This window comes from Kogia breviceps, chromosome X (genome assembly GCF_026419965.1).
Source record: "Kogia breviceps isolate mKogBre1 chromosome X, mKogBre1 haplotype 1, whole genome shotgun sequence".
In the NCBI taxonomy this organism is placed as follows: domain Eukaryota; kingdom Metazoa; phylum Chordata; class Mammalia; order Artiodactyla; family Physeteridae; genus Kogia; species Kogia breviceps.
Window position 1 is genome coordinate 122575093 of NC_081330.1, and position 288358 is coordinate 122863450.

A 288358-nucleotide genomic window follows, 5' to 3' on the forward strand; every position below is an offset into this window, starting at 1 on the left:
TTGGGACCGGCGCCCTGAACAGAACACCTGCCAGGTCCAATCCCCGCTCCCAGGGCCCAGCGCGCAGCTCTAGGGGGCGGGAGGGGCGTCGAGGTCAGGCGGGGGGCGGAGCGAGAGGATCCGCGCGGCGGCGGACTGTCAATCAAGGAGTATCGCCCCCGCCCAGGGCCCCAGAGACCCACACGCTCCCGCCTCCCGCCTCCCGCCTCCCGCCTCCCGCCTCCCGCCTCCCGCCTCCCGCCTCCCTGCGGCCGCCGGCAGCGAAGTGCTGAGTCACGGTGAGGCAGCTGCGCGGCGCCCTCCGAGCCCACCTTCCCCACGCCTCCCCCGCCGCAAGGGCTGCAGCAGCCGCCCTCAGCGGGCGGGACTACAGGGCGCCCGCGGGGCCGGGCGGGTGCAGGCGATCAGTTAGCAGGACCCCGCCCTCTCCGGCCCGCCTCAGACTCCCAGGGGAATATCCTAGGGAGCTGGCCAGAGATGCTTAAATAGTCCTCTGTAATTGGGTGCAAGTGGCAGACTTTTCTTTCTGCACACCTCTGCTATCTGGTAAGTACCTCATCAGTGGTTCACGTGCATAGAATTTAATTGTAGGAGTCTGGAAAGACCCAGAAATAGTCCAAATTGGGGGGGGGGCGTAAACTATCAATACTTTCAAGATGCTTGTAGGTAGGTGATGACAGTTCTGTACGGAGTGGAGGATTGAGCTCATTTCAGGTGCCCCACAGCCCAGCACCCAGTAAATATTTATTGATTGCCTGCCTCGGGGAGGGCACATTTAGGGTGAGCCTTGCTTGACTGCCTGGAGGGCTTTGCCGCGCGCAGTGCTCTGAGAAGCAGCAGCTCAGGGTCTTAGAGCGCTGACTACACTCCTTTGCGGTAGGCAGTCTTATTACTCCTATTTCGCAGGTGGAAAAACTGAGGAACAGAGAGGCTTAGCAGTTGGCCTCAGGTCACACAGCTGGTGCGTTGGTGAACTTGGGATGCAGACCCAGGCTGTGTGGCTCCCGAGTATGCTTCTTGCTGAAGCATCTGTCTTGGTTTGAGTGGGAATCTTTGAAGGAAAGGATTATACGTCGTTTGAAGAAGAGCGTTAGGAATTGCGGGTATTGTATGCAAGCATTTGAAGTGGAAAGGGGATTGATTATGCTTGTTTTGTGATATGCCGATGAGTAGGCTTTCGACCCCCAAAGAGGAAACACTTTTGGATTGGGGCTGTGGTTGGGTGCCAAAATACGGATAGCACTGTCAAGGGCACCTCCTCCATGAGTTTCCTGGGCTCTACTTCACGTGAAAGCTCCAAGATTTCTTGCTACTTAAGTTGACCCTGAGGTTCAGGGATAGATGGGTCTTTGAATTTGATGACCCTCAAAGATCCCTTTCAATGTCAAGGTCTTCGGCATGTTCAGGTGAGAGTCCCAGACCTCTTGGTTTTTCTCCGTGTTCCCTGTGTCGCACCACAGATCTCTCTCAGCTCATGGTAGCACCTCCGTCGTGGGGCAGCGCGGGGTAGGGGCGAGGTCGAGGGATTTCAATCATGTAAAGCAGATAAAGTGCGCTTTAGAGGTCCTTAGTAAATGCCCAACGGAGCTGTTATTACTAACTCTCGTCAAAGGTGGTCGTAGGACTACACCGAATAAACATTGTAAATCATTAGTAGGGTGCTGGGAACCTAGTTAGTACTCCCATGCGTTCACCATCATTATGGTTGTTTTAAAGCACCTAGTCCAGGTCTTGTGCAGAGTAAGCAATTTAAAAATTGTAGCTGTAGGGCTTCCCTGGTGGCGCAGTGGTTGAGAGCCCGCCTGCCGATGCAGGGGACGCGGGTTCGTGCCCCGGTCCGGGAGGATCCCACATGCCGCGGAGCGGCTGGGCCCGTGAGCCATGGCCACTGAGCCTGCGCGTCCGGAGCCTGTGCTCCGCAACGGGAGAGGCCACAACAGTGAGAGGCCCGCGTACCACACAAAAAAATAAAAATAAAAATTGTAGCTGTTAATACTTGGGGCAGGTGTGAATTTCGTATCCTATATTTTATAGTCCTTGGGTGGTCCCTCGATGATTTCTCTTTTGTTGTTTCTCCTCTTGCCCTCCGTCGTCTACAGCTCAGCCTCAGAACACTCTCTTTATAGCCTTGGACATGGCGTGGTCCAAAAAGGTTACCCTCTCACTGCGCAGCCGCGAGCAGTCGGAAGGGGTTGGAGCGCGGGTCCGCAGAAGCATCGGCAGACCTGAGGTACACTGGCTGGTTGGGTGGCTGTTTCCTGCTTTTTTGCAGAAGGGACTGGTGGGACCCTGAGGATAAACTTGGGAAGAGAGGGCACGAAACAGTCACGAGCTGCTCTGTGGGGTGCCTTAGGAACCAACTCTAAACTTAGCAATTGGGGTCCTCCCCGGAGCAGCCCCAGTCCCAAGGGGGTTTCTGTAATATAGATCCAGTGGTCCTGAGCTGAAACATCTGTGCCCCTCTCTGCACACCCACGTCCCATCCTGGGTTTATCTGTCAGCCTCTGTGTGCACATCACCAGACACAGCCACCTGATACCCCCGGGTTTACATGCCCACAGGTCAAAGCACCAAGGAGAGACACTGGGGCCCCATCCCAAATTCCCAGGAGAGAGAATCCGACTGGTTCGGCTTGGGTCAGGTCTCTACCCTGGACCAGTCAGTCATTGCCAGGGATCTGAATTCTTGGATCCCTGAGACCCAACTTTGTGGACCTCTTGGTGGGAGGTAAGTGGGGGCTTCCCTCAGAGAAGGTGATTGTAGGTGAGGCAGACATCTTTTCACATTAGAGAGCAGTTTTATTTGAAAGTTATGGGAGACATGGGACTTGGCGGAAAAGAAAATCTTATATGCATAGAAAGGTCATCAAATGGTGGTTATAGTCCAAGGAATACAGTGCCCAGCACCAGATTGCAAAAACAGATTTCTTTTTATTGAGGTATAATCGATATATAACATTAGTTTCAGGTGTACAACACAGTGATTCAGTATTTGTATATATTGCAAAATGATCACAAGTCTAGTTAACTTCTGTCATCATACATAATTATTTTTTTTGTGATGAGAACCTTTAAGATCTACTCTGTCAGCAACTTTCAATTATGCAGTACAGTATCAACTATAGTCAGCATGCTATACATTCCATCCTCACGCCTCATTTATTTTGTAACTTAAAGTTTGTACCTTTTGACCCCCTTCGTCCATTTTGCTCACCCCACCCCCACGTCTGGCAACCACCAATCTGTTCTCCGTGTCTATGAGCTTGTTTGTTTTTAGTTTCCACATATAGGTAAGATCATACAGTATTTGTGTTTCCCTCTCTGACTTACTTCACTCAGCAGAATGCCCTCAAGGTCCATCCATGTTGTTGCAAACAGCAAGATTTCATTCTTTTTTGTAGTTGAATAATATTCCGTTGTATATTTACACCACGTTTTCTTTATCCATTCATCTGTCGGTGGACACCTAGCTTGTTTCTGTGTCTTGATTATTGTAGATGATGCTGCAGTGAACATGGGGGTGCATTCAGCTTTTCAAGTTAGTGTTTTCGTTTTCTTTGGATAAATACCCAGAAGTGGAATTGCTGGATCGTATGGTAGTTATACTTTTAATTTTTGGGGGGGACTTCCATACTGTTTTCTATAGTGGCTGCACCAATTTACATTCCCACCAACAGTGCACGAGGGTTCTGTTTTCTCCACACACTCACCAACACTGTCATTTCTTGTCTTTTTGATAATAGCCTTCCTACTACATGTGAGGTGTGGTTTTGATTTGCATTTCCCTAATTAGTGATGCTGAACTCATCTTTCAAAAAATATTTTTGAATAAAGGAAGAAGTATTTTTTTTTTTTTTTTTTACTCAAGCAACAGACCTGACATTCTAATCAACCAATTGTTTAATGGGTATTCATAGCATGTGAGAATGGATAATTGTATAATAGATTAAAACAGATGTCTGTTCTAAATTTTTTTTTTTTTAACATCTTTATTGGAGTATAATTGTTTTACAATAGTGTGTTAGTTTTTCCTTTACAACAAACTGAATCAGTTATACATATACATATGTTCCCATATCTCTTCCCTCTTGCATCACCCTCTCTCCCACCCTCCCTATCCCACCCCTCTAGGTGGTCACAAAGCACAGAGGTGATCTCCCTGTGCCATGCGGCAGCTTCCCACTAGCTATCTAATTTACATTTGGTAGTGTATATATGTCCCTGCCACTCTCTCACTTCGTCACAGCCCACCCTTCCCCCTCCCCATATCCTCAAGTCCATGCTCGAGTAAGTCTGTGTTTTATTCCCGTCCTACCACTAATCTCTTCATGACATTTTTTTCCCTTAGAGTCCATATATATGCGTTAGCATACGGTATTTGTTTTTCTCCTTCTGACTTACTTCACTCTGTATGACAGACTCCAGGTCCATCCACCTCATTATAAATAACTCAGTTTCATTTCAAGGAAGAAGTATATTAGGGAAATGGATTCTTTTTGAAAACTGAGGCTGGTTTGTTCCTCTTCTTAAATTCTGCTCTGATATTCTCATACTCTTAACCACCATTAACTTCCTATTCATCTGAGAATGTCTCTTGAGGTCTGTCAAACATTGTTTTTCGAAGGGACACACGCAAACAGGATTATTCTGAGGGCTAAATGCACAGTGCATGTTGGGAAGATGCAGATGGGTGTGGTGTCATTTTATACTAGGCCACATGCCAGCAGGGGAATTCTAATACCCGTCAATAAACCCATTATTGTATGTTGAGGGTAGCTTATACTTGAATTACTCCATCAGAAACACATCTGCTGAGGAGTTCTCAATTTTTCTGGTCTTGTGAACCCCTTTGGAGATCTGCTGAAAACTATCATTTCATTCTCAGAATAATGTTTTATCCATTCCTTCTCAGAAATATGTTTTTTACTTTTATTTATTTATTTTTAATAGAACTTTATTGGAGTATAATTGCTTCACAATACCATATTAGTTTCTGTTGCACAACAAAGCGAATCAGCCATATGCGTACACATGTCCCCACATCCCCTCCCTCTTGAGCCTCCCTCCCACCCTCCCTATCCCACCCCTCTAGGTCATTGCAAAGCACTGAGGTGATCTCCCTGTGCTGTGCGGCTGCTTTCCACCAGCCAACTATTTTATATTCAGTAGTGTATATACGTCGATGCTACTCTCACTTCACCCCAGCTTCGCCTTCCCACCCCATGTCATCAAGTCCATTCTCTATGTCTACCTCTTTATTCCTGTCCTGCCCCTAGGTTTTTCAGAACCATTTTTTTTTTTTAGATTCCATATATATGTGTTAGCATACGGTATTTGTTTTTCTCTTTCTGACTTACTTCACTCTGTATGACATACTCTAGGTCCATCCACCTCACTACAAATAACTCAGTTTCGTTTCTTTTTATGGTTGAGTAATATTCCATTGTATGTATGTGCCACATCTTTATCCATTCATCTTTCGATGGACATTTAGGTTAGTTTCATGTCCTGGCTATTGTAAATAGAGCTGCAGTGAACATTGTGGTACATGACTCTTTTTTTTTTTTTTTTTTGCGGTACATGGGCCTCTCACTGTCGTGGCCTCTCCCGTCACAGAACACAGGCTCCAGACGCGCAGGCTCAGTGGCCATGGCTCACGGGCCTAGCTGCTCTGCGGCATGTGGGATCTTCCCAGACCAGGGCACGAACCCATATCCCCTGCATCGGCAGGCGGACTCTCAACCACTGCGCCACCAGGGAAGCCCCATGATTCTTTTGGAATTATGGTTTTCTCAAGTTATATGCCCAGTAGTGGGATTGCTGGGTCGTATGGTAGTTCTATTTTTAGGTTTCTAAGGAACCTCCATACTTTTTCCCATACCGGCTGCACCAATTTACATTCCCACCAACAATATAGGAGGGTTCCCTTTTCTCCACACCCTTTCCAGCATTTATTGTTTCTAACTTTTTTGATAATGGCCTTTCTGACCTGCGTGAGGTGATACCTCATTGTAGTTTTGATTTGCATTTCTCTAATAATTAGTGATGATGAGCATCTTTTCATGTGCCTCTTGGCCATCTCTAAGTCTTCCTTGGTGAAATGTCTATTTAGGTCTTCCACCCATTTTTTAACTGGATTGTTTGTTTTTTTGATATTGAGCTCCATGAGCTGTTTGTATATTTTGGAGATTAATCCTTTGTTGTTTCATTTGCAAATATCTTCTCCCATTCTGAGGGTTGTCTTTTTGTCTTGTTCATGTTTTCCTTTCCTGAGCAAAAACTTTTAAGTTTAATTACATCCCATTTGTTTGTTTTTATTTCTGTTATTCTAGGAGGTGGATCAAAAAGGATCTTGCTGTGATTTATGTGAAAGAGTGTTCTTCCTATATTCTCCTCTAAGAGTTTTGTAGTGTCCACTCTTACATTTAGGTATCTAATCCATTTTGAGTTTATTTTTGTGTATGGTGTTAGGGAGTGTTCTAATTTCATTCTTTTACTTGTAGCTGTCCAGTTTTCCCAGCACCACTTATTGAAGAGACTGTCTTTTCTCCATTGTATATCCTTGCCTCCTTTGTCATAGATTAGGTGACCATAGGTGTGTGGGTTTGTTTCTGGGCTTTCTATCCTTTTCCATTGATCTATATTTCTGTTGTTGTGCCAGTACCATATTGTCTTGATTACTGTAGCTTTGTCATATAGTCTGAAGTCAGGGAGTCTGATTCCTCCAGCTCTGTTTTTTTCCCTCAAGACTGCTTTGGCTATGTGGGGTCTTTTGTGTTTCCATACAAATTTTAAGATTTTTTGTTTTTGTTCTGTAAAATATGCCATTGGTAATTTGATAGGGATTGCATTGAATCTGTAGATTGCTTTGGGTAGTATAGTCATTTTACTATGGTCAGCATACAATGTTGATTCTTCCAATCCAGGAACATGGTCTATCTCTCCATCTGTTTATATCGTCTTTAATTTTGTTCATCAGTGTCTTATAGTTTTCTGCATACATGTCTTTTGTCTCCCTAGGGAGGTTTATTCCTAGGTATTTTATTCTTTTTGTTGCAGTGGTAAGTGGGAATGTTTCCTTAATTTCTCTTTCAGGTTTTTCATCATTAGTGTATAGGAATGCACGAGATTTCTGTGCATTAATTTTGTATCCTGCAACTTTACCAAATTCATTGATTAGTTCTAGTAGTTTTCCGGTGGCATCTTTAGGATTCTCTATGTATAGTATCATATCATCTGCAAACAGTGACAGTTTTACTTCTTCTTTTCAAAATTGTATCCCTTTTATTTATTTTTCTTCTCTGATTGCTGTAGCTAAAGCTTCCAAAACTATGTTGAATAATAGTGGTCAGAGTGGACCACCTTGTCTTCTTCCTGATCTTAGAGGAAATGCTTTCAGTTTTTCACCATTGAGAATGATGTTTGCTGTGGTTTTGTCGTATATGGCCTTTATTATGTTGAGGTAGGTTCCCTCTATGCCCACTTTCTGGAGAGTTTTTTTTTTTATCATAAATGGGCGTTGAATTTTGTCAAAAGCTTTTTCTGCATCTATTGAGATGATGAAATGGTTTTTATTCTTCAGTTTGTTAATATGGTGTATCACATTGACTGATTTGCGTATATTGAAGAATCTTTGCATCCCTGGGATAAATCCCACTTGATCATGGTGTATGATCCTTTTAATGTGCTGTTGGATTCTGTTAGCTAGTATTTTGTTGAGGATTTTTGCATCTATATTCATCAGTGCTATTGCTCTGTAATTTTCTTTTTTTGTAGTATTTTTGTCTGGTTTTGGTATCAGGGTGATGGTGGCCTCATAGAATGAGTTTGGGAGTGTTCCTTCCTCTGCAATTTTTTGGAAGAGTTTGAGAAGGATGGGTGTTAGCTTTTCTGTAAATGTTTGAGAGAATTTACCTGTGAAGCCATCTGGTCCTGGACTTTGGTTTGTTGGAAGATTTTTAATCACAGTTTCAATTTCTTTCTTGTGATTGGTCTGTTCATATTTTCTGTTTCTTCCTGGTTCAGTCTTGGAAGGTTATACCTTTCTAAGAATTTATCCATTTCTTCCAGGTTGTCCATTTTATTGACATAGAGTTGCTTGTAAGTAGTCTCTTATGATGCTTTGTATTTCTGCGGTGTCTGTTGTCACTTCTCCTTTCTCATTTTTAATTCTATTGATTAGAGTCCTCTCCCTCTTTTTCTTGATGAGTCTGGCTAATGGTTTATCAATTTTGTTTACCTTCTCAAAGAACCAGCTGTTAGGTTTATTGATCTTTGCTATTGTTTTCTTTGTTTCCATTTCATTTATTTCTGTTCTGATCTTTATGATTTCTTTCCTTGTACTAACTTTGGGTTTTGTTTATTCTTCTTTTCTAGTTCCTTTATGTGTAACGTTAGATTGTTTATTTAAGATTTTTCTTGTTTCTTGAGGTAGGCTTGTATTGCTATAAACTTCCTTCTTAGAACTGCTTTTGCTGCATCCCATAGGTTTTGGATCGTCGTGTTTTCATTGTAATTTGTCTCTAGGTATTTTTTGATTTCCCCTTTGATTTCTTCAGTGATCTCTTGGTTATTTAGTAATGTATTATTTAGCCTCCTTGTATTTGTGTTTTTTACAGTTTTTTCCCTGTAACTGATTTCTAATCTCATAGTGTTGTGGTCAGAAAAGATGCTTGATATGATTTCAATTTTCTTAAATTTTCTGAGGCTTGTTGCTTTGTGACCCAAGATGTGATCTATACTGTAGAATGTTCTTCTCAATGTAGAATGTAGAATGTAGAATGTTCTTCTCAATGACTTGAGAAGAAAGTGTATTCTGCCACTTTTGGTGGAATGTTGTATAATTTTCTATTAGATCTGTCTGGTCTTTTGTGTCATTTAAAGCTTGTATTTCCTTATTTATTTTCATTTTGGATGATCTGTCCATTGGCTTAAGTGGGGTGTTAAAGTCCCCTACTATTATTTTGTTAGTGTCAATTTCTCCTTTCATGATTGTTAGCATTGCCTTGTGTATTGAGGTGCTCCTGTGTTGGGTGCAAAAACATTTATAATTGTTATATCTTTTTCTTGGATTGATCCCTTGATCATTATGTAGTGTCCTTCTTTGTCTCTTGTAACAGTCTTTATTTTAAAGTCTATTTTATCTGATATGAGTATTGCTACTCCAGCTTTCTTTGGATTTCCATTTGCATGGAATATCTTTTTCCGTCCCTTCACTTTCAGTCTGTATGTGTCCCTAGGTCAGAAGTGGGTCTCTTGTAGACAGCATATATATGGGTCTTGTTTCTGTATCCATTCAGTCAGTCTGTGTCTTTTGGTTGGGGCATTTAATCCATTTACATTCAAGGTTATTATTGATATGTACGTTCCTGTTACCATTTTCTTAATTGTTTTTGGTTTGTTTTCGTGGGTCTTTTTCTTCTCTTGTGTTTCCTACTTAGAGAAGTTTCTTTAGCATTTGTTGTAAAGCTGGTTTGTTGGTGCTGAATTCTCTTAGCTTTTGTTTGTCTGAAAAGCTTTTGACTTCTCCATTGAATCTAAAAGATCCTTGCTGGGTAGAGTAATCTTGGTTGTAGGTTTTTCCCTTTCATCACTTTAAATATGTACTGCCACTGCCTTCTGGCTTGCAGAGTTTCTGCTGAAAGATCAGCTGTTAACCTTATAGGAATTCCCTTGTATGTTATTTGTTGCTCTTCCCTTGCTGCTTTTAACATTTTTTCTTTGTATTTAATTTTTGATAGTTTGATTAATATGTGTCTTGGCGTGTTTCTCCTTGAATTTATTCTGTATGGGACTCTGTGCTTCCTGGACTTGATTGACTGTTTCCTTCCCCATGTTAGGGAAGTTTTCAACTATAATCTCTTCAAATATTTTCTCAGACCCTTTCTTTTTCTCTTCTTCTTCTGGGACCCCTGTAATTTGAATGTTGGTGCGTTTAGTGTTGTCCCAGAGGTCTCTGAGACTGTCCTCAGTTCTTTTCATTCTTTTTTCTTTATTCTGCTCCTCAGCAGTTATTTCCACCATTTTGTCTTCCAGCCCACTTATCTGTTCTTCTGCCTCTGTTATTTTGTTATTGATTCCTTCTAGAGTATTTTTCATTTTGGTTATTGTGTTGTTCATCTCTGTTTGTTTGTTCTTTAGTTCTTCTAGACCTTTGTTAAACATTTCTTGTATTTTCTCAGTCCGTGCCTCCATTCTATTTCTGGGATTCTGAATCATCTTTACTATCATTACTCTGAATTCTTTTTCAGGTGGATTGCCAATTTCCTCTTCATTTATTTGACCTTGCAGGTTTTTACCTTGCTCCTTCATCTGTGACATATTTTTTTGCTGTCTCATTTATTTTTTTCTTAATGAGTGTGATTGTGTTCCTGTTTTACTGGTTGTTTGGCCTGATGCTTTCCACACTGGAGTTTGTAGGCTCTTGGGTAGAGCTGGGTCTTGTTGCTGAGATGAGGAACTCTGTGAGGCCTCACTCCGGTGAATATTCCCTGGGGTCTGAGGTTCTCTGTAAGTCCAGTGGTTCGGACTCGGAGCTCCCACTGCAGGAGCTTCAGCCCGACCCCGGGCTTGCGAATCAAGATCCCACAAGCTGCATGGAGCAGCAGAAAAAGAACAATGACAAAGTAAAAAATAAAATTAGACTAGGAAGCTAACAGATATGTTAGAAAGAATGTAAAAATAAAAATATAGTTGAATCAACAACCGGAAGGTACATCAGTACCACAGTAGTAAAAAAGAGGAGGAGGGAAAAGAAAAAAATAAAAAGGCAGGGTGGTGGGAAGGCCTTGGCTGTGGAGAGCGGGGGGCCTAAGCAAGGTGGAGGTTTGGGTGGTGGGCGGGGCCAATGCTCAGGACCCACAGGGCTGGAAAAGGCCCTGGGGGCTGTGTAGGGTGGGGCTTAGGCATGGGATTATATACAAAGGAAAACCTTTGTATTGAAATATGGTTAGCAAAATTGTTCAAAACAAATTTGTAATCTAGTAACTTAAATAACAACTCTAGTGACATTCGATAAGGAGATCTGGTGGCAGTTCTCATAACTACCTAATTTCAAAGCTGTGAGGGGCCTGAATAATAGTTCGCTATACCTGCAACAGCTGTGATGTGATATGAAAAGAGCTTTAGGGAGGGAGGGTGACGCAAGAGGGAAGAGATATGGGAACATATGTGTATGTATAACTGATTCACTTTGTTGTAAAGCAGAAACTAACGCACTATTGTAAAGCAATTATACTCCAATAAAGATGTTAAAAAGAGCTTTGATTTCTACTGGTGGAAAAGTCACAGGTCCTGGTAAATTACTGTGGTTCTTTGAATACATCCATAATTAAAGGCAATGTTACATTTTACTTTGGAGCTGGGTGGTGGTGACTTGTTGCGCACCAGTGTAAATGCCACTAAGCTGTACACTTACAAATGGTTAAAATGGTAAATTTCACGTTATGTTAGTTTTACTACAAAAAAATTCAGAAGAAAAAAATTTCCAGTTAGAGGTTAGTGAAAGTAAAAATGTGTGTGTTTGTGTGTGTGTGTGTGTGTGTGTGTGTGTGTGTGTGTGTGTGTGTGGTTGTTTTTTTCCCCCAGCCAAGTTCACCTGAATTCTATCCATGGTTCCCAGTTAAGAGTCCCTGGCTGAACACCTATGCTTTAAAGACCTCTGCATTTTACTAATGCAAAGGATCTGCCATGCCCCAGGTGTGCCTCTACCCTAAAGAAAAATAATGGATAGGAATCATTCCCAATGCCATCACTCTGGTTTAATCACTGTTAAGACAAAGGGTGTTTCCTTTTGTCTGTGTATAGTTAAATATTTTCGTTGTACAGAATAAACAATTTTGTGTCCTTAGTTTTTCATTTAAGAGGGTAGCAAAAGCACTTCCCATGTTACTATAAATTCTTCATAAACACCATTTAAGTAGTTATGACATATTCCAGTGTATGAGCATACCATTATTCTCTTACTCCTGGCCCTACTTTTTAAAATTTTTTAATTAAAAAAAAATTTTATTGAAGTATAGTTGATTTACAATGTGTTAATTACTACTGTACAGCAAAGTGATTCAGTTATACATACGTGTATATATATATTCTTTTCCATTATGGTTTATCATAGGATATTGAATATAGTTCCCTGTGCTATGTTGTAGGACCTTGTTGTTTATCCATTCCGTATATATAAAAGCTTACATCTGCTAACCCCGACCTCCTCCCCCTTGGCAAACACCAGTCTGTTAACTATGTCTGTGATTCTGTTTCTGTTTCACAGGTTCATTTGTCATATTTTAGATTTCCACGTATAAGTGGTATCATATGATGTTTGTCTTTGTCTGATTTACTTCACTTAGTATGATAATCTCTAGGTCCATCCATCTTGCTGCAAATGGCATTATTTCATTCTTTTTAATGGCTGAGTAATATTCCATTGTATATGTGTACCACATCTTTATCCATTCATCTGTCGAGGGACATTCAGGCTGTTTCCATGTCCTATTGGGGATAGCGCTGCTATGAACACAGGGGTGCATGTATCTTTTCGAATTATAGTTTTGTCTGGGTATGTGCGCAGGAGTGGGATTGCAGGATCGTGTGGCAACTCTGTCTTTCGTTTTTTGAGAAACCTCCATACTGTTTTCCACAGTGGCCGCACCAACTTACATTCCCACCAGCAGTGCAAGAGGGTTCCCTTTTCTCCACACCCTCTCCAGCATTTGTTATTTGTAGACTTTCTGATGATGCTGGCCCTGCATTTGACCATTTCGATTGTTACCCTATTTGTTAGCACTCCACACACTGCCAGCTTGCCAGAAAGATGGACCCCAACCCTCCCATCAGCAGAGAAGGAGAGCATCACTCTCACTTCAAGGTGGTTACTTTTCAAACTTTTTGTACCAAGGCTGCATCAGGAGAAAATAAAATCTCATAAAAAACCTGGAGCCCAGAGCTATTTTAGTGTAGAATTTACACCAGTGTTTGATGTTAGTGGCCCTAGGTGACACGTTCCCTGTGACTGTAAATGTGGAGGTGGAGGAATTCGCAGTGCTCTTTTGGTGATGGATGGTAAACAAGATGGAGTTGGGCTGGCTGGCATCTTCCATTACCATTGTGGATGGGCCTGGACAGCCAAGCTGGAATTGAAATGATTGCACAGCGTGATGTTGGCGGGTGGTTCCTCTGCGCTCCCCGCAGGCGGGAAAGCCACCAGTCACCGGCGTTTGCCTCTCTGCCCCACTTCCCCTTCCACCAGACAGTCCTTGCTCATGTGAGTTGCCTTGGACCACTGTCATGCGGTGACACCTCAGAGATGCTGTGGGTTCAGTTCCAGGCCACTGCAATAAAGCAAATATTGCAGTAAAGCAGGTCGCATGATTATCTTGGTTTCTCAGTGCATATAGAAATTACTTATGTTTAATCTACACTGTAGTCTACCAAGTGTGGAATAGCATTGTGTCCAGAAAAACAATGTACACACTTAATTAAAAAAATACTTTATGGCTAAAAAATGTGAACTGTTATCTGAGGCTTCAGCGAGTTGTAGTGGTAGTGGTAATGTCAAAAATCACTGGTCACAGATCACCATAACGAATAGAATAACAGTGGAAAAGTGTGAAATATCGTGAGAATTACCAAAATGTGACACAGAGACACAAAGTGAGCAAACGCTGTTGGAAAAATGGCACCGATATACACTTGACGCAGGGCTGCCGCAGACCTTCAATTTGTAAAAAATATAATATCTGCAAAGCGCAATACCTCTAAGTGCAATAAAACAAGGTATGCCCGTATGTGTTTTTTATTAGGAAGAATTTCTAATGTAGAAAAGTAGAAACTAGTATAATAACTCTCCAGGTACCCATCATCACAGCGATCAACTCATGGGCCATCTTGTTTCCAGTCTTGGTCCCCATCCGTTTCTTCCGTCGAAGTATTTTGAATTGAATCATTTCATTTCACTCAGAAATATTTCAGTTTTTACTTTAAAAATATAACTATAATCCCATTATCACAGTTAAAATTATAAGAGTTTCTTAATATCAAACCACCTTGGTCCTAGTTGATGCAGGACCTGTAGATGGCGCTCTCCATTACCAGTGTCTCTAGACCTTGAGTCAAGGTAGACGAGCATGGAGTCAGAGGTCAAGTCCATTCAAGGCCATATTTCGACCTCAGTCTGGACTACGTGTTGGCAGTTTCCTTCTACTTGCTCATTGTTACCCTCAAGCTCCACTTTAGAGGCTGAGTTAGGCCCAGGGGGTAGTCTGAGGTGTTGGAGTCTACCTTTGAGGGGCCTCTGCCTTCTTCTGCTGCCATATTATCTTGATGTAGCCTGGCCTTTTGTCAGGTATTGGGAGGGTTGGCGGGGGGTCCTCTCCTGAGACAGCAATTTAAAAGAAGAAAAAATAATTTAAAAAACAGGCATTGGGCTTCCCTGGTGGCGCAGTGGTTGAGAATCCGCCTGCCGATGCAGGAGACACGGGTTCGTGCCCTGGTCCGGGAAGATCCCACATGCCGCGGAGCAACTAAGCCCGTGAGCCATGGCCGCTAGGCCTGCGCGTCCGGAGCCTGTGCTCTGCAACGGGAGAGGCCACAACAGTGAGAGGCCCGCATACCGCAAAAAAAAAAAAAAAAAAAAAACAGGCATTATTGCCCTTATATCAGTTAGATTAGACTCAGTTGTGTGTAACAGAAAGCATCCTCCCAAACCAGTGGTTTATGTATGTAAGGATTTGTGTTTCTCTTTTGAAAATCCAAAAGCAGGTGGTCCAGGGTGGGCCTGGAAGCTCCACACTTACCAGAGACCCACGCTCATTCTATCTTAGTTCATCCTTATTACTGCATTCTTACCGTATCACGTTATGGTCCAAGATGCTGTCAGGGCAGTAGCAACCATTTGCCCTTGGGTGCAGAAAGGAGGAAGAGGGGAAAGGCAGAACGATATATGCCAGCTGTCTATCTCCTTTTATAAGGGATTTCCTTAAAAGTCCCACCCAGCAACTTCTACGTTCCTCTCATTAGCCAGATTCGGTCATATGACCACACCTACCTACAAGGGAAGCTAGGGACCTAGCGCAAGTACCACTTGGGATGTTGGTGGAGTACCTTCTTAGTACACAGAATTATTCTAGATTCAGTGGAGCATCATAGAAAAGCATAACGTTGGCCCTGTCCCCAAGGAACTGATATTCGTGGCAGTTACTTCCAGTGCTTCCTGATTTCAGTAAAATGCCAGGCTGCTGGAGCTTTGGTAAAGGAGCACCACAGGCCGGAGGGGTGGAGGCCACAGGTTTCAACTGGCCTCAAGAGATCAAAAGCAATAGCTGGGAAGCTGCCAACCGAAGGTGGCAGCTAAAGGATTTGGAACTGTTTGAAGGAAAGGAGATTCTCTTATCGTTCAAAAACTTTGAAAGATCATCAGTTTCATGAGTTGGGGACCAAGTCAGGACATTTTAAAAAATCAGAGTTCTTATATATCCCAGAGCTTGTCTTGCAGATAACAGGTGTCTCTCTAAGATGTTCTTGGATACATGCTGTATGTTTAGAGAATGTGAGGAACTTTGATGAGGGCTAATACCTCGCCTGCAAATAACACTTTAGGACAATAGTCTGATGCAGATACTCTTGCTTGTCGGAGGAAGAGTGTCTCTTACACACGTGCCCCATCCTGTAGCCAGATAAACAGTTCATCCCTCTTTCACCACATCCAGCCCCCTGGCTTCTGCGGGCTTCTTGTGCTGCCTTTCTTTCTGTGTGTGTCCATATGTCATGGGCCGGTGCCAGAAGGATTGGATATGCGATCCAGATATCACAAATAGGACTTCCCAAACAATGAGTACCTACTGGTCTCTCAGTGGCAGATGGTGATGAGGGTAATACTGGAAAGGGGAACCTCTTCTTTTCATGATTTAGTTAACAGCAGGACGTATTTGCTCATAGGAAACTGATCCCAAGAAGCAACACACCTCTTGATCTCATCTTTACCCACATTTTAGTACCATAGAACCACAATAATGTAGAAGTAAAAAGCCATCTTGAGGTTCTAGACCCTTTGTTTGGCAAGTAGTTGTGTCTCAGAGATTTATGGAACTGGTACAAGGCAACAGATACCACCCATCTATGTAGAACCTGCCCTGCTTTAGGCCCTGGACCAGGTGTTCTCCATTCATTGTTTCCAGGCCTGCAAGCTGTGTATTATCCTGTGAGAAGAAGCAGTGTATAATAAGGTATGAGAATTTTCAGCCTCTCCTTCTCCCAACCCCAGTTCCATTCCTGGGCTTCCACTGAGCTGAAATGGAATTATGAGAGACAGGGTGAGACCGAGAGGATCTGAGATCTGATTTTCACCGGAAAGGGCAGAGAGTTACTGGTGGGAGAGAACAGAATACATTCAGAAGGTGAGGGGGAGAAGGAGAAGAGGGGAGAGCTGTCTCCACATGGTTGGAGGGGATTTGAAGGGTTAGAGTGAGAGACGATGGAAATATTGGAGACGTTTATTGGCGAGGAGGAGGGCTGATTTGAAACAAATCTTCAAGTCGAAGCCCCTTTTGGCATTTTTCAGAGAATTCAATAGATATTTGAATTGTTTTCCAGTTACTTTTAAATATTGGACTGGATGAAACACTGGGCTAAGATGGGTTACAAAGTGGCCCAGCTTTATATGGCTTACAGCCCGTATTTTAAAGTGAAGAAATTGAGGCTTGATTAGGCTAAAAAACTTGTAGTAACTTGTTGAATTTGTGTGCGTGTGTGTGTATGTACTATATGTGTTATGTGTATGTATATACATATGTGTGTGCAAGTGTGTATGCATATTTTTTCCACAGAAGGTGAAAATAAGAGAGTCCAGACAAGAGACAGAGGGTTTGGCACCTTCATTTCTAGCAATAGGACAGAGTAGATACCCTGAAACAAAGAAGCAAACAAACAAATAAATAACCTAAAAATTAATTAGCTGAGCTGACAGAAAGTTAGAGCAATTCTTAGAGTCTAAAAACAATGAGAAAGAAAGAAAAAATAGGAAATCTGAATAGTCTCTTAGCCAGTAGGGTAATTGAATCAGTATTTTGAAAGTTTATTACAAAGCGACAGGTCCACGTTTTACAGACAAATTTTACCAGATATTTAAGGTACAGATGATTCCACTAATACACAAACTCTCCAGAAGATGAAGCTCCGGGGAGTCCTCAAACCACGTTATGAAGTCACGTTACCTTGCTATCAAGACCAGGCAGGGACAGCAAATGAAGGGATAATTGCATCTCATTTAGAAACAGTTTTGCAGGACTCGTAAGCAAAATATTAACCAACCAAATACAGCAATGTATAAAAAGGTATTATGTCATGACCAAGTTTGGATTGTCTGAAGAAAGCGAATTTGGTTTAATGTTAGAAAATCTATTTATATAACTTAGCAACACTAAGAGATTAAAGGAGAAAAAACATGTAATGTCTCAATCAGTGCAGAAAGCACATTCACTAGAATTCAGCATCCATTTATGCTAAAGGAAAAATCAGTAAACTTGAAATAAAAGGGGAATTCCTTAACCTGATGACAGGAATGTACAGAAAACCCACATTAAACAACCTGCTTACCAGTGAAACTTTAAAAAGCAATCTGTGTAACATTAAGGACTAGGCAAGGTTGCCTATTACCATCTATTCTACTCAGCATCCTTGTAGAGGGGCCAGCTTGCAAGAAGACAGAAAAAGAAATAGAAAGTATGAGGGTTGAAAATAGTTGTTTGCCGATGGCTGTTGGTTGGAATATTACTCCCAAATATTCACTCCCTCCCTGTAGTAGATTATACATTCCCACCCACTTTTGGGTGCGTTACCCATGAGTCCCACAGGGTGGGTTTAAGTGCCCTCCTGTCTGCCTTCGGGCTCGACCACATCACGTGCTTTGACCAATGGGACATGTAACTGGGATTGTGCACCATTTGGCTCCTGCCCTTGGCTATGAGAACAGCACGTCCTAGAGAGTGGCCACTGTTTCATCTTGGGACCCAGAATGAGAAGACATGTAGAGGCCAGCCTGGCCCAGCAAAACCCAGAGAAACGGCAGCCTGCCTCAGCTTTAATGTAATGCAGGCTAAAAATACTTTGTGAACGTTCTATTGGCCAAAAGCTTATTGATAAATATACTGGTGATATGAATGTCTGCAAAGAAAACCCAAAAGAAGCTATAGATGAACTATTAAAATTAATAAGAGCTTAGCAGTGTTCAAAATCGCCTTCCTATTCATGTTTCTTTTTTTTTTTTTTTAACATTTTTTTGGCTGTACCACGTGGCTTGCAGGGTATTTAGTTCCCCAACCAGGGATTGAACCTGTGCCCCCTGCAGTGAAAGCATGGAGTCTTAACCACTGACCGCCAGGGAAGTCCCTCTATTCACATTTCTAATCCCCAGCCGCAAACTGTTCAAAAACATTAGTTAAAAATGCTATTTTGGGCTTCCCTGGTGGAGCAGTGGTTGAGAGTCCGCCTGCTGATGCAGGGGACGTGGGTTCATGCCCCGGTCTGGGGAGATCCCACGTGCCACGGAGCGGCTGGGCCCGTGAGCCATGGCCGCTGAGCCTGCGCGTCTGGAGCCTGTGCTCCGCGATGGGAGAGGCCACGACGGTGAGAGGCCCGCATACTGCAAAAAAAAAAAAAAAAAAATTGCTATTTACATTCCTGTAGCTTTGTAATATAGTTTGAAATCAGGGAGCATGTTGCCTCCAGTTTGGTTCTATTCAGGGTCTTGTGTGGTTCTGTACACACTTTAGGATTGTTTGTTCTATTTCTATGAAGAATGTTATTGGGATTTTAATAGGGATTGTGTTGAATGCTTTGGGTAATATAGGCATTTTAACAATATTAATTCTTCCAGGACATGAGCACAGAATGTATTTCCTTTTATTTGTGTCATCTGTACTTTCTTTCATCAGTGTCTTGTAATTTTTAGTGTACAGGTCTTTCACCTCCTTGGATAATTTATTCCTAGGAATTTAATTCTTTTTGATGCAATTGTAAATGGCATTGTTTTTTAAATTTCTCTTTCTAATAGTTTGTTGTTAGTACATAGAAACTCAACGGATTATGGTAGTGCATATTTGAAAGTTGCCAAGAGAGTACCTTTGTATAGTAACAGATGGTAATTAGACTTAGTGTGGTGACCATTTTGCAGTATTTACAAATATCAAATCATTACCATCCACATCTGAAACTAATATAATGTTATATGTCAATTATACCTCAATGCAAATACTATTTACAATGCTATAAAAGTATGTTAGTTAGAAAAAATGTTTAATATATGCAAAATCTGTATGGAGAAAATTATAAATCCTATTTAAAGACATTTTCAAAGACCTGAATAAATGGAGATAACCATGTTTATGAGTAGGAAGACTCAATATTATATAAATGTCATTTCTTCCCAAATTGATGCATAGATTCAAAGCAAGTCCAATCAGAAGTCCAACATTTTTGTTTGTATATGTTTTTAAGTTTTCTAAAATTAGTGTAGACTAACAAATGGCCAAGAGCAAGCAAGATGAACATAAAGATATGCTGATGACAGCCAGATCTGTTTCTACCTCTAATTTGGGCTCAAGATTTATCTTCAGTTGCCATCTAGCTTTTGCACAATATACTGGACACTGAATATTCATAGTTCTATTTATATAAATATTTATATACATATCTCAAACTCAGTGTGACCTAGAATGAAGTCACCATGGCTACTTCAAGGCTGCTTCTTCTGTTAGGTTTCTTGTGCTTCCGGATGGCCCTACTGTCCTCCCAGGCCCCATAGCTAGAAATTTGGGAGGGATCTAATGCTCTTTTTCCCATTCTCCATCACTACTGCCATTGCCTTAGTCCTGGCCTTTGTCCTTGCCTGGACGGTTGAAATCACCTTCTGAATATTCTTCGCCTCACGTCTCTTCCTTTTCCAGACCATCTTCCACATGTATGCTAGGCTGCTCTTTCTAGATCTGATCGTGTCAACCTGATGAAAACCCATCACCTTCAGGATAAAACCCAAACTCCTTTAAGATTTGGCCTGTATCCTCAGCCCATCTCTCATCATAATTCCATGTGCATCTTTTGCTTCAGTAGAGAAGTTTCCTCGCAGTTTTTCAAGTTTGCCAAGCTGCTTCTCTGCTCTTTCATTTAGAATATTCTTCCTTCTCTCACTTCTTGATTAACTTCTACATGTACTTCAAGACCCACCTCAAGTGACACCTCCCTGGTAGAGCCTTCCCTGATCCCACCCTACGCTCCTATGTATTGTCTTTCTCCAGAGCATTTATCATCACAGCACAGTAATTGATGTTCTAGTCTGTTTCCCTGTGATGAATCTGTTTATATATAGACTGTATCTCAATTGTGCTTGACTGTTTAGATCGTAGACAATCATGAATTGTTTGTCCACTTCTCATAAAATGTCAACTGTTTAACTTAGTGAATCCGTGTGTGTGTGTGTGTGTGTGTGTGTGTGTGTGTGTGTGTGTAACGAGTTCTTTCCTGAAAGCAACTAGCATTGCAAAAAGTTGCTCATTAGCCAAATCATTTTTAATTAGGTTTGCTAGATCTCTTCTTGAATGTAGCCCCGAGTAGCATGGCTTAAAAGGCACATCTAATCTGCTGGATTTTTTTTTTTTTTTCAGTTAAAATATCTGGATCCATTTTTACTGTTTGATGAATTTAAAGGCGGTAGACCAGGTGGATTTCCTGATCACCCGCACCGAGGTTTTGAAACAGTAAGTAAAAGAATTTGACCGCAAAATTGTGTATTTTAAAATTTACCTCTGTTCTTAAAATTAGTAATCACTTCTAATAGAAAATTCAAATTTAGGAGCAATGAATAATAGGCAAAAATTAATTTATGAGTTCCTGGCTATAGACTGGTTGTTAACAGAATTGTAATATCTATTTTACATGAAATATATTCAAATTTAAATATTTACTGTTTTTAATCTACTTTGAATTCGTTTGAATTTGTGCCACTGGATATATTCCTGTCTGAGCAGTTAAAAAAGGCAAGAACTGGCTTCTTAAAGTATTTATATAATTAAAATAATTTATTGGAGGTAGAAGAAACCATTTAAGATGTGATTAAAATACATTTATATAAAAACCTGCTTATCTTCAAGAATTTTCAGAAATGTTTAATCTCATGTAGTATAATATTTTAAACCCCAAAAGACAATCCAAGAACACTATTAGTATTTAACTCAGTTCTAAGGGATTATAGAATCAAGGGGCCGAAACAGAACGTGGCCTAAAAGTTAGAATTTTAAGGCCAGATATATACATTTACAAATTTAACTGTAAAGTTTATAGAGATTCTGCTGAACACTTATGTTCAGTTTTAGTTCAGTGAGAGAATAAGAATGTGTAATATAATATTGGGGACCTTTCAAAGATTCCCATTCTCCACACACACGGGTATCGTGGGGAAGATGCAGGGACAGTTCCCAGCAAAGTTCAGTCGCCTGCCCCCTGAGGAAAGCCTGTGTTCTAAGGAAACAGCCCAGGGCTTAGGGTGTTTGTCAAGCCCATTACTGAATGAGTCAATGTTTATTGATGTCTGGCGACATGAAGCGTGGTGTCAGGTGATCTTTTGGATGCTGGGATGTGTGTGTTTGAGACAGAGGAAGGGGAGGCTAATGAAGAATGAGGCATGGCCCCTGCTTGCCTCCAGTATGGGGTTTAGTTAAGGATGTAAACGATGGACAGGTAAAGAGGTGACCTCTGCAGTGTGAAAATAGAGTAAGCCTAGAAGCTTCTGGAAGCAGTATGAACGATGCAGGTCGTTGGACCGGTTTCCATTTGTCACTTAGCCATTTGCCCTCCGGTTCTCTTGTCTGTGACCACTTCGGGGCCACTGGGCCTTGCTTTACAGCAGTAATGGAAGGCATGCCTTTCACCTCGCCGACACTCACGCTGAGTTCTGACTCGGCTTCTGGAACAAGTCTCCCTACCGTGCTCTTCTGCTTCTGGTATCTGGTCCGGTAGGACGTTCTCACCACTCCATCCCACAGCTCCAGCTGCCATTTTACTAATCCTTCAAGATCTTCTCAGATATTACTGTCTCCATCATGTTTTCCAGACAGTCCCGAGAGGATACCCTTTCTCCTTCATTTGGCCCCCGTAGCATTAGATTTTTCCACTCATACATGTTAGATCTTTATGGTGGCCTTGATCATATTCTGTTTTGTATTAAAATGAGGAATTGCCTCAACCTCCCCCACCCACACCCAAGAGGACCGTAAGTTTCTTCAGCTCAGATCATCTCGCCCATCTCCATGTTCTCCTGGTGGAGATTCTCAGTCACTCCTGGCTGAATTTAATTGAATAATAAAAAGAGATGGCTTCTGCTGAAGATGACGAATATATTAAATAAAATGAATGATGAGACACATTGCTTTCCTTTCCATTATTGAAAGAAAATTGAATTTCCTTTCTTTCTTTCTTTCTTTTTTTTTTTTTTTTTTTGCCACACCACGCTGCATGCGGGATCTTAGTTCCCTGACCAGGGATCAGACCCGCTCCAGGGAAGTCCCTAATTTCCTTTCTAAGTTACAATTTATAAATTGTGCAGTGCTCAATGTTAAACTACTCTGGGAAGAGGTCCAGCTGTAGAATACCGATTTTCGGCTCTTTACGTTTGAGTAAGCATTTTCCTGACAAGTGTAATTGTAACTATAGCCAATGCTCATCATCTGTAGATTCTATATGCGTGAATTCACCTCCTCGCTAAATGTATCTGGCACTGTGGTGCTTGCGCCGGCATTGGCGGGCATGCGCAGAGCAGCCCCAGTGTGCACATGCTCTCAGCTGAGGGTGATCGAGACGATGCTCTGCCTTGTGTCAGCTCTCATACTGCAGACAAGTGTCCTTCTTGAGGTCTATTTAGTGCCACATTTTTGTGCTTTTTGTTGGTGATCTCGCTGTTTTAAATGCCTCCCCCACCCCAGGCATAGTGCTGAAGTGCTGTCCAGTGCTTCTAAGGGCAAGAAGGCTGTGAGGGGCCTTATGGAGAAAATACGTGTGTTAGAGACGCTTCCTTCCGGCCTGAGTTACACTGCTGCTGGCCGAGAGTTCAGTGTTAATGAATCAGCGATATATATTCAGTAAGGTGTCTTTAAACAGAAGCACACATAACAGGAGGTTACGTGTGGATTCTTGGTTGTGACTTGAGGCTCGCCGGAACGTAACCCTGTATTTCCCCGGGAGCAGAGATTCAGTGTTGGCTCATTCTGTGATCATGGCAACTTTATAGACCATCACTACTGTAAATAACGAGAATCGACTGTACCAGTTTCCCCCGGGAGTGTAGGTAAGCTTAAGGACTCAGCTGTCTCTTACTGTGAACTTTAATAGCCTGCAGTTCAAAACCAGGTCCACTTCTAGGCTCTCCTCACCTCCTTCCTGGAGCATTTTCTACAGGCTTGTTGTAAATTTTGAAAATGCTAATTAGTATAAAGAACAGAGTTAGAATCACCTGTTATCTTACCATCCAGAAATAGGCGTTGCTATTCTTTGGGCGTATTTTCTTCCAGTACTTTTTTTTCTGGTATGCTGTATATGTTTTGTGTCTTTTTTCCCCCCTACCATTGTACTGTTAACATTTTCCCAATATTTAAAAAAAGACTAATCTTGGATGGCTTCATTAAGCATCTGCCATGAAACTGTGCCAGTTGACATTACCAGAGCAAGGTATGAGGGTACTTGTTTTCCTTCGGCATCGCCAACACAATATATTTACCCGACTTTTCTTTATCTTTGCCATTTTGACAAGTGAAAAATAATGCTTCATCAGTTTTAATTTGAATTTTTCTTATCTGAGCAAGGTTGGTTATCTTTTCATTCATTTTTGGCTGCATTGGGTCTTCGTTGCTGCGCGTGGGCTTTCTCTAGTTGCGGTGAGTGGGGGCTACTCTTCGTTGTGGTACACGGGCTTCTCATTGCGGTGGCTTCTCTTGTTGTGGAGCACAAGCTCTAGGTGTGCGAGCTTCAGTAGTTGAGGCCTGTGGGCTCAGTAGTTGTAGCTTGTAGGCTCTAGAGCGCAGGCTCAGTAGTTGTGGTGCATGGGCTTAGTTGTTCTGCGGCCTGTGGGATCTTCCCGGACCAGGGCTTGAACCCGTGTTCCCTGCATTGGCAGGCGGATTCTTTTTTTTTTTTTTTTTTTTTTTGCGGTACGCGGGCCTCTCACTGCTGTGGCCTCTCCCATTGCGGAGCACAGGCTCCGGATGCGCAGGCCCAGCGGCCATGGCTCACGGGCCCAGCCGCTCCGCAGCGTGTGAGATCCTCCCGGACCAGGGCATGAACCCGCGTCCCCTGCATCGGCAGGCGGACTGTCAACCACTACACCACTGCGGAAGCCCTTCTTTTCATTTTTAAACATCTTTTTACCATACATGTTTATATTCTTGGCCTGTTTTGTTCTGTTGGGTTGGTGGTATTATTCTTATTGCTTTATAAATGCTCTTTGCATATTAAAGAAATCAGGCCCTTTTCAGTGATAGGAGTTGAAATAGTGTTAACAAGGATTTGGCTTGTTTTGCATGCCCCCAAAGGTAGACCTTTAGATACAAAGCATAGATACAACCCAATAGAAGGAAGACCTTTTTAACAATTCCTTATGCAAAGATGGAATAGGTCCCCTGGATCAGTGATTTTCTTATGCCTGGAGAAATACAAGCATGCACTGCATGTTAACATAATGGGTATGTTATCAAGATCAGTGGTCCTCAAAATAGGCTTTGTGCGAGATGAGTCAGTGCTGTGCTGAAATAAAATATTAGAGCTCATGTTTATATTTTTAAAGAAAACTGAAATTATGCTGGACTAACACATGAATATAAAATAGAACTAAATATATGTTGTTTAGTCCCTGCTCACATTTTTTTTAAACTGATACTGATACATGATCAAAGAAATGTGGAGAATATTATCCTGCAAAATTCTTATTACCCCAAGTGTGATCCATGAACCAGCAGTGGAATCACCTGGAATCTCAGGTGCCAACTCAACCTAGGAATCACTTATCTAGATGACCCTCCAAACCAGAAATATTATTATTTTTTTTTAAATTGAAGTATAATTGATTTACAATGTTGTGTTAATTTCTGCTGTACAGCAAAGTGATTCAGTTATATATATATGTGTGTGTGTGTGTGTGTGTGTGTGTATATATATATATATATATATATATATATATATATACACATATATACTTCTTCATATTCTTTTCCATTGTGGTTTATCACAGGATATTGAATATAGTTCCCTGTGCTATACAGTAGGTCCTTGTTATTTATACATCCTATATACAGTAGTTTGCATCTGCTAGTCCCAAACTCCTAATCCATCCCTCCCCCACCTCCACCTTGGCAACCACAAGTCTGTCCTCTGTCTGTGAGTCTGTTTCTGTTTCATAGATAAGTTCATTTGTGTCATATTTTAGATTCCACATATAAGTGATATCATATGGTATTTGTCTGTCTTTTCCTGACTTCACTTAGTATGATAATCTCTAGGTCCATCCATGTTACTGCAAATGACATTGTTTCATTCTTTTTTATGGCTGAGTAGTATTCCGTTGTATGTATGTACCACATCTTCTTTATCCAAGAAATATTATAACTCTATGAGCTAGGAACAAGAACCTGATTTTACTAAGTTAATGGCTAATCGTTTTCTAAAACTTAACTCTTCGGTTTAGATAGCAAAATATATTCTGTTAAAAACTTGCATAGAAGTTGAGGGAAGGGGCTTTCCTGGTGGCACAGTGGTTGAGAGTCCGCCTGCCGATGCAGGGGACGCGGGTTCGTGCCCCGGTCTGGGAAGATCCCACATGCCGCGGAGCGGCTGGGTCCGTGAGCCATGACCGCTGAGCCTGCGCGTCGGGAGCCTGTGCTCCGCAACGGGAGAGGCCACGGCAGTGAGAGGCCCGTGTACTGGAAAAAAAAAAAAAAGTTGAGGAAGAAGGAAGGCCCTGGAGGAGGCACAGCTGGTGGTCCCAAGACAAAGGGGAAAATGCACCCAATATTTCCTGCCTGTAGTTTGGACTCCGCGGAGCATTGTTTTGAAAGGCCAAGTGGTAAAGGGTGGAATGATTTTGCAGTTACCTATTTCTGGTCAGGCCTGATATCTTGATTTGTTTAGGGCAACTCTATATGCTCAGAACAAAGAAGCATCTGAAAAAATGTGCAACACTCTTCCTTTTTAATCCACGCCCTGCCCAAGTTTAGTTTTGCCTGAAAGAGAAGTGCTTCAAGTTCACGCACTGTTGATGAACCCTTCACCTACCATTTTGTACCTTTCAAAATCATCCTTTAAATTATGGCCTCAGGACTTTCCAGGTTTTAGCACTGAAAGGCCCGTTCTCCTAGGAACCCCTCTGTCCTGCGGAAACCAACAACGTGGTTAATCATTTCTGCTTCAATTGAAGAATGGTTAGGAGGAACCGTCCTGCCTGCTTCGCAGGAATGTGTTAGGATTGTCTGGTCCATTCTGTCCTTAGTGGGGCTTAGAAATGTTTTATCAAGTTTTTCACCACAAGCCTCAGCAGGTTCTTTGATTTTGTTCAGCAGAACAAACCGGCTGTGTTTCCAAGGGTGTGCCCATCAGAAAAGCCAGACTAGTGTTTACTGGTTGGCAGCCAGCAGCATTTGCATGCAAGCTCTGAACAATACCTCTAGAGGAAGGGTAGGGTTCTGTTGATTCACACCTAAAACTTAAAACTGGACCCAAACCTCCCGTCTCCCACGCAGCCTGTTTTTTCTCATTTGCGTTGCTGTTTGAAACCCAAACCATACCATCGTTGAATCAAAGCTGGGGAAAAAAAAAAGTTTGTTTGAATTCAAAATCCATTCTGGAGGGACTTCCCTGGTGGCGCAGTGGTTAAGAATCCGCCTGCCAATGCAGGGGACCGGGTTCAAGCCCTGGTCCAGGAAGATCCCACATGTCGCAGAGCAACTGAGCCTGTGCGCCACAACTACTGAGCCTGTGCTCTAGAGCCTGTGCGCCACAACTACTGAGCCCACGTGCCACAACTACTGAAGCCTGCGCACTTAGAGCCCGTGCTCTGCAACAAGAGAAGCCACTGCAATGAGAAGCCCATGCACCGCAACGAAGAGTAGCCCCCCACTCGCTGCAACTAGAGAAAGCCTGTGCAAAGCAAAGAAGACCCAACACAGCCAAAAATAAATAAGTAAATAACTTTAATTATAAAAACATAACGTTTAAACAATCCATTCTGGAAAGAAAAAAAAATACTCTAGGAAAACTAGGAAAGAAGGATATTTTCTGAACATCACAAAGACTATTGTTCAAGGAACATCCTCTTTCATCTCTAACATGGATGTATTGACATGTTCCTGTCACTGTGAGAAAAAAGATGAGAATGTCTAGCAGCACCATCACGATTGAATATGGTTCTGGAAGCTCTGACTCTATTAATAAGAGGGCTATTGGAAAGGAGGAGGACAGATTATTTATTTGTAGGTAATATGCTAATAAAAGGAAACCCCACGGTGGCTGCGTCCAGCTTTGGGTGGCGATGTGATTGGAGGACGATGGGGGACACGGGACTTGTTCTGAAGTTACAGTTACAGTGCAGCACGTGGATTTTAGCGTATACATTTATTTGGCGTGAATTGGGGGTGACACTAACAGATTATAGGAAGAAAGCTAAAGCCACCCTCACCCCCGGGACACCCCTTGGCACCACCATGCTAAGAACATCAACCAAAACCTCTTACTAAATGGCTGGATAGAAAATAAGTCTGCAAAAATCACCCACTTTCCTGCCCAAAGGCAATAGCCAGATATAATGGGAGGGGGGGGGCAATCCCATTCATAATAGCAATAAGACCCCTTATAATTCCAGGGCAAAAAGTTCTTCTCCTTTAATCCAATTATCCTACTTCTAGGAGTCTAATAATTTCCTGAAAAAAACAAAAACAAAAATAACGTAAGAACAGAGGCTTGTTATACATATGTTTCTTCCAGTGCAATATTAAAAAGTCAAAAAAAGAAACAGTAAATATCCAAAATAAAAGGGAAATGATTATATATGTGGAGATTATATGTAAGGAAATTTTTGTATGTCTGGAAGGTGGAATATTATGCAACATTATTTATAAAAGCAGATATTATAAATAATTTAAATTTTCATGAATCATGGTCTGTTTAAATCAAGGTTTCTCACCCTTGGCGCTATTGACATTTTGGGTGGGTCATTCTTTGCTGCGGGGGTCTGTGCATTGTAGGCTGTTCAGCTGCATACCGTCCCCTTCTCACCAGATGCTGATAGCACCCCTTTACCTCCAGTGGCGACAAGAAAAAATGTCTCCAGGTATTATTGCCAGGTGTCCACTTTGGGCAGGGAGGCCACCACATTGCCCCCAGTTGAGAACTAGTGGTTTACATACATGTGTGCATATAATGACATACTACCCAGCTGGTAGAAGAATGTCACAGCTTGATAGGTCCTGATAAAGAATAATCTCCATGATAGTTGGAAAGTGACGGAGGCAAGGTCCAAAATTGTTATGGCATAATGTGGGATTTGTATAAAGAGCAAACAAAGACTGTACCTTTATTCTTTCCCCAAAATGGTTTATTCTTTACTCTGGGGAAGGTGGACTCTCTGAATGAATGATGACTCCCACAGATTACATTGATGCAAAGAAAACACAATTACAGAATTCGGGTAACAATACTGAAAGAAGATGGTGCTTAGAGAGAAAACATATAATGACAGATAAAAGTATATATTCACAAAGCTTTTTCGAAAACTTAGTGGTTTTTAGTATATGCATAAGATTGTGCAAGTATCACCACTGATTCCAGACATTTTCATCACCCCCCAAAAGAAAGCCGTCACCCAATAGCAGTCAGTCTGCATTACCATGTCCCCCAACCTCTGACAGCCTCTGCAACTTTGTGTTTCTATGGATTTGCCTATTCCGGACACTTCATATAAAAGCAGTCATACAGTATGTGGTCTTTTGTGACTGGCTTCTTTCACTTAGCATCATGTTTTCAAGCTTCACCCATGTTGTAGCGTGTGTCAGAACCTTATTCCTTTTTATGGCTAATAGTCCATCGTATGGCTGTGTCACATTTTGTTTATCCAGTCCTCTCTTGATGGACATTCGGTTTGTTTCCACTCGTACTTTAATTCTTGGGAATGCCTAGATTCTCTCTCAAAGGACACCCGAGAAGCTGATCATGTGCCTTCCAGGGAAGGCTACTGCGTGATGAGGGAGAGTGGGCAAGAGTTAATTTTCACTCTAACCCTCTTTTTCTCTTTGTACCATTACAATTTGGACCATGTGTATTGGTTATTTAAAATATATTTTCAAGATTCCCTCTTCACACTCCATATTTGAAGGTAAACAGTGCTCTCTCATGGTCGATGAAGGTCGTGGCGGTCACTTGCTCTCCAGGACGTCTTGCTGACGCCTTCATCTTGGGTCTGCCTTCTCCACATAAAATCCACCCCGTTTGTGCTCTATTCCAGTCAGCAAGGTAAGTTAATAACATATGCCAGAGTGGAAGGGCGTTGGGGTATGATCTAGGGGCAGCTTCCTCTAGGAAACATTCGTGCACCATTAGGGGTACCCATGAAATTTTAAAGTGCTTCCAATTACAAAACATAACTTTCTCCTCCTCAACGTGTCCCCTGTCCGAAAGGAAGTTAAAATTGTGTGTGTGTGTGTGTGTGTGTGTGTGTGTGTGTGTGTGTGCGCGTGCATGAGTTTACAAGTGGGGGCAGAGGACTTCCACTTTGTAAGATAGTTAGAAAATGATTAAGGAGGAACAGGAGAGGTCCAACTGATGAAGTTTCGCATTCTGAGGGAGAAGCTAGCACTTCTAATAAGTCTGGGAGGGTTTCAGGGAAGAGTTGGCCACTTCGTAAAACCTTAAGGAGTGAGTTAGATATGACTGTCTGAACAGCAGAGGCCAAAGTAGAGGACATAGTACGCGGGTAAACTAGAAACGGGGAGGAGTTTAGTCGGACTTAAAAATTGGATGTGTAGGGTGGGGGGGGGGGATCTAAAGCTGTAGGTTGGGCCACCATCGGGGGAGGCCTTCAAAGCCAAGCTCCATCTCTAGTTATGAATGAATGACCAATATTTATATCCTAATACTCCCAAGTTAATGCAGTCGTTTTGAAATTAGAACCATCTTTAGTCTAAAAGTCTGGCTTTTAGACTGTGTCAGTGGTCCTCAACTGGGGGTGATTTTGTCCGCACAGGGTCTTGTGGCAATGTCTGGAGACCATGCTGGCTATATGAACTGGAGCGTGCTACTGCCATCTAGTGGGTAGAGGCCAGGAATGCTGCTGAAACCCTGCAGTGCCCAGGACAGCTCCCAGCATAGGTCATATGAGGGAAGGAAGCAGTTTAATGGAAATATTCTTTGAAAGTAGTCGAAATATATTCCCAACCAATTTCCCCAATTACAAACAGAAACCATTCGTGTCTGAGAGACTACATTCCTAGAGTTCTTAAGTAGACACATTGGAGGGGGATGTAATAAAGACTCTATACTAGTCATTAAACGTTCTTTTATGTTACCAAATATAAAATAATGCTTCTTAAGTGAGACTAAAAATAAGTCTAAAATAAATTAACATTGATCATTACATGACAAAAAGCTTCTTCCAAACGTTCAGCACTATTAGCAAAGCTTCTTCAGAGTTACCCGTCAGTACACTCTTTTTCAAATGAAATACCCGAACATGCGGGAGTAAATGCAAAGGAAATTTTTCACACAGTAGTATTAGCTACCTGTTTTATGAGAAGCTTCACATGCTTTGTCTACTTTAGCTCTAAACCTCACAGCAACCCTGAAAAGCAGGAATTGTTAGCACACATGCCCCCCCCCCCCATTTTACAGATGAGGAAACAGAGGCCAGAGAAGTGGTGACTTGTCAAGCTCACGGCCCGTGCAAGCCAGGGGGGCCCCTCTGATCCCAGGCCCACACCCCGTCCACTCTTCCGTGCTCCCACTCGTGGGACAAAGTTCCCATTCTGTACGTCTGACAGTGTTTCAACACATAGACGCGTTCCTAGCATTTGAAGTGAGGTTGCACAGGTGGCACAGATCCTCATACTCTTCCTGTTACTTAGCGTGGGACCCCCTGCTCTCATGGTTCAGGGACCTGGATTTTCCGGCCCATAAGTGCAAAGTAACGCTCTCACTTCTCCTCTGAACTTCCGGTATAATGAGGAAATGGATTGGGTTGGTTGACTGCCGGGATATTTAGGGACCGATCATTTAACTTCTTGTAGCCACAAGGAGACCGTTTATGATTAGGAATAACATGATAATTAACAAAATGGTGCTTTAGTTGCTTATGACCTTTTATTAACAACCTGAAGATTCTTTTCCTCCTCCTCTGTACCGTTTTGCCCCACCCACCCCAGCTTTCCCCCCGATATTTCAGTCCTTTAGGGACCAGCTGGGGGGCTGCCTTCTCCATGAGTTACTCCCCCGTTCCTCTAGATTCATCCTCATCGGGATTAATCTTTCTGTGTGTCCAGTGGGACTCACTGTACTTCTCTGCAACATTCGCTTCTCTTAGCTGCATGTTTTAGTAGTGTCCTCCCTGCTGGAGTTACCAGCAGCTCCCTGAAGGTAGGGAAGGGATAATCATCGTGTTCCCCTTGGGTGCTTTCTAACTTCCTGTTTATGAGTTTGTGATGACATTTTCTCTTTGTGCAGGCTGAAATAAAAAGAGATTTAAAAGTATTCCAAAACTTTAAAAGACAAAAGAAAGACAAAAATTGGCATCCCTGTATCACACCCCCTTATTACAGAGTGTTTCATTGCTTCTTGAAGTCCAGAATCCCGAGAACTGTGGCCCAATGACATCAAGTGCAATGAACACATTCACTGAAACATTCAGAAATTAGATCCTTACAAGGAATAATAAGAAATCACCCACCAAAAGGTGTCAGCTGCTTAATTAAGTTAAACATTATTATAATGAAATTTTAACGAAATATTAAAACAAGAGGGAAATCGACATGATTCCCTTAACTCTGTCTCTGTGAGAGCCCTGTGAGCCCCAAGCCTGCCCAGGACCATGTGTGCGGAGGAGCGTTTCAGGCCCTTCTTTCTTGGGTGTCGGCCTTGACAGCTTTTAACTAGAAGAAAACTCACTTCTGCACCACAACACAGCCCCTCCCTTGATGAATAGAGGGCAGCCTGCCCCATGGACACGTGGTCTTTGAGCAGAGCCAACGCGCTCGGGCTGGAAGACACACTTAGTCATCGGTGGATCTTTTAGCCAGACAGCTCCCTGGTGTGGCGAGAACTGATTGTAGAAAAACAGTGAGCGCGCATCGTAAGAACCAGCAGAGGGCACTCTTAAGCAACAATGCTGCGAACTACCCACCTGCCCGCTGGGTATAGACGTAGTGCTTTCGTATGTGGGAAATTGGGGCTAATTCTAGAAGCTGGCACACCATTCCCTAGAAGCCTCTTCAGTGTAACATGGGAAATGAAACAATGGACGGGAACGCCTTGACCACAGTTTTACAAGATGTAGGTGGTAGCAGTTAAGAGGCTGGCCTGACGACATGGGAAGCCAGGGCTAGTTTGTCTGAAGAGATTCCCCCAACGGGTTGAATCCTGAGTGGAGTTTGAAGAGGAAGGGCATGTCTGAATCTGGCGTTCTAGAAGCAGCTGGAAGATTCTCAGGAAGTTTGCAATTCAGCCTGAGTAGATTTGAGAATGTGATCATCATAGAACCTCGATGTGCACGTCTGAAATTTTATTCAGGGTGAGAGGAAAGTTAGTAAGTTTGGGAGACTTTTGTGAGGGGAGCAACAGAAAAATAGAAAAGGAAAATTGCTTTCAAGTCACTTGTTCATTGCTCTGCGGTTAGACGTTGTTGGGTAGAACTTGTCAACGTCCACACCAAAGAAGGATCCCATGATCCACCTCATCACAGCATCATGGGGCTGCCTGTCCCTCCATCAACCTCTTCTCCACTTCACCCGGGAATCCCGAGGCCTCTTTTCAGCTTTGTGTACAATGGCAATGACCCTTTCTTTGCCAGAGGGGCCAGGTTGCCTGAAGCCCTGGCAGTTGGCAGCCCTGGCTCCTCTTGCAGCTCCCATCAGCCGTCTCCTCCGAGGCAGGCGCGGTGCTCGCAACCCCTGTGTTACTGCCGAGATGGCGCCAGCATTTGTGGGACGCTGTGGGAGAGTGAAAATAGTTTTATTCTCAGAGACAGAAAATGTTAAGTCCTTTCTCTGCTACTATTAATGGTGTAAACTTAATCACACTCGGCCACAATGTTTTCATCAGTATCGTGTAGGTGATAATATATTCCCAGGATCATGTGCTTTTTAAGTGCTGAAATGCTATGCAAATACAAGATGCTGCCCTCCCTTCCTTCCTTCCTTCCTTCCTTCCATCCATCCATCCATCCATCCATCCATCCATCTTCAGTGTCAGCTATATGTTCTAGCCTTCAGGGAGGTTGCCTTTTCTTAGGGAAAACAGACAATAAATGAATAACCAAATAAGTATATAATATAGTACCTTTCATGAAAAAGCTAGGAAGAAGAAACAGAGTAGGAGGATTGAGAATAGATTGACCAATTAGATGACCTGGTTGGGGGTGGCCTCTCTTAGGCAGTGACATTTTTTTTTGATGTGGATCATTTTTAAAGTCTTAATTGAATTTGTTACAGTATCGCTTCTGTTTTATGTTTTGGTTTTTTGGCCCCGAAGACATGTGGCATCTTAGCTCCCTGACCAGGGATCGAATCCACGCCCCCTGCATTGGAAGGCTAAGCCTTAACCACTGGACTGCCAGGGAATTAAGTCCCTAGGCAGTGATATTTGAGCAGAGGCCTGAACGAAGTGAGGACGCAAACCATGAGAGTATCGGGGGAAATCATTCCAGGAAGCTCCAGTGAGGACCAGAGGGAGGACCCATGAACAGGATCTGTGCTCGAGGAATGTGGCAAACGTGCTGATTCTAGAACTTACTGGACACTTGTTATGTGCTTTGCATACATCACCTGGGGTATCCCTCACCATGCTCGGTGAGCTCATTGCCTAGGTCCCTGTTGTAAGTGAAGAAACTGAGCCTCCGAGAAGTTAAGGACTTCACCCCACATCTCACACCTGGTAAATAAGTGGCAAAACCCAGGTTCCCACCCAGGCTCCAGTGCCCGAGTGGCTCCCGAGGCAGGGCTTCGCCGGCAGGGGGCGTCTCCGGGGGTTGTGGCAGAGCGTTAGAAGGTTTGGGTTTGCCCCTTGGCTGAATACCTAAACCATGTTGCTTCTCTTTTCCTCTTTTGTGCAAACCATCTTCTGGCACTTGTGAAGGTGTTTTTGTGGGGTCGTGATTGGATGAGCCACCTTGGGGGCGGGGTGTGAATTTCCAGGTTTCTCAGTGATTGCTCAAGAAATTAAGACATTTTTGTAAAATAAGTCGGGTCCTGAATTGTATGGATTCAAACCTGCTGTTTCTGTCCTTGAAGACCAGTTAGCCGCTTCGATTACGCAAGATGTTCCTTGCAGGCCTCTCATCAGCCATGACCTCAACCCATGTTTTTGTTTTGTTTTCCTCTTTTTCCTACTCAGCTACCAATAGAGAAAAGGGCACCGTTTTAGGGCAAATGGAAATTAAAAGAAAACAGAGTTTAATCTACAGTATAACCTTTTTCTTTTAAAGAATGCGTTTTGCATCTGTAACAGGGAGTGAGGTCATGACACTCTTCTTCCTAAATACCAACCAGAAACAACAAACTGTTTGGTGCTGTAATTCTTCAGGATTCGTTTATAGCTCCTTGAGGTACACCTTCTCTAAACTTCATATTGCAGGTGATGCTTTACTTTCATTACTGTTGTGGGTTTGTGTCTTTCTCTTTCCAAATACAAACAAACACACAAATAAGGACTGACAAGGAAGGACAAATATTTAGTAAAGACCCGTGGAAAGTTTAGGACCAGGAGGAGGAAAGGATGCAGCAGGACCAGGAAGCACGTCCAGTCCTTTAAGAAAACACCTGTTTCAAATTACAGATTTCTTACTTAATTAGACACACTGCAAGTCTGGAGTTTAAACATAACACTCCCAATCCCGTCAGCCACCCACGACAATTCTCCAGGTGTTTGCGATTATATAATGTCCTAAAAAATCATCTGGATCATGTCAGTTCTCAAAGTACTGCCTGAAGTTTGTTTGTTTGTTTTAATCCTCTGCAGACGTTAATTTATCCTTAAGGTCTCAGTGTAACGTGTACAGCACTTAGCAAAAATAAATAAAGATAGTAAATAAAATTTCCTCAGTTTCTGATTTATCTTTCCCCAAAGGCTAAAAGCGTGTTTTTTGCTTTAAGTAGTAAAAGGTAGGCATTGGGGACTCAGTAAAGCGTGGTTGGCCAGACTTCTCTAATTCAGATTTTATTTAGGATAGGGGAGGTGCTGTTTACTTGTGTATTGCCAGAGAAAAGAGGACATCCGCACCGCAAAGCTAGGGGGAAAAGGGGGCAATGATGGTCTCCTCAGTCCTTTAGAAACAGTGTTGGAACTGCTCCCTAAAATAAAATTTGCAAAAACACAAAACCAAACCAAACCAAACCAACCAAACAAAAAAACCCTCTTTTGATATCCATGTAAATTTTCATCTTTAAATGACTCACGTTCCCGACAATTTACTTTTGAAAGTTGCCTGACATAGTTTTAGATGGTTAACAACTTGAAAGTCCCTAGGCTTGGATGATTGAAAGATCTTGGGGGAGGGAAAGAACATGATTTGAAAGAGACTCCTTTGAGAAGCCAAAGGGGAGCTTCAGCCCAAACAGAAAGAAATTTGCCTTTATTATGCAGTTATTTTAATTAAAAGTACATGAATAACAGGAAAAGGAAAGCAATTCTAGACACTGCTCAGTGTAGTTTGGCTGGTTGTGTGAAATGTGGAAGCTTTTTATTTGTCCTCTGAAATTCTTAAGCTTTGTATGGAGTCCTAAGTGCTTAATTCTTATTTTGGCATGAGTGCCCTTTATAAGAATTCTAGATCTTTCCCATCTAGCAGCCTATTAAAGTCAGAGCTAGTGTTTTGCCTTATGTCTTATTGCCTTCCTTCCAGCCCCAGTTTACCCACACAGGGAACCAATATTCGCCAGCATCTATGCACAATAAAGCATATCACTTACTTTCATTCACTGATTAGTGGCAACATCTTTTTATTTTCCCAGAATCAAAAAAGTTTCCATTGTAAAAAAGTAAACTGCTCATTGCAGAAAACGTAGAGCAGCAGAAAAGAAAGCAGATAATAAAAACGTACTTGCATTTCCACCCTTTGGAGATGACCTTTGTCCACCTTTTGACACGTGTCTATCCAGGCACTTACCTGCAGACACAGCATGACAGGCTACAGTTTGATTTGAATGAAGCCATTTAAATGCATCATTGCCTTTGACCCTTTAAATACAATTGCTGCTCTGTAGCCTGCTTTTTTGATTAAGTAATATCTCCTTTTCTGCGTCAGTGAATAGAGATCTGTGCCACTTTTTAACAGGTGCATAATATGGCTGTACCATTATTTAGCTAAGTGTACCCTATTAACCCATCGTCCAGATTGTTCCAGTGTTTTTGCCATCATAATAAGCATTGCTGCGATAGATTTCTGCAGACATTTTGGATTCTTGTTGTCTCCTTAGATTTAAATCTTCTAAGTGTTTTTTTTAAATCCTTAATCCATTTGGAACACGTTTCCGCATGTAGTGGGGGCTTACTCTCTTTTCTCTGAGAAATAAAATACTTCCTGCCATATCTGTAAACAAAGGATGTCACAATCCTCAGGGATTGCAGCCACCGCCACGGTGAGCTGGAGAGCCCTGAGGGAACTCAGGGATGAAAGAATACCTGCCATCTAGCAGCTGTCAGAAGGCAGCCACTCCCCACCGTGAGCCCTGAGGAAACTCAGGATGTGAAAATTCAGGATTCTGGCCCCAGATAGCTGAGGTGCATATCAAAGGAAGCATTTCAGGGAGCCGGGACTCTTCCATTTTCCCATAATAAAAAAAGTGCTAAATTCCTTTACTTGAGATATCTGGTTTTCTTTAATTAACAGTAATCTTTCCACGTACCTACTACCTGCCTTTTGTTGCAAAACTCCTATGTATCCTGCCTCTCCCCTCACCTCCTCGGAGCAGTTTTTCAGGTTTACTTGAGATGCTGCCTCATGGGCTTGAAGTCCTTCGTAGCTCTCAACTTTTAGGTTGTGAACATTCTTTTAGTCATATCTCATATGGTCAGTCACTTGTTCCAATACCGTTTATTGGAAAATGCATCCTTGCCCCACTCATTTGAAATTGCCGTCATTATATGTTAATTTCCCCTACAAATGGATCTCCTTTGTTCCCGCGCCTATGTTGCACTGTTGCCGTTAACGATAGCGAGTTTCCAGGGGGCGTTTTTAGACTTAAAATCTAGTCAGGGTTCTCCAGAGAAACAGAACCAATTGGATATCGAGAGATTATGTAAGAGGAGATTTATTATAGGAATTGGCTCGTGTGATTAAGGAAGGTGGGGAAACGTCACAGTCTACCGTCTACCAGCTGGCGAACCAGGAAAGCTGGCGGTATAATTCAGACCGAGGCCCAGAATCCGAAGGCTGAGACCCAGGAGCTTTCATGTCTGAGGGCAGGAGAAGATTGTCATCCCAGCTGAAGAAGAGAGAGCAACAGGTCACCCTTCCTCCACCTTTTTGTTCTATTCGAGCCCTCAACAGATCGGACGGGGCCCACCCACACTGGCGATGGTGGATATTCCTTCCTCAGTCTGCTGATTCAAAGGCTAATCTCATCCAGAAACAAACACCTTCACAGACACACCCAGAAATAATGTTTTACCCGCTACCTGGGCATCCCTTAGCCCAGCCAAGTTGACACATAAAATTAACCACAATCTAGACCCTCCAGTGTCTGTAGCCACCTGCCTGTCGCTTGCTGGGATAAAGGTTGCTACCAAGGCCATTCTGTACACAGTATACCTCAGTTGACATCGTTCTGCAGGATGACACGCGAAGGGTACTCGTGTCAAACAGCTTGATTTGCGCTGTAGTAAGTGCTCTATAAGTACTTGGTTTCGAGATCCAGCACTCAGTAAAATTTGCTGCAGAAGAGGTGGGTTTTTTATAAGGCTGCAGGAGAAGATTTCAAGAGCATGACAGTACCAGGTCTTAAATTGCCCTGAGTTGGGACGCAGAGTAAACGATGGCCCGCTTTCCTAGCCTGAATTCCGAACCAGCTGAGACGAAAGAGTCAGAAAGATAGCAGACAAAAAGAGACCTTTATTTCTAATAAGGCTGATACTGTCGAATGTGGCTTATATCTGCAGGCAGCTGGGCTTCTGAATACGGCACCTGAAACCGAGGCAGACTCTATTCAGACCTCACTGGCTGTGCCGGAGCCCTGCAGCCCCCTGCCATGGGGGCTGGCCCTTCTCACAGAGGCAAAGAGCGGGAGAGGACCCTGACCTCCTGTGGCAGGCTGATTCCCGAAGAGGAAGAGGAGAAGCAGGGTTCAGCTATGCGAGCGCAGCTGCTTCTTTCAAGTCCACCAATCAGATCGAGCTGTTTCCTTCCTCCGGTGGAGGGGTGGGTGAGATACAGCAACCACTGAGGAGTGTTAATGGAGTACCCTCTAGGGGGAGGGAGATATCACCAAGGGCAGCGGAGGTTTTCCCTAACGCTGTGTGGAAGGTCCTGCCCTGCTGATGGAGCAGGGGTCACATTGATACAGGAGACCAAGGTCATGGCTGAACCTAGTGTTAGTGCAATCGTGGTTTTATTTTGTGGCCCCTTGTCGTCTCTCTAGGCTTATCTCTTGCCATTTGTGCTCTTTGAGTGAGTCATGATCTCCCTCACTTCTTGGTCTTCACATGTGCCTGAAACACACTCCTGGCCCGCCTTCACTGCCATCTTTCTTTGGCTGGCTTACTCCCTTCCCTCCTTAGGACTCACTTCCTCCGAGAAGCTTTATCTGGCGCCCACGTGTGAGCTAAATCCTCCCTGTGCTCCTCCCACGACCCTGTACTTACCCAGCAGGACCCTTAACTCCGGATTCTAGTCCCAGGTACTTTCTTGTGCCTGAGAATATGAGCTTCGTGAAAACGATTATTGATATCTTCTGTGTCGTTTCCATTGGAAGACCTCAATGACTCTTTGTTCAATGAATTCATAAATCTTTATTATTTCAAAATTATTCTGTTGTAACTTCTACATCTATGAATCGATCATCTTTTGGCTAGTTCCTAAATACACAAACGTATAGGAAAAGGATCAGAAACCCATTGCCACTTAGAGGTTATGAAACCACGTCTTGAATTTTCATATTACAAAAGATTAGTTAGATCTACTTTTTATGCCTTAGGATACAGCAAAAACATAGACTGCAAAAACAATCTGGCCTAGACATATATAATGCGTTCTTGTATGGAGGAGGAAATAATCTTTATTTGTGTAAAACAGTAGTATCTGATATATATGCTGAAACCTTCATAGATATTTTCTCTTCTCTTACCTCTTGGGTATATTTTTTTTGTTTGTTTTTCTTTCCTGTTGAAATATAATACTTCTACCCTTTCTTTTTGTGGTTTTAGAGATTTATGACTTGTTGCTTAAAAAGTATTATTTACTCTTTTTGAGTAGTGACTTAAATTGTTATATTTGGTGGAGTGAGTGAGCGAAAATTAGATCTGGCTTACATGATTACAAGAGATGTTGCAATTTTAATCGCAGACTGCATTTTCTGCTTTGCTCGTTGAATAATGGTTAAAGAGAGTTTTGAAGTATAGTTGCCAAGGTTAAAACGGATAAACACATTAAACTTTAAAGAAAGCACTTGGATAGCTCGAAATGTGAAAACTTCATCCAGTGATGGAAATGATCAGAGTTGTTACCCGAAAGCCTGAGGCGGGGAGCCGCGCGTGGTTTGCCAGTAAGCAAGGTTTTGCCGACACCTTTCAGAACTGTTGTGGCTGACTGGTATTTCTTGTTGGCATTACAGATGAATTTCATAAGTGTGTACAAAATGAGCAAAATGGAAAGTCGAATCTAAATAGAGTGGTACAGAGAGGACCCCAGCACCAACGCACAAACGGCGTTTTAAGCTTTCAGTGTTAAATCTTACATTTCAGATGTTACCATGTCCCTGGGGTACTTTAAAATGCTAAGTAGTTGGGTGTCTTTTTCACTTTTGTTAGTTAGGATAATCACAATCATTTTTAAAATGAGACTTGTAGAGCTGCTTGATTTTTCCGTTTAGTGAAATCATGAAATAAGAAGAGCTCGATTTTCTAGCGCTGTTGAGAATCGGTGCTGTTTCGTTCTGCTAAGAGGCACTGTGATCGCAGACGGTCCGAGGAAGGTTTTGCGCCCTGCACAGAATGCCTACCATAGATGGCTGCTGATACTCAGATTTATTTACCAAGATCGGTGTCGTCAAATAGAACTTTCTTTAAAGATGGAAATGCGTTATAATCTGTGCTGTCCACTGTGGTAGCCACTAGGCACATGGGGCTGTTGAACCTGCGAAATATGACTGGTGCGGCTGAATTTTTTTTTTTTTTTTTTTTTGCGGTACGTGGGCCTCTCACTGTTGTGGCCTCTCCCGTTGCGGAGCACAGGCTCCGGACGCGCAGGCCCAGCGGCCATGGCTCACGGGCTTAGTTGCTCCGCGGCACGTGGGATCTTCCCGGACCAGGGCACGAACCCGTGTCTCCTGCATCGGCAGGCGGATTCTCAACCACTGCGCCACCAGGGAAGCCCTGAATTTTTTATTTTGTTTAATTATTTTAAACGTAGCTAGTGGCTACCGTGACGGACAACACAGAATTTCAACACGGCCAATGCTGTTAGATTTAGTACGGGCTTGCCTCTGGAAAAGTTGACTTTAATTTCTGTGAATTCATTTGACGTATCTCGCCAGCATTTATTGAGCGCCTCATGAGTGTGTGTTTCTGGTGTTGGAAAGAGACATGTCCTTTGGATTTCTCCCATCAGCCTGTAAAGGAAGGTGTGGAGGCCTGAGATCTGTCGTCCCACACACCTGGGTGAACGGGGCCTTGGTAACAAGGCTCCTGCTGTTTCAACAGGAGCTGCCTCTCTTTCACCCTGGGCTCTGCGACCCACCGTGGCAGGGCCTCGGCCCGGCGGGCTGAGGGTATGAGTGGCAGCCCGTCTCACCCAGCTGGGAGCTCTGCTTGCTCAGGGCTGCATGTGCCCGGAGAAAGGGGCTCCCACTTGAAATTCTCTCAGAGGTGTTGCCCGGGCTAGCGTGGCCCTGTCACGGACGTTCATCCCCTCAGCTCGCTCAGCCATCTTAGTTGCTCCTGACACTTTGGTCAACACATTTTCAGTGGAAAAAGTGAACAACTCTTAACAGCCCTCCATCACCTACTTTTTCTTCTGTTTTTTTTTTTTTTTTTCCCAAAGGTATCTTACCTCCTGGAAGGGGGCAGCATGGCCCATGAAGACTTCTGTGGACACACTGGTCAGTTGAACCCAGGAGACCTGCAGGTATGGCCAAGATGAGGAATGGCTGATGGTTTCCCACCCGCTTCTGGTAGCTTCCCGCATCCCCTGCTCCGTCTGTTACGTCTTGGGCTTGTCCCTTTCTATGGCTTCTTGCAGTCCGCCTGGAAACCTGCACAGGTCCCTTGTATTCCTCTCTCATGCTTCCCTGGGCCCTCACAATCAGTGTTCAGCTCCCACGTCGGGCTTTTCCTGATGTGTCTGAAAAGAGTAATCACAAGTCACTGTCTCAGCTTCCTTCTCTTCCGTCCCATCCTCCACTCACTGAAATCAGGGTTGGCCTCTCAGCACTGCCCCCCAAACCTTTCCTGAAGCTGTTCAGGTCACGGTCACTCATGATGTCGCAGTTGCTGCCACATTCACTGCGCCGGTTTCCGTCCTCATCTTTCTAGATCTGTCTGCTGTCTTTGAGACAATTTTCTGTTTATCTTCCAGTCCATTTGCAGGGGGAGGTGTTGTCACTTAAAGAGCATGACCGAAACCCGGCCACCATCCTAGTCCTGCGTGAGATGTGTTACCATTAAAATCCCCAGGAAAGGGGCTTCCCTGGTGGCGCAGTGGTTGAGAATCCGCCTGCCGATGCAGGGGACGCGGGTTCGTGCCCCGGTCCGGGAAGATCCCACATGCCGCAGAGCGGCTGGGCCCGTGAGCCATGGCCGCTGAGCCTGCGCGTCCGGAGCCTGTGCTCCGCAATGGGAGAGGCCACAACAGTGAGAGGCCCGCGTACCACAAAAAAAAAAAAAAAAAAAAAAAAAAAAAATCCCCAGGAAGGGCTTCCCTGGTGGCGCAGTGGTTGAGAGTCCACCTGCCGATGCAGGGGACGCGGGTTCGTGCCGCGGTCCGCGAAGAGCCCACGTGCCGCGGAGCGGCTGGGCCCGTGAGCCGTGGCCGCTGAGGCTGTGCGTCCGGAGCCTGTGCTCCGCCACGGGAGAGGCCACAACGGTGAGAGGCCCGCGTACCACAAAAAAAAAAAAAAAAATGCCCAGGAAGTGCTTGGGTCATCTTTGCCAGTATTTATAAGTGTGGACTCTATACAGGTACTTTCTGGGATCATTTACATATTTTGGGGAATGACATCTGCAAATATTTGAATCGTGGTGTTGCAGTGAACAGGAGATTGAGAGGCAGAAAAGCAAAAGGGCAAAGGAGTCGTGGCCAAAAGTCAACAGTAACCGGTCCCCGGAGCACAATGTAAAGCGTAGCTTTGACTGCTTGTGACCCCGGAAGTGGACTTTTCCGCCCTCCGCGCATCAATTCTAACGTGCCTCGGCGTGGTTCCCAGTGGGACTGAGCCCCAGGTGCCCACAGGTGTAACTTGCTCGTTAAGCCCCCTTTGTGGCTTTCTCCCTTGCCTGGCTCACCCTTCCCACTCTTCCCTACTTGTGCTTTCTGTACCACTTTCCAGATATACTCCCTGCACTCGAGCCCTTGTCTCAGGGTCCTCTGTGGGCGAACCCGAGCTGAGACGGGCAAGAAACCCACCTGCTGTGTTCTATCCCTTTATCCCCAGATCCCGAGGTTGGCATCTGGGGCTGGCCCCTCATGTGCTCTTGGTAAAGAAATGAACGCTTGAAAAGTCTGCACAACAGCGGAGGCCGTAACTTCCTCCAAGTGGTGAGCGCTCCGTTCCCAGCGTCGAAGCCAGCCGCCTGTGGCGGGGTGGGTCCCGTGGGAGTCCACGGTACCTGTAGGCCCACCTCGTGTCCTCCAGCTGCTGCGAATACCGGCTGTTGACGGCTCTCAGCTGCCTCCCACCCTGGGCGCTGCCCTCTGCCCCGGGAGCTGCCTCTCCCAAGGCTGTGCTCGCTACTGCAGGGCGGCCCACAGTCAAGGGTTTGCTGATGTGGGGATAGGAAAGCCTCAGTTTGGGGCAATTCTGAAGCTTCGTCCGACTCCAGAGCTCCCTGTTGGCTCGGCTAAGGCCTCCGTTGTACGATAACCGCATTGGTGATTGGCTTCTCCCCTGCCCAATCCTGCTTTCTTCACTTGTTAAGATGCGTCTCCCGAGAGCGCTTCTCGGTTTACTCGCTGCCCGCAACTCCCCATCTAGGGGCGCAATCTGAGACTCGGGGGTGCCGAAGAGGGGGTTCTTCCCTTTGTGTGAATTCCAGAGCTGATGATTTGATCGCACACACGGAAGCCTGGGACACGTTTGGAAAACTGGAAAGGGCCCCAGCAGTTGTCTCTGTCGTTCTGTTATCCCTCGGAAAGCAGCACTTGTAACGTGCCGGACTTTGTTACCAGGTGGTAATCATCCCACCTGTGGACTCATTAGAGGCCGCCCGGGTCACACTTCCTTCTTGTCCGTCGGGGGTTTGCGGTGGATGGCCGCGGGCCGGGGCATCGTGCACGCCGAGATGTGTTGCTCAGAGGAGCCAGCCCACGGCCTGCAACTGTGGCTTAATTTGATGAGCCCATAGAAGATGGTGGAGCCTCGGTACCAGGAACTGAAAAGCAACGAAATCCCTAAAGCCAGTAAGGAGGCCGTGACGGTTGCTGTCATTTCTGGAGAAGCCCCGGGAGTCAAGGTAAGCCGCGCTGTGGTGTGTTTGTGAAAGCTGAGGTATGCAGCGACACGAGGCTGGCCCCCTCTGGGTAGACACCTCTCACCGGGTTTGTCACGGTTCAAGTCCCATGGGATGGACTTGCTTCAAAGGTGTCAGAATAAATGCAACCTAAGGGAACCCAGAATTTTTTTTTGCCACGTGCAAACCTTTAGAGTTAGGAAAATTACAGGAAAGCAAGCTCATGTAAAGAATTTGGTAAAAAAGAAGTTTTCAAAGTTCATCTTAATATGTGTGCAGATTGAGCCTATTTCCTTTTGTTTATAGTGCAGTTTTAGAGTGCCTCGTTTAAGAAACAAAAACCAAAACTGACTCCACTCTCCGAACGTTGATTTAATTATTTATGCTCAACTTAGGAAGGACAGCACACTACTACATCGTAGAAAGGTGTTTTTTTTTTTTTTCCCATATCTCTTCCCTCTTGCATCACCCTCCCTCCCACCCTCCCTATCCCACCCCTCTATGTGGTCACAAAGCACCGAGCTGATCTCCCTGTGCTATGCGGCAGCTTCCCACTAGCTATCTAATTTACATTGGATAGTGTATATATGTCCATGCCACTCTCTCACTTCGTCACAGCTTCCCCTTCCCCTTCCCCGTATCCTCAAGTCCATGCTCTAGTAGGTCTGTGTTTTATTCCCGTCCTATCACTAATCTCTTCATGACATTTTTTTTCTTAGATTCCATATATATGTGTTAGCATACAGTATTTGTTTTTCTCCTTCTGACTTACTTCACTCTGTATGACAGACTCCAGGTCTATCCACCTCATTACAAATAACTCAGTTTCATTTCTTTTTATGGCTGAGTAATATTCCATTGTATATATGTGCCACATCTTCTTTATCCATTCATCTGTTGATGGACACTTAGGTTGCTTCCATGTCCTGGCTATGGTAAACAGAGCTGCAATGAACATTTTGGAACATGACTTTGAATTATGGTTTTCTCAGGGTATATGCCCAGTAGTGGGATTGCGGGGTCGTATGGTAGTTCTATTTGTAGTTTTTTAAGGAACCTCCATACTGTTCTCCATAGTGGCTGTATCAATTTACATTCCCACCAACAGTGCAAGAGGGTTCCCTTTTCTCCACACCCTCTCCAGCATTTATTGTTTCTTGAGTTTTTGGTGATGGCCATTCTGACCGGTGTGAGGTGATACCTCATTGTAGTTTTGATTTGCATTTCTCTAATGATTAATGATGTTGAGCATGCTTTCATGTGTTTGTTGGCCATATGTATATCTTCTGTGGAGAAATGTCTATTTAGTTCTTCGGCCCACTACTACATCGTAGAAAGGTTTTTAAAAAAATTAACTTGAACATGTATTTAATCCATACACACCACGCCCTGTACATTCCTCTTGACTGAGACTTTATAATATTTCGGTTCCGGGTCCCACCTTTTAATCAAATGAGATCGATTTTGGCTAAACTTTGTGAACAGATTTTGGTAGGACAGGGGTGTGGGCAGCACTGTGCTAACTGCACACCCGAACCGCTTGCCTGGAGCCTGGGTTCCGGGTGGTGAGCTCGGTAGTGTGGTCTCTTCGGCCGAAATGGTTAAAAGGGGTGGGAAGGGGGGATCTGGGAGGGCTCCCCGGAGGGCCCCCCCCACCTCCAGTTCCACACACACGTGCTACTTGTTGTCTGTTACCTGTTGTTAATGGTATCAATATACTGGGAACCACTTTGCCATTCTCTTTGTGCAAACAGCACTTAAAACTATTTAAAATACTAATTTATGTAAATTTAAATTCAGTTTATATGCGCCCACAGGCATGATGGCCAGGCATTGGGATGCATTTCATGGTTAAGAGGTTGGTCATGGTTACTGGTTAGGACTTAACTGGGTTTTGTATTTCCTGCACTGTCCCCCGCAGTTCTTTTCCTGTACTGTGCCTAGGAGTATGTGTTATTTGGCTTTGCTTCCGGTGCAAACAGAAGTGATTGAAGAAAAAAATACCAAAATTCGCTCCCTAATAAGCATATATACCTGACTGCTATCTACTCCCTGGCAGGCCTCCACGTTACTTTGCAGTTGGAAACGTCACCCTTCATCGTGTTTCCGTGACCCATTCGTGTTTTGCCAAGCACTGGGCAGTGCACTTTTCAACTGTGCGTCGAGGTTCCTCCTCTTCAGCTTCACGGGGGAGAATACAGGTGCTGTGAGCTCTTTCAGGTCTAAGGCGGAGGACCTCACCTTGTGTACAGAGTCAGGCAGGGAGGGTCTAAGGAGAGCTGAAATGCTGCGGAGGAGAGGCAGCTCACTGTGTTGCCCGTGGCGTTTCGCGTTCTGTGTTTTCAGGGCTCTAGGGCTCTAGGGATGGGCCTTCTTGGGATACGGAGGCAGATGGTAAAGGTCGAGAGATTTCCTTCTCTCCACTTCAACCAAAGCCCAAGGCTTTACCCAGTCACATGTATTGGTATTGGTATTGTTTTAAGATTTCACTTACAAAAAGAGTTGAGTTATCTGCAGCTAAAAAGAGAAATTAGACCATTGATTTAATGCATAATCAAAGCCAGCAATATCATGAATCCTTAACATTTACAACTGCTTCTCATTTATAGAAAATACAGTGTAATTTTAATGTCAGAGCTGGTACCAGTTACAGGCAGAAGGACATTTTAAAGCACTTCCAAGCAGCAGACCACGTGCTCTTGCAATCCCAACTAAGAATTAGAAACCAGATGTAATAATGTTTTAACTTAGTGAAATAATGTCTTAGTAGCTGCCAGCCTCTCTTTCTCTTTTTGTCAACTAAACCTCTGAAGTGAATTACGTTCTCCTAAATAAGTGATCAGTCTTTATTTAATTAATTAATTAATTATATTTACTTTTGGCTGTGTTGGGTCTTCGTTGCTGCACGCGGGCTTTCTCTAGTTGGGGCGCGCGGGGCGGGGGCTACTCTTCGTTGAGGTGCGCGGGCTTCTCATTGCAGCGGCTTCTCTTGTTGCAGAGCTCGGGCTCTAGGCGGGCGGACTTCAGTAGTTGTGGCATGCGGGCTCAGAAGGTGTGGTTCACAGGCTCTGGAGCCCAGGCTCAGTAGTTGTGGTGCGCGGGCCCGGTTGCTCCGCGGCATGTGGGATCGTCCCAGACCGGGGCTCGAACCCGTGTCTCCTGCACTGGCAGGCGGATTCTTAACCACTGCGCCACCAGGGAGGCCTGATCAGTCTTTATTATGAGAGCATTTGAATAAGAGACGCTTGGAAGCCTGGGCAGCATTAATTTGGACTCCAAGAGGCCATGTGGTGCTGTGGTTACCAGTGTGGACTCTGGAGGCAAGTGGCCTGCATTAGAATCCCCACCATGAACTAGCTTCATTGTCCTCATGTGTAAAATACGGTTGCTGTGATGATTAAGTGATTTTTTGTACACTTTAAGTTGTCAAAACAGCATCAGACATGTTATAAGCACCACACGAATGGTAGCTGTTATTATTATTTTGATTACTTTGTGTTAACGTCGGCAGGAGCTGGGCTGAGATTTATGTTTGTGGTCTATGCTAAAGGGACCTGCTGGGATTTGGAAAAGGTAATTAACCTGCTCTGAAGAAAAGACACCAGTGTGAGTCATTGTACACACGGGGGGCTCTTGACCATTTCTTTCCGAGTCTCATAAGAAACATAGTTTTGCACATCTGAAGCCTTAATATCTGCTCACACAGGAATGATTGGATTGTAAAAAGTCTAGATCTACCATAAAAATGAACTGAGGATTGTATTGCATCAGGAAGATAGTTTTAAGTTAAATCACGAGGTGAGGCTGAGAATATACCTTTCAAGAGATTGATGTGTTTATAACCAACAGAGAGTCACCAACAGCTCCCCTCCCAGCACCTTAAATAGCTAGAAAATGGAATTAGTGACCATTCCAGCGCTTCTCCAATTTTAATATTCACATGGATTACTTGGGGCTCTTGTTAAAATGCAGATTCTGATCCATCAGGTCTGGGTGAGGCCTGAGGGTCTCCATTTCTAACCTACTTCCAGGTGATGATGTTGCTGTGGTCTGGGGACCACGGTTTGTAATATATGTAATGTTCCTGGGATTCTAGACATGGGAGTTTACTTATCGGGAGGGACAGTTTGATTAGGTACCTATAGAAGATGTTAAGGTCCAATTCTGTGGCTTTTGGCAAATCTTCAACCTTTCTGCAGTGAGGGGGGTTTTTGTGCAGAACGCTGTAAGCTTTTGCAAGCAGCATGGCTGACCTTTGATATTCCCAGAGGTGGATGTGTCCCTGTTTCCCAGGTTATATGTGTCTGGTCATTTCTTTAGCCCTTGGGAAGCCACAGCCAATTGTGCGCAAGATTCTGCCAGGACAGCACAGTCTGAAGTGAAGGCTGAAAGGGGGAAAAGATAAAAATAGGATACTTTGAATAGTTTCTGTCACTTCTGGAAGGTCAAAAATCACATGTTTATTTCATGAGAGTATGAAATTCTCCAAACCCCATTCCATCCTTATCAGGCAGCCAATCAGGAATATTTATTACCAGTTCTCTCTACAACATGATTCTTTTCCCAACAAACGCCTCTTCTTGCCTCCTGCTGTTTTAAATTACATTATGTCAGAAGCAAACCTTAAGGGAGGCCTCAGCCCCACCAGGGTCAGAAAAAGGCTATCTTGAGCCAGACTGCTGAGTTCAAGGCCAGCTCCACCACTGACTGCCTTTAGATCATGTAGGCTTGCGGGGCCTCAATTTTCTCATCTGTAAAATGGAGATAATTATAATGACCCAGAGGGTCATTGGGAGGATTAACTTGGTTAATATGGGTAAAGAACTTAGAACAGTCCCTGGCGTCAAGTAAGCCCTCTATAAGTGGTTGCTACTTTTACTTTAAAAAAAAAATTATTTTATTTATTTTATTTTTGGCTGCATTGGGTCTTTGTTGCTGTGTGCGGGCTTTCTCTAGTTTTGGTGAGCAGGGGCTACTCTTCGTTGCGGTGCACGGGCTTCTCATTGCGGTGGCTTCTCTTGTTGTGGAGCACAGGCTCTAGGCACACTGGCTTCAGTGGTTGTAGCACGTGGGCTCAGTATTTGTGGCACATGGGCTCAGTAGTTGTGGCCTCAGGCTCTAGAGTACAGGCTCAGTAGTTGTGGCGCACGGGCTTAGTTGCTCCGTGGCATGTGGGATCTTCCCAGACCAGGGCTTGAACCCGTGTCCCCTGCATTGGCAGGCGGATTCTTAACCACTGCGCCACCAGGGAAATCCTACTTTTACTTCTTTGCAGAAGCTTTGTGCAGTGTTCATGTGTCCCACAGTCATAACAAGAAGCTTCCTTCTGATGAGCAGACTGTATATTCATGTATTGGATAACCAAAATTTTAAAAATTCACTTTCCAAAAGAGTTTGCCGGGCTTCCCTGGTGGCGCAGTGGTTGGGAGTCCGCCTGCTGATGCAGGGGACGCGGGTTCGTGCCCCGGTCTGGGAGGATCCCACATGCCGCGGAGCGGCTGGGCCCGTGAGCCGTGGCCGCTGCGCCTGCGCGTCCGGAGCCTGTGCTCCGCAACAGGAGAGGCCACAACAGTGAGAGACCCGCGTACCGCAAAAAAAAAAAAAAAGAGTTTGCCAAGCGTCTCATGTAATTTGCTCAGATCTTGTTTACCACAGTGCCCCCAGCACCTGGAACAGTGGCTGATACATACAAGGCAATCAGTAAATATTTGCTGGGTGGATAAGTGAAATCGTTAAAATGTAAATGAATGCTGGAATAAGAGAAAGTAGGGTGAAGTAATAAGATCAACAATATAGGGATTAAGAATGACTGCATAAGCTTAATACAAGCTAAGTAAAAAGTTGAGAGAACAATGGAATTAGCTAATTTCCATTTTCAAATGAAATAAACTATTTAATGGATTCGGAAGCAGGGAAATAAAAACCAGATTGATTCTTTTTCTTTAAATATAAATACTAGGCGGTTTTGCAAGACCCATACTGTTCCTTGCAAGTTTCTTAAATTCAAGCAGTGACACCAATCACTGAGCAGAGGTTTGGAGGTTCGTGGTTCCCTTTGGGGGTCCACGGACAGGTGTCTCCTTGTCTTTGGTGGCATCTTTCCTGTGGTTTCAGGGCGTGGCTTGATCTGTAGTAGCGGACATACTGGCTTTCAATGCGTCCCTGTGGGCCGTCCCCCTTCTTGGCCCCGATTGAGCTCCAGAAGGCATTGGGAGACCTCGCGTGCCTTGCGCCAAAACCCAACGCGCCCACTAATCAGCCTGTGTTGGTTGTGGGCTAGCATGTGATTTGTAGCCAAGCCTGTGATCGTCACCTCCAATTCAGAGAGCTGGGGGTGTCTCCAGGCTGTGGCAGGCCGTTGGTACCCACACACGCCTTTTCTTACAACAGAACCAGAGAAACGGCTGCCTGTACCACGTTTCGCAGCTTTTGTTTTCATCCGGGAAACTCCAAGGGCAGAAAGTCATTTGAAAGACTTTATCATCAATACAGAATTTTGTCCGTATCCCCCTACCTTAATTTGATTAAAAAATATGTAGTTTATGTGGCTTTCGAGGGAATGCCCTTATAGCATGTCCAAATGGCAGTGGGTTTTTGGCAGTAACACTGGACAGTAAACTTAGAACATCGTTACATTGCACCCATTTTGCTCTTTCGGAGCAATTTGAATTTTTTAGAATTGGGTCTGGCAATGTGAGCTGGACCTTGCCAACTTTACAGTTGGCCCCAGATTCTCCGCTTCCCCGCTCCCCCTGCCATTTCCCTGGCCTTTCTGAGCTGGCTTCTGTTCGCTTGGGGACGTGCGCAAAGCCGACCCCCTCCCACAGGAGGCCTCTCTTTCCTTCCCAAGCCCAGAAGAACAACTTCTCAAGGTAGCATTTAAAAAACAATAAATCTTGAAAGCAGGTAGCACAGGCACTTGTTTTTCCTTTGAAGTATTCCAGCAGGTTCCTGAGTCTAGCTTGAAAAAGAATAATGGCTAGTCTCCCAGTGTCAGAGGTTGCGAGTGGAGCGGTGGGTTTCTGACAAAGGGAGCTCAGGTAACAGGCTCAGCTGGCCCCAAGAGCAAGCAGAAGGAAAACAGCACCTGCTCCGAAACGAATCCTCTCTTCCAAAGGCCTCTCTGTTAATTGTTTTTATTTATAAATCAGAGAGCTCTGTGATAGATTTAAAAACTGGATATTTAAAAAAACATTCCCTTTGGGATGGAGGGGGATAAGGATAGACCTGGGGCTTCTCTCACTATGTCTTATTTTTAATTTTGAAAGATGTAAATGTTTACATATTTAGAACCAGAAAAGGGGGCTTCCCCGGTGGCGCAGCGGTTGAGAGTCCGCCTGCCGATGCGGGGGACGCGGGTTCGTGCCCCGGTCCGGGAAGATCCCACGTGCCGCGGAGCGGCTGGGCCCGTGAGCCGTGGCCGCTGCGCCTGCGCGTCCGGAGCCTGTGCTCCGCAGCGGGAGAGGCCCACGTACCAACAACAATAACAAAAAAGCCAGAAAAGGAAGAAAAACCCCAAACCTTAAAATGAAAACTGAATGGAAACAAATGAAGAACCTAAAAATTTGTGTAAAGATCTCAGCAACATAACCACACAGAGAAAATATTTATTTTAAGGGCTTTTAAACATAGTTCTCTTGCTGTTCAGTTTGAGTGGGATATATTCGAAAGGCAAAACCATAGAATTTTAAACTTCATTTTGTGTTTGTATTGTTAATATTGGCATTACAATTTTAAAAGTTTTGTACATATTATGAAATAAAACAAATGAGTAAGTTTGTTAACGTTTTTAGGAATCAAGATTTTTCAGTGTAAGAAAAATAGGTACAAATATAAAAGAGCTTAGAAAAATACTGGAGTATTCAATGTTATATTAAATACTAAATATTTTTTTAATGGATGGCCATTGTCTCTAAGAGGCAGTTTCTGGAAACCTAATATAATTTGATCATTTTAGGAATTCAAGATTTTTTTTTTTTTTTTTTTTTTTTTTTTTTTTTTTTTTTTTTTTTTTTTTTTTTTGCGGTATGCGGGCCTCTCACTGCTGTGGCCTCTCCCGTTGCGGAGCACAGGCTCCGGACGCACAGGCCTAGTGGCCATGGCTCACGGGCTTAGTTGCTCCGCGGCATGTGGGATCTTCCCGGACCAGGGCACGAACCCGTGTCTCCTGCATCGGCAGGCGGATTCTCAACCACTGCGCCACCAGGGAAGCCCGGAATTCAAGATTTTTAATGATGCAATTTTATCTTTCTTTCTGACAACAATGTCATTTTCCACTGGGTTTCATTTCCACTGATTTTTCTTTTATGGTCCATGTTTAATTAAATGCTATGAGGAATGCTTTTAAAAAGTCCATCCTAAGAAATTCACAATCACCCAAACGAATTCAGGCTGAATTTCCCTTTTCAGATTTTAAATAAATATATTTTAATGGGTGTGTGTGGGGAGAGAGGAAAGGAAATACCATGCAAGGCAGAGAGCCTCCTGGTCTCCCGCTGACACAGGGCAAGAGGGAAACAGAGCAGTTGGAGGAAAAGTTATTTTCAAGCGCGAAGTCCCGTAGAAATGTGGAGCCGAGGAATTCAGCATCTGCATCTCCTTGCTAGTCATCGCCAAGGTCCAGCACAGTCCCCTCTCTTTCGTGAAGCCTTCTCAGCTGCCCTAGATCCACAAACCGTCCTGTCTTCACCGTCCATGAGGTCTTGGACTGACAATTATCATTTGATTCACGCGTCCCCTTTCTCTATGAGCTCTTTTCATCCAATCATTAGATACTTGCTGTGGGTACAGTGTGCAGAGCCCTAGAGATACGACGTGAATAAAATACAGCCTGTGTCCTCAAATAAGGTCACAGTCGAGCTGGGGGCGGGCGGGGGCGGGGAGAAACGGGCCAACATTAGAAGTATCATGTGATACAAGAAATGCTAAAACAGCGGTTGTGTAAAACTTGCGTGGTGGTCCAGAGGATGGAGAAGTAATTTTCCTTGTGTGGATGGAGGTAGGAAAGGAAACAAAGAAAAGAGGTGGGGACAGGGGTCATGTGTGGTAATGGCTTACACAAAAGGCTTGGATAGTAGGGGTGCACTGGCTGTTTGGGGATGACGACGGGGGGCTGCGTTAGGCAAGCAGAAGCAACCAGATGCTAGTGGGGTTGTGACAGCGTAAAAGGAGATGATGCAGAGTACTGGGGAGGGGGGAGCCCCAAGGCCAAGTTTGTCTGCTCCTGGATTTTACCTAAGGCTGACCTTGGTTGTATATAAATTCCTGCGTCCTTCTCTCTCCCAGGGTTTTTCAGTAGCATAGTTTGAGGGTAAGGTCAGGTGGGGTGCTGTGTGCAGGCCTGTCTCGTCTCGAATTTCACAAAGCAGTCCATTCTATAGGACCCGCCCCATCACAGGCTGGGTAGCCCGAGCGAATGATCAGCCTCGTTGCACAGACAAGTGCAAATCTTGGTTCTGATCGAGTGTGAGACCAGGCACAGTTAGGTCTGTTAGTCTTGTTCACTAAATCGGAAGACACCAAAGAGCTTGTCCTTGTCCTGAGTTGGCAGGCGTAGTTGGCGCTTCATTTGCAGTTAGGAATGTTCAAATAAACAGTGGTCAGGATCTGCTCACATCAGCTCTACAGAAGGCTGCTCTTGCCCAGGGCAGCCCGCTCACCCCAGAAATACCATTCTTGGTGTGCACGAAGGGTGCCAGATGTTCTTATTCCTTCAAGATGTCCCTGCCGACCTAATCACCTAGGAAGAACATTCCAGTGGTGTCGACGAGCCCTCTCCTGCCAGTAAATGAAGATTGGATAAGTGCACTTTTAAACCAGAAGTTACATCCTGAGTTATTCATACATCGTTGGCCATTACTAATCAGGGTTACCAATTAGCAGCGGATTTAGACTAAGAGCGTAACGGAAGCTATAAAAAGCAAGGTATCGCCTTCAGTAAAGGTGAGCGGACACTTTACACATCATTATAATCACTTCTGTGACTGTCAAGGCTTGTCCCTTTAGGATATAAGAAGCCTTTCCCCAGGAGCACATAACAGATTTTTTCTAACCACAGTGAGAAAACACAGGGCAGCTTCAGAGAGCTTCAGAGGCTCTTGCCTATTGCATTAAAAACTGAGCTCCTGTGGATATCAATGAAGTGGATATTGGTATTTTAAAAACTGGTACTGGCATATAAAGAGCTACACTGTTGAGAGCTACGAACACCATACTTTATTTTGCCCGAAGCACAAATCTTTGGGATCATGTGGCTTTTGAACAGTTTGACCAAACTCACAGTAAAATGTGATGAGTAAATTTGGTGTCAGGTAGAATTTGGATTACTTGAAGCCCCATTACGAATTCTCCTGTGGTCAGGTATAGGTACCCCAAGAGAGAGAGGAATTAAACATTTTCAACTCTGATGGGCTCTCAGTCACGGCTGGGGCTGGCTTTGTAAAGGAGGAGCATGTCGTGACCTTCTGGCCGCAGGGAGTCCTTTTCACCATCCATCGCAGGCCACGGGCTGCTGAGCGTACCCTTAGTAAAACGAGATGAGGACATTGTCAGAGCCAGCCATTCCTGCAAGGACTCCCACACTGGCCACTGGGGAACTGGGAGGATTTTCCAGGAAGGTATTTAGGCCACTGTAGTTCAGTTGAGCTCAGCAGATGTATACTGAGGCATACCTCTGTGCAAGCCTCTGTGGAGGTGTGAGGGGAAAGGAGGAGAAAACTTAGAGAGCCGGAAGTGCACCATCGGAGGAACAGATGCATCCACTGGTAACACGAGTATACTCTGCTGCGTCACTGCGCTAGGAAAACATGGCGGGATTAGGGGAGGGCAGAACAGAGGGGGAGGCTCAGCCCAGCCTGGAAGCGTCAGGAGAAGCAGGCCTGAATCTAGGGGCAAACTGGCCTGGCAGAGAAGGATGGAAAGAGTCTAGACAGTGCGAAGGAGACAGCATGAGTGAAAGCGATTCTGTTCGTAGGTGTCAGAGTGTCCAATGGAATAGCTCGGTGCTTTCAGGAGGCCTTCAAAACGTATGTCCATCGTTTTAAGCATGACAATTGTTAATCATCTTTACCATGTAAAACTTTTGTGGTAATTTCTCTCTCTCTCTCTCTCTTTTTTTTTTTTTTTGTGGTACGTGGGCCTCTCACTGCTGTGGCCTCTCCCGTTGGGGAGCACAGGCTCTGGACGCGCAGGCTCAGCGGCCACGGCTCACGGGCCCAGCCGCTCTGCGGCATGTGGGATCTTCCCGGACCGGGGCACGAACCCGCGTCCCCTGCATTGGCAGGCGGACTCTCAACCACTGCGCCACCAGGGAAGCCCTCTCTCTTTTTTTTTAAACTTATCAATTTCATTCTCTTGTGTCTTTAAGAAAATCATGAATATACTGATGATGTTTCTCCTGGTGTTATTGCTCTTCTGCCTCCTCTGCCTTTTCTCTCCCTCTCTGCGTGACCCAAACCAAGACAGTGCAAAATTCCCAAGGTACAGCTCTCACGTCACTGTCTGTAGGGGTCACCCCTGTGGAGACTAGAGTGGTTCCATTTGGAACACAACATGGGTTGATTAAGCACCAGGTTCATTGATGAATAAAATAATGATAAGTTGCCTCTTTTTCATGAAACCTGAAGCCCCTCATGAAGTCCCCCTTGCTCTCTTTGCTTCCGTGTAGACGATCATTTTTAACATTATGGAAGGAAAACCTGATGGCCCCAAATTCTCTTTTCCTGGTCCAACTATAAACAGCAATTGGAGAAATGTAAATGCTTCCTTTTAAAGGCAACCATTGTGAAACTCAGAACAGGGCCCTTCTTTCCCACCACCTTCAGACACCTGCCTGGGTCAGTTTTCCTCACCCTTCTAGGCTCTAAGAACAATGCTGGCACCCCCTTCCCCTTCTCATGTTCTCTGATTGCAACAAGCCATCCACCAGAGAGAGGGAGAGCTGGGCTGTGGAAAGGAAGAAGGAAAATAGCCCAACACCTTTTCTACTTCATCTGGGTTCCTTTAGCATCGATTTTTGTTGCTTTCCACCCCTTCTCCACCAGAGTGTTTTCTTGTAGACCGCTCCTCCGCCCCAATCCCATCGCCCCATCACCACCACCAGTTAGAGTTTCTACCATTTGAGTCCTCCTGGCCAGATTCTTTTCCCTAGCAGCTTCCATGGCTGGCTGCGGCTGCTCTGCTTGTCAGCAGTCAGTACCTATCCACATCTTTGTCCGCCTTGGAGACTTTGAGTGTCTCTGAGTAACTACCGAGACTTGGCTGGTGGATTTTCCCAGCATCAGATACTGATTTAAGGCCATCTGTTACTGATCAGTCCAAAAGAAGTTTTGAGTGAGAGTTCCTGGTGACTGTGATTAAACGTTTTCATAGGTTTTAACCGACAGAGTCCATCAGCCATACAAAAGCAGCAGGGGACTTAGAACTGGATAGAAGTCATATGTAGGAAGTTGAGGTGCAGGAGAAGACCAGAAGGTATAATTCTTCTTCCCCTCCCAAGCTCAGAATGAATTGAGAGGTAGACTCAGAGAGGTTGGCCAGGTGGGGATCCAAGTACCATCTTTACTACCAGTAAAATCTGGATAAGAGAGCATGGCTTGTGTCTGAGACCTTTAGGTCTTCTTACTACTTCCGCACTTCGTTAAACGTGTCTAGGCGGAGCTGGACAGTCGTAGGCATCCTTTTCAGAGGAAGGTTTATTACTTCATGGCAGAAGAAGCGATAGAGAAAAAAGGAAAAAGCCCGGAAGGGTGTGAGCTGAGCATGTTCAGTTCCTCAGGTTACCCTCACCAACAGGATCCCATCCTTCCTTCTCCCCTCCACCCCCAGGGATGAGTAAGGAAGGCAAAGGGCAGCTGGCATTGTTGCCTCCTGGGGGGATATTAGGGAGGGGTCTGGAGGCTCCCACTGTATTCTTTTAACCTACTGGATTTGATACTTAGCAGTGACTGCCCCCCTCAGGGAAGGAGAGGAGAAATTTTATCAGCTTGGACCTCCTCCCACCAAAACTTGACTTCTGCTCTCTAGGATAAATTTGAGTAACCAGAAAGTTCTGAAATGGTTACAGAGAGTATTTTCATTAAATTAACGCTAAGGAACATTCATATTCTAGGCTGCACATTGACTCCCTATCCTATTTCCCTGTCAGAAATATATCCAACCAGTTTGAGAGGTGTGTGAGAAGCCCAAGTGATAGCATAAGAAATATCTAAATGTTAAAATATCCCAGATTTGAACAGTTCCCATCATCACATCTCTAAGAAGAAAGTAAGGTTCTGATCTAAAACTCGTTGCCTTTATAAACCAAGTCAAAAGAAATTATAATTAAAAATTATATTCTAAATAAAATTCCAACGTGTCCTCACCCAATTTAAATTCTGCTTTGCTTGGGTAGATTTTCTTTTTCTTTATAAGTGCAGTAGGCTGGGTTGCCTCCCCTGGACTGGATGTGGCTCCATCAGGACTGCCAAACCGGAGTTCATTCTACCTCAGTTCTCATTTGTCTCACTTTAAAAATATCCCTAAAGATGATAACAGGACACACATTTATTGCAGTACCAGCCCTGGTTCCATGAGATTTTGTTGCACAAGCATATCTCTGAGCCCTAGAGCAGTTACATCTGAAGAAAATCGATGTACACAGTGAGGCCAGAACATTAACGTAGTTGGGAGAACAAAGCATGTATCCATAGTTCTCCATCCTCTGAGGTGAGACGTTTGTGCGTTCTTGAAATTTAGATGCTTGTGTTGGCGGCAACTCCAGACACCAGGTCTTTAGAATATCTTCCACCCAACTGTTGAAGGCTAAGAAAAATATGAGGAGGTATTCTTCTGACCAATACACAGAGAAATGTGAATTCTAATAAACTACCACTTGATACCTTTTAAGTTGACAAAAATCAGGAAGGTGGGTATTATCAAGTGCTGGTAAGGATAGGAGGAAATAGAAACTTCCTGCGTGGCAGGCGAGTGTAACTGTATTCCTTGTGGAGAGCAAGCCGGCATTACTTAGGGAAGCTAGCGCTGCATATAGGGTATGCCCCAGCCATTCCACTCATAGATATTTACTCCAGCAAAGCTTCACCAAGTAGACATATGATGGTGGTCATCCCAGCATCATGGGTGGTAGAAAGGAGTCAGAGATGATGTAGGTGGCGACCACTTAGGGAAATGATAAGTATAATGTGGTGGCTATGTATTATGGAATATGGTACAGCTGCTAGAAGGAATGGATTATGTTTACTTACAGCTGTTTTATTAGATCTCAGGAAATAATGTGAAATAAATAAGAGCAAGAAAGCAGTTTTGCACACAATACCACTTTATCTTTTAAGGCCACCTGTCTTTCTAAATAAACATACGGAGGGTAGGTTGAAAGAATGTTCATTATGTATGCTTGACCGAGAGCCAGTGGGGGAATGGGATTGAGGCAGAGGATGATGGAGAAAAAATACAAAATGAGGGGCTTTCTTGGGTGTCTGTGCCCACGTGCCATAGACCGTGGTGTATGATCGCTTCATTCCCATGTACCCACGGCAGGGGTGTGTGTGTGTGTGTGTGTGTGTGTGTGTGTGTGTGTGTGTGTGTGTGTGTGTGTGTGTGTGAGAGAGAGAGAGAGAGGGGGAGAGAGAGAGAGAGAGAGATTGAGATTGATTGATTTGTGTCCAGCAGCAGCTTTTAACTTTTTTAGTGTAGGTGATCTCCTGTGTGGGTGATTTAAGGGATTCTAGGATGCCCTCACCCATGCCCCAAAAATTTCGGTTACATTATCTAAACTGTACCATTAGAAAGTCAATCCTTTGACAGTGCTATAGATGGAAAAGAGCATGGACTGTGGAGTCCAGGAGACCCAGGTCCACATTTCAGCTCTGTTGTTTAATACCTCTGTGGCCTTAGGAAAATTTATTTTTGCGCCTTTATTTCCTCATCTTCTGGATAGGGTGAATGACACGTAGTGCATGATATATGATGTGCCTAGCAACAAAGAGTGTAATTCATAAATATTTGTTCCCTTTCCCTTATCTGTCTCCCTTTCTGCTCCCACATTCCCTTTTTATCATTAGACTTTACTGACAGCAAATCTCTAGAATTTCTTGGGATGAGAAATGAAAGTGGCTGATATCTTTGGTAGGCCTACAAGGTACTAAATTCTAAGTCAGAGCTGTCCAATGAAAATACAATGGAAGCCGTATGTCATTTAAAATTTTCAGTAGACACACTCAAAAAGTAAAAACAAACAGCTGAAATTAATTTTAATAATATACTTTAGCCAATTATCCAAAATATGATCATTTCAATATATAATCAATATAAAATTATAATAAGATTTTTAATATTTTTTGTACCACGTCTTTAAAATCCACTGTCTTTTGTGTGTGTGTGTGTGTTTTTTACGCTCAGAGCACATCTCAATTCACACTCGCCACATTTGCTGTGCTCCGTAGTTACATATGGGTAGTGGCAACTGTATTGGACAGTGAAGTTCTGAGTGCTTTACCTGTATCAGTTCTTTTACTCGTGATTTCACTTGGGTTCTCTGGAAAACAGAGCCTAAGGCAGGTCTCACGTGCACCCCAGGGCAGTGAGAGTCGGGGGGTGGGGGAAGCAAGACAGCTGCTTGGTGGCACAGGAGGCCTGTTCAGAAAACTGTGGCTCAGGACTTTCTAACAAAGGAAGAAAGAGGCAGAATTTTTCTGTCATCCTACACCTTCCATCCCTCTTTGGCCAAAGTCTGCCTCTGGACGCTAATTCCCTGCCCTTCTGGATTGTGTCCCCAGCCCCTGCGGCAGCCTCTGAGGAGGCCACACAGCACATCTGGCAGCTTGCATCTTCACTCGTGTCTGGGTGCGGAGGTCTGTCAGGCCAGGCTCTGGAGCTACTGGAGCTCCCACCACTCTGGGGGGATGATGGAAGCCATGCAGAGCTGGACAGTCAGCCAGGAGGGGCCGAGGCGGCAGCAGCCATGGCACCCAGGGATCTCCGTAAGTGGCCAGTCCGATTCTCATGACGGCCTGATGAGGGAGAGAACTGAGGCATCGCGAGATGAGCAACTTGCCCGGGGCGATGCATCTCGTGAGTGACAGAGCTGGCCTTCGAACTGGGTGTCTGGCCCTTGACTCCGTGCTCTTAACCACAAGCCTACACACGTCCTTACCAGTTCAGCACAACCTAACAGAAATGAGAGTTTCTGCTGAGAGTGGGTTTCTTTCCCATGGAAACTTTGAAGACAGAGAGGGCCCAAGAGGAGAGACGGACGTTGCAGAGGGAATTCTTGACCCATCAGTCATTTTGCTAAGGAGCTGCCCCCTTCCTCCTCGCCCAGGAATTCATGAACAATCCCCTGCCCTGGATGGCGGATAAGTACCAACTTGCTGAGTAGCAGGGAACTTACGCTCTTCTTATTTTTGGTTAGAAGGGAGACCCGTATGTGATACTTTGGGAGCCTCTTTGTATACTTCCTTCAGTCAGATGGCTTGGTGTAGTAAGTTTGGGGTCCTGGGGGTTGATCAAGGAAGAGACAGGTTCCTGAGAGGCAGTAACACACAGGCTGTGTTTGGGTGGTGCTTGGACGGGGTGGCACGAGAAGGGAGTCCGTTATGGTCCGAGACCTTCCAGAGACAGTGGCGCAAGGCCACCACCCAGAAGTGGACTAGGATGAGGGAGCTCCCTGGGGCGTCAGAGGGTTGGAGAGGGGGCTTCCGTGTGCAGGTGATGTCACTCAGCAACAGGGGGGAGGGTCTCTGGGTCAGAGAGCTCCAAAAGGCAACTGCAGCGCGGGGTCTTCTGTAGCTGTAGGGTTCGTCCTTATTTGCGGCTGATGTTGGGGGCAGTTCCACAGGATATGTAAAGTAGGTAGGCTCTAAGTGGCTAAGAATGTGTTTCTTTGGAATATATTTAAAGTGATTGGATGTGTGAGAGTTTGAGTTGGGCTCCAGCGGGCTTTGAGCTAAAGGTCCTAGCTTGCTGTGAAGAAGTAAACAAGATGGGTGCCATTTTTACCTCATACACGGGCCACCTCAGGCCCATTTATATAACAGCTGGACAGGCAGCTTTCCATTCATTCACCTCTTTCATTGCTGTTATGAGCTATTAAGATGTGAGTGAAGTTCTTAGGGAAGCGAGAGTCTAGAATTCCTGACAGTATGAGATGCTTTTCCAGCCAGGCAAGACCTACTCTCCCTTTTTCTTCCGGCATGATTTGAATCGGAGTGTCAGGCAGCAGTAGACGTGAGAGAGCAGCTCTCCAGCTCTGCCACGTTGTAGATGAGAACACGGCAACTCATCTGGGCCATAGGTCACACATCTCGTTGTGGAAAGAACCCAGACCAAAACTCAGGTCTCCTGAGTTTTGTCCCATTTGATGTGCGCAGTAGCCCTGCCTTATCACACCGTTCGGCCCTTGTACATAAACTTGCTGAGTATGTCTCTCTCCAGTTTGGGAACGCCTTAGCTCATTTTCATGGAAGAAAGCTTCAGAATGAACCTCCATCTCTTTCTACACCAAAAGGGTACCTTCAGCCACTTGTCTTCAGATGCCTCGACTGTGTCAGAACATCCTGCAAACAATCACATAGGAGAAGCCTTGTGCCATAACAGATTCCCCATTAGACATGAAATTGAAGGTTCATGTCTACACGAGCATCTGTCCCCAGAGCCCTGTGAAATCATGTCTTTGCCAAATAGTCTCCCATGTCGATGAACTTTCTTACAAGAACTCTTGAGGCCCCTTACTAAATACCAAGTGTAACTAATAGAGATTAAAAGTGTTATAAAGCCCTGTAAGGAATATTCTAGCATCTGTTAATAGATTTACTGACTCTGCCTTGAAAAACATTACCCATGGATGGGAGATAAACGATAGGAAGGCTCCCAGTTGGCATATTTGGGGGTCATTTGTGATTTTATTGTACTGTTGCCTTTGTAGGATTATGGATGAATTATTCATATAAGGGATGGGCATTTGTTCTTTCTCTGGTTTTAATTTTCCAAAAAAAATTTGAACATCTGTAACCCAGTTTCAGGCAAGGATGCTGACTCAAAGGGTGAAGAAATCAAAGTCTTACTTTCACAATGAACATGTCTCTGATTAAATTTCAGGCCCATGAGTCCCGTCAGCATCTTTATTCCCTTCCCCGTTAGCTCTTCTCTCCTCACTATCTGTCCCCCAAATACAAGGTGAGAAGAGAAGGACTCAAGTGTTACTATTGATTAAAATGCTTCTTGAAAAAGGATACTGTCGAGACTAGACTGTAGAATAATTTGGCTATGTCCACAATTTCTGGTCAGCTGGACAGATTGATGGTCAAGATTTTCCACGATCCTTTATGGCTGATAGAAGTTAAAAATGTGGTCTGGCCCTCTCTAGCTCTCACCCTATACGGAGTCATTGGCATTTTGCCCAAGAGTCTCTTGTCTTCTCTTTGCGTAGCACTTCATGTATATGTCAAAATGTGATTACAGGGTTTTAATCCTTCCCGTAATACCTTTGGCACTGAGGATGGAAACTAATCTCTCCCGCTCCTTATCAGAATTCTTTAAAATAATCAGGAATTCAGAAATCAGAGTGCTTTGGATTGGAGACAGAAGACATTTACCCTGTGGTTGAAGAGCATCAGCCTACTGTCAACAGCAAGAGTTGGAAGTCGGCTTTAAAGTAAAGAACGTGGTAAATCTACTTTGCATTTCCTCAAAATCGTAAGGTCTCCCGAAGGAAGGGGAAGCTATGGTTCTCCACACTGGGACCGTGGATCTGGCAGTGAGTTTCTTGAGTGTGTGCAGAGGTGTAAGTGGTGGAGAGAATGGGTCTGTGAGCGCAGGAAAGTGGTGGCAGGAAGATGGGATTGAGAAGCCCCGTGGGCCATGGCCTGGATGATGCCCAGGACTCCTACGGAGTAGATCGTCCTCTCTTAGTTGAGTCTCCTGAGCGCGTCAGTGAAGTTTTTTCCACTGGGCCTCTTTTCTGTGATTGGGAAAGAGAGCCCACCCGAAATAGACCCAAGTATAGGTGCGAACTTAGCGATACAGAAGACGGTCGTCAGCTGGGGAAAAGAGCAGAAGAAGTCACCTGGGACAATTGGCTCAATGTTCACAAAAAGAAACCAGTTCTGCTCGTGATCGCATCCCTCATAGGAAAATAAATTTGACGTAGATCAAAGAATTAAATGTTAAAAAATTTGAACTAGAAAAAGACAGGCAAACATTTAACATGATCTTTGCTTGGGAAAGACTTTCGAAGTTTAAAAGCATTGGTGGGAAAAGCTGGATAGATCTGATCCGTGTCAGAAACGCCATAAATGAAATGAAAGGCCAAAACAAGATTTTTTCCAACAAGTAGTATTAAGGACAAATAGCTTTAAGTTACTTTTAAGAAGCCCTCTCATGTAAATTGATAAGAGAAGCACCGAACTCCCTTAACCCCACACCCTGCAGTTCTCTGCTCCCCCCTCTGGGTCACACTTCACAGGAGGTTCGCCGGCCCGTGTTCTCTCCACTTGCCCGCCTCATCGAGGCGCTCCACGTGGCGGCCGCCCCCGCAGCGCACTGAGCCGCTACTCCGTGTGGCCACACGCAGGGGTCTTCGTTTTCCTTCCTTTCCGCGGCTTGCACGCTTCCTCCTTCTCCACACTGTCTTTCCTTTCTTTGGCCTCTGAGATAACGCATTCTCGTGTCTCTGGATGCTCTTTGCTTCTTCTCGGTTTCACTTCTCGGGTAGGTGCCATTTCCTCCACTAGACCCCTGAACACCCAGCTTCCCTGCATCTCAGTCCTGAGTCCTCTTGTCTCTCACGGAATGTCGTCTCCCTGGATGATCTCACCCCTCCCATGGATTTAGATACCATTTATAGTCTTACAAGTCCCACGTTTGTTTTACATTTTTTTTTTTTTTTTTTTTTTTTGCGGCACGCGGGCCTCTCACTGCTGTGGCCTCTCCCTCTGCGGAGCACAGGCTCTGGACGCCCAGGCCCAGCGGCCACGGCTCACGGGCCCAGCCGCTCCGCGGCACGTGGGATCCTCCCGGATCGGGGCACGAACCCGCGTCCCCCGCATCGGCAGGCGGACCCCCAACCACTGCGCCACCAGGGAAGCCCTGTTTTACATTTTTATCGGCTTGTAATTTATATGTAACATGTTAGTTTCAGGTGCACAACATAGTGCTTTGATATTTGTATCTGTTGTGAAATAATCACCACAATACACGGTAAGCCTAGTTAACATCCATCACCATACACAATTACAGAATTTTGTGTGTGTGTGATGAGGATTTTTAAGATTTATTCTCTTGGTAAGTTTCAAATGTCTCCCACTTTCAAACGACTCCCACGTTTATATTTCTAGCACAAGCCTCACCCCGAGCTCTGTGTGGACTCATAGATTCAGCTACCGACTTGCCATCTCCGTTTGCATGGCTCCCAGGCACATCAAATTTAAAATGGCAAAAGTTGGAGTCTTGTTCCCCTACCCCCACCTGCCTCGACAGCAAACACACACAAACTCGTTTCCCTTCCAGTCTTTTCCATCTGAATGAGTGAATGGCACTGTCACTCGCTGCTCAGAGTGGAAACGTGGCGGCCATCCTTATTCCTTGTCCTCCCCTACCTACATCTAGTCCGAAGTATATTTGAAATCTGCTTCTCTCCCATCCCCTGCCCAGCCTTGGCCAGGCCCACTGCTGCAGCTTCTTCACATAGCAGCTCAAGACACCTCTTTACGATAAAAATTGGATCAGTGTGTTCCCATTGTACTTTAAAGAAATCCTGCCTGGGTCTTTTCGAACTCTCTAAACTCATCTCCTGCCATTCTCTGCAGCCTCCTCCTCCTCCTGTCTGCACGTGGCTCTCCTGTCAGTGTCCAGATCCTCCAGGCTCTTCACGGCCTCAACGCCTTTGCACATGCTGTGCTCCTTCCTCTGCCCAGAGACCTCTTACTCCCAACTCTTCTCATTCGAGGCTTTCCATTCCTCCCCCATTTTATTTTCTCCCCTCTGCCCTGTTTATTTCATTTTGGCACGTGTACTTTCATATTTAATTTGTTAAATTGTCTTCCTTACTAGGAAGTAAACCACAAAGGCTGAGCAGATCTGTTATTCACCGATATACGTATCCAATGACTAGCACACTACAGACTCTCAGTCAGTATTTCTTAAATGAGGGACCTAAGTAATGAATGAAAACACAAATAGGTTAATGAGCAGATATTTTATAAAAAGGGAAATACAAGCGGCCAAATTAACGCACATGAAGCATACAGAATCGTGCCTGGGGCTTCCCTGGTGGCGCAGTGGTTAAGAATACACCCGCCAGTGCAGGGGACGCGGAGCCCTGGTCCGGGAAGACGCCACACGCCGCGGAGCACCTAAGCCCGTGAGCCACATCTACTGAGCCTGCGCTCTAGAGCCGCGAGCCACAACTACTGAGCCCACGTGCTGCAACTACTGAAACCCACGTGCCTAGAGCCTGTGCTCCGCAACAAGAGAAGCCACCGCATTGAGAAGCCCGCGTACAAGAGTAGCCCCCGCTCGCCGCAACTAGAGAAAAGCCTGCGCGCAGCGACAAAGACCCAGCACAACCAAAAATAAAATAAATAAAATAAATAAATTTTTTAAAAAAGAAAAAGAATCGTGCCTGGTATATACTAAGCCCTCAATATACTTAGTTATTGTTATTCTCATGTTAATAATATTTAGTAGCACTTGTTAATAATAATATCACCCAAACTAATAGTCAGATTAAAAGAGTAATGAGATATCGATTTCTGCTTCTTAAATAAGCTAAGATTAAAAAAAGATAAGATGGTCACTTATTTGATGAGATGGGCACTTGTTACAGGTAATTACCAACTGATTTGACCAAAAACGGTTTGGATGAAAGCATTTCAGTTAGTGTAACAATTGATAAAAATGATCTTTTTGTTCAGAAACAGATGCTGCTAGACACTGGTTGTTCAAATATTGGTATCTGTACTGTGGAGGTTGTGCCTTTAAACTTTTTTTTAGGTTAAATTTTTTCCTGATTTTTTTCCTTTTTGTCTGTTTTTTCAGGCATTTCCAGGTATGTTTTTTCTTTTCCTTTTCATTTTCATTTTTTTCCCCCAGCAGTTAATCCCTCTCTTCTATTTTTGGACAAGGATGTATTGGGGAAAAAAATTTTAATTGTAACAACAGGGAATTTGTTGGAATGAGTTAACTTTCTAACAATAGGAGATTAGAAGAGTGAAAAAGCGCCACTATTTGGAGCACCTAACGAGTTGGAAAGTGGCCCTGTGGTATAGCAAAATTACGGAGACCAGAAAAGCCGATGAGTAGCAGTAGACTTGTTCAGGAAAATTGCTGTTCCGTCACATCATCGTGTTGACCAGCTAGCTCACTTTTAGCCACATTGCGTTTGGCCATAAACCTGTAGATATCTCGAGCCCTGTTAAAATGTCTAGACTTTTAGATGTACAATTTCACTGTGAAGGAAGAAAATAGAAATGTGGTCAAAATACTGAGGATTTGCACTTGTTACCTTAGAGTAATTTGCTTAAGCAATGTCTAGTAAGATTGAGAATTCAAGTGCATTTCCTGAATAAATCACTGAATCATCAAGGGTTTTCAAAATACTTCTCAAAAAGATGTGAAAGTGTTTATTACAGCTCTGACATGTAACAAATGGCTGCCCCGTGCTTTTAGAGAAGGCCAGCATGGTGGCAAAATGAACAGCATTCAGGGATAAATGGGTGGCAGTTATCTGTGAAAGGAGCAGTGGCGAGATGAAAGATACTGCATTTTCTTTACCGTGCTTATACGTAGCAAGCAACATAGCACTCTTCTTTTTCTTGTGAAGACGTACTAAGCCACATAGCTTCCATGTGGAAGTGATTTCATCTTCTAATTAAGATCACATGTAAGAATAAAAGCAGAGGAAGGAAACCAGCTTAACACGCCAGGGGAAGCGGGAGGTCTTTGAAGGATAGAAGATGAAGGCAGTTAGGGTTCAGAAGGAAGTGGTTTCGTAGACCTTGTGTTTTTGTCTTGCTTATTCTGTGGTCATTATTGGAGTGGTGTCTTAGACTCATTTAGGGTTTAATTCTGACATATTTATAAAGAGAGACAGGGCTTGTCTGGATTTGGTAGCACTCCTGTTGTTAGAGGTTAGCCAAAATTTACTCTTCACATCTCATAAAGAGTTCTGTTCCTTCACTTCTAGAGGGCTTGCTTCCATGGTATTTGAACTGTACGATTTTAAGCCATTGGGCTTTTAAAATACAGACCAAAACCTTTAAAGATAAGTTTCCCAAATGCTTTGAACAGAGAATTAAGAAATGAGAAGAAAGACAAAAGAGAAATAGCTTGCGATTTTAGTACCTGTGCAGGCAGTATGAATCGGGACCAAAAGAGAGAAAAAGGAAAAAGAAAGTAATTCCACTGATGGAATTCATGTGCATTAGTTCGGTACGTGCTGAAACAGATTTATAGAGAAATGTTCTATTCTAGGTTGCCTTGGACCAGTTTATTTTAATCCTGTGGAAATAGATAGATTGAGAGCAAATAAAGGATGATTTGCTTAATTAAATTTTCATTCTATTTTGAGGGTCTATTAATAGTTTAATACTATACATGAAAAGAAACAAAACAGAACTCAGGAAAGAGTGTGCCTAATGGCAATATTTCTGTATAGTTGCAAAGCAGCAGTGTGTGTGATGGAAAAATTAAGTCCATGTTTGCTCAAAGTGCATTTGAGACTGGCATTATCATCTTTGAGTTAAATGAACAGAATTTACACTTGCTATTCCAGCAGTTACCGAGGAAGATCAAAATTTTAAAAAGCAATACCTATCGGGCTTCCCTGGTGGCGCAGTGGTTGAGAATCTGCCTGCCGATGCAGGGGACACGGGTTCGTGCCCCGGTCCGGGAAGATCCCACATGCCGCAGAGCGGCTGGGCCCGTGAGCCGTGGCCGCTGAGCCTGCGCGTCCGGAGCCTGTGCTCCACAACAGTGAGAGGCCCGCGTACCGCACACACACAAAAAAAGCAATACCTATCTGCTTTTCAAACACTGTGTGTGTATATATATATCCGTACATATATGTATACACACACTCATGGGAACAACTTTCAAATTGAATTTTATCTCAGGATGGATTAACGGAAATAGAATAATGTACATATAGGTTTTGGGTAGTTGATTATTCAAGACGTGTTATATTGAAACCGTCAATGATCTGATTTTCAGTACAAAAAGGAGAGTAGAAGCAGAATTCTGTTTTTGGCTACAGGTGTTGTGTAAAACACCTTCAAAATGAATTTCAGATTTCCCTGTAGCCCTTTTCACACTGTAAGGCGGTAGGATATATTTGTGGCTTTATAATGTCTCTCGTTGGTTTGCTTACCATTTTGTAAACGAATACCTAAGTACAGCACTCTGTGTCTGTGTGCGCATACGCATATCTGTGTCCTTGCGGCATTAGAGAGAGAGGTTACTGTTTTGGAGACAGTATGGATTAGGCTGAGAAGCTAGAGGCAGGACGAAGAGAAGAGCTCACCAGGAGGGCAAAACGAGTAGTGCGGTTAGCCAGCAGCCCCCTCCCCACTCGCCACAGCCCTCGTGGCTCTCCCTCGCCTGAGCCACGTTCTCACTCCTCTACAGCTCTAGTCTGAGAAATCAGAAGGGAATTTACAATATTAAAAAGTGGAGGGGGCTTCCCTGGTGGCGCAGTGGTTGGGGGTCCGCCTGCCGATGCAGGGGACGCGGGTTCGTGCCCCGGTCCGGGAGGATCCCACGTGCCGCGGAGCGGCTGGGCCCGTGGGCCGTGGCCGCTGCGCCTGCGCGTTCGGAGCCTGTGCTCCGCGGGGGGAGGGGCCGCAGCGGTGAGGGGCCCGCGTACCACAAAAAAAAAAAAAAAAAAAAAAAAGTGGAGGAAGACATTAAAATGTTCTGACTCCAGATTCCAGAACCAGAAGTACACTTCAACATCAGTGAAGTCCCAACGCCAGATTTTCAGATTGAGTGAACTAAGCCCAGAAGAAGATAAAGGCTTTGCTAGTCAGCAGGAAAAGCAATACCAGCCATCAGAGGCTCCCGGTTTCCAGGTTGGAATGATTTTTATGACTACTCTCTGGGAGAATTCTAGTAAAAGTTAAACCATGAGCCTCTTTTTGATTCATGTCCTCGCTGTAGGCCAGGGATACTGCAGCAGCCCCGGAGGCAGAGGTTGGGAAAGATGCTTGAACCTTCTTTTTCTGGAAGAGAGCAAAATATTACCCAGGAAGAGGAGTCATCCGATACTAAGTGAAGTTTCCCCTTGATCTTTTTAGAAGTAATTTTAGAAGTCTTCATCAGGCAAAACCAAATCCTTTCCAGATGGTGCCTTACGCACCTCATGATGCTAGAGGATCAGACCCTGTATCCCGCGGGTGCTGCCCTTGTTTCATGTGTGTTCCAAGCTCTTCAGATTGATTGGGAATCTTTGGCCTTGGGTTGCCCTTGATGTCACAGGTCTTTCTGCTTTCATTTTTGTATGCACAGGGGAATTTGCCTTTCCAGCTTTTGGAGCTGTATAGATGCAGCTTGTCCTCCTAAGCCACATAAAACCACATAGCAGACCACTTAAAGCCCAAAGCTTCAATACATGAGACTTTTACAGGAAAGGGAAAGATCTTCTGATAGCATTATTTACAATTCTCTATTCTAAAACTTAAAAGTACAGACACACACTTGGGCCATACCTAATCACTTGTCCTGAAGAGAGGCATTTTGCTACGTGTTGGTAAAGCGATTGATGAATATGCTATGTATACTGTAAATAAATTTGTTATTTTTAAAAATAAATTTGTTATTATACATGAGATTTTCCATTTTGAAACATCATTTGGTGAGTATTTATTCAACACCTACTATGTGACAGGCCCTGTGCATTGGCCCCAGGTGAAAAGGGCAGATATGTCCGTGTCCTCGTGGAGTTTACATAGATATTCTCTGCAAAATGATGCCTTTATCAAGGATAGTAAATAATTCTGGGCTCTGGATTTTCTTTCGTGGTCTCTTTACACATGCGTGTTTTTAATGAGCGTAAGCTTTTTGTTAAAATATAACATATACACAGAAAAGTACACAAATCATGTGTACAGCTCAGAGGATTTTCACCAAGTGAACTCATCTGTGAAATCAAGAAACAGAACCTTGCCAGGCTCCAGAAGCCCCCTTTTAAACCCCATTCAGTTACTAACCTTCCCAAGGTAACCACATCTCTGACTTCTGATACGCTCGATTAGTTTTGCCTTGTTTTGAACTTTATAGACGTGGAATCATATGTTATACAATCTGTGTCTGCCTTCGTTTGTTCAGCGTTGTGCTTGTGAGATTCATCTGAGTGGTTGCATATAGCTGGGTTCGTTCATTCTCCTTGCTGTATTGTAGTCCGTTGTGTGTATTACAGTTCATTTATCCATTCCATCATTAAAGACATTGGGAATATTTCCAGCCTGGGGCTATTGCTGACAGCGTCACCATCAAGATTTGGGTACATGTCTTTAGGTGGACATGTGTGTGGGGGATACGCCTGTTGAGTTGGAACGCTGGGTCATAGATTATGCATATGTTCATCTGTACTAGGTACTGCCAAAGAGTTGTCTCAAGTGTTTATATCAAGTGATGGTCCCACCAGCCACGTATGAAAGTTCCAGTTACTCCACATCCCTGCCAAATCTGGCGTTGTGTACTTTTTCATCTCTGTGTGTTTTTTAAGTGAAAAAAAAATAAGTAGAACAGAACCACTGGGACTTTGTGGTAAACAATGAAACATCATAAAGTTTATGGCAACAGTGATAATACCTCAGATTGTGGTCTGTGCCAATGATTCAGAATGGTGTTCTGTTGAATTAACAAACTCTGCTTAACTGTTGATCGAATCAAAGCCACTGTTTACAATGGAAAATCCTGCAAAAGTGGGTCTCTCTTACATTTTGAGCTGGGGCTGTTTCAGGCCAGCAGCGTTGGACCACCTTTATATGCAGGAGGGCCAAGTTAGAAGAAATAAAAATAGTTACAGGCTGCTCTCTTTGAATTTCAAAATAGACATGGGCTTTCTTGAGACCTGGGGAAGAAACATGCATTTGATGTGCATTAACCTACCGTATTCAGTAGAAGAAGTGAGAAAGTTGGCAGTGAATTATTGACATTGGATCATATGTGAGAAATGGCTGTAGGGAGACAGCTGTCATCTGGAAATGAGCTTGTCAAGCTAGGAGGGCTGACTTTTAGACTGAGACCCTAAGAAGGGGGCTATATTGGCAGCCCGTCCTTCCCACTTTTAACAGCATCTCCCGAGGAGGAATTGTATCTGTTAATGGATCCACACTCCAGGCCCGTGACAGAGGGTCCAGCTGAAGTAAAGATGAACCTTATTCTTGGAAGGATGCTGATGATTTCCTTTTTCTTTTCAGTCCAAGATTTACACTTACACACCAACTTTATATTTGGACTTCAGATTGGGCCAAGGAGCAAAGCATTCCCAGCCTATTCCTAAAGGTATGATGGCTTCTGCAGTTTAGTGATCATTTCAGGGGAAAAAAAAAAAACAAACCACAAGGGGCTGCTTTCTCTGGAATGGACTTGTTTCTGAACCTCAACACAAAGTTCTATGAACCTTGTTTATGTTTAATTATGTTTAAATGAGCAAATAACTGCTTGAGCTTTTCAAGTTAAGGAAATCAGGAGGAATTCATAGAACGTTAGGGCTGAACCGTTGGGGCCGCCCCTCATTTTATCATTGCGAACGCTGAGACCCAACAGATGCACTACTTGCTCAAGGCCACGTGAGGACTCGCTGGGCACGGCAGGACGTTTACCCAGGTCTGCTGACTTCTGGGCCACCTTTGACTCACAGAGTTCCTGGAGGGCAATCCGATCTGTGTTAGTTATGAACAAGTGCATTCTTGATTGAGGTGCAGCTTTTGTTATGGAGGATTTACTTTTAAGTCGTCGTTTAGATCCAAAGAAGAGTTAGAAAACTCCCCAAGTGTTTAAGGCCAGTTTTATTTTTTAAAATGGCCACCCCTGGGCTTCCCTGGTGGCGCAGTGGTTGAGAGTCCGCCTGCCGATGCAGGGGACGAGGGTTCGTGCCCCGGTCCGGGAGGATCCCACGTGCCGCGGAGCGGCTGGGCCCGTGAGCCATGGCCGCAGAGCCTGTGCGTCCGGAGCCTGTGCTCCGCAGCAGGAGAGGCCACAACAGTGAGGCCCGCATACCACAAAAAAAAAAAAAAAAATGGCCACCCCTGAGGTCATTAGGCATCAACCTCGGACCCATTCTTTTCTTTGGTTTTTTACATTCTGGCTGTATTTAAGTACAGAAAGATTTTTTACATGAATGCATATGCCTACCTTCATACATGATTTTTATAACAATAAATGTGATAGCACGTATGCTCGAAGTTTTAGTGCTGTGAGTTTTTCTTTTTCTTTCGAGTTTGCTTTCCTCTAAACCCTTTCCCTCCCTCATCCACCCATAGCAGTATCCTCCCTGTATATCCCGGATCTGGAGTAGATGCCAGATACATCCTTGAATTAGATCTTACAATGTTTTTCTCAACACTTACTCTTCTCCACTTTCATATATGTGCATGTAAATATACACACACACAGGGATATTTTGTCCTTGTTTTACTAAAATGGAATCATGCCAGAAATATATTTTTTGCATCTTGCTTTTGTGACCAGACAATACCTCATGGAAATCCCTCCGAGTCTGCTCGTATGGCTTGGTTGAACGGCGACGTTCTACGCCATGGGTTGACTACGGTGCATTTAGCTCTTCTCTGTCAGCGGGCGCTCCCTTTGTTCCCTGCACTTGGCTGCTGCACGCTGGTCTGCAGTTTCTCCCTGACCCCACCAACACTTGCGTGTGTGGTTCATGTTAATTTTGACTCTGCACTCCGCTGCCACCCTATATATTGCCTCATAAGAGAATGTGTATCTGTCAGTTTACAAAGCTGTACTTCTAGATTATTTTGTCATTATGACTTTTAAACCTGAGATTTGTTTTCAAAAATGTTTTGGAATGCATACAAAACCAAGTAGCTTAGAAATGCATGTATATCACTGAGTCGCTATAGACCCACTTTAAACAAGTCTGTTATAAACCCAATTATGCAGAAGAACCTTTCTTTTCCAATAGGTCACTTCCAGTTACAGTGTGTTCTCCCCACCCCGTGCCCTCACCCCCCCGTATACAGTCATATATGCCTTCATTGCGTTAGGTGACAAGTCTAACGTTTGAGGCTTCCCTGTCCAGTGCCAGACAAACAATTAATTTAGGTATTATAATGCATTTATTATTTACAGACTCAATAGTACTGGCTGCCTGTAATCCAACATATTGGCTAGTAAAACTATGCTGTACAAATTTTATTATCAAACCATTCAAGTCAAGCTCACCTTTTGTCTTTTTTTTTTTTTTTAACCTCCTTTCCAGGTCAAATTCCAGTATAAAATTCAAGGACTGTCTAAATTCATTTTATTTGAGTGCTTTGTTGCATCAAATATTCCTTGAAATGTGTAGCCCATTGGCTGGGTCCTGATCATGTTTTGTTTATAATATTTTGATTGTTTTGCTACTCATGGTAAAGGGATTTGACATGGATGTCTGGGTTATGTTTGGCTTTTGGCATAAGCTTTGCAGTCTAGCTAATTTAATGTTGACTTTCTTGTATCATTACCAAACTAAAGGGATAGAAATAGAGGCATACACTGCTACCATCCCATTTCTGACACCAGGAAAAAGCATATGTCCCAAGGGACATCCAGTTAAGGGAGACTGGAAACATTTCTCATGAGTCAGACACGTTTTATCTGAATTCCATCCCATAAATAATATTGGTTAAAGATGATACAAATAGGTGGAGAAATATACCATGTTCTTGGATTGGAAGAATCAACATTGTGAAAATGACTCTACTACCCAAAGCAATCTACAGATTCAGTGCAATCCCTATCAAATTACCACTGGCATTTTTTACAGAACTAGAACAAAAAATTTCACAATTTGTATGGAAACACAAAAGACCCCGAATAGCCAAAGCAATCTTGAGAACGAAAAATGGAGCTGGAGGAATCAGGCCTCCTGACTTCAGACTCTACTACAAGGCCACAGTAATCAAGACAGTATGGTACTGGCACAAAAACAGAAATATAGATCAATGGAACAGGATAGAAAGCCCAGAGATAAATCCACACACATATGGTCACCTTATCTTTGATAAAGGAGGCAAGAATATACAGTGGAGAAAAGACAGCCTCTTCAATAAGTGGTGCTGGGAAAACTGGACAGCTACCTGGAGAAGTATGAAATTAGAACACTCCCTAACACCACACACAAAAATAAACTCAAAATGGGTTAAAGACCTAAATGTAAGGCCAGACACTATCAAACTCTTAGAGGAAAACATAGACAGAACACTCTATGATATGAATCACAGCAAGATCCTTTTTGACCCACCTCCTAGAGAAATGGAAATAAAAACAGAAATAAACAAATGGGACCTCATGAAACTTAAAAGCTTTTGCACAGCAAAGGATACCATAAACAAGAGCAAAAGACAACCCTAAGAATGGGAGAAAATATTTGCAAATGAAGCAACTGACAAAGGATTAATCTCCAAAGTTTATAAGCAACTCATGCAGCTCAATAACAAAAAAACAAACAACCCAATCCAAAAATGGGCAGAAGAACTAAATAGACATTTCTCCACAGAAGATATACAGATTGCCAACAAACACACAAAAGAATGCTCAACATCATTAATCATTAGAGAAATGCAAATCAAAACTACAATGAGATATCATCTCACACCGGTCAGATTGGCCATCATCAAAAACTCTAGAAACAATAAATGCTGGAGAGGGTGTGGAGAAAAGGGAACCCTCTTGCACTGCTGGTGGGAATGTAAATTGATACAGCCACTGTGAAGAACAGTATGGAGGTTCCTTAAAAAACTACAAATAGAACTACCATACGACCCAGCAATCCCACTACTGGGCATATACCCTGAGAAAACCATAATTCAAAAAGAGTCATGTACCAAAATGTTCACTGCAGCTCTCTTTATGATAGCCAGGACATGGAAGCAACCTAAGTGTCCATCAACAGAGGAATGGATAAAGAAGATGTGGCACATATATACAATGGAATATTACTCAGCCATAAAAAGAAACGAAACTGAGTTATTTATAATGAGGTGGATGGACCTGGAGTCTGTCATACAGAGTGAAGTCAGAAGGAGAAAAACAAATACCGTATGCTAACACATATATATGGACTCTAAGGAAAAAAAAATGTCATGAAGAGATTAGTGGTAGGACGGGAATAAAACAAAGACTTACTAGAGCATGGACTTGAGGATATGGGGAGGGGGAAGGGTAAGCTGTGACGAAGTGAGAGTGTGGCAGGGACATATATACACTATCAAATGTAAATTAGATAGCTAGTGGGAAGCTGCTGCATAGCACAGGGAGTTCACCTCTGTGCTTTGTGAGCAACTATAGGGGTGGGATGGGGGGGTGGGAGAGAGGGTGATGCAAGAGGGAAGAGATATGGGAACATATGTATATGTATAACTGATTCACTTTGTTGTAAAGGAGAAACTAACACACTATTGTAAAACAGTTACACTCCAATAAAGATGTTTTTTAAAAAAAAAATATTGGAATCGATTTTTACCATCTCTTTATTTCCTTTGGGCAAGGCACGTTTCTGTAGGATTGTGTTAATCTTGCAGAAAACAGATGTTTCATGCAGCGATGATTTGGAAGGCACTTGATATCAGGAATTGAGCTAGATGGTGCACCACTTAACAAAGAATCCAATCTGTTGAGTCTCTGACAATACCAGATTCCTCTCACATTTTTCATGTTGATTCTTGGCTAAAATAAGAGTAAGTAGTTGTGTTTTTTGGTTTTTTTGCAGTGACTTTTACCATCTCTTGCAAAGCAGTCTGATTTCCCTTGCTGTAAACTGATATTGCAGATAACACCATTTGTTATCATTCATTGAGAAGGACATAGATCTGTATTTCTAGGAAAATATCAGTCTTTGCCAAGAAACCTGTGCCTTCTGGCCCTCCTGTCCCCTTTGTCTTCTGACTGACTGCATCAAAGCTGGGCCCTCAACAAGCACTGTTTGTTTTCTCCATCTTCCTTCACAGTATCCCTGCTACTTGGCATTTAAAAGCATGATCTGGAATGTTAAAAAACGGAGGAATGTTATGGTATTGAAAAACTTAATTTTGCTTCCCTCAACTTTTAACTTTTCTTTAGGGTATATGTACATCAGTCAACAAAATTTATCTAGAGAACATATAGCTTATCGCATTATTCTGTGGTAAGCAGAATAGTGGCCCCACGAAGATGTCCACGTCCTAATCCTGGAACCTTTGAATGTGTTACCTTACATGGTATAGGGGATGTTGCAGGTGTGATTAAGTTAAGGATCTTGAGATGGGGAGATTAGCCTGCGTAATCCGGGCGGGCTGATGGAATCCTACGGATCTGTATAAATGAAAGAGGGAGATGGGAGTCAGAGTGAGAGAGAGACGTGTGACAATCGAAGCAGATACGTACAACAAAAACTGGTTAGAACCTACTAGGCCCAAGATGGCAGAAGGTTTGACTTCCTGTAGACCTGGAGCCTCATCATACGCTCATTGTAGTATGGTAGCATGTTAATGACACACCCACAGTTGCCGTGACAGTTCCGAGGTGGACCATGAAAGGCCAGAAAACTGGGCGGTGGCCCAATTCCTGGAAATGCCCGCCCCTCCCCCGGAGTAGCTGGACTCCTCCTCCCACTCGTTAGCCTGTTACCAAGCCCATAAAATCTAACCTCCCCACACCCTAGAGGCCTCTCTCGCCTTCTGAGATGGACCGCACTCTGTCTCTGGAGCACATACCTCCCTGAATAAATCTGCTTTCACTCTACTTCAGCTCCCTCTTGAATTCTTTCCTTTGTGAAGCCAAGGGCCCTCCCTCCCTTGGCAGCCCGTCCCAGGGACTCCGATGGGACCTGGGACGTGACCATTCTCGCGTGCCCCCTTCTCCTGCAACAAAGTCACATTCTCTGGGTGTAGAAAACTGTTTGGAGGCAACCAGTTAGGGGCTGTTTCTCTCACCTATATGATTTTATCTGTAAAAGAGAAGAAAGATATGAAATAAATACGCCACTGTCTGTGTTCATTGTTTCATCCTTTGCGCTCTTCTGAACTACAATATTAAAGTATTGAAAATAAACAAAAACCGGTCTCTAAAGATGAGAGGGAAAGGGATTAACAAACAATGTGGTCTAATGATGAGAACACATCAGACAAACCCAAACTGAGGGACATTCTACAAAATAATCGATCTGTACTTTTAATGAAGAAAATGACTGAGGAACTATTTTTTTCTTTATGCCCTAAAAAGCATTACTGAGACAACTAGCTCAATTTGAATATCTGTACATGGCTAATAGTATTGTATTAATGGTCATAATTTTTTAACTGATATTGTATTAATTTCATAATTTTTAGAAGTGCACTAGGGTTACGTTGGAAAATATCCTTGTTTTTAGGAAATTATTTCAAGGTAGCAGAGTATCATGCCTCCAACATTACTCGCAAATATTTCAGAAAAAAAAGAATGATGTATACTTCTCGAGAGAATGTTAAAGCATATGTGATAACAGATTAGTTTTTGGAGAATCTGGGTGAGTGGTGTATGGTAATTCTCTATACTATTTTTGTAACTTTTCTGTATGTCTGAAATTATTTCAAAGGAAAAATTAACAAATAATTTGGTGGAATGAGGAGGGGGAAGGGAAGACCCAGAGGGTCTGCCTCCTGTCCAGGAGGCCAGGCATGAGGTCCATGGTGAGTGAGCTGCCTACCCAAGCTGAATGCAGAGCTATCTGGGGGGAGGCTCTTAGGAACCAGCACTGCTTTGAGGTGTGGCATCTGGTGTGACCCAGAGTTTGGGTAGAGGTTTCTTCTCTCCTTAGCCCTGTTCCCCTCTTCCCCTTTCGAACCGAGAGCTGACCTTTGTCATGGATTTGGCATGCCACCAAGTCATGTTTTTCTACTTTCTCTACACATACATGTATAAGCGGCCATTGGAAAGTTCTTTGAAATAATGAACTTAAGACTGAGGAGGAAGGAAAATGAGCTGGGTTAAGGCAAGGAATGTAGGCCAAGAAACGCTCTCATTAGGGATGTTTGCAAGAATTGGGAACCTCCCTGGAAATGAGAGCAAATGCCACAGAAAATGGTTTACGTGTTTAAAAGAAGTTTTCCACATCTTCTGTTGGACTGAAGGAGGGCTGACATAAATGTGTTGCCGATTAAACCAAGCTCCAGGACCAGGGGTAAATGTGACCTTCAGCTCCTGTTCCTTGTCTTTGACTGAGGGAGGGAGGGGAAAGAGCTTCCCAGCTGTGAAAAGCCAGTAGCTTGGAGACCACAGTTGCAGGGCCTGTGACCTCAGACAGAAATAAAAATGCCAGGATGGTATCCATTCCCAGTGCAGGACAGAAAAGTGGGAGGAAAGATAGGGGAACAAAGAAAGATGAGAAGGACCTGAAAATCTCACAAGAGAACTCTTTGATGATACAATCCTGCTCTTGGCAGAGCAGGAATTACCAAAAAATGTGGTAGTTCATAAACATGTAGTAAGCATTCACATGATTTGGCTCTTGTTTTGCTATAGCTTTAAGAAAAAATGCTTAGTGGGAATTAAACTAGGTTTAACAGAATCAAGTGCAGATAGACAACATGATAAAAAGAAGGAAAAAAGGAAATTGCCCTCTGTTCCTATTTTATTCCCTGTAACACTCCGTGCCTTCTAGCCAGTAGCATGAATTGTGTTATTAATGGTGAAGGTGGAGTCTGTATCTTTTTTTTTTTTTTTTTTTTTTTTTTTTTTTTGCGATACGCGGGCCTCTCACTGCTGTGGCCTCTCCCGCCGCGGAGCACAGGCTCCGGACGCGCAGGCTCAGCGGCCATGGCTCACGGGCCCAGCCGCTCCGCGGCATGCGGGATCCTCCCGAACCGGAGCACGAACCCGTGTCCCCTGCATCGGCAGGCGGACCCTCAACCACTGCGCCACCAGGGAAGCCCGGAGTCTGTATCTTAATGGAAGATTTTTGCAAGGAACAACAATAGGTGAATGCACATAATACATTGACTTGGCCATTCCTTTAAGCAAGTGTTTGGTCCTTCTGGATAAAAGATTTAAAAAGATAAAAAGAGAAGGAAAACAGACCGAGGCAATTATGTGTAGACTCGTTTTCTGCTTGAAGGGTGAGTAGGAATGAAGCAAAGGGGGTGGAGGAGAAATGAGATTAGAACAATCAAAATAATTCCAAATAAAAACCCACTTGAACAATGGAGAGCTTTGAGGTTCTGTCAAACTTGGAAACCATTAATTTTTTAATACCTTTCAACCATGAGGAGAGGATCGGTTATGTCAATCACAACACGTCCTTGCAATGGAATGCTTTGCAGTCTTTCCCAAGGATGAGTTATTTCTCTGTTTTTTGGAAGGGTATCCAAAATAGAACACTGAGTTCTAGTTTTTAAGCAAATAATATATAGTGCATAAAAGAGAAAAGAAACTGAAAACACAAATACCGAATTGCTAATGATATTTATGGGCTGGGAGCACTTAGCATGTGTTTTCAGCATCTAGCACGAACCTCCCTCCCCGCAAATTGGACAGTGTGAAGACCCCTGGCTGTGCCTTCATCTTTCTGTTCCACCCACAAGTACACCTGAGTGGTAGCTGGTCACTGGATGATGGGAGGCCAAGCTCAGAAGACTGAGCCAGTGGGTCAGTGGTCAGTAAGGGAGCAAAAGAGCAAGTGTGCTCTGAGCAGATAGACTTAATTCCAGAGCCCTTACACTCATTCTCGTAAAATCTTGGGGAGGAAAAAGTGTGAAATAGGAGGATGAAAAATATATCGTCTCGCGTCCACCTGAGTGTCTGTCTTTGTTTTGCCATCCTTCAGGCTTTCCAAAACAGACTCCATTTATGTTAAGTTTGATCGGTCATGCCTTATCACGTGGGCCTCTGTTGCACTTTTCAACCCACCTGCCAGCACAGCCACATCCCTCAAGTCTACTTTGTCCTCTGTGATTCTTCCATGCCTTCCTTGGTTTTGTTTACTCTGCCACCACGTTGACTCTCTCACAGACTCCAGTCTGGGTCCTGCCCTTGTACCTTGGACTCGGCCCTGCATTCCCTTCACAGATCTTCTTTTCTCCCAGAGGCACACGGAGTGATGTTCTGATTCTGTTTTGAGCTGGCCACTCCTACATTCATTCATGTCCCTCAGTGGCACTGCAGCGTCTCCTCTGGGCCATAGGGACAATACATAAATATCCGTGGAAATCCAGTGCTCGTTCCAAGAGGGCAGATAGCGGGTTGTCACTTAAAACTGTTTGGAGGGGACTTCCCTGGTGGCGCAGGGGTTGGGAGTCCGCCTGCCAATGCAGGAGACACAGGTTCAAGCCCTGGTCCAGGAAGATCTCACGTGCCGCTGAGCAGCTAAGCCCGTGCGCCACATCTAAGGAGCCTGCGCTCTGGTGCCCACGAGCCACAACTACTGAGCCCACGTGCCGCAACTACTGAAGCCTGTGTGCTCTAGGGCCCGCGTGCCGCAACTACTGAATCCCGCATACCTAGAGCCCGTGCTCCGCAACAAGAGAAGCCACCACAATGAGAAGCCCACGCACCGCAACAAAGACGCAACACAGCCCCCCCCAAAAAAACCAAAAACTGTTTGGAGGCCCAAGGAACTGAAGATGAGCCATACTGGTGTGTTGTAGTTATTAACATGATGTTCGACCTGGAAGGAACAGCTGGTTTGTTAGTATAGCTGTTGGCATATAGATGTATAGCCAGTGAATAGCACACTGTCTACTTGGGTGGCTGTTAAACACTTGAGGCCAAGTCATTTAGGTTCGGGGGGGGGGTGTTTGTGTGTGAATGCATGCATGTGGGACTGTGTTTAAAACTGTTTACAGAACTTAAGTTTTAAAATGTATGTATATCTAAAAAATTTCATCTTCAAACCTTTTGTATCTGTAACGTATGTAAGTTTATATAATTGTATGTCATACGTAGAGTATTAAATATTTGATATTGTTATCTCTTTGTTCCTTTTGGCATTATGGACACTAACCTTTTAATGTCGCTGGTCCCTTTTCAGGGTGGACAAGCTTCATTTATACCATATCTGGAAATGTACATATCGGTAAGTGATGAGTCTTTTGCTTTGGGTTCAGTTGCAATATCATTGAAAGTACTGCCAGGAAGGAAAGGTAAGATGAAACCTTTCATGTAATTGAACACTATGTTTCCTCCTGTTCGGCACCAGCCCCCTGTACATCCTGGTACATCCTGGTACACCCAGGGCAGGGCACCTCTCAGCTTCCAGTATATTCAGTGAGGGAGGAGAATAGGAACACCAGCCATGACAGCAGCCATTTTACTGTGGCCTGTGTGCAAATGTAAGGTCCAGGCACAGTTCTGTGGGTTGACACCTTGCTCGGATGATGGAGCTTTAACGGGCTGCAAGGGGAGCAGGACACTATCTCCATCGTTGCAACTGTCTCCATCGTTGCGGGCCATATAGTTTCTGTTGCAGTGACTCATTCCTGCTTTTGTAGCACAAAAGCAGTCACAGGTGATACATAAATAATTGGGATGGTTGTTCCAATAAAACTTGATTTATGGCCACTGAAATGTGAATTTCATATACTTTTCATGTGTCATGAACTACCACTCTTGGGATTTTTTTTTAGCCATTTGAAAACATAAAAACCTTTCTTAGCTTGTGGGCTCTACAAAAGCTCACATTCGATTTCAGATTTATAGGCAAGGCAAAATTTTTCCTCTACAGTTCTAGGTTCTTTTTGGCTGGGCTATGAGTTAGATTGACATAAGACAGATTAACAGGAGAAAAACAAACTTAATTACATAGGTACTGGGGTCCCGTAAAATATGAGACCCAAGGGCAAGTTGGACAGATGCCATCCTGAGCTAAAGAATGAGATAGGAACCTGAGGCTTCAAAGGGGAGGAGAGTAATTCACAGGATGATAAGAAGAGCAGATGTTTGGTAATTAGATGTTTGCCCTGCCATCCAGGTAGGTCATTCAGATGAAAGTTATCTCTGGTAATAGCTCTCTCTTTGAACCAGGCCCCTTATCTGAATTCTTTAAGGTAGTTAAGAGAGTGGTTGGAAGCTCTTCCTGAGTCTTTTGGGCCTTGACTGTCTTCAGCTCAAAACAATCTGCGCGCCAAAGTGGCACATCTTGGGGAGTCTCATTCTGAACCCCTTCAGTTTAAATGGCATTGTAGAGGCTGAAGGGGAGAAAGATGAACAAATAATCTTCAAACCCTGTTTGAATCAGTAGTTACAGCCTTGTTTCCCAAGACTTTTAACAAGTGAAAAGGTCAGTGGCTCGAGGGGTAAGAATGACTTATACATCCACTTGTTTTTCTCGAGGTGAGGCAGGATTTTCCTGAGTCATCCTTATTCACTGGCCTGGTCACCTCTCATGACCATGAGCCACAAGTGCAAAACATCTGGCAGGAAATGGGGTCACGGTCTGTAGTGTTGGAGCAAACTTGCATCTGTCCAGGGTAAAGTGGACCATGGAGAGAATCTAGCTCGCAAAACTGCCCTCTTGGGAATCTGCTTTAGCCAACGAATAGCTGGCCAGGTGACCTCATTTGAATTTCATCTCCTTCCCTTCCTCCTCTTCACCCCCTAATGGAGATATTAATGAGAAAAACAAAAGGGCAAGAACAAATCACCAGTAAAAAAAGAAACGACAGAGCAGAAATAGCTATTGAATGTGTACTGACCTATAAATCTATAGAGAGAATCCAAAAAATGCTCTCAGACTTTATTGCCTCAATTTTATCTTGCTTATAAAACCAGGATGGCAGCAGGCAACCACAGATGGCAGGAACTGATAAGCAAGTAATTGTCTTAAATGTCATGTACCACCATTCTGTTGAAATAGATGTTATAAATATGCACGTAATGTATGGGACTGGAATAAAGAGACTGCAGTTTGGCTTGAGAAAGTAGTCTGGGGAGAATACCATAAGTGGAGATTAGGATGACTGTTAAAAATATTAATTGGGACTTCCCTGGTGGTCCAGTGGTTAAGACTCCACGCTCCCAGTGCAGGGGGCCTGGGTTCGATTCCTGGTCAGGGAACTAGATCCCACATGCCGCAACCAGGAGTCCACATGCCACAACTAAAAAAAAAAAAAGATCCCGCATGCCGCAACTAAAGATCCCGCGTGTGGCCATGAAGATCCCGCGTGCGGCCATGAAGATCCCATGTGCCACAGCTAAGACCCGGTGTAGCCAAATAAGTAATAATAAATTAATTAATTAATTGATGCAGGAAGTACTTAAAAGATGGACATCAGTAGATTTAGTTTTGTAAGGGCAGGTGGAGTTTTGAATGTTAGAAAATGCTGGACATTAACTAGTTGTCTAAGTTAGATATTTTAAAGTTCATGGTGAGTATAGTGAAGTCATGTAATTGCCCACTAACGACACCCTGAAGAAGAGAAGGAATTAACAGAACTAAAATAAGACAAATAGAGTAAGTACTTCCTTATTTAAAGAGTACTTATTTGAGATGTTTTATGGTTGTCGAGGATCGTCTTAAGTTTTGATACATTGTATTTTTTTTCAAGCCTTCTGACTGTTGAATAGTAGCTTTAAAAATTGTGCAGGAGAAGGCTTCCCTGGCGACTCAGTGGTTGAGAATCCGCCTGCCGATGCAGGGGACGCGGGTTCGTGCCCCGGTCCGGGAGGATCCCACGTGCCGCGGAGCGGCTGGGCCCGTGAGCCGTGGCCGCTGAGCCTGCGCGTCCGGAGCCTGTGCTCCGCAACGGGAGAGGCCACAACAGTGAAAGGCCCGCGTACCCCCAAAAAGAAAAAGAAATTGTGCAGGAGAAAGATCTTTGACAGCAGTCTTTCACTGAGGCAGCAAGTCCTTTGACCAGCCCCCAGCTGAAATCTTATGCAGTATATGATTTTTAAAAAAAGAAGAAAATAAAACAACATGGTCAGAAAACCAGTAGATCCCAAGGATATTAGCTCTAAACCCCTTCCCTGCAGCTGAGATGAAAATGACATTACACATCAACACAGAGATCAACAGGTTACGGGAATTTATATCCTGTGTCCCTGAAGCTTGGGGCAGTTTATCAGCTTGGATGCCCGTCCCCTAGAAGAACCAGTATCAAATGTACTGTTGGGGCTTAGAAAATATATTTAGAAATCTAAAAATATTTGTGGTTATTGAGGTGACAGCTAACTGGTTTATGTGGGTAGTAAAATGTTTCAAGCTTATTTGAATAAGTAATTATTCATGCTCACTTGTGCTCTGCCCTTTGCTTCTGGCTCTGGGGGGTATTAAGAAGTTTGACACAGCCCCTGGATCTCAATAAAGGTGGGAAAACGCACTAGGAGCCCTCCGAGTTGACCTCCACTTACCCAAAATGAACTGGACTAAGCAGTGAGCCTCATTCCACGCAGAATACGTTGAATGAGGTGCCTGAACGCCCAGGATGGTCGGCTCCCCTGGTCCACCTGCCCCCTGCTACTCCCCCTGGCAGGTTGACGTGGACTTAAAGGCAGGTGTGATTGTTCTCTAATCTGTTTATGCCAGTTGCACCAGTGATTGCAATTATGCGATTTAATTAAATAATATTTCAATTAACGAAATAAGCTTGAAAAGCGTGTTATTTCTAGAGCAACTAAAGTCAAATGCTTTGTAAAAGTATATTGCTAAAGAAAACGCTTAGAGCTAGTGTGGCAGAGATGACAGTAAAAGATGAGGGGAAACTGATAATGTAGAAGGATTTCAGTGGTGCATTACGGGTATGCTTTATAAAGAAAGGCAGTGCTTTCAATCCATTTTCTAAAAATTGGCAAATGGATGCACATGTACAATTTAATTTAAAGCAACATGTTGGAGGCAGCTTAATCTTTTTCAGTTAATGATCCGGATTGCATCCGATAAGAAGGCTTCAACTGTACATACAATATTGATGATACCAAAATCTGTGATAGAAGTACCGGAATGTACGGAACAGAGGGTAAATGGGACAGTAGTTCTTGTAAAGAGAAGAAGAAAAAGGAAATCTTGTGTATGGGGAGAAGTTTCACAGCAATAAACCACACACTGAAGATGCAGCACTAACTTTAAAATGTTTTAAAGTATCTTGCCCTTTTATGACTGTTTACGCAAACAAAAATATTTGCAGTTCAATTGTTTTCAGTTAAATTTTCCTTAACTGCACTATTAGATTTAACATTCTTGGCGAAGCTTCCCAATGGAAACTATTTATTATCTGATTTGGCTCGATTTATAATTGAAAGTGGTCAGAACCAATCAAATATATTTTCTCTGAGACTTATTTGAGGTTCAGGACATAACCAGTTGGGTGAGACAGCATAGAAGTGACATGAAGATAGAATCAATCTGTGCTTTCTGTGATCCTGCTTTAAACAGTTTATAGAATAATACAGAAGCTACAGGTACACTGAGAATGATTAATCTTAAAAACCTGACTTTCCAGTGTCTATAAAAAAGGTTTGCCTTATGGTGGAGCATTTCAAATGGCCTCTTCAGAATCAATACTGTGGTTCCTCTCCTAGATCAGCAAGTAGAATGAGCGGAAATTGCATTCCGTGTAAAATTAGAATGAGAGCTCTTAGAGAAACATGAACTCTGTTTCTAAATTAAGATTTTCTCATAGACCAATGAATGGCAGTTGAGCAAGCTACCCTGATAGGAGGTGCAGAGAAATCCCAGTTCAGCATTAGTTTTGAGAGCTGTCTCTTGCCAGCTCACTCCATTAGAACATAGTGAAGGGGCTTTATAAACCATTTTGGTCTCTGTATCATAAAGCATCCTACATGTTAAAATTAGGGGTCGGGGTAGACCACATGGGTAATGGGTGTTACAGATGAATTCATCGAAGATAAAGACATGGTTCATTGCTCCCAGGGAATCTCAGTAAAGCACAGTTAACAAAATGCTGCTTTATATCACAGTTTAAAATATTACCCCAACCTAAATGAGATTATCGTTAGACTCCGAGACCCCTCTTTTTATGGCCACATCCTTGCATGAGTGGAAGATCAGCGGAGTTCTATCATTCACTGCCGTGACATCTGTTAACCTAAGTCCTTGGGGGAGAGGAAGCCTTCAGCGATGTGCTGGGGCTCTCTCTTGGCAGCTCGCAGGAGCAGGTTGTGTACCTCTTCCCTGGCCTCAGATTGGTAGCTTGAAATTGGCCACAGCGGGAGCATTTAAACCATGGAAATTGGCACACAGTACAAATCAGGTTTGTTTTTCCCCTTGTCCCGGAAAGCCGGTTGGTAAACATTAACTAGCACACCACTGCCTCTGAGACAGAAGCTCCTCAACTTTTTGTGCCAGGAACCCTTTTGACATTTGCCAAGGCCCCACCTCTGAACAATGTTTTTTTTTTGTTTTTTTTTTTAATTCAATGGTGTCATTAAAAGGTTAAAAGAACAAGTCTGTGATACAGTTGCATGTGTGTTCTCTGACGACATTTGCAATAACATGATCCAGAAGCAGGTCTACTTTAAATTGTTAAGTAGTGATTAACACAAACTTATTTTGAGGTCTTTACAATGCTAATGTGATATGAAAATATCCGTGTGATTTCTACTGGAAACAAAATCATTGGTCCAGCTAATACTGCTGTGGTTTTCTGGCTACAGTCCTGACTGAAAGAAAGGCCACATTTCAGTCAGGTGTTCGTGAAAATAAGGATGTCATTTGTCTCCCCTGCAAGTCCATGATTGCTCTGAATTCTCTCCATGGACCCCTTGGGAACACATTGACTCCAGGTTAAGAAGTCCTCCGTTAGGATCCTATTTCACGTTTGCAGGCATCAGAATGAACCCCGCTGCTTCGTGTAGGTTATCTGCAAAGTGGAGGTCAAAGGGAGGCCTTCTCTAGAAAATATGACTATGTTTGAACTCCAGTCAGTATTCACACAATTCACAAATTATGTTTCTATGGTAATTCCTCAAGCTACTGCTTTTGCTTACATAAGTGCCTCCATGTTGATTGTTCAGCTTTAGCTGTATCGTGTCAGGTGAATGCCCTTTTTTTTTTAATAGTCCAGAATGTCATGCAGACATCGTTACAGGCTTCGCAGCCCGCCCGGGAGTCTTCTCTCTGTTGTCTGTTCACGTGTCTGGCTTTCAGTCAGCTAAAAGGCCCAGCCACGTGCCGCCCGCCGCCTCTCTGCCGCCTCCCGTGGCCGTGCAGGCCGCTGCATTATACTGCTTTGCTCCTATAGGGAGAATCGTGTTCTTCGAAGGTCTCTTCTCTCTCCCATTGTTACCCAGTCTTTCCTTCTCCACTCCCCCTCTCAAACCCGTTCCTGTCTTTCTGTGTCCACTCTCCCAGTTCAGACTGGAATTCATTCCCACTGAGGCTGTTCGAATAAGCTCCCAACAGGTCATCCTAACTCCAGTCTTGCCCTCTCCAATTTATTCTGTGCTCCGCTTTCAGTTATTTCTCCAAGACGCGGATCTAACCATTTCCCCCCCACACCCTTTCCTCAGAGGTCCTCCATTTTATACGGATAAGCGCGGCCTTCATGTCTTCCCGTGACCTGAAGCACGTGTGCGTTGCCATCATTCCTCCCAGAAGAATGTTCCAGCAATGATAGAAGGTCCACCCGGGCGTGCCCTGCACATTGCCAGCCCCTCACCTTTGCACAGGCTGTGTCCTCTTGTCTAGAGCACCCTTCATCCCAGCTTTGCCTTTGATCGGTCTGTCTGATCCTGCAGAGCTCTGCAGTCCCTGTTCTCTCTTTGAACTTTGTTTATTCCTTTCTTGTTGCTTTTAACACACAACTTCATTTGTATTATTTTTTCTGTTTCATCTGTGAGCCTTAATGTAGAAGGGATGGAAAAATATCCGTCCTGAAACCTCCCCACTCCCGCAGCATTTAGCAGAGGGCCTTGTACATAGTTCCATAGCGGTTGTTCACTAGCTCTCCGACTTACCTGTTTTCCAGTTGAATTAGTCTCTGTTTTATGAGTATATATTTAGTTTCTCTCAGTGAGATTTTGAGTTATTTGTATGTGAGGAATCGGCTTTGCGCTTCTTGGCATTTTCTCACAGTGCTGGGCAGTTAGCTGTAGGTGTTCAGTAAATACTTGTTGAAAGGAATTAATGATGGAATTTACTAATTTTCCTAAGCATGCTTAAATCTTCTGAGGTTTATAATTGACCCAAGGAAACACTCTTATTAGCATGTAATGCCAAGGACTTTGCTTATTAATTAACCTATGAGGCATGACATTGAAAGTGTAGGTGGAAACATAATACAGGATTCACTTCCTTGTCCTTTTCTACATTGGAAAGCAGCCAGTTTCGGACTTTAATAATTGCAAATACCATCAACAAGAGATTTCAGGAGATTCCTAAGTTGGTTGTTTCTGAACTTGAAATTCATATTATGGTGCCGTGTAGTTAACCAAGTTTGTAATCGTGTGAGAAATGTACTACCATGAGGACTAAATTAAGTGGGTCATCTTTTTTGTAGGCCCTGATGACACACAACAACAAATAGAACCTCATCACACAGCCGTGCTGGGGGAAGGTGACAGTGTCCAGGTGGAGAACAAGGTTAAGTATTAAAAATCTTTTATTCTCTTTTTTCAAAAAATTTTTTTGCATTTAAAAATTTTAAGGTATTTTTTTAAAGGTTACTTTCCATTAACAGTTATTACAAAATATTGGCTATATTCCCCGTGTTGTATAATACACCTTTAAGCCTACCTCACACCCAATGGTGTGTACCTCCTAATCCCTCACCCCTATATTGCCCCTCCCCCAGCACCGGTAACCACTAGTTGTTCTCTGTATCTGTGAGTCTGCTTCTTTTTTGTCACTAGTCTGTTGTATATTTTAGATTCCACATATAAGTGATATCGTACAGTATTTGTCTTTCTCTGACTTACTTCACTTAGCGTAATGCCCTCCAAGTCCATCCGTGTTGCTGCAAATAGCAAACTTTCGTTCTTTTTTATGGCTGAGTAATATTCCATTGTATATAGGTACTGCATCTTCTTTATCCATTCATCTGTTGATGGACACTTAGGTTGCCTTAATTTTCTTAACCTGTACTTTCTACTAGTTTCCAGGAAAATGCCGAAATCTCCTGTGTACCTGGAAAATTTTTTCTCTTCCTCCAGGAAAGAAACTATGCCACAAGTTTATCAGCCCCTTGCATTAACTTCTGTTATTTCTACTGGTTGATTTTAAGGTTTTTACTTATACTGATTCCTCATCTTTAGGAATCATTGAAAGTCCATATTGTTTACCCCTAGAAACTTGAATCTGAAGGCAGCTCTTCCTTGTCTCTCACGTCTTCTTTCTTTATACAGTTGATTGAGTTTATCGTTAGCATAAGTGCAAACGGATGCGTCCTTTCAGGGTATAAATATAGATCTACACACATATTCCCACGGAGCCCTCTGAAAGCCAGCCCCAGGTTGAACTGAGAAGAGCATAGGATCCATTTTGTAATCCTTTTGTGCTGAGTCCTTGCTTTTTCAGTAAAGTTTCTGATATTTTAGGAGTCCGAGGAGCTTTATTTCATCCAGGTTGCCAGATTTCTTCCTTGTGTTCCTTCCTTTATTCCCTTGGACTCTTCGCTCACCGTCCTGTGAGCCTATTAAACCCATCTGGCCACTTTGTGACATTCTAATAAGGAGACTTGAAGAGACAGTTGTGCAGAAGCTCCTGCAAAGATGAATTTTGAAAAGTAGGGATGAAAAGTATGTTGGCGTGCAGGTGACCAGCGGAGAGGCCGTCTGACTGACTGCCAGCCCTGGGGCCCTGCTGTGGTAGAATGCAGTGGGTGTGAGGAATGATTATATCTTAACCCACTTTGCTGACAGCTCCCCTACTGCTGCTTTAATCCCCTGCAGCACCTCCAGGGGCAGTGAAGTAAGGCGGAGCAAAACCCCACGAGCTCCAGAGGAAATGCATATCTCAGGGTCCGTGCTCACTATAATTAGGTCCAACTGTATGGAACTGCCACTTCTGACCTACAAAAATGGCGATTTCGTCTGTTTTCACCCAGTGCACGAAAGAGGCGTGGAAGCTATATGTAGACCACACCCTACTGGCAGCAGATTAGTCTGTGACGTTATCTGGTTTAAGTTGACAATCTCAGTCCTTCCTATACTCTAGCAGAGGGCACGTTGCAGATGATCAGGATTGGGAAGCTGAAGCGGAACACCAGCAGGAAGTGGTGAGGGGGTCCAGAAAGAGAGAGGCAGCAGGATGGAAAAGAGTTGACTGAAACCATCAGTTCCTTGGCCCCAGGGGCATGGCTCTCTTGTGTGCCCTTCTGTAATTTTGACTGTATATAAGTGTAGCCTGAGCCATCAAGACATTAGAAAGAGTTCTGGGAAAAAATCTATTCCAAAAAATTAACCTTTAAATGGGCACGTATCACTTACAGCCGTGAAGAGTAGGAAGTCCCCCTTAGATACAATGGGAGGAGCCTGTGACGGTGTGAACCTTGGCTTCACCACTCACCGGCCACGTGACTTTGGACACCGTTCTCAACACCCCCGAGCTTCGTTCATTTGCTTTTTCTGCAGAGTTGAATGAATGATCCTAACTGCGTGGGGCTGTCATATTGACTGTGTGAGATTACGCAGGTCAACGGTCTAGGCCACATCTAGCACGGGGGTCAGTACTTTATGCCCTACAGGCTAGATTTAAATTTTTTTCTAAAGGGTTATTGAACCCCAGCTACACCCATTCATTATTTCCGTTTGTCTGTGGATGCTTTCACGCCACAGTGTACAGCTACGTGGTTGCAACAGAGACTGGATGGCCCACAAAGCCTAAAAGCTTTATTCCCTGGCTCTTTACAAGGACAAGTTTGCTAATCCCTGGTCTGGCACATAGTGCGTGCCCAGTGATGGTAGCTGGGCAGGTCACTGATCTAAACACCTGATGTGACAGGCAGGCATGCCACGTACATGTCACCTAATGAGGATTTATACCTTAGGCCCCAAGGTTTAGGGCACCTGAGTTTCGGCAAAGGCCCTAAAGGACCCTAATTCACTCGGGCTCCAGGCCAGAGGTATCCTCCCTTGGAATTAGACTTACCCTGAGGGTTGAAGAAGGAAGCTGTGCCTTCCCAGTTCTCCCTTATTCCCATGTGCGTGGAGTTGTGGACACGAATGAGGAGTCGATACCTAGTCCGCAGCTTCCCCCTGCCCTTTCTCTGCTTCTTACTCTGCGTCTTCACCATCGTGCCTGTCTTCCGGGTGGCTCAGGGGCCTGGGCAGCTTCCTCGAGAATGGCCAGTCCTCCAGGGCAGGCGAGGAGGGCAGGGAAGAGTTGACGTATCGATAGATCACATCTTTGCTTTCCCCAGGTTTCCCTGCTCCATTTGAGCATTTGACTCATCTTAGACCAGCACGTTTTAGGCTGCAGGGACCCCTACCTTTTGCACTCACAGTGTGGATTGTCTTTTGTGACGGTATTCTGAAGTCTTCCATGGCGGGTAGCAACTGCAGGGGGCTTGGTTTCTGCCAGGTGGAAGAGTCTTGAAGCCAGACTCTCTGACTTCTTAGAGGAAGCCTAAACCCCAGCAGTGCCTTCAGAATGGCCTTCACCTTTTCATTGTTCTTCGAGATGGAAATCAACCTGGGCTCCTCTGGACATTTAGGCGTGGACTGTACTGGTCACCGTGGAACAACCTCTGTTTCAAGCGTTAAAGCTCCCTGTGCTGCTTTGGCCCACGATTGGTACCCCGGTTGCCAAGATGGCTCCGTGATCGGGAGCACATCGATTTGATATGAAGACTGGATCTCAGCTTAACCCTCAGGTTTATACTAGTGTCCTATTGAGAAAGTCTTAAGCCTCATGCATGAGCAGACTTACTTGGAGTTTGTCACGGTAGACAATCAGTTCCTCATTGACTGCCATCGAAACCATACTTGAGAATAAGGATACTCTTTAACTGGCACCATTCATGGGGAATTCATTAAACTAATACAGATTAATATTTGCTTAAAATACAGATCAAAAGACAACTAAAACACCCTTTTAAAGCTAGAGACAACTTTTTGCTGATGTGTAAAAATTCATAATAAAATAAACCATTAATCTTCAAAAACTGGTAACAGTTCACTGTTTTCTCTTTCAATTGGCCTAAGAAGTATAAACAGTGACGTCTGGTAAGAACAATTACATGCAATTAAGTCCTGTTAAAGCTCAGTTTCTTTCTGATAATGTTTTCAGGTAATATTTCACCGTAATAAATGTTCCTGATGCAAAAGCATGCCCTTAGTTTCCTTCTCAGAGTCCCCCTGCCACCTCAAGCTTTGTATTTCTGATTAATCAAACAGACTCCGAGGAGGGCTTCCCTGGTGGCGCAGCGGTTGAGAGTCCGCCTGCCGATGCAGGGGATACGGGTTCGTGCCCCGGTCCGGGAGGATCCCACATGCCGCGGAGCGGCTGGGCCCGTGAGCCATGGCCGCTGGGCCTGCGCGTCCGGAGCCTGTGCTCCGCAACGGGAGAGGCCACAACAGTGAGAGGCCCGCGTACCACAAAAAAAAAAACAAAAACAACAACAACAAAAAAAAACAACTCTGAGTATGTAGTCACAGTGTAGAAGTTGTCAACACCTTAAATAAATCCTAGTGCCTTCATCTGGGCTTCGATCATTTATTGTTGGTGACAGTGGAACTCAAGACATGTCTTGCCAGTATTTATGGAATAACAAAGAGCAATTTGTAAAAGTAAATTATTATGTAAACCCAGAAGGGCCTGACTCGAAACTAGGAACTCTGAGAAGGTGTGCCAAAGTGAAAGACATGGTCTGGGCCCCAAAAGATCGTGAGTTTCAGTTGGGACAACCGTCCATGAAGCAGTAAGTGAACTTCTGTTGCCTTTGTGTGAGGGTCTCTTCATAAGAACCTAACAGGAGACACTGACTTAGATCCACACGGGGACTCATGATCTTAAACAAGTCTTTCTCTTTGCTTTGGCTTGATTTTCATCATTTGACACTGTACCCAAGGTCGCCATAGAGGAGGACTTTTCAAGATAGCAGCATTTGAGACTTGGAGCCACAAAAGCACTCTACTGAATATACAGAAAGATGATCAGCTTTCACCAAAGAAGGCTAGTTAGGGGAGGAAAAAGGATGCACTTAAGAAAAAAGAAAAAGACCCAAAACATCTGGCTTAGGTTAGAGGAGAAGGGGCCAGGCAGAGGTTAATTTTGTAAAAAAAAAAAAATCATTCAAAGAAGCTTGGACCGGGCTTCAGCTTTCTTTCTTTCTTTTTTTAAATTTTTATTGGAATATAGTTAGTTGCTTTACAATGTTGAGTTAGTTTCAGGTGTACAGCAAAGTAAATCAGTTATACATATACTTATATCCAACTCTTTGTTAAATTCTTTTCCCATTTAGGTTACTACAGAGCACTGAGTAGAGTTCCCTATGCTCTACAGTAGGCTTTTATTTATCAGTTTTATACATAGTAGTGTATAGATGTCAATCCCAATCTCCCAATTCATCCCACCCCCCTTTCCCCCTTGGTATCCATACGTTTGTTCTCTACATCTGTGTCTCTATTTCTGCTTTGCAAATAAGTTCATCTGTATCATTTTTCTAGATTCCACATATAAGCGATATTCTACGATATTTGTTTTTCTGTTTCTGGCTTACTTCCAACCTTTAGCTTTCTGAAATGGAAAGCCCAACTCCCAAGCAACTCAGTACCCAGCAGTTAAATCATTTTTCATTTCAGACCAAATTCAAGTGTCCTTTTATCCTACTGTCTGACTTATAAATGAAAGTCATCATTTGATTTGAGTAATATCAAAAGGAGCAAAACTTCTATTTTGAACACTTTATTATTATTCCAAACTGTGTAAACTGTAGGACATGTTTGTCACTCACAAAAGACGCATCTTCTGAATTAAGAAACTTACATTCTGAGGAGTCGCACACCCGCGGCGCAAGGAGGTAGGCCTTTTCTTTCCCCTTCTCTCGTGACCCCTGACGCTTTCTCCTCTGCCTCCTGACCCTAGAACTCAAGTGTGTATGCCCTCCAAAACCAAGCACCTCGAAACACTTTTTAGTGATGTCTTCCCTCAGATTAAATTATAAATGATGTAGCACCAGCGATCGGAACTATTTTTCTAGGATACTTTTCTTGAATATGTCATTTGATTTGCACTGAAATTCTACCCCTTCAAAGCCCGTAGGTAGAAACCTTCCCCTTTCTTGGGGACTATTGGCCTATTGCATAGTAGTATGCACAATTTAACTTATTCATAACACTGGGTCATCAGCATGTATATTAATTACTGTCCTGAGCTATAAAGTGTGACGATGTCTTTAGGGCCTGCTGGCTACTACAGTAAGTGGTCCTAGACTAATTTTTAAGCTTCTGTGCCTGTTCTTCATAGTTTTTTTGGTGTGTGTTTAATTTCCATAATTGACGTTAAGCTGTCCATTTCCTTGTATTGCTCTATAGTAGTGCTTTCCTGTCTTCTAGCTTTGAATCTCATGAATCTGATTAACCGCAAAGCTTAATTATTAACGTTGTGTATAATGTGAGAGTAAGTGGAGATTGAGTGAGGGTCTGTACTAAGATTAAAAGAGTAAACTTTAGTGTATGGGGTTTATGACATCTGTTTTTAACATTTGAATTAGCAGAAGCCTTTTTAGCTTCCTCTTTGATTTTCAGCTGAGTTCACATTGGCATATTTTGACAGCAAATTGGGTTATGGATACATAAGGTGATGTGTAAATAAATACAGGCCTGGGAATGGTTAAACAGATGTTTTTTTAAACATGAAGAAATGATTAAAGCATCCACTGGGTGGATGCACTAAATGCACAGCCCTGGGACTGTAGGGGGTAAATTAAGACTTTTGCAGAAACCATTCGACCCTAAATTCCCTTTTAAGTTTTTAAAGGTAGAGGCAGAAGCAGAAATAAATGGCAGTTCTGTAAGATACTACTGTTTCTAACTATGTGGAAGATTAAAGACTTTGTTCTTCATATGCTTCATGTTGAGTCCAGTGATAAATCTTCTGGCACTAGTAACATTATAATTATTTCTAATTGAAGAGCTTTGTATGAGTAGGAGCATATATATATTATCACATATTTATATGATCACAGGTGTGATGGGAGGTTCTTCTGCTGCTTTCTTTGGCATTACTGGGTCAGAGGACGTCAGCGATAGGAGGGCTTGGAGTCATATTGTCAAAGTGCTCTCTAGAAGGATTACAACACCCACTTAAAATCTCCCAAATGATGTATAGAAAAGTGTATCTTTCCCTGCATCCACACTAGCACTGGCTTTAATAATATTTCTTTTCAGTTTCAGGGAAAAAAACCTAATCTTAATTCTAAACAAAAACTTTTAGAGACTTTAACACAATAGGACCCTATTGGAGAGAAATTTGCCTGATCAGGTATCTGGGATTTTTTTTTTTAATAAATTTTTTTGTTTATTTTTGGCTGCATTGGGTCTTCATTGCTACGCACAGAGTTTCTCTAGTTGCGGTGAGCGGGGGCTACTCTTCGTTGCTGTCTGCAGGCTTCTCATTGTGGTGGCTTCTCAGACCACAGGCTCTAGGCACGCGGGCTTCAGTACTTGTGGCACGTGGGCTCAGTAGTTGTGGCTCGGGGACTCTAGAGCGCAGGCTCAGTAGTTGTGACGCACGGGCTTTGTTGCTCTGCGGCATGTGGGATCTTCCCGGACCAGGGCTCCAACCCATGTCCCCTGCATTGGCAGGCGGATTCTTAACCACTGTGCCACCAGGGAAGCCCCCTTGGATGTTTTTGTAAGGTCCCATTTAGTGCAACATTTCTGGGGCATATTTTACATTAACAGTAATAAATGTCAAAAGTAATAAAATGTTACTTTTGGATTTGCATAAATAAACTTCCCTTTTAAAAATTAAATTTTTAGCAGGAAATTATAAGCTCTATAATAGGCCGAGTCACTTACATAGTTTGTCATAAAGATGTTTCTAGTTAAAGAAAAATCTTAATTTAAATTCTCCTTCTTTATTAGAGAAGGTTATGGTTTTGATGTTCAGGACATATTCTTGAGTTCGGATTGCTACCAAACATCTTAAAGGATAAACATTTCCATATCATGCGTTGCACAGAAAGTATTTCTGGAATTTATCTTTAGAATTAGGGACATCATCCCTTTGGGCCAAATGTCAACTTCAGATCATTCCTAATCAGACATTCAAAAAGAAGGCCGTTTATTGTTTGATGGTCTCTTTCTTGACTTTAGGATCCTGAGAGAAACCACTTCATCGTGACTGCTGGGGAGCCATTAAGAGAACCCGTTGTCCAACATGGTGAGCCCCAAATGATGGCGATTTCTTTGGTTGGTTTTCCTTTTCTTTGAAAGTAATGTACATATATAGGGTCACCGGGAAGAAAGCTGGATTTTTGTCCTCTCTCCATCTGCAGAGTTGAGGATTTTGTCTCATTTCTCCATAGTGAAAGGAAAATATATACACGGTTTTCATTTCTACATTCATTCTCTTTCTTTTAAGGAAATATTTCTTGAGTATCTACCACATGTAGGACATTGAGGTTTGAACTGTGGGGAAAACAAAAATAGTGTTCTTTTACATAGTGTCATAGGGAATTTCAACTTAAAAAAAGATTTTGTGGTCTACTGGGGACTTGAATATCATTTTTATCTTTACCAAAAATAACAGTAATTTCTTTCTTTCTTTCTTTTTTTTTTTTTTTTGGCCGCGCTGCACTACTTGCAGGATCTTAGTTCCCAGAGATTGAACCCAGGCACACGGCAGTGAAAGCACCGGGTCCTAACCACTGGACTGCCAGGGAATTCCCATAAATAACAGTGATTTCAGTACTGTCCTTGTAGTCTATTGTATTTTTAGTGAAAAATGGGGACCTCTTAGGACCATTTCTTTGGAAGTTTCTAAAATATTTGAGTCACTCTTCGTTTATTTTAAAAAACAAATAGAGGGACTTTCCTGGTGGTCCAGTGGTTAGGACTCGGTGCTTTCACTGTCGTGGCCCCGAGTTCAGTCCCTGCTCAGGGAACTAAGATTCCGGAAGCTGCACGGCACAGCCAAAAAAATAAAAGAAAAATACCCAAAGATATAAAACAGGGAAACAACAAGGTCTTACTGTATGGCACAGCGAACTATATTCAGTGTTCTATAATAGACCACAATGGAAAAGAATATACATATGTGTGTATGTGTATATATATGTGTAACTGAATCACTTTGCTGTACAGCAGAAATTAACACAACATTGTAAATCAACTATACGTCAATAAAAACTACAGAGATAACTGTACTTGGAGGCAGAAAATCCTGGAATAAGGACTCATAATAGTCACTTCATTTCTTTGTCTTGACTTCCTCAAAATACTGTTGTTTGATTGAATGAGGAACGTCTAAAAGCACCTAGAACCCAACCCATTACTTAGATAAATGCTACAAAACATAGTGTATGTTCACTCATCTGATTATTAAATTTAACATGCATTAAAATCCGATTACACTACCTTGCCTCGCCTACAGGTATGCACAGTGATTTCAGAAAAAAAAACCCAGCTGATCATAAATTTAAAGAACACTGATTATTTTTATTTTATTTATTTATTTATTATTTTTAATAGAACTTTATTGGAGTATAATCACTCCACAATACCATATTAGTTTCTGTTGCACAGCAAAGCGAATCAGTCATATGCGTACACATGTCCCCACATCCCCTCCCTCTTGAGCCTCCCTCCCACCCTCCCTACCCCACCCCTCTAGGGCATCGCAAAGCACAGAGCTGATCTCCCTGTGCTGTGCCGCTGCTTCCCACCAACCATTTTACATTCGGTAGTGTGTATATGTCGATGCTACTCTCACTTCGCCCCAGCTTCCCCCTCCCACCCGTGTCCCAAATCCATTCCCTATGTCTAAATCTTTATTTCTGCCTTGCAACTAGGTTCTTCAGTACCATTTTTTTTTCTTAGATTCCATATATATGTGTTAGCATACGGTATTTGTTTTTCTTTTTCTGACTTACTTCACTCTGTATGACAGACTCTAGGTCCATCCACCTCACTACAAATAACTCAATTTCGTTTCTTTTTATGGCTGAGAAATATTCCATTGTATATATGTGCCACATCTTCTTTATCCATTCATCTGATTATGGACACTTAGGTTGCTTCCATGACCCGACCTTTGTAAATAGTGCTGCAATGAACATTGTGGTACATGACTCTTTTTGAAATATGGTTTTCTCAGGGTATATGCCCAGTAGTGGGATTGCTGGGTCATATGGCAGTTCTATTTTTAGTTTTTTAAGGAACCTCCATACTGTTTTCCATAGTGGTTGTATCAATTTACACTGCCACCAACAGTGTAGGAGGGTTCCCTTTTCTCCACAGCCTTTCCAGCATTAATTGTTTCTAGCTTTTTTGATAATGGCCATTCTGACCGGCGTGAGGTGAATACCTCATTGTAGTTTTGATTTGCATTTCTCTAATACTTAGTGATGCTGAGCATCTTTTCATGTGCCTCCTGGCCATCTCTAAGTCTTCCTTGGTGAAATGTCTATTGAGGTCTTCCGCCCATTTTTTAACTGGATTGTTTGTTTTTTAGATATTAAGCTCCATGAGCTGTTTGTACATTTTGGAGATTAATCCTTTGTTGTTTCATTTGCAAATATTTTCTCCCATTCTGACGGTTGTCTTTTTGGCTTGTTTATGGTTCCCTTTGCTGTGCAAAAGCTTTTAAGTTTAATTAAGTCCCATTTGTTTATTTTTTTTAAATTTCTGTTACTCCAGGAGGTGGGCCAGAAAAGATCTTGCTATGGTTTATGTCAAGGAGTGGTTTTCCTAGGTTTTCCTCTATAAGTTTTATAGTGTCTGGTCTTATATTTAAGTCTCTAATCCATTTGGAGTTTATTTTTGTGTATGGTGTTACGTAGTGTTCTAATTTCATACTTTTACATGTACCTGTCCAGTTTTCCCAGCACCACTTATTGAAGAGGCTGTGTTTTCTCCACTGTATATTCTTGCCTCCTTTATCAAAGATAAGGTGACCGTATGTGTGTGGGTTTATCTCTGGGCATTCTATCCTGTACCACTGATGTATATTTCTGTTTTTGTGCCAGTACCATGCTGTCTTGATTACTGTACCTTTGTGGTATAGTTTGAAGTCGGGGAGCTTGATTCCTCCAGCTCCGTTTTTCTTTCTCAAGATTGCTTTGGCTATTGGGGGTCTTTTGTGTTTCCTTACGAATTGTAAGATTTTTTTGTTCTTATTCTGTGAAGAATGCCATTGGTAGTTTCATAAGGATTGCATTGAATCTGTAGATTGCTTTGGGTAGTAGAGTCATTTTCACAATATTGATTCTTCCAATCCAAGAACATGGTATATTTCTCCATCTGTTTATGTCATCTTTGATTTCTTTATCAGTGTTTTATAGTTTTCTGAGTACAAGTCTTTTGCCTCCTTAGGCAGGTTTATTCTTAGGTATTTTATTCTTTTTGTTGCAGTGGTAAATGGGAGTGTTTCCTTAATTTCTCTTTCTGTTTTTTCATTGTTGGTGTATAGGAATGCCAGCGATTTCTGTGCATTAATTTTGTATCCTCCAACCTTACCAAATTCATTGATTAGTTTTAGTAGTTTTCTGGTGGCATCTTAGGATTTTCTATGTAGAGTATCGTGTCATCTGCAGACAGTGACAGTTTTACTTCTTCTTTTCCAATTTGTATTCCTTTTATTTCTTTTTCTTCTCTGATTGCTGTGGCTAAAACTTCCAAAACTATGTTGAATAATAGTGGCGAGAGTGGGCATCCTTGTCTTGTTCCTGATCCTAGTGGAAATGCTTTCAGTTTTTCACCATTGAGTATGATGCTTGCTGTGGGTTTGTCATATATGACCTTTATTATATTGAGGTAGTTTCCCTCTATGCCCGTTTTCTGGAGAGTTTTTTTTTATCATAAATGGGTGTTGAATTTTGTCACAAGCTTTTTCTGCATCTATTGAGATGATCATATGGTTTTTATTCCTTAATTTGTTAATGTTTTGTATCACATTGATTGATTTGCATATATTGAAGAATCCTTGCATCCCTGGGATAAATCCCACTTGATCATGGTGTATGATCCTTTTAATGTGCTGTTGGATTCTGTTTGCTAGTATTTTGTTCAGGAGTTTTGCATCTGTGTTCATCAGTGATATTGGTCTATAATTTTCTTTTTTTGTGATATCTTTTTCTGGTTTGGGTATCAGGGTGACAGTGGCTTCATAGAATGAATTTGGGAGTGTTCCTTCCTCTGTAATTTTTTGGAAGAGTTTGAGAAGGATAGGTGTTAGCTCTTCTCTAAATGTTTGATAGAATTTGCCTGTGAAGCCATTTGGTCCTTGGCTTTTGTTTGTTGGAAGATTTTTAATTACAGTTTCAATTTCATTACTTGTGACAGGTCTGTTTATATTTTCTAATTCTTCCTGGTTCAGTCTTGGAAAATTGTACCTTTCCAAGAATTTGTCCATTTCTTTGTGGTTGTCCATTTTATTGGCATATAGTTGTAGTAGTCTCTTATAATCCTTTGTATTTCTGCAGTGTTAGTTGTGATTTCTCCTTTTTCATTTCTAATTTTATTGATTTGAGTCCTCTCCCTCTTCTTCTTGATGAGTCTGGCTAATGGTTTATCAATTTTGTTTATCTTCTCAAAGAACCAGCTTTTAGTCTTATTGATCTTTGCTATTATTTTCTTCATTTCTATTTCATTTTTTTGTGCTCTATCTCCTGCAGGTAGGTCCTTAAAACGCCGTTCCCCCATGTCTGCCTGTTCAGACATCACCACGTGTGTGAGTTCTGTCCAGGGCTCCTCCTCCTCCCTTTTCTGTGCTGATTCTTTGCATTTTTCCATACTTTTATCATTCTGTGTGTCACACTGTTTTGTAATAATTTGTTCTCATATCTGTTTGTGTTATAGGTTTGAGGTCCTTGAGGGGAGGGAGTCTGTCATTAATTTGTCTTTCAGCTTTATGTCTCTAGCTCCTAGCGCCATGTTCGTCATTCGGTAAGCACGCAATAAATCCTGGATAGATTGGTCATTGAGTGAATGAATGAATTTACACACCTGCTACCTGGTTTCCCTTTCTGTTGCCATCCTATTCCCTGCAACCTCCCAAAAAGCCTCAGCGTCATCAAAGCATGCGAGCCTGGGCCTTCCTTCTCAAGCATTAAAGTGGGCGCCGAATCCGTGCTGATATGCCAACGGTAGTTAAGAAGTTTGCCTGTGTTATTCCAAGTTTTAAGTTATATTTTAATCCGGGTCTCTCCGAGAAAGCCTCTTAGAGGAAGAACTTCGAAAAAGGTTCCTGACGGCACCTCTGAAGACTGGGGGAAGAAATATACCGACCGAATGGACAAATCTGTCAACTGCTTTCGAGACACTGCCAATGCCGTACGAGCTGGCCTCGTTTATCCAACAGGTGGATGCTCCTACAGTATGTGCAGAGAGGGAAGAGACAGACATTTTGCCTCCTGGTCGATTAGGGGAGGACTTCTTCTACACTTTTAGCAAAAGCCAAGTTCAGACCTAGGAATTAGACAAACTGTGACCATGGGCCAAATGTGTCCACTGCATGTTTTTGTCAATGAAGTTTTATCGGAACACAGCCATCCCTAGTCACTCCTATATTGTCTGTGGCTGCTTTGCGCTTCAGTAGAAGAGTCGAGTAGTTGAGACAGACACCGTTTGACGCACAAAATCTCAAATACATACTGTCTGGCCCTTTACAGGAGAAGTGCACCGACCCCTACAGAATCCAAAGTGTGATGCTTTCTTGACTTGAAAGTTTTATAATCTCCTTTTTATTGTCAGTGAGATGCTACTAATTGTCAAAAATGACTTAGACCCCTCATGCAGGGGCACAGCCTCATATACTGTGGAGATGGCAACACTGTGACGAGATTTGCCAATTTTAAAAATCAGGTCAGTTAAATTCTTGACATCAGCCAATTGCTAGTGCAACTGACAACTACAAGAAATCTTAAAAGTTCTCATCACAAGAAAAAAAACTTGTGTAACTACGTGTAGTGACAGATGTTAACTAGACCTGTTGTGACGATCATTCCCCAATATATACAAATATTGAATCATTATATTGTTCACCCGAAACTAATGTCGTGTTGAAGTCATTTATACCTCAATAAAAAAATAAAGATAAAAAGAACTAACAGCTACAAAAATGGTTGTAATAGAACCAAACCTAAGAAAGTTTTGAATAAAGAGATTGCCATTGCTGATGGCAGCCTGCAATGGGTGAGTGAGGTATAATTGCATTTGTTTATCTGAAGTTTGGTCTTTTAGAATCATACACAATCGTAGTCAAGAAACGTGTATTACAGCCTCGGAGATTGGATGCTGCAAAAATAACCTTCTGCTGTTCAGGTATGCCTGAGTTTGTTTCAGATTAAGAACTACAGAAATACATACCATTTTCGTGCTAGAAGAAACTATTCCCGTCGCCCCGAACTTTCTGAATGTCTCTTTGTGCTCTAGGTCCATTTGTGATGAACACAGATGAAGAGATTTCTCAGGCCTTTCTTGATTTCAGAAATGCGAAAAACGGCTTTGAAAGAGCCAAAACCTGGAAATCAAAGATTGGAAACCAGTGACAAGCACAAGGGCAGGTCTGGCTGCCTTCTAGGATTTTGCCCTTTGTGGCATCCAGCCGTTCAGTGCCTCCAGTCTCCAAAGCTGACTCCGCCAATGCTTCGAAAGAATTGCACGCTCAAGTGATGACATGTTTTCTATAGCAATGTCTGTGAGGTATTTCCTGGCCCAAGCAAATAAGCCTAGTTGTTGCTTCTTTGAAAATCAGTGTTCTTCATTTCAATCTAAGTTACTTCTGTTAACAAAATGATTTTGTATATGTTTTCCTTTTCACGGGCATGTGGCTATTTTGTCGTCTTTGTGCCTGTGTGTTTCTTAAAGCACATTTGATTACTTTCTGTGTGTCACTGATGGAGGTGCGTGAGCATCCGAGGTCTCTTTCTGAGCAATGCAATTTCGATGCCTATGTGCTGGGGTTTCATGTTACAGGTTATCTGCGTGGGTAAAGTAACAGCAGTTCTGAGCGTTTCAGTCAGTTTTCAAAACTGCCCTGCTATTGGTAGGGACACGACAGGATTACGGCCAACACTTCCCTGCTTTTTCTGCCAAAATCTGTGTCAGATTTAAGACACATGCTCCTGCAAGCTTCCATGAGGGTTGTGAAAAAAAGTTTGAATCCACAACTGGGTCCCAGCCTTCTGTAGCTGCAAACATTGGTGGCCAAACCACCACCTCCTTCTAAAACAACTCGAACCTGGGGCATAGGGGGGGAAGATTTTTTTTTTTTTTTTTTTTAGTTTGCTGGAAATGCAATGGATTTAGAGACTTTCTCATTTCAAGTAGAAGACATGTCCACTTCCTGATTATTTTTGGAGCATACGAACATTTAAACTTTTTTTCATTTCTCTCCCCCACCCCATAAGATTGTGCAGAAACGTACCTTGACTAATTGATTTTGGTCACAACTGATTATTTGTTTTCCCCTGTGAACTCCTGGGGTTTCGAACTTTCCTTCTGGAGAATGCCTTTTGAACCAGTTTGCTCTAGCTGCCTGAGGTCAACTGCTTGGTAATCAGTGGATATTAGAATATTCAAAATGTACAGACAGTGGGCAGTGGTGAATATTTTCATGGTGTCTTCTCTGCAGTTGGTGCAGGGCTCCAGTTATGAACATGGACCAGTGAAGGTAGGTGAGCTCAATTTTTCATGTGATGCAGATTTTTAAGTTGGCTTATACAGAGGATGTTCTTTCTTTGCCACCACTATTTTTGAGACAATATAAAAATGCAGAACACTCCTCGTAGTGGGAAGGATATATTCTGTACTTGTTAATGAGTATTCTGTTTCTTAGGCTTACTAAGATTCTTGCCATGAGTTTTTGAAAACTCTGGGGGTGGGGGCTTTGGGAGATGCAATAGGACATGAAAGTTTCCCCTCAACTGTATGTGCAGATGGCACAGTGATTTTTTTTATTTGAAACAAATTGATTTACAGTGTTGTGTTACTTTCTGCTGTACCACAGTGATTTTCTCATGAAGCATTGACTTGTTTTTGTGACACAGATAACTTTGGGGGCTGTTTATTTTCAGGTCATCTGTGAGCTAGTTTAGTTAGTTCATTTCTTCTGTAAATCGAAAACTGCCGTGCTTTCTACAGATGTTTTCTATCTGGTTTTCCAAACTACCCATTGCCACCATCTAGAAAAATCTTTTCTCCGAAGTCATTTTGGTCCTTTGCTTTTTGAAACGTGTGTAAAACTCAACCATAATCAAATCTTTGATTCTATGAGCAAGCATCAGATAGAGCCCAATGAATTGGGCGTAATGAAACAAAATTAACTGGGATGTTGCTGACTGGGCACTGTTTTGCCCAGTTTTATTGTATTTCATAGACTAGACTGTTTTTCTCAGCCTTTGATTTTGAAAATGAGTCAGATATAATTGTTTTGACTGAAGTGGTGCTAAATCGTTATTGAGTTTGGAATTTCTGGCCGTGAACCATCAAAGTGGACTTGAGTTTTTGTAGCTGTCGTTAGGAAATGCATTTTCAACAAGGGTGATATCGCCCCCAACAGGGGAAAATTGGTCCTTGGGGGTGAAAACGTCTTACTCTTATGTATAAAGCACAGATGTACTTACACTACAGAAAGAGATACACGGTATTTCTGCGAAGGTTGAACTCTGTGTTAGGGGTAGAGAGTCACCCTGTCCAACAAGCGACACCTTTCTAACTTTCCAAATTCCAAACGGACACGAGAGAGATCACCGTCTTTCACCTCCACTTCATTGCCACCAGCCTGGATGTGGGATCTCAATGCCAGATCGCAGGTAAAAGGGAATCTCATTTTGAGCCTAGGGGACAGGAGAAAAAAAATCAGACTTGTGTGAAGTAAGTAAGGCTTTTCAGGCTGTTCAGCTGTTTTTAAGTCCACCCAACCCCTGGCTCAGTTAAATCTTTCTGACGCGAAGGAAAGGCGTGCGTACAGTTAAACAGGAGTTCGGGCGTAGATACGAGCGGGTGGTGAGGGCTAAGGAGGTATATCATATTGGTTATTATACATTTTCTTTTCCCCCGTAACTTTCTCTTAAGAGAAAAATCCAAGAAGAAATGTGTTTCTTAAGGTTAATGTTCTGCTGGTTTAAATCAAAATTGAGTATGAAAGCATATTCAAGATGCTAATGGTTTGGACACCGGGATATGAATGTGTTTTGTGCTTTTTGACATAAAAATGTTTCATTTATTATAAGACGTGTCCAGGGTCCTCCTTGGTGGTAGGTCCGTGAGCGTGTTCTTCTCTCCACCCTCCCCTCTTCTAACCACCTCTTTTCCCAAAAGGATGGCAACAATGCCAATTCTATCGTGAGGTTGCCCTTCCCCCAGAGTGGCCACTTTCTAGCCTTGAACATTCTCCTATTTTTTCAGCTTAGACTAGCAGTGCCTCTAGTACAGATACACGAATCTGTGAACTTTTTTTTTTTTCCTGCAGTAACCGTGCAAAAGGCTATCGATACCCTGCACAGTTGCTCTCAAAGCCATTTGAGTATAAGGCATCCTGATTTCATTAGTCTTGCCAGCTGTACTTAGGACAGCTGTTTGGGGTCAGTAGTGCATGGAAGTTGTGAACTGAGATAAGTCTGTTGGAAAATCTCAACTCAGATCTGTGCATACTGTTTAGCTGCTAAGTTTTTCAGTCTAAGCAGAACGTGTTTTCTTCTAGAAATAAGATTAACCCAGTGCCTCTTTCTGGCTCACTAGTATAATCAGATTAACCACCTAGATATGGGATTTATTTCTGTGTCTGTTTTCTCCAGCTTTTATATGTGTTGGGGAGTCCTATACAGTTGCACAGAGCGTGCACTGCACGACTCTGGGATGCTCCACCCACATGGTCTCACGTCTGTATGTGAGAGCCCTGAGTACAATAGTGTAGACATTCTGGGCATTGGATAAATAAATACTTGCAACCTCACTGTCCTGTTGTTCACGTCGACCTTCTGGCCAGCACTGTTTCTGGTGTATTTGATAAGCATTGCTTGTCACCAGGAATCTTGGCACCCCCTTAAGTCACTAGGGGAAGGCATCACCATAAATCTTTTCAAAGTCACTGGTGCAGACATACCAGGAGAGTGACAAAGGATTAATTCCGGGTCCTGGTAGGCTTGCCGCACTCTTCTCTGACGGAATTTGTCTCCTTCTTCCCCGCGCGACCTTTCAGCCCCCTCTTTCATCACTTCACTGGTGGAAGACTGTTGCTGAGTGGTGGAGTCGTTCAAACTTGGCCTGAGACTGGAATAAATCCAAGATCCGCAGGAACGTGGGACACCTCTAAGTACCGTGAGAAGCCACGTGGCTCACGAGACTTCATAACTTTGTGTCACTTGCCTTCTCCTGAAATTGTCTCTAAAGGGAATTGAATAACAAGGATTAAGATGCACCTTCCATATTTAATTCCAGGACGCAGACCCGCCCCCACTGCCCTCCCTACGGTCGTGCACAGGGAAGTCCATTGACTTCGTTGCTAGTCAGGTGGCCCAACGAGCTCGTGCCCACTTTCGTATCAGGCACCATCCTCGGCACAAAATACATTTGAAATGTTTTCCATTGATTTCTTCTTCATTTATGACCTTAGAGGTAAATGTGTTGCATTCCATACTTCTGTACACAGATCTTTTCTATCCTTAACTGGTGGTTGAAGCTTTTCTATCACTTTAGCCTGTTATTGCTATTCAGGATACAGTAGGACCCACTGTATCCTATAGCTTGAATATAGTACTTCCTTGTATGACTTATTTTTTTAATTTACAACCCCTGACTTGGGGAATTCCCTGGAGGTCCAGTGGTTAGGACTCCGCACTCTCACTGCCCAAGGCCCAGGTTCACTCCCTGATCAGGGAACTAAGATCCCACAGGCCGCACGGTGTGGGTAGAAAAACCAACCACCCGATTTGGACTTGGCGGATTAGCCTTTAGCATAGACCCCTAAAAGCGCTAGAAAAAACATCACATTAAAGCTGCATGTTGAGCGAGTTTCATCAGGGAACTGCTCTTCGGACAGTCTTATAGAGACAGTTGATGGAATGAAAATGCAATATTTGGACACACGGATGCTTCCATGTAGAATGTAACGTAGGACGATCTGGAACTCCCAGGCACCTTTATCATTACCACAGTGGCCTAGAGGTACGAGAGGAAGAGGGACACAAGTGACAGTAAATTGTTTCTGAGCACATTTCTAAGCTCAGCTCTTTTCCACCACCTGAGATTAACAGAGAGGGCGGGAAACTATCCACAACTGGGAAAGTGATTGAGATGAAGTGAGATGAGACATTTCTTTTTATTTTTTAAACTTTTTGTTTTATATTGGAGCATAGGTGATTTCAGGTGTACAGCAAAGTGATTCAGTTATACGTACACATATATCTATTCTTTTTCAAATTCTTTTCCAATTTAGGTCATGACATAATATTGAACAGAGTTCCCTGTGCTATACAGTAGGTCCGTGTTGGTTATTTTAAATATAGCAGCGTGTACATGTCAATCCCAATCTCCCTATTTCTTCTTAGGTTGCTTTTATGGTGGGAAGTCCCCTTTTTAAAAATTTATATAAATTTATTTAATTTATTTATTTTTGGCTGCGTTGGGTCTTCGTTGCTGTGCGCGGGCTTTCTCTAGTTGCGGCGAGCGGGGGCTACTTTTCACTGCGGTGCGGTGGCTTCTCTTGTTGCAGAGTGCGGGCTCTAGGCGCGCAGGCTTCAGTAGTTGTGGCTCATGGGCTCTAGAGCGCAGGCTCAGTAGTTGTGGCGTGTGGGCTTGGTTGCTCCGCGGCACGTGGGATCTTCCCGGACCAAGGTTCTAACCTGTGTCCCCTGCATTGGCAGGTGGATTCTTAATCACTGCGCCACCAGGGAAGTCCAGAAGTCCTCTTTTCTCTCTGTCTTACCACTAGATCTTATAGTCTCTACCAGGACACTAGGACATCATAAAGCAAAGCCACTCTAAGGCCCCCGTGCATCATGAAAGTCTTGACTGGTGGTGATGTCCTCCTGTTCCTAAAAGCTCTCCCTTGCCTCTCCTTAGAACTTCCCAACATCTGACAATTCAATGGTTTATTTATCGAGCACGTACTGTGTTGAATGCAGCAGGAAATAAGGCAGTGTTTCAACTCTCACGGAACTCGTATTCGGTGTGTGACGGGTGAAAAGTGCCTTGAAGAGGATCAAGAAGGGGGCGGAGACACAGAGGGATGGGCCCGGGGTGGGGGGGTGGGGTGGGGAGACCTCTCTGATTCCGTTTCCTTTGTGCAGAGCCCTGGAGGAAGTGAGGGAGGCAGAGGCCACTTCGTGCAGTGGCCATGCGGAGGGGCCAGCGTGGCTGCAGTAGGGAGAGTGGAGGCCAGAGCCGTACTTCTGGAGGTTGGAGAAGTAGCCAGGGCAGATCACGTAGAGTGTGGCTGCATTCCAGGAAAGCTTCGTGCACACGGAAATTTGAATTGTGCATCATTTTCATGCATCAATCACGAAATAGTCTTCTTTCCATTTGTTGCAGCCATTGAAAATTGTAGGAAGGATTTCTTAGCCCACAGGCCATATAAAAAGAGGCTGCAGGCTGGATTTGGCTCATAGGTCAGAGGTGCCCAACCGTGATCTGTAGCATTACACTGTTTTTTCCTATTCATGGGATGCATCAGTACCTGACATTTTTTCTTTGCTTGTGTATAGGTTTATTGCTTTGTCACCTTCCACTAGCATGAAAGCTTTTTGAGGACAGGGACTTTTCATTGTTTACTTCAGCTTCCCAATCACCTAGTGCAAAGGTGGAATAGAATGGATACTAAAAAAGTATTTGTTACTGACTGGTGGACTAGGCCTGTAGGCTTTGAGATACCAGGCAGTATATTCACCCCGTGCTGTTTTCCTGTGGAGATTCGAGAGGATTTGGCTGGAGGTATCAAAGAATCCTGCAGTATTTTTTCAGCCATAAGCTATCCTAGAAGGTGTTTACTTCTAGGAGCCAATTATAGAAGGAAGTCACCTTAGCCCATTTGTCCAGCTTGGTGGTCACAGAAAGAGGTGGCAAAGCAGCATCTGGCCACACAGCAGATATGGATAAAACCTGGACAGCTGGATGATTTCCTTCATCTTTGAGATCCTTGAAAAGTGCTGTGTTTTCACCCTGCACCACGTGGTTTGTGAAGATGTGGTAAATTATGGCAAAGTTCTCTGGGCAGATGCTCAATCAGTCAGGGTAGGCCAGGATCTGCTGTGGTAACAAACACACTCCATATCTCTTGGTGGCTCCTAAACAACAGAAGGTGTAGTCATCGCCCGTACCACGTGACCCTCCTGGTTTGTCCAGGGTGAGCGCCACATCGGGATGAAGCTGGCTGGGCACCCCCGTCTTGAATGCCCTTAGTCACCATGACAGAGGGAAGGAAGGCCCCGGAGAGCCTCACGCTGGCAGTTAAATTCTCTGGCCTGGAAGTGACACACATCCCTTCTGGTCACAGCCCCTTGACCCCCTGCCCCATCCAACCACCAGGGGCCGGGAAGTGCAAGCCTTCCATGTGCTCAGGAGTTAGAAGGCTGGGACTCTGGCGAATAGTATTAATGACTATAATACACACAACTTCGGTCACTTCTAAATGTTTCTGAACTTACCATTGAGATGGGAGGTGACAGAGGACACTGGGCGAGAATCATGGAAGGAGGAAGACACTCGGGTTTCTTCCTGCTGATGAGGAGGCTCCTTTTTCTTGGGAAAAGGAAAGCTGTACATTCAGTTCGGTGGACATTTGTGCAATGCCCACCGTGTGCCGGCCACATGAGTGGAACGACATGTTTATGAAATAAAGATGTCTCAGTTATTTGCATATCTTACCAGCAGCCAAGGAGCTCAGCTTGGCCTGTGAGAAGGATGATTTGAATGCCTGAAACTTTAAGTAATAATGAAAATTTTCATGAGTCTCTTTAGTCTTTCATTGTCATCTAAATAATTATACCACTCACATCTTTGAGGAAAGTATTGCTTTCCTGAAATCTAGGTTTGCCTAAAATAATTTCTGGAGAAAGAAAACGACATGTGTCGAATGTTGCTATGGCACAGGTTTTGTTGTTACTTACTGTTCCATTCTGGAGGGAGTCAGGAAGAGTGTGATTTTGATTGAAGGAATACACTGAGTTCATCCTATATAAGAGACCCTCCGAAAAGAACAGTTCATAACTTGCTTCATAACGATACTCTCACAGCAAGACCGAGGCTCATTGCGCATCTTAGACAATACAACGGTGATGGGCGAGGAAGAGGAGAGCAGTGGATGCTGGCACGGGACCGCTGCATCTTTAGGAAGAAAAGTGAAAACGGGCGTTCAGGGCTGACTGCCAGTGGCACGGCAGGGCTACCTTGTAAAGAAGACGATGAGGTTTGGCCTAAAGATCCTCTGTCCACCCAGTGGATTGTGTTACACTCAGGCTGAGATCGGGCAGTGTGACAATCCAGTGCAAATTTCAGTGGCTCAAAATATCGACAACCTATTTTCACTGACGCTACCGTCGCTCAGCTGGAAGGCAGAGGATCACGGCTGGAGCCATAGGTTGAGCACGGGTCCGCTCCACATGCCCCATCTGCCCCGGATCAGTGAGCCAGCGGGGGCCGGTCCCTACGCTGATGGTGGCAACATAGGAGGGCTGTGCGGTCACAGATACATTTCAGTCCTCTGCTTGCATCATGTCATACTATCCCATTGGCCAAAGCAGGCCACGTGGCCCAGCATCAATGGGGCTGAGAAATACACTCCTGTCTTGGGCAGGGAGAGGACTGGTGGAGGCATGGAGGTGGTGGAATTGTTTTTAACAATAACCTAATTACCATAAAGGCTTTGGATGGTTTCCTTAGACGTTGGGCCCTTGGTCTTTGAGATCAGTGATAAAGAGACTATAATGGGGGCTTAATTCCCTGGTGGCGCAGTGGTTGAGAGTCCGCCTGCCGAGGCAGGGGACGCGGGTTCGTGCCCCGGTCCGGGAAGATCCCACGTGCCGCGGAGCGGCTGGGCCCGGGAGCCGTGGCCGCTGAGCCTGCGCGTCCGGAGCCTGTGCGCCACAACGGGAGAGGCCACAGCAGTGAGTGGCCTGCGTACCGCAAAAAAAAAAAAAAAAAAAAAAAAAAAAAAAAAAATTGGCCTTTCATCTGAAAATACCTCCAAGAAATGGTAAAAAAAAAAAAAAAGAAGAAGAAGAAAAAGAGAAAGTTTGTCCTTGAATTACCCTGGAAAAGGTTTTCTCTTTAACTTTTATTTACTACGGTTGGAGTTGTCCTATCTTGCTCTTTTCAAACTCAGCTTTCTGGTTGCTAAGGGGAATCAAAGCCATAAAGCACCTCTAAACCCCAACCCAGGACCAGATGCCCCACCCCTGAGAGAGGAAGGAAAGGAAATGAACATTATGGAATGCCTCCCCTGTGTCTGACCCGTTCCCATATATGACCTTGGGTCATCTCCACATCAGCTCGCTGAGGTGATGTTATTTAGCATTGCCGTCTGAAATGAGGAAACCATGGCTTAAGGAAATAAAATAATTGGCCTACGGTCAAATAGCTAAAAGGGAGCAGTGCCTGGATTCAAAGCCAGCTTACTTTATTTTTTTTCAAGTTACCATACGGTAAAATGATCATTTTTCCCATTTGATGTGCAGCTCTGTGAATTTTAGCACAGAGATTTCTGTGGCCACCACCATAAGCAGGATACAGCAAAAACATTCCTTTGTGCTACCCATGTATAGTCACACCCTGCTCCCAGCCTCTGGCAGCCTCCGCCCTGTTCTCCATCACTATCTTTCTGGTTTTTCGAGAATGTTATTAATGGAATCATACAGTCAGTAACCTTTTGGGATTGGCTTCTTTCACTCCCCATGCCTTTGAGATCCACCCAAGTTGCTGTGCATACTGGCCATTCATTCCTTTGTACGGCTGAGGTGTATTCCATGGGATGGACGCGGCACGGTTCGCCTAAGCAACCATTCACATACTGAATGACATGACAGTTGTTTCCAGGTTTTTAGTTCTTACGAAGAAAGCTAGTATTGATACAGACATGCACGTCAAGGTTTTCGAGTGAACCTAAGTCCTATGACTTAAGTCATATGGTGACTATGACCTAAGTCATATGGTGAGTGTCTGTTGAACTTTATAGGAAACTGCCAACACATTTCCCAGAATGCTCTACCACTCAAAGCCAGTTTGGGACAATTCTCATCCATGCTCTTCCCACACCAATCAGCCGTCTGTCCAGACCACAGAGTGGTTTCCAGTATTGGGCAAAGCTTCCTTTCGGGGGATGTAATTTCCACTTGAGAGTTACAAGAGGCAAAGGCACAAAACTTCGGTTTGGCCTCGCGAAGTCTAACATGGCCTGCGCGGGTTCCTTGACCGGTGGGGGAGTAAGAAAGGGGAAGCAGAGGTGGGGGAACGATATCTGTGGACAGCTGGGAACGTGGCGGTACAACTTGGATCCCAGACCAGGGAAAAGGTGGTGGTTTGGGCTCAGCCTTCGACATCCAGCTAAAGATGACATGCAAAATGCATTTCCAGTGAAACAGAAGTTGCTAAGAGGTAGAGGGAGCATGGAATTATTTGTCTTGCAACATGATCGGCTCTCTAGGCCCACTGCCAAGGGAAACAAGTTGCTGACTATAGTTTCTTGAACTCCAGGGCCCAGTAATCAAAGGACTGGTTCCCCAGGCAACACTTGTAAATCCCTAAGCAAATCTCGGTAACGTTGTGTGAAATGTGTTCCGTCCACAGCACACTCCGAAGCTTCTGGATCTTCCAGATATACAAATTCTCTTCACCCCACCCCCTTATCACTAAACTTCCCGAGGACACATTGCCAGCAGTTTGACAGAATAGAATCATCAGTTTTGAAAGACTTGGAAACATCGACCCACAGTTCTCGAGAGGTCCAGTGGGGAATTTTGCAAAGCTGGTCTCCTTTATCGTATCTAGAACAGGAGGATTCTTAAGGGCAAGGGACTGGCATGACCCAAGAACAGCTTTTGGCAACTCGTGACTTCTGACAGCTCAGAGGCAGGATGGATCTCAGCCATGTTCTCCCAAGCCACGCCCCTTCCCCTTGGCATTGTGTTTATGTCCTAATTTCTGTGTGCCTTCAAATATTTTCTAGACTGCCGTGTGAAAGGATTAGAATTTACTATTCCCTATTAAATCCCAGTAAGTTAAAGCAGTACCTCTTATTTTTAATTCTGTTTGGGAGAAATGGGTTGTTTTGGCTCCTTGGGATTTTTTTTTCCCTGTCCTCTAGGATGGTCTCACATAAGGCAGCTGCTCTCCTTGTGCTGTATAGCCTGGAAAACAGTTTTGTTGGTTTTCAATCTTGAAAAAGTCATCCAGATTGGGAAGTGGGCCACAAACAATTAATCCGGTGACTTGAGTTAAGAAAGGGCTTAGAATCCAGTTCGGCAAGATACTCATCCAAGTGTTTTGAATCCCCGGTATAACTCAGAGGGCTTTAAAGAATAAGACTATTTCTCAGCATACATCTACCGTTTATTCCCAACTCAGTGGGCTCGTACGGGGCTCAGGAACTCACCCAGGCCTTTGAACTTAAACCAGCATGCACCATCCCCAAGATGAGTGTTTCTCATTCAAATCACTTGGAAAGATTTTTTTAAAGAAACTTTTTATTTTGAAATAATTTTAGTTTTACAGAAAAGTTGCAAAGCTAGAGGAGAGAATAGCCTGTATGTCTCTCACCCAGCTTCTCCTAAGACTAGCAACCACTTACGAAGTTTTTCAAAATCCTCATGGCAAAGCTGTAGCCCAGAACCAGAAAATGAGAATCTCTTAGGATGGGATCCAAGCATCAGTGTTTCTGTGAGGCTTCTTCCCCGGCAGGTTCAAGGTGAAACCAAGGTTGAGAACCTCTGCTACAAACCCTTACTTCTCAAAGTGTGGCCAGCCAGCCAACAGTATCACCATCACCTGGGTGCTTGTTAAAAATGCACCATCCTAGGTCTCACCCCAAACCTACTCCATCAGAATCTGCATCCTGGCAAGATTGCCAGGTGATTGGTATGCACAGTAAGTTTTGAGAAGCATCGCTCTATACAAAAGATTAAACAGACCACACAAACCTGGCCCTGATCACTCTTTTTCAAATGCGTGTATGTATTATATTTATTACTCATAAATTCCTTCTTCAGATATCCATTAAGTACTTATTATATAAAAAGATGAGGGCTTCCCTGGTGGCGCAGTGGTTGAGAATCCGCCTGCCGATGCAGGAGACACGGGTTCGTGCCCTGGTCCGGGAAGATCCCACATGCCGCGGAGCAACTAAGCCCGTGAGCCATGGCCGCTGAGCCTGTGCGTCCGGAGCCTGTGCTCCGCAACGGGAGAGGCCACAACAGTGAGAGGCCCGCATACCGCAAAAAAAAAAAAAAAAAAAAAAAAAAGATGAACCTGACCCTCTGGGAGGATCTACCCTCAAGGAGATCACAGTATAGTAAGGGAAATGCAATGTGCTCATTAAAAATATAGTCTAAGTTAGGGACTTCATAGAAAGCTTCATGGAAAAAGTGGCATTGGATTTGGACCTGGAAGGAGGATACTCAGAGGAAGATCCTTGAAAAATAAGTGATGCAGTTTGAATAAGTGAATAATCTCAGGGTTAAATTTTCTATAGCATATGATGAATCTATTTATTCATACGTTTAATAAATATTAAATATTTAGCTCTTACTATGTTTTTAATTTAAGCAGAGTTGATTTATAATGTGTTAGTTTCAGGTGTGCAGCAAAGTGGTCCAGTTATATATATACATATATGTGTATATATATTTATTTAAATTATTATTTATCTTAAAATATTTATTTACTTATTTATTCGTTTGGCTGCACCGGGTCTTGGTTGCAGCACACAGGATCTGCACTGCGGCGTGCGGAATCTTGTAGCTGTGGCGTGCGAACTCTTGGTTGTGGCCTGTGGCGTTAGTTCCCTGACCAGGGGTCAAACCCGGGCCCCCTGCATTTGGAGCGTGGAGCCTTAGCTACTGCACCACCAGGGAAGTCCCTATGTATATATATTCTTTTAAAAATTCTTTTCCCTTATAGGTTATTACACAATATTGAGTAGAGTCCCCTGTGCTCTACAGTAGGTCCTTGTCGGTTATCTATTTTATATATAGTAGTGTGTGTATGTCAATCCCAATCTCCTAATTCATAGCTCTCCCTGTTGCTATCTGAATAAAACATATCATTACTACTCCAGTGGTCCTGAACGACCCAGTGGGGAAGACGAGCATTAAGTAAGTAATGACACAAATAATTCATTAGCGTCAGTGGTGGTAAGCGCTGGGGAGAAGGGTGGGGAGCTCGAAATCCATGTGCCTGACAGATCAGACCTAGGCAAGGGTGGGAGTAGTGGGGGAGGCTTCCCTACGCAGGTGACACCTGGCTGAGAAAGGTTTAGCTAGACAGAGGAGAGGGCATTCCCAGCAGAGGGAACAGCACGGACTAAGGCCAAAGCAAGAAGAAATGAACAGGGCTTCCCTGGTGGCACAGTGGTTAAGAATCCGCCTGCCGCTGCAGGGGGCACGGGTTCGGGCCCTGGTCCGGGACGATCCCACGTGTCGTGGAACAACTAAGCCCACACGCCACAGCTACTGAGCCCGCGAGCCACAACTACTGAGCCGCGTGCCTAGAGCCCGTGCTCCACAACAAGAGAAGCCACCGCAATGAGAAGCCTGCGCACCTCAACGAAGAGCAGCCCCCGCTCGCCGCAACTAGAGGAAGCCCGTGTGCAGCAACGAAGCCCCGACTCAGCCAAAAATAAATAAATTAATTTTTTTAAAAAAGAAGAAATGAACAGAAGAGCAAACCAATGAAATGGGTGTCCAGTGACATCCCATCGTTCAACTCTCTGATATTTTCCATTGCCTCCGAAATAAGTAGCCTGGCCTTTAAGCTTCCAATCCTTCCTCTTTTTCTGTTTTAAACAACTATATTGTCATACAAGTTACGTACTGTAAAATTTGCCCATTCACCTGTTGGAAGTAAAATTCAATGGTGTTTAGTAAACCTACTGAGTGGTGCAGCCATCTTCCGTATAAGATCCCTTGTGCCCTTTTACAATTAACCTTCATTCCCACTCCCAGCCCCGGGCAGCCAGTAATCAATCGATTTTCTGTCTCTTGGGTAATCCTTAGGAGTGGAATCGGTTGACTGTGTGGTGAGTTTATGTTTGACTCTTGAAAGAACTGCTGAACTCTTTGCCAAAGTGACAGCACCATTTCACCGTCCCGTCAACACTTGGTGTTGTCTCCTTGACTGTGGCCGTCCTAGTGGATGTGAAGTGGTACCTCACTGCACCAGCCTCTCTTCGTAGTCTTGTTTGCCAGCCGTCCCGCTCTCAAACCTGCTCTGTGCCGCCACCACAGTCAACCTCCTGCTGTTTTTTTCAGTGAGGCTCCTTGATATCCGCAAATTATGCCTTTGTTCACTCTTTGAATGTGTTCCTTGACTAGATGTTTTTTGGAGGAAGAGGACATGGACATGGAGAGCTCAGATTATTAGGAGTACAGAAGGCCTTTGATTTCCCCACAACGTGGATACTTGCAAATTCCTCCTCCAAAGCCAGCCACCATACCTTTCCAAATACCTTAGTCACACTTGGTGTAGATGACCGTCTGGACCTGAGCTATGGAGATGCTCAGGCCTCCTCGGGGAGAACACCATGTGAACTTAGAAATTAACAAAAGAGAAAGCGGCTACCCCTCAGTTTGGACCTCAGGAAGCAGCAGTGCATTGAAATAATGGTAAAATCTTGTTACAAAGACCTTAAACCTCCCAGTTTGGAAACTGGCTTGTGGAAGCCAAGACATCAGAGAATGATTTGTTACTTAGGAGGGAAATTACTAACAGCCTTGGACTCATTACCGCAGACACATAAAAAGACGCTGTAACAAAAAGCAGAGATCTGGTAACCCTGCCTCACTTCCTTTCGCTGAGTGCTTTCTAATTATTTTAGTTTTGACGAGCGCTTCCATTAGAATATAGGAAGAAATTAGGAGCGACTTAACTTGGCAAACGTTTGGTAGTTAAAACCGTTGAAATCCATGGTTTAAATATGTACTGGGGCCTATACTTACGTTTTCTAATTTTAATGTTCGTCTTGCTCAAGTAGATAAAGTTAATTATACAGAAATCAACTAGTGCAGGAAGCCTCTTGGAAACAAACAGCTATTCTGGACCCTTTGTAAACGTATGCCCACCCCTGCAATTAATTGCTTGCCAGGTTTCTGCTTGTTCCGAATTTTCAATACCTCCACTTGTAAGAGCAAAATAAACTGTCTGCAATTTCTCTGTTATTTCAAACTAGGTTTTAAATTATGAGGCTTAAAGTATGCTTAAATAACTTGTACTTGAGGAAACACTTCATTTTTTATGATGAGGTAAGTCCGAGCCATTCAGTGGCTTAAATTCAATCCAGAGGTTTATTTCCCTCTGAGCTCTCATGGTTGGATAGTGTAAAAATATTTCTCAGATTGAATTGAAACCTCTAAGAGCTATGAAGCCTTATCATTCCGTATTTATGGATTCGCCTCAATAAATAAAAATCCTCTCAGTAGAGTACAACTTTTAAAACATATCAAAAGCTGTTTGATTGTTTTCATTATTTTGATGGGGAAGCGGTGTTGCAACAAAGTTTTACTTCCTGGAGTGGATTGAATGTGAAGTAGTTCATGGCGTCCAATTAGAAGACGGAGTGAATAATCATGAAAAGAGAAACTATTGAACAACGAGCCTTGATGGCACATCTTTGAATTTGGGTCGCTGGAGAGATTGGCAGTTATTCACTTTCATCCCCAGATGTCTTAGATGAAGCAGCTGTGGCACGCTCCTGAAATTCAGTGCCTGTTCCCCACACCCTGTCTGTGCTCTTCAAGCTTCCTCCAGCCCTTGCTCCCAGAAAATTGCCTTGATTCAAACGTCTCAAAGAAGTGAGAAATCATAGGTCCCAAGCAGTCCTGCTATCTACAGACCCGCATCATCTCTGTGAGCCTCCTCTTTCAGACCCTCTCATTCATTCATCTTCTGTCTACCTATCTCTGGAACTTATGTCACACCAACCCCTCTAGGTCCCTGCTTTCTCATGCATATGTTCCGTTTCTTCCTCTCTGTTGGTTCTTTCCCTCACGTCATAAACATGTTCAAGATTTTCCCACCTTCATTAAAACATGCACACACGTACACACACACACACATTCACATCCGGACTTCCAAGCAAGATGACCTTCTACATTCACGTTTTGAGATTGTTTATAGTCCATGGCAATGATCGATAAAATGTAAAATTGATCACAGGATGGTAAACATCTGCAAGTGGCAAACATTCGCAGAAATGGTACCAAAAACATGAAGCTGAAGAAATCAACATGTCGTATACCTTAAACCTATACCATGCTGTCAACTGTATCTGAAGAAAAATAAATTTTTTTAAAAACCATGAAGCTGAAGCTGCAGAATTGATGGACTCTTCTGGAAGGTGGAGGCCACCAAGAGTTCAGTTCCAGTGGGTAACGGGCTCCATGAGTGCAAAATCCATCAGATCCATGAAAGAGGAACAGTTACTGCTCTTGTCTGCCTGGAGCTGTGTCTTCTATGAAACCGCTTAACCTGAGCCAGAGGACGAGGCAGGGCGTGAGCTGAGCTGATCCCTGGGTCATAAATCCTCGGTAAGATTCTGGACCCAGGGCCCTGAGTGTCAGGGGATGCAACCAGAGACCTTTAAATGAAGAAAGAAAAAACCGAATCTCCCAATGAAAATGAAACTACTAAACAAAATTCCAAGGCACATAGAGGTAACGATTACTGAGAAAGACAGCCAATAAAATGCATAATCGGAATACAACTCATATATATGAAGTTAAAATATAAAACAATTTGAATACTTAAGTCTAGTTACAACCCTCAAAGAGATAAAGGACTAATATTCATAAAACAAAACTGACAAGTTGGGAAAAACCTACAGAAATGAAACAAAAAGCAGATGGGAAGGAGAATAAAGTAGAAATATTTGACATTAGAAATATGGTAATTGAAATTAAAAACTTAAACTCTAGGCTCACACAATTGGAGAATTGGTGATTGGGAAGAGGAAGCAATTACCTGTCACACATTAAAAACATGAAGAGGAAAAAATAGGTAAATATGAAAGCACACGTAAGATCATTAAAAGGCTCCAATACATGTCTGATAAATGTTTCAAAGAAGAGAATAGAGGCAATATAATACATGGAATAATGAAAAATACAACAACTGCGAACATTAAGGAATGGTTAAAAAAGGAACAGGTGGCCTCAGATTGAAACTGCTATGAAGGTCTCTATTGCAACTTCTCAACTCTCCCATTCTAGAATAAAAGCAGCTGTAGACAATATGTAAGTAAATGGACATGGCTGTGTTCCAGTAAAACTTTATTCATAAAGACAGGCAGGCAGCAGACTAAATTATGCCAGGGGGCTGTAGTTTGACAACCGTTGATCTAGAAAATTAACCATTGTTTATATTTTCATGTATATTCCTCCAGATATTACATACGTATTTAATTTGATACATATGATTAACCATAGTTAATTATATATATACGTTTATATAATGTACATTATACACACAATTTTTAAAGAGATATCATAACTGTAATAACTGTATCATACATGACTGGGACCACACTTGCTCTTTTGAACACCCACTTTTGGATAGCGCTCGGTTTCCATCATCATAGCTTAAAAAAAAAATCCCCAACAGAGGAATGGATAAAGAAGATGTACATGTATACGATGGAATATTTCTCAGCCATCAAAAGGAACGAAATTGTGCCGTTTGCAGAGACGTGGATGGACCTGGAGACTGTCATACAGAGTGAAGTAAGTCAGAAAGAGAAAAACAAGTATCGTATATTAACAACATATGTGGAATCTAGAAAAATGATATAGATGAACTTATTTGCAAAGCAGAAATAGAGACACAGACGTGGAGAACAAGCGTATGGACACCAAGGGGAGAAAGGGGGTTGGGGTGAATTGAGAGATTGGGATTGACATACATACACTACTATGTATAAAATAGATGACTCATGAGAACCTATTGTATAGCACAGGGGACTCTACTCAGTGCTCTGTGGTGGCCTAAATAGGAAGGAAATCCAAAAAAAGAGGTGATATATGTATGTGTACGTATACCTGATTCACTTTGCTGTACAGCAGAAACTAACACAACATTGTAAAGCAACTATACTCCGATAAAAATTTTTAAAAAGGAAAAAAAAATCCCACTCCCCAAACACTGCTAAATGATACAGATTTTAACTAAAGTTTTTGAGGGGCAGTGGAGGAAGATGTACATCACACCACGCAGTGTCCAGAGGGAAGTCCCATTTGCTCATCTCCGTTTTCCCCCATTGCCCCTCCCCCTGTCAGGTAGCTGACATTCACCTCTCGCTCTACCTTCCTTTCTCAGCACCATCCTGCAGCTACTGTTTCTTCCCTCCCTCCCCTCCCTCACCCCAGCTCTAAAAAAATAAAAAAAAAAAAACGTCCTCAGCATGCATATGCAAACCACACAGGAGAACATAAACTCAGTAACCACAGGCTCAGCAGGAGAAAATCCACATCCCTAACCACAGACAGACTACCTTATCGTCTCTCCAGCACGTTCCAGGGAGGACTCAATTCCTTCTGTCCCAGTATACATCCACATCATTGGTTTTGACCATCACATAGTATTCATTGTATGCATATATCATTATTTATATAACCAGGTCCCTAATTTTGAACAATTCGACTGCATACTGAAAATCTTTTATCAGCCAAGTCTTTTTTCCCCTCTTAAATCCATGGGTTGTATCAGTCAATACAGTTCATGCAGCTGTGTGGAAAGGAAGTTTTCAGCATCAGCTCTAGAAGTGTATTTTTTCAGAAAAAAAAAATCATGTCTTTGGAATAGTAAACAGGTTTAAAAAGGAAAAAAAGTTCAGAGGGTTAGAAGTCAGCAAGTTCAGATTATCAGGTTCTTAAAATCTTTCCTTCTTGTTTGATTGTAGGCAGGGTCCCCAAGACTTTGTGGGTCAGTGTCTCAAATAACAGATGAAAACAATTGTCATTGGCTCCTGTACAAAACAGTGCGATTTAAAAATCTATATTAGTTTCCTGTGGCTGCCATACTGAATTACCACAGACTCGATGGCGAAGACAGCAGAAATTTATTCTCTCGCAGTTCTGGAATCCAGTTGCAAGATCAAGGTGTCAGCAGGGCCATCCTCCCTCCATCGGCTCCCGGAAAGAATCATTCCTTGAGTCTTCCAGCCTCTGGTGGCTTCGGGCGACCCCTGGCTTGTGGCTGCGTTACTTGAGTCTCTGCCTCTGGCTTCACAAATCCTTCTCCTCTGTGTCTGTGTCTTCCCTCGCCTGTCTTTTATCAGGATGCTTATCTTTGTATTTAAGGTCCACCAAGATAATCCAGGATGACCTCATCTCAGGATCCTTAACTTCATTCCATCTACAAAGATCCTTTTCTGAAAAAAAGTCATATTGGCAGGCTCTGGGGGTTAGGACATGGACATGTCATTTAAATGTCCACCATTCAACCCACTACGATACTGTCTTTAAGTGTTCTGAGAACTCAGGGGCAAGACATCATTCCATCAACCATAAATGAACAGAATGTGAATCAAAACTACTAGATGTCATTTCTCCTAGGTACTGGTGTCCATTGGAATAATCTAATTCCTTTTTAACTCTATTGGTAAGTGTTAGCAAGACAAACTAGAACTTGAGTAAGTTGCCTGTAAGCCAGTTTTTGTGTTTGTTTTGTTTCGCTTTAAGCGGGCATCCCGGTCAATGTTAGAAGAATCTGAGCAGCAGATTAGGGCAGCTTCGGGTTTGGAGGAACTACTGCAGATCACCCACTTCGAGGACTGGAAGCTGTGGAGATGCCGACTGAAGCTCAAAAGTCTCAGCAGCGCGGACTCTCGCTCAGCACCCCATCGGTCCACCAGGTTTGCGGCCACTTTCTATGACATTGAGACGCTAAAAGGTAGGTGTGTGCGTGCGGAGGCCAATTCTTACTCTTTATCAGATAGTAACAAATGCGCCAACTTCTTCTAAAAGTTTGAGTAGGGCGGGCACGTGTCCGGGAGAAAAAAAAAAAAAAAAAAGCCGGTCTTTGGTTTCATAGCTTCAGCGTTAGTGGAGAGTCCTGGTTTCCTGTGTTTACTCCACAGAGAAATATACCCAATATGATTTTGAGATCAAAATTCAACACCAAATAACACTTCCCAATATGGAAATATATTTAACTCAGAAGGAACCCGGAAAGCCTGTTCTTAATAGGAAAAAAAAAAATAATTGAGTTTACTTAAAAAATAAAACAACCTGGGTATTCATTAATAAGGAGCATTCTACGGCCATACATACATGGATAAAAGCAATAGATTAGGTATAGCTTTTTTTATGTCTTCAAAATTCTGTGATTTTTTAAACAGTGAAAACGAAAAGTAGAATTTAGAAGCTGAGTTGGAATAATGCATATTGGTGTTACTAGGAGAATAACGGAGGGGGAAATTCTCTAGACAAAAGAATCCAGACGCTGGACTAGAAAATAACATGATTTGAAATAAGGAGAATGACTCTTCCCTAGTAAAGTCTGGAGGATCTTTATAAGCAAACTATTGTCCTATAATGAATGACATGCTTGCCAAATACAGTTGTTGCGGCCTCCAATCAGGCATTTAACTTTTTTGATGCTGTGTCAAAACAGCACAGGAAACCACCGTGGCACTGATGATTTCGCATTTTAGATTTGATTAGCATATGATTACCTGGTATCGGATTGTAGCTGTTGCATAATTTAAATTGACTGCTCAGCCAAAATTAGTCTTTTCTCTCTCTGTAGAGTTTATTTTTTTTCCCGTTTGTAAGAGGACGATATTGTTGGCTGCGGGGAAGGCTGTGCAAAGGTGGAATCAATGCCTTAGTAGCACCAGAGCCCGGGAGTGAAGAGGATGGTGGGTGCACATCTGTATGACTGTGTCTAAGTGAGTTGAGATTGTTGGAACCATGGCCTCGGACCCAGTTTAGCCAGAGGTCTGAATCTCTAGTTGTTTCTGTGTGGTGTATTAGCAAGGACTTCATGAAAGTAAAGGGGTCAGACCTCATCTCAAGATTCAGGTCCTTAACCAGATTACCTGTTTTGAAGGCCTGAGGCAAGCTGGAGAGGCTCTGTGAAGATGGAGGTAGAGAAGCGTTACCATAAAACCAAGAGGAGGTGATTTTCAAAAGTCATTCATGGGCTTCCCTGGTGGTGCAGTGGTTGAGAGTCCGCCTGCCGATGCAGGAGACACGGGTTCGTGCCCTGGTCTGGGAGGATCCCACATGCCGCGGAGCACCTAAGCCCGTGAGCCATGGCCGCTGAGCCTGCGCGTCCGGAGCCTGTGCTCCGCAACGGGAGAGGCCACAACAGTGAGAAGCCCGCATACCGCAAAAAAAAAAAATTAATAAAATAAAATAAAAAAAAATAAAAAGTCATTAATGTCGAAATTGACATTTTCTAAGGAGGAAACCATAAAATTTTTTTAAAATATTTTTTAAAAACATAAATAATATGGAATTTGCCGACTCTAAAATGTCTCTTGTTACATGGGGGGGGGCGCGGGATCATCTAAAGTTACTTAGTAAGTTAGAAGCAGCAGATAATCAAATCGGTGTGGTATCCCAATTATAACTTGTTATAAGTCTCCCTCATGGATTTCAGGGTAATTCCTGAGGAAGAGCAGTCCTGCTGCTCAGTGTCATTTGTCACAATACCACACAATGTTCTGACTTTGAAAACTTAGTGTTATAAAAAAAGAAAATGGAAAGCGACATTTAAATCGTGTTTTAAGCAAGGAACGTTTTTATAACTTGATTACTTGTCTTTTCAAGGGTTTATGATTAATAATAGTGAATTAAATAGTACCTAATTGGGTAATTTACCTCTCATGTTTACAGCCTTCAGACTCTGTATATAAATATTCATAATCAGACATCTTAAACGGTTTCTTAGACTAGAAGATTTTATGATGAGAAAACAGAGTTTAGGTACATTGTGTAGTATATGCAGTGCTTTTCAGCCAGCCAAACGTATTTCGTGTTTTCAGTGACTGAAGAAAGCAACATATGAAGAAATCTGAGATCAATGGGATCTCAGATCAAAGGAAGAAGGCTGTGGAAAAGGCGTTTTAAGAGAATAATTTAGACACTAGCGTCAGATCTGCAACAATAATATTTTATCTGTATCCTCCAGATAGAAGTTCTCTCTATCCCTTCTGGTAGAAACACGTTCACATATACGGGAATTCAGAATCTGGGCAGAGACCATTTACAAATTTTTGAAGATGGGGTAAAAATGGAGAAGAGTTTATCTGTCACTGTGTAACACATTACCCCAAAACTTAGCTGCTTCAGACAACATTTTTTATCGCACAGTTTCGGTGGGTCAGAATTGCAGACATAGCCTCAATCGGTATCTCTCCTTCAGGGTCTCTCTGGAGGCTGCAGTCAAGGTGTCAACTTGGGTCACAGGCAGCATCTCAAGGTTCACTTGGGGCCGGATGTGCCTCCAGGTTCACTCCGAGGTTGTTGGCAGGATTCAGGTCCAGACAGGCTGTTGGACTGAGGGTCCCAGCACCACACTGGCGGTTAGGTAGAGGCCACCCTCAGTTCCCTGCCATGTGGGCCTTTCCAACATGATGGCTTGCTTCATCCAAGCCTGCAAGCTGAGAAGGCAAAAGAGTGCCAGTGAGAGATGGCGATCGCCAGCAAGATGGAAATCAGTCTTTGTTAGCCTAATCGTGGCAGTGCCATCCCATCACTCTTGCTGTATTCTCTTCATAACATTCGGGTCACTGGGTCCAGCCCACACGAAGAGGAGGGGATTATACAGGGTGTGAACACCAGGAGGTGGGCGTGATGGAGGGTCAGATTAGAAGCTGCCAACCGCTAAGGGTTTTCACCACTCCCCTCCACCCCAGTGTATAATCAACTCTACAATTCCATGGCAAACAAAAAGAAAGTCTTTAAATATTGTCTTTATCATAAAATTGAATCATTTCCCCAAAATGTCCCTATGCAACATTAAGTATCAAAGCATCGAAATCTAATTCGAAAAAATAAACTTTGAGAGAAAGGCGAGTGTGTTTTACAAGAATGTATGTAATCTTTTTTTTTTTTTTTTTTTTTTTTTTTTTTTTTTTTTTTTGCGGTATGCGGGCCTCTCACCGCTGCGGCCTCTCCCGTTGCGGAGCACAGGCTCCGGACACACAGGCCCAGCGGCCACGGCCCACGGGCTCAGTCGCTCCGCGGCATGTGGGATCCTCCCGGACCAGGGCACGAACCCGTGTCTCCTGCATCGGCAGGCGGACTCTCAACCACTTGCGCCACCAGGGAAGCCCTGTAATCTTTTTTGATTCCCCGAGGCTTGTTTCTTTTTCTTGTTTCCCACAAATTAGCTAGAATGGCCAGAATATTGCTCCTTTCATCAAAATGAAGCAGCTTGGGCTTCCCTGGTTGCGCAGTGGTTAGAAGTCCGCCTGCCAATGCAGGGGACACGGGTTCGAGCCCTGGTCTGAGAGGATCCCACATGCCGCGGAGCAGCTAAGCCCGCGCGCCACAACTACTGAGCCTGCGCTCTAGAGCCCGCGAGCCACAACTACTGAAGCCCGTGCGCCTAGAGCCCGAGCTCTGCAACAAGAGAGGCCAACGTGGTGAGAGGCCCGCGCACCGCAACGAAGAGCGGTTCCCGCTCAACGCAACTAGAGAAAAGCCCACGCGCAGCAATGAAGACCCAACGCAGCCATAAATAAATAAATAAATTTATTTTTTTAAAAATGAACCAGTTCATTTCATCATTTGATAGAAACATCAGTATCAGGCATTTGCAAATGAGAACACTCTGACTTGAGGAAAGATTAGTTCCACTTAACTTTTCATTCATGTGTTTGCCGTATATAGTTAGTTAAGCAACCAATAGAAAGGTATTTCTTTTTTTTTTAATTTAATTTTTTTATTTTTTTGGCTGCACCGCACGGCTTGTGGGATCTTAAGTTCCCCGACCAGGGATTGAACCCGCACCCTCGGCAGTGAAAGCATGAAGTCCTAACCACTGGACCGCCAGGGAATTCCCCAAACGTATTTCTTTTTTTTTTTTTTTTTTTTTTTTTGTGGTACGCGGGCCTCTCACTGTTGTGGCCTCTCCCATTGCGGAGCACAGGCTCCGGACGCACAGGCTCAGCGGCCATGGCTCACGGGCCCAGCCGCTCTGCGGCATGTGGGATCTTCCCGGACCGGGGCACGAACCCGTGTCCCCTGCATCGGCAGGCGGATTCTCAACCACTGCGCTACCAGGGAAGCCCAACCCAAACGTATTTCTTAATGGTGCTAAAACCTGCCCACACCTGGCTTCAAGGAGAAGAAATGCTATCCAGCTGTGTCCTGTAAATTGCTTAATAAATAATGCTTACATGTCATTGCTTTATGTGCGTCCATTTACTTCCTTATTAGCAGGCTTCTCCAGATGCACCCGATGTGGTTATTTCCAGAACACGGTGTTCATCACCAACGGAAAGTAGAATTAAGAGTCTACGAAGGCATCGTATAAATGGGAAGGAACGCAGATTTTGGTTGTAAATTTTCTGTAACCAATCCTTGGTTAAAGGACTGACCCCAAATACCCACCTAGTGAAATCACCAAGCGCTGCACGTGTGAGAATGACGGTGTTGAGTGTAACCCTGGCACACGTGGGCATGTCAGGGCCCTTTGTTCTGCTGGCCCAACGAGCTGCCTCTCTGCAGTTATAGATGAGGAATGGCAAAGGACGCAGTGCAGCCCTCGAGAGACGTGCGTGGAGGTGGCCAGCGAGCTGGGGAGAAGCACCGACACGTTCTTCAAGCCCCCCTGCGTGAACGTGTTCCGGTGTGCCGGCTGCTGCAACGAAGAGAGCCTCGTCTGTGTCAACACCAGCACCTCGTACGTTTCCAAACAGGTATGAGGACGTCAGCCCTCTCTGGCGCCCCGACGCTGATAGTGTCGACAGCTACAGCTCAGCTGGTGGCCCCGTGTCAACACTTTATGCGTGTCATCTCACTGAACCCTGAGATAAGTTAAATGGGTAGCTTGTCATCTTCCTTCATAGATGAGGAAATGGAGGCTCAAAGAGGTAGCTTGTGGCCGAGCTGGGATTCAAATCCAGGTGACTCCAAAGCCTGAACCCTTGTCAGTTGCTGTCTCTCTGATTCTATAATGTCAAGGATCAGAAAGTCATATGGAAGTTTCTAGAACAGACGTTTAAAGGAACGAAGATAGCCACACTGACTTGTGTATTCATTAGGTTCCGTGTTGTTCAAATGGAGTGATTGAGAAGAGTTCAGTGAAGGGTGGGGGAAGGAGAAAGGGCTGGTGAAGTACCCAGAGCTGGCGAAAGGGGGAGCTGTTCCCACCCTTAGGCTGAAGAGGCAACAGGATGGAGCGGTTATGGGAACCGAGAGAGGAAATGGAGAAGCGGGCTGCAGGGCTGGCTGGAGGAGGGGCAGCCACTGCCAACCGGCAAGTGGGCAACCGGCAACGGGCAACTTGCCCGGCAAGAGGGCCTATAGATCCATTCCATGGAGGTCAGCATCCTGGGATACAGCCCAGTGGGGAAGGGAGGAAAGAGGATGGCGTCTCTGGAGGCACAAATGGAAAATATCGAGCACAAAAGCCCTTTGAAAATAATCCTCCAGTCCCCATGAAAGAAATAATTCTTCCTTCTCCATCTTATAAAATTCCTTTTGCTCAGTAGATACGTTTTTGATTCTGTCGCTACCATATTGTTGTGAAATGTAATAAACATGGCATAGCAGAGCAGTAATAACAAACTTAGCAAAACATTAAAAAGCTGTAAGTCAAACTACATTCCTTTTGGTTCTGTGTCGAAAATTCCTCAGGCATATTCAGGTATATTATTATTATTATATTATTATTCCTCAGGTATATTCATTTAATTGTCACATCTGCCTCTACAATCTAGCCTCATGATTGTGAAAAGAGGTAGCACAATAAAATTACCTATGCACTGAATATACCCATGTTAGGTAATTATCTTAATCGGATGGAAAGAATGGAATCCTGATTTGTTTGGTACTAGGTTAACTTATCCTTAATTTTTTCCCTCCTACTTAAAATATCCCTTAAACTGAAGAGTTTCTTTTTCTAAATTCTTTTAGAGAATCTTGGAACTTGTAAAAATTCTGACCTCTGCTGTTTGACAATCAGGGGAAAAAATGACATAAGTATGGCTAAGCGTCAACTGTCAGTGGAAACAAAGCTTGCATAACGTAAGAGGCTCTAGTTCATGACCGTGTTATACCCTAGAGTATAGCTGAAAAATTTCGCAAGAAGATGAAGTTCATGCAAGATAAGCACTCTAAAAACACCCTCTTACTTAGACTCATGGAAGTGCCTCCATATAAAAAGGTCAGGCTAAACACAACTTTAATGGATTGTTTCCACTTAACAATAGATAATTGAGTACTTTATTTTGACTGCTGTCCTCAACCAATGACTAGTTTTAAAGAATGTGCTTAAGTGTAAATGTACAGCAGTTTTTCTTTCCAAATAGGCATACTTGAACATTGTAATAGTGGGGTTTTTTTTTTTTAAAGAAAAACTACCTCTCCTCCCAAAGTTATGGACTGTTCAGTGAAGTACATCTTAGAAACTAAGTGAATAATTGAAGACTATGTAGTAAGGGCTACATGGAATGCTGATTGAATGGACAGAGCATTAAAATCAAGTTGAAACGCATCCATACATCAGAGAGCCTCTCTAGAAACAAAGTAACTGATATTCTCAGCAAGTAAATTTTACTTGCAGAGATCCCGTCTTGCTTCCTCTGGTGACAGCAATTTCATTCCAAAAAGTAATAAGGCATATTCTTTAGAGTATCCCCTCCAGCTCTACAGTAGACTGCCTGGGTTCAAATACCCACTCGTCCAATCAATAGTTATATGGCCTTAGGCAAGTTCTATAACCTCTCTGTACATCTGTTTCTTCACCTGTAGAGTTGGAGGAGGGTAATGTAAAAAACCCTCCCTATAGTGTTGTTACAAGGGTAAATGAATTAATATAAAAGTGCTTACAACAGGGGCTAGCATATAGAAACATAGAATGATATTCACGTTACCTATCATTGTTTGGGCATGACGGTCTTGTATCAGTCAGTTATTACTATATAATGCTGCATAATAAACACCCTAAAACTTAGTGGCTTCAAACAACGATGGCTTTTTCTCATTCATGTATCTGAGATTCATTCAGTTTAGAGGGGGCTCAGTTGGGCTTGGTGGCAAGCTGCAGGTTGAGTCCAGGTCTGGTCCCTGTGTCTCATATCCCTTAGACCAGCAAGCCTGCCACGTCACGCTCTGCACATGGCTAGAGCAAATGCATGCCCGCAAGTTCAAGTCTGTGCTTGTGTCATGTCTGCTAATGTCCTGTCAACCAAAGCAAGTCACATGGCCAAGTCCAAAGTCAAGGGACAGAAAACTGTATTCCTCCAGTGGAGATGGCATGGGAAGAGAAAGGTAAATCGCTTTGAACAGTAATCTCTTCACCATGGTTGCAGAGAAACTTCATAGCTATAATTTCATTTAATCCTTACAATTCACACTCAGACTTCAAGCAGGAGCAGGGAACATTTTACGAGGTTACCATTTTACAAGGTCACCATTTTACAAGCATTCTAGGGACACCAAAAATTTAAGAGATTTGGGGCTTCCCTGGTGGCGCAGTGGTTGAGAATCCGCCTGCCGATGCAGGGGACACGGGTTCGTGCCCCGGTCCGGGAGGATCCCACGTGCCGCGGAGCGGCTGGGCCCGTGAGCCGTGGCCGCTGAGCCTGCGCGTCCGGAGCCTGTGCTCCGCAACGGGAGAGGCCACAACAGTGAGAGGCCCGCATACCACAGAAAAAAAAAAAAATTTAAGAGATTTGACAAAACTTAAATACTTGATAAACTTAGTTAAGGCTCTGGTCTTCTGACACGCAGCCCAGAATTCTTTCCTTCATGCCAGCCCTTAGCCTTATTAGTTCTGGGTTTTTAAAAAAATTTTATTGAAGTATAGCTGATTTACAATGTTGTGTTAATTTCGGTTGTACGGCAAAGTGACTCAGTTATACACATATATATTCTTCTTCACATTCTTTTCCATTATGGTTTATTACAGGTCACTGAATATAGTTCCCTGTGCTATACAGTAAGACCTTGTTGTTTATCCATCCTATATATAATAGTTTGCATATTAGCTCTATTCTTTTTTTTTAACATCTTTATTCGAGTATAATTGCTTTACAGTGGTGTGTTAGTTTCTGCTTTATAACAAAGTGAATCAGTTATACATATACATATGTTCCCATATCTCTTCCCTCTTGCGTCTCCCTCCCTCCCACCCTCCCTATCCCACCCCTCTAGGTGGTCACAAAGCACCGAGCTGATCTATCTCCCTGTGCTATGCGGCTGCTTCCCACTAGCTATTTTACGTTTGGTAGTGTATTCTTTTTTTTTTTTTAACATCTTTATTTGAGTATAACTGTTTTACAATAGTGTTAGTTTCTCCTTTACAACAAAGTGAATCAGTTATACATATACATATGTTCCAATATATCTTCCCTCTTGCGTCACCCTCCCTCCCACCCTCCCTATCCCACCCCTCTAGGTGGTCACAGAGCAGAGGTGAACTCCCTGTGCTATGCGGCAGCTTCCCACTAGCTATCTAATTTACATTTGGTAGTGTGTATATGTCCATGCCACTCTCTCACATCGTCACCGCTTACCCTTCCCCCTCCCCATATCCTCAAGTCCATGCTCTAGTAGGTCTGTGTTTTATTCCCGTCCTACCACTAGTCTCTTCATGACATTTTTTTTCTTAGATTCCATATATATGTGTTAGCATACGGTATTTGTTTTTCTCTTTCTGACTTACTTCACTCTGTATGACAGACTCCAGGTCCATCCACCTCACTACAAATAACTCAGTTTTATTTCTTTTTATGGCTGAGTAATATTCCATTGTATATATGTGCCACATCTTCTTTATCCATTCTTCTGTTGATGGACACTTAGGTTGCTTCCATGTCCTGGCTATCGTAAATAGAGCTGCAATAAACATTTTGGTACATGACTCTTTTTGAATTATGGTTTTCTCAGGGTATATGCCCAGTAGTGGGATTGTGGGGTCATATGGTAGTTCTATTTGTAGTTTTTTAAGGGATCTCCATACTGTTCTCCATAGTGGCTGTGTATTCTTAATGGACAACTTTGCTAAAGTCATTAAGGGACAAAGGCAAAAATGCAGACTGTAGAAATTATTCTTATTTTTAAAAATATGTATTATAGTTCTTTTTCTCTGCTCTAGCTCTTTGAGATATCAGTACCTTTGACATCAGTACCTGAATTAGTGCCTGTTAAAGTTGCCAACCATACAGGTTGTAAGTGCTTGCCAACAGCTCCCCGCCATCCGTACTCGATTATTAGAAGATCCATCCAGATCCCAGAAGAAGATCGGTAAGCGTTTCTTATACTTCTTTATGCTTGTTCTTGCCTTGGCTAAAGCCATGTGTGGAGAATAGTTCATTAATTACAGAGTCATCGCTCTCTCTTCAAGCTCTTTGTCTTGTAGGTTCTAACCCAGATCTATGGGTAATAACTGTTTGGCAAGTGTATTTTTTATGAGGCATTACATGTATATTGCAGTAGGATCAGAAAGTTCAGTGGTCATGAACTCAGCATGTCAAGCTGTGGGCACGTTTGTTCTTAATATGCATAGTCTGATGCAGTTGTAAAGCTCTACTCCAGACTCAAATTTGGCATCTGTTCCCTCATTCCAGAACAAGCATTAGATAAAACCCATTTCAGGCTGTTTACATATTTAAGTCCCGAAGTTAAGGAGGCGGAAAGAAGGCTCCTGGGGTCATTGGGAAGTGGTACAACTATGTGCATCTGATTCGGGCAATTTTTCAAGCCTTCCTCTTAAGTTGACCAAATGGGAAATATTATTTTAAATGAAAAATGACTTAAATTTAATTTGACTAGACATTTTCTTGTGAGTATTTTGTGATTCTTTATGAGACAAATTATGACACCCTCAAGTATTCTGAAATCAAAGGTAAGAATCATTGATTTGGGGAAAAAGAATTTACTACAGAGAAACAAAGGGCAAATCACAACTATTGAATAACAGTATAAGGTAATTAAGTTGGATACTTAGATCTTGCAAAAGTAAAGGAGTGAACGCACTGTGTGCGTGCCAAGTAGAAAAGAAAGCTCATAATAAAGGAACATTTATCCTCAAGATTTTCCTGCTGTCCTGGCCAATGTTCTTATCTCCATTTTACAGACGATAATGCTTAGGAGCTATGTTCGAACACTATTCGCTTGGAGTAAATAAGCTCTGTTGACAGCTAATTTACATAGTTTTTAACACCAATCCTCTTAAAAGGATTATACCTTTCCAAAATTACAGTTTGGTTTCCAAACGTTTCCACAGAGAATATTTGTAATCACAGAATTACTATCTAATAACATGCTGTTCATAAATATGAATTAAGCTCCTTAAAAATCCTCACTATTCTCCACTCGGAAATGTATTCAACATTCAAAAAAAAAAATGTTCCAAAGGTATGATTACCCTTGAAAGGTTTAAAGTCTGATTTATTGTTTTCTCCTCCTAGCTGTTCCCATTCCAAGAAACTCTGTCCTATTGACATGCTCTGGGACAGCAACAAATGTAAATGTGTTTTACAGGAGGAGAATCCACTCGCCGGAATGGAAGGTAATCATAGCAGTGGTGAAATGATAATAGTAATAATAATAAGAAGAACAATAGCAACTAGTATTTATTGGCCAAGCGATCCTGTAAGCCTTTTATATGTATCAACTCATTTAATGCTCCCAATAATCCTATAATGTATGAGTAGTATCCCTTTTTTTTACAATTACAAAATGGACACACCACAGTGTCTGGTAACTTTCTAGACACACAGCTAAGAGTGAGATTCCAGAGACCTCTGTGCTATAATTATATAGTAAGTCTACCAATGCATCATTCTGCTTTTTAATCTTAAAGACCCAAATGATTAGAGCATCCCCAAACATTGAATTTGAAAGGGGATGATAACATTTCATGAAAGCCACTTCAGAATGAGACACGAGTCAACCACATTTTACTACGTTATTTATATAAAAGTCCTACAGGAATGTAAGGTCATTTTGGACGTGTTGGTTTCTTTCAACTGTGTCATGTGAAAACATGCCAGTAATTTGACAAAAATGGGGACTAAGAGAAGACTTCTTCTGAAACGAGGGCAAAGTAAAAGCAAAACATGGCTGTTGGGCTCAGGGGAGTTGGGAAGCAGATGAGCTAGCCTCTCATCACTGCACATAATTCACAATGCTCGGATTTTTGATTATGAACATCTGGTTGAACGTGAATCCACTTTTTATTGACTTCTGAGTGAACTTGACGTGATTCCTCTGTAAAGATCGTAAGGAATCATGCAATTTGAACCTTGCTTGTTTCCAACTATGATCTACAAGCCAGATTAGTAAGGATTAAGCTCTAAGGAATCTGTCCTAGAAACTGTAAATAACAAGCTATTTCCTATGCTTCTGTCTCTCAGCTTCCAAGTGTTTTCATGAAAGCTCGACGCAGGATTTGAGGGAATCTTAAAGTTCATGTAGTTTAAATGCCCCTGCAGATCTTTTTTAAAAATTGAAGTATAGTTGACTTACAGTGTTTCAGGTGTAGAGCAAAGTGATTCAGTTTTATATGTATATTCTTTTTCAGATTATTTTCCATTATAAGTTATTGAACATAGTTCCCTATACAGTAAGTCCTTGTTGGTTATCTGTTTTATACATAGGAGTGTGTATCTGTTCATCCCAAACTCCTAATTTATCCTCTCTCCCCTTTCCTTTTGGTAACCATAAGTTTATTTTCTATGCCTGTGAGTCAGTTTCTGTTTTGTAAATAAGTTCATTTGTATCATTTTTTTTTAGATTCCACATATAAGCGATATCATATGATATTTGCCTTTCTCTAACTTACTTCACTGAGTATGATCATCTCTGGGTCCATCCATGTTGCTGCAAATGGCATTATTTCATTCACTTTTATGACTGAGTAGTATTCCCTTGTATATATGTGCCACATCTTCTTTATCCATTCATCTGTTGATGGATAGTTCGGTTGCATCCATGTCTTGGCTACTGTGAATAGTGCTGCTCTGAACATTGGGGTGCATGTATCTTTTCAAATTGGAGTTTTCGTCTTTTCTGGATAGATGGCCAGGAGTGGGATTGCTGGGTCATACAGTAACTCTGTAAATGCCCATGCCGATCTTGAATGTCACGTACATCCTTCCCACCAAGTCTTCAGCCTCCTCTGCTAGAAAATACATCAGTCATGGGGAAGCTTGACAAACCCACTGAGGCATCCCAGTTACACTGGGTACACTCCTGTTGCTAATAAGCTGTACTGAACCTGAATCTGAAGAGTGCTGTCCAGTGGAATTACAGTGAGAGTCACATATGCAACTTACATCTTATAGTAGTCACATTAAAAAGGGTAAAAGAGGGCTTCCCTGGTGGCGCAGTGGTTGAGAGTCCGCCTGCCGATGCAGGGGACGCGGGTTCGTGCCCCGGTCTGGGAGGATCCCACGTGCTGCGGAGCGGCTGGGCCCGTGAGCCATGGCCGCTGAGCCTGTGCATCCGGAGCCTGCGCTCCGCAAAGGGAGAGGTCACAACAGTGAGAGGCCCGTGTACCACAATAAAAAAAAAAAAAAAAAAAAAAAAAAAAAAAAAAAAAAAAAAAAAAAAGGGTAAAAGAAAGAGATGAAATTAATTTCAATGTTTTATTTAATCTAAAATATAAAAAAATACTCTCATGTCAACATGCAAGCAATATCAAATGTATCAAGGATACACCCTTCATTCTTTGTGCTAAGTCTTTGAAATCCAGTGTGTATTTCACACTCAGAGCACATCTCAAATCACACTTGCCGTTTGCTGCGCATTCGGGCCCGTAGCCAGCATGTTGGACAGCCCAGCTCTAGAGCATCAACTTGTTAGTTCAGCTTTACCCTATGGAACCATGGAAAACCAATCTAATTCTTTCTCCATGTGACCCATTTTAAAACTGTGTTAGAAAGTTATTGTGTGGAATCCAAAACATGGTACAAATGAACTTATTTACAAAACAGAAATAGAGTCACAGATGTAGAAAACAAACTTATGGTTACCAAGGGGGAAGCGGGGGAGCGCTACATTGGGAGAATGGGATTGGTAGATACACACCACTATATATAAAATAGGTAACTAAGAAGGACCTACTGTGCAGCACAGGGAACTCTACTCAGTACTCTGTAATGACCTATGTGGAAAAAGAATCCAAAAAACAGTAGATATAGGTATATGTGTAACTGATTCACTTTGCTCTACACCTGAAACTAACACAACATTGTAAATCAACTATTCTCCAATAAAAGTTTTGTAAAAAAGAAACTTATCGTGGAAAGCTGTATACATAACACTTAAAGGCTGTTCTAATCAAGCTTTCCCTGGTACACAGCTCCTGGGAGAGGGATTTGTACTTTTTTTTGTGTGTGTGTGTGTGTGTGTGATATGCGGGCCTCTCACCGTTGTGGCCCCTCCCGTCGCGGAGCACAGGCTCCGGACGCGCAGGCGCAGCGGCCATGGCTCACGGGCCCAGCCGCTCCGCGGCACGTGGGATCTTCCCAGACCGGGGCACGAGCCCGCGCCCCCCGCATCGGCAGGCGGGCTCTCCACCACTGCGCCACCAGGGAAGCCCCGGGATTTGTACTTTGGAGGTTTACATGCAGGACTGCTTTCAAAGGTGAAGGGTCGGGGCGGGACTGGGCAGAGGGGAAAGTTGAACTGTGTTGCAGTCGCTGGGAGGCGTTAGCCAGGCCTGTGGCGAGCTGAAACCGGGGCAGCCCGGGGGGGATGCCTCAAATTGAGGCAGAGGGGCTGGGTCCTATGGACTCGTCACTGGATGTGGGCTGCCTCAGAGAGGGGTATAACCTTGGGTGAGGCAGCTTCTTTCTGCTGAAGGTAATTCCTGGGGAGGGACTTAGCCGGCGCCCATGTGTGTTGAGGGCGGGGAAGAGTAGCGGAGAAAGAGAGGAGTGCTCTGAGCAGGGGTGGGGGGGAGTGGGGGGGCGGTGGGGTGGGGGGGGTGAGCGCTCAGGGCTAGAAGACGGTCGGGTCAGCGTGGTGGGGACGTTACGGGAGGGGGCTGGGTAGATGTGAGAGAGGAAGCTGGAGAGGTTCACAGGGGACCCTTGTAAAGCGTGTGCCAGAGCTTGCATGTGATGCTAAACGCAAAAGGAAACCACTCAGCTGGTTTAAGTGGACAGTGACAGCACCAGTTACAGTTTTAACAAAATCAACCGAGTGACAGTGTTCGAGAGGATGGCTTGGCCTGGGGCAGGCAAGGAGGAAGGGGACCTTTTGGGAAGTTGTGGCAGTGATGGAAGTAAGAGGCATGGGGTAGCCTGGATCACTTCTGATCACTTCTCATTTTCATCTCCTGCAACTCAGTTAATGTGGGCCAAGTTCATGGCCACTTCTCCAGTGGCTTCATCAACCTGATGACATATATTGAGCTTAGTGTTCACTAAATACTTTTTCTTCCCACACATGTGGCTATTAAGCCAGCTGCCTTTCCTACAATAACTTCTCTTCCCTGGATGAGCATATGTGAGTTAGTGAATCCAAGTCCAATTTAATTTCATCTTGTTAGATTCAGGCCATTGCTCTAAACTGTTTTAAAAAACAGACAAACAAACAAGAAAACTAACAATACCAAAAAAAAAAAAAAAAATTAGGGAGTCCTGATTCTGGATTTTAAATTCCTCAAGATACCCACAAATTCAAGAATTTACTTGGAAAAATTCCATCCGTTTATTTATTTATTTATTTTTGCGGTACGCGGGCCTCTCACTGCTGCGGCCTCTCCCATTGCGGAGCACAGGCTCCGGACGCGCAGGCTCAGCGGCCACGGCTCACGGGCCCAGCCGCTCCGCGGCACGTGGGATCTTCCCGGACCGGGGCACGACCCCGCGTCCCCTGCATCGGCAGGCGGACTCTCAACCGCTGCGCCACCGGGGAAGCCCAGTTTATTGATTTAAAATGATAAATGGAGCAAGGCTGAGGACCTAACACGTTGATATCCCATCCTCAACTTCCCTAGGATTGAAATTGATATGCAATACATCGGGTATCACCCTTAGCTAGTTACCGCTTCACTCAGCTCTCCTACATTCATTCTGTGTCACTTTCAACTTATCTATAAGGATTGAGGTCAGCCACTGCCAACTACCTTGCTGAAGTTCAGCAAATACCTGGTAGACTGTTTCCCCTAAACCACGGCTCCAAGAATGGAGTTGGGACAGCCTGAAGTGTTCTAAGTGAATCTCTACTGCCACCTAGTGATCCATGCAAATCTTTTAGGAGCTTCTATGTAGTCTCATCTTGCCCCAAAGTGCCATCTGGCATCTGCATATGGCTTACAAAGCTTACCTTTTTCCTCTTCACACAATTCAGAATGGAGGATCCTCAGATCTAGCCTTTCAACACCCATTCCACGTGAGCCCTCAAAGATCATCAGTCACAGAGCAGTTAAGACTATGAGATCGGATGACATGAGATGGCCATTTTGATATATCATTAATGGCCCGATATTGGCAAGACCATATGCCTTAACCCAATGTCTTGGAATGCTAGATGGGATTCTTCAGAATCTCCATATATCGGCCTGCTTCACGACCCTTTTATTACAACAAATAAACTCAGCACATGTTTATCAAGTGCCTATTTTATGCCAGAACGATGAGACCTGATCCCTGTAACCTTTAGGATTTTTTCATTAACAGAGGAAACATAGAAATAAACAGACAAATGTAAGCAGTACCAGAAAGGACAGAATGGAAATATGCACAGGGTAAGGGCACTTGACTAAATTTGAAGTTGGGAAAGGTATCAGGGGGAAGGGATGACTAGCAAAGGGAATGACAAGGCGAAAAGCATGGGGTTGAGAGACCTTGACATATCACAAGAACAGAAAGTACTATAATGTGGTATGGAAGAGCATAGGATACATGAGAAAGAGACAGAAGATGAGTCTGGGAGGTTTATAGGGTCCAGCTCATGGAGGGTCTCTTATGTCTTGGTGGGGAAATTGAGTCTTATTGGGAAAGAGAGAACCTTTTAAGGTAATTAAAGCAGTAGAGCAGGGACTTCCCTGGTGGCGCAGTGGTTAAGAATCCGCCTGCCAATGCAGGGGACACGGGTTTGATTCCTGGTCCGGGAAGATCCCACATGCCACAGAGCAGCTAAGCCCGTGCGCCACAACTACTGAGCCTGCGCTCTAGAGCCCACGAGCCACAACTACTGAGCCCTCATGCCTAGAGCCCATGCTCTGCAACAAGAGAAGCCACCACAGTGAGAAGCCCGCGCACCACAACGAAGAGTAGCCCCCGCTCACAGCAACTAGAGAAAGCCCACACGCAGCAATGAAAGACCCAAGACAGCCAAAAAGAAATAAATTTAAAAAGTATAAAGCAGTAGAGTGACATGATTAGATTTGCATCTGATATTGTGGAGAATGATTGAAAGGGTAAAACTTGTGGTGAAGTGAGTGAGTGCCATCTGCACAAAAAGTACAAGGTACTGACCGAATTGAGGTAGTGGCAGTGATGATGAAAAAGAACAAATTCAGGGAGGCAGAACTGGGTGGACGTGGTAATTAGATTCAACATGGCGGGTGAGTCAAGAGTGATGGCACCATTCGCTAAGTGAGGCAGACGGGGAGAGAAGCAGGTTTGGGGAAGAAACTCAACACTTAACTTTCCTCCCAGCCTCTCACGAATGCTAAGGTGACGTTGTCAAGTTCTTCCAAAGTTTCTGTCTCTTCTGTTTTTTTCAGTGCATTTCAACTCGATGATCAGAATTGGACACGGAGTAGTAGTTATCCAGTTGGTTTGTATATTTTCTAGAAGAAATATCGGTCAGCTAAGTGTGTCAAAAACCTCTCAGACCCTCCTCTCTCAGCTGATCATGTTTTCCAGCAGATGTCTGTGGAATCAGAGTTCATTGTCACTGCTGTATCTTTTATATTAGTATTATGAGCTGCAGTGAGGAAGTACATCACTGTTTCTACCCATAGCCTGGAAGGTGTGAGGTGTATTTTTTGACCAACACCTTTTCCGTTTAGATCACGCTCATCTCCAGGAGCTGGCTCTCTGCGGTCCACACATGAAGTTTGATGAAGATCATTGCAGGTGTGTCTGTAAAATGCCATGTCCCAGAGATCTCATCCAGCACCCAGAAAACTGCAGTTGCATTGAGTGCAGAGAATCTCTGGAGAGCTGCTGCCAGAAGCACAAGATATTTCACCCTGACACGTGCAGGTGAATGGCTTTTGTACTTTCGCCTAAATTTGGCCCATTGACATTTAATGTAAATACCATTTAGATTTGGTGGCGTTCCTTATGAAGCCAATTTTAGTGTTCAGTGCCAAGCCCCCTTTTTGATAGTAAAACAGAGGTTTGGCAACTACGGAATAAGTATATAGAGTGATGATTGATCGTGAAATCAAGAAAATCCTGCCTGCTATTGTTGGCTTATGGATCTTAAGCAAAAACTAAAGTGGATGAAATTTCAACAGTTATTATTTCAGATCAGCTGACTCTTTAGCTCAATCTCTCTCTCAATATATATCCACATATGTTTGCTTTTTTTCTTTGAGAAAGGGGATGTCATCGGATTTATACAGCAAGAACTTTACTGATGGATAGAACGCTTAGAAGTTAGCAATTGTGCTTTAATAGATTTTGAAACCATGTGGGGGGTAACCATTCCAGGATTTTATATTGACATTTTAAATATGTATCTGGAAAATTTACTTTGAAAACGTAATCAAATCGGATCAGAGGTTTTCCCTGGAATTTAGTCCTTGATTCTGAATTCTCATGTTTATTTTCTTTTGTAACAGCTGTGAGGGCAGATGCCCCTTTCACATGAGAACCTGTGCAAATGGAAAACCAGCATGTCCAAAGCATTGCCGCTTCCCAAAGGAGAAAAGGGCCGCCCATGGGCTCCACGATCGAGAAAATCCTTGATTCAGCCTTGATCCCCAGTTCCCCATCCCTGTCGTTTTAAACAGCATGCTGCTTTGCCAAGTTGCTGTCACTGTTCCAGGTGTTAGAAAAAAAAAATCCGTTTTACATAGTACGATGGTGAATCCAGATGGACCTTCCATTAAACACCAGCTGAGGATTCCCTGGCTCTCTGACAGATGTTTTCTAACTGAAGATGCTCTGCACACCAAGGAATGGAGAGTGAAAAAGGTTTGATCATCATGGAATGACAGGTACCATGTGATTAATTACTCAGAGCAGATGAGGCAGTTTGCATAGTCTTCAAGTCCTTTGCTAATTGCAACTCTCTTGTGAATTATTCTGATTCTTTCTTATGCTGATTTTGATTTGTATGATCAGCACTGATTATCTGATTACTGTTCAGCTTGTAGTTTTGAGTTTACCAAACTGCTGTCTGTTGTTTCATGTTTACGTGTATTTAAAGAAAATAAACACATTATTCAAGCCAGAGAATTTCGTGTGTTATTTAATATGCTACCGCTCTAAATTTTATGCTAAAGAAAAAAATATTTTACAGAGAGGAAGGAATTCAGAAGTGGGAGGTGTGGGAGAGACATGAACACAATAAAACTAGACTCCACTTTTGGGAAACCGAAAGAATAGTTCTCAGAATGTTTAAGGTTCTAAATGAGGTTAAATAAATGTGACCCCGAAATCAGCTGGACATCAGTCTTTCCTTTGAGATTCAGTTTACCTTGACTTGACCCCCAGTGGAACTTGACTTGATGGAGGAGAGCCCACTGGCGCCCCTGACACCTTTGAGGGTGTATATTTCTTCCGGCCACCTCCAGCTCCACGTTTCTGCACTTATTCAACTATCAGTCTCATTCACGTCTCAGTTCTCAGGGCCACATGATTCATCTCTCTTTTCCACAGCTACCCAAGAATGGAGCACAAGCCTTTTTCCTTTCCGTTTTCGCTCAAATGCTCCCACAAATAACTTGTTGATGGTGTAGATTTACTGAAAAGTTTGGTAAAACAGAGGGAATTTAGCAGCTCTAGCAGAACTAAGTTACTTAGCAAATAACTTAAAAATTGATGCTCTCCCAAGCATCTTGCATAGATAGGTAGGTAGGTAGGTAGATAGATAGATGATAGATACACACATAATCCATTACATTTATTGCACACTTTTGTAAATAGTTATGTCCATGTTATCTCCCCACTACACTGTGACCTCTTTACGAGTTCTCCCCTCCTTTGCTGAAGTTCTCCCCTCCTTTGCTGAAGTTCTCTCAGAGCCTGTGGCTCTGGGCCCTCTGCTTTCTTGCTGGCCTTAGCTCTCAGCCCCTACCCTGGGGACACAGCTGATCTTGACCTTGCCTGGGACCAGTCCCCACAGTGCAGCCATTACCATGGCCTCATCATTTACTGGTGTTGGCCCAATCATTCCTGTCCTGTCACTGTCCCTTTTGTCCTCACTTTACGACCTTGATGTCAGTGGGCCTTCTTTCTTCTAGTTGTACTATTTGATTCTCAGGCTTCTGAAACGGCTCACAGGTAACTTAGTTTCTTAAATGTATTAGCATTCAGCTTCTTGCTCCGTCCCTTCATTCAGTTTCTACCACTCTCTCCTCCTCAATAGTATTTGGTTAAATTCCCTTGAGAGCTGGGGCGGCAGACGGTCCAAGGGACACTGCTCAATTGGAGTCACTTTGCTCATCTTGACTGGTTAAAAAGAGAGGTCGAACCCCAGACAAGGAGAAAAGACTTGAGTTGAAGGACAGGCTCTGCCACTTAATTGCATTATGAGGCCAAACCACCTCATTGTGCCTTAGCTTCCTCTCCTGCTAAATGCATGAGTGATAATCTCATCTCCCTGTATCTCAGAGTTGTTGATTTCACTCCATAAATGAAAACAATTTGAAAAATACAATGTACTTTACATATGAAAGGGATTCTCCGCCAAAAGAGAAGCATGACTGTGAGCAAAATTCTTGCCTTACACTGGATTCCTGGATCTGCCCTAAAGCCGACGCAAACCACACTTTGGTTAGTGGCTCTGGCTTCCTAATTGCCGTTTAGATGGAGATGTTATAGGGAATTCTGGACAAAACTATATGAGATCTGGCTTTCCACTTCCCAAACCTGTCCCCCTGCTTTCTCCCCAACCATCACTAACCACCAGCAGACTTGGACTTGGATCCCCGAGGCTAGGTCTCGGCCGGGATGGAGCGGGTCCTTAGGGTGGAGGTGGCGGAACTGGCCTATTGCCTTATTAGAGTTCACTGGTCATCGTACAGGAATATTTGTCATACTAATAGCTTTGGAACGTGAGCTGCAATTTTTCAACCCACAAAACTGTGTTGCAAAATAAAATTATGTGAGACAGCCCCGAGAGCTTAAAGCAAACACAATAAACGCCAGCGATGCATCATGTCCCTGATTATCTAAGGCACAAGGCCAGAAAATGCATTAATAGGACAGCACAGATCATAAATCTGTGACTACAGCAGTGTGATGGGAGACCCTTTGGAGGTGGAAACAGATTGGATGCCATAATGGTCAGAGTTGGGTGAGATTAAAATACTGCCTGAGATACTTGATAAAGGAGATGACACAAATAACCCATTTTTTTTTTTTTTTTTTTTTTTTTTTTTTTTTTTTGTGGTACACGGGCCTCTCACTGTTGTGGCCTCTCCCTTTGCGGAGCGCAGGCTCCGGATGCACAGGCTCAGTGGCCATGGCTCACGGGCCCAGCCGCTCCGCAGCATGTGGGATCTTCCCAGACCAGGGCACGAACCCGTGTCCCCTGCATCGGCAGGCGGACTCTCAACCACTGCGCCACCAGGGAAGCCCCCACAAATAACCCATTTTAAGGCTTTTAAGGAAAGAAAGAGTTGGGTGAAAATTGTGAGCTTAATGGATTTGGTCATTTGCTCAACAAGAGCTGGACTTTGTCTAATTTACTCATAACCCTCAGTGTGGGAACAATGTCTTGCATGTAGTGGGTGCCTAATCAATAATTATTTAGTTAATAGTGAGGTATTGATTCTGTGACCAGTGAGTGGGAACTCATCTGCCACTGGAATGCCCAAGATGAACTCTTGTTATTCTCCAGGGCTTCTCTCCAGGTGGCTTTTCATCATTCAGTATCTTGCCTGAGTTTCTTCACAGCTTAGCCACTGGCTTTCAAGAGGAGAGCTTCCAACAGGACATGCCTCAGTGCATAAGCACGTATTAAGCTTCTGCTGGATCTCATTTACGGATGTCCCATTGGCCAAGTGGGTCACATGGCCAAGCGTAGAGTTGATGTGGGAAGGGATGAGACGCGGGTGTGAACATAGGACAATGGTTCATTGAAGGCCACTATGTAACAGTCTCCCACAGGGTTGGTTCCTGTCTCTAGCCACACATGGAAACCTGTTAGTCTCTTGTTTTGCAAGAGCTGAACCCTCGTCAGTGTCTTCCTGCTTCCACATAGAGTACAGGACCTATGTGGCTGGGTTCTGACCACCCTTTTGCACTTTGGTTCTGTTTCTGATACATGGAAGTATTTAGGATCTTCTTTTAATCACAGCTATGACGTGAATTTTCTCATTTATGTCTCTTGTTTTGCTTTTTGAGGCACAATGAGAAGAGAGGAATCTCAAAATATTAATTGAAAATGTCATCCTGGCTGGAAGTCTGGCTCAACATCAAATCCGGAGTAAGATCCTCTATCAGTTTACTCCAAACTTCCCTGGAAATACCACCCTTCTCCTATCTGAACCCCTCCCCTTCTCTCCCGCTGTGCAATTGCACAACAGCGTTCACCGGACAGTCAGCATCTGTCTCTGTACCCTGGTCACGTTGCTCTTGGAATAATCTTGCTCCCAGCAGTTGCATGAGCACTCCTTACTTCCACGAGCTAAATGCTGGCAGCCAGAAGTACTCTCTCCCTCTGAACTCCCAGCATTTTTCCTGTATGTCCTTTGTGGCATTTATCGCTTCCTGCCTTTTATCATAGATATTTACATATGCCTTAACTTTGCCTTGTTTCCTTGCTGGTAAAGCTCATGCCAGTTTTTCCCCTGCCTTATGCCTTATATATAGAGATAGTGGGTTCTCCATACAAATTCATTGCCTTCCCACTCCAAAATTATCCAAGAGCTAATTTACGTATGAATTTGCAAAGAGTTGAATTTCAAGAGAAGGTGATAGCTACTTTTATTTTATACCTTCTCCATTTATAGGTCATTTTATACTACCACTGGTACTGATTGCCCTCAGAGTCTACTAAATGCAATCAGAAGGCACTGCGTGTAAGTATTTTAGTCTAACTTTAGTGGTTTATAAGAAAATTCTCTAAAGACATACCCTGATGCCATACATTTAGGCAGCACACTATAATTAGAATTATCCCCAGATTTATAGCTTAATCCTGCTGCTACAACTTTCTTTTGACGTTGAGAAAATAGCCTTAAATGGTGACCTTAAGGTTTACCTGACTAAAAGTGGAGTCTCATACCCATGTGAGATTGTGAACCATGTACGGAATCATTATTTATTTGCCTTTTAATGTTCAGTGCCTAGATCAGAGACGAACATGACGAACGTTCAGTGTTGTCAGACTTTGTTGGAACCATAGACTTTGTTGGAAGAGCATGTAGGTTTGTCAACCCCTCCACCACAGAGACTCGGCAACAGGGTGCCTTTATTAATATCTATTTATAAAGGTCAGCCTATTCTACGGTATTTAAACTACAAAGAACCTTTCAAGAAAAGCAGGTTGCTTTTTACCATTGGTAAAAGGTATATAAAAGCTAGAAAAGATGAAAAGCTTTTAAAACACTATGTTTAATTTTCCCTGTATTCCCCACAAAGCCTTTTATAGACTAGGCACTCAGTAAATGTTTCTTTTATTTTTATTTATTTATTTTTTTTGCGGTACGCGGGCCTCTCACTGTTGTGGCCTCTCCCGTTGCGGGGCACAGGCTCCGGACGCGCAGGCGCAGCGGCCACGGCTCACGGGCCCAGCCGCTCCGCGGCACGTGGGATCTTCCCGGACCGGGGCACGAACCCGCGTCCCCTTCCTCGGCAGGCGGACTCTCAACCACTGCGCCACCAGGGAAGCCCTCAGTAAATGTTTGATGATAAAGATAGAAAATATTTATTCCCTTTTGAAAATAGCTCATACAGTTTTTGAAGGAGTATTGGCATCAGGATCTTAGAAGATTCATGGTAGAATTTCAAACGTGTATTGTGATCAGCACTATGGCAGTGGCAAGCCAGGAGTTCAATAAATGAGGCTTAACCCTCACTTATACAATACCTTCCGGGATTTCTACACAGTAGTTATTGTCTTAATACCTATTGCAAAGATGAAGAGACCAAAGCAATGCTGCATCACCTGATAGTGTTGGTGTTATCTGTGAAACCAACTGCAACCTGTTAAGCTTGAATAAATATCCTTGAGTCTTCAGCACTTTTATTCTCTAATGCTTCAGCACGAACACAGGGCAGAGTATGATTCCCACTTGAGCCTTACTCATTTAAGTTATCTCATTAATACACTTTGAATTCTACAGCCAAAGTGCTCTTTTTAAAAAATACATATTTTTTTAAAAAATTTACTTATTTTTGGCTGCATCGGGTCTTCGTTGCTGTGCACTGGCTTTCTGTAGTTGCAGCGAGCTGGGGCTCCTCTTCGTTGCGGTGCGCAGGCTTCTCACTGCAGTGGCTTCTCGTTGCGGAGCACGGGCTCTAGGCGCGTGGGCTTCAGTAGTTGTGGTGCACGGGCTTAGCTGCTCCGCGGCATGTGGGATCTTCGCGGACCAGGGCTCGAACCCACGTCCCCTGCACTGGCAGGCAGATTCTTAACCACTGCGCCACCAGGGAAGCCCCAAAGTGCTGTTTGAATTATAGCAGTGCACTGTAATTTTTGTAAGGCGCACCCCCTGAAATTTTTTCAGTACATTTAATTGGGTATATGTGTCAGGAATTGTGCAGGCATAGAATAAAGAAATTCATTAATACAGCTAAAACGTATTCAATGTCTAGTACCAGGTACAGGCCCAGCTTCTGCTTGCTCCCTGGCTGGGAAGGCAGACATTTAACAAGCAAATACAAATGCCAATTTTCAGAAAGCAGTCCACGTGAGATCCCAAGAAGACACAAGTCTCCAAGGATCAGGTTGAGGAAGAAGGTGGGGGAGGGGGTGTGAGGGGGAACAGGCAAACAAATGGAACATCACCCGATAAACGCTATACCAGCATATGGCCAAAGTGCTGTCAGAATACAAAAGAGGGATGATTTAATTCTCTCTAGAAGTTTGGGTAGGGCATCAGAAAGGAGCCGAAATCTTCAGGGATGAACAGGCTTTCTACAGGCTTAAAATAGGTGCTGGTAACGATGGTGGTGATGGTGCTCAGGGAGGCATTTGCTCGGCTGGGGAACCCTGTGTACCCACTGTGACGGGTGGATGACCATCAGACCACTTCCAGTGATTCGTTAGCCTCTTGGCCAAGCACCACCAAAGCCAGCTGAACCAGTGTGAATGGGAGTTGATATTTCAGGTCAGACCTCAGGTTTTTTCCCTCCAGAGTGGAGGGTTGCCAGGTAGAATGAAACATGCCCAGTTAAATCTGAATTTCAGATAAACAACGAATAATTTTTTAGTAAAGACCCCAATATTTGGGACATACTTATACTAAAAAATATTTGTTTATTTGAAATTCAAATTACTGAAAACTTTGATTTGACTTTTTATTTGTGTATTTTATTTACTACATCAGGCAATCCTACCAGAGTGCTAAGAAACTGGCGGGTCTGCTGTGGCACAGATAATAAATAACAAACAAAACGCCACCCCAACCCCAGCTTTCTGTAGTCTTCCCAGCCAAAAGTCTCTCCAATTGGAAGCCAGAGAGAACAAGCTTCCAGAAAAGAGACGCTGTACCTAGACAACCAAGGCGCGAACCCACCCGACGGTCCGCAAGACCCGCGTTTAGAAGTGCGGTGCATCCTGGGAGTGAGTTTTCTAAGTTCGGATTCTCCTCCGAAGGCCACGGGACTACAACTCCCAGGAGCGCCAAAGGGTCGCTGCGAGGCACGCTGGGAGTACTGGTTTTACCCCGTCGAAGGGTCCTGGTGGGTTGCTTGTGTAACAAGAGACCAAGGCCGATTTTTAGAGAATCTCAATATTAAGAATTCATATAAATGGTTAAACCGAGGATTAGTGCTTTCAACACAGAGAAAACAAGTCTTCCGGAACAGAGTGGCAACTGTGCAGGCGCCCGCTGACGTTACTCCCCGCGCTGAAGGGTGGGGACTGAGCGTCACTCCTGCACCTGACCCCAGCGCCTCTTTGTGATTGGCTGTTCCGGGGGCGCGGCGCTCGGGCGCGGACGCCCCTGAATGGTGCTTCGGGGCAGCGGGGCGGGACTCCGGCTGCAGCCGCGGGAGGTCCGGACACTGGCGGCCATGGGACTCGCTGGTAAGTGCGTGTCTGAGCTTCCCGCGCCGGTACTCCCTGCCGCTTCCAGATGGGACTGAGCTTCCCTCAGGGGAGCGTGGCCGACGATGGAGGGGGCGAAGCCGACCCGGCTTGAGGCTCGGAGGTCGGGGTCGAGGGTCTCCGGAGTCGAGTGGGGCTGAGGGTGCGCTGGGGCGGCCGAGCTGTAGCCGGTTTCGCGTCTGCTAAGGCGGGCGGGTTGAACGGCTCTGGGACTCCCGGTCTGGACCTCCTGCTCGCTCTTTGGCCGTTTTCCTCCCTTTGGGCCTGGCGAGACCCCGCCTGACTGCGCCGGGGTCGCTGACTGAGCGGGGCCATCCCTTCCTTGGCCCTGGCGCTCCCCAGCGATCCCTCAGCGAGTGAAGCTGGAATGGCGCTCGGCGGGTGGGTGGAAGCACCGTCCTCTTGACCCCAAGCCCCCGCCGGGACACCCTAAGGCTTCTCGGGAGTCTCTGCTGATAATAACTGTCTAGGAACTTGTTGACCGTGGCCGTGGACTTTACGGCCATCTCGCATTTGCCACTTAAGTGGCTGGGTGGGGACCTTGGACCGATCGCTCAACTTGTCTGGCTTCTCATTTGTAAAATAAGAGAGGTATTCACTAGATCTCCAAGCCATTCGTCAACTTTAAAATTTTAAGATTCTGTGATTGTGCCCTTTGTTGAGCTTTTACCCCATGAAAGCGTTAGGCGTGATAACTGTGATAGGCACATTTGTCACAGAACATTGCAGGTTAATGACAGAGCTTTAAATGATTTCATTTGATGCTTTACCGTTTTCGTTATCATTCATTTTTTTAAAATTGAGTGGAACTGGAAATTCGGGCTTAGGTGACAAACCACAGTAAGAAAACGTTCGTGAAGCCACTTAAAAGTACAGACTTGAAGAATCTTATGATTTGGTAATATTGAATTGTAGTTAGCAAATTCAGCTCAACAAACACTCATTGAGTATTTCTGAGACAATATTTAAAATAAACATGACTTTGTTGGAGAGAGTAGACTTTGGACAAGCTGTTACTTTGCGGTGAAATTAGAAACTCAGACCTTTAGGATGGCTTCCCATTGTATAGTTGAGTTTCTGGAGGCATGGATATCTCATTTGGAAAGCTGAGAAGGAGTTTCACTCACTTTCCAAGATTCTCTTTAGCTTTAAATGCCTAAGAATCTGTAATCGTGCTGAATATTGAGTTGATGATGTTTGCGCTGATGATCTCGGGGACCCCTGAGCTGAACATTTCCTACTTTAGAGTTAGAAAATGGCCCCAGATCCAGCCCGTCTCTAGTTTAGTTTTTATCTTTAGATTCCAAACTGAAGGGAGGGACACTCATGGAGGGAAGATATACATAACTGAAAGTTTAAGAAAATGAGGGGAACGGTTTGATTATCACCATTCTTGAATAAGGAAGGAGAAAATAAGGTCTGTGGCATGTGCTACAGGTGACACTTGAAAAAGCTGCTCTCAAAAGACAGTTCTAACTCCAGGTATATTTTAGTGTAAACCACAGACTTAATACTAGCGAACTTGATGAGATTCTTTGAGTCAGTGGCTAAGCTCTAAAGTGGGGTTAGCAAACCTTTTCTGTAAAGAGCCGTGTGTTTTATTATTTGAATGAACTGGTTTGTTAACATGGCAAAGTATTCTATACTTTGGTGTAACAGACATTATTTAAGATTATGTGTAGCGGCATTTTTAGAGCAAAATTAAGATACAAGGACAGTGCAGAGTCTAGTTTTGTTGTATGACACAGTAAGTGCTAAGCAAGTAAATGCTGTCAAATGCATGAATTCATCATATGCTTTGTTTTATTTCTACGAGAAAAGCTAACAGATTAACATTAAAAAGAATATTTATGTCTGGATTTGGAGTGTGGAATGTATTTTGTCTCTGAGCTTAGATCCTGTTTACTCTCTCTTTCAGGTACTAGAGGACACATATCTTAACTGGGTTGCTCTAAGGACTAATGCCTAAACCATCTCAGCATGGCCTATAGAGGAGGAGGTGGGGATGGCCAGCATCCCTCAGCTTCACTCTCCTGTGTCAGACCTGGACGTCTTTCCACGTGTAGAACCTGTACCCATAATATATGCATGGTGTCGGACTTTTTCTACCCAAATATGGGAGGCGTGGAAGGCCACATTTACCAGCTCTCTCAGTGCCTGATTGAAAGAGGGCACAAGGTCATAATTGTCACGCATGCTTATGGAAATCGCAAAGGCATCCGTTACCTCACTAATGGCCTCAAAGTCTATTACTTGCCTCTGAAAGTCATGTACAACCAATCTACAGCCACGACCCTCTTTCACAGTCTGCCGTTGCTCAGGTACATATTTGTTCGGGAGAGAGTCACGATAATCCATTCACATAGTTCCTTTTCTGCCATGGCCCATGATGCCCTCTTCCACGCCAAGACAATGGGCCTCCAGACCGTCTTCACGGACCACTCCCTTTTTGGATTTGCTGATGTCAGCTCGGTGCTTACAAACAAGCTTCTAACTGTGTCTCTTTGTGACACAAACCACATAATTTGTGTCTCTTACACTAGTAAGGAAAACACTGTGCTAAGAGCAGCACTGAATCCTGAAATAGTGTCCGTCATCCCTAATGCTGTAGATCCTACTGACTTCACTCCAGACCCATTTAGAAGGCATGATAGTGTAATAACTGTTGTTGTTGTCAGCAGACTTGTTTACAGAAAAGGTAATGAAATGATAGCTACAAATGCACTGCACAACCTTTTTTTCCTTGTAGAAAGCTGTTGAATATTTGTGTTATAATGATTGTTGGGCTTTTCGTTTTGTTTTATGGCTTTATAACAACTTCTGCGTTAAATATAGCAAAGAAGGGTCTAATAATGTTTTATACGTCTTAAAGAAGAAATTTCTGGAACAGTGGTAAATGCTATTCCCAGCCCCAGCACCACCCACCCCCAATGTTTTCATAGTTACTTAAAAGGAAAAAACAATAGCCTGATGTTGTTTAATAGGTCAGGTCTTTTAAAAATTTCCATACACATGCAGTAGGAAGTACAGGGCCCAGACCATCACATAACCCTTTCTTTTCATTGCAGATATTTTGAAAACTAAGAAAACCACAAGGGTGAAAACTAAAATCAGCTGTAACTGTATTATTCAGGGATGACCCTAATGAACGTTTGATTTATAGCTTTCCTGTCGTTTTTATGCATACACTCAAAGTCAGTGAGCTTGTTCTGCACAGTACTGTTTTGTAGCTTGCTTATTTCCTTTAGTCGTAGATAAGACATTAATAATGAATTGGCACGTAAGTGCTAAAGGGGGGTCAGATAGCCCAGAGTCCGATCCTGGCTCCATCCTCCTGTGTGATCGAAGACAAGCTATTTGACATCTCCAAGTCTCAGGTTTTTTTCTTTTGTGTGATTTGGGCAAACAGTAGTAATCTTGTGAGGTTCAGTGACGGCTCCTGTACAGTACTTGGCCCAATTTGTACTCACTGTGTGTCTGCTGTGCACAAGGAGCATTGTTTTAGCGCCTCTGCAGCACTTCACGGATATGCCACAGTAGAATTTGTAGAGCCTTGCTGACTAAAAGTCGGAAGCAGTCCGGTTATTCAAAACATAAATGGTTTTCTGGATGGTATCTGAAAACCTGTCTAGCAGTCAAAATTGTCACTAAAAGTGGGGAATTGTTAAAAAGATAATATGTAACCCCCGCTTCAAAATATTTTAATTTACTCAAAATATTATTACCGTGCACTGAATCACCAATAATTTGATTCCGGCCTGCAGGCTTAAGAGGACTGGTCCACTGATTCCGGCCTGCAGGCTTAAGAGGACTGGTCCACTGATTCCGGCCTGCAGGCTTAAGAGGACTGGTCCACTGATTTGAGCTGCGTCATCTTTCGTGCAAAATCACCTTCAAAAAGCATAACTTAACAGTTGCCAGTTTGGGTCTCTTAAATGTGGTGAGAACCTAAAGGCATATGAAGTAATGTACTTCTGGATTTTTCATTTGTTTTTGATCTTATACAGTGGTTCAGGATGTCCCCTAATCTGACAAGGTTTTTTTTTTGTTTTGTTTTGTTTTTTACTCTGTCTTTATTGAATTTTTCATACCGTTCAGCTTAGTTTCACAGAAACTCATTTGGTCCATTTATGTGCTGTTTAAATACTGTAACAAGTATAGTAAAATAGGCATCAGAATGATTTGTGGACAAATGCAGCTGATTCTTGGTAAGCATGAAGCTCAGCGGTGGAATCAGAAGTGTCCCAGTGTACTAGGGAGTGGCCTAAAATCCAGAGGTGGGCCTTGGTCAGGATGGTTTACCTTTAGAATGGAGAGCCTTGGTCCATGCGGAGATCCACTAAGCGGAGGTTGGTGAGAAAACTTCTGAACTGCATTTTGGGGGGTGAAGGCAATGAAATGCTTCCATTGCTTACTTGAAGAAGATGTGAATGGAGCAGCATTCTGTGTTCTGAATCCCTCTTGGGATATTGGTAATGTGTTTGTTGTAACTTAAGAAATGTGCCTATTTTGTTTTTTCACCAAATAATATACCTCTGTGAGATAGATAGCTGAGAAAGCATATGATGCATGCATGGTCAAGGATCAGAGCAAAATTAACTTACCTGTTGAAAGATCGAACCTGTTACCTTTATTTCACCAACTATGGTGTTTTAACCAGCTGAGCTAACCACCAAAAGAGTGAAGGTACAGCCTTTCCTGTTCTCAATTCAGTCGTTTAACAAATATTTATCAAACCGTTTCCGTATGCCAGGTACTGTGCAAAAAGTAACATTCTGAGAAGGAATGGCCACATCTGTAGCCCAAAAGTGAGTAGTTGTATTAATGGTCCATTAATTATTAATAATTTCTTTAGGAGGTGTTCATTTGGAGCAGATATCAAAGGCCACTGGAATGTATTAAGTAAGAGAATAAATCAAAAGTCCTATTACCCAGGATCCCTGGCCTCTTTCCTCTTCCATTGAGCCTGCTTTGCTCTCAGGCAGGGTTTAGCAGCGCTCACGTGCAGTGCAGACATGCCCCACTTCTTGCTCTAGTGCTAATGATGACTTAACATTTATATTCTGCAGTTGATAAAGCCTGTACATGGTACAGTACCTCACTTGACCCTCCCAGCAACTGTAGGGTAGATGTTATCTGCATGTAACAGACAAAGAAACTGAGTCTCAGAGGGGGTAAGTAACTCACCTAGGTTACACAGTAAGTAACAGATGACAAGCCTGAGTTGAGCTCTTCTCGAGTTAAGGTCTCCTGTTCCCTCCACCCTCAGGCAGGCCACCATTACCCTAGGTATAGATTCAGAAGATTCTGTTAGACTGTGCTTGAGAAGCACTTCAGATCAGAGCTTTTCTTGTCCATTCTGTGAGAATATGGCAATTGAAAGTCCTTTGGTATGTTTCATTGTGTTAGACTCTTGTTAGAGGCACCAGAACATTTCTAATTATGGGGAGAAAAAAACCCTTTATTCTTAGAGTAATAATATAGATCATTGATAATATTAGTCGGTTCCGTTTCTTTTAAAGTACTTGTCAGAATTAATTCACAATGCATTTAAAGCCCATCGCCTGGTATAGTAAACCCTCAGTAATTGTAGCTATTGTTACTAATTATGATTATTGCTCTATATGTGGGGTTTTGGGTTTTTTTCATTGAAAGAATGGATTCTTAACCTTTGTATTAGAAGGGAGAGAGGGCAAGGAGGGAGGGGAAGGAAAGAATTATAGGAGGTTACTTGTTAAAAGTCATTAAGACACCTTCTGGTTTATCTAAAAATCCAGTTGGATGGACTTGGTAATAAACTTGAAACAAAGGTAGCTAAGATTTTAATGAGAAGCTTTCATAATTCAGAAAAGCCACATGTGAATTTATGTTTGCTAATGCGATCATATTTTGAAAATACTAGCAGAGTTTACTTAATAAATCCTACTTTGAATTATTTAATAAAAATGACCCTATATATATTATTTCTCCTACCATCTTTTAAATAATTGATCTGCCTGTATTTGGGAAGATTGATAGAAGAAGTGCAGTTCTTACGTATGTGTGTGTATGCATTTCTTAAACTTTAACTGGCTTATTTTACACTTACTTTTGAATGTGTATGATTTGTACTTGTTAATGAGCTAAATTCTTAAACATCAACACTACCGTCACTTTGGATTTCTACTTTCAGACTAGTAGGGAATGATTTATTTTGCTGCTTTATATTACCTAAGGTTGTATTTACATATTATAAGAAAGTTTCATTAAAAAGAAAAAAAAGGACCAAGATGCACCCTTTTGTTCTACAGACTGTAATGATCTGGCAGTGGAGGTCCTGCCACCTTCATTCACTGTCATTCGGGGGAAGTGGGCTGTAGCAGATTTGGATGGACTATTACAAATTTTGCTAATACCCTAGTGTTCACTGCAAAATCCTCTGTACAAACTGCATTCTCAACAAAATGGAGGCAGCAGTCATATTTTGCTGCTTAGCCCTTTCCTATAGTAGGAAGTAGAATCATAACGCTGGTAGAATTTTGTAGGTGAAAGAGACCTTGGACTTCAGGTACATCGGTCTGTTCATGTTCTCTTATAAGGAAACTCCCATTATCAAAGAGTTTGCTCGTAAAAAGGCTGGGTCAAGACCCAGATCACCAGTCAACTCCCCTGCTCTGCAGAAAATTTTAACTGAAATGTAAGCTACCTCAAATGCCATTTTTTAGCAGTAGGTGTTGTGTAAACACAGGTGAATAACCTAGAACACAATGTTGAAACGAAACAGAATAGTCCACGAACTGGGTGTGTGGAAGGTACCCATGGGTGTCAGTGTATATATCCTCAAGAACTCTTGGGGGACCCCTGGCAGTCTGTGAACGATTCCACCATTCCAGGAAAGGTTTAAGAGAATTTGTTTCTCTACTTAAGTAAGGGAGGCATGACTAATATTACTTTTCAAAGTGAGTGGATTCTCAGAAGTTCTGATAAAATATTTTTAAGGTTAATTATTGATAACTCCAACATTCAACTTGATGTTTTCAGGGACCGATTTGCTTAGTGGTATAATACCTGAACTCTGTCAGAAATATCCCAATTTAAATTTCATAATTGGAGGAGAGGGACCAAAGAGAGTCATTTTGGAAGAAGTACGGGAAAGATACCAGCTCCATGACAGGTATTGATGGATTCCATATTGTCTTGGGTGAGAAAATATCAGTTACCTAAAATTGGTTTTGGCTACATGCCTGCATTAAGTGGGCTGCTTTCTCCTACATGTACTTGATATAAAAATGTAATGCAAGGCCTATTTAAGAAAAATGATATAAAATGGGGAACCCTAGTTAAGGAATTCATAAGTTTATTTTTTCTGTTAGCCCAACATTATTTGACTTTAGGGGGCACTGGTTGGGGCACCCGAGAATGCCCAAAAAAACAACTATTTGATTGGAAATGTTTGCAGATTCTCAAGCCATACTGAGTTGTGATTTAAATAGCACGGCCCAAATCATGTTAATTGCTCTGCATGTACAGATCCGAACATTTCTCTTCCTCGGTAACTTAGTTAACGTGAGCTGTGTGCATGTGAAGCATCAATTTAAGAGGGACATTTTCCTGTTTAGAAACGACACTTTAACATTTACTAATCAAAGTGTATTAACATTTTCATTGAATGCAGACTGATTTTGGAGAAGATGAAATTTGATCTGTGTGACAAAAGTTAGAAATATGTTAGCTGTACAAGCTTTAACCAAACAGCTTTATATGACTTTCTTTTAGATCAGAGTTGGGTGATATTAATCTTTTGAAATGGAAAACATTAGAAGCAGTAAGAATCTAAGTATAATATGAATAGCACACTTGGCTTATAAATGGTATTTCTTTTGTAGCATAATTTTTACTCCCCTCTTTTTTCTCTCGTTTCAAAAATCAGAGTGCGTCTCTTGGGAGCCTTAGAACACAAAGATGTTAGAAATGTCTTAGTTCAAGGACATATTTTTCTTAATACTTCCCTTACTGAAGCATTCTGCATGGCAATTGTGGAAGCAGCCAGTTGTGGTTTACAGGTAAAAAGCTTTGAGGGCTTATTACATTGTTGGGGTTTCTGTATTTGTATTTTGAAAAATAATCGGATGCAGTCTGTAATATTTTTTTAAATTGGTATTGTTTATTTTCCTGAGAGATGAATTATGGTGGATCACATGTTCTTTTTTTCTTTTTAAGGTTGTAAGTACCAGGGTTGGTGGAATTCCTGAAGTACTTCCAGAAAATCTTATCATTTTATGTGAGCCTTCTGTAAAATCTTTGTGTGAGGGACTGGAAAAAGCCGTTTCCCAACTGAAGTCAGGAGCATTGCCGCCTCCAGAAAATATCCACAACATCGTAAAGACTTTCTATACCTGGAGGAATGTTGCGGAGAGAACTGAAAAAGTACGTCACACGCTAAGAGAGGGGTATTTGAAGATTGTGTCTTGAATTCTTACTTGATGTTTCACTTACACACTTGCTTCTTTTATATAGGTTTACCATTTCTGCTCTATTGCTTAAGTGTATGAAGTCTCTTCCAAATGAAGTGAATTCTGTATTACTCCTGGTATATGTTAGGCTAAGTTTCTAGTCAGATCATTGCATTTGACATCTGAAAATAGCAGTAATGCAGTATCTAGACCTTTCATTAAGCTGGGCATGCAGGAGTTACAAAATTCTCTAGAAGTCACAACAATTAGAGCCAAAACTAATATTAAGATCTACTCTTAGACATTTTCTTGAGGCCCTTTATAATTCTAAAGCATATAGGTCTATTAGAAAATATGTGGTTTTGCTTAGCCTGATTGTTGGCAACTTTATTAGTTACAAGTATTTAATCCAGGCTACTTCCTAAAACTCCCGTGTCACTTTCGCTCTAGCTGCTGTGATTTTTCTACAGGAGAGGGATTTTTGCATCTTTGGGCTGATTGAGAACATAGTAAATTAGAATTCAAAAAGCACGTGACAGATGTTGGAAATAGGATCACAAATAAAAAGCAGCAGTAGAAAATTGGTAAAAGGACAGGTGCAGGAAGTAGGTTAATGCCCTTAGGTGGGAGAGTACAGTTGCGGGAAATGCTTCCTTATTTCGAGGTCAGGACTTCATTTATTCTACTCAGTTGTGCCCTTTGTTTAAGTACCTCTCATGACTTCGTCTACCTCCTGCCTCTTATTATCACGTAGCAAGCTGGACGGAAACGCTGTGCTTCTTAGAAATTGTGACCCAGAAAGAACAGTCAGTTGGGAGCGTGGAGAAGGTAGTGCTTTATACTCTCATTGTATTCAGTGGAGCAACTAGTTTCTAGCCCAAAGTAGAGAGCAAGATGGAGCCGAATAAGCAGAAAGGCTTTCTCACTTGGTTTAAATTGTACATTCCCGTACGTAAGGTGAGCCCCGATTTGAATGGAAATGCAACAAAACTCTTTTTATCTCTAAAAATCGTCATACACAGTTTGCATTGAAACACGAGAAATTTGCATTAACAAACAGTTTTGACTGAAATAGCTCCGAGAGAGCCACTTTCTAGAAGTTTTGCAATCGCGCCACCCGTATGAAGTAAGTACATTTCCTTGTTTTCCTTTGGAAGTTGGGGCGCAGCACTGATTACCTGCTGGGAGCGTGTGGCAGCATCGCCCGGGAGCCTTTTCGGGCTCTGTCCAGTTCATCTTCCTGTGCCCACTGCTGGATTCTAAAGTGACCCTTTAGGAGCAGAGGGGATATGGGAATGGAGGGCAGGGGTATTTGCTTAGGCAGGTTTCTTCAGTGAAACCCACCCTGACTGAGGACCACATCTCTGTAGTTGTGCCTTTACCCTCTTGATCAACGTCATGTAAGTCTCAGAAGTTTGTGCTGTTGTAGATAATAAGTTTGGGGCCAAGAGCTACGGTGACAGTTTGTCAGCTTGTGTTAAAGGAGCGCGTTAGGGTTTTTTTTAAAAACCACAGATTTTCTTTTAGTTAGGCTTAAAGTAATAGTAGGACGTCTATATTGTTTTCAGTTTTACACTCTGGCGATCTATAATATACATTCCCCAAAAAACGTTAATCCTCGTCCCTAATGGATTGTCCTCCCTGTCATTCTCTCCATAGTAGCAAATTGTTATTTTGTCACTTGAGATCATAAATTAACTGACTTAGAAATAAAGGTGGACACACGGGTGAGTTTGTAGTTGCTCTTTTTTTTTTTTTTTTTTTTTTTTTTTTTTTTTTTTTTTTTTTTGCGGTACCTGGGCCTCTCACTGTTGTGGTCTCTCCCGTTGCGGAGCACAGGCTCCGGACGCGCAGGCTCAGCGGCCACGGCTCACGGGCCCAGCCGCTCCGCGGCACGTGGGATCCTCCCGGACCGGGGCACGAACCCACGTCCCCTGCATGGGCAGGCGGACTCTCAACCACTGCGCCACCAGGGAAGCCCCCTGTAGTTGCTCTTTTAATTCTACCTGTTCCACACAGGATGTTTGATCCCTTTCAGCTCCTTAGTTTAACTGCTCTTTAGAAAAATTGATCAAGGAATTAAATCAGCATTCATGCTGGAAACATACCTTTTCATTTATAATTCGCCAGTCTCAGCATAATGCTGGACATAATTCTGACTACAGTGTATTCCAAATGTCCTCGGGGTAGAGGAGCTAGATGAAAACAGCCCGTACCTTTCAGAGGTCGTTGACCCTTAGAACTTGCTCTGAACGTCAGAACTTTAGTCTTGAGTTCAAAAGGAGATGGTTTACAGGTCTGATAACGTGAGAATGACCGCAGGTAATGCCCCAAAGCAGTTTAAAAACATGAATGCCGGCCCATTTTATGTGTTTGAAATAAGTATATTCAAGGAGCTTTGTTTTTTTCTTTAATATTTCAGAGTTTAGTGCTTAGCAATACTTTAAAAAAGCAAGCCGCCTACTACCAGTGCTCAGCAATAAACGTTATTTTGTTTGCCACTGTTTGACCTGTACCATCTACCAAAATTTCCCCCATCTCTTTCTGCTCCTTTTACTTGGAATCCGTGAAATGTCTCTGTATATTCTCCCCATCTGTGCTCAGCAACACGGCCTCACTTGGCTGTGGAAAGAGGAGCCTTTCTGTAGCCAGAAGCACACTAGATTGTAACTCTCTGATGGGAGTTGAGTTAAAGGGCCAGTCCTTCTTCCCTGCTTGGGGAGCCACTGCTGAAGTAAATATGGCCTCGACAGGTGGCCTGAAACGCAGCTCCAGCGTCTCAGGACTTTGGAATTCTCATAGTTGGTTAAATATTGATGGGGCTACCCTAGGAGACAGGAGCCGTGGTAGATTCATCTTTGTCCCACACGGTATAGGTACCGCAGTGTTTTGTCCAGAATAGGCACTCCGTAAGTGTTGACTCAGCTGGCAGTACGTAGTGTAATCAGTTTCATGCGTCACCTCATTACTGTAACAGCAGTGAACCGTGCGCGCCTCCTGTTGACATCTCTAAAGCGCGCCTGGCCCGTGCGGGTCGTTGTTTGTCGTGGCTCACGGCGCTCATTCTCGGCTCTCTCCCGCCAGGTGTATGACCTAGTGGCAGGAGAAGCTGTGTTACCGATGGACAAACGACTGGACAGACTCATCTCTCACTGTGGCCCCTTGACAGGCTACATTTTTGCTTTGCTGGCTGTATTCAGCTTTCTCTTCCTCATGTTCCTGAGATGGGTGACTCCAGATTCTATCATCGATGTTGCAGTAGATGCCACAGGGCCAAAGGGTGCCTGGACTCCTCAGTCTCCTTACAGAAAAAAGGTGGACGAGAACAATGAGGTATCTAAAACCAGGTAGAAGAAAGCCTGGATTGTGAGATTTTAAACACGTGTAATAGTTCAGTTAAGACTGTTGAAAATAACCTTGCTTTTTTTCTTTTTAAAGTTAATTTAGTAAGTTATGCTACCTCTTTGTCATTCCGTGTTTTATTTTGAGGAAAGATAAACACTTATGCAATTCCTGAGCGTAGAAACTCCTTGCACTTATTTAAAATTTAGGAGAGAACATTGAAGCCACTCAGGTATGCAATTTTTCAGACTACTGAAATCCCTGTAGCAGAGATGTTTTAACGTTATATTTTGGGAGCTTTGGGTGCTGAAGGGCCAAACGTTTTCTGGGCATTTTTTGGCCAATTTTAAATGTTCTACCGTTAATTAGACATTCACCTGATGTTTACAAGTTTTCTTTAGGGAAGTACAACAACTCTGTGAACTATTTTAAGTTGTGTTCATACTACATTTATCAGACACTTAAGTCATGTTCTTATTAAACTTTTATTGGGTATGCTCAGTAGATGTTCCATATAATTAGCAGGTTTCTTGAGTAAAATGGGCTGTCAGCAACCAGCATGTTTTAAGCACCTACCATGCGTAGAACGTTGAACTAGATACTTCCTGCGGTAAGGACCGGGGGTGGGGGTGGGGCTGCATTCGCTCTTTGTCGATCACTCAGATGACTCACTTTGTCATAGTCAGGTTTGACATGAAGTGGTAAGATACCCGCCATGCCGAAAATGCTCATGCTTTTAATGCCAGGAAAAAATTGCCGGCGTACTCTGAGTTCTTCTTTGATCCCGTTGGACGCATTCTCCTAGGTCGAGCCTTCATCTTCGCTTGTGTGTATGAAAATACTTTTTGCTTTTTAAGTACTAGGGACCGATACCACTGTTGATGATGGTGCAGAGAAACCCTCCACATCTCTCAGTGCATAAATAGTCCTCTGTCAATGCCTTCTTGTTTTCCGAGCACGATGTACGAGATGCACCATCTCAAAATCAGCTGCTACCCTGTCCCTTTGATGGAAGTCACTTCCCTTCACTTGTGGCCTAGCTGATGCCTGATAAGTATTGTCAGTGTGCAGAAGTCTTGACCCCAGAATGTTTTGTTTATAGCCAGTTGAGTCTGAAAACTTCAGGAACACAGTCTCTTTGTGGATGGATGTTGTCAACTGTAATCGTTGTGGCCCATAGCCATGGGTTTTTAAACCCCCAGTTATCCACATGGTGTGTCTTATTAATTCTTTGAACTCCTTAGAATAAGTTTTTGTGATTAAGGACTGTGAAGTCACGAGAATGAGGCACTGTGGGTGCGCTAGTTAGATGCTGGCAGTATTGCGATTCTGTACAGGATTTTTTTTTAATGACAACATTCACAGAACTTCTTTTAAAAAAGTATCTTAACATGTCTACTAATTGGTTGCCACTGATACATAATAAATATATTTGTGTTTTGTACTAAAACACAAATGCAAGAGTGCAATTTTTAAAATCTAGAAGTCAGGGGTTCTTTTGTTAAAGAAAAACAGACTGACCCAAACCATTAAATCTTACTGGGATTTTTATGCGTAGAAACTGACTTATATAAATACGAAACAAACAGTGCCAATATTCACGATAAAGCAAGAAACTGTAACATTTGGTTTAATTTATTCTGTTCAGCAATTTTTAAAGGCATACTGCTGTTTTTTCTTGTATGTTATTTATGTTTCTTAGCTTTTTGTTTTCAGAATTGTCTATTAAATTGCCATTTATTGCAGATGGAAAAAGGATTTAAAGTTCTTGCATGAAACATATGTAATTTGCATATTTTCCTCTTTTTTTCCCTTTAGCAAATGGAAGTAAATTTGCTTGTTCTAGTAAATCTTAATTTTCAGGCTTCCTGAATACCGAAATTGTAACTGTCATTGTTGCACTGGTCAATATGTGGGAACATATTGTTCTGCCCTGCTACTTACATTTATTTGAAAGTGAACTTGCAGTGATGAGGAATTTATGAAAAATATATAGTATTTCTTTTGATGTTCCAAAAAGTAGCACATGTAAAACTGATTTATGGAAACATGCTATATGTCCAAAAATAAAGACCAAAATGACATTTTGACATTTTTCTTGAGTTTGTCTTGTTTGAAGAACAGAATATTATTTACTAGTTGAGCAACACTGCCCCAGCTCCTACCTCCCATGTTTTTTTTTTCAGTGCAATCTGATGTTTTGCTTGGTCTGTTAGAAAAACAGGAAATATCATTCGGTTGATGAATTGCACTGTCTTCTTTTCTTTCTACGATATTCTCTCTTTTACTCACGGAATAGCAAGTTCAATTGTGCTTTTGTTTCCTAATCCAAACTCTTGTTTTTCAGTGCACCAGAGAGTTTTTCAGTGCACTGTGAGACAAATGAATACATCTGTAAAGTACTGTGCATGTGAGCTACATAATTATGCATTATATCTTGCAAGCTATTTTAAGAGAAATTGGAATTTTGACTTCATTTACAGAAGCCCAGTGTATGATCAGGCCCCCCAAGATGGCTGTTCTCTTGCTCTCTGTACATCCCCTGCTGGACCAGTGCCTGCTTCACCTACACCCCACTCACATGACTGACCTTGCTACATACCTGCCCCGGCTGGAGCTAGTGATTATTCTAATCTTTAGATCGGAACATCTCCACCTGATAACTTATCAAAGGAGCCATGAGGGGCGTGCCCCTCTGCTGGTTTCCCTGGTAACTGATGAGCCCACCTGACGTCAATTCCCTTATAACTGGTAAATCTGCCCCTTCCCTCGGTAGCGAAGACTCCTGCCATGTCCCGCCATCCTGCCAGCTGCTGTCTGCCGCACGCCGTGGGGTGTCGCTCCAGGACCTTGCTTCAGATGTGTAAGATCCCCCATCTGTTAAGACACTGATATCTCTGTCGCTGACTCTAGGCTCTTCGGTCTTGAGGCTGGGCAAGTATAGGGCTTGCAGGCCTACGGGGTGCAGCCCAGTGCCCAGCTTCTCCCACCCACTTTGTTGGAAGCAGTGGAAAGCAGTCCCCTATGTTGATATGTTCTGATTTATCTTCCACCGAAACATTTGTGGCTCAGTCAGGGTATCCTAGGTCTGTGTTTAGTTTCGTGAAGGATTTTTAAAGGCCTCTTTATCCTTCTCTGCATTCCCAAAAGAATCTGGGTAGATGTTAAACGGTATCATCCTATGGCTGGATTTTTTAAATCTGGAATTCTGAAAATTAAAGCTCTCTGCAGATTTTGATTTGTATTCAGAGTACTTTGGGGAGTTGATTATCCTTTACCCTTCGTATTTGGTCGTGGCTCAGTGATTCTCAACTGGATGTGGCAGGGGTGATTTTGCCCCCTGGGGGACGTCTGGCAGTGCCTGGAGACATTTCTGTTTGTTCCAGCTGGACAGGAGTGGGGCAGTGGCATCAAGTGGGATGCTGCTAAATATCCCATGATGCTTTGGGACTGCCCCCCACACCAAAGAATTATCTGGCCCAAAATGCCGGTAGCGCCAAGGCTGAGAAACCCTGGAGCTCTAGGTGGTTTCGCCTCCTTCAAAGATACCATGAGTTAACTCCTTACTTCAGTAGCCTTCTACGCCCATCTCAAATGTAGCGCTCAAACGTGCTAAAGATGGTCTCTCTGAAATGGTACCAAAGTCGAGCTTCTCGTGGCCAGCTTTTCTGGTATGTAAAACAAAAAGAACAGCCAGGTTTTAAATGAAAATTAGGGCGAAAACAAGATTGATTAGTGTTATGTAATACTAGATACACCACTGGGCTGTGGTGAGTAAACGATCACCTTCTTACAGAACAATTGGAGAAAGAGACCTGAAAAGAACTGAAATACTTGTGTTGGTGTATTTGCATACATTGGCACGCCAGCAGGTAATCTAAGCTGGGTTAAGTAACCTTATATGTTAATATATGTCCTTGAGAATGGAAACCGCACAAGCTCGTGATGGCGTGGTGATACACGGAAATGGGGATGTTGTATATTGTGACGCAAGGCTGATTCTCATGCCTTACCCTTTTCACAGAGTACAGGGAGATGGTTCTTACATAGGGAGTCATTCTGTTTTGCCTGAGTGCTAGGAGAAACTCCTGTATTTTTGCATCAAGCATTTATTAAATAAGATTGATTTACTCGTCTCCTATAATTTTATTTGGGCTTGTCTTTTCCAAGAGGTTGTAGAAATTTAGAAAATCGAATATAGCCAAGAATGAAACAGGAGACCGAGAGTTACCTCATCTAGTTTTCCCAGGTGAGGAAAATTACACATAAATCAGTTTTACCGGTATTGGCCAGCTGACGCATGTCAAAGAATCAGGGTTACAAGAGAGTATCGTCCAGTGAGGGAAGGTGCTGATTCACAGAATCTTTGGGAACTTCACCCAGAACCTAGATCATCTTCATCCATTTCATTGTAAGTCCTCCATGATCGACTATGGCCCACATTTTCCAGAACGAGGCACCACCTTTACTGACACCTACAATGGGAAGTAAACGACCAGGAATGTTGCCGGAGGACTTTGTCATGGATGAAACTATTACAGCCAGTGGTCTAATGCTTCCAGTCTGGAGAGGCCTCCAAGCTGGGCCTTTTAGGGGCTTCCCTGGCGGTCCAGTGGTCAAGACTCCACACTTCCACTGCAGGGGGCACGGGTTCAATCCCTGGTTGGAGAACTAAGATCCCACTTGCCGTGTGTTGCGGCCAAAAGAAGAAAATCGAGCTGGGCCTTTTATTAAATACTGCCTTAGAGTAAATAATCTTTCTGAACTGGTCATACTTTAGATTTGGGCTTTATCTCCTGTAAACCTCAGAATGCAGAGGAAATGAAACGTTCCGGGGACTGGTACTTCCCACCAAAAGCATAGAATGTATTAGTACTTCTTTTCCTGAGCTTCAAATAACTTGCTTCGTCCCCATGGGATCTGAAAGGTTTGTTCTATCTTTCCACTCCTACCTTCCAATATAATGTAGCAAAAACTGGGATTTAGGAGTAAAAACGTTTTGAGCATGAACTGTGTTTGTTAAACAACACTGAGGAACGTAGGTCTAGAACTATTGGGTGTTTCTGGTTTGAAGGAAGTTTCTTTACTTCATTTAACATTGCCATGAATGTCAGTGCATGCAGTCGCCAAATCACAGTTAGCTTAGAATCTACAAACTCAGTTCTCTGTAATAGGAACACGGAGAGCTAGAAGGTTTAAAATAGATATCATATGATACCAATTATAACTCAGTGAAATTTTGCAGTCCCAAGAACCTATACAGAGTGTGAGCCAAAATGGAGGACGGTCCTGTTTCCTTTGGCTTTAAAAACATTTTTATTACAATGTTTGCTACCTTTTTTTTCTTCAAGCTTTTAATTAAAGTGTTCTTGGCGCTCCTAACCCATTTCTATATCGTCAAAGGAAATAGAAAAGAAGCGGCTAGGATAACAGAAGAGATCTATGGTGAAATTTCAGGTAAAAATACATGAATTTGTTCCCAGTGCTTTAAAAGAAACCTGCTAGATAATTCATATGAATAATATTTCTAGAAGGCAGATTTTCTTTAAACTTTGGCTTTGAGTGGGTAGTTTTAAAAAATTATTTAAAGTAGCAAATGGTGTTGACTGCACCAATTTGTGAAGGATTTTCAGCTTTCTTTTCTGCAAATTAGTAGTTTCATTAGCAGTTATTATTTGAGAAGTGAATAGACTAGTGGCTCTCTAAGAGTATTTTGGGAAAACTCATTTCTACTAACAAAAGAATTACTTTATAGGATTATCTTCTTGAATATTTGTATTCAAATGTTAACAGTGCATTCTTACAAAACTGTTTTCCCCAAGAAATGGAATGAGCAATAAATTTGATTTAAATCAGCAATATATATGCTATATGTATATGTATTTGTGTGTGTGTGTGTGTGCTGTTATTCGCAATTCGAATTGCTTAGCCACTTGTCACTGTCAGGAAAAAACCCTTCAGTGAATCCATTTATGCCCAGCACCATGCAAAGCACAGCAAACAAAGGTTATTGTAATATGAAATGCCAACCTTTGGTCCAAACGTTTTAAAGTCTCCTGCTTTGTAGAACTCAGTCTCCATTTCTTTCAAGAAATGGTTCACGCTAATTGTAGGGAGAGGCTATGAAAGTAAATGAATCAGATATCGTGGTTACTGCTGGGACTGCCACTGGATAGAGGAGTATTTATTCATAAACAGAGTTCCGAATTTCCCTGTGTATTTTTAGCGTTCGCAGGGGTTCCAGGGTTACCTCATTCTTTATCTAGTATCCATTTCACCTTGCACCCTGAATTCTCTTTCAAAATAGACTTATGTGATTCCAATACACCTGACAACTTTAAGGACACTAGGGAACGGCCGTCTTATCCGAAGAGATAAGACCTCCAAAGACAAAGCATCAGAATGCTTCAATTAACAGGGGAAAATGAGAAGAATCCCGAAGTTTCTTCGGGAAGTGGCAGAAGGCTCGGAGTGTGGAAAGAGGTTTCTTTTGGGGATTATATTTGTCACACGTTTCAGGGAGGTATGTCTCTTTGACTTGGTTTTAAAAAAAAAAACTTAAAGTAACCTTAATTTCAAGTTAAGCATAATCTGAAAAGCTGTTTCCTAATTTAATTTGTAAATCGGGGCAGGGGCTTTCTAGACGTTTCCATCACAGTTTTAATGTTCTTATAGATACATCATCCTCATGGCTTAAGTTAGTAAAGTCCGACAGTCAACATCAGCAAGAGTGTGTTCAAAATGTTTTCTCCTGGCGCTCGTGTGCATTATTTCTGCCCTTGTGGTCCTGAACGAAGTACTCTTAAGAAAGTCTTATAAGAGTCAAAACCTGGAGCCATGATACGATTCTCATAAATAGAGCACACTCATTTTTTAACTCAAATATCTTGTTGAAGCTCCTAGGATAATATTCATTTAATTTGCAAATGGCATGGTGTTCTATTGCAAATAGCCTGGTGTTCTAAAGTCAAAAACGTGTTTTTCAGTGATCAGTAACAAGCAGCAGTGGGGTTGATAGTGCCTGTTAATTTCTCAGTTTAATTTCCTTCCTATATACATGTGTATGTGTGTGAGGATGGCTGCGTATACGTCTATACACCACTGACACACCCACACACGTATATAACAGAGAGTATATCCAGATTTGGCAAATAAGGCTTTCTGTAATCAGGCAATAATACGCCAGAAACTGATGATTCCAACAGCGCTTTTTCTTTTGACACTGTTAACAGATACTATTTATTTATTTATTTATTTATTTATTTATTTAAAGCTAGACATTTTAAAAACCAAGAACAAAATTTTGTCTAAGTGTTCAACTCAAACCAGAAATTACCTTTGCTGCTTGTTGGTCAGACAAATGTTTGTTGGGAAAATATGTGACATTTAATCACTAAGTCAGCTAATCACCTTACCAAAATCTCAGAACTTTCTTGAGTCTCATAGCATATTCTGTTCCTGTAAACTATCGTCAGTGTTGTCAAAAACAAGGGGAGGTAGTAAAAAACTCAGCCAGGGCAGAGTTTAGCCTGTCATAGGTCCTGGCACTTTTCTTTTAGAAGCTGCACCTAGCATCACATCCCTCATTAAATATCTTCTTGTTTTTCGGCTGTAAAATTTTTTGGAAAGTTGTTTTTCATATTCTGGAGTACATCATTCGATACTTTCTTTGTGGTTGAAGCTATTACTTTTGTAAATAACTCATCAGAATTGAGTTAGCTATGTTTGGTTGGGTGTACTTAGTTTTTTCCGGCTTCTTTGTGTAACTTGTCAATAATATATAAAGTTTGAAACATTGTCATTGGCCCTTGATATTCTTATATCTAGAGCACCAGATGTATCACTGGCCCCTGCCTTCAGGCCATAGATATTTCTGCAGGCACTCTGTCTCCCGAGAGACGTGGGATATGATTTTTCAACCTTTGCTAATTTAGCCAGAACTGAAGCTATATTTAGTACAGTGATTGGTCATCAAACTTGATAAAAATAAAGTTTAGATGCAGGTTGATAATCTCTTATTGACAACCCTTGGGCCAGACATGTTTCAGGATTCAAGAGTCTGGGGGATACTAGAATGATTACACAGTGTGTATACCGTATATTACGCAGCACTCCCAGCAGGACCTGGACCTTCCTCCCGTAATCAAACGTTTTGATGTTTCTATAGTGAAAAATACCGATATTCACACTAGGTGAAAATACGCATTAAAAATAATAGTTTGGTAAACCTGAGTCCTGACCATGTTTGCTGCCAGAGGAGCTTGTTTCCAACTTGGTTTTCAGAACTGGGGGAAATTTACAACTGCAGGTAAGAGATTGTGGAGTTATTGTACCCTTTAAAAAAATGAGTTCTATTCTTAGTGTTTTGCCTAAAATCAGTTGTCCTTGTTTTTTCTAAATTCAAAGGACTGACCTTGATCTGATGGCCACGCCTCTGCCTGACTCACCATCCTGACTCCTTTTCTCTATCCTTCCCACGTCAACAGTTCTTTTTCTCGCCTCTGGTCCATTCCCGCCCGGTCCTCCAGCTCGCCTTGTTCAGCGCTGGTGCTTGTCTCCTCAAGCCTTGGTCCACCCATCCTCTGAGTGGTTATATATCACAGGTGCCTGCTGGCTTTCCCAAGTTGGGACACACAGCACTCAGCAGGGGCTCTGCCACCCGGCCTGTCATCTTCAGCTCAGCTCTCCTGCTCCTAATGGGTTCAAAGGAAGCTTCTTTCTAACACATTACAAAGAGATGTTCACTGACTGTAGTTCATCTCCTGGCCAGAGCCCAGTGTTGTAGAGGGTATGCGTTTTAACTCAATCGTATTATAATACTTTTGATACCTTGGGAAATTTCTTGTAATATGTTTTTTTTCCAGTTACCTTTATTTTACTTAAGATATCATTAATTCTGTTAGGCTCTTACCTATGTTTCGGTTCACATTTGAATTTTCTATTTTTTTTTTTTGATAAGTGCTACAGGAGAAGATATTCCTTCATATGATTTTGGAACTTGAATAAAGGTTGTTTCGTGGGCGCTGGAGATAATAACCAGTCAGGCAGTTAAAAAAATAAATAAATAAACCAGTCGTCTCAAATACTTGTTGGAATTAGGAAGGGTAAAAATTGTAAAAAAAAAAAAAAAAAAATTAAAAATAATAATTGATTTTTATCTTGAATTCTTGGAGCTTGGACAGCCATATTTCATCTGGACCCATTTTGTTACTGAAATCTATGGTTTTAGACATTGTCATGAAATTGCTATTCAGAGAGCCTGAGAACTGGAGATATAGATCACATTCGGAGAAAAAGTCAAAGGGGGGAATGCAAATGTACTTGAACATTTTCCATACACCTCATCAGGAACAAGTAAACATATTTGTACAGTAAACAATCTTCAAAATGTGCCTGCAGCCCTGTGACACAGGCAGCGTGCCAAATAACTCAAAATAGACTGCCTTAGAAGCGAAGGATTGATTGCTACTTCAGCATTCATGTATTTGGAGATCTTAGATACGTATTTCCTGAAAGGAATGGAAAAACTCCCTAGCCGCCAAATACCTTTTATCCTCAGTTTCTCGCAGTTAGCTCCAATTTGCAAAACAAGAATGATAAGAGCAAGAGGCTGTGTGTTGGGAATCAGAATAGAAAAACGGAAGCGCCCACCGCGGCAGAGTTTCTGGAAAAGCGTTTTGTGTGAAAACCCTTCAAGGTCCTTTGAAGCAAGTGCTGGAAAACAGAGTGACCGGAAAGGTGACTTGCAGGAGAGTGGCTTTGTTTCCAGTAGGGAAACCGACATGACTTCCACATTTACGGCGATCCAGTTGATTTACTTCATATTATTTACAGAGATAAGGGGGATGTAGGAAGGCACCCCCCCCCCCCCGCCAACAAATCAGTCTACCAGGAGGATGGGCGGGATAGAAGAACCAGTAGTTCTTAAAACCAGAACGGGGTGCGTTCTCAAACTGACTCCTCAAATAGGGAGAAAGAGAACTGGAAAGCAGTGGCGAGGAGACAGAAGCCCGGGACCACCCACCTTTCGCTCTTCCTCACTGGATCAGAAGATGGCCTGCACGCTTGCCTCGGCCTCGGGAGCCTGGGGTGGGAGTTGGGGGTATCAGAGGATGCTGCATTGATGGGGGCACTATAGGAGAGGCGGCCAAGTGCCAGTGCGTAGGCAAGGCACCGGGTGTGAGACATGCAGTTGAGGCCGAGTGCACAGGACTGGTCTCCTCTTCCAGGCTGCTAGGGAGACATCTCTCCATCCCTCTCGCTTCTCCCGACCCCCACGGCACCAGAGGGGCTGTTGGCACCTCACGAGGGAAGTGAGAACATGCTGCCCTTCCTCGGGTGGAGAGGGGGCCATCCCCTGCCCTGAGAATGGGCAGAGGAGTGGAGATGACAGTTTTAAAGCGGACTGACCAGTAGACTGGTGGTCTTGAAATCTCTTTCTTGAAGTATGCCATAAATACAGATAAGTGCGCAAACCCCAAAGCAAGGAACTGCCTGTTACCGCCATGACCCTCACCCCACCCACCTCCAGGCAGTCCCTGCCCCTTCTCATGGTACTTTTGACTCCTAACGCCTGAAATGAGTCTGGCCCTTCTGTACTTTATGGAGATGGAGTCACGTGGCACGTCCTCTCCTGTGTGGGGCCGCCTTCATCAGCGCGCTGTTTGAGAGATCCGTCCAGGCCGTGTGTACGGATGGCGTGCGTCTTAGGGGGCTGAGGGGTAACAGAAAGTTACCAGAAACAGGATGAAATCGTGGTTAAGGTGCCTGCTTCCCGGCAGGAAAGGGGACACCGCGGCCCGCTTGGAGGCAAGTTTTAGAAATAATAAAGCCATTTCATGTTGCTGTTCTAAGTTAATAATAGCAAGTTGCCATTTAAATCCTGGTTTGAAGCAAATACTTAGAGTAGCTTCAGGTGACTCGGTCGACTGGCGATTGTTAGAACAAAAGAATAACAAAGCCACAGCCGTGGGTTTGCTTCTTAGGTCGGTCAGGGCGCTGAGTTGCCATCCACGGGGGAAGACCATCCTTCCAAAGTCAGCGCTTGTCCCTCTCCAAGCCTGACGAGGCGAGAGGGCGACGCGTCTGACGCACACTTCCTGTTGAATGGGATGGAGGTGTAGTTGAAGAAAACCAAAGCTGACTGCTGAGGATTCTCTGCGTACGTTACCTCATTATTCCGAGCTCATGCAAATGATCAGTGTCCACAGAGGCTGAAAAATCCTCCACTCAACAGCTTTTAACTGACTCAGGAACAAGTGGACATACAGACGCGTTATATTTTCAGGTTAAAATTGTTGTCTGTTTTTCTTACTAGAAAAAGTATTCTGCATATCAGAAGTATGCAATTCACCAGTGATTAGATAGATTGATAGATTAATAGATGGATAGATAGAGGTAGATATAGATAGATAAACACTTTTTTTTTTTTTTTTTGCAGTACGCGGGCCTCTCACCGCTGTGGCCTCTCCCGCTGCGGAGCACAGGCTCCGGACGCGCAGGCGCAGCGGCCACGGCTCACGGGCCCGGCCGCTCCGCGGCACGTGGGATCCTCCCGGACCGGGGCACGAACCCGCGGCCCCCGCGTCGGCAGGCGGACTCTCAACCGCTGCGCCACCAGGGAAGCCCGAGATAGACAAACACTTTTTATTTTGGAACTAAAGTGGTACAAAGAATTCCCACTTCTCTTGGCCCAGACTCCATTCATGTTTATCCAACTGTCCAGTTAACATCCTTGATCGCAGAAGGATCCAATCCGGGCGCATGTTGCCTTTAGATGTTGTGTCTCATCAGCCGCCTTCAGTCTGGTTACAGACCAATTAGTTTTGAGAACGTCCCTCAGTTTGAGTTGGTGTGAGGTGTCCTCACGATTAGACTCGGGCTATGCATTTTGAGCAGGAATATTCCCAGCGACGCTGTGTTCTTTCCACTGCGTTCCCTCCAGTAGCCTGTGGCGTGTGGCTCATTGTGTTCCAACCGATGGCACACTCTGCCCATTGGTTCCACCGCCCCTGAGGTTAATTTTGATCCCCGGGGTAAGGTGGTGCTTACCATTTTGTTCCACTGTACGACTACCCCTGTTCCCTTGATAACTATGTAATTATTTTGTGGGGAGATAATTTGAGGCCGATTCTATTAGTTCTCCTACGTGTCTAAAGTTGGTGTTCTACTATGAGGAAGAGCTTTCTCTTCTCCCTGTTTATATATTCATTTGTGTCAGTGAGGCCTTACAGATTCCTGTTTTATTTGCTAGGGTATAATCATTATTGATTTTCATGCTCAAATCGTCCCGTATTTGGCCAGTGGAAGCCCCTTCAAGGCAGCTTCTGTACTTTTGGACATTTCCCGTCGTTCATTGAGCACTTCCTTACTTTCTGGCAAGATGTTTGCAGCCCATCTTACATTTTTCTTGGCATTTCGGCCTTGGAATCAGCCATTTCTCCAGGCAGCCCTGGTTTAGGTTTTCTCAGTATACAGTGCTGTTCTGTCTATCTAGATATATCTATATATCTGTCTATAGGTAGAGATATATAGATATAGCTGTAGAGAGAGAACCAGATGGGTCACCAGATCCCACCTTCAGCCCATAGGTATTTCTGTAGGCACCATCTTTCCATATACACACATATGTTGAAAATCACATTTTCATACCGATTGCTCTAATTGTTCCAATTTCAATCCAACCCTGTAGAGTTCATTCTAGCTTTCTCCCTTCTTAAAACCCAGAGGGTTGGAGAAGATAAAAATTGGGTTTCAATGTAAGAAGAGGTTTTATGGAAATGTTAGAACCCTGGTTCTCATCCACTGGAAAACTTCAGTCTCTCCTTGAGGACACACTACTTCAAGTTCACATAATGCCATATTTGTTGGGATTGTTTTTGTCAAGGTTGTAGGTATGGGAAAGCCTGAATTCTTAGCGCCATCCAGATCACCTAGGAAGAGGTGATAAGATGGGCCTTTTGAGTTAAACCCAAAGTGTATGACGTGCTCGTCAATGTATGAAGAGCACAGTTATAATTTGAAGAATGCCCCAATTTTGCAAACCAGTGTAGGTTTTCTTCCAAAACGAATGATTGTCCTTCGGCATGTTTAATAGAAGCTTACTTCTCAGATGCTCACTTAAGCTCGTTAGTCTTGTTTCCTGACAAGCAATTACAAGAAAAATACATTTGTAAGGCAGTTCTAAGGCTGTTCCTTAGAGCGCTACCCTACCATGTGTACTGATTAATCATAACTTTTCTTGAGCACCTGACATCATGGATATACTTTATTGGCCTACTTAGAGACCAAAGAACCTGCTAAATACTAGATTACTATTCCCCCACTTTACAGATCAGGAAATTGAGGTTCAAACGATTTTAGTAACTTGCCCATTTTGGTAGAGACAGTGGTTGAGGCAGGACTGGCCCCGCGCTTAGCCATCACATTCTACCTGCCCACCAAAAACTCTTGGAGGATTATGTCATCTGAAAAACAACGTTCTGCGTTGTGATGACAGATCGGCTTCGTTACCAAAATCAAAGAATTATCTAGGGAATTTCGAACAAAACCATTTTCCCTGATTAGGGTCTCCTTCCTGGCATATAGGATGCCTTAGGGTAGGCGTGAAGGGGGAGAGGCAGGGGAAAGAAGAAAGTGGGGAAGTTCATGGACCAGCTGTGCCCTTCATTTTGCCTATTCAGAGTTATCGGATTCAATCGCTGGGCAGTATTTATTTGAACGAAATGTATTCCCAAAGCCAGAGAGATGGTCTGTGCTCCCTCTCCACGCCCATGGACTGTATCCTCAGTGGCTGGTCACCCTGGGAGTGGCTGACCGGGGAACCTGATGCGTGGTGCCAGCTGCCCTCCCCTTCCGCCAGACCTCCTCTCACAGTGGGTGGGCACACGAAGAAGCTGGAGGAAGAAGCCTCCTGACCTTGACTCTGAGCTTGATGTGTGTTTCAGATTGCTGGGCCGATCGGTCTCCACTTCATGAAGCGGCAGCTCAGGGGCGCCTACTGGCCCTGAAAACTTTAATTGCACAGGTGAGTAAACGAAAGCCTTGATCCTTGGCGCTCATGCTCTAATCAAGCGTCATTCTTGATCAGCTTTGACTGCAGCAGGGGTCTTGCTGGCCCCATCTGGGTCCCAGCACAGCCATTCTACGTGGATGCATCCTCTCCACAACTCACCATTTGTTCCTCCTGCCTCTCCCTCCTTGGGGAGCTGGCTGGTTTGCTCCCCAATTCCACCCTTCCCCTTCTGGGTTTCCATTTGCTTCATAAAAAGTTTCCCTGTGAAGCTGATGGGGGACGCCCTCGGACCCGTGTTGCACTAACTCACCTTGCTCTCTCCCAGTGTGCCTTAGTAACAGCAGCCCTGAAGTTGCATAAGTCAGCTACTGCTCTGTAACAAATTACCTTGCAACTCAGTGGCTGAAGGCAACAAACACTTAGATTCTCATGGTTTCTGTAGGCCAGGGAGCAGCTTAGCTGGGTGGTTCTGGCTCCGAGTGTCTTGCAGGCTGCAAAGTATCAGCCAGGGCTGCAGTCATCCCACAGCTTGAGCGGGGGAAGGATCTGCTTCTAATCTCACTCATGAGGTGGTTGGCCGTTTTCAATGCCTTGATGTCTGGGCCTCTCCAAAGGGCTGTGTCACAAGATGGTAGCTGGCTTCCTCCACAGACAGCATGAGAAAGGGCCTAGGAAGGAAGTCTCAGTACAGAACCTGTCTCCAAAGTGACATCTCATTGCATCTGATTGCCATCTTGATCACTGGGAACCATGTGAGAGGCTGCCTACCCTGATGATCCACTGTTTCAAAAGCAAACATTGAAATAGGTCGACACATGGGTAAATCTCACTCCTTTGTGAAGATTTCTTCAAGTCTTAGTTATTAAAGCTAATTTAGTTTTACTCATGACCGTATCCCTAGCACCATGAATAATGACTAGAGGCCTAGTAAATATTTGTGAGATGAATGAAAGTGTACACATTCCATTTACTTTGTTTTAGAGTCTACGTGTATACAGAGGAGGTAAGTCATTAGATCTTTTTTCCACATCCTAGCTGCCACCAAACCTGGCTTCGTTATTTTAAATTTAAACGGCTGGACGCGCTGCTCTTTTTCTCTGTGTGTGTGTGTACGTGTGTGCCTTTTCTTTCTCCCTTATGAGTTGTGTTACTTCTTTAAAAAGTGGAGGCAAAAGGAAAACAGTACTGCCAGTAATAATCAAATGGACTTTGCCCTTGGTTTTATCACTTGCTTATTTATTTGTAAGCACTTAAAATTTTATTTGGTTTGATTTTTTTCCTTCCAGTTTTATTGAGATATAATTGGCCTACGGCACTGTATAAGTTTAAGGTGTACAGCGTAATGATTTGACTTATACATTATGTTAGGATTATCACAGTAAGCTTAGTGACCATCCACTGTCTCGTATGGATATAACAGTAAAGAAATAGAAAAAAAGTTTTTTCCTTGTGATGAAGACTCTTAGGATTTACTCTCTTAACTTTCATAATATAACAATTACAGCCTTGTTAATTATATCTGTCATGCTGTATCATGCTGTATTACATCCCTAGTATCTTCTACTGGAAGTTTGTACCTTTTGACTCCCTCCGTCCAATTCCTTCTCCCTACTGCCCCCCTTCCCCTGACCTCTGGTAACCACAAATCTGATCTCTTTTTCTATGAGTTTGCTTTTGAAGTATAATTGACTTACAACACTATGTTAGTTCCTGTTACCCAACATAGTGATTCGATATTTCTATACATTTCAAAATAATCACCACGATAGGTCTAGTTACCATCTGTCGCCAAAGAGATTACATAGTTATTGACTACATTCCCCACACTGTATATTTCATGCCAGCGACGCACTTGTTTTGCAACCGAAAGTTTGTACCTCTTAATCTCCCTCATGTATTTCTCTCCTCCTCTGACTTCCTCCTCCCCTGTCTTGAAGTGCTTAAACTGTTATTTGATTTGATTATTTTTAATATGTGACATATTCACATGGTTTCCAAATTAAAATGATAGGAAAAGGTACACAGTGAAAAGTCTTGCGTTCAGCTCCTTCTTGGCCCCCGACCTCAATACTTTTATTAGTATTTTAAATTTTTAATTTAATTTTTTTATTTTTATTTTTTTGCTGGTACGCGGGCCTCTCACTCTTGTGGCCTCTCCCGTTGCGGAGCACAGGCTCAGCGGCCATGGCTCACGGGCTCGGCCGCTCCACAGCACATGGGTTCTTCCCGGACCGGGGCACGAACCCACGTCCCCTGCATCGGCAGGCGGACTCTCAACCACTGCGCCACCAGGGAAGCCCCTTTAACTGTATTTTATAAGCATGTTGGTTTCTATAGTGTCCTTCACCGTGTAAAGAGCATTCTTCATGGAGAATTCTTCAGCCTTTTCTTAGTACATCCCCACTTTTTTACCCTTACACACTGGTGAAAAATGGATTATTCTACTTTATTTTCTACTCTGTTTTACATGTAGACAGTGTGGAGTGCTGTGAGCAAAACATTAAACCAAGGGTCGGGAGCTTCTGACGATCACACTGGCTGTCATCGACAGCAGGGGAACCTCAAATCTTAATACTCTGAACTCTCTGCTCCTCCATTTTCTCACCTGCAATGATAGTGAGTCACTCTAGCTGATCTTTCAGGCCTGTCCAGCATTACATTTGTACAATTCCAGGGATTCTTGAGAGTTTGCATCGGATCAATGATTTTCTTTAAAGCACACTGCTGCCACCTTGTGGACTGTTTTTTTTTTTTTTGGCCACGCCGCGGGGCTTGCAGGATCTTAGTTCCCGGACCAGGGATTGAACCCCGCGCCCTCGGCAGTGAAAGCGCCAAGTCCGAACCACTGGACCGCCAGGGAATTCCTTGTGGACTATTTTTTTTAATGCTCTTATTTTTCTTTTCTTAAAATGAAATTATATATGGGAAAAGGAAAAGAAACCTCCTTGTATTAGATATCCAATTGTAAATATACAGCACGGCTCTGGAGTAATGACATCATATTTAGGGCATCAACGTGGACAGGACCAAGGAGGCACAGACGGGCCCTAAGATGACGATGGGACTGGCAGTCCGGGGTTAGTCCCGGCTGCTGGCCACCGGAGGGATGCAGCCAGCACGACGGAGGTCTGGTGGGAGGGGCTGGGAACTTAGGTTGGGGTCTGGGGTCCAGGGTCTTGCACTAGGTTTTGGAGCGTTTCAGCAGGTCAGTTTCGAGGCAGAGAATCAAAAGCAGAACTCGGCTGGGTCGTGGCAGAACCTAAATCCTTTCACAGATAGAAAGTGGCGATCATGGGGGCAAGCGGTAAGGGCCAAGTTGTACAGTCAGGGCGTGAAGTTGGCCGGCAGCTAGGCGGAGCCTGGCATCTGTCAAATGGACTCCGAGGCGAGGAAAGTGGAGCACGGCACGACGGGGAGGGCGAGTGTGGTAGGACTGGGCGGAGACGCTCGGATCTGGGGAAGGAGAAGAGCGTTAGGAGAAGCCCCGGGCTCCAGACCCTGGTCCTGCCGAGAGCTCGGCAGGCAGTGGAGGTCTGGCAGTCAGCATCACGGCTACTCAGGCCAGGAACCCTACGAGCATCGCATCAACTATTTTACTTTCTACTCTTGAGCCTGGGCGTCATCCCCACCTCCGCCCCCGTTCGGAAACCAAGGCCTTTCACGATCTGGCTCTAGCTTACCGTCCCCTTTCATCTTCCCCCTCCCCCCACTCCCTCTTTTTTCTTCCGCCTCTGTCACGTGTGGGCTCTTTCTGATCCAGAGATATAGCAACTATCCACCTACGCGCCCTGCCTCGCCCTCCTCTGCGTCCCACATTTGCATATCCTGTTCCCTCCTAAGGGAATGCTTTTTTTTTGCTTTCCTAGTTTTTTTTTTTTAAAACATCTTTATTGGAGTAGAACTGCTTTACAATGGTGTGTTAGTTTCTGCTGTATCACAAAGTGAAGCAGCTGTACATATACATACATCCCCATATCCCCTCCCTCTTGCATCTCCCTCCCACCCTCCCTATCCCACCCCTCTAGGTGGTCACAAAGCACCGAGCTGATCTCCCTGTGCTATGCGGCCTAGTTTGAAATTTTTATGCTTCAAGCCGTAGCTAAATACTACCTCATTTGCAAAGTTTTCTCTTACTCCCCAAGGCAGATTCAAGGATACCCTATGTCCCCAATTAAAATGTGAGCAGGCTTCCAGTATGGCAGTATTCTGGCTGGGTTCCTCCCCACCATACCCCACCATTTCTGTCTCCCCACTAAGCTCTTAGAGGAGAGAGACCCATGTCATAAGCTTTGAAGCCCCAGGTGCTGGCACATCGCCTGGCCCAGGATACTGAATGAGCTTTTGCTGAATCAATGAATCCGAGGCTCCCAGCTGTGTTTGGATTCCCCTAGTCGCGGCCTCTACTCCTCTCTAGGTGGTGCCCGCAGGCCACGAACACTTCACAAACACGTCCGACAACCTTGCCGTTTATTCTTATTGCCGATGCAGCCTTTAACGCACTTCTCTCCAAATTGTAGGGCGTCAATGTGAACCTGGTAACAATTAACCGGGTCTCTTCTCTCCACGAGGCGTGCCTGGGAGGCCACGTGGCCTGCGCTAAGGCCCTATTGGAGAACGGCGCCCACGTGAGTACCATCCCCGCCCGCGGGTCTGGCTGCGCAGGTGCAACCGCTAATATCTAAAGACCCATCACCTTCCAGAACACTTCCCCGCGGTGGGGTGCGCAGGCCTGGCCCCGTCGGCGCCCATATTCTTGGATGGTCGGGAAGACACTGGTGGTTACCCCTCCCTTCAGCCTGTATGTCCCTGTGCCAACGTTCAGATAAGGTAATTTACGGAATTTGTTCAGAACTGTGATACTAACTTGGAAAAAAAACAGCTTGAGCTAAAGTAATTTGAAAACTTATCTTGGAAAACTTATTTTAAAACATTTAAAAGAACACATTGAAAAAGAACAACAGGGGAGGGCTTCCTTGGTGGCGCAGTGGTTGGGAGTCCGCCTGCCGATGCAGGGGACACGGGTTCGTGCCCCGGTCCGGGAGGACCCCACATGCCGCGGAACGGCTGGGCCCGTGAGCTATGGCCGCTGAGCCTGCGCATCCGGAGCCTGTGCTCCACAAAGGGAGAGGCCACAGCAGTGAGAGGCCCGTGTACCGCAAAAAAAAAAAAAAAAAAAAAAAAAAGAACAACAGGGGACTTCCCTGGTGGACCAGTGGTTAAGACTCGGCGCTTCCACTGAAGGGGGCATGGGTTCCATCCCTGGGCGGAGGAGATCCTGCATGCCTCGCAGTGCGGCCAAAAAATTTTAATTACATTTAAAAAACTATGAAAAAAATAAATAAGAACAGCAGTCAAAAACCACTCTTAATTCAACACGCTACACCCACAACGATTTTTGTTGAGCAAAATTATCAAACTAAATGAGCTTGTAACAAATAATACATTGGAAAAACACTACACAATGAACTTTATCTTATTTTTAAATTCTCTCCTTTTCAAGGAGTGACTGAGCTGCTGTATGTAGTACAGCTATCAGCATAGAATTCTGAAATTAATACTTTTGTAAATGTCAAGGAGTTTTATTTAGTCACCAGATATTGTTTTGATGTTACTTTCGTTTTTTAAAAAAATATTTTTTTAAAGGAATTCCTTTATTTTTATTATTTATTTATGGCTGTGTTGAGTTTTCGTTTCTGTGCAAGGTCTTGCTCTAGTTGCAGCAAGCGGGGGCCACTCTTCATCGCAGTGCGCGGGCCTCTCACTATCGTGGCCTTTCTTGTTGCTGAGCACAGGCTACAGACACGCAGGCTCAGTAGTTGTGGCTCACGGGCCTTGTTGCTCCGTGGCGTATGGGATTTTCCCAGACCGGGGCGAGAAGCCGTGTCCCCTGCATTGGCAGGCGGACTCTCAACCACTGCGCCACCAGGCAAGCCCGTTACTTTCGTTTTTGAACTCAGTCCTTGTATTCTTTGTTTCATGAGCTATAATGTTTTTAAGTGCCTAACAAAAGATTTTTCTTTGCATTTTATATGGAAGTCAGGTTTCTTTGTGTAGAACTGAATATAAAAGTCTTCCTTGGGCAAAGCGATTTTCCCAATGCCATAGCGGTCATGTATTTTCATTAGGTAGTGCTTCTTTGAGGGCAAAGTTTGGGGGTGGCCATTTTCTTTGAAGCTAGGTGACTGGAGTCACAGGTGGGAAGTGGAGGAGCTTCTGGGAGGTTCTGTGGGGGACAAAGAGTACGACGTGGTCCCTTGTCTTTGGCAATCTTATGAGGGAACAGTCACTAAATATTATACTATTTAACATTCAAATCAGAGTGAGAGAAGGAATAGAGAAAGTTGATCAATCAGTAGAAAATTCCTCAAAATTGGCAGTCCCGTGGTTGCTTCGAACTCAGTGCATCTGAAACTGTGCTTATCATGTTCTTCCCTCTGGGAGTGGCTCCTCTCTTGGATTCCCAGCCTCAGAGACCAGGTGAAACATATTCCTGGTCTCCCCAGCCCCAAGCCTGAAATCAACCTGTTTCTTCCATCTCCACATGTAATTAATCACAACATGCTAGAAATCCTTAGAGGTTATGAATTTACACATATTTGTCCGTGTCTGTCTCTGCCATCTTAGCATCTCATCTTTAACTTTCCAGTTGAATGGGGGCTATGCTGGCATTGCGGAGAAAGATCTTGTTTCTGAAACAAGAAAATTTAGCATCCTGATGATCACAAGCGTTATGTCCTTAGTTGTTGAGGCAGAATGGCTTGACATCAAACCTTCGTTGTCCTACATGTCAATCCTGCCAGAGCCTCCCCACCAGAATGCCTTGGTTCCAGGATGTTCTTTTCAATCTGTCGCTAATACTCAAAGATGCCTTCCAGATGTTCTGGTTCTCACCTTTCCATATGAATGGAAAATGGAGATCATGGAGATAATTGTTGCAAATGTCTCTTGAACGCTTACTGGGCACCAGGCAACGTTCTAGGTGTTTACCATATAGTAACTCACCTCATCCGCCCAATAACCTCCTGAGGTCGATTCTTTTACGGTCCTCATTTTACAGATAAGGAAACCCAGGCACAGAAAGTTAGTATCCCAACCAGATCTCTGAGCACATAAAGGAGAGAGGGCTGGGATTTGAACGCAAGCTAATTGTTCCGGAGACCATGTTCTGAGCCACCATACAGGACCACTCCTCACAACTAGGAGGCTCCTAGGAAGCTCTAGAATACCCCTGAGTACATCTTTAAAACTGTCCCATTTGGCCTCATTTGTGCTACTATTGATATTTATAGGTGAGAGTTGATAAGCTACTGGTACCTAAAAAAAACCTGCACAATACTGTAAGGATGTGGAGTTCCCTCGTTCATTCCCTGGCATGGGAAGTTTCTCCAGGCAGATACATAGGAATGCACGCTTTGGAGATGGTGAGAAAGAAATAGCAAACCCTCTGGTTCTCTCTTTGCCCATTGTTAGGTCAATGGGGTGACAGTTCACGGAGCCACGCCCCTCTTCAATGCTTGCTGCAGTGGCAGCGCTGCGTGTGTCAACATGCTGCTGGAGTTTGGAGCCAAGGCCCAGCTCGAGGTGCACCTGGCTTCACCCATCCACGAGGCAGTGAAGAGAGGTAAACGAGGCATCACGTCGCACACAGAACATTGGTGGGCTCCCTCCAATCTGCATGAATCAGTCATAGAGTGTTTACTTTGCAAGGATCGCCCAAATCTTCTTTACCAGTAGACTAGGTGTGGCTTAGAAATCCCACAGCAGTAACTTGAACATACCTAAATGTTTAGGAAATACCACTGGGGCATGAGGCAGCTCTTCTGAGAACCAGGGAATGGCTGTCTGCCTCCGATGTCCTCCTTCCTGGGTTCAGTCTCCCAACAGGCGTTGCTTGAGGCTCCTTGCTGGTGTTTGGGCGTCAGCTGGTGGAGTCAGGAGTGCAGGGGTAACTTCCACGAGCTGTACTGTGTTCATGTCTCTGTCCTTACCAGAAAAGAACAGTTCATGCCCCAAAGCCCATAAAACATCAACCACAACCATAAAATAAGTGGTGAAAGTGTCTGAAAGCCCAGACCGATAGTGTCTCTAATGGAGGGTTAAGGGTAACTGTCCACAACAAGCAATATACTCTAGATGAGCTGATAGCTCTCAAGGACATTAGTTATTGAAAAAGAGTTGCAACTGTAAAAAACCGTGCCATTGGAAACCTTGAGGTGGATTCTAGATTTCTGTGTTCTCAGTTGCTTTTGAAATGATGGAAAAGAGTAAAATTAAGGAATTTTAAAACTGTATGCATAGACTAGACATGAACAAGAAGAGCCATTGAAAGGCCAACGCCATTTGTCAAAGGTCACACCCAAAGAGCAACATTTTTTGTGTTACCCAGCGGTGGAGTTATTCTCTTATTGAGATCAGAAATACAGTGGAGGGAGTTCCCTGGTGGTCTGGTGGTTAGGATTCGGTGCTTTCACTGCTATGGCCCGGGTTCAATCCCTGGTCGGGGAACTGAGATCCTGCAAGCTGCATAGCACGGCCAAAACAGAAAAAAAAAATTTTTTAATTAAAAAAAAAAAGAAATACCGTGGAGAAGTTAGAACACTGTAGCACAGTGATCTTTGCTGGTATAATGAGAATTAAAGTCTTTATTTCAAAAGGCAATAGTGAAAGTTTTGTCCCAGGTTGTTAAACGTGTCACTTGGTATTTTTTTTTTTTTTTGCAGTGGATTACTGTAAATGATACAAACCCCCCAAGTCTCAATGTATCTATGGTTTTGATGTCCTATACGTATTTAACAAACATTTATTAATTAATCAGTGATGCTGATTATTTCCCAAACTTCAAGTAAGTCCTTTACGTTGTAGGGAAATAGTCTACTTTGGAAATAGTATAAAAATGTTTAAAAATTTTAAAATATTGATTTGAAGTAAAAATTAATCTATTATCTGTATTTCCATCCAAATGCTTAAAAATGGATGAACGTTGGTAATGGTTTGAATTAAGTAATTCTGCAGTGCTTGGATGGTTACATATGGAGTGTTTGGTATCTGTGTACCTCTGGTATATACATGCTTCTCATAAACAGCTGAATTCATGTGTCTCTAGATATTTTTTTCTGTATCATAAAAACGTGTGAGGGCCCAGTGTCCACAGAGTGGAAGGATGGATAGGAAATTCATGATTTTAGATACTATTATACCAGTGCCAGTCATTTGACTTTATATATTCATTTTTTAAAAACTTCCTGAGAACACTTACATTTAACTCAAGCTAGGCTCAGTTTCTTCTGGAAAAAAAAAAAAGGGACAGGAGTTATGATTTTAAATGTTTATTAGATACACTGAATTTATCAGGCAGTTTTAGGTCCTGATTAGATATTATTTCTGGATTCTTACAGCTTTAAACCTCTAGGAACAAGCGGGGTCAGTCCGAGTCAGTACTTTGACAGATTAATGCTCTAATTGAGGTATAAAATTTACTTATGTGAACAATAGTAAAAGAGTTGGAATTCACGGAAGCCTTACTTGTAGTTTTTAATGCATAATTATGCTTAATTCAGAATTTGTGATGAATCAAGCAGGCTTGAGATGAAGCTTATTTTGGTGTCATCTCTAAAGAAAAGGTTGGTTAAGCTAATCAGTGAGGATAAGATTTTGGTTTTTTTAGGAAACATTTAAACCTTCAAAAAAGAACCAACTCTTTATAAAACTCCCATCAATACCTCAGAAGCATCTGCTCCCAAACAAATCATTCCTATGCTGCAAATTAATCATGTCTATCTCTTCACTGGGTGAACTCTCCAAGGAGAATGCTTATTTATCTAGTTCTTGTTGGCCACTAAACTTGAGAGTGCATTTAAATAGATTCTATACTTGAGGCTTTTTATTAATTCTCACAGGGGTCTTAGAAGTTGACCAAAATAAGGAGGTGCATGGCGTCACCATTCACCCAATCTTACATGCATGGGCGAGGAAGAGAAGGAGAGATTTGTAATGGAGATGGATGGGTCAGGGCTGGGCCTTGGATTTGAGCACTGGCTTTTCAGGGTAATAATAGCATGAGTCGTTTATTCCCCTGGGTCTTGTAACCTCTGCCTGTAGTCCGGTGACTTATTATAGAGAGTGATTTCAGCTGTGTTCCTTGGAACCCTTAGTTTGGTTGGAGGTACCTCGAGGCTGCAGGGAAGAATCTCAGTGGGGCAGGGGGCAGTGCATGGGCATGCTCTTCTTTCTAATCTTTCTGTGTTGGAGATTTCTAAGATTTCCCCCACCTCCCCAATTTTTTTCTGCTGAAAAAAAAATCTTGGTTGCTTCTAAAGCCCATTCCAGATAAGCAGTCTTATAATTCTGTGAATAGTTAATATTTCCCTTACTTGAGTGAGGTTATCTTGTGTTCCACCAGGTAATAGAGAGTGCATGGAGATTCTGCTGGCAAATAACGTTAACATTGACCAGGAAGTGCCTCACCTTGGAACTCCCCTGTATGTGGCTTGCACCTATCAGAGGCTAGACTGTGTGAAGAAGCTTCTAGAATTAGGTAACTTCCAGAAGTCTTTTCATGAGAAGAACCAGTTAACCTCGTTGGTTTTCCATGGCTTCAGAGGCAAAGTTCTTGCCAGGCTGGACAACATTCTGACAGCATTTGATATCTAAATGGTTAAAACAACTTCAGAGATGAGTGTCTGTAGTTCTCAGTTCTGCTTCTTTTGACATTGGCTCCATTTACCTGGTATGGTTCTCCTTGGTGGTCTGAAGAGAGAGCAAGAGTCCCTTTCCCATAAATCCTAGGGGAAAACAACCAATTGTATTTCACTGGCTTTTTAAAAGTCACATGTCCATTTCTGAACCAATCATGGCGGCCCAGGGAATACAATACCCTGATTGGCTTAGGCCTAGATTTCAGTCTACACTGCAGTTGTAGGGCTTCACTGGAAACACATGAGCTGGGCATCATGGGACATAATTCCCCAGAGGGAAATCTAGGTGTGACGGTCACCAGGAAGATGCTGGCTAGTAAAAACAGCAGACATTTGTCATTGAGTGCTTTAGATCAACCCTGCTAAATTAGTTTTTTAATTCTCAACGGCATGTACAGAAACCGAGAGTCCAGGGAAGAGTAAAAGGTCTTGAAACTATTATTTGGTTAAAGATTCCCCAAACTTAGCCACTGACATAAAGGTCGAGATTGTATTAAGAACCTTTAAATAAGAATTTTTGTCTCTAAGATTTTTTTGGTCTTTTTTTAAATCCCCTATCATTTACCACTCCCTATAGTAATTCAGAAAACTGTTTTTCGAGCCCAGAATAATGTAAATACCAAATAAACCTAGCCGTGTCCTTTGCCAAAAAGCAAAATAACTCTATGTAAAAGGAGCTGCGAAGATTTGATTTTGTCTGTCACACAGTTCCTGTGGGAAGGCAAGTAAAGCATTGAAAATAACTAGAAATCTCTTTATTCGATACTTTTCTCATCAGAGTATTTGGAAACAGTAGGCATTGCTGAGGGTCTGAGCTTCAGTCATATATTTTCAAAGACTTGTCAAATATGTCGTGGCGTTTAAGATGTCGTTATCGCTGGCTAGCACATCGCAGGCTCGTATTGCTTCTCCGTTAACCTTGGGTGTTGAATTGTGGTCATCTGCTTTGTTAAGGAGCCAATGTTGACCACGGCCAGTGGCTGGACACCCCCCTCCATGCCGCCGCGAAGCAGAACAGTGTGGAAATCATCCACCTGCTGATAGACTACGGGGCTAACCTCAAGTGCAAAAACGCTCAGGGCAAAAGTGCGCTTGATCTGGCAGCTCCGAAAAGCGGCGCGGAGCAGGCACTTCTGCTCCGGGAAGGTAAGGAAGGGCTGGGCGCCCGTTTCTCTTCCACAGGCACGTGTGCCCTCTCTCCTCCCGGTCTCCCCGCTAGACTCTCTTAACCCTTTCCTTTTCGTCTTTTTAATTGGCAGTGGCACGTGGGAGGGGGCAAGTCCTAGCATCTCAGAGATGGGATTTTTGTCTGCTGGCCGTATTCACTTATAACAAAGGGACATTTACTTACCACTGGCATGTTGCTTTGTATTTGCATTAACAAGAAAATAATCAGGAGAACTTTGGTGAAAGGGCTGGGCCGTCTTGTCTATCCTGGCATAAGCACGTGATGGAGCAGACCAAAACTCTGCTTTGTAATATTTGGAGGCAGTTGGGGGAAAATGAAAAATGCTTGAGTAGAGACAGTCGGGTGGACACAGAGTGTGTCTTTCAGAAACTGGACTAAACGGTGAGGTTGTTTGCCTGTTCTCCAGCTCAGGGAGTAGGTGGGTTTGCGCTCCGCATTGCCCCACGCCCGTGTCCACAGGGGCTAATGCATCTCTAGATGCTCGAGGAGGGAAGGTGGCGTCTACAAGGCTTCATATCCCAGATTCTAAAGAGAACCGTGCTGTGTCCCTACAGAAGGAGAACACTGTCTGAGCCTCTTCTGAGCGTTTGTCTGCTCGGGAGACTATTAAAGTCATAATAATAATTCAGCTTTCCACGTGTCAGACACTGAGCTAGGTCTGAAACATAGATTCAGCTCACTGAATTCTCAGAACTTTAAAGCCATGAGAACTTTATAGTAACTGGTGCTATCCCAGCTGCAGGCGGGAAAAGAGGAGCATGAAGAGATGGGCTTTCAGAAGGTTACCTGGCTACTAAAAAGTAGGTCTTAGGATGCTAACCAAGAAATAGGATTCCAACTTGCACTCTTGTTTTTTTTTTTTATTATTGGAGTATACTTGACTTATAATGTCGTGTTAGTTTCAGGTATACAGCACAGCGATTCAGATGTGTGTCTGTGTGTGTGTGTATCCTTTTTCAGATTCTTTTCCCTTATAGGTTATTACAAAATATCGAGTATAGGTCCCTGTGCTATACAGTAGGTCCTTGTAGTTTATCTACTTTATATACAGTAGTGTGTATCTGTTAACCCCACAGGCCTAATTTATCCCTCCCTTTCTTCCCCTTTGGTAACCATAAGTTTCCAATGTGCACTCTTTTTTTTTTTTTTTTTTTTTTTTTTGTGGTATGCGGGCCTCTCACTGTTGTGGCCTCTCCCGTTGCGGGGCACAGGCTCCGGATGCGCAGGCCCAGCGGCCACGGCTCACGGGCCCAGCCGCTCCGCGGCATGTGGGATCTTCCCGGACCGGGGCACGAACCCGTATCCCCTGCATTGGCAGGCAGATTCTCAACCACTGCGCCACCAGGGAAGCCCCAATGTGCACTCTTAATGTTTTGATGCCCCGATCCTGGATCTTCTGAAACAGTTGCTAGTGAGGGAGAGTTTAATTTCACTCACCAGTTCCCTTTTGTGGAAGTGCCCCCCGGTCTTGTATACCTTCCGAGTGGTGTGCTTGGTTCAATAGTTTCAGGAATACTCTCCAGACCAGTGCTTCTTAAGCTTCAACGTGTATATGAATCACCTCGGGACCTCCTTCAAATGCAGATTCTGATTCAGGAGCTCTTGGGTGGGGTCCCAGACGCTGCACGGCCACCAGGCTCTCAGGTGAAGCTGACGCTGCCAGTCTGAGGTCACACGTTGAGTAAGATGGGTCTAGATTATTTCCGGTAGTCTGTGTCATTAATGATTGTTCTTTGATTTGAGCCTCTACTGGAAGAATTAGGACCTTCCTTACCAGCTCCCAGTTTGGAAATATGGGACCCTTAACAACTCTTCGCTGAGAATATGGTTTATAGGAGGTGTCACATTGCCTGTTTCCTTCCATCAAAAATGTTTCCAGGTCCAGGATTCATATTTCTTCTAAACAAGTTCCTCTGTCTCTGTCTTCATACATACAGCTGCTTGCTCTAGAAGGATGAACAGCAGCTATGTCAGAGGTCACTCTGTTGTGTGACAGGAGAGACACTTTGCATCCTTGCTTCCCAAGCTTTGAACGAAGGGCGATGGTCTGCTCCTCCAGTAGCGTTCTGTCACGTGGACGCGCCTCGGCAGTATCTATCCAAGTGTCACCCAGCTATTTCTTTGCCTGTGTAGTCACCATTTCTCATGGGGGTGCTGGACGCTGTGACAATAGGATTTTCTTGAAAAGGAAAACTTTGTATAGTCCAGGAATCGCATGGATCTACTTGCGTGGATCTTTATCGATACAGTCAGCTAAGGAAATAATGGGGCATGATTACAAATGCCCCTGTGTGACAAGGATCCCAGCCAAATGCTCAGTCAGCCTATTCAGCCGTAGTTTGGACACTCGTTAGTTGGCTTTCCTTCAGGACTCAACGTCTTGGTTGGGCACCATGACTCCATGAGACCCCATGAGACTGGGGTTCAGGGTATTATAGGGTCTAAGTGAGTTGGATCCTCTCTCCAGATCCTCTGCTGAGCCGGGATCCTTGCGAGAATGGAGGGCCCCGCCGAGTGTGAGTGGGGACCCAGCCAGCACCGCCGCATGCGCAGCTAGAGCCGGGAGGTCCCTGTGGCCCGACCCTCGGGCCCCAGCACATCTCCTGACACCGCCTCTGTGACCGCGCGTTTTAATTCCTCCCTCAGGCCCGCCTGCTCTTTCCCAGCTGTGCCGCCTGTGTGTCCGGAAGTGCTTGGGTCGCACCTGTCATCAGACCATCCACAAACTGTATCTGCCGGAGCCACTGGAAAAATTCCTCCTATACCAGTAGTCCCGACTGTCCGCGGGAAGATACTTGGAAATAAACGGGCTGTTGCCTGCCGTGCCCAGGGTACCTAGTGTAGACACGCAACAGCTAGACTCTCAAGTGAGCTAAGCTGACACACGTGGGGCGTGAAAACCCCCGGTTAGTTTACTGTTCCCTCTAACCAAGGGGCAGTCAGAAACTTCTCTGGTTTTAGCTCTTGTTGTTAAGAAACTTAAAAAAATTGTGAAGTAGGGTGAAATTAATAGGCTGTTTTTCAAGATTCATGATCTTCGATGATCTAAGGATCACCATTCTGAATAGCGTGTAGACACATATAAATCTGGGTGGGTAAGATTAGGCTGAATATAAGTATTCCAAGATGGGTTCCTGATTCAGTTCTTCCCTTCTTCCCCCTTTCTTTCCTTCCTTCCATGAATAAATCTCTGCTAAAATTTTATTTTCTTGCGTTTTATTTCATATATAAAAAAGCCAAATACTTGAAACCGTCACAGTTCATCGAGACTTGCACTTACTGAGGTCCTGGTGGATGCTGATTACACGTGGAAACGATAATATTTTGAATATGTTAGGTACATTTCATTATTAAAATTAATTTCACTTCTTTTTACTTTTTAAATGTGACTACAGTCCAGTTTTACATTACACAGGTAGCTAGCGTTATATTTCTGTTAATGCTGTTCTGGACCTTTTCTGATTTTCACGACTCTGGAATATCACGTAAGTTAATCTTAATTAGTTAACTATTTGGGGATAAAGATTAAATTCTTATTTCACATCATCATCTAAAAACGAATCTTGGTTTTCGGAAAACGTTAAAACATTTTTAAACGATGGTATAAAATACTGGAATAAAATGTTCGTGAATGTACATGAAAGGGAAGCTCTCTTCTGATCATAATATCAAAGGCAGAAACTTTAAAGGAAAATACTGATAAATTAAAACATATATGATAGAATATGCAGGAATTGGTGGCTTTCTATCTTCAAAGTGTTCCCCGGAGTGCATTTTTTGGTCAACCTGCATCTTGCTGAATGTCTGAAGTCTGTGTCGAGCCCCAGGATGTCCTAGGATGTTCTTTCTGTCTAGAATGCTGCCGTTGCATCCACTTTCTGAAACGTCGGACCATGGATTTCATGCATCGTTTGTACGAACCTCCGAACTCTGGTAGGGGTGTGTGCGTATCACTCACCAGAACCGATCCTTCTGGATCCAGAACGGATGCAGAGCAAGTCCAGATCCCTGCATACTGGGGTTGTGATGTTTCACCATTTATGATTGGGCACGAGATAGTCTTTAGATTCCCTTTGAGCCTTCCAGTCCATCAAGCTAGAATTAGACCCTCAGATGAATCATCTAGTTTATGTGAGATTATATGGCTTGCTTTTGGGGGTTCTGAGCACTCATATAGATTATTTCATTTTTTTTCACAGGATGTGGAATGTTTTATTCCCAAAGTGGTGTGATTTCTCACAATTTCAATCATATTTGAAGTGCTCTAGGGTAACTTCTCCATTCATTCATTCAACACATTTTTACTCAGCATCTGTTATGTGCCAGGCACGGTTTGAGGCTGTGAAAAAGACAAGGTCCTTGCCCTCGAAGAGCTTATGTGTTAGTGGAGGCAACAAGGAATAAGCATACACGTGTCATTACGTCAGGAAACGAGAAGAAAAATGAAGGAGATTAGGGTAAAGAGTGAGGGTGAGAGCCACTATTTTAGATAAGTTGATTAGGCAAGGTCCCTGGCTGGGTGACAGAATTTTAAAAGAACTATTCATGTGTGTATCTAACATTTATTATGTAATTTTTACTATTAAGGTTTTAGTGACTTTTTTCGGTGTATTTTCAGTACATCATGATGGTTTTTTGTTTGTTTCTTTGCCTGATTTAATATGGCAATCCTATTACAAAAGTATTTTTTTAATAGTGTGTTAGTTTCTCCTTTACAACAAAGTGAATCAGTTATACATATACATATGTTCCCATATCTCTTCCCTCTTGCGTCTCCCTCCCTCCCACCCTCCCCATCCCACCCCTCTAGGTGGTCACAAAGCACAGAGGTGAACTCCCTGCACTATGCAGCAGCTTCCCACTAGCTATCTAATTTACGTTTGGTAGTGTGTATATGTCCCTGCCACTCTCTCACTTCGTCACAGCCCGCTCTTCCCCCTCCCCATATCCTCAAGTCCATGCTCTAGTAGGTCTGTGTTTTATTCCCGTCCTACCACCAATCTCTTCATGACATTTTTACAAAAGTATTTTTTAAAATTGAAGTATAGTTGATTTACAATGTTGTGTTTGTTTCTGGTGTACAGCAAAGTGACTCAGTTATACATAGGTATACACATTCTTTTTCATATTCTTTTCCGTTATGGTTTATTACAGGATATTGAATGTAGTTCCCTGGGCTATACAGTGGGTCCTTGTTTATTATCTATTTTATATACAGTAGTGTGTATCTGCTAATCCCAAACTCCTACTTTATCCCTCCGCCGCACCCTTTCCCCTCTGGTAACCATAAGTTTGTCTTCTGTGTCTGTGAGTCTGTTTCTGTTTCGTAAGTTCATTTGTGTCATATTTTAGATTCCACATACAAGTGATATCATATGGTATTTGTCTCTCTCTGTCTTCACTTAGTATGATCATCTCTAGGTCCATCCATGTGGCTGCAAATGGCATTCTTTCTTTCTTTTTTATGGCTGAGTAGTATTCCATTGTATATATGTGCCACATCTTCTTTATCCATTCATCTGTTGATGGACACTTAGGTTGCTTCCATGTCTTGGCTATTGTAAATAGAGCTGCAGTGAACACTGGGGTGCATGGATCTTTTTAAATTAGAGTTTTCTCCAGATATATGCCCAGGAGTGGGATTGCTGGATCATATGGCAACTCTAGTTTTAGTTTTTTAAGGAACCTATCTACTGTTCCCCATAGTGGCTGTACCAATTTACCTGCCCACTGACAGTGTTAGGACTGTTCCCTTTTCTCCACATCCTCTCCAGCATTTATTGTTTGTAGACATTTTGATGATGGCTCTTCTGACTAGGGTGAGGTGATATCTCATTGTAGTTTTGATTTGCATTTCTCTAATAATTAGCTATATTGGGTTTCTTTTCATCTGCCAATTGGCCATCTGTATGTCTTCTTTGGAGAAATGTCTATTGAGGTCTTCTGCCCATTTTTTGATTGGGTTGTTTGTTTTTTTGTTATTGAGTGTATGAGCTGTTTGTATATTTTGGAAATTAAGCACTTGTCAGTTGCCTCGTTTGCAAATATTTTCTTGCATCCTGTAGGTTGTCTTTTTGTTTTGTTTCCTTTGCTGTGCAAAAGCTTATAAGTTTGACTGGGTCTCATTTGTTTATTTTTGCTAGAAAAGTATTTTTTGATTCCTGCTTTCCCCACAAAGTATGTTGTAATGATTTTCTAAGTTTCAAACCCTTTGAAACTACCCTTTAAAATGGCTGTATCATATTTCTTAGCTATTTCCATATTGTTGGATACTTAGATTATTTCTAATTTCTTGCTATTTTAAATAATACTAGTGTGAACTTCATTGTTTATAAATCTTTTAAAATGTTTGAATTATTTCTTAGATGTTCAGAAGTGATACTTACTGATTAAGAAAACTATTTAAAATAATAGTATAAAATAATTTTAAATATATATGTAATGAATCATTTTAAGTGAAAAGTATTTGCATAGCCAAATACTACATATTATCTGTTCATATGCCATCTGTCTCTCTATATAGACATCTAATATATCTATCTACATACCATGTGTCTGTCTGTCGTCTGTCCATCATTTATCTAACTATCCATCATCTGCCTTGACCTATTATGTTAAAAAAATAAGCTTGCCTGTGTCACTTGAAGATGTAAACCTCAACTCTTTGAAAAGCCCATACATTATTTAAAAGATTGGGTACGTCATTCAACATCTCTAAGTTGTCGTTCATATTTTATTAAGGAACCATTTCTCCCAGAGTAATCCTCCTCCCTGATATTTCTAATATTGCCATGTCAAACAAACCTGAGGTTGACTGATAATACTTTTTTCAGTAACAACGCTCATTGCTGAGACAATTTTATGCGCTTAACCCAAAGAGGAGAGCTGACGCTTCAGGGACCTCACGTTTCCTCCCATCACAAATCCTCGCCAGGGGCCGCTCCTGCATGGACATTTGCATGTGAGGCACATCATCTCCTTCCTTTAGTGGAGTCAGTACCAGGACAAGACCCAGGTCACACTCACAATAGCAGCTTCATTTTTCAACGTGAGTTTAACCTATAAAAAAATGTATATCAGGTTTTTATTTTCATTTATTAATTTCTTCCCCTGCCATTGTTATATCTTGAAAATCTTTCCACTTACAGAAAAACTGCAAGAATAATACAATGAATATTTGTACATCCGTCACTTCAGTTCGTCAGTTGATAGGATTTTGCCACATTTGCTTATGTCTTTGTGTGTGTATGCACGTATGTAGGTATGCGTGTGTGTGCACACACCTATGTAATATGTATGTATATAAGTAAGCCCATGTATAATGAATACCTCTACACATATTTTTTTAAATGAATCATTTGTGAGTAAACTGTCGACATCATCATTCTTCAGCAGGGCTAGGATTAGGAGGAAGCAAGTGAGGCAAAAAATTTAAGGGGGCACCGAAAAATGCAGTCATTGGGAGAAAAATTTTAGAGCAATATTAAAAATGTTAAGGGAGAAAATCCCCTGATGACCAAAATATCAAAAATTTTGATAAAGACAGGCTGTGGTTTGTTTGTTTTAGGACCCTGCATACTTGTGCAATGAGAACAGTGTTCGCCGTCAGCCCAAGGTCCTGGGACATGGGGCTGCTGGGTTTATGAGGAATGGCAATGGCTTGTGGGCAATGTGGGCTTTATATGTACTCAAGCTTTTTGACTGTAGGGCTTGCGTTAACTTTTTCTATTTGGTGCAAAACGTGTACATAGGGGCACGCATTTCTCCCCCTGCGTCAAGCTCCCGCGCGGCTCCGCACTGACCACTTCAGCGAGCATCTCCTAAGAACACAGCTTCTTTGACATAAGTGCTGGTGACGCAGCGATCACACGCAGGAAATTTGACATTGATGCACTATGAGTATCCGATATACATTTGTATATATTTGTTTAAATGCATTTGTATTTAAATCTCCATGGTTGTGGCTTTCATGTCTTTTATGTCTTGTCCTCCCCAGTCAGGATCCAGTCAAGGATCATCACATTTAGTGATCAAGTGTCTTCATTCTCCTTTCATCTGGAAAGCTCCTCCACCACTTTTGTCTTTTACCCCACCCCACTGGCATTTCGGAAGAATTCAGCCCTATTGTTATGGAGACTCTCTCTCAATTTCGATTTGTCCAATTGTTTCCTCAAGAATACTGCATTATGCCAGATTTTTTAAAAACACACCCTTGTTTGAATCTTACTGCGCTGGTCGATGGAGTAAGAATGAGTGACAGCTTTCTAAAGTCACAACATCAGCCAGCTCAGCGTGCAGAGCCAGTTAGGCGAGCACAACTCAGATAGGAATTTTGCAGGAAAAGCAGATCATTCCAAATGACCAGAGGAGATGTGCACCTTTAGGTTTTTAAAGGTTTTGTGCTAGAAAAATTGCCAGCTGGATAGACAAGAGGTTTCAACTTTGACTGATTGGAGGTGACTGTCGAGGCTCCCCAAGGCCTCGGGAGGAAAGTCTTATAATCCATGAATGATGTCAGCCATGGACATCTAGGGGTGGGGCAGTGGCTAGTGGTTAAGTCTGCACCTGATAAAGAAGATTATGGCCTTACTGCTGCTACAGGCCAGAATTCTTTCTTCTTACCTAACCTGGGCCAAGTTTTCTGAACATGCAGACACACACAGACACTGACTCGAAGCTGGTAAGATTGTTCTGCTCTTGTGGCTTTTTGTAAGCCAACCTGTTTCTCTATAATCCCAGCTCATATACATGTAATTCAACTTTATCCCCATGTAGATCCTTAAAAATGCATGAACTTCCCTTGTAATGGTTTTCCAATTCCTGACTAGAACTGTTGTTAAATAGTTAAAAAAAATCAGTTTGCATCCTCCAATGTCCACAGGTGTTGATCAACATTATAAATATAATGAGAAGAGAAAATGGTGATTAATTCCCTCCCAGGTACTAAGGCAACAACCTGGAAATCGTCTTTATTGTCATTTGGGGCAATCAAGTTAAATTTGAATATGCAAAACCCTTATATTTTTGGAATTTAATGAAAAGTAAATAAAGAAGCTCTACTATGAAGATTTTGCTCAGAAAGAATGGAATGGTATCTAGCTTTCCCACTGCGCCCCTCTGTTGAACTCCTTGTCAGCAGTCTACATTGGGAGTAAATTTCTCCCTCTCTGCCAAATACAAGTTTCATTGTTCTTCAAATCTTTCCTGACGCACTAGTGAACAATGTATATGCTTATGGCCTTCTCGGTTAATTCTGCAAATAGAGCCGGAGGGCAGTTTGGTAGTGTTTCAATTTTAAGTGAACAGCTTAATTAATGAATAATTGTAGATTCACATGCAGTTGCAAGAAATAATACAGAAGGATCTCCTATAGCTTTGCCCTGTTTCCCCCAATGATAACTTTGTGCAAAACTGTAGTACAGGACTTCCCTGGTGCCGCAGTGGTTAAGAATCCGCCTGCCAACGCAGGGGACATGGGTTCAAGCCCTGGTGCGGGAAGATCCCACATGCCGCGGAGCGGATGGGCCCGTGAGCCACAGCTACTGAGCCTGCGCTCTAGAGCCTGCAAGCCACAACTACTGAGCCCGAATGCCTAGAGCCCGTGCTCCACAACAAGAGAAGCCACCGCAATGAGAAGCCTGTGCACTGCAACGAAGAGTAGCCCCCGCTCGCTGCAACTAGAGGAAGCCCACACGCAGTAATGAAGACCCAACAAGCCAAAACTAAATTTAAAAAACAAAAAAACCAAAAAAACTGTAGTGCAATATCTCAACCAGGAATTCGACTTTGAGACCATCCATTGATCTCATTTGGGATTCTCGTTTGACTTGTACCCACTCTTGTGTGTGTCTCTTTAGTTCCATAGAAATGATCAAGTGTGTATGAGCACAACTTGGACCCAGGATGTCCACTCCTAGGAATCTTGCCTCCGGAAATATTTGCATATTGTCACTGAGCCAAATTGGGGTCCACTTGCCTGTGCAGTAAAGCCAATCTACTGACACCAGGTTGTGGTGAAGGAAAGTATAGCATTTATTGTGGGACACCAAGCAAGGAGAACGGGCAGCTCATGCTCAAATGACCCAAACTCTCCAATGGCCTTCAGGGGAGGGGTTTTAAAGGCAGTGTGAGGGAGGGTGCTGCAGATTGCCTGATGAGCTCGTGCAGAATTCTTGTATTGGTTGGCATCAAGATGAAGTTTCAAGCATCATCAACCTTCAGGTTTTGACCAGTCCAGGGTCTACATGCTTGCAGTCAGCAGTTTTCATCTGGTGCAGATCTGCTTCCTGTAAAAACAGCTTAGGCATGTGTGTCAGACCTTTAGCTGTATCTTTTAGCGAGCTGGGAGTTCAGTGATTGTGCTGGGTAGCTGGTTTATAGTCTAAAGTGTTACCAGTTTCCCCACCCAACATTATAATATTCTATGTTTCTACATCTTCACATTTCCCAATCATTAACTCTTTTTTTAAAATTTTTTTTTATTTTTTAAACATCTTTATTTGAGTATAACTGTTTTACAATAGTGTGTTAGTTTCTCCTTTACAACAAAGTGAATCAGTTATACATATACATATGTTCCCATATCTAATCATTAACTCTTGAGACAGTCTTTTGAGACTCAGGGAGGCCTGGGAGACTAAAGCTAAAGCCTTTTTTGGGACAGGGGCACAGGGGCTTGTACATGGCTTGAATCCCCCCCCCCTTGTCTTTGATACCCCCTCAGTCTGAGGGGAACAGTTTCAGGACAAGAAAGGGAATAAAATTTTGGACAGAGGTTAATCATAAACTTGGTGGAGGAACTGAGTTTTAGGGGGACTTTGTTTCAGTATGTGCACGAAGCCATATGGAGAGAACTATGGACTGCAGTATTTTTGTAGTAGTAAAAGAAAATGGTAACATTGTGCCTCCATCATTAGGGGAATAATGAAATACTTTTGGCACAAAATATTTATGGAATGCTATGTAGTAGTAGATAAAGGGACAGAGCTCTTCTGCTGAAATGGAAAGATCTCCAAGACAAGTGTAAAAAGCATATATGATAATCTAATTACAATTATGTGGAAAATGTAAAGGAATAAATGTGTATCCACATGTGTGCATGGAAATGCATTTTCAAATATGAAGGACATTCCTCAAACTGTAAACAGTGGCTACCACGTGGGTCCACTGAGGCTTCATAAATCCGAAACAGTAAGGCTGTATCTTTGGCGTTAAAAGTAATCTGTAATTATTTCATAGCCAGGCTATGCTTGAGAAGAACTCAGAGACTTCCCGAATAGGGAAGAAAAATCCGTTTCTACCTGGAAGAGAGGAGCTGGGTGCGGGGAGGAGGGGGGAGTCCGGGGGTGGCCATCAGCCTGAACCAGCACCAAGTGGTGCGGGGAAACGGGGTTTATCTGAAAACACACAGACAAAACCCCAGATGTTTTGTAAAGGCAAATAGGCGGAACCTTCACAAAGTAAAACTTTCTATAACGAATCATTGAAAGGTAGCAGCTCTCCTCCAGCGCTCCCTGCCGCCCAGCAATCCAGTTTTGTTTTTGCGATAGCAACCCTGAATTATTTCAGAGGAGGGTGAGCAGGACATTTAGTGCAACCCTGGCAGTCAGAGGAAGAAAATAGAAGTTCCTTCCAAAACGTGCATTTTTGTAACATATAGAGACTTTTTCCTATAAGAAACTCCCAGAAAAATTGAAAGCACATGTGCAGATGACCAGGGCGTGCTGTGTAAGTTGCTGTGCAAACAGTTCAGCCGGGCTGCAGCAAAACCAGCTTTCTCAGCTCCTGGGTTCGGGGGCTTGTCTCAGCAACAAGAAACCCCCAAACAACAGCCGGATCCCAGCAGGGGGAACAACGGTGCAGCAGACCCGTGTTTTCCTCCCCGCCCCCGCACACCCCAACCCTGGGCTCTCCCAAAGTTACATACTGTGTTTCCTTCCTGATGAACCTCAAGGCTTCCTCCGTGATTGGTCTCAGGTTTGGAAAGGACGTGACATCAGCAACTTTGCAGACCTGGGGCTGGGGGGCTGCTGTGGGCTTTGGGCGGCCTCTAGCCAGTTAGGTGGAGAGCGAGAGTGCGTGTGTGCGTGTGTCTGTCTGACCACAGGTAGTACTCAGATTACCCTGCCCTGTTCTGTTCTCTGCCATCTGACCAGGACGGTGCTGCTCAGCCAGTCACAGCCCTGGAATTTCCCAGAAGCTGGGGGAACATGGAATTTGGACTTTTCCTGAACAACTGAAGCGGAGCTTTCCCAGCCCAGGAGAGCGCCATGGATGGTGAACCCCGGGGCAGCAACGGCAGGAAGCCCCCGAGGCTGGGAGACTCTCCGGACGTCAGGCTCCTTTCCAACCCATTGATGGGGGGTGAGTCTAGGGGCTGTGGAGTCAGCTTGCTGGGGAGGTCGGTTAACGTGCTTAGGAGAGAAGAGAGAAGAGGGTGGGGCAATTTCAGTGACTCCATCTGGGACGTGGCCACGAGGCAGTAACTGGACAGATGTCCACGCCTTGCTGGGATTTGTCTTTCACACGGTTGTTCAAAAATGTGTACACCTCTTTCTGCAGGGTCCTGTGGACCACAGCAAGTCAATGATCACCATTTACTCTCCAGGGAAAACTTCAGCTCCAGAGACTTACTCTTTGTGGCTCCAATGTATCATTTACATGACAGTTATTTCTAAATAGGCACATCTTTATTGCTGAAACATTTATTGAAAGGTCTTAGGCGTTTGGCATTTGGGTGGGGCTGGGTTTATAAATGGTGTTCAGACATTGAGCACTGATTGATTCACTTTAAAAGGAGCCTTTTCAACTTTGGGGAAGTGTCGTGCAGGTATGACTCTCACCTGTCTCGTGGTATCTTTGCTAATGTAGAGAGCCTCACGCGTCCGGGAAACTGTCATTTCCTGTGAGCACTTGGCAGGTACCTGCTGACTCAGAGGATTCTGAACAGACGGGTGTAGGCATTAGAGGAGAGAGGATTATATTCAGCACCCTGGGAGGCTGCCCGTAACACTTGGCGCTCAAAGGGACAAAAAGCAGGGACCCTGCAGTCAGCTAGGACTTCCTACTCTCTTACTGTTTAGGTGCTGAAGGGGGAAAAGACAGAAGAAATAGAATACAAAATGCCTTCCCTCTGGCTCATTGAGCGGACAAGACTGCTCATCTATGCCTTCGTTTATCCACTTTGGCTCGTAAAATGAGCAGAGCCCTCGACAGCGAGTTGGATTTGCATCTCCAGAGGCAGACCTGGATTCATCAGAGATATTGAGTATGAACTTGGAGCTGCAGAAGGCAGAGTGGCACCAAATATAACTTGAGAACATGGATTTGACAAATAGATTTTTAAAGCAGCAAACCAGTCAACACGGGGAAGAATCAGTAATGTGGTTGACTTCTCCATGATTATTTTAGTGCTGAGCAGTTTTATGTCTATTTTTATTTCCGCCTGAGAGAGGGGCGCCGGCCGCCTTTCACCGTTTAGGGCTTCTAAAGGTCCTAGTCCAGGCCTGGTGAGGGCCGGCTGGCCGGCTGGGCGGCCGACCCAATATATAGCGGACAGTGACAGCCGGAGTGCAGTGTCTTGGCCAGTCTAGTGAGAACAAGTTTGGCGAGATGGCACCCGAAAATGAAGCTTCAGACGCTAAGTGGAGGAGTTTAGCCTTTCTGAGCCGGGCGGTTGGGAGCCACTGTTGGTTCTGGAGTGGAGACTTGGCCATAAGGAAGACTGAAAGTGATCTGACAGCCACATTCGGGATGGATTATGGAGGATTTAGGAGATATTCCTGCACGAGTCCACTGCTTCTCAAACTCGGCTACATTGGCATCACCTGGATGGATTGTTAAAATGCAGCTGGCTGAGCCCCACCCCCTCCTGACGCCAGGCCTGGGCCAGGCCTGGGAATCTGTATAACAAGCTCCCGGGTGATGCTGATGGTGCCGGCTGGGGACCACGCTTTGAGAACCACTGCATGAAGCTGGCATCTGGATCAAGCTGCAGAAATGACAAGAGAAAGGGAAAATACGGGTGATACTTTCAAAGGAAAGAGAAGTCAAGCTATGTTGCTTGGTTAAATACTGGGGCTAAAGGAGAGAAGGTGGCCAAAGCTGCAAAGTTTTCAAATGTCAGGGCAGAGGGCTGGACAAGAGAGAAGTTGGGAGGGGGAGCTGGCTTGGGGACGGAGTGAGGGAGGAAGGAAGAGGACTTCTGTTGTGAACATGGAAGTGCCCAGGGCCCCGCACGATGGGTGGGACACCGGCTGGGGAATGAATGCGGGTTGGGAATCACACCTCGGGTTGTTTCGCGGAGGGGCTGGGCTGAAATCCCGGAGAAGGAGACACTGTCTGATGGCTGATTGATGGGAGCCAAGGATGGAGCCCTGGGACAGGCCTCCAGTTGAGGACGTAGGACCAGTAAGTTGGACAGAGAAGCCGGAAGAGACTCGGATGCTGTCGTTTCACAGGGACTAAAGGAAGAGAAGTTTTCCAAGACGCAGAAGTCACAAGAGCTCTCTCTCTGCCTACTGTGTGTCAGTCCTGCCCCCGGGGCAGAGCCTCACTGACAGCTGGATTGCATTTGTTTCTGCTTCAGGAGGCTTGCCCTTGGCGAAGCGTGGAATGTGAACCACTCGGAGTGTTGTTTCCGGATGGCCCCACCTGCACTTGCAGGCTTTTCTTTTCCCGCCTCTTCGGAGGAAGGGAGGAAAGGGGATGACGATGGCAACCAACTCTTTATAGAGGTTGAATTCCTGACTCTTCCGCCCCAGGAGCAGGAAGAGAATGTCTTTTTTTTCGTGAAAATACCTTGTTATGGATTGAATTGTGTGTCCCCCCCTGCCCGCCCCCGCAAAAGACAGGCTGAAGTCCTAACCCCCAGTACCTCGGGATGCCACCCGATTGGAAATCGAGCCATTGCAGGTATAATTAGTTAACATGAGGTCCTGGTGGAGTAGGAGGGGCCCTTAATCCAATGACTGGTCCTTGTAAGAAGAGGAGAAGAGGCACACAGGGAGAATGCCACGCGATGACGGAGGCAGAGATTAGAAAGATGCATCTGATGAGCCAAGAAACGGCAAAGATGGACACCCACCACCAGCAGACGTAAGGAAGGATTCGTCCCTAGAGGCTTTGGAGAGAGCCTGGCCCCGATGACACCTCCATTTCAGACTTCTAGCCTTCAGAACTCTGAGACAATGAATTTCGACTGTTTTCAGCCACCCGGATTGTGGTACTTTGTTATGGCAGCCCTAGGAAACGAATTCACGCCCAGTCAGAGAAACTTTGGAAAATACATTGAAGGAGAAACGCACAATCTCCGTAATCACACTGAGCAGGTGATCACCGTTCTTGTTTTTAGTGTCTCTCCTTCAGGATTTTGCCGGCAGGCTCACACCAGTTGGGAGATTTTCTTCCTCACAAAATTGAGCCCACCCCGTAGGGAGTATTCACATGTAAACAGAAGACAGGCGAGGACAGGCATGGAAAGGACTCAGCTCGGGTGAAGCGTATATCCCCTGGCACGGGGCCAGGGCAAGGGGAAAGCCAGGACCTTTCTGTCTGTTTGCGACCGTGAGCCCCTGTTTCTCTTCCTCCTTTTTTGATTTGTCCTGAAATCCAGCCAAGTTCCACTATAATTGTGCACACAGTACCCAGATCCTCTTTCCAATGTGGGAGAGGATCTCCACTGAGCCCACCTCATCACGTCCCAAAGACTGAAAGCAAGTGTTCCAACACTCTCAGAGCACCTCAACCTCTCTTCTCCCCTCCTTGACCTTGCAAAAGGTTTTCCAGGAGGAACAGATTGATGCTACTCCCAGCATCCACTGCAGGCTCTCGGAGCTTCGTGAATAGCTCTCTGCAGAATGTACCAATTGGTGCATTTAAAATCTCTTCGGAAATAATGGAAATTTAAAAACTCATTCCAGGGCTTCCCTGGTGGCGCAGTGGTTGAGAATCCGCCTGCCGATGCAGGGGACACGGGTTCGAGCCCTGGTCTGGGAAGATCCCACGTGCCGCGGAGCGACTGGGCCCGTGAGCCATGGCCGCTGAGCCTGCGTGTCCGGAGCCTGTGCTCCGCAGCAAGAGAGGCCGCGATGGTGAGAGGCCCGCGCCCAGCGATGAACAGTGGCCCCCGCTCGCCGCAACCAGAGAAAGCCCTCGCACAGAAACGAAGACCCAGCACAGCCATAAATAAATAAATAAAATTTTTTTTAAAAAACAAACTCATTCCAGAAATTTCAATAAAAATGCAACGGCACCCTTCCTAAGGTGCTGCAGGGTTTGATGGAGACTCAGTTTAAAAGACAGGTAAGTTGAATAGCACCGATTGGAGGACTTGTGGGGTCATTTCCTTAGGAGAGCTCCCTGCCCCGTGTGAACCCTGAGCTACACGAATGGATCTGTGGCATTGCCCGTGGCCCCCACTGGGCATCTGTTTCTTGGCAGTAAAACCAATGGATCTTGGTTCAAAAAGTACTGTGGAAGAATGCTTAACGTGTACCAAGCGCTTGGGTGATGTGTTGTATAGATATAATGGCCCTTGAGTTTCGAAGACTTCATTGGGGTCAGTGGAAAAGGGCACGTGACCTTGAGGTTTCCCTTCATCCATAGCCTCCTTCTATGAGCAGCGTCCATTTTCTGGGAGGAACAGGTCCCCTTCAGTTGTCAGCAGGAAGGCAGGCAAAGCTGCTTTGGGGTTTAATTGCTCATGTGTTGAGCTTGTAGCTCACTGCCTGCTGGTGGTGTGGCCTCTGGAAACCGTGGAGAAGCGTCACGTGGATATGTCGTCAATGTTTTCAAGAGAGTGTGTGGATTAATCCGTGTTGCGAATTACGGCATGCGCCAAATGAGCTATATATAAAGTTCATGCTCTCAGTGCTAGAAAAATGTCAACCTTTCACAGTTTAAAGTCTTTAGATAATCACTCAAGTGTTCAGAGACCAGCTGAGGCTCAAGTCTTCGTATAAATTTGAGATGACTTTTGCCTTTAGAAGCACCTAAGGTTTTCTTCTGGCCTGGGGTATTGGCAAGCTATGATATATTCACCAAATCCTAGTCTGAAAGGGCTGTAACTTAGGAAGGGAAGTCTCATACTGCTGATGGAATATAAAGTGGTACAGCTGCTTTGGAAAATAGTCTGGCAGTTTCTCAAAAGGCTAAACACTGGGTTACCGTGTCATACAGCAATTCCACTCCTAGGTGTCTACCCAAGAGAACTGAAGACATACATCCACTCACATTTGAACGCGCACATCAGAGCAGCATTATTAACGACAGCCAAGAAGTGGAAACTCCACAAATGTCTGTGAACTCTTTGGTCTATCTATACAAATATTTGGCCATAAAAAGGAATGAAATACTTACACATGATGAACCTTGAAACATTACACTCAGCGAAAGAAGCCAGTCACAAAGGACCGCATATTGTATGATTCCAGTTGTGTGAAAAGTCCAGAATAGGCAAGTCCATAGAGATGGAGAGTAGATCAGTGGTTGCCAGGGGTTGGGGGAAGTGGAAATGGGGGCAGTGACAGCTGATGGGCAAGGAGTTTCTTTCTGGGATGATGAAGATGTTCTAAAATTGATTGTGATGGTGGATGTACAACTGTGAAATCTACTGAAAACCATTGAGTTGTACACTTGAACGAGGTGAACTGTGCAGTATGTGAATGCTAAATCACTAAAGCTGGTAGATAGATGGGTAGCCACCCACCACGTGTCCCAGAACAATATCCTATGCTTCTCGAAGACACAGACCATCTCTGCTTTGTAAATACTGTGTCCTAATGCCTGAGTGCAAAAACCTCAGGTAGTCTTTTTTTTTTTCCCTCTCTTGGAGAAGTACATAATTCTTTATTTACTCTAAATAGAAGGAGTCATGTTTCCATGATGAATGCACAGAAAGCAAAGCCCGTTTTGGTCTACACTTGATAAGATAATTGCATCACTTTCATGAAATCTAAACAGAGTTACAGCTTAGGGCCCAAATTACCTGCCTGGCTGTCAGCTCCAATTATCTGAGGTAGCTTTCACAAAGGTTGAGTGTGGCAGCGATATTTCTGAGCAGCTGAGCACTTGGCAGGAAAAAAATGGCTTAATCATCACACACGTGATTTTCAAGACCTTTCCCAACGTTTGGCTCTTCTCACTCAGGATTTCGTGTGGATGGTATTATGCCTTAGCACCAACGGGGTAGAATCAGTTGTCCTCTTAATTCTAATTCGGAGATCAATCTTCCATAGCTGCTGTTTGGATTGTAGGCTCCAAGCCCTAGAAGCAGCAGTATTTTTCCGGAAAGCACTAGGGCCCTCACAGAATACTGTGAGGACACTAATTTTCTATTGAGCGTCAGCTTTTGGAGGTTAGGAAAAGCCATTTCACCGAAGGTACCTCGAGCATGTTGGTGAGCCCAGAAGGGACGCCTTGGAAGGGCAGCGTGTAGGCAGGCGCGTTCAGCTTGCTCTTCTCCATTAAATGCCTCATGAATCCATCTGGAAGGATGGTAATTTGCTCACTGGGACAGATTTTCTGGGACGCTGATAGCTCCAGGCGGCATGCCCACGTCAGCCAACACGTGTTAAGTCCAAAGTGTTCTAGCGTCCTCCTTGATGGGCTGGCGTTGGCCAGGCTTTAGAACCTTACCCCGGTTCTCCAGGTCTTCTGGGCTTTTAGGAGATACCAGTTCGTCTACGCGGCATGACTGGTATGGGACCGTCCTGCCTCGTTTGTGTGTAGTGTGTTTACTTGAGCAGGCAGAGCTGGAGCTGCAGCTCAGACCAGCCAACTCACGTTCTGACTTCCTGCCTTTGTTTGTTCTAGAAACCAGACGCAGCTGGAGATGAGAAAAATTCAGGTCTGCGCCGCAGTCAGTTGACATCCAGTCAGTTAGAAAGAGAGGAAAGCGTTTAACGTGTTGGGATGGGTTTTACAAGCTTCCTTCCTAAGAAAGTGTATTCTTTCCAAATGGTTGGAGAATGCATTTGCTGGTTTTAAAATAGCAGTGATTGTGGGGTCTAATCAAGACTCTCTGGTTATTGTTAGGGCAGGATAATAATAGTAGCTAATAGGGGTTGAGCCATAGGTAAGAATATTGCTGTCCTGACTTTACAGCGAAGGAAACTGCAGCTCGGGGTCTGCCCAGGGACCCACAGCTCAGAAGAAGTCAAGCGGGTCTGAATTCACAGCTTTGTCTTAATCACATTGGCGCATTGCCTTTGGGGGTAAATTATGTCCCTGTTACGAGGTCAGACTGAGCTCTGATTTGTGCTTGATATCGGGACAGGAGGTAATCCATAAACATGGTTTTGTTTAGATTTGATTCCATACCTAATGGCGTATGTAATGACATGATTACTACTATTAGTATATGGCACTGTTTGCTGAGATGCCAGAGTTTGTATTTCACGCCGGAAACTAGACGGGGCAACCACCGTTTAACGCACTAATGCTGGTAATTAGCGAAGCTCTCATTTAACTAAAGGGACCATTTGCCTTTGAAACCAGCGTCTAAATGGAAGTACAGTAATCTGTCATCCCAGTTCACCTCTTTGTCCTCAGTTTGGACACTGGCTGTAGTTGTTTTTTTAGCTAGCTAGACATTTCAAATAAATGGTGTTCAAAAAACATCTATAGAGGGGAGAAATTCTGAAGTCCTGATGGAGTTTTGGTTGATTGACTCCAATGTGTCCCTCCAGTAAGACCAGTTAGACTCTTATTGATGGGCAAGGGTGAGCCTCTGGGTCTAAAGTGCATTGGCAGGATGTAACCTGCTTCTCCCTTTCCATACAGATACTGTGTCTGATTGGTCTCCCGTGCATGAAGCAGCCATTCATGGACGTCTGCTATCTTTGAGGAACCTCATCAGCCAGGTAAGTAACTTTTTGGGGGAAAGGAAGGTGAATATTAAGCACATTCTACTGCTCACCACATTGAGAAGAAGACATCACAGTCTGATATTAAGATATACATTTCCTCTTTAGCAGAAGGAGATGAATCCTGTCCTTCTTTATTTGGAGGCTGGCAGAATACTAGAGTTTGGTACAACGCTACGCACAGGAGAGATTCTATACTAAATATCTGTTGAATGAGTAGCGGGCAAACTAGTGCGTTCAAGTTGCTGTCACTTTATTCAATAGACTATGTTCTTGAAAATTATCATGTGAAACAGTGGTTTTCAGCCGGCGCAGTTTTGCCCCAAAGGGCACATTTGACAATGTCTGGAGACATTTTTGGTTGTCACAGGTGCGAGCGGGAGCAGGGATGAGGTGTCGGGGTGGTGATATTGGCATCTAGGAGCTAGAGACCGAGGAAGTTATTAAACATCAGACGCCGCGCAGGACAGCTCTCCACGTTAAAAAATTACCCAGCCCTGAACGTCAGTAGTGCTGAAAGAGGTTGAAAACCCCTCATGTAAAATAAATGCTCGAGGGCTTGCCCGGTGGCGCAGTGGTTGAGAGTCCGCCTGCTGATGCAGGGGGCGCGGGTTCATGTCCCGGTCTGGGAAGATCCCACGTGCCGCGGAGCGGCTGGGCCCGTGAGCCATGGCCGCTGAGCCTGCGCGTCCGGAGCCTGTGCTCTGCAACGGGAGGGGCCACGACAGTGAGAGGCCCGCGTACCGCAAAAATAAATAAATAAATAAAATAAATGCTTGAAAATGTGTTTTAAAATATGACATTGTATAATTTCAAAGACTTGTTCAGTTCTGTTGAATCTCCAGTGGAAATGGCTCTGCCCAGTTTGATATTAGTTTCTCTGCTCCTTGGTGTCATTTCAAGTACACATTAATTTGAGTTTTGATGGTTTGAAATTATTGGGAACTTAAGCAAGGGCGCTTTTAAGAAAGCAGTTTCAATCACCATTCAAAATTCCAGCAAAGTTTTTGTTCATAGTGTTCTGTTCTCTGAAGAGACAATACGGACCTTTTAGGTTAGAAGCTCTTGGCCCTTTCTTGGACCCCTTTGATAGTCTGGCAAAGTCTATGGACCCCTTCTCAGACTAATGTTTTAAATGCATAAAACACAATATATATTGAGGAACTCTATAAACAAATGTGTAAATAGTAATATATGAACTTCTTTATTAATGCATTCAATAAGAAGATTTAGTGGTGATTCTAATTACTACCATACTTTCTAAGTAGGAAGAATGTATATTTTGAGATATTTTAGATATCTGCAATATTCGTACTGCAATTAAAAATATCTGAGATTCCTCTCTGTGATAGCCCTATATACTGCTGTTACTACTGTGGTTTGTGGTCTAAATTCACAATCAAAAGACATGATAAATTTCAGGTGGTAGTTTGTGGAAAAGTGCTTTGAAAAAATTCCAGTTTCACGGACCTACATAGACTAAGAAATCATCCCATGACAAAAGAGTTTCTAAAGATGATTTTCAGACTACTCTAAGCCACTATCTTAAGCTGGTTTTGGTAGCAGCAGCCTCTTATAAATAGAAATACAGATAGTAACACGTAACTCTAGCTAAAGGAAGTTAAGCTGCTTCTCAGATAAAATGAAACATTTACCTTTTTTTGATAGGGTGAAAAATGATCATTGCAGCTTTTATATATGACTTATTAATTGGACTGATATTTATGTTTAGTATTTACGTGTTGACTGAATATCAGCTGGAATCATGTCTTTAAGCTCTTCTGCATTATTTAAGCAAGTTATTATCTCGGAACCTCAATTTCTCCCTTTATAAAATGAGTGTTCCAATACCTACCTGTATTAGTCAGATCTTGCTGCGTAACGAAACACCCCAAACTCAGTGGCATAATACAATTAACATTTCTTGCTGATGAGACTTTGGATCAGCTGATCTGGACTGAGCTTGGCTCCAAGCTGTGGGTTGAGTACAGCTCTGCTGCGCACGCCTACCATCCTTGTTTCACCAGTAGCTACCTGAGGAATTTTCTCCTCGTGGCAAAAGGCTGAAGCATAGCAGGGCAAGCGCAACCATGAAAGAATACTTCCAGTCTGTGTATGTCACATCTGCTAACACCCCATTGGTCAGCAAGTCAGATGACCGAGTCCAAATTCAAGGATCAAGGAAGTATTGATACATTTTGTCAACTATGAGGTCATGGCAAGGGTGTGAATGTATTACACTGCTACAGGAGAGTGAAGAATTGAGACCAAAAATTCAGTCTATTATGTTACCTTATATGAGTTTGAGAGAATTAACTAAGGTGACATTGTGTAAATTACCTGCTCCCGTTACTCCTCATAAATGAGGAGTATCTATTTTCTTATTACAATCTACATAGCGCTTCAGGTAATCAAAGCATACTGAAAAACGCTCCTGCTAAATTAAACAAACGTGTTTTAGTAAGGGGAGTAAGACCTCACATTCAAATGGCTATAACAAAGAGAAAAGAAAATTACAAAAAATAATTCTCACTTGGTCCAAGAAGGGAGAAACTGAAACTGTAACTAATTATTCTTTACCGTGACTTCACATTAAAATAATGTGAGATTTAAAAAAAAAAACAACAATGCCTGGGCTTCACTGTAGATATTCTGATTTAGCCTAGGGCAGGCTTCATGCACTGGTATTTTTTAAGCTCCTGTAGGACCAGTACATTCAGGAATTTTTTAAAAAATAAATTTTTTTATTTTACTTATTTCTAGCTGCGTTGGGCCTTCATTGCTGTGCACAGGCTTTCTCTAGTTGTGGCGAGCGGGGGCTACTCTTCGTTGTGGTGCGCGGGCTTCTCCTTGCGGTGGCTGCTCTTGTTGCAGAGCGTGGGCTCCAGGCACGCAGGCTCAGTAGTTGTGGCGCACGGGCTTAGTTGCTCCGCGGCACGTGGGATCTTCCCAGACCAGGGCTCGAACCCGTGTCCCCTGCAATGGCAGGCAGATTCTTAACCCCTGCGCCACCAGGGAAGCCGAGGAATTTTTTTAAGAAGGCCCTTTTGACAGGGGAGAAAGAGAAGGGCATTTGACATGAAAGAGAAATAGTATGTGGAAAGGAACACAAAGACTGATGGGTTGGATTTCATTAAAGTTAAGGACTTGTTCCTCAAAGGTAGTATTTTTGAAAGCAATAAGTCAAGCCACACATGCGAAAATATTTGTGCTATATATATATCTGACAGAGAACTCATATTTCTAGCCTAAAATCAATACAAAAAAGATTGGCAACCTAACAGAAAAATCAGCAAGAGACTTGGACTGGCACTTCATAAAAGGGGATATTCCAATGTTCAGTAAATATATCAAACTGTGCTAATAGTAACTGGAATAATTTAAATTACGAATAAGAAATTATATTACCAGTTCCTCCCATGAGAAGGATTAAATTTGGAAAGACAGACAATACCAAGTGTCAGCAAGAGTGTAGAGCAACTGGAACTCTCATACATTGCTGGTGGGAGTATAAATTTGTATAAACCACTTTGGGAAATTGTTAAGGAATATCTACTAAAGCTAAAAATATCTCTACGCTACAACCCAGCAGTTTCATTTCTAGGTTTATATGCAACAGATATGTATACACGTGTTCATCAAAAGACACGTACAGGTATATTCATAGCAGCCTTATTCATAACAGCAAAAAAAACCCTTGAAAACAACCTAAGTGTCCATCAAAAGTAAGATGGATATATACATATATTTTGGTATATTACTCAGTGGAACCCTATACAGCAATGAAAATGGATGAATGGATGAATCTGAAAAATAGGTAAGTGAAAGTAGCTGAGCAAACACAAAAATACATACTTCATGGTTCAATTAATATAACGTTCAAAACCAAGGAAAACTATTCTATGATGTTAGAAGTCAGTATTCTGGATGCCTTTGCCGATGAGAGGTGGGTAGTAATTTGGGTAGGACATTCATAGGTTTCTGGTAGTTTTTTTTTCCTTTCTCCCTTTACCTGTACAGTGGTTACGCAGATAGATTTTCTTTGTGATAATTCACTGAGGTTTACATGAAGGATTTATGAACCTTTCTATGCATCTGTTGCACTTCAATAGTAATTTATTTTTTAAAAAGCAATGACGATTTCTTAGGCCAGCAGGAAGCAATTAAGGCATCCTTTGGGCATTTTGTGACCTTAATTTGGTGCACATTAGGATCCCCTTGGGCAGGGATTGGGTAGGGGTTCCTAAAAATGCTGATGCCTGCCTGAATTCAACTACCTTTTTTTAAAAAAATGAATCTCAAAGGCATTCTTCATTCTAAGTGAAGCAAGCCAGACTCAAATTTTTTATACTATACGATTCCATTTGTATGTCACTCTGGAAGAGACAAAAATATAAGAACTTACTAAAATCAAGACCAGGTGATAATGAAGATAAGATAGATGAATGAAACAGAACAGAGAGGCCAGAAAAAAAAAAAAACCACATATGGCCAAGGTCACAAATATTTTCTTCCAAAAGTTTTCTAATTTTACATTTAAGTCTATAATCCATTTTGTTAAATTTTGTACAAGGTGTGAGGTGTTGGTCAAGATTCCTATTTTTGTTGTATATTGATGTCCCTTTGTTCTGGCACCATTGCTAAAAAGTCTGACCTTTTTCTATTTAATTGCCTTTGCATCTCTGTCACCTACCTTTGATTGTACTGCAGTTGCTCTGCGATGCAGCCTGGGTGTCCGGCCTTGTTTTTTTTTTAAAGCTCCCCTGGAGATTTGAATGCACAACCCTATAAGCCTTCCCAGTAAAGTCCCACTGCATGTAGGGGGTAAGGACTGGCTTTTCTGTTTCTTGAATAAAACATTTTATGCTGCTCCCTGCTATCTTTAAAGAGCTAAGCCACTATCAGGGTGTGGATATTAGGAGACATCCTGAGCATTCTGAAACATCAGACCTTTAGGATGTGGCAGCTCCTTGAAGGCTAAGTAATAAAGAATAAAAAGAAATCTCAGATAATAACTGCCTAGAAGTTACCGAGTGCTAAGCATTTTGCATACATCATTTTTTAGTCTTCATAACAATCTGTAGGGTAGGTGAAATTGTCCCCATTTTACAGATGGAAATTGAGGCTTCAAGAGGGAAGTAGCTGGCCCAAGGTCACACTGCTGGTTAGGTGATGGTGCCAGCATTTGAACTCGGGAATCACTCTGCTATCCTCTCTCTGAGGTCTCAATCCTAGATATGAAACGAAGATAGTGGAGAATCAGGTCCGGCAAGACAAGGAGCTCCTTTCAGGGGAGCTTGGTTGGCAAAGGCTGAATTTATGTCATGAGCTGGGTCTCCGGGTGGTTATGTCTTAGCAGGGAATTAGAAACATGTACTGGGGATGGAGATTTACATTTTTTAGTTTTTAAAATAAATTTGTTTATTTATTTATGGCTGCATTGGGTCTTTGTTGCAGTGCATGGGCTTCTCATCGTGGTGGCTTCTCTTGTTGCAGAGCGTGGGCTCTAGGTGCGCGGGCTTCAGTATTTGTGGCACACAGGATTAGTTGCTCCGCGGCATGTGGGATCTTCCCAGACCAGGACTCGAACCCGTGTCCCCTGCATTGGCAGGCAGATTCTTAACCACTGCACCACCAGGGAAGTCCCGAGATTTAAATTTGAAAGCCATATATAATATATAAAGAGTACTGAGAGAAAAAGAAAAGGATTTGAGGGCAAATCCTGGAGGAAATGCCTGCATTAGGAGATGTAAGGATGAAAAGGACAGAGTTAGTGAAAGAGACAGAAAAAAAGGCAGTCAGAGGTCGGAGATAATTCCAGGTAGAACTCTGTTTTAGAAGCCAGGGGAGAGGTTTCACAAGGTCACGATGAACAAGTGGCAGAGTTAGAGGTGGAAGGAGGTGGGGGACAGAGCAGTGCAAACTGGTTTCCGGAAGTCACAGGTGGTCTTTAAAAGCAGTATCAGCAGGATTGTGTTGGTAGAAAATGAGAGAAGGGGTAAAAGAAGAGACAATGGCGATAGACTATTTTCAAAAAAAAAAAAAGGAGGGGGCAGCAAAGGGAAGAAGCACATGGATGGATGCTTGGCAGAGGATCAGGACTGAGGGATGGGGAGACTTTGAAAGCAAAAAGAAAGTGTATCTCGAGAGAGCAGGGGACGCATGTGACAAGGTGAATGAAGGAACGTCACGGGCGTGGCGGGAGCTGGGGGGCGGGGGGGCCCGGGTGCAGTCACGGGCTATTGGAGTGCGCTCGTATATTTCTTCCTCAAAGAAAGGAGCAATGGGGGAAAAGAAGACTGGAGGAATGCAGAGAGGTTTTAGGGGTGGGGAGAAAGGGAATGTAGGAAGTTCTCACATCTAATGGCTTTGACCTCCTTGGTAAAGTAGGAAGGAAGTGATGTGTTCTGATGAACGCGAGTACGATAGGTGTTCATGATCTTCTTTTCTGCTGAGTGTACAGAAGGAAGTGATAGATGTAGGCAGGGCAAAGGATAAAGCCTCAGCTTCTTGTAGGCAGTCAGTTCAGCCTGGGTAGGCATATGATTTGGGGCTCGGACAGAAAGTTGCCAGGTACTAAGCACTGTGTCACCCACGGGTGCCCTGATATTGTACAACCCCAAGGACCCATCAGAAAGAGCTTCTGACTGTAGGCTGAGATTAGGGGGCAGACAACTGATGATAGAACAATTAAGGATAAGCTATTCATTTTTTTAACTGAGAACCCACTGTAGACTGGACCCTCTCTGAAGTAATGGGTTAAAATTTACCTTATAATAGTATATGATTCAGCCTTGTCAATAATTCAAACGAATTCCCACAGTTCATCTAAAGTCAAACTTGTACCTATAAATACAGTCCTCAGTTTGCAAAGGGAAACTTAATTTAAAGGAACTTCGTTGTAATGTGAATATGTAATGAGTGGTGAACACTTTTGTACTGTGAAGAGTTCCTTTTTTACATTTTCATTTACCTGGATTTATGTATGAGCACCTAAATGATGATTTAGAAATGGCAGTGGTGAGTGCAGTTAACAGAACACAATAAAGAATTCCTTTAAAGGACAGTCTTCTTTCATCTCAGGATCCGTCGCACAGAGAGAAATGCAGTTATCATTTTGCTGTGAATTTCTTGTGAACTCTAGTAGTGTGTGGGCAAGAGATTGGACAAATACAGAACATTGAGAGTTGGGGAACAAAAGGATTTGAGGACAGATCTTTGCGGGGATGCCTCTAATAAAATAATAATGACAATAATAAAACAGCAGATGCCACGCTGTGAAGTCCATGGGCAGTGCTTGTGAAGGGAATAAATGCTATAACTCAAATTCTTCTCGAGTCAGAGGGTCAGTAGGCATTTATCGAATACAGATGGAATTTGAGGTTATGAAGGAAGGGAAGATACAGTCCTGTCCCTCCCTGCACACAGCAGGCCTGGGATGACAAAGTAGTAGAAAGGATATTGGAATTTCTCATTTTTAAGCGGGTGATTTTGAGTCTCCCAGAACCCCTTTGCAGACCCATCTAAAAAGGCTCTGGATTTGAGATCCTGTAGACTCAGGTGTATATCCAGGTGTATATCAAAATGCATGAGCTGGGGCTTCCCTGGTGGCGCAGTGGTTGGGAGTCCGCCTGCCGATGCAGGGGACGTGGGTTCGTGCCCCGGTCTGGGAAGATCCCACGTGCCGCAGAGCAACTGGGCCCGTGAGCCGTGGCCGCTGCGCCTGCGCGTCCGGAGCCTGTGCTCCGCAACGGGAGAGGCCACAGCGGTGAGAGGCCCGCGTACCGCAAAAACAACAACAACAACAAAACCAAAATGCATGAGCTGGCCAGTCAGAGGGTAAAAGTCCAAAGGACAGAATGACTAGGGGGCAGACTCGTAAATGCCCACGAAGTAGAAGAATGTATGTTAGGAATGATGGTGAGTGAAGTAATTTATTGGAATGATTTTAGGCAAATTGAAACTATTCTGGGAAGCAAAGGTATAATATATTACCAAGATGTTAAACTATCCATGCTCTTAATTGACATGCCCTAAGGAAAAGAACTTTTATTGTACCTGATTTCTTCCTGTTAGGGGTAGATAAGATATTCCAAGATCAGGGGCGTCTGTGGAGCCTCTCCTGGAGTTCTTTGATGTTTTGCTTGGACTGGGCTCCCGGAGAGCACATTTTCCCAGAGGATGAAGAGTCCCAGCGCCTTTCACACACTTTCTTGCTTCTTCAGCCCTAGCGCACTCGAGTGAGCGTGTAATTGCCCCTCAGCCTCGGGACTTTCTGCCTCTCTGTCTGTGGAGGTTCACCTAATGCTTTGGCCTGTATTAGTCCAGGGCCATTGGAGTGCGCTCATATATACCGGTACGTATATATAAGAAATATGTGTACGTATTTCTTATATATACCTGTACGCATATAAGAAATCCCGAACTTAGCGGCTTAATGTAACAGACATGTATTGGTTCCCAGTGTCTGTGGGTCAGGAATCTAGACACAGTTTAGCTGGGTCAGGGACTCTTATGAATCTGCAGTCAGTAAGAGTGTGGACCAGAGCATCAGGCATCTTGAGGCTTGACCCCAGTCCAAATTCTCTTACATGGCTGTTGGCAAGATTCAGTTCCTTCTGGGTTTTTTTTTTTTTTTTTTTTTTTTTTTTAAAAAACACACGCTAGAAACTGCCCTTTCTCTTTTTCCTTTTAAAATTGTATTTATTTATTTATTTATTTTTGGCTGCGTTGGGTCTTCGTTGCTGCGCGCGGGCTTTCTCTAGTTGCGGCGATCGGGGGCTGCTCTTCGTTGCGGAGCACGGGCTCTAGGCGCGCGGGCTTCGGTAGTTGTGGCTCGCGGGCTCTAGAGCGCAGGTTCGGGAGTTGTGGCGCACGGGCTTAGTGGCTCCGCGGCACGTGGGATCTTCCCAGACCAGGGATCGAACCCGTGTCCCCTGCATTGGCAGGCGGATTCTCACCCACTGCGCCACCGGAGAGGCCCCCTTCTGGGTTTTTTGACTAAAAGCCTCAATTCCTGGCTGGTGGTTGCCTGGAGACTGCCCTAAGTTCCTCGTCATGGCCCTCATCAAAACAATGAGCCAATAAGTGAGAGGACAAGAGAGAGTGAGAGCAAGTTGGAAGTCAGTCGTCACATGGCCATAGGTATGTGTGTCATGAACTCTAATAGATACTGTCAAACTGTTATCCTGAGCGGTTGTATTATATGACACTCCCGCCAGCAGTATGACGGTTCCTTTTGTTTGTTTGTTTTTTTACATCGTTGTCAACACCTTAGTGAACTGTCCGATTTTGAGCCAGGTTAACTTTCTTTTTTTAAGTTGTTGGGTTTTAATTTTTATTTTATTTTTTAATTGAAGTAGAGTTGATTTACAGCATTGTGTTAATTTCTGCTATACAGTAAAGTGATTCAGTTACACATATGTATACATTCTTTTTAATGTTCTTTTCCATTATGGTTTATCCCAGGATATTGAATACAGTTCCCTGTGCTATATAGTAGGTCCTTGTTGTTTGTCTACCTTCTATGTAATAGTTTGTATCTGCTAATCCGAAACTCCCAATCCGTCCCTTCCTCAGTCCCATCCCCCATGGCAGCCACAAGTCTGTTCTCTATGTCTGTGAGTCTGTTTCTGTTTCATAGATAAGTCCATTTGTATCATATTTTATATTCCATATATAGGTGGTATCATATGGTATTTCCTTCTCTGTCTGACTTACTTTGCTTAGTATGCTCATCTCTAGGTCCATCCATGTTGCTGCAAATGGCATTATTTCATTCTTTTTTGAGCCAGATTAACTTTTTTTGTAAATTTTTAATTGCTGTATAATTGATTTATAATGTTGTGTTTGTTAATTTCTGCTGTACAGCCAAGTGAATCAGTTATATATATATATTAATATATATATACATTCTTTTTTTGATATTCTTTTCCATTATGGTTTATCATAGGTGAGCCAGGTTAACTTTTTTTTTTTGCGGTACGCGGGCCTCTCACTGCCGTGGCCTCTCCCGTTGCGGAGCTCAGGCTCCGGACGCGCAGGCGCAGCGGCCACGGCTCACGGGCCCAGCCGCTCCGTGGCATGTGGCATCGTCCCGGACCGGGGCACGAACCCGTGTCCCCTGCATCGGCAGGCGGACTCTCAACCACTGTGCCACCAGGGAAGCTCACCAGGTTAACTTTTAAAAGAATTGTCTTGTACTGAATTCATGACTGAAACCCAACCCTACAGGCCTGTTGCTTTGCATCCCTTACTCTACCCATTTCCCCTCCCCCAGGGGTGGCTTGTGAACGTGGTCACGGCAGATCGTGTGTCCCCGCTCCATGAAGCCTGTCTCGGAGGTCATCCGTCCTGTGCAAACATTTTATTAAAGCACGGAGCTCAGGTAAGTGCAGCTCAAATGACACCTTAGACACCATGACTGAAAAATGACGATTTCTATCCCTTCTGAATACTTTCCAATGTTTTTGATTAGCCTAATTTGAAATATGAAGGTTTTTTTCTTTTTCAAAAGTATTATGTCCATCAAGCTTATTTACTTTAGCGGTAGATGAAATACTGCATTTTTAGCTAGAAAGTCATGGTCTGAGCCTATATCGTTTTCTTTGACTGTCACTATTAATAAATAGCTGTTAGATTTCTACCTTCATTCCTGTGGCTGGAAGGTAGTGACATATTGTAGACAACACATAACATCTGGCTCCGTAAGACCTGAATAATGGTCCCAGACCATTTCTACCATTTACTAACTTTGGAAACTTGGACAAGTTACTTAGCTCGTAAGCTTTAGAGTCTATAGATGAGAAAAAAAAACAACAGGGAAAATACCAAAAAAATTATGTAGCGTATTTTGTGGTATTGTGAGGATTGAGAGGGATAAGGCATGTGATTATTATTTGGAGAATGGGAATCAGGATGACATATGAGATTCTAGAGAAGGAAGATACGAAATCATTGAATTTGAAAGTAGGGAACGGTACATCTTCCATGAACTTAAGTACCCTCTTGCTCAGAAGTGATGGGAACATCTGATCAGGAAATTCTGTACGGGTTTCTCACCTTTTCTCAACCAGTCTGTACTGAGCATTTATTATGTGCCTAACTCTAGATAAAGATTTTCAGGAACTTCTAAACTAAATGAGGAGACGACCAGATAAACAGGTAAATGGCGGCATGTATCACTAACTGCTTCAAAACATAAACCCTGAAATCTCAGTAGCCTCATATATAAAAGTTTATTTCTTGTTCAACTCAGACTCCAGTGTGGGTGTTCCCGGTTGGGTGGCTGTTTTCCAAGGGTGATTCACGGACGCAGGCTCCTTTCATCCTGTTGCTCCACTAGAAGGGGAAAAGACATGGAGGATTGTGAATGGAAGCTTTTTAAGGGCCAGTCTTGGCAGTGACATATGTCACTCTTGCTCATATCCCATTGGCCAAAATTCAGGCCATGTCTAACCTCCAGGGAGGCGGGCAAGTGTAGTATGCCTGTGCGCCCAAGAGAGAGGAATGAGTTTGTTTCATGCATAGTATCTCGGCCACAGCAGGCAATTACAATATGCTGTTTTTATCTGTTAGTTTCTTCTGTGTAACAAACCACCCTGACTTAATGACTTAAGACAGTAGCCATTTGTCTCACAGTTCCTTGTGTTGTTTGGACAGCTCTTCTGGTCTGGCTGCTTCAGCTAACCTCAGCTGGGCTTACTGAGGCATTTGAGGTTAGCTGATAGATGGGCTGGGGCAGGCTACTTCATGATGATCTTGGCTGGGAGGTCTGGGGAGACAGAAAATCTCTACATGGTGTGTCATCCTTTAGCAGGTGGCCCAGGCCTGTTCACATGGTAGCAGGGATTCCAAGAGCAGCAAAAGAGGGCAAGCTCTCTGCTTGCATCACGCTTGTTAACTGTCCCAATGACCAAACCAATTCATGTGAGCAAGCCCAGATTCAAAGACTGGAAAGATAGTCTCTGTCTTGGGATGGGAGGAGTTACGAAGCCACTCTGCAAAAGGATATGCATCCTGGGCAGAGAATCTGTGGCCATATTTTGCAAACTACTGCAGTGTAATAAGTATTAATAGTAAGGGGATTGTTGGGAACACATAGAAGTGTTCGTAACCCATTTATTTCTGATGGAGAGGGGGAGTCAAAAGATGCTTCCTACAGGAAAGTGATGTTATAGTTGAAACCTAAAGGACCTGTTTAAGTTAGTCAGCTCAACGGTGGGCTGGGGAAAATAATGGACTTCCCACCCACTGGGAACAACAAACGTAAAGGCCTAGAAGTGAAAGTGGGGGCTTCAAATCTTTCCTTCAGATCATTCCTTAGAGACTTCCCTTGTGGCGCAGTGGTTGAGAATCCGCCTGCCAACGCAGGCGACATGGGTTCGAGCCCTGGTGCGGGAAGATCCCACATGCCGCGGAGCAACTAAGCCCGTGCGCACGACTCCTGAGCCTGCGCTCTAGAGCCCACGAGCCGCGACTACTGAGCCCGCGCGCCTAGAGCCCGTGCTCCGCAACTAGAGAAGCCACTGCAATGAGGAGCCTGTGCACTGCAACGAAGAGTAGCCCCCGCTTGCTGCAACTAGAGAAAGCCCATGTGCAGCGACGAAGACCCAACACAGCCAAAAATATATAAAATAAATGCATTTTTTAAAAAGTGAAAAAAATAATTCCTTATAGCAGCAGAGTAGAGCAGGTGAGAGGGGTCAGAACACAAACAAGCTTGCTGACCATGCCAAGAAAATGGGCTTTGTCCTGAGAGCAGCCGAGAGCCATAGATGAGTGCATCATGAGGTTTATATTTTGGTTAAGAAAACATACCCCAAACTTGGAGACAGGGCCAGGACTAAGCAGAGGCAAGAAAGGAGCCCAGGGTGCAAAGTCTAAAGAGCTGCTCAGTGTCAGGGTCGTTCAGCACTTTTGTAACCCTGGGAGCAAGTGTCTCCTTAAAGTTTGCACCCTGGACATCTTTCATGCATCACTAGTCGTGGCCTTGCGTGGAAATAGGGCATGAGAATGACGTCCCTGTCTTCACAGTATCATCGTTTAACAGGTTTAACAAATAATTCCTTGATAGAGGAAAATGCATCTGCATTTGGCTTTGCTCTTTGCCCTTCGATTATAGCCCAAACACTGTGAAGTTAGACGGTAACTTGTAAGTTTCAGTCTGATTTCCAGTGTTAGAAAAGATAGCCCCAGCGATTATAGTTTTATGGCCCTATAGGATATTAACCAGTTTTGTATCTATTAGCAAATTTATTTCAGCCTTGCATTGACTGACTATATAAATTCTCCTTTTAGCCATCCTTGCCATTTTACTGGTTCCCTCATTAATGAATGAGCTGAATAAAATCTTTGGCCTGTGTTCACTCTATATTTGGATGAAAGTGATGTTTTTAAATTTATTTACTAATTTATTTTTGGCTGTGTTGGGTCTTCGTTGCTGCGCATGAGCTTTCTCTAGTTGTGGCGAGTGGGGGCTACTTTTTGTTGTGGTGCACGGGCTTCTCATTGTGGTGGCTTCTCTTGTTGTGGAGCATGGGCTCTAGGCGCGTGGGCTTCAGTAGTTGTGGCACGCGGGCTCAGTAGTTGTGGCTCATGGGCTCAGTGGTTGTGGCTCGCGGGCTCTAGAGCGCAGGCTCAGTAGCTGTGGCGCACGGGCTTAGTTGCTCCGTGGCATGTGAAATCTTCCCGAACCAGGGATCGAACCCATGTCCCCTGCATTGGCAGGTGGACCCCCAACCACTGTGTCACCAGGGAAGTCCCAAAAGTGATATATATTTTTATGTATATTTTAAATTTTTGGCTGTGTTGGGTCTTCGTTTCTGTGCGAGGGCTTTCTCTAGTTGTGGCAAGTGGGAGCCACTCTTCATTGCGGTGCACACGCCTGTCACTATCACGGCCCCTCTTGTTGCAGAGCACAGGCTCCAGACGCGCACGCTCAGTAGTTGTGGCTCACGGGCCCAGTTGCTCCGCGGCATGTGGGATCTTCCCGGACCGGGGCTCGAACGCGTGTCCCCTGCATCGGCAGGCGGACTCTCAACCACTGCGCCACCAGGGAAGCCCCCGAAAGTGATATTTTTAAATTAAAAAATAATAATACATTAACAATTTTCAAAGGTTACTCTAACTTCTGTGGGGAAATTGGATTGGTGTGGGATGGGCCTAGGATAGCATGTTTAAAATAAGGTGATGCGTGGGAATTTCCTGGCAATCCAGTGGTTAGGACTGCGCACTCCCACTGCAGGGGGCACGGGTTCAATCCCTGGTCTGGGATTGATAACGTGCATTACATTCCACACCTCATCCGGCTTTTCACAACGGCTTTGGGGAATTTGTTATTTTTGGTCCCCATTTCGTAGCTGTGGAATTTAGGGCTCAGACGAGTGAAATAATAGCTTGAAAACGGTGGAGAATGGTCTGAATGAAAATGAAAATGGTCTGAATCCGGGCTACCCCACCGCCCGCCTTCATGCTGGAGCTTTTCTTTCTAGGTGAATGGTGTGACCACAGACTGGCATACTCCCTTGTTTAATGCTTGTGTCAGCGGCAGCCTGGACTGCGTGAATTTGCTTCTGCAGCATGGAGCCAGTCCCCACCCGGAGAGCGATCTGGCGTCCCCCATGCACGAAGCTGCTAAGAGAGGTAAATCTGTTGAGAACTTAAGTTTTCCACCCCCTCCTTCGAGGGACATCCTATTGTTTAAGGGAAGAAGGACAAGGAGGTATATGGAGCAGTTGTTCTCAATGTGTGGCTCCTGGGACCAGAAGCGTCAGCCTGACCTGGCATGCAAATGCAGATTCTTGGGCCCCATTCCAGACCCAGTGAATCAGTAACTTTGGGGGTGGGGTCGAGCTATCTGTGCTTTGCTTAACAAGCCCTCCCAGTGATTTCTGATGCACAGCAAGTTTGAGAAGCACCCTTCTAGAACATTTGGAATGTTGCTCACTGCTGTGTTTCCGGAACAGGACCTGGCATATAGTAGACTCTCCGTCAGAATTTGTGGAATGTGTTGTTGAACCCATGACCCCATAAAGTCAGGTTATTTTATAAAACAAATTATAGTCTTCTGTTTGAAGGCCTTAAAGAATATCGTCTCAGGGCCACCTAAGTTTGCTAAGTGAAACAAACTTGCAGTTTTGGGAAATATAAGATGTTATGTACAGTTTGGGGTAAGTCTCCCCATCTCCAGGTTTGTTGAGGTATAATTGACCAATAAGATTGTATATATTTAAGGTGTACAGTGTGATCATTTGATATACGTATGCATTGTGCAAGGGTAACCATAATCAAGCTAATTAAAACACATCCATTGCCTCATCGAGTTACCTTTTTTTGTGGTGAGAACATTTAAGACCTGCTCCCTTAGCAAATTTAAAGTACAGTTTACACAGTATATAGATTATTAACTGTCGTCCCCGTGCTGTACATTAGATGCCCAGAACTTATTCATCTGGGATAATTCTTTTCATAAAGCCACAGTTTTCCTGCTCTTCTTCACTCGGAGACAAAAAATAAAATTGTAAGTTTTGCTTTTCTCTGGTATTTCTCCTCCTCCTCAACATCATGGTGACCGTACCTTGCCCCGAGGGCTATTTCCGCAGCGGCTTCGCAAAACGGCTTGCCATCATCTTTACAGCGGCCCCATTTGACTGGATCCACCCATATTATAATTATCTCCCAAAGCACTGGCATTTCTTCACGAGGAGACATGTTAACTCGTCCTATGCACTGGACACATAGCGCTAAAATGGTGTTAACAAGATAAGTGCAAAAGAGCAGTGTTTCAAGTATGATGTCCTAGACCAAGGAACAGTGACTCTGCTTTCACCAAACCCAGTTGGCCACCCTGGGCCTCACTCACGTTGGGTTTGGCACCTTCTTCGAAGCCTCGCCCGTGCCCACCGTGGCCTGTCCGTCCCAGGGCCTGCCCTCGGTGAGGTTGTAACTCTCCCTCCGTGTCGCCCGGTCCGCTCTGCGCCCTTTCTCCTCCACGTCCGCCTCTAGTCCCTGTTGTTTCATACCTCTCCTCAGCGCTCACTTTGATTTCCGTGAGCAGGCTGATTACAAAGCCACCAACCATTGAAAAAGGTGGGTGGCTGCTCGTTGCTTACCGTGGCTGGTAAACTCACGTGGAGTTCCACCCAGAGCTACAGATGTCGTCTTACAGTCAACCCATGAACTGGTGGCAGTGTTGCGTGCGAGCAGGCCCTGTTCTAAACAGAGGAAACAGCTTTTGGTCGCTGCGTTAAGTTGTTGGAAAATGTAAACACACACAAAAATGGGTGAGGTGGTGTTTCCCTAGCTGCGAGAACTTGTGGTGTAACTCTTCTCTCCCACTTTGGGCTGCAGGCCACGTGGAGTGCATTGAGTCTCTTGTGGCTCATGGGGGCGACGTTGACCGTAACATCAGCCACCTGGGCACACCGTTGTATTTGGCTTGTGAAAATCTGCAGGTGGCCTGTGCCAGGAAGCTTCTGGAATCAGGTACAACCCAAAGCGAAACATAACAAGGAAAGTAAATGAAAAGCAAATTAAAGGTATTTGAAAGCTCTTTCTGTTGTAGCAGAGGAGAGAGCATGGGCGATGGAGTCGGAGAAGATCCGAGTTCATATGGACTGTGTTTCCGTGGGGAGTTAGTTTAAACTGTTTCAACTTTAGTTCTCTCGCTTGTAATGAGAATAGTGATAATAATGATAATGATGATGACATCTCCCAGGATGGTCCTCAATGGTTATTAGTTTCTCCTCCCTCCCTCTGGCCACTGATATTATTAGGCCCCGCGTAACTTGCACAGCTGCTGGATTAGGGCTGAGTCTTCAGATTTGGGGCCGCCTCCACCAGTTCTCTTTGATTTGGAAATAGAACTTGCCCCATTTTTAGTCCACTGTAAATATTATATTTTTGAAAAGTCGTAGGTCGCGGCATTCTTTTTCACCTTCCTCCTGTTATCCAGCCCCTTATTCAACACTTGGGATACCACTTGATCCCCTCTTTAATTATTTGAGTCCTGGTTATTCTTTAAAAGTCCAGTGATCTTGCCCTCTGCCGAATGCTGTTCCGGCTCTCATTGCCTTCTACTCACTTGGCAGCCATTACCATGAATTAGGAGATAGGTTCTCTCCCCTTCTCTCCCTCTCTTTCTTCTGTTACCCTAGGTGGATCTTAAGCTCCTAGTCAGGAAAGGGCCATGTCTGGCGTACGTCACAAAGCTAAGACCAATACAAGAACAATTCAGTTAACATCTAGAGGGACAACGGCTCGGGCAAAGTCATATGTCCCCACACACATCACTGGAGCAGGGATTTGTTGAGAGGGTAAGGGTGGAATTGGGTGGGGGTGGTCCTCGCATTCTGCCTTATCCCCGAAGAGGAGGGCTTAGCCACCTTCCCTGTGATCTTGGGATCGGCCACCCCAATCTAGGCAGTGCTGCCGTAATTGATTGCCATTCACCGTCCAAATCACATGGTCCCAAGTCTGTGGTTTAAACCTCACGGCAGTGGCTCGGCATGTAAATGTGCCCGGCCTGTACTGGCTAATGTTTGGGCTCCATTAATAATGCATGTGCAGCTTTCGTGCCCCCGGGATTCTTCTTGCATGTGTCACACCTGTGTAGAGTGCTCAGAGGCGAGGTTTTCAACCTCATATGTCACAGAGCTCATGTCGTACGTCCAGTCACATTGTCAGGTGGCATCTTCCCCATATTATTAAATGGAATCAAGTCATCTCCTGTGTTCTCAGGAGAACTGCTGTGCCTGCCATGGATGCCCTTTTGTTAGGGAATGTTGACGTGCAGTGCTTTTGAGAAGGGGATGCTTGCGCTCTGTTCCTTGGCTGACTCTGTTGTTCTCGTGACTATTTAGGAGCGAGCGTGAATCAAGGCCGGGGGCTGGATTCCCCTCTGCATGCGGTGGCCAGGGCGTCCAGTGGGGAGCTGGCCTGCCTGCTCATGGACTTTGGAGCAGACACCCAGGCCAGGGATGCTGAAGGCCACCGTCCCTTGGAGCTGGTGCCTCCAGAGAGCCCCCTGAGCCAGCTCTTCTTGCAGAGAGAAGGTGCTTCTCCTTTGCCTGAATCTAAGCCCTAATCCATAGACTCCTGTGGTCTCTAGCAGGAGGCAGGTACTTACCGAGTTCTGACTTCGGGTCTCATGAAAAAGACTGTGCTCTGCCTTCACCAAACGTGGGGAGCTGAGATAGTTTAGTATTCAGCAAGATACAGTACTGGTTCTGTAATAAATAACCATCCTGCTCTTTGGCATGTCGGAGACAGGCTGTTTGGATGATCTCATGTTCATATGTGGGATAGGCCAGCTTTCAAAGAATTAAGATATTGTTTTAAAATGTTAAAGTTACCTAAGACATGCTGTATATAAAAAAAAATTTTATTGGGGTATAGTTGATATACAATGTTGTGTTAGTTTCAGGTGTACGACATGCTTTATTTTTTTTAAGTTTATTTAATTGAAGTATAGCTGATTTGTAATGTTACGTTTATTTCAGCTGTACAGCAAAGTGATTCGCTTATACATATACATTCTTTTTCGTATTCTTTTCCCTTATGGTTTATCACAGGATACTGAATATAGTTCCCTGTGCTCTACAGTAGGACCTTGTTTATCCATTCTATATATATATACTAGTTTGCATCTGCTCACCCCAAACTCCCAATCCATCCCTCCCCCGTCCCCCCTCCCCCTCGGCAACCACAAGGCTGTTCTCTATGCCTGTGAGTCTGTTTCTGTTTCATAGATAAGTTCACTTGTGTCATATTTTAGATTCCACATATGAGTGATATCATAGGGTATTTGTAAGCCACGCTTTAGAGTGATGCAGCAGAAGCGTCTTTGGGGTTGTACAATGCCCCAGGATGTCTTACTGCAGTACAGATGAGCTGAACTACTGGGCATTTGGCTTCTGGGATGGAGGGTAAGAATGCAACTCATTGACTGTTACACGGTATTACGTTCACGATGCCCAGCAATCGGAAGACATTTACCATGGGTTTGGCCAAAAAGTTCGTTCGGGTTTTCCGTGACATCTTATGGAAAAATCCGGACGAACTTTTTGGCCAATCCAATATAATAAGTTAATCAACACTGAGTCCACACTCCTCTATAAATAAAAACGGACACTCCTGACCCAAACCACTAAACACTGGGGTTGAGCAGTGTGCAAGGGGGTAGGGACACTTCCCTGGGCTGCGAGGTCACGGGTGGGCTGGGGTGGGGAGCAGAGACCCCTCAGACTGCATTCTTACTTGTCCCTAGAGGTGGAGAGCAGCCAGCTCACGACCTGCTTTTTTTTTTAACCGGAGTGTGGACTTCGTTGAGTCTTAGGTGTTGTGGGACTTTGAAGCAGGCTTCCCTACTAGAAGGATTCTTTGTTTTTATTTTTTATTTTATTTAATTAATTTATTTTTGGCCGTGTTGGGTCTTCGTTGCTGCACACGGGCTTTCTCTAGTTGTGGCGAGCAGGGGCTACTCTTTGTTGCGATGCGTGGGCTTCTCATTGCGGTGGCTTCTCTTGTTGTGGAGCACGGGCTCTAGGCGCGTGGGTTCAGTAGTTGTGGCTCACGGGCTCTAGAGCTCAGGCTCAGTAGTTGTGGCGCGCGGGCTTAGTTAGTTACTCTTTGGCGTGTGGGATCTTCCCGGACCGGGGCTCGATCCCGTGTCCCCTGCACTGGCAGATGGATTCTTAACCACTGCGCCACCAGGGAAGTCCCAGGAGGATTCTGATGTCATGTAATCTGGTTATTTTCTCCCCACATGCTGAGAATTAGGGCTCTGGGCAGAATTGTAAAGTGGCCCCTGAATCCTTCTTTCTGCTACACCCACTGCCCCAGCGTACTTGTGGCCATAGACTGCCTTGGGGCCCCCCAAACAAGGCCTGTGCTCCCTGAGCCGAGGCACAGGAACAGTCCAATAGAAACCCCTTTATGAGAAGCAGTGGGGTCACCCCCGGGCAACTCTGCCCACACTTAGACAATTTCTTGTTTTCAAAAATTTGTATCTCTATAGACGGGGCCGATTTCTCCAGCAGGCACAGATGGAGTAATGTGTGGGGTCCACCATGTTTTTAGGGGCCCGCAGAAATGTTTTAATGTTTTTTTAAATCAGAAGGAAAAAAAATGAATAGAACTCAACCTGGGTTATATTCATCTTTATGCTGGCGCTTGTCCCTGACGTTGTATCTGGCACGTGTGATTAGTAACTTCTTTCAAAGTGCCTTAGTGAGAGGAGATTAAGTTCAGTTGCCCCACAGTATGCCCTTTGCAGCTCGTTAATAAATGCTTTGAGCACACTGGGAAATCCTTCATTAATATACGCCTTGAGTACACTGAACATATCTGGAAGGTGCCCTAAATTTCAACAGGGACCTTCTGAATGTGCTCTGAGGACCTGATTGAAAATATCCCCTTTCTTTCTTTCTTTGTACATATGTCTGTTTCTACCTCTCCTTGTTCTCCATCACCTGAGAAGTATGCAACCCAATTTATCCTGTACCTTGCGGTGATGCTATAGGAAATTGAAGCTGAATCTGGCCTCTGTACCCTGACACTGAATTAAAACTCGGAGACAGAGTTTTGGGTGAAGTAGAAAAGAAGAGCTTTACTACTTTGCCAGACAAAGGGGGCCATGGCGGGCTAATGCCCTCAAAACTGTGTCCCGACCTGGAGGGGGGGTAGTGAGGAGTTTTATAGTAATGGTTCAAAGAGGGTGTGATCAGCTCGTGGACGTTCTTCTGATTGGTTGGTGGTGAAGTTGGAACCTTCTGGTTCCAGCTGGTCTGGGGTCTATGTGCTTGTGGTCAGCATGCAGTTAATTTCTCCCACCTGGTAGGGGCTTCAGCATCTGCTAAACAGCTCAAAGGTATTGTTATGTGTGTCCCTTGAGGGGAACCAGGACCCTGCCCCAAGGCTGCACTGTTGTTTCTCTTGACTGTTGCTCCCTTGTCTCCACATCCCCTCCCTTCCCTAATTAGCATCGGTTGGAAACTGCTTCTTGGAACTCAGGGAAGGTCAGGGAGGCTGAATGAAGCCTATTTCCTGTAATCAAGAAGTGGGGGACATGGAAGGGCTTTTGTGCCCTGGAGCCCCACAGGGTCCTGCTTGGTATCAAAGTTAGAGGCCACTGTACCCTTTTGGTTGCATTCTCAACCCTGGCCACACAATACAATGACCTGGGACATGTGACTTTACAAAAACCAGATGCACAGGCCCCACCCAACAGTAACTGAAGCAACATCCCTGGGGTGGAGTTTAAAGTCCTCCCCGACCCCCCCCCCCCCCGCCAAGTCAGGCTTGAGGGCTACTGCTTTATGGGATTCTGAAGGTATACAGCTTTGCCTTTTAAAAAGTTTTTAATAACCAAAAGGGAATTCCCATTACAATTTAGTGCAGGGGCTGGGGATGGGAAATCATTTCCCATCTTTTTACCCTATGACAGGGTTTTTCAAGCTCTGCACTCTTTACATTTTGGACCAGATGGGGGCCATCCTGTCCTGTGCACTGTAGGATGTTTAGCAGCATCCCTGTCATCCACCCACTAGCTGGTAGTAGCAACACCCCCCCACAAATTGTGACAAACAGAATTAGCTCCAGATATTGCCAAGTGTCCCTAGGGAACAAAATACTCCCCCCGCCCTTGAGAATCACTGTCTTAAGATGTAAACACTTGGCTGAATACCTATGCAAGGTTTGTGCTAGTTCACTTTTCACCTGTGAGTTGAAGCACTGGGACAACTCTGAATGCAGAATATAAAAACAAATATGAAAAGACCTGTATGCACAAAACTATAAGACACTGATGAAAGAAATTAAAGATGATACAAACAGATGGAGAGATATACCATGTTCTTGGAATGGAAGAATCAACATTGTGAAAACGACTATATGACCCAGAGCAATCTACAGATTCAGTGCAATCCCTATCAAACTACCAATGGCATTTTTCACAGAACTAGAACAAAAAATTTCACAATTTATGTGGAAACGCAAAAGACCCTGAATAGCCAAAGCAATCTTGAGAACGAAAAACGGAGCTGGAAGAATCAGGCTCCCTGACTTCAGACTGTACTACAAGGCTACAGTAATCAAGACAGTATGGTACTGACACAAAAACAGAAATATAGACCAATGGAACAGGATAGAAAGCCCAGAGATAAACCCACGCACATATGGGCACCTAATTTATGACAAAGGAGGCAAGAACATACAATGGAGAAAAGACAGCCTCTTCAATAAGTGGTGCTGGGAAAACTGGACAGCTACGTGTAAAAGAAAGAAATTAGAACACTCCCTAACACCATACACAAAAATAAACTCAAAATGGATTAAAGACCTAAATGTAAGGCCAGACACTATCAAACTCTTAGAGGAAAACATAGGCAGAACACTCTATGACATAAATCACAGCAAGGTCCTTTTTGACCCACCTCCTAGAGAAATGGAAATAAAAACAAAAATAAACAAATGGGACCAAAAAGCTTTTGCACAGCAAAGAACCATAAACAAGACGAAAAGACAGCCCTCAGAATGGAAGAAAATAATTGCAAATGAAGCAACTGACAAAGGATTAATCTCCAAAATTTACAAGCAGCTCGTGCAGCTCAATATCAAAAAAACAAACAACCCAATCCAAAAATGGGCTGAAGACCTAAATAGACATTTCTCCAAAGGAGATAGACAGATTGCCAACAAACACATGAAAGGATGCTCAACATCACTAATCATTAGAGAAACGCAAATCAAAACTACGATGAGGTATCACCTCACACTGGTCAGAATGGCCATCATCAAAAAAATCTAGAAACAATAAATGCTGGAGAGGGTGTGGAGAAAAGGGAACCCTCTTGCACTGTTGGTGGGAATGTAAATTGATACAGCCACTATGGAGAACAGTATGGAGGGTCCTTAAAAAACTACAAATAGAGCTACCATACAACCCAGCAATCCCACTACTGGGCATATACCCTGAGAAAACCATAATTCATAAAGAGTCACGTACCACAGTGTTCACTGCAGCTCTATTTACAATAGCCAGGACATGGAAGCAACCTAAGTGTCCATCATCGGATGAATGGATAAAGAAGGTGTGGCCCATATACACAATGGAATATTGTTCAGCCATAAAAAGAAACGAAATTGAGTTATTTGTAGTGAGGTGGATGGACCTAGAGTCTGTCATACAGAGTGAAGTAAGTCAGAAAGAGAAAAACAAATACCGTATGCTAACACCTATATATGGAATCTAAAAAAAGAAAAAGAAATGGTTCTGAAGCACCTAGGGGCAGGACAGGAATAAAGATGCAGATGTAGAGAATGGACTTGAGGACATGGGGAGGGGGAAGGGTAAGCTGGGACGAAGTGAGAGAGTGGCATGGACATATATACACTACCAAATGTAGAATAGATAGCTAGTGGGAAGCAGCCGCATAGCACAGGGAGTTCACCTCTGTGCTTTGTGACCACCTAGAGGGGTGGGATAGGGAGGGTGGGAGGGAGACACAAGACGGAGGGGATATGGGGTTATATGTATATGTATAGCTGATTCACTTCGTTATGAAGCAGAAACTAACACACCATTGTAAACTCCAATTAAACTCCAATAAAGATGTTAAAAACAAAACAAAACAAATATGACTTCAGGTAACATATATGCTTCACTGATAGCTTCTTATATTTGAATATCTTAAAATTGCTAAATTATAAAAGTATTTGCATCCAGAAATAGGACCTTATTTTTTTTTTAAGGTAAAGAGAAGAAAGGAAAGGCATTAAACATGGATTTTCTTGTCATTGCTGGGAATTCCATACTTTTGTAATTCCAAAGTTAGCTCCCATAAGCCTCCATTGGTGAGACTGAGCTTTGAAGGTCTTTGTTCTAAATCAAAACCTAGCAAACTCATTTCAGTGAGATACCAGAAAAGAGAGAACATGGCCTAAAAATGCCTCCTACAAAAAGCAGAGCATGGTCTTAAGCTGCACCATATTATTTCCTTATAATAGTGTCATAGCTTGTATGCTTTCAACGAAGGAAGGGAAAAGTCTTAGATCAGTGAAACCCATGGGTGACTTGTCTTATCATCTTTCTCCAGGGCCCCCTTCTTTGATGCAGTTATGCCGCCTTAGAATTTGGAAGTGCTTTGGGATCAAGCAGCATCATAAGATCACCGGACTCAGCCTCCCTGAGGAGCTGAAATGGTTTCTCCACATTTAAATGTGTCAAGGGAATGGCGTGACAGACAACAGGCAAACGTTATCGAGTGTTGAGGCCACTGGGATTTTAAAATAAAGGGACGTTTATTAGAGTTTGGCTAGTTTTTGGTTTTTTTTTTTTTTTTTTCAAGATTTTTATTTGTAAAGGAACATACTGGGTACTTTTGTGTTATTGGTCGGAGGGCATGAAAAATTCCACCACAGCCCTCCGCCCGCTGCCGCCTAGAAGAGGGTGGCTAAGATAGCACTTTACACTTCGCCTCATTTAGCTCTCACAGTAACCCTACCAGGTGGGTACTGTGCTCTCCCCTTCTCCAGGTGAGACCCTGAGACTCAGGGAAGTCAATTTGTCCCATTACCCCCAGTGAGGACAGGCAGCCATATTCGAGTGTAGGTTTTCTATTGCTAACCTGGGGACACGTGAGGGAGACAGAAGTTTCCAGTATCACTCTCCTGGCTCCATCTGTGCTACAAGGGAAAGAATATTAAAGAAGCAAGACATTTCTTGCACTACGTCTGACTGTAGGTAGTTTTTTTTAACCTTCCCTGTTCTTATGACAAGACCACCGCTGCCCTAGTATAGGATGGTAGGCAGTTCTCTTCTCAACCAAATGTCCTATACATATCAGGCATCTTCTAGAACCGTGCTGTTCAGTGCAATAGCTACTAGCCCAGTGGTTCTCAGCCAGGGGCGATTTTTCCCCTTCGGGGGTATTTGGCAATGTCTGGAGACTTTTTTGATTGTCACAACTGAGGGAGAGGGTACGCCTGGCCAGCGGCTAGAGGCCAGGGCTGTTGCTAAGTACCCTACAGTGCACAAGACAGCCACCACAGCAAAGCATGATCCAGCCCAAAATGTCAACAGTGCCAAGGTTGAGAAACCCTACACTAGCCGTGTGTGGCTATTTTAAAAATGTAAATTAATTACAATTAGATACAATTAAAAATCCAGTTCCTCAGAGTCAGTAGCCACATTTCAGATGTTTAATAACCACACATGGCCAGTGACTACTGTAGTGGACAGCACAGACACGTATAGATCATCGCAGAAAGTTCTGTTGTTCCACTGGTGCACAGATTCCTATCTGACAGCACTCTTCAGATGCTTGACACATGGATTTTAACCGCCTTTCAGTTTCTGGTTTATATGAGACCTGTGATATAATTTAGTAATGATGGCTATAGTTTGTCTTCTCTCTGAGACATGAATTTGGGGCTCCATTGGATCAAGAGAAAGGAAGAAAATGTTGTACCCACTTAAGGCAAATCCTTACCTGTAAGATGACATATGGCCTAGATGACCTGTAAAGATATTTCCTATGTAATTTTCAGTGATTCTAAATTCAATTTGCTATATGAAAAAGAAGACTCCAGAATATTGTTCTAAAATGCCCAACTAGTTACCCAGAAGATGGCGCTGCTGGCACACAATCATTTAAGCAAAAGAGTTGCTCCTCATAAATGACCCATTGTAAGATGGTTTTCAACATAGGCTCTGGAAATTTCCATGCAGGGATGAAAAATTTGTAGTGGTAAATTCCATCGACACTGGGTTTTCTTCTCTTCCACTGCGCTCAGAAATTCAGATGTGAATTTATATCACCTCCCTGCTTTTTTATTTTCTTTCTTGGTCTGATCATGTTTACATTTTTAACTGCTCAGAATTTAGACAGAAAACGAACTCCAACAGCATACCACTTGCTAGTTCAGTTAATTCCATTAGCTCATTTGTTCAGGACATATTTAGTGAGTGCCAGGGTAGCCACAGTGAAGGAAATGGGCAAAGGTACTGACTTTCTGGATCTCACACTCTAGTCGGGAGAATCATTTGCTAAGGAGTAAGGAGCTTAGGCATTTTGCTATAGTTTTCTTTTTGAAAACACTAGTTTTTGTTTTTTGTTAAATAGCCTGGTTTCTCATAGAAAATGTATCGGACAGAATGTTGCTTATGTTAATCTTCTCTTGGCCAAATTCTCTGAGTCTAACCCAGGACTGTACAAAAAGTACTAGAACAGCATTTTTCCTCTCAGATCTTCTAGCCAGTTAACCAGTTTGCAAATCCATATAATAGATGGTCATCTGCACAAATGGGAAAAATACCACCACCACCTGCCTTATTGCAACTTAGGAAAATTTCAAATTACTTCACTTAGCAGTGCTCAGAAAGAAGGTTCTATTTAAATAGGAAGTCTATTTTTATGAGTCTAGATGTGGTTATATTTATAAGTGATATGTACCTTTGAATGCTTTACCGTCACGATCTGGCACAGCCTCATAAGTTCTATCATCAAAGCTGGTTCGGTGACATTTAATAGAACCCCACCTTTTTGAATGAGGGATGTAAATTTTTAGCATCGTGAAACCATCTTTTAAAAATGCTAATTACTTTGTCTGTTTTGAGAGTGCAGACTTCCCACATATTTCTTGTAGCCCAGTCTCATATTGTAAGTTTACTACATTCCCTTGGTTTTATCCAGTAGAAACGCTGACCAGGTGGTACAAGAAGAAGGCAAGAAGAGGCCTGCGAAGGATGATTGATTTATTCTGCGTTTATATTGGGGCTAATTGACATGGTTTGATACTCCATGTTCCAGGCTGGAGTGGTTAGTCATTAAGCAGTCACTTGGGCTCAGAAACAGTGGAACGAGATGTGCTCTGCTGTCTGATCTGGGGCACGGGGGGTGGGGGGGCACTTACAATCTGATGAAAGCCCAGCATTAGGGCTAGTGTGAAAGACCTGATCAGCAACAAAATCAGCTAAACAACAGCTCGCATTTTGGAGGGCTTGCTAAGGCCTAGACCCCTTGCACCAGTGTTTTATAAGCCTTACCCTCCAACCTTCACAACTCTGGTGTCCCCATTTTACAGTTGGGGATGCACAGGGGGAAAGGAATTTGCAAAAAGTCACAGGTGGTGAAGCCAGAGTTTAATGCAGAAGCCAGACCTCTTAACCATTATACGCCCTGCCTTCTATGTTCTTCAGTAAATCCCTGAGCTCTGGTTCCTGGGTCCTAAAGCCCCTGCTTAGTTTCCCAGAAGGCCTTGGAAGTGGAGGCGGAGCCATGTCCTTAGGTCAAAGGAGGCTGTGCCGGGTTTAGATCGAACATTACCCAACTCTTACCCCAGCCACGGGAACCAGCCTGGGAGCCCCCAGACTTGCTGCGTCTTGAAGCAGGTGGGTCAGCCCTGCCCTGCCAGTGGTGCTGGTGAGCAATGCCCTCCCGTAGGACCAAGCCCAGTGTGGCAAAGGAGGTTTTTTGCGAACTGAGAGTATTTGGTACTGACTTCGTCAGTGAAAAATCGTTATCTGTAATGGGCAGGGTGGAGGGGGAGCTGTCTGGGCTTTGAACAACATCGTCTGGCTGTGCGTTTGCGAGTTCTGCGTGTTTTTTTTTTTTTTTCTTGCTGTATTAGTGTTCTACTGCCGCATAACAAAGTATCACAAACTTAGTGGCTTAAAGCAACGTTAATTTATTATCTCACAGTTTCTGTAGGTCAGAGGTCCAGGCGTGGCGTGACTGCATTCTCTGCTCAGGGACTCACAGGGCTGAAATCAAGGTGTTGGCTAAGGCCACAGTTCTCATCCAGGGCTCAGGGGTCTTCCTCCAAGATGACTGGTTGTTGGTAGAAGTCAGTACCTTGCACCTGTGGGACTCAGGTCCCTGTTATCATGCCTGCTAGCTGTCAGCTGAGGACAGCTGTCAGTATCTAGAGACCACCCACAGTTCCCTGCCGTGTGGTCCCCTCCGTAGGAAGTTCACAGCATGGATCCTGGCTTTCTTCCAGGCCGTGGAGTGCATCTCCCTGCATTCCTATGCTGTGACCAGCTGGAGGAAACACTCTGTTTCTAAACCCACCCGATGAGGTCAGGCCTACCTGGATAATCTCCTGATTTGGGACCTTAATTACACCTGTAAAATCCCTTCAGATGAGCACCTAGATTAGCGTTTAATTTAATAACTAGCGGAAGGTGTGGGCACACCAGGGGCCCAGAAGCTTGGGGGCCACTTTAGAGTTCTGCCTGCCGGACCTACTAATGGCTAATAACCATCAATGTTGTGTCAATTTACCTGAGGTCCGATATATAGTAACGTGATAATGATTGTTTCTGTTATGTGATCAAACATGTATATAGTGCTTACTCTATATCAGGCATGGCTCTAAGAATTTCACAAACATCAAGTCATTTAATACTTTTAATAATCCTGTGATATACATTTTACCGCTAAGGAGACAGCCACAGAGAGGTCATACAGGACTGTCAGGGACCACCTAATTCCTTTAATCACACGAAGCCCAGATCAACAAGTTTGGCAATGATGAAGGAAGGGCTAGGTGGGGCCAAGAAGTGGGACTTCTTAGCCTTGCCTCCGTTCCCTCTGGAGCCTGCTCACTAAGTACAAGGTCACTGGCACGCGTGCCTGCGGGGGAGGTGGGGGAGGGCGGCTCTCCCTTGTACTGGCTGTCACGATGCTTCTGTAAATCTAGGTATGTTGTGGACTGAATGTGTCCCGCCAAAATTCATATGTTGAAATCCTAACCCCCAATGTGATGGTATTTGAGGTGGTGTCTTCGGGAGGAGGTGATTAGGTCATAAAGATGGATGGGGCCCTCACGCTGGGATTAGTGCTCTTTTAACGGAGACCCCAGAGCGTTCTATTGCCTCTTCCACCATGTGAGGACACAGTGAGAAGATGGCCATCTAAGAGCCAAAAGCTGGTCCTCACCAGACACCACATCTCCTGCCACCTTGATCTTAGACTTCCCAGCCTCCAGAAGTGTGAGGAGTAAACAACTTGTCGTTTAAGCCGCCCGGGCTATGGTGTTTTTGTGATGGCAGCTCGAATGGGACCAAGACAAGGAAGGACAGTTTCAACTAGGCACATGTTTTACAGGAGACTTCACTACCGTTTATAGAAACCAGAAGGGCAACCAAGTAACATGCTTATAACATGCAGCTGTGTTTGTTACTGGTCCACCTCCTGGCCCCTGGCCAACTTCCGTCACGCAGAGGACATCGGTCCTTCCCTCTCCCGACTTCCCTTCAGCACTTACCTGTGATGTCTCCTCCGCACCCCGGGGCGTGAAGCCCAGAGACGGACAGGAGCCTCCAGGTCTGCCTCCTGCTCGAGGCCCACCTTGCATACTCTAGTTTCCCGTCTGATTCCTTGGGGATGTCACAGGACGTCTCTTCCATCAGATGGCCCGGCAGCCCCCAGATGCCAGAGGTACTCACCATCAGAGGTGGGTTAAGGGGGGCCTCTGTTGGACATGACCCGGAGGCTTGTTTCGGTGAGTGGGGAACAGGAGCTTCCAGGCCCTCCTGTGTCTTTCTCTGGTCGCACCCTCTAGAGGACGTGGTAGCCATTCTTGGCAAGCTCTCCTCAGCACAGAAAAGGGTCCATCCTCCACCATCACGCCGTATCCCCCGTGACGTGCTGGAGGAGAACGCCCTCCTGTCTAATGCACCCTACGAGACCTTTGGACTCCTCCAAGTGTATAAATTCTCACCGATTTGCCAAGATTGATCTTCTACCCTTTACTTCACAAAATCCACCGTGAGGGCGAAGCAAGTACAATTGATTTCCGCTCACTTTCCTCCCCACCCAAGGTCTCTTTGCTCGCTCCAGGCGATATGAGATTTGTTTTTTCAACTTTCTATGCCCTTTTGAAAAGCTTTTCCTTTTTGAAAGTACAGTGAAATCACGTGGTTCTCCAGGCCTGTGTGGGAATTTTACTGTGATGTTTTAAGTGTTGAAGCTTCATTGGCTTAGAAGATGCCTCTGCTGGAAGATACTTCTGTGAGAAGATACCTCTGCTGGATGCCTGAGTATCTACGTCGTGAACACTGGGCGAGGATCATGAAAACTGGGGACGGCGGCATCCTGCTTCCTGTCCAGTTCACGTGTTGTGTGTTTGACTTAAGCATGCACTTCAGAAAGCCCCAGGTGGAAACTTCCTCCTCTGAGTTGCATTGTACAGACTCAAATGTAGTGGGTCTGCGTTTCATCCTTCTACGTAGGATATAAGAGATGTCCCGTTTCTTTTAATTCTCAAGTGAATTGGTTCCCAACCACTATCATCCTGGCTGGAAGTTCAGCATCAGTCATAATATGGACCCCACTGAAGGGTTAAGCAGAGATCTCAAGGGCCTTATGGGACCCGGAACACGCAAGGCGGGCCTCCTGGTCTTAGGTCGAGGTGGGCGCTGATGATGTTTGTTGCCCAGTCCCACGTGGTTTCTTGGATACCGGAGGCTCTGGGGCAACCACGTGACCTAATGCTCAGGCTGGGGGCCCTGGTGCCTGAGAGCCAGCCTCCCTGGAGACAGCCTGTAGCAGTTCCCTCTTAGCGCTGTGCCACTTCTCCAAGCTGTTGTGTGGGAAGGGGGCCTGAGCACACGCTTCTAGCACCCACCCCCAAACCACAGTCGCCTTTCAGTGTCGGGGGAATTCATGTCTCCCCATGTTAACAGATTCCCCCCTAGGTCTCCAAGTGTTCTCTGCCTTCCAGCTCTGGGAAAACGTACCACGATCCCCTCAGTGAGCTTCAGAAATGCAAGCCAGGAAAGTGGGCATTTAACACAAAAGGTGCCTGCCTTTGGGGGACCTCAGCCTCCAACCCCGAATCATCAATGTTCGTGAGCCCAAGGAAGCCCAGGCTCGGGCAGTTTCTATTATTCCAATGAAAGAGGCAGAGTGAGGAGAAGGCGACTTTGTAGGTCAGAGGGTGGAAAAGACGTGAAGTGATTGTCTCCAAGAGTGGGAGAGTTAACTGTACCAGAGAACCATGGGAGGATAGCTGGGTATGCAGAGTACCCAGCTGAGATCTGTCGTCATGATTGTGTTTCTCCTCCTGCCACCCTCAGCGCTCAGGTGCAGCCCTGGCATGGGCGAAGTGCTGGGAAAGAGGGACAAGGGAGTTAAGAGGAGTACACACGCAATGTTCACTGCAGCTCTATTTACGATAGACCCAGGACACGGAAGCAACCTAAGTGTCCATCGACAGATGAGTGGATAAAGAAGATGTGGCACATATACACAATGGAATATTACTCAGCCATAAAAAGGAAGGAAACTGAGTTATTTATAGTGAGGTGGATGGACCTAGAGTCTGTCATACAGAGTGAAGTAAGTCAAAAGGATAAAGACAAATACCATATGCTAACACATATATATGGAATCTAAGAAAAAAAAACTCATGAAGAGGTTAGTGATAGGATGGGAATAAAACACAGACCTACTAGAGCATGGACTTGAGGATATGGGGAGGGGGAAGGGTAAGCTGGGACGAAGTGAGAGAGTGGCATGGACATATATACACTACCAAACGTAGGGTGGATAGCTAGTGGGAAGCAGCCGCATAGCACAGGGAGATCAGCTCAGTGGTTTGTGACCACCTAGAGGGTGGGATAGGGAGGGTGGGAGGGAGGGAGGTGCAAGAGGGAGGGGATATGGGGACATACGTATACATATAGCTGATTCACTTTGTTGTAAAGCAGAAACTAACACACCATTGTAGAGCAATTATACTCCAATAAAGATGTTAAAAAAAAAAAAAAGGAGTACACAGTGGTATGGTAGCTGTCTAATCTGGGCAAGGAGGGATAGGAGGACAGGGCTGGTAGACAGTAAAAAAGTGGTAGGGCCGGTGGCTTGGATGTCCCAGTGACCTCACTGAGTCAAAGAGCTGTTGGTATCTAGAGCCAGAGGGATTGATTGTTAGTGAGAGGCTGGAAATCAAGATTTTAGAGGTAGTTTGGTTATTGGAGATGACAGACCTATGAAAAAGTGAGTGCAGTAAGTGGGTGGGTTAAGGAAAAGATCATTGGAACTGAAGGCTGCAAGGGACAGAGAAGCGAGGACGTGGGGTGAATTACCTTCTCCATGAGCGGGAAAATTGCCCAACACAATGACAAGCATAAAAGGTTAAGAGGGAGGGGGCTTCCCTGGTGGCGCAGTGGTTGGGAGTCCGCCTGCCGATGCAGGAGACGCGGGTTCGTGCCCCGGTCCGGGAGGATCCCACGTGCCGCGGAGCGGCTGGGCCCGTGAGCCGTGGCCGCTGGGCCTGCGCGTCCGGAGCCTGCGCTCCGCAATGGGAGAGGCCACAGCAGTGAGAGGCCCGCGTACCGCAAAAAAAAAAAAAAAAAAAAAAAAAAAAAAAAAAAAGGTTAAGAGGGAGACAGAGAGCTAGGTCTAAAAACCAGACATTTGTCGATGACCATAACAAAGAGGGGTGAGGGGTTGTATCCTCTGGCGATATTCCTTTAAAAGGAGTTAGAGGTTTGAGGGAGGAGGGATAGAAATGATTTAGAACAGAGGTTGGCAGAGAATGATTAGCAGACCCGATCCATCTTGCCTCCTGTTTTTGTAAATAAAACTTTCTTGGAACAGAGTGACACCCATTCATGTACATATTCTCCATGTCTGCTCTGGCACTGCGTCAAAGTTGAGTAGTTGTGACAGAGACCATAAGGCCTGCAAAGCCTAAATTACTTACTGTCTGGTCCTTCACAGAAAAAAGTTTGCTGACCCCTGAACTCGAATTAGCAGTGAAGAATATTAACTTCACAGTGAAAAGAAAGCACAATGAATATCACAAGAACTTATGTTGCCATACACGTGTCAAATCTTTCTGTTCCTTTCAGTTTGGGTCTGCTCTCGGTCACCAGGTCAAACATTGTGACTCAATAGATATTTTTTTTCCACAGTGAGGTCAACCCATTGGATGGTTGAAGTGACAGAATGACTGGCCACTTTAACTTTGTGCGTGGATATATTTTTCCATGTAAGCCAGAGCCAGCGTACATGATTATAATGTATGAAATGTACGGAGGTAAATTTCATCAGGTGCCAATCCAGATTGCCAATTATTCAAACATAAACCCCAGGCTATAGCACTACCCTGTGGCTTCTTAGGGTACTGAGTAGAGATGCTAGTGGATCTGGTTTCCACAACCAATTTCCTGTTCTAGCTTACCTTGTTCCTTGCCATTAGTCTTAAGAATGGGAAACTGTCCTACATGGCTTTGCCCGGTGTAATGAGACAGGTGACATAGCATTCCTAGAATAGTCGATCTGAGGTTTGCCAGGGGTCACTCACATTGCTTCTCTGGAAAGTTTGAATCAAGCAAGACAAAGACTCAGAGAATGGTCAACTGTGTCAAGTAAATGGTAGGGCACTGGAGTAAATATTCATGTGTGCCTATTGTTAAGCTTCTTGAAATTATCTTTTTTATTCTTTCTCTTTCTGGAACCTGAAATCTATACGGCTTCTTCTTCTATGAGATCTTTGTCCCTTCACTTAAACTAGCTTGAGTAGATTCTGTTCCTTAGAACCCAATGATTACCGAAACAGCCTGAGTGCCAGATTCTTGGTCATAAGGGGGTCCATTGTCTTGTCTCTTTTAGGATTAAGATGTGTCCCCCAGGCCAGTCGTCCTTTGTACCCTTTGTCATAAGGAGAAAACAATATAGAGGGAGCAGCTCAAATGCAAATCAGTCTTTACCCTTGGGAAGACGGTCAACAAACAGCACTAACCTAACGGAAGCCGAGTCAATAGGTACACCTTCTGTAACAGATACACTTTTCTCGTCTTACTAGGAAGGACTGACACTTGAATAGCAAGAGCCGCTGGGGTTATTTGCCACCCAAAGGTAGCCTAGGGATACTCGCAGACAAAGCTAAGAGTGATCATTTGAGGTGCCCATGGTTTCCTCGGAAGGTTTTTATTAACTAGAACATCACCTTGGTCGTTTTCCTCCCTACACTTTCCAGAACTGACATCAACCGTGGTGTTTGTAGAAATGTATTTCACATGTGGTTGTATCACTTATGCTCTGAACCAGTCAAACTGCAGTGATGGAAAAAAGTTAAACCAAAAAAAAAAAATTCCTCCAGAGCCCCTAGCTACTGACAGTTACTGATGGAAACAGGCCCTGTTGTGCCCTTTGGCTCTTTGATGAGTTCTGCTGATCCAATCACTTCCTGTGTTAGTTGGGTTTAGTGAGAATGTGTTCTGCTGTTTGGGGATTTAGCAGCAGAAGAGAGGAAGAACGAAACACGTGTACTAGTACCGGCTACTACGAAAACGCTACCCCAGAGACGTGGAAAGCTTTTGATTGGTGAAAATCCTGATGTCTCAGATTGCAAGGCTCTAAGCGGACCCTCTTTTCCACGCCTGATCAGTGATGACTCCTTTCCCTCTGATGAAGGAATAAGCAGCTCTCTGGCTTTAGTTCATTAAACTGTAGATGGAAGGCAGCCGTTCTACAGGCATCCCCCACCATGGTAGTGATGCCACATTGGTCGTTCAATGAGGCTGGTGGATAGTTTCCTGACGCTGTGGGTTTCTGTATCTCATGGGATTTCCACTCTAGGTCCGGATTGGAGACAGCTACTTTATTTTTATTTATTTGTTTATTTTTTAGCATCATGGATTTTATATTCCCTAAGTTTTTATTTTTATTTATTTTATTTTTAAATTTTTTTTAGTGGTACGCGGGCCTCTCACTGTTGTGGCCTCTCCCGCTGCGGAGCGCAGGCTCCGGACGCGCAGGTGCAGCGGCCACGGCTCACGGGCCCAGCCGCTCCGTGGCATGTGGGATCTTCCCGGACCGGGGCACGAACCCGCGTCCCCTGCATCGGCAGGCGGACCCCCAACCACTGTGCCACCAAGGAAGCCCCCTAAGTTTTTATTTTTATTTAAAATTTTTTTTATTGAAGTAGAGTTGATTTACAATATTTTGTTAGTTTCAGGTATACAGCAGAGTGATTCAGTTATACATAGTATACATATATCCATTCTTTTTCAGATTCTTTTCCCATATAGGCCATGACAGAGTACTGAGTAGAGTTTCCTGTGCTGTGCAGTAGGTCCCTATTAGTTATCTATTTTATATATAGTAGCGTGTATCTGTCAATCCCAATCTCCCAATGTATCCCTCCCCTCTCTCCTCTGGTAACCATAAGTTTGTTTGCTACATCTGTGGAGACAGCTCCTTTAGAAGGGAGAAAAACTTTAGTTTGATGTGAGACTTCCAACTCTAGCATGCTCGAAGAAGTCATCCAAACAAATGACTTTTCCTGTAAACTTTCATCGTCTTATAGGTTTGTCAATGGTGAGCAAAGGTCTGTCTTTAAGTGGGGAGTCGTGGAATAATGAGCGTCTCTGAATAAGTTGGTTAGCCATGAAAAGAATGACTCAGAAAGTAGTTAGGAAGCTTGTTTACATCTGATGCGGACTAGCAGGACAATATCGGACCCTTGGGGCGCTCTCAGTTTACAGGAGCCCTTCAGCAAACGCTTTACCTGACCTAGTGGACGCAACATAATGACAATAGCTTATTTTTAAAAAAAATTTATTTGGTTGAAGTAGAATTGCTTTACAATGTTGTGTTAGTTTCTCCTGTACAGCAAAGTGATTCCGTTATACATGTATACGCATTCTTTTTTATGTTCCTTTCCATTACGGTTTATCCTAGGATATTGAATATAGTCCTCTGCGCTATAGAGTAAGACCTTGTTGTTTATCCATTCTCTAGATAATAGTTTGCATGTGCTAGCCCCAAACTCCCAATCCATCCTTCCCCTTTGGTAACCATTAGTTTGTCTTCTGTGTCTGTGAGCCTGTTTCTCTTTTGTAAATAAATTCATTTGTACTATTTTTTTAGATTCCACGTATAAATGATATCATATGGTATTTGTCTTTCTCTCTCTGACTTACTTCACTTAGTATGATAATCTGTAGGTCCATCCATGTTGCAGCAAATGGCAATATTTCATTCTTTTTTATGGTTGAGTAGTATTCCGTTCTGTATATATATATATATATATATATATATATATATATATATATATATACATACAATGGAATATTGTAGATATGGTAGAGAAGATATGGTATATAGATATATCTTCTTTTTTAAAAAATTGTTTTATTTTATTTTATTTATTTATAATTTTTGGCTGCGTTGGGTCTTCATTGCTGCGTGCAGGCTTTCTCTAGTTGCGGTGACCAGGGTCTACTCTTTCTCACGGTGAGCAGGCTTCTCATTGCAGTGGCTTCCCTTGTTGCGGAGCACGAGCTCTAGGTGCACGGGCTTCAGTAGTTATGGCTCACAGGCTCTAGAGCGCAGGCTCAGTAGTTGTGGCGCACGGGCTTAGTTGCTCCGCGGCCTGTGGGATCTTCCCGGACCAGCGATTGAACCCTTGTCCCCTGCATTGGCAGGCGGATTCTTAACCACTGCACCACCAGGGAAGTCTCTAGATATATCTTATTTATCCATTCATCTGTTGATGGACACTTAGGTTGCTTTCATGTCTTGGCTGTTGTGAATAGTGCTGCTACGAACATTGGGGTGCATGTAGCTTTTCGAATTGTAGTTTCGGACAATAGCTTTTGATAGTGGTATGCTGGCAAATGTTAAGCATCCAGGTCTCCATGAAAAAAATACAAACATCTGATTTGTAGTGTTTATTAGGTTTCTTTTCCTCTAATTTTATTTATTTATGTATTTATTTTTGGCTGCGTTCGGTCTTCGTTGCTGTGCACGGGCTTTCTCTATTTGTGGCAGGCGGGGGCTACTCTTTGTTGTAGTGCACGGGTTTCTCATTGTGGTGGCTTCTCTTGTTGTGGAGCACGGGCTCTAGGTGTGCGGGCTTCAGTAGTTTCGACACACGGGCTCAGTAGTTGTGGTTCACGGGCTCTAGAGCGTAGGCTCGGTAGTTGTGGCACGCGGGCTTAGTAGTTGCGGCTCGCGGGCTCTAGAGCACAGGCTCAGTAGTTGTGGCACACAGGCTTAGTTGCTCTGCAGCAGGTGGGATTGTCCTGGACCAGGGCTTGAACCCGTGTCCCCTGCATTGGCAGGCGGATTCTTAACCAGTGTGCCACCAGGGAAGTCCCCTTCAGTTCATTCTTTTATTCATCAAATAATAAATGCAGATGCTGTGCTATGGTCCAGAGATACTGCAATAAAAAAAAAAAAAAAATTGGACCAGAAACCCTACCCTCATGGAGTCCCCCAGCGAGAGGACGATAAAAAATAATACTAAAGGAACAGTCAATGAATATGTTAATGTGATAAACACAGTCAATGAGTAAAATATATAGTATGTCAGATGACTCTAAGTGCCATGAAGACAGGAAAACCAGACAAGCAGGAGGGAGAGTCGTGGTCAGAATTACGTACTAATGGTGACAGTTCAACAGGGTTTGATTGCTGAAGAAGGCCCGTAGGAACTTCAGTGAAATGCTTACAAATCTGGAGTTTATTACAGGAGAATAATATCCACTAGAGAAAGAGCATTCATAGGGATCTGTTGTCCTCTGTCTGTAAGGGCTGTGGCACGATGCACTCTTGCTTTCTGATCAAGAGCCATAGATGTGTACATGGCACCCCTGGGAATCAGGGAACCCAAAATGGAGTCTTGGCTGGAGTTATTCGTATTTTGCTGGTTCCCTATGAATATTTCTGCTGTGTAACCAGCTTTAACAACAGAGACTTCTGAGGGTCTCACCCTGCCCAGGCAGAGATCATTAATCTGTCTATTGTCAATAAACAGTGCTGGCAAGCTGGTACAGACCTTCCCAAAGTCCTCGAACCCATGGTCACACAGCAGCATGATTAATTAATAGGTTTTATGCCTTGGCCAGGGGTCAGTGCCATACAGATGCATTTCTTATTTCAGCAGAACAGCTTAGGCCAGTTATAGGCATGCTGCAATTAACTCTCACAGCACAGATTGCAATTCTTTTCTTAAAATTGAACTCTAGTTGATTTTATAGTATTGTGTTAGTTTCAGGTGTACAGCAAAGTGATTCAGATATATCTGTCTGTCTATCTATATGTCTATATCCATATATATATTCTTTTTCACATTCTTTTCCTTCATAGGTTATTACAAAAGGGATAAATTAGGAGTTTAAGATTAACAGGTACACACTACTATATATGTAGTAGATAAAGACTGTATAGCACAGGGAACTATATAACTATATTCAGTATCCTGTAATAACCTATAACAGACTGCAGTTCTAAATACTAAGTCAGGGAGAGCTTAACTGAGAGCGTGACATTTAAGCCCAAATCACAGGGGGGGTGACAGAAGCAGCTATGTAGGCAGCTCCCCGCACCACCCCGGGCAGGGAGAGCAGCAAATGCCAAGGCCCTGGGGCAGGATTGTATTCAGTGGAACGCGAGGGGGTCTCTGAGGTCAAGCCTGAATAAATGATGGGGGAAAACTTAGTAGATGATCTCAAAGAGGTAAGGAGCAGATTCCAGGTGGAAATCGGAATCATGTTGCCTTTGAAATGTTTCTGGACTTTCCCTTGTTTTTCCCTTCATGTTGCAATGGACTCTGTCAGTCCATTAGAACAGGAATTCTTTTCTTTTTTTAAGAGTTTTTTGATGTGGACTATTTTTAAAGTCTTTATTGAATTTGTCACAACATTGCTTCTGTTCTGTGTTTTGGTGTTTTGGCACTGAGGCATGTGGGATTTTAGCTCCCTGACCAGGGAATCGAAACCGCACTCCCTGCATTGGAAGGCGAAGTCTTAACCACCGGACCACCAGGGAAGTCCCCAGGAAAGGAATTCTTAACCCAGGAGTCTCTGGATAGAATTCAAGAGGCCTGTAAATTTGAATTTTTAAAAATCTATCTTTTCATTAACCTCTAACTGAAGTTGAGCATTTCTTTCCATTAAGGATTCAGGCGTATATGTATAACTCAATCACTTTGCTGTACACCTGAAACTCACACAACATTGTAAATCAACTGTGCTCTAAAATAAAATAAAATAAAATGTCAAGTAAAAGGTCAGCACTGAATGAAAAAAAAAACACAAACAAACCAGGCAACCAGAGTAGTATTTGCAGTACTTGTTAACACTGCTATCCGTAGATCTCACAGATATTTTTGTATCACGCTGTAGTTCTTGCAAATATTCTGAAATACCTTTCCTGTTCCTCGCTTTTCTGAAGTGCCTGTAGTTATTAACCTGCTGCTAGATTGTGCATATGACCACAATCTTCCTGACTCTTGATTATTTTCATAACTGGAGTTGAACTCAGAAAGTTCTAAGGGAGTAGATTGGAAAGTTGCTAAGAGAGCAAATCTCAAAAGTTCTCACCCCAAGAAAAATTTTGTAACTATGTATGATGTTGAGTGTTAACTAGATTTGTAGTGGTGATCATTTTGCAATATATACAAATATGGAATCATTATGTTGTACACTGGAAACTAATATAAGGTTATATGTCAAGTACACCTCAATTAAAAAAAAAAAAACCCAGCAGCACCACCACCCAAGCAAAGCCAAAGAAACAAACAGCTCTGGAGAATTCTGATGTCTTTGAGAGAAGAGTATCTGCGCCTTTGTAAAATGAGCCGTGGGGGTTTAATTCCATTTGTAACAATGTGCCTCTATGGATTGACTTTTCAACACTGGTAACCATGAAAACAAACGAAAAGGATGTGTGTCGTGTTGATGAGATATCCAAAAAGACGGGCCCCGGCCTTATCAAAAACAACTCCACAGTCCAGTGTTTTCTTTTTTTGAAACTAAGCGACAACAGCCTTCACACAAAAACGTCTTCCAAAAATTTCCTGTAACTTGCATGTATGTGCTGTAGTGTCATTGTATTTGTTGTTATTTAGGGCGATAACAGAGAAGCACTTGACTTACATGTCACAAATTGATTCATTTTCTTTATTTTGTAAGATTCACTGAGATAGACTGTACGTATAATTGATAGAACTTTACTAGCTGCAAAAGATAAAAAATGAGCTCAGCAAGAACATTTGCTATTAGCTGTTCCAAACAGATATGCAAGGTCTCCAGGATAACAGCCGGTATCTTGAGAAATTGAATTTTCCAGTGCCAGGTAAGGTTGATGAGGTATTATCTCCTGAATGGAATATATCATATACGATTGGACAAGCTTGAATTAATACCTAATGTTCTCAAAAGGGGTGGGAAATGATTGGAGGGCAATCAGGGAGCGTTCCCAAAGAGGCCACAGACAAAGTGAAAGCAGGTAAATCTGAAAATGCACCCCATTAGCAGGTCACTGATGGACTGGCATTGGGCGTGTTATTGCTGAGGGTAAAATGAAAGCTTAAGGAGATGCGTGAACACAGCGGGGAACCAGCACCTCGACTGATTTTCACTTCTCAGGTAACCAGAGATTTGTTTATAGGGCTCGGCTATTCAGAAATGCTTTTGGCTGAAGCCTCCACTTAAAGAAGGAGAAAAGACCTGCTCAGCCGTACCCTCTAGGCTGAGAAATTTGCACCCCTCAGGTTCTGTTTCAGTTATTGATCTGGGTTCTAACCGCATCTGGCAATCATCTAAATTCAGTGCTGGCATCCAACATCTAATCCAGCAGCCCTTCCTCCATCCTTCGCAATGCGGTAGAATCTTCTGGAGTCCTCTTGGGTTCGCTGACTTCTTGGGCCTGTGGGTGTCCTCATTTGAGGGGTATTTAGGCCCTTCCCAGGGGACATTTGACAATGTCTGGAGATACTTACTGCCGTCTAGTGGGTAGAGGCTAATGATACTGCTAAACATTCTACAGTGTTCAGGACAGCACTCGCCACAAGGAACCCTGGCCTAGAATGTGAGCAACCAAGAGTGTGAAACCCTGGCGTAGAGAAGGGTGCACAGAACTGCCTGGTAGTGTCAGGCTAGCAGAGACAAGGGTCTGGAAGGAGGACCAAAGTGGCCAGGGAAAGAAGGGAAGGGAAGGTATACCATTTTGTCTGTTCTGACACATTTTCCAAACACGACTCTGCTTTGGACTTAAGATTGCTTCATGGAAACTACTCACTTCTCTCCTGCTTTCATCTTTCCTGTGCATAAAAAGGGGCAGCCAGGATCTGGGAAGGGTAGCAAGGCTCTGGCACCACCCAGGAAAGCGTACACACTTGGAACTCCTCTGTTCAGTTTTCTTATGCTACAATATTGATATACTATCACCGAATATTGATCTGTCATATATCAATGATAATATATTGTGCATATGTCATCCTCCTAATTAATATTATGTTTAGCTCTTATCCAAATAAAGAACTTGAATGCAGTCATAACACACGGTGGAGCAACTGGTTAATAAATATTTTTTTTAACATCTTCATTGCAGTATAATTGCTTTACAATGATGTGCTAGTTTCTGCTTTACAACAGAGTGAATCAGTTATGCGTATACACATGTTCCCATATCTCTTCCCTCTTGTGTCACCCTCCCTCCCACCCTCCCTATCCCACCCCTCTAGGTGGTCACAAAGCACCGAGCTGATCTCCCTGTGCTATGCGGCTGCTTCCCATTAGCTATATATTTTACATTTGGTAGTGTATATATGTCCATGCCACTCTCTCACTTCGTCCCAGCTTACCCTTCCCCCTCCCCGTGTCAAGTCCATTCTCTACGTCTGCATCTTTTTGTTGTTGTTGGTGGTGGTGCACTATGCGGGCCTCTCACTGTTGTGGCCTCTCCCGTTGCGGAGCACAGGTTCCGTGGCCATGGCTCACGGGGCCAGCCGCTCTGCGGCATGTGGGATCTTCCCGGACCGGGGCATGAACCCGAATCCCCTGCATTGGCAGGTGTACTCTAAACCACTGGGCCACCAGGGAAGCCCTACATCTGCGTCTTTATTCCTGTCCTGCCCCTAGATTCTTTAGAACCATGTTTGTTATTTTTTTTAGATTCCAAATATATGTGTTAGCATATGGTATTTGTTTTTCTCTTTCTGACTTACTTCACTCTGTATGACAGACTGTAGGTCCATCCACTTCACTACAAATAACTCAATTTTGTTTCTTTTTATGGCTGAGTAATACTCCATTGTATATATGTGCCACATCTTCTTTAACCATTCCTCTGTTGATGGACACTAAGGTTGCTTCCATGTCCCGGCTACTGTAAATAGAGCTGCAATGAACATTTTGGTACATGACTCTTTTAGAATTATGGTTTTCTCAGGGTATATACCCAGTAGTGGGATTGCTGGGTCGTATGGTAGTTCTATTTGTAGTTTTCTAAGGAACCTCCATACTGTTCGCCACAGTGGCTGTATCAATTTACATTCTCACCAACAGTGCAAGAGTGTTCTCTTTTCTCCATACCCTCTCCAGCACTTATTGTTTGTAGATTTTTTGATGATGGCCATTCTGACCGGTGTGAGATGATATCTCATTGTAGTTTTGATTTGCATTTCTCTAATGATTAATGATGTTGAGCATTCTTTCATGTGTTTGTTGGCAATCTGTATATCTTCTTTGGAGAAATGTCTATTTAGGTCTTCTGCCCATTTTTGGATTGGGTTGTTTGTTTTTTTGATATGGAACTGCATGAGCTGCTTGTAAATTTTGGAGATTAATCCTTTGTCAGTTGCATCATTTGCAAATATTTTCTCCCATTCTGAGGGTTGTCTTTTGGTTTTGGTCTTGTTTATGGTTTCCTTTGCTGTGCAAAAGCTTTTAAGTTTCATTAGGTCCCATTTGTTTATTTTTGTTTTTATTTCCATTTCTCTAGGAGGTGGGTCAAAAAGGATCTTGCTGTGATTGATGTCATAGAGTGTTCTGCCTATGTTTTCCTCTAAGAGTTTGATAGTGTCTGGCCTTACATTTAGGTCTTTAATCCATTATGAGCTTATTTTTGTGTATGGTGGTAGGGAGTGTTCTAATTTCATAGTTTTACACGTAGCTGTCCAGTTTTCCCAGCACCACTTATTGAAGAGGCTGTCCTTTCTCCACTGTACATTTCTGCCTCCTTTATCAAAGATAAGGTGCCCATTTGTGCGTGGGTTTATCTCTGGGCTTTCTGTCCTGTTCCATTGATCTATATTGCTGTTTTTGTGCCAGTACCATACTGTCTTGATTACTGTAGCTTTGTAGTATAGTCTGAAGTCAGGGAGCCTGATTCCTCCAGCTCTGTTTTTTGTTCTCAAGATTGTTTTGGCTATTCGGGGTCTTTTGTGTTTCCATACAAATTGTGAAATTTTTTTGTTCTAGTTCTGTGAAAAAATGCCATTGGTAGTTTGATAGGGATTGCATTGAATCTGTAGATTGCTCTGGGTAGTAGAGTCATTTTCACAATGTTGATTCTTCTAATCCAAGAACATGGTATATCTTTCCATCTATTTGTATCATCTTTAATTTCTTTCATCAGTGTCTTATCATTTTCTGCATATAGGTCTTTTGTCTCCTTAGGTAGGTTTATTCCTAGATATTTTATTCTTTTTGTTGCAGTGTTAAATGGGAGTGTTTTCTTAATTTCACTTTCAGATTTTTCATCATTAGTGTATAGGAATGCCAGAGATTTCTGTGCATTAATTTTGTATCCTGCTACTTTACCAGATTCATTGATTACCTCTAGTAGTTTTCTGGTAGCATCTTTAGGATTCTCTATGTATAATATCATGTCATCTGCAAACAGTGACAGCTTTACTTCTTCTTTTCCGATTTGGATTCCTTTTATTTTCTTTTCTTCTCTGATTGCTGTGGCTAAAACTTCCAAAACTATGTTGAATCATAGTGGTGAGAGTGGGCAACCTTGTCTTGTTCCTGATCTTAGTGGAAATAGTTTCAGTTTTTCACCATTGAGGATGATGTTGGCTGTGGGTTTGTCATATATGGCCTTTAGTATGTTGAGGAAAGTTCCCTCTATGCCTAGTTTCTGCAGAGTTTTTATCATAAATGAGTGTTGAATTTTGTCAAAAGCTTTCTCTGCATCTATTGAGATGATCATATGGTTTTTCTCCTTCAGTCTGTTAATATGGTGTATCACGTTGATTGATTTGCATATATTGAAGAATCCTTGCATTCCTGGGATAAACCCCACATGATCATGGTGTTTGATCCTTTTAATTTGCTTTTGGATTCTGTTTGGTAGTATTTTTTTGAGGATTTTTGCATCTATGCTCATCAGTGATATTGGCCTGTAGTTTTCTTTTTTTGTGACATCTTTGTCTTGTTTTGGTATCAGGGTGATGATGGCCTCGTAGAATGAGTTTGGGAGTGTTCCTCCCTCTGCTACATTTTGGAAGAGTTTGAGAAGAATAGGTGCTAACTCTTGTCTAAATGTTTGATAGAATTCCCCTGTGAAGCCATCTGGTCCTGGGCTTTTGTTTGTTGGAAGATTTTTAATCACAGTTTCAATTTCAGTGCTTGTGAATGGTCCGTTCATATTTTCTATTTCTTCCTGATACAGTCTTGGCAGGTTGTGTATTTCTAAGAATTTGTCCATTTCTTCCAGGTTGTCCATTTTATTGGCATAGAGTTGCTTGTAGTCATCTCTCATGATCTTTTGTATTTCTGCAATGTCTGTTGTTACTTCTCCTTTTTCATTTCTAATTCTATTGATTTGAGTCTTCTCCCTTCTTTTCTTGATGAGTCTGGCTAATGGTTTATCAATTTTGTTTATCTTCTCAAAGAACCAGCTTTTAGTTTTATTGATCTTTGCTATCATTTCCTTCCATTCCTTTTCATTTATTTCTGATGTTGTCTTGATGATTTCTTTCCATCTGCAAACTTTGGGATTTTTTTGTTCTTCTTTCACTAATTGCTTTAGGTGTAAGGTTAGGTTGTTTATTTGAGGGGTTTCTTGTTTCTTAAGGTAGCATTGTGTTGCTATCAGCTTCCCTCTTAGAACTGCTTTTGCTGCATCCCATAGGCTTTGGGTTGTCGTGTTTTCATTGTCATTTGTTTCTAGGTATTTTTTGATTTCCTCTTTGATTTCTTCAGTGATCACTTGGTTATTAAGTAGTGTATTGTTTAGCCTCCATGTGTTTGTGTTTTTTACAGATCTTTTCCTGTAATTGATATCTACTCTCATAGCGTTGTGGTCGGAAAAGATACTTGATATGATTTCAATTTTCTTAAATTTACCAAGGCTTGATTTGTGACCCAAGATATGACCTATCCTGGAGAATGTTCCATGAGCAGTTCAGAAGAAAGTGTATTCAATTGTTTTGGGATAGAATGTCCTATAAATATCAATAAGTCCATCTTGTTTAATGTATCATTTAAAACTTGTGTTTCCTTATTTATTTTCATTTTGAATGATCTGTCTGTTGGTGAAAGTGGGGTGTTGAAGTCCCCTACTATGATCGTGTTACTGTCGATTTCCCCTTTTATGGCTGTTAGCATTTGCCTTATGTATTGAAGTGCTCCTATGTTGGGTGCATAAATATTTATAATTGTTATATCTTCTTCCTGGATCGATCCCTTGATCATTATGTAGTAGCCTTCTTTGTCTCTTATAATAGTCTTTATTTTAATGTCTTTTTTGTCTGATATGAGAATTGCTACTGGAGCTCTCTTTTGATTTCCATTTGCATGGAATATCTTTTTCCATACCCTCACTTTCAGTCTGTATGTTTCCCTAGGTCTGAACTTGGTCTCTTGTAGACAGCGTATATATGGGTCTTGTTTTTGTATCCATTCAGCCCATCTGTTTCTTTTGGTGGGAGCATTTAATCCATTTATATTTAAGGTAATTATCGATATGTAAGTTCCTATTCCCATTTTCTTAATTGTTTTGGGTTTGTTATTGTAGGTCTTTTCCTTCTCTTGTGTTTCTTGCCTAGAGAAGTTCCTTTAGCATTTGTTGTAAAGCTGGTTTGGTGGTGCTGAACTCTCTCAGCTTTTCCTTGTCTGTAAAGGTTTTAATTTCTCCATCAAATCTGAATGAGATCCTTGCTGGGTCGAGTAATCTTGGTTATAGGTTTTTCTCCTTCATCACTTTAAATATGTCCTGCCACTCCCTTCTGGCTTGCAGAGTTTCTGCTGAAAGATCAGCTGTTAACCTTATGGGAATTCCCTTGTGTGTTATTTGTTGTTTTTCCCTTGCTGCTTTTAATATGTTTTCTTTGTATTTAATTTTTGATACTTTGATTAATATGTGTCTTGGCGTGTTTCTCCTTGGATTTATCCCATTTGGGGCTCTGTGCTTCCTGGGCTTGATTGACTATTTCCTTTCCCATATTAGGGAAGTTTTCAACTATAATCTCTTCAAATATTTTCTCAGTCCCTTTCTTTTTCTCTTCTTCTTCTGGGACCCCTATAATTCTAATGTTGGTGCATTTAATGTTGTCCCTGAGGTCTCTGAGACTGTCCTCAGTTCTTTTCATTCTTTTTTCTTTATTCTTCTCTGCATTAGTTATTTCCACTATTTTATCTTCCACGTCACTTATCTGTTCTTCTGCCTCAGTTATTCTGCTATTGATCCCATCTAGACTATTTTTCATTTCATTTATTGTGTTGTTCATCGTTGCTTGCTTTCTCTTTAGTTCTTCTAGGTCCTTGTTAAATGTTTCTTGCATTTTTGTCTATTCTATTTCCAAGATTTTGGATCATGTTTACTATCATTATTCTGAATTCTTTTTCAGATAGACTGCCTATTTCTTCTTCATTTGTTAGGTCTGGTGGGTTTCTATCTTGCTCCTTCATCTGCTATGTGTTTTTCTGTCTTCTCATTTTGCTTATCTTACTGTGTTTGGGGTCTCCTTTTTGCAGGCTGCAGGTTCGTAGTTCCCGTTGTTTTTGGTGTCTGTCCCCAGTGGCTAAGGTTGGTTCAGTGGGTTGAGTAGGTTTCCTGGTGGAGGGGACTAGTGCCTGTGTTCTGGTGGATGAGGCTGGATCTTGTCTTTCTGGTGGTCAGGTCCACGTCTGGTGGTGTGTTTTGGGGTGTCTGTGGCCTTATTATGATTTTAGGCAGCCTCTCTGCTAATGGATGGGGCTGTGTTCCTGTGTTGCTAGTTGTTGGGCATGGGGTGTCCAGCACTGTAGCTTGCTGGTCGTTGAGTGAAGCTGGGTGTTGGCGTTGAGATGGAGATCTGTGGGAGATTTTTGCCGTTTGATATTACGTGGAGCTGGGAGGTCTCTTGTGTACCAGTGTCCTGAAGTTGGCTCTCCCACCTCAGAGGCATAGCACTGACGCCTGCCTGGAGCACCAAAGGCCTTTCATCCACACGGCTCAGAATAAAAGGGAGAAAAGGTAGAAAGAAAGAGGATAAAATAAAATAAAATAAAGTAAGATAAAATAAAATAAAGTTATTAAAATAAAAAATAATTATTAAGAAAAAAATTTTTTTTTTAAATGGACAGACAGAATCCTAGGACAAATGGTGAAAGCAAAGCTATACAGACAAAGTCTCACACAGCAGCACACACATACACAGTCACAAAAAGAGGAAAAGGGAAAAAAGTAATATATCTTGCTCCCAAAGTCCACCTCCTCAATTTGGGATGATTCGTTGTCTCTTAAGGTGTTCCACAGATGCAGGGTACATCAGGTTGATTGCGGAGCTTTAATCCGCTGCTCCTGAGGCTGCTGGGAGAGATTTCCCTTTCTCATCTTTGTTTGCACAGCTCCTGGGGTTCAGCTTTGGATGTGGCCCCGCCTCTGCATGTAGGTCGCCTGAGGGCATCTGTTGTTTGCTCAGACAGGACGGGGTTAAAGGAGCAGCTGATCCGGGGGCTCTGGCTCACTCAGGCCTGGGAGAGGGAGGGGTACGGATGCGGGGCGAGCTCCCGGCGGCAGAGGCCGGTGTGACGTTGCACCAGCCTGAGGTGCGCCGCGCGTTCTCCCGGGGAAGTTGTCCCTGGATCCCGGGACCCTGGCAGTGGCGGGCTGCACAGGCTCCCGGGAGGGGAGGTGTGGAGAGTGACCTGGGCTCGGACACAGGCGTCTTGGTGGTGGCAGCAGCAGTCTTAGCGTCTCATGCCCGTCTCTGGGGTTCGCGCTGATAGCCGCGGCTCGCGCCCGTCTCTGGAGCTCGTTTAGGCGACGCGCTTAATCCCCTCTCCTCTCGCACCAGGAGACAGAGGCAAGAAAAGGTCTCTTGTCTCTTCGGCAGCTCCAGACTTCTCCTGGACTCCCTCCCGGCCAGCCGTGGCGCACTAGCCCCCTTCAGGCTGTGTTCACACAGCCTGTCCTCTCCTTGAGATCTGACCAAAGCCCAAGGCTTAGCTCCCGGCCCTCGCCCTTCCCGGCTGGTGAGCAGACAAGCCTCTCGGGCCGGTGAGTGCCGGTCGGTGCCGATCCTCTGTGCGGGAATCTCTCCCCTGTGCCCTCCGCACCCCCGTGGCTGCGCTCTCCTCCGCGGCTCCGAAGCTTCCCCACCACCATCCCCATCTCCGCCCGCGAAGGGGCTCATAGTGTGTGGGAACCTTTCCTCCTTCACGGCTCCCTCCCACTGGTGCAGGTCCCGTCCCTATTCTTTGTCTCTGTTTTTTCTTTTTTCTTTTGCCCTTCCCAGGCACGTGGGGAGTTTCTTGCGTTTTGGGAGGTCTGAGGTCTTCTGCCAGCGTTCAGTGTGTGTTCTGTAGGAGCAGTTCCACGTGTAGATGTATTTCTGATGTATCTGTAGAGAGGAAGGTGATCTCTGCGTCTTACTCTTCCACCATCTTCCGCACAGCCCCCCCCCCAAATATCGTGTATTAACGCATATATGTGGAACCTAGACAATGGTACAGATGAACCAGTTTGCAGGGCAGAAATTGAGACACAGATGTAGAGAACAAACGTATGGACACCAAAGGGGGAAAGTGGCGGGTGGGCAGTGGTGGTGTGATGAATTGGGAGATTGGGATTGGCATATGTACCCCAATATGTATAAAATAGATACCTAATAAGAACCTGCTGTATAAAAATAAAATAAAATTCAAAAAAAATCCCTTCCTGTTCAAAATACCTAGGATGGTTTCTGTTTTTGTGGCCAAACCCTGACTGATACACATATAATCTAATTTTATTGAGAGAAAAGATCTAAGAATTTGATTTGCCATTGTTGTTGGTTAATAGGTGAGAGGAAGATAACAAGATCCATCTCAGACAACAAAGCAAATGTATTTTTAGAGATGTTAGAACAATGAAACAAATATATTACATTAGAAGTCAAGGTGAAAATCATTCCAAGAGAAAGGGGATCATTTATTTATTTATTTACTTACGCATTTTTGCACGCATGCATGCTGTGTGGGGTCTTAGTTGTGGCATGTGGGATGTAGTTCTCTGACCAGGCATTGAACCCGGACCCCCTGCATTGGGAGTGCAGAGTCTTACCCATTGGACCACCAGGGAAGTCCTGAAAAGGGGTCCTTGATGATGAATATCGTCTTGTCTCCCAAGAGATGCCAGCCTGTATTAAGCCGACGGACATAAAACAATGCAGTTTTTAAAGCCATGGAATTGAAACCCTCTGTAAGTCAGTGCAAGGAAATAAAGAAGGATGAACCAGCCATAAATACCTCATTAACATGCATGCAGTGGCTGTGTTATCTGAATTCTCACAGGCGCTGATGCAGTGATGCTGGGAATTGTGTACTGTGTGGTGCTGTGAAGTGGAAAGTACAATTTACTGAAAAAATTAAGAATTATAGGTGACACTGCAGCTCATAATCTGTCATATAATGCTTCCTTAATGGATCAGGAAGGTGGCATTTTTAAAGATGTTTTTTGGGTTTCGGGGGGGTTTTTTGGTTTTGGTTTTTAGCTCTTTGGCATGCTGGAGCATAGGGTGAAGTTTGGGGGAGTAAAATAGTGCTCTACTCATATGAGTCCCAAACGCCTGAGTCATATAAGAAATGAATACTTAAGTTAATGTGTCTCCAGGGTTAATATTTTCTATATATAGGATTTTTTTTTTTTGGTACGCGGGCCTCTCACCATTGTGGCCTCTCCCGTTGCGGAGCACAGGCTCCGGACGCGCAGGCTCAGTGGCCATGGCTCACGGGCCCAGCCGCTCTGCAGCACGTGGGATCTTCCTGGACCGGGGCACGAACCCGCGTCCCCTGCATCTGCAGGCGGACTCTCAACCACTGCGCCACCAGGGAAACCCCTATATATAGCATTTTTGCACTGTTTGCCTAGAGATTTGGGCAGAATTTTTTTAGCCAGTGATCTTAATTTATAGTCTATGATTTTGGTAAAATATTGATGGTAGACTTAAATTTTAAAAAGACTCTAGTACAAAGCTATGTGGATTAGTCAGGGTTCTCCAGAGAAACAGAACCAGTAAGTTGTGTGTATACATATATATTTAAAGAGATTGGCTCACTTGGTTGTATAGGCAAGCCAGCGACCCAGGAGAACTGATAATGTAGTTCCAGTCTGAGTCTGAAAACTGGAGAACCAAGAGAGTTGATGGTGTAGCTCCAGTCCAGAGGCCTGCAGACTTGAGGCCCAGGAAGAGCCAATGTTTTCATTCAAGTCTGAAGGCAGGAAAAAACCAATGTTCCAGCCTAAAGGGAGCCACATAGGAGGCGTTTTGTCTGGCTTGCAAGAGAGTCACCCTTTTTGTTGTATTATGTCTTCAACTGATTGGATGAGGCCCACTCACGTTATAGAGGGCAATCTGCTTAACTCCGTTTACCCATTCAAATGTTAATCTCATCCAGAAACACTCTCACACACATACACAGGTAATGTTTACTCAAATGCCTGGGCACCCTACCTGTGGCCCAGCCAAGTCAACACATAGAATTATCCATCACACTGCTGTGAAAGGGAACACGTGATTTCTGGCTAAGAACACCCAGAGCAGAGATTATCTATCTTTCTGTCTGTCTGTCTGTCTATCTATCTGTCTGTCTATCTGTCTGTCTGTCTGTCTATCTGTCTATCTATCTATCTATCTATCTGTCTGTCTGTCTGTCTATCTATCTGTCTATGTATCTATGTATCTATCTATCTATCTATCTGTCTGTCTATCTATCTGTCTATCTATCTATCTATCTATCTATCTATCTATCCATCTATCTATCAAATATTTCCAGGTCCAAACTCAGGAAGAGCTCCTGTTTAAGTTGCTAGAGCTACAGAGACAATGACCCTATTTTCAAGGATCCCCTAGTCCACTAAGGGGAACAGACGAGGTCTGGAAAACTGTGCATTGCAGTGTGATGGACAGAGGTATGTACCGGATGTGGAGGGAGCGCCAACAGGGTGCCTGGAGGGAGCTGGAGATAGGTTCTTGGAAGAGATATCCGATCTGTGTCTTAAAGGATGACCAGCGTTTAGCTAGGCAGAGGAGAGGTTGAAAAGGAAATGTTAAATGACAGAGACGAGAAAGAGAACAGCACGTTCAGGAAATTACAAACAGTTATCATGTGGCTGAAATGAAATAACCCTTTAAGCACCAATGAAATAACAGCTCTAAGCACCAATATCTGACACTCGAGTAAATGTTAACCCTTGTCTGCTTTCCCTCTCTCCCTTATTGTTGCCGTTTATTCTTTGGGGGGACGATAAGATTTTCAAATGTCAGACAGTATTTGGATAAGTACTTCTATATAATTCACTATACTTAAAGAAATCATTGCCTCCTTGTAGAAGCTGCACCTTAACAGATGTTTCTGGGTGAATATATTCATCATATCGAGCATAGCCTTGCAACGTGGGATGCTTTTCAAAAGCCCCTTTTAGGTGAACAGATTGTGTTGCTGCTAAGGGAATTCACAGGAATGAAGCCATCACTGTAATTCAAATAATTTCTCCTCCTTTAAGAGCACCACTGTTTGTATTAGCAGTGACAGGATCCATTTATGAAGCATCTTAGCACAGTTGTCTGAAATTTTTGGCTGTCAAATGGTCCTCAGAACGGAGTTGGGGACGTCCAACTGAGTTGGCACAGTGGTTAAGAATCCGCCTGCCGGGGCTTCCCTGGTGGCGCAGTGTTTGAGACTCCGCCTGCGGATGCAGGGGACACGGGTTCGTGCCCCGGTCCGGGAGGATCCCACGTGCCGCGGAGCGGCTGGGCCCGTGAGCCGTGGCCGCTGAGCCTGCGCGTCCGGAGCCTGTGCTCCGCAACGGGAGAGGCCACAACAGTGAGAGGCCCGCGTACCACAAAAAAAAAAAAAAAAAAAAAGAATCCGCCTGCCAGTGCAGGGGACACGGGTTCGAGCCCTGGTCCGGGGAAGGTCCCACGTGCCGCGGAGCGACTAAGCCCGTGCGCCACAACTACTGAAGCCCGCACTCCTAGAGCCCGTGCTCCGCAACAAGGGAAGCCACCGCAATGAGAAGCCCGCGCACCGCGACGAAGAGCAGCCCCCGCTCGCCGCAACTAGAGAAAGCCCGCGCGCAGCGATGAAGACCCAATGCAGCCAAAAATAAATTTAACAAAAAACAAAGGAAGCTGCCTCTGGAACCTGTGTTATATTCCTTGACCTACCACTGATTTCAGCTGCAGTTGAGTTGAACAGTTCCTCGCAAATCTAGACTCAGCTTGACCTTACAAGGCCTCACCTCAAGCACACACCTTTCTACATACTGCTTCAAAGTCTCTCCTGACACCTTGGAAGCTGAAGAAGCCCTTGTACAAGCACAGCCCGGAAATATGAGGGAAGAACCCCCAGGGACTACCCCGTACTATGAGGGAAGGAAGCTAATGTATAAAATCCAACCTCCTCCTCTTCACGATGCTCATTTTTTCTGACTTGGGGTGGAATGGAGCCCCCATTCCTCACAGCAGTGACTTTGATAAGACACCCCAATATTGGCTTTTCCTCCTTCCCTGTCTCACCCTTCCCGTTCACTCATTCATGCTTCCCGATATCACCACTCAAATAAGCTGTCTCAGTCCCTGATTTCATGGGGTCCCAACTGAGACATCCCCTCCTGAGTCCTGACAGCTCTGGGACTTCCCAAACTTCAGCCTATCAAAGCCAGACATCCATGTTTCATCTCTTAACCACATGGTTCATTTGTCCAGATGGAAGGGGGTGGTGAGTCATTTCAGGGAACATCTGAGCATCTGCCCATTGACCAGTAAAGGAGCTCATTCTTTTTCAGAAGAGAAGAGTCGGGACTAGTTAGTACTAGATCCTGGCTTCAGAGCCCTTCCTCCTGAAAGCCCTCCCCCTGTAGTGACACACCGTGGGAAACAGAACCAGTCCCAAGAGTTCCTATTTTTAGGAAGTCCCATCAGGGAGCTTCATCTGCTATTTCAGGGAATCTACTTCAGGATACATCAATATTGTTATTTCCTAGCTAATATTAACCAGTTTTAGTAGTTTTTGGAGTAAAAGGCATTAATTTCCACGAATCCCACATATTCCCTAGATCGTTTTTTTTAGTGGTATTCCTAAGGAAGGAAAGTGAAGAGAGTTGACAATTGAAATTTATTTTTGGTACTCTTTAGGTCAACTAAGAGTTAAATCTAACAAATAGTCATTCATTCCATCCTGGTTTTGAGAAATATCTGTTGTTTCTTTTCTGTGTAAGACACTGTGCTGGCTATAAAAAGATGAACAGAACATAGTCCCTGCTTCAAGGAGCTCATAGCCTCATGGGTGTGATGTTTATAGGCTGGCAAATGGGAAAAAAGCAAGTATGTAGGTTTTGTTTTAAACTCACTGTTTATGTAACAAAATAAAAGCACCTAGTGTTTATTGAGGGCTTTCTATACCAAATGCTATTCTAAGCACTTTACATGAATGAATGCATTTAATCCAAATCATAATATTAGAGGAGGATATTACTAGTCCCATTATACAGATGAGGAAACCAAGGACTTGAGTGGTTGAGCTACTAGACCAAGGTCACATAGCACGTAAATAAAAGAGCTGAAATTGGAACTCACGGTGACTCCAGAGCCCAAATATTTAACTGTAATATTACACTACCTATCTTTCTACCTTTCCATAGCTCTTTCTCTTCTATCTGTCCTACCCATTCCTCCATCGACCTGCCCCTCCATCCATCCATTCAAAAATCCATCCATCTATTCAATCATCCATCATCATATTCCAATAGAGGCATTAAAGGTACAAAGAAATAAGCAGGTAACCACATAATATCAAAAGCTCCATGGGAAATAATTAGGTTGAATGGATCAGGGAAGTTTTAATGGAAGTTTAAATATGGATATGATCTTGAAAGTTTGGGGTTAAGTGGAGAATAAAAAGGGGCATTTCCGGAAAAGATTATCAAGGACCAATGTATGTGTGAAATGGATGCGTTGTTGTGGATTATAGTGATGCTGGTGATACAGAAGATGAAGATAAAACTTTACTTCTCACCTCTTCTGATTTTGTTCTTACAAACACCCTGCTAAGTAAAATGACAGTGCTCTAAAAACAAATGTAAGGTATTGTTACAGAGAAGGGTCCAAGGTCACCTTCTTTGTCTTATACATCTCTACAGCCAAGGACTCTTAGGTCTTGAACCAGAGGTTGACCAAGAAATTGAGTAGCTGGCAATGCTGATTTACGTGTGTCTGAGGCTTTAATTATATTTTGCTGTTTCTGCATTTCTGGCAAAATGTAGCTGTGGAGCATGGTTTGTTAATCTTTATACATGTGGACCGCAGCTGGGGTTTAAATAAAGCCCGTTTTCCCCTGTTTCTTGCCAAAATGGAGCTGTAGCATCTTTATGAGTCCAGTGAAAATGTAAACAGACTCCTCCCAGAAGACGCTAGTCTGTAATGTCATCAAACAGCAGCACCCTGGTGCCTTTCTCATTCTTTCCACCTGCCCGTCTCATGAGGAAAAGTCATCCAGAGCAGGTTTCTTTCTTTCCTTGAAATCAGTGTCCCAAGATCTCACATCCCTCCTAGTCCTTTTACAGCCCCAGAGTGAAGGGGCTCAGATAATGAGTTTTGATTGTTCTGTTACTATAGCTGCTCATTTTATCACAGGCTTCAAGGCACGAGGCTTTGCATTTGCTCTGGAATGTCTATCAGTGTGACACTCTTGATTGTACACTTTTGGTGACCAGGCCTCACCGGAATACTCCTGTCTGTCAAGAATATTCTATCCTTGGGCTTCCCTGATGGCGCAGTGGTTGAGAGTCCGCCTGCCGATGCAGGGGACACGGGCTCGTGCCCCGGTCCGGGAGGATCCCACGTGCCGCGGAGCGGCTGGGCCCGTGAGCCGTGGCCGCTGCGCCTGCACGTCCGGAGCCTGTGCTCCAGGCCACAGCAGTGAGAAGCCCGCGTACCAAAAAAAAAAAAAAAAAAAGAATATTCTATCCTAGCATATCGATTAACGATGGTCAGATTTCCAGCTGGTCAGTTTTTTCAAGCCACCTGACATTTCTGATCCTGAGCTTTACCTTAAGACTGCACCTCACCTTTAGGACCTAGCATGGTCCCAATAACCTGCAGGAGGTTGAGGTAGAGAGAGAATGGATTGTATAGATTGATTCATTTCTCTTCTTTGGCAAGGATCCTGCCAGTGTCAGCAGGTACAGCCCATTCTGATGAAGTTCTCGCGTCTTTGGATAGCTCCTTCCGGTTGGCAGGCAATCGTCAACTGGTGCCGAAAAGAACTTTTGTTTTGACCTGAGCTGGATGCTGTAGAGACTGATAACTGTTCTTCAAAATCTCCTGCTCTCTGTGCACGTGGTCAGACCACTTCCCAGTGTTCCTTGAGGTTAGCTGTAGCTCCGTGAACAAGGGTGACCGGTGGGGTGTAGACAGCAAGGGGAGATGCCACATCCAGCCTGGCTCAGGAAAAGCCCCCCTGTGGTCCTCCATACTCCTCCTTTAGCGGATTGCAGTGGAGGGGACCCCGTGGAGGGCACTCTGGGAGCTGTACCTGGAAGACAGTGCAGCCACAGGATGGAAGGGGTCTGAGCCCTGAATCACCCCTTCGAGAAAAGCCACATGACTGGTTATAGTACACTGAAATGTTATCTGAGTGAGAAGTAAACTATTACTGTGTTAAGCCACAAAGTTTAGGGATGTATCTGTTAAAGCAGCTGGTATTCCCTTGTCTCCTTTATGGTGTGAGGGACTGGGCGTTATGGAGACTTGATTGATGCCGGGAGGGATTCTGCTCTAGGAGAAAGGAATTCCATGGCTAGAGAGTTCCACGCGAATGGTTTACCCACTTGCCCGTGTATCGCAGAGCTACCAGGAAGTCTGGTCACAAATGCAAGTCCCTGAGCTCCGCACATTCAGCAGAGCTTGGAAGAGGCCTGGGAATATGCACTTTGATTATTAGCTTCCGTGATTGTGACGCAGGTCCACCAAGAAGGCTGTTTTGAGAAATGGGGAGAACAAGGTCTCTCCGTGCAAAGGCGATATTTGTCCAATGAATAATTAAATGAACAAGGGGCGGGAGAAAAGAGAACAAAAGTGCGATTACAAGTGAGGAGATGTGAAAGAGAAGTAAACAGCTGCGGAGGAGAGCCTAGCCCCGAGGCACATTAGAAGGTGGGGACATTCGGTCACAGGTGGCTGCAGCAGGCGCTGGTAACAGGGGCAGATGGAGTGCGCTTCTAAGCGTGCCAGCCCTAATTTCCCGGGGGCAGCCCTCTGTTTTGAGGAGGCTGCTTTTTATCAGGCGTTTTATGTACATCCTGCTGTCACTGTCCCCCGACAAGCTGCTCCTCGGCTAGAGACATTTTCATGGCTAATGGCATTGACTTTTTGTTTTTGGAGCTTCTGGAGGCAACAGAAAAACCCCGGGTAGATAGAGAGATTGAAGTCAGTTGCCACATGCCAGCTTCCGCTCATTTGCTGCACAAATTTAATTTACGCCAGAGTGATGAGATCTCTCTGGTTCTGCAGCACCTTCATCTTGCTTTCCGCATGCCCAGGTAATGAGAAACCTTCCTCTGATTTGCTGAAAGAAATGCCATTTTGTCAATAAGGAGGCTGAAGGGAAATCCACCCAGGACTCATATGGCGCTAATGGCCAGCCAGGGTCAGAGCAAATGGGTTCAGCCGGCATCAGGAGCTAAGGGCTCAGGATGAAATGTACCTTGAGCGATGTGGGCAGATGCCACTCAGAGACTAGAAGAGATAGAGCCAAATGACAGGTTGTGAGGATGGAGAATGTGGACAGGGTGTGCGAGGTGCACTGACCGCTCCAGCAGGCCGTTTGTCTGCTGCTCTGGCCACGCAGGCATCGTGCTATGTACATCTTTCCCGTCAGGCTGTCTCCAAGGTCTCATGTGTTGTGTACCAATGTCCTAATAAGTTCCTTTCAAAAGAAATGCAATGCCTTTATATCCAAAGGTCGCCCGTTGATTTTTAATATTGTATCTCTGAGAGTTTGAGGTATGCTGGTGTGTGATGTCACTATTCCTCCAGGAACATCAATTAGAATTAATCTTGGCTTCTTAAAGCGTTATGAAGGAAATGTTATCATTCTAATATCCCATCCATCCATTATAACAAGAGCTTCGATTTGTGGAACTCCCAGTGTGTGGCTCATATTGTGCAAAGTACTTTACGTATGTTGCCTCATTCAGTTCTAACGGCAACCTCGTGAGACCAAGACCTTGACCGTCAGGTTAGAGTCCAGGAGACTGAGTCTTAGAGAAGTTAGAAACATGTCCAAGGTCTCCAACCTCCTAAGCAGCAGAGCCAGCATTTGAACGTAGGCCTGAAGATAATTGTTTTCGCATCAACATATTTTTTAAGAAAATTACATCATGCGAAGTGAAATTAGCCAGACAGAGAAAGACGAATACTGTGTATCTCTTATACGTGGAATCTAAAGAAAAGAGCCAGTCATAGCAATAGAGAGTAGAATGGTGGCTACCAGGGACTGAGGGGTGAAGGGAGATCAGGAGATGCTGGTCAAAGGGAACAGGGCTTCAGTTACAAGATGAGTAAGTCTGCAGTTCTAATGTACAGCGTTGTGACTCTGGTTAATAATACTGTGTCATGTACTTGAACTTAGCTAGAGAGTAGACCTTAAGCATTCTCACCGCACACACATGAGAATTATGTGAGGTGACGGATGTGTTAATTAACTTGATTGTGGTGATCCTTTCACCAAGTATATGGATGTGAAATCATCACTTTGTACGCTTTAAATATATGTAATTTCATCTGTCAGTTATACCTCACTAAAGGTGAAAAAAAGAAAATGTAAGCGCTTTAAAAGATATTTTTCAGCTTACTTTCATTGGCGGAAGATACGATGAACTTTTATACATATCACATCCTTTAATCTTATGGAGTAGGCATTCTGGTCCTCACATTGAGATGAAGGAAATAAGGGGTAGAGACACTGGGTGAGTTGCCAGAGATCATACAACTCTTAAGGAAGACAGAGCTGTGATCTGTTGATCCCAAGGGTTTCTGGCTGGGCTTTTCCCAGCTCTCCTCTGCCCGCTGACCTGTAAATCAGGCTGCATTTTGGAGCTCTCAAACGCTGAGATCCAGTCTCCACTGTCCCAGCCTGTCAACCTGTGATATGCACCATCGAGGGAAGGTACCCTTTATTATTTAAAACTCCACTTTCTAAGTTGCTGATACTCTGGACTTCGGAGGCTCTGGGGACCCCGCGTGAGGGTCCCGGGAGATTAATTTTTGTGGAAAAGCTGGCAGACGGATGTGAAATGGTGGATGCTTCAGAGATTTAAAATAAATCGCTCTGTGTGTGTTATTTCCTTCTCATATCACTGTTCGGGGTTGGCTAAAGGAAAGCTATCAAACGTTCACCCCAGCCCCGGTGCTGTCCCAAGGGCAATAAAAAGCCTTGCCTGAACCGGGGCCAGGTACTTGCCTGAGAAAGGAAGTTAGGTGTGTGTAGAAATACACACACAGCTGGTATCAAATGGGGAACTGTTTAATCTGTCTTTTGAATGGATTAACAGTTGGCTTCAAGAAGGCGCTTCTGACTTTTGGCTGCGTAGACCAGGAGGAGAGGCTGTGCTACGTGATGAGGATGAGGACCAAGGGGGAATTAGCGGCGTATTGGCAATCAGCAAAAAAAAAAAAAAAAAAAAAAAAGCCATAAAATGATTTCCATGGAGACCCAGACTTCCACATGTCAAAATGAGATGGAAAAAAAAAAAATCACCCACATAGGATCCTTTCTATGAGTGTTGGAAAGTATCTGCTTTCAAAAGCAGCATGGCGTAGAGCTGGGCTGTCCAATTCGGTGCCTACCAGCCCTATGTTGCCAGGGAGCGTGTGAAATGTGGCCAGTTCAAATTGAGATGTGCCGTAAGGGTAAGAGACATACCAGATTTCAAAGACTGAGTAGGAAGAAAGAAAGCCAGATAGCTCCTTGATGAGTTCTTTACACTGATTACATGCCAACATGATAATATTTTGGATATATTACACTAAATAAAATGTGTTCTTAAAATGAATTCCGCCTTTTTACATTTTAGAATTTGACCACTAGAAAATGTGAAATTACATACGTGGCTCGCGTTATATTTCTATTGGAAGGCAGTGGTCGAGACTCTGAGCGTGGGCTTTGGGGTCCAACAACATCGGACTAAAAGTATCTCTGCCACTGACTTGCTGTGTGACTCTGGCAGGAGAACACCTTTCTGAGCTTCAGTTTCTACTTATGTGAAGGGGCCAACTACTACCTCTACTTTAGGGTTATTATGATGGTAAAGTAATGAGCAGATTGAAAGTGGCTGGCGGAACAGGCCACGCTAGATAAATATTCATTTTCTTCTTCCCTTCCCTCTTGCCACATATATTTTAAACTTGAGGGATATGATTTTGAATTTTGAATTCTATGTTCTGGCAGACTACCATTCAAGTGTAAAGAAAAATAAAGAGTTTTTGGATATTCAGAGACTCATCGAGGCACTTGGAAAGCGTTACTTAAAGATGTCAACAGAATGAAAATGTAAGCAGAGGGAGAAAGAGAGAGAGAGAGAGAACGATTGAGAGTAACAGTGGTAAGCAAAAAAACACCAGGAAAAACGATTGATAATTAAAATAGAACAAAACAAAAATGATAATAATACTAAAATAATAATAATACTAAATAATACTAAAACAAAACTAAAATGATAATAATAATACTAATAATATAATCCAGGATCTAAAATCCTAAATATAAAAGGGGGCTAAAAGGGAGAGAAGGAAGTGAGATTTCTGCTTTGTTCAGGAGGAGGAGGATTTAGATACTGATTGCCTTTCCATACAACTAAAATACTGTAATTTAAAATATACTTATGGTAAGAATTTAAGACTATCAAGTAGCAAGATAGAAAAATGATGACTAGTTCCAGATTACTAGAGGAAAATTAAGTGGAACAAAAAGCAGTCAGTCAACACAGTAGGCGGGAAGTAAAAAGAATAAATGAGGAAAAGTCATGGTAAACAGAAAAAAATGAGGTTAGATGGCATGAATAAATTCAAGAATATTAATAATCACATGAAATATAAATAGGTTAGTATACCTTTAAAATAGAAAAGGAAAAACTTAGATTGGTTGAACAATTTAAAACATTCAGCCATATTTTGTTTTACAGGAAATAACCTTAAAGTGAAATAACAGAAAAACTGAAAAGAAAAGGCAGAAATATGAATAGTGTTACAATAAAAGTGAAAGTCAAAAGTAGTAAAAGAGTTCATATTGACAAGGGGGACATTTCTTTAAGAAGGTATAATAGCTATGAACAACCGAATTTTGAAATATGTAAAGGAGAATAGACAAATTTCCAAACACATTAGTAGAATTTAATACTTCTCAGAGACTGATATCAAAAATACAGAGGTGCCGAAAATAAATAAATAAAAATAAATCTATTAAAAAAATTATTAAAAAACCGCAAAAGCATTGGTGTGTAGAGCTTTTAACTGCACATTTATGAAGCTTAACTTGATATATTTTTATAACCAACAGACTGAAGATAATATTCTTTCCAAACATGTATCATAACAAATTCTCCAAAGCAGAAATCACAGGCTATATTTTTCTAATCACAATGTAGTAAAATTAGAAATTAATGACAAAATAAAAGTCAAAATAACCCAAATTACTCTTGCAATGAAGAGAAAAAGAAAGAAAATTATAATGTCAATCAAAGTCAATGAGAGCCCTACAAAAAACAAAATGTGGGGTACAGCCAAAAAAATGCTTGAAGAAAAATATACAGTTATACATATATTTCCTAGAGGAGCAGAGAAAATGAAATTAGCAGTGAAATGTAAAACTCAATAAAAGAACAACAGAAAACCCCCCCAAAAAGTAGAAATAAATGTTATGGTAAAGCAGATTTTAATGGTATTTTTCTAAAAATTGCTCGAGAACACAAACCCGATTCTTTTAAAAGATCCCCCAAATAGTCTATCCTTGGATAAGTTTGATGTCAGGAAAAATAAAGACATAAATAATCTTACACACAGCTGCCATTTTTTGAGTCATTTCTCCAAAATTCTCAAGCTCAGATACCTTCCATGCTTTGTAAACTATTACAGACTGTATAACAATTTGAAAAGCTTCCAAACTCATGTTTTTGAGGCGAGTATACTGATAGAAAAATCAGAAAACTATCGCCCCCCCCACACACACCATTTGGCCAGTCTCGCCTTTGAGCTCATATGCAGAAGTCCTAAGTAAATTTAGCATCTGAGATCCAGCAGTGTATTAAATCAGTATTACATAATGATCATTTAGAGTTTATCCAAGGAATGCAAGAATGGTTTAGAATTTGGATATTTATATATGTTATTTATGACAGCAACAGATCAAAGGAGTCAAATTTATTAATCATCTCATGCACGCTGAAAAAAATCACTTGATAATATTTTAGACTGATTTCTCCTGTGCTTACTCGAGAAATGTAAGAAGCATTTTTATTAAATCCAGGAAGAATACAAAATGCTCATTTTCACTGCTGTACTTCCAAAGCAGGAGGACAGGGAAAAGACACTAGAGGCATAAATATTGGAAAGAAGAGAGAAAAGTATCTTTTCCTGAAGATAATACTGATTATCTGCTTTGAAGATCCAGAAGATTTCTCTGAAGAATGATTAAAACTGTTAATAATGTTCATATAATTAAGGAGATATTAAAAATACAAACATTAATAGTCTTCTTACATTAGCAACTATTTGAAAATGGAATTTTGAAAAGATTATATTCACATTATCAACAACAATAGCAAATACACATTAAAAAAACAAGACTAAACCTAATACGATTTGTAAGATTTTTATGAGGAAAATAAAAGAAGAAATAATTACTGAAAGATATTAAATAATATCTGAAAAATGCAGTTATGTTTCTGGATGATAAAACTCAAATGTAAAAATGTCAGCTTTTGTCAAATTCATTTATAAGGTCAGTGCTTTCCAACTCAAAATTCCAACATGAAATTTTAAAAGGAAGTTGACAGTACAACTGTAAAATTCACATAAAAGTCCAAATGTGTTAAAAAGAACCAAGAGAATTTTTAAAAAGAATATTGAGGATAACTTGCCATATCAGAAACAAAATATTTTATAAGTACTCTATGAGGCCACAGGACTTGAAATAAAACCTGTAGTACTTAAAACTAACAGAAGTGGATTAATAGAAGAGAAAAGGGGGTTTCCCTGGTGGCGCAGTGGTTGAGAATCTGCCTGCTGATGCAGGGGACACGGGTTCGAGCCCTGGTCTGGGAGGATCCCACATGCCGCAGAGCAACTAGGCCCATGCGCCACAACTACTGAGCCTGCTCTCTAGAACCCGCGAGCCACAATTACTGAGCCCACGTGCCACAGCTACTAAAGCCCGTGTGCCTAGAGCCCGTGCTCCGCAACAGGAAAAGCCACCACAACGAGAAGCCCACGCACCGCAACGAAGCCCGCGAAGAGCCCCCGCTCGCTGCAACTAGAGAGAGCCCGCGTGCAGCAATAAAGACCCAGCGCAGCCAAAGATCAATAAATAAATAATAAGCAAATAAATAATTTAAATAGCCACACATGACTAGTGGCTACTGCATCGGACAGTGCAGCTTTATATACTTTCGTATTGTTCGGAAAAAAACTTGTTTGTTTAACAATAAAAATGCCTACCTCTCTTATGGTTTAGGTCACGCTGTGATGACAGAGTGCCCTAAAACACGTCTGTGACTTAACAAATGCTTATTTCTTTCTCATATTGCACATGTTCATCATGAGTTGGCTGGTGGGCTCTGCTCCACGTCTTGCCATCCTAGGACCCAGGCTGATGAAGCTTACGCCTGAGCTTCACTGGTGACCATGGCAAGAGGAAAGAGAGACACAGGGTCTCATGGTAGCAATATAAAGGCTTTCTCCAGGAAGGAATTAACACACATCCCTTTCTGAATTTCATTGGCCAAAGCTAGTCTCACGGCCACCCTGAGTCCGAGGGGGCGGGGAAATACAAACAGAGCATGTGCCCAGAGAGAGGAGAATTTGCATACATACAGCCCACTACCTACCACATTTGCATAATTTTCTTTTTAATGAAGAAAGGACAAAGGAAAAGTCAAATGAGAAAACTGGAGCTCAGACCTCATCAAAGCTTAATCAATATTCAACAGTTATTCAGCTACCCTGTCCCTCATTTGAGTAAAAAACATTCCTCTTCATTTATAGAACTGGAGAACTTACAGTACCCTGGAAAATATACCAATTACTGATAATACTGTGATTAATGATATTTTTACAGTGTTGTGCATGTGTCTTCTAGTAATATGATAGTGTATGATTTTGATGGCGTCTGGAAAATTGGTACAAGTGAGAATTTACTGCTCATTTCCACTCTTCAGTGACTGCAAATGAAAGCAGTGTCCTATGAGACGGTATAAGATACTCATTGGAAAAAATGTGAAGGTAAATGAGGCAGGAATTCGAGCCACACTAACTCTAAAGAATGAATCTCTGGATCCCTGTAAGAACTGGTTTTGCTTAGTCTGTGCAGGTTTGAGTCTGATAAGGAGCTAATGTGGGTGAGGGGGACCCACTGTATCCTACAGAACCTCACTTTTTCTTGTCGGAGTCTAGGTACTAATGGGAGAGTAAATTCAGTTGCTTTGAATACATTACTGACTATCCTATTCAGAAGTTGTAGAAAAGGAACTTTATCAGTGACTGCTTCCTGCATCTGTCTAGAACCTAGCACATTGCCTAGCTTGGGTGAATCCTAAATTCACGTGGTGATATCATTTAAGGCTCCTTAATGCTGCTTAGCTGGGCTTGAAATTCAGTGTGTTTCAGACCCATGTCAGAGCACTTACCCTTCTGGATAGGGATGAGCTAGCAAAAGGAGTGAGATGAAGCCACTGAACGAACACCCCAAGAATATACCTGTATGCAACCGAAGTTAGTTTTATTGAGATTGTTGCCACAAGAAACACCATCTCTCAGAAGACCGTATCTTAATAATATTTATCTAGGAGGCAGGAGGGTTAAAGCCAGGCTTGAGTGGTCCTTGGTAAAGAAGCAGCAGGTACTCATGCTGATCATAAGATAAGGGTGTTTCATCATTTTTGTGGTTGTGGATTGACCTTGTTGCAGACATGGCCACAGGGTGGCCTTGTCAGAGCATAGTTCATTTTCGTTCAGCCTTGCTGATGGTCAGTTGAGAAGCGCAGGGTTGGTTCCAATAGGGCTGCTTTTCATTTTCTCAGGCACATGGCTGCCTCCTTGCTCAGCATGGCTTTAGGACTTGCCCCTAGCTTGCTGTATTTAATTACTCCATTAGATTGAATTTCAAAGAAAGAATGAGCTGTTGAGGTCTTTGGAGGAAAGAAGAACTTTACTAGCTCTTACTAGGGTGTCGTAGGGTGTGATAGAACTTCAGGTGGAGAACAAGCATAGACAAGGAACCCGAAAGAGACAGCTATTTGAGTCTAGAAATGAGTTGACCGTGCAGCTGAGCGCTGGCACATACCTAATCATCACCTGTACCCGCGTGGAAGAGGAACGTGGTGATTGCTTTCTCGGCCCCAGTTCTTTCCCCTTCCCTACATCCATACTCATGCCTTGGCCTTATCATAGTATATATCCTCCCATTTTGACTGTAGACTTGGCCACGTGACTTGCTTTGACTGATGGAATTTTTACCAGATGTAATATAAGCAGAAAAGACCTCTTTGAGGAAATGAATCGAAACCAAGATCTAAAAGATGAGAAGGGGTTACCTAAACAAAGGAAGGGGGCAGGCTTGGGGAGGAGGAGCTTTCCAGGAAGAGGGAAGAGTACTAAAGAGATCCAGCAGAGGGGAGCACAGAATGTGATGTAGAGGGAATGCATTAAGACTGGTGAGAAAGGCAGGGACTAGAAAATACTCAGCCCCACAGGCTGTACAGCAGATTGGGGAATTTATCCTAACAATAATGGAAAGCTACGAAAGAGGTTTAACCTGGGACTGACGTGATCTAATTTACTTTTTGAAAGATCACTTTGGTTGCAGACTTGTTATTATGATTGGGGATAGAATTTGGGGCAAATGAGTCCTAGCGTTTTTCCATCTTTGTCAGTGTGCCACACGATACAAATTGGCTCTCTCATTTCTTGCATTAAAATCAATGACTTTGTTTAGGCGTAGTGGCTCCTGGACACCATCCCAGAGAGAGGTTCGAAGGGTTCTTCATAAAATTCTAAATTTACTCAATGAAAATTAGAGAGTAGCCAAGAGGATTGATTTTGGGGCAAGCCAACAGTCCTTGGTGGCACTGGGCCAAGGCAAAGAAGGGCCATTAGGCTGGGTTTAGAAGACTGTGGCCATGAGTAACTAAGGGGGGTGCCATTTTTTTCAATGGTGACTCATTGTGGAAATGAGATTGATAATAAATAGAATTTTTCTGTATGAAAACTAAAAAGACACAACCCTTCCCAGCGTAGCCTCTCTCTAATTACTCAGATTTGAATCTCATCTGGAGGTGCACTTTGAGGCTATGTCGTATGTCAGAACATTGGATTCTCTCATGTAGAAGCTCGGGAGGGCTGATATCATGTAGCCTTTCATAGGAAAACAAAATTAAGGCAAAAGTGAGATCAGATTGACACTAGGTCTTAGAATCTTGAAATTCTGAGGACAGGAAATTAAATTACAAGAAGAAATTTGTCTTGCTTTTAAAGTTGACATATTTGTCTTTAAAAATGAAGAATTTTTAAAACATTCAAAAGATGGACCGTGGATTGCTGATTTTGCTGGTTATTTAAGGTTTGGGCCCTGGTTTGTCTTTATAACCTCATGTATCCATTTTATTTCCAGAATGAATGACTTATGAGGGAAACGTTAGTGGCACCACAGTGTCTGCAGGCTAAAATGTTATGTAATTGTTAGGAGAGCACATTTTTAGGAAGCTGAATTGTGCAAGTGTAAATTGTGTTAAATGTTGACAGAAGTTTTAAGAGTTTCCCAAGTTCAGCCCCGTTGACATTTTGGGCTAGAAAATTCTTTGTTGTGAGGGCTGTTCTGTGCATTGTTGGATGTTTAACAGCATTGCTGGCCTCTACCCACTAGATGCCAATAGCCAAAAGTCCCCCCCCCAACCAAAGTGGTGACAAAGAAAAATGTCTCCAGATATTGCAGATGTTCCCCGAGGTGCCATATCACCCCAGGTTGACAGCTAGTGGGTTAGATACTATCTAAACACTGTTTTTGAAAGTGACTATTGGACAGATTTTTAACTGTTTATTACTTTAAAAATTGTGCCCAATTAGAAGATACGCTATTTATAAATAGGTTCAGAGCTCCACACCAGCCCAAGAGGAAGACTTTTGGATACATTATCCTGTGGTTTCCATCATGGCTGAAGCTGTGAGTGAACACTGGGGTGAGATGTCAGAGATGTTAGTTGAGTTTTAGAAAATCCTTCACTGGTCTCTGATGAGGGTAAAAGAGTTTAAAAGGTGTGTGTGTGTGTGTGTGTGTCTGCGTGTCTGTGTGTTTGTGTGTTAGAGAGAGAACGAGAACATGAGTGAAAGCCTCAAGATCTAGTTTTGGAAGAGCTTGGAAACGTCTCAGAATTCAATGCATTTTATGCATGTGACAGAGCATGAAAAAATAAATATTCATTGAATGAAATATTCATTAAAGACAAGTTTGCTTTTTCTATTTACCTTTAACTATTAGAACAGGGATTGAGAAATGCTGTGGATTACCAGGATGAAGGGCTGCTGACTTCGGTCACATGTGATTGTGTTTAAGAACACGTAGGAAGGGCCGAATGAAGCTTGTGACCACAAACAAGTGATAAAGGAAATTGAGAGGATGGTTTTAGAAATGACTTTCATTTAAAGAATTACTGGGATATGAAATGAGGAACTAGGCTCCCTAGAGAAATAGCTGAAGTCACCAAGCTTCAAGTAATTTGAAATAGGGAGAGATGACTCACAGCATGTCTTAGGAGAATTTGTCTAGCCTTGAAATACTGATGGGAAGATTAGTCCGGGAAATTAATGAGATAAATGTACATGTTGCCAAATTACCAAAGACAATTAAAGATGAAAATGGAGACTACAAATAACCCATTCTCTAGAGGAGAATGGAACACCCACGCACAGATCACCCTGCAGAGTGCTAATGTGGAATCATACTTTCATGGCTGGAAGGGCCCTATAGTGGTTGAGAGTGTGAGCTCTTGAAGCAGACTGGCTGGGATCGAATCCCAGCTCTACCCCGTATTAGATGTATAGCCTTGAGTACAATACTTACTTTCTCTGTGCCTCAGTGTCTTCATTTATAAAATGGGAAGAATAATAGCAGTACCTACCTTATAGGATTGTTGTGTGGGTTAAATAAGTTAAACCATTGTAGAGGAGTTACAACTTGTTTCTTCTATTTAGAAAATGTTAGCTTTAATCTCCATAGGAAATGTTAACTATTATTATTTAGGTCTTCTGCCCATTTTTGGATTGGGTTGTTTGTTTTTTTGTTGTTGAGCTGCGTGAGCTCAACATCATTAATCGTTAGAGAAATGCAAATCAAAACTACAATGAGATGTCATCTCACACTGGTCAGAATGGCCATCATCAAAAAATCTACAAACAATAAATGCTGGAGAGGGTGTGGAGAAAAGGGAACCCTCTTGCACTGTTGGTGGGAATGTAAATGGGTATAGCCACTATGGAGAGCAGTATGGAGGTTCCTTAAAAAACTACAAATAGAACTACCATACGACCCAGCAATCCCACTACTGGGCATATACCCTGAGAAAACCATAATTCAAAAAGAGTCATGTTCCAAAATGTTCATCGCAGCTCTATTTACAGTAGCCAGGATGTGGAAGCAACCTAAGTGTCCATCGACAGATGAATGGATAAAGAAGATGTGGCACATATATACAGTGGAATATTACTCAGCCATAAAAAGAAATGAAATTGAGTTATTTGTAGTGAGGTGTGTGGACCTAGAGTCTGTCATACAGAGTGAAGTAAGTCAGAAAGAGAAAAACAAATACCGTATGCTAACACATATATATGGAATCTAAGAAAAAAAAAAAGGTAATGAAGAACCTAGGGGCAAGAGGGGGAAGGGTAAGCCGTGACATCATTTACTTTTTTTTTTTTTTTTTTTTTTTTTTTTTTTTGTGGTACGCGGGCCTCTCATCGTTGTGGCCTCTCACGTTGCGGAGCACAGGCTCCGGACGCACAGGCTCAGCAGCCATGGCTCACGGGCCCAGCCACTCTGCGGCACGTGGGATCCTCCCGGACCGGGGCACGAACCCGTGTCCCCCGCATCGGCAGGCGGACTCACAACCACTGCGCCACCAGGGAAGCCCCATCATTTACTTTTGCATCAAGCTGTTCTCTTCCATGTAATGTATCTCTGTACATGTATGACTTGGGGGAGGTAAGAGAGAAACATGAAAGGAATAATAGTAAAGCACAATTGTTTATGATTTTTATATCACTTTTATAGCACTATCATATTTGAATCTCAAAACAACTTTGTGGTATAAGGTTAAAATTTTTCCATTTTATAGATAGACAATAGAAAAGTTAAGCAATATGCTTTAGATGGCAGAGCTGATGAGTAGAACTGGAATTCAAAACCAGGGATTCTAACTCCCGATCTGTGACTCTTTCTTTGCACTGCACTCACCACCTATGGCTGAAGCTGAATGCAGGAGGAAGGATGGTGGAAGCATAAGTGGGGTTCTGGGAAGCACAGTGGAAGGAGGCCTGCTGTCTTACAGGCAGGGGCCATCAGGGAGGGCATGTTGGAAGAGAGGACTCCAGTCTCCGTCTTTTTCTATTCCTCCTCCAAAGAGTTTTGGAATCCATTCATTTAATTCCAACCCCCCCCTTGCATGTCCTCCATTATCTCTTACCTGGACTCCTATCTTCTGACTGGTCAATACACGCTCTACATGCAGCCATAATGATTAGTCTAAGAAACAAATCTGATCATATCCCTCCCATCCCCTCTTCCGTCCTCATCCCTTCCCTGACTCTTCATCCCCTCCAGATCAAGCCAACCTCCTCCACAGCAGTTACACTCCTTAAGTTCTGGCCTGTGCTCCTTTATCAAGACCCTCCTCTCTCCACTACCCCTGTGTTCCATCCTTGATGAAACATATTTCAACCAAAACAGACTCCACATCTTATCTCGTTAGGGAAATGCGAATTAAAACAGCAATGAGATACCACTGTCTACCTATCAGAATGGCGAAAATCCAAAACACTGACATCACCAAAAGCTGACAAGGAGGTGGAGCAATGACAGGAACTCTCATTCATTGCTGGTGGGAATGCTAAATGGCACAGCCACTTTGGAAGACGCTTAGGCAGTTCCTTACAAAACTAAACATACTCTTACCATATGATTAAGTGATTGTGATTCTTGGTCTTCACCCAAAGGAGTTAAATACCTGTGTCCGTACAAGAACCTGTACGTGGATGTTTATAACAGCTTTACTTGTAATTGACAAAACTTGGAAGTACCCAAGATGTCCTCCGGTAGGTGAATGGATAAATAAACTGTGGTCCATCCAGACAATGGAATATTATTCAGTGATGAAAAGAAGTGAGCTATCAATCTGTGAAAAGACGTGGAAGAAACTTAAACGGGGTATTACTGAGTGAAAGCAAGCAATCTGAAAAGGCTCTATACTGTATGATTCCAACTGTATGACATTCTGGAAAAGGCAGATCTACGGAGACAGTAAAGAGATCAGTAGTTGCCAGGGGTTAGGTGTAGGGAGGCATGAACAGGCAGAGCACAGAGGATTTTTAGGGCAGTGAACCTACTCTGTATGATGCTATAATAATGGATACGTGTCATTATACATATGTCCAAAGCCACAGAAGGTCCAAGACCAAGAGTGAACCCTAATGTAAACTATGGACTTGGGTGGTAATGACGTGTCAGTGTAGGTTCATCAGTTGTCACAAATGTACCACTTGGGTGGGGATGTTGATAATGGGGGAGGCTGGGCATGTGTGGGGGAGCGGATACATGGGAGATCTCTGTACCTTCTGCTCAGTTTTTCTGTGGACCTAAAACTGCTCTTAAAAAAAAGTCTGTTAGAAATCACAATATAAGTTATAGCAACTTATATGATAAAATAATCCGTAATAAAATGTATATGCATATTTTAACCTTCGCTAATGCATCATGGTCTCTTTTCTTCCTGCTCTCTCCATGTAACCTTGAGGCATTCAACACATATTTTAATTGTCTCTGTGGACTTTGAAAAATGGGTAGTTTCATCAGGCAATGAAACTTGGGCAGAAGTCCTTGGCAAAATCAGACATATTAATATTTAACATGTATTAAACATTATTGCTCTGGGTAGATGCTATAACTTGGCCTTGCAAGAGTTATAGTTTCTGCCAGTGGAGTATGTTTAAATTTTAACCTTGGAGCCAACATTTCAGAAAGGATCTTTCACCCTCTGTGAACTGGAAAACCAAAAAGCTCTTCAAAGACATGTCTGCTTTCTCCAACTTCTTCGTCCTCTTCCCAACACGAGGGCGTCTCTGATTCTCAGAGAAGGTACATCTGGGGGTATCTGCAGTCTGGGCTCCTGTCCTCTGGCAAGTCTGTGCACGCAAGCCAAACAGTATGGAATCCATGCCTTTCCATGGCCTTTCGTCCCACACTTCTCAAGAGTGGGAACCGAGAGGAGCTGGAATTGCTGGCTTCATCCATAAGCCAAGGCTTGTGATCTCCAGCCCAGCCCTCTTCAGTTCTCACTTCCTCCCAGGCACACTCAAGCTTGCTCACAATGCCTCCTCTTGCTCCTCAAACGAAGGCCCTGCCTTTCCTACTCCCTAGGGTTAATTTGTATCTTTGTGATCGATAGGAATGGCCGAAGAGTTCATGAATGGGGCATGTAATTACATTGGCTACGGCTTATCCGGACACATCTTACAATCATAAAATATTCAATCAGTTTGACCTAGAAAAGAAAGATTTATCTGGGAGACTCAATTTAGGTCCTTCAGATCAACTCAAGTGTGGGAGGAAATAAATTGACAGAAGGAATTCTAACTACAAATGTCCCGGATCTTCTGGGCAATTTAATTATATAAACCAAACTAAGGTTTTGATTTTTTTAAAATTATTTATTTATTTACTTTATTTTTGCCTGTGTTCGGTCTTTGTTGCTGTGTGCAGGCTTTCTTTAGTTGCGGCGAGTGGGGCTACTCTTCCTTGCGGTGTGCGGCTTCTCATTGCGGTGGCTTCTCTTGTTGTGGAGCACAGGCTCGAGGCACACGGTCTCAGCAGCTGTGGCTCACGGGCTCTAGAGCGCAGGCTCAGTAGTTGTGGCGCACGGGCTTAGTTTCTCCTTGGCATGTGGGATCTTCCTGGACCAGGGCTCGAACCCATGTCCCCTGCACTGGCAGGCGGATTCCCAACCACTGCACCACCAGGGAAGAGGTTTTGGGCTTTCTTAAAAGGAAAAATTTTGGTGGTTATAGAAATATCCCTTAATTATATGGAAATTGCTGTTCAAATCATAATTGTTTTCTCCATTAAACTTCAGGTCCATGGTGACATCTGGAAGAACCTAATTTAGTCCAGTAAGCATCATAAGTGATTATGGTTTCTTTTTAATATAAATGAGAGTAGATTAAAATGGAAAAGAGGCTTTTACTTCAGTTTGTGTATTGAGACAATGTTCACCTGTAAATAACTTAGTAAACATAAGTATTGGTAGAAATCTTATTCCCAAGCATAGCTAGAAATATCTCCACTCATGTTCTCAAATATAAAATGATCTAGAATATAAACTTCATACTTGTTTTAAGTTTTTGTTGCCTTTATACCTTTTTTTTTGGCAGGTTATCTCATTTTGCTGAGACTTGAAGGCTTACGTGTACTTGTCTAACTTACCTCTGTGACTCTAACTTCCAGATAATAGGGGGTCTTTCTTTCCATTGTCTGTATCCAGGCTTATATCTAGCAGGACCTTCAGTTAGTATGATAGGAGGCAAAGGAGAATGATTCAAAATATAAGGCTCTGGATCAGTGGTTCTCCTCCAGGAGTGATTTTTGCACCCCCTGCCCCCAGGGGATATGTGTAATGTCTAAAGATATTTTTGGCTGTCACAGCTAGGGAGGTAGGGTGTTACTGGCTCTAGTGGGTAAAGATCAGAGATACTGCTAAACATCCTACAGTGTACAGGGCAGGTCCCACAGTGAAGAGTTATTTAGCCCAAAATGTCAGTAGTGCCAAGGTGCAAAAATTCTGATCTAGGATCATGGTTATAGGCTTTTTACATGCAAAAAATTAAGATTACATTACTGTCTCACAGTACATATGATCCAGGTACGTAGAAAATGTAAATGTGGAAAGTAAAGCTTTGGAACTACCGAAAGAAAATATCGTTATGGCACGTAGGAAATGGAAGAGAAAGCCCCTGTAAAGACTCTTACAGAAATACCAACATGATATTAGATTAAGGGAGAATTACAAATTAAGTGGAAAGAAGAGACTATATGTAGCAATTATTTTTCCATTTTACAAACAAGAAAATTGAGGCTTACAGAACTTAAGTGACTTATTTTGGCTCAACAGATTATAAGTAACAGTGTGAGGTTTTGAAGCAAGACATCAGGATTGTGCTTTGGCATTGGGAAGGACTTCTTAAACAAGATACAAAAAGCACACACCAGAAAGAAAACATGGATAATTTTGACCATAATAAAATCTAAAACTTCCATATAAAAAATACCCCTTAACCAAAGTTAACAGACAAATAACAGACTGAAAAAGACATTTGCAATACATACAATAGACAAAGCATTAGTATCAGTAATGCACACAGAATGCCTATAAATAAATGAGAATAAGTGAAGTATCCCACTAGAAAAATGGGCAAAGGATATTGTGATAAGCAGGATAATGGCTCACTCAAAACTGTCCATGTCCTAATCCCTTCAGTCTGTAAATATGTTACTTTACATGGCCAAAGGGACTTTGCAGATGTGATTCAGTTAGGAATCATGAGATGGGGAGGTGATCCTGGATTATCTGTGTGGGCTCAATGAAATCACAAGTGTCTTGTGTCTTAGAGGGAAGCAGGAGGATCAGAATCAGAGGTGGAGACATGAGGATGGAAGGAGACAGCAGAGTGATGCAGTTGCCGGCTTGGGAAACGGAAGGGCGCCAGAAGCCACGGAATGCAGGCAGATTCCGAACCAGTGCTTCTCAACCAGGGGTAATTTGGCCCCTGGGGTACATTTGCAATGTCTGAAGACGTTTTTTTGGTTGTCACAGCTGGTGGTGGGGGTGTGGCTCTAGTTGCTTTCACTCTAGTGGATAGAGGCCAAGGATGTTGCTAAACATCCTACAATATATAGAACAACAAGGAAATGGATTCTTCCCTAAAGCTTCCAGAAGTGCAGCCCTGCTCTCACCTTGATTTTAACCTAGTGAGAACCATTTTGCATTTCTGACCTCCAAAACTGCAAGATAATAAATTGGTGTTGTTTTAAGCCACTAAGTTTGTGGTGATTTGATACCGTAGCATTAGGAAAATAATACATATAGGAACAGGCAATTTACAGAACAGGAAACATTTATAAATGCCTAATGGATATATGAAAAAAAGCTCAAACTCAGAAATTAAAGTGAGATGCTTTTTCAAACCCATAAACACTAAGTGTTGGAAAAGATGTGCGGTGAAGTATCTTTCATCACTGCTGGTGGGAGTGAAAATGGGTATAACCGTTTTGTAGAGAAGTTCGACCATATTTATTATCATTAAAAAAGTGCACTGCCTGGAAGTCCACAATTCTACTTTGAGGGGTCTTAACACAGAGAAAAGTCTTAACACAGGAGTGTCAGGAGAGTTGTAGAACAATGTGCATTGTTGTGTTGTCTGTCATTATAGAACGACTGGGAAATACCCAGATTATTGGCCAGTAGAGGAATTTATAGATATATTATGCTATGTGATTAGATTGAATAAACTGGTTAGAATGAATACATAAACTACGTGTTTCAACGCAGATCTTCAAAACACACCATTGGGTAAATAGAGCAATTTGCAGTAAGAGACACACAGTATATGATAGCCTTCATGTCATTTTATTATTTTTTTAAAAAATTTTATTTATTTATTTAATTTATTTTTGGCTGCACTGGGTCTTCGTTGCTGCACGCAGGCTCTCTCTAGTTGCAGCGAGCAGGGGCTACTCTTCGTTGAGGTGCGCGGGCTTCTCATTGCGGTGGCTTCTCTTGTTGCGGAGCACGGGCTCTAGGCGTGCGGGCTGCAGTAGTTGGGGCTCGCGGGCTCTAGAGCGCAGGCTCAGTAGTTGTGGCGCACGGGCTTAGTTGCTCTGCGGCATGTGGGAATCTTCCCGGACCAGCGCTCGAACCTGTGTCCCCTGCATTGTCAGGCGGATTCTTAACCACTGCGCCACCAGGGAAGCCCTTTCATGTCATTTTAAACATATAACACAGAGATTATGTGTTGCTCATAGATGTCTGTGTAGTAAAACATGAAAACATGAACGGGGAGGATGCACACCCCTCTGTGCTGGTGACTCTGGAGAGGGTGGGAGATGGAACTAGAAAGGAGGACAAAGTGGATGTCAACTTCATCTGTAATGTTCTCCTTATTAGATACGTAAAAACAAACCCCAAAGCCCACCATACAAAATAACAACTTTTGTTCATTCTTGTTGGTTGGTACACAGATGTTATATTTTTCTCTCTCTGTTTTAAATTCTTTTCAAAATGCAAGCATAAAAACCAAAACAATGGGGGCTTCCCTGGTGGCGCAGTGGTTAAGAATCCGCCTGCCAGTGCAGAGGACGCAGGTTTGAGTCCTGGTCTGGGGACATCCCACAGGCCTCGGAGCAGCTAAGTGCATGCACCACAACAACTGAGCCTGTGCTCTAGAGCCCGCGAGCCCCAACTACTGAGCCCACGTGCCGCACCTACTGAAGCCCGCACGCCTGGAGCCCATGCTCTGCAACAAGAGGAGCCACCGCAATGAGAAGCCCGCGCACCGCAACCAAGAGTAGCCCCCACTCGCCGCAACTAGAGAAAGCCCACGCACAGCAACGAAGACCCAATACAGCCAAAAATAAATAAATAAATTTATTTTTAAAAAGCACAAAACAATGGACATGAAAAGGAGAGTGATCATATTGAAACTGGTTTAGAATGAACCCTGGGTTCAAACTTAGGTGCAAAACTCAACCCAATTTGTCTTTCTGAACTCAGGAGATATCTTGATGCATTACTTCAGACTTAATATCTTCAAGAATAAATAGGTACTGTATTAATGGGATAATGGGTAGCAGATTAATGAAATAACACAGTATGGAATAATAACTGAGCATTACTAAAACTTGTATCACGTTTTTCAATCAAGAAAACTGTCCAACATATATTGTCTTTTAGCTGAGTTTTTTTAAAGAAACCCATCAGCTGGGTGAGGCATATCTTTTGAACAGTCCTGTTTTGCAGGTAAAAAAATGGAGGCCTAGAGAGGACAGTGACTTGTTCATAGTTGGCAGGTGGCAAGAACAGGAGGTTGTGCTTGCTACTTACGCATGTCTTCTGGTTCTAAGTACGATGCTTTTTGTATTAGACCAACTACCTCCTGGGATGAGAAATGGCTGACTTAATAGCTGTTCCTGTAAAAAAACAAAAAAAACCCCTAGATGTTCTAGTTGACCCAAATGCCATACAAGTCTCTGCTGTGAATTTGCTGCTTAAACAAGCAAGCAAACATACAAACAAGTAAATGATTCTTATTCTGGGTTAATATCTAGTACAGTATTCACATCAAAGGAAGGACTTGTAATGTTTAAACTTTATTGGGTAAAGTCCAAGGCAAGCAATATGAAGATGGATATTGGTAAAAGAGAAACAAGCAACGGTTTTTAAGGTAATAAAGTATAGAAATCATGTTAAATTTGGAATTGTTAAAGGAACCAGTCGTATTTCGCCACGAAAAGAGAAACCTTAGGGGAAGTAATACCTGCCTTTAACTTTTTGATTTCCAAGCCATCTGATTTCCAAGTAGAAGAGGAATGAAAAAAAATTAGTGAAGCCAAAGTGAGGAAGTAATACAGTGACGCCAGTTCTCAGCTAAGAATATGGAACTTCTAAAATACAGATCTGTCAAAAAAAAAAAAAAAAAGGAATGGGCTGCCTCAGAGGAGTTCAAGCACAGACTGGATGAATGATTTTCAGTGATGCTTAAAAGGAAATTCTTATTTTGGAAGAGATGCTGAAGTAGGTGAAAGAAATAGAATCATTCTCTGTCTGTCATTCTCCCTAACACTGGCGTAATAAGGGGAAGCAAGAATCTACTCATCCAGTTCTGGTAGCCCCTCCAGCAAGGAGCATTGAAGCAATAGAGATTCCCTCTAGGTCTTAAAAACATCATGAGTGTGTCTGTGTGTCTCAGAAAGACTGTGGAGACGACACACTTAATTTTGTCAAATGCTTTTTCTGCATCTTTTGCGATTTCCATGTGGTTTTTGTCTTTTGTTGATGTGGTGTATCGCATTGATTGATTTGCGTATGTTGAACCATCCTTGTGAACTTGGGATGAATCCCACTTGGTCGTGGCGTATGATCTTTTTTAGTGTTGTTGGATTCAGTTTGCTAATATTTTGTTGAGAATTTTTGCATCTATATTTATCAAAGATATTGGCCTGTAATTTCCTTTTTGGTGGTGTCTTAGTCTGGTTTTGGTATCAGGGTGATGGTGGATTCACAGAGTGTCTTTGGGAGTGTTCCCTCCTCTTCAATCTTTTGGAAGAGTTTAGAAGCATCAGTATAAGCTCTTTGTATGTTTGGTAGAATTTACCTGTGAAGCCATCTGGTCCTGGACTTTTGACTATAGGGATTTTTTTTTTTTTTATTACAGATTCTATTTCACTTCTAGTGATCAGTCTGTTCAAATTACCTATTTCTTCTTGATTCAGTTTCAGTGGGCTGTATGTTTCTAGAAAGTTGTCCATTTCTTCTAGGTTGTCAGATTTGTTGGCATATAATTGTTCATAGTATTCTCTTTTTTTTTTTTTGTATTTCTGAGGTATCAGTTGAGATTTCTTTTTTTCATCTCTCATTTTGTTTATTTGGATTCTCTCTCTTTTCTTCTTGGTGAGCCTGGCCGGAGGTTTGTCAATTTTGTTTATCCTTTCAAAGAACCGGCTCTTGGTTTTATTGATTTTTTTTCTATTGTTTTTTAAATTTCCTCCCTGATCTTTATAACTTCCTTCCTTCTGCTGACTAGGTTTTGTGAGACAATACACTTAAGACCTTGGAGAGGGGTGTGCCTTCTGGCTTTGTCATCCAAACCTACTCTTGTGGGGTCTTCAAGGCTGAGGTCAAGTATGTCACTAAGAATGTCACATGAGAAGACAGAGGAACAGATGGGTATCATCTTTCATGGGAGCTCCAGAGCTTGGCAGGTACATACATACATAAGCAAGTTGACAACTGCAATGAATTGAGGCTACATGGCCGACTGGGAAACTGTGTGCAGAATCTGGCATGTAGGTTGTCTAGTTGCGGTATCATGAATCAGTATATTACTTAATATGAGATCCAGAATTGAGAAATGCAAGAGGGAAATAAGTCAAAGCAACTTGGATACCTGAGGTCATCTGATATCTGGAGGCTTGTGTTGGAAGAATAGTAGGCAGGGCTAAGTCTTGTGGATAACAGAGAGCAGATCCAGTCCCTCCATTTCAGTCCTCCATCTTCTCTAGGAGTACAATACAAAATTGCAACACAATCTCCCTAGAAGACTTAGTTTTCTTCTCCCACTCTTGTCCTAGAGGTCCACCATCTCTCCATGCCCTCCTGGAGGTCTTCTTGCTCTTGCCAGCATTGTCAGAATCCTTTTTGAGGACTTACTATATCAGAATCTGTACTTTAACAAGATCATGGTCATTTGTATGCATTGCCTTAAGGATTTATGATCTTGGCCCAAATCAGGACTGCATTTGTGAATTAGCTTAACTATACAGCAACCAACCAATAAGCAGTTGTTATTCTGAACCCAAACTTCTCCAAAGTTATAAAATCTGGTTATGTACCTGAACAGAGTGGACCATGTTGGTAAAGACGAAAGATGTGTTGCTGGGCACCAGAGTGGAGAGAAAGCTTAGGAACTGTGCAGTAGTTTTAAGAAGATACTCCTCCTTCGTTTTTGCAAATTTCGAACCGAGAGAGAGAGAATGAGATCACAGAACTTACCTAGGGGTTTTCTTAAGGGGCTACTTCTCAGGGCATGGCTTATTGTGTCACAAAAATCTTTGGGACTACAGAAAATGATGGAAGGGTAGGTACTCTCACTTTTCGTGTTGATGATTTTCAATGCATTAAAGGAAACTGACTTTGCTAAATTAAATCATACTTCCTGAGACTGAGTTTTTCAGAGAGGGCTTCCTTGATGTCCTAAGAAGGTTTACTCTTGAACTAAAGAGTACTATGGTATGGTGTCTCTTGTGTTTCATTCTCCACAATCCACTCCACTCCAGCCAGTGAGTCTCCAAGGCAATCATAGAAATTCCATCTCTCTTGCCAGTAATTTAGTTCAGGGCTGGGCAGGCCTAAGCTAGTCTGGACCAAAGAGAGATGCTAGGGGAGGCTTGCTGAGGGCATCTGGGAAAGAAGCTTCCTCAGTGTTCGGAGAGACCTAGGAGAGGCCTCCCCTCACTTAATAGACATGAGCAAGGGTGGATGGGGTACAGGTTACTACCTCTAGCCATGCTGTAACTACAAGGGGAGCATGCCTTAGGATGAAGCCAACCCTACAGACTTGAGAAGATACTATTTCTTATTTTTTGCAAATTTAAAATCCTTAGAGGGGAGAAACAGAAAGAACTCAAGTCTCTAATGTCACTATGGAATCCCTGAAGCTAACCCTACTTCTCGACTTCCTGTTGCACGTGTTATTACATTACCTCCCTGCGTCAGTCGGTTTGATGCGAGGTTCATTGCTGCCCACAGCCATAAACATCCTTGCTGATACAAATCATTGGTACGACTCCTCTCTTTATGGCAAGCACAGCACAACAGCATAATCAGCATGGATTCACAAGCGTCATTTCTGAAGCGATGCTACTTAAAATCACAGGCACTTATCCCAGGTGAAAGAATACAGTTTTTACCAACTCTAATGATATTCAACCATCACAGCAGAGTAATTTTGAAAACAGATGTCATGATACGCCCATCGTGTGCAAAGCTTATTTTAGTATTTTTATTGGCAGTTCTTCACGAGGTGCTCAGGGCTGCTGTCGCTGTGATTGATAAGACTGATTGCATTATGAAGAACGTTAACGTGCTAATTTCATTTCAACTTTTAGACCTTATGTGTTGAGTAGACTCTATGGGAAGGCTCTCACTGTTTTTACTTGAAAAGCTCAAAACTGCTCTCAGTTTTACATTTTATTATCTCTACCTTTAACCAGTACCCCATGTCTTAACATGTCTGGAATTCGCATCTCAGGGAAGAGGGTGAGTTTTAGAGGTATCTTGGCAAGCTGGTAGCTGATTAGATCTGTTAGGGATGGAAATGAAAGTCCGCAACCATTATTCCTAAAAAAAAAAAAAAAAAGCCAGTGCATCACAGGTTTTTTTTTCTTTTTTTTTTTGTGGTACGCGGGCCTCTCACTGTTGTGGCCTCTCCCGTTGCGGAGCACAGGCTCCGGACGCGCAGGCCCAGCGGCCATGGCTCACGGGCCCAGCCGCTCCGCGGCATCTGGGATCTTCCCAGGCCGGGGCACGAACCCGAGTCCCCTGCATAGGCAGGCGGATTCTCAATCACTGCGCCACCAGGGAAGCCCATGCATCACAGTTTTGAAGTCAATACATAAGCCACTTGTCAAATATTAACGTGCATAATTCACCATATATTAGTTCTCTTCCCTCAGATAGCCTTTCCTTATTTTCTCTGCTAATTCAAATCTTAACTATCCCCTGATTTTTTTTTAAAGACAGTAGTTTTATTTATTTTATTTTAATTTTTATGTATTCATTTTTTTTGGCTGCCTTTGGCTTCATTGCTGTGCACGGGCTTTTCTCTAGTTGTGGCGAGCGGGGGCTACTCTTCGTTGCGGTGCGCGGGCTTCTCATTGCGGTGGCTTCTCTTGTTGTGGAGCACGGGCTCTAGGCGCACAGGCTCAGTAGTTGCAGCACGCGGGCCGTACAGCTCACAGCGCGTGGGGCTCGAACCCGTGTCCCCTGCACTGGCAGGCGGATTCTTAACCACTGTGCCACCACGGAAGTCCCTCCCTGGATTTTTAAGACTTAGTTCAGGTAAATTCCTTCTTTAAACCTTCTCTAAGGTATGCCACGGACTGGAGGATAAGCAGGTGCCATATTGACAAAGCTGGGTCTTTAAGTTCCAGCAGGTCATTTCAGCACTCAGCAGTGGAGAGAGATTAGACAGTCAATATTGCATAACCCTAGTTCTGAGTTCTAGGTCTATCCTGGCTTCTGAGCCTTAGTATTCTCATCTGCAAAATGGGGAAATTGAAAGCATGTAACTCAAAAAGTTGTTATAAGGATGAAATGAGATAATCCAAATAATGCCTTAATCCAGTGCCTAACGCAGGGAGAATGTTCAGTAAAAGTTGTTATAATTATAGTTTGCATATGAGATTTCAGTGGGCAGAGATAAATATACTTTGGTGGTGCAGAATCCTACTTTTTATTTATACACTGCCGTAATTTTGCTTATTAAAAAAGAAATTCTGGGGCTTCCCTGGTGGCGCAGCGGTTGAGAGTCCGCCTGCCGATGCAGGGGACACGGGTTCGTGCCCCGGTCCGGGAAGATCCCACGTGCCGCGGAGCGGCTGGGCCCGTGAGCCGTGGCCGCTGAGCCTGCGCTTCCGGAGCCTGTGCTCCGCAACGGGAGAGGCCACAACAGTGAGAGGCCCGCGTAACACACACACACACAGAAAAAAAAAAAAAAAAATTCTGTGTTTTATTCCCTTGACTCAACTCAGGCTCTGAGTTTCATATATAATGATGGAAACTTTTCCTTAATCAAATCATTAGATATCTTCCCAGTAAAAAGGCTATTTTCGTGATGCGGGCATCTTCCGTATATGTGCGCCTGTAGAATGAAGATTCGTAAGTTACAAGCAACAGCTGAATTTCCTTTGAGATTTTGAGTAGCAGTAAGAGTCTATTCAACAAATGGACAAGTAGATACCAAGCATCTGTTGCTTAAAGGGTATGGTGTGACCCCTTGACACCTGTGGAAAGGAGGAAGAGGACACGGAAAAAATCAGCAAATTTTTATAAATAAATGCTTCATGGGTTGTATAGGCAAAGTAGTTTATATTACAGGCAGAAACTACCATCCTTCAAGATAAATCAGAAGCAGTAACACCCCAAATTTACTTTCATTGTATAGCTGCCTCACGTTAATATCCTCTCTCATTTCTGAATTATTCTTTCGGGAAAACACAGCCCAGTGGCTGCAGTCCAAACTGTGAAATTTAGGTCTGAATTCTGTCTCCACCACTTACTCCCTGGGTGACCTTGAGCAACTCATTTAACTTCTGACTAACTTCTCATTTTTTCTCAGCACCATGGTTTCAGCAAAAGGGACCACATTATCTCTTCCATTATCCAGTATTCTACATTAAGGGGCTAAACAAGCTTGACTTATAGCTTCTCCCATTAAAAACTGTTTTTGCTTTTGTTTCAGAAAGACTTTTTAGGTAACCAATTCCATTGAATGCCTTACTCAATTAACCACTATTGGAAATTCTATTCATATTTGGAGAAAATACCCCTACTCACCAATTCTTTCAATTACTGTCAGTGACATCACCAAATGTAATAAGGGAAAATAGAGACCGTTCAGGAAGTTATCCAGTATTTCTAAAAGTTATTTGAGCGGAGTGCTCATTTCCTGTGGAACACATCTGAGATGAATGCAGGGGGAAACACATGATAGTGTATTAATAGTGTTTACCAGGCAAGTGGTCGCAATAAACATGAAAGATGTGAGTGGAGTTACTTACCCAACTCTTGCTACTCTTTTTTGTTACAAATGAGATAACATACGCAGAAGGCATACGATAATCAGTTTTGCTCTGAGTTAAGAAAATGAAAATAAAACAACAGTCAGTCACCATTTTTCATCTGTTGTGTTGGCACACAACATGGAACCCAGTTTTGGTGTGTGTAGTATGGGGAAACAGATATACGCTTGGACAATCTCTTTGGAAGACAATTTGTTAGTTTCTGTCAAAATTACAAAGTCCTATGCCATTTAACTCAACAATCCCTTGCATAGGAATGTGTCTTACATATACATTTGCATATAGTACAAAGCCATATATTTCAGACTATTGCAGCATAGTTTATAACAGTAAGAAGCTAAAAAAAAGCCTCACCATCCATCACTGGGGACTGGATAAAATACATTATGGGACACCAGTACAATGGCAAACAAGAAAATGGCAGGCAAG

General features: G+C 43.4%; 5 protein-coding genes across 12 annotated transcripts; all 5 read left to right on the forward strand.

Annotated features, from left to right (window-relative positions):
• Positions 1-370: 370 nt before the first annotated feature.
• Positions 371-102894, forward strand: PIR (pirin). The gene is given in 10 exon segments (XM_059050912.2): positions 371-546; positions 2100-2230; positions 20651-20743; positions 41473-41555; positions 43892-44099; positions 71510-71594; positions 81298-81342; positions 88724-88806; positions 96483-96549; positions 102762-102894. Coding segments are annotated over 9 exon segments (876 nt in total). The 5' UTR covers positions 371-546; positions 2100-2134; the 3' UTR covers positions 102878-102894.
• Positions 102895-102977: 83 nt separating this feature from the next.
• Positions 102978-141077, forward strand: VEGFD (vascular endothelial growth factor D). Of its 2 annotated transcripts, none has more exons than XM_067024046.1 (7): positions 102978-103031; positions 122207-122417; positions 127211-127401; positions 131805-131953; positions 133120-133220; positions 139683-139878; positions 140463-141077. In XM_067024046.1, the coding sequence occupies exons 2-7, from the start codon at positions 122222-122224 to the stop codon at positions 140587-140589; spliced, it is 960 nt and encodes a 319-aa protein (XP_066880147.1). In that variant the 5' UTR covers positions 102978-103031; positions 122207-122221; the 3' UTR covers positions 140590-141077. The 2 variants fall into 2 exon arrangements, with proteins under 2 accessions (XP_066880147.1, XP_066880146.1); XM_067024045.1 differs by lacking the exon at positions 102978-103031 and adding an exon at positions 103696-104001.
• Positions 141078-147976: 6899 nt separating this feature from the next.
• On the forward strand, positions 147977-161937 carry PIGA (phosphatidylinositol glycan anchor biosynthesis class A). 3 transcript variants are annotated; one of them, XM_059050851.2, is made up of 6 exons: positions 147977-148045; positions 149985-150764; positions 155087-155219; positions 155976-156108; positions 156266-156472; positions 159583-161937. In XM_059050851.2, exons 2-6 carry the CDS (start codon positions 150047-150049, stop codon positions 159847-159849), a joined length of 1458 nt encoding a protein of 485 aa, XP_058906834.1. In that variant the 5' UTR covers positions 147977-148045; positions 149985-150046; the 3' UTR covers positions 159850-161937. The 3 variants fall into 3 exon arrangements, with proteins under 3 accessions (XP_058906834.1, XP_058906835.1, XP_066880117.1); XM_059050852.2 differs by lacking the exon at positions 147977-148045 and adding an exon at positions 148081-148169; XM_067024016.1 differs by lacking the exon at positions 147977-148045 and adding an exon at positions 148242-148447.
• Positions 161938-165070: 3133 nt separating this feature from the next.
• Positions 165071-188941, forward strand: ASB11 (ankyrin repeat and SOCS box containing 11). Of its 3 annotated transcripts, none has more exons than XM_059050873.2 (7): positions 165071-165297; positions 173787-173866; positions 178372-178479; positions 181325-181475; positions 184254-184388; positions 185503-185694; positions 188384-188941. In XM_059050873.2, exons 1-7 carry the CDS (start codon positions 165117-165119, stop codon positions 188506-188508), a joined length of 972 nt encoding a protein of 323 aa, XP_058906856.1. In that variant the 5' UTR covers positions 165071-165116; the 3' UTR covers positions 188509-188941. The 3 variants fall into 3 exon arrangements, with proteins under 3 accessions (XP_058906856.1, XP_058906858.1, XP_058906857.1); XM_059050874.2 differs by lacking the exon at positions 165071-165297 and adding an exon at positions 166089-166363; XM_059050875.2 differs by lacking the exon at positions 184254-184388 and having other exon boundaries at positions 165084-165297.
• An 8824-nt stretch (positions 188942-197765) lies between these two features.
• On the forward strand, positions 197766-229909 carry ASB9 (ankyrin repeat and SOCS box containing 9). 3 transcript variants are annotated; one of them, XM_059050880.2, is made up of 7 exons: positions 197766-198100; positions 205520-205599; positions 215882-215989; positions 220095-220245; positions 221953-222087; positions 223464-223655; positions 229698-229890. In XM_059050880.2, the coding sequence occupies exons 1-7, from the start codon at positions 198007-198009 to the stop codon at positions 229817-229819; spliced, it is 882 nt and encodes a 293-aa protein (XP_058906863.1). In that variant the 5' UTR covers positions 197766-198006; the 3' UTR covers positions 229820-229890. The 3 variants fall into 3 exon arrangements, with proteins under 3 accessions (XP_058906863.1, XP_058906866.1, XP_058906864.1); XM_059050883.2 differs by lacking the exon at positions 223464-223655 and having other exon boundaries at positions 229698-229909; XM_059050881.2 differs by lacking the exon at positions 229698-229890 and having other exon boundaries at positions 223464-223761.
• The last annotated feature ends 58449 nt before the right edge of the window (positions 229910-288358 follow it).

Coding starts and splice junctions, on each gene's coding strand:
- VEGFD (XM_067024045.1), top strand. CDS start 103,912: ATGTACAGACAGTGGGCAGTGGTGAATATTTTCATGGTGTCTTCTCTG. Junction 122,418..127,210: donor TGACATTGAGACGCTAAAAG/GTAGGTGTGTGC, acceptor GCCTCTCTGCAG/TTATAGATGAGGAATGGCAA. Junction 127,402..131,804: donor CCTCGTACGTTTCCAAACAG/GTATGAGGACGT, acceptor TCTCTGCTCTAG/CTCTTTGAGATATCAGTACC.
- PIGA (XM_059050851.2), top strand. CDS start 150,047: ATGGCCTATAGAGGAGGAGGTGGGGATGGCCAGCATCCCTCAGCTTCA. Junction 156,109..156,265: donor CAGCCAGTTGTGGTTTACAG/GTAAAAAGCTTT, acceptor TTTCTTTTTAAG/GTTGTAAGTACCAGGGTTGG. Junction 156,473..159,582: donor TTGCGGAGAGAACTGAAAAA/GTACGTCACACG, acceptor CTCTCCCGCCAG/GTGTATGACCTAGTGGCAGG.
- ASB11 (XM_059050873.2), top strand. CDS start 165,117: ATGGAGGACGGTCCTGTTTCCTTTGGCTTTAAAAACATTTTTATTACA. Junction 184,389..185,502: donor GAAGAAGCTTCTAGAATTAG/GTAACTTCCAGA, acceptor TGCTTTGTTAAG/GAGCCAATGTTGACCACGGC. Junction 185,695..188,383: donor GGCACTTCTGCTCCGGGAAG/GTAAGGAAGGGC, acceptor TTCCTCCCTCAG/GCCCGCCTGCTCTTTCCCAG.
- ASB9 (XM_059050880.2), top strand. CDS start 198,007: ATGGATGGTGAACCCCGGGGCAGCAACGGCAGGAAGCCCCCGAGGCTG. Junction 222,088..223,463: donor CAGGAAGCTTCTGGAATCAG/GTACAACCCAAA, acceptor GTGACTATTTAG/GAGCGAGCGTGAATCAAGGC. Junction 223,656..229,697: donor GCTCTTCTTGCAGAGAGAAG/GTGCTTCTCCTT, acceptor ATCTTTCTCCAG/GGCCCCCTTCTTTGATGCAG.